General features: G+C 41.4%; 10 protein-coding genes across 16 annotated transcripts; 8 read left to right on the forward strand and 2 right to left on the reverse strand.

Annotated features, from left to right (window-relative positions):
- The first annotated feature begins 5,369 nt into the window (after window positions 1-5,369).
- flad1 (flavin adenine dinucleotide synthetase 1) lies at window positions 5,370-13,759 on the forward strand. 2 transcript variants are annotated; one of them, XM_085473890.1, is made up of 11 exons: window positions 5,370-5,651; window positions 7,019-7,111; window positions 7,483-7,651; window positions 8,167-8,544; window positions 9,230-9,343; window positions 9,674-9,887; window positions 10,244-10,391; window positions 10,765-10,863; window positions 11,009-11,198; window positions 13,233-13,306; window positions 13,393-13,759. In XM_085473890.1, the coding sequence occupies exons 2-11, from the start codon at window positions 7,104-7,106 to the stop codon at window positions 13,526-13,528; spliced, it is 1,530 nt and encodes a 509-aa protein (XP_085330016.1). In that variant the 5' UTR covers window positions 5,370-5,651; window positions 7,019-7,103; the 3' UTR covers window positions 13,529-13,759. The 2 variants fall into 2 exon arrangements, with proteins under 2 accessions (XP_085330016.1, XP_085330015.1); XM_085473889.1 differs by having other exon boundaries at window positions 5,371-5,651; window positions 9,620-9,887.
- Window positions 13,760-25,727: 11,968 nt separating this feature from the next.
- On the reverse strand, window positions 25,728-59,418 carry efna4 (ephrin A4). 2 transcript variants are annotated; one of them, XM_085473894.1, is made up of 5 exons: window positions 58,906-59,418; window positions 38,774-39,072; window positions 33,435-33,503; window positions 28,281-28,307; window positions 25,728-27,686 (listed from the first exon to the last, which is right to left on the reverse strand). In XM_085473894.1, exons 1-5 carry the CDS (start codon window positions 59,028-59,030, stop codon window positions 27,604-27,606), a joined length of 603 nt encoding a protein of 200 aa, XP_085330020.1. In that variant the 5' UTR covers window positions 59,031-59,418; the 3' UTR covers window positions 25,728-27,603. The 2 variants fall into 2 exon arrangements, with proteins under 2 accessions (XP_085330020.1, XP_085330021.1); XM_085473895.1 differs by lacking the exon at window positions 28,281-28,307.
- On the forward strand, window positions 55,080-161,891 carry efna3b (ephrin-A3b). Of its 3 annotated transcripts, none has more exons than XM_085473892.1 (6): window positions 55,080-55,372; window positions 55,469-55,603; window positions 91,576-91,788; window positions 149,560-149,852; window positions 150,658-150,723; window positions 151,047-151,354. In XM_085473892.1, the coding sequence occupies exons 3-6, from the start codon at window positions 91,679-91,681 to the stop codon at window positions 151,316-151,318; spliced, it is 741 nt and encodes a 246-aa protein (XP_085330018.1). In that variant the 5' UTR covers window positions 55,080-55,372; window positions 55,469-55,603; window positions 91,576-91,678; the 3' UTR covers window positions 151,319-151,354. The 3 variants fall into 3 exon arrangements, with proteins under 3 accessions (XP_085330018.1, XP_085330017.1, XP_085330019.1); XM_085473891.1 differs by lacking the exons at window positions 55,080-55,372; window positions 55,469-55,603 and adding exons at window positions 90,655-91,055; window positions 91,157-91,275; XM_085473893.1 differs by lacking the exons at window positions 55,080-55,372; window positions 55,469-55,603; window positions 151,047-151,354 and adding exons at window positions 90,673-91,275; window positions 151,690-151,767; window positions 160,209-161,891.
- A 42,968-nt stretch (window positions 161,892-204,859) lies between these two features.
- On the forward strand, window positions 204,860-214,578 carry efna1b (ephrin-A1b). The gene is made up of 4 exons (XM_085473896.1): window positions 204,860-205,121; window positions 213,542-213,837; window positions 213,929-214,117; window positions 214,260-214,578. The coding sequence occupies exons 1-4, from the start codon at window positions 205,024-205,026 to the stop codon at window positions 214,379-214,381; spliced, it is 705 nt and encodes a 234-aa protein (XP_085330022.1). The 5' UTR covers window positions 204,860-205,023; the 3' UTR covers window positions 214,382-214,578.
- A 5,837-nt stretch (window positions 214,579-220,415) lies between these two features.
- slc50a1 (solute carrier family 50 member 1) lies at window positions 220,416-228,196 on the forward strand. The gene is made up of 6 exons (XM_085473897.1): window positions 220,416-220,613; window positions 220,914-220,991; window positions 221,064-221,187; window positions 221,275-221,436; window positions 226,795-226,914; window positions 227,035-228,196. Exons 1-6 carry the CDS (start codon window positions 220,546-220,548, stop codon window positions 227,140-227,142), a joined length of 660 nt encoding a protein of 219 aa, XP_085330023.1. The 5' UTR covers window positions 220,416-220,545; the 3' UTR covers window positions 227,143-228,196.
- An 8,872-nt stretch (window positions 228,197-237,068) lies between these two features.
- trim46a (tripartite motif containing 46a) lies at window positions 237,069-245,681 on the reverse strand. The gene is made up of 12 exons (XM_085473898.1): window positions 245,277-245,681; window positions 244,252-244,510; window positions 243,629-243,776; window positions 242,648-242,846; window positions 242,423-242,569; window positions 242,235-242,330; window positions 241,586-241,839; window positions 241,377-241,498; window positions 240,950-241,279; window positions 240,074-240,303; window positions 239,890-239,957; window positions 237,069-238,639 (listed from the first exon to the last, which is right to left on the reverse strand). The coding sequence occupies exons 1-12, from the start codon at window positions 245,334-245,336 to the stop codon at window positions 238,192-238,194; spliced, it is 2,361 nt and encodes a 786-aa protein (XP_085330024.1). The 5' UTR covers window positions 245,337-245,681; the 3' UTR covers window positions 237,069-238,191.
- Window positions 245,682-246,010: 329 nt separating this feature from the next.
- On the forward strand, window positions 246,011-248,855 carry tmem107l (transmembrane protein 107 like). 2 transcript variants are annotated; one of them, XM_085473899.1, is made up of 5 exons: window positions 246,011-246,383; window positions 247,496-247,563; window positions 247,641-247,741; window positions 248,065-248,161; window positions 248,458-248,855. In XM_085473899.1, exons 1-5 carry the CDS (start codon window positions 246,297-246,299, stop codon window positions 248,525-248,527), a joined length of 423 nt encoding a protein of 140 aa, XP_085330025.1. In that variant the 5' UTR covers window positions 246,011-246,296; the 3' UTR covers window positions 248,528-248,855. The 2 variants fall into 2 exon arrangements, with proteins under 2 accessions (XP_085330025.1, XP_085330027.1); XM_085473901.1 differs by lacking the exon at window positions 248,065-248,161 and adding an exon at window positions 248,234-248,330.
- A 395-nt stretch (window positions 248,856-249,250) lies between these two features.
- krtcap2 (keratinocyte associated protein 2) lies at window positions 249,251-251,879 on the forward strand. Its single transcript, XM_085473902.1, has 5 exons — window positions 249,251-249,377; window positions 249,842-249,996; window positions 250,173-250,236; window positions 251,530-251,596; window positions 251,699-251,879. Exons 1-5 carry the CDS (start codon window positions 249,374-249,376, stop codon window positions 251,817-251,819), a joined length of 411 nt encoding a protein of 136 aa, XP_085330028.1. The 5' UTR covers window positions 249,251-249,373; the 3' UTR covers window positions 251,820-251,879.
- A 1,555-nt stretch (window positions 251,880-253,434) lies between these two features.
- s100a10b (S100 calcium binding protein A10b) lies at window positions 253,435-254,610 on the forward strand. 2 transcript variants are annotated; one of them, XM_085473904.1, is made up of 3 exons: window positions 253,435-253,545; window positions 254,035-254,189; window positions 254,325-254,610. In XM_085473904.1, exons 2-3 carry the CDS (start codon window positions 254,052-254,054, stop codon window positions 254,469-254,471), a joined length of 285 nt encoding a protein of 94 aa, XP_085330030.1. In that variant the 5' UTR covers window positions 253,435-253,545; window positions 254,035-254,051; the 3' UTR covers window positions 254,472-254,610. The 2 variants fall into 2 exon arrangements, with proteins under 2 accessions (XP_085330030.1, XP_085330029.1); XM_085473903.1 differs by having other exon boundaries at window positions 253,440-253,545; window positions 254,319-254,610.
- Window positions 254,611-261,061: 6,451 nt separating this feature from the next.
- On the forward strand, window positions 261,062-262,222 carry s100w (S100 calcium binding protein W). Its single transcript, XM_085472692.1, has 3 exons — window positions 261,062-261,224; window positions 261,525-261,676; window positions 261,782-262,222. The coding sequence occupies exons 2-3, from the start codon at window positions 261,533-261,535 to the stop codon at window positions 261,974-261,976; spliced, it is 339 nt and encodes a 112-aa protein (XP_085328818.1). The 5' UTR covers window positions 261,062-261,224; window positions 261,525-261,532; the 3' UTR covers window positions 261,977-262,222.
- The last annotated feature ends 1,211 nt before the right edge of the window (window positions 262,223-263,433 follow it).

A 263,433-nucleotide genomic window follows, 5' to 3' on the forward strand; every position in this document is an offset into this window, starting at 1 on the left:
AAATTAGGCTGACGGTGAACATTAGATTAGCCACGGCTTCAGCAGGAGTACTTTCTCTCGGCTTAGTAGCTCACTACGCACACAGCAAACATGTGAGCTGGCTATTTTGGGTTGTGCTTCCACCACCACCACCACTCCTCCTCTAACCACACTCCCACATCTCTATCTCCTTCCATCATTCTTTTCCTGCCACCACTTACTGCTTTGCTCCACTTACGACTTCCACTTACAACTTCCTTCTCGGTTTAACGGCTTACTTGTCAGAAACTGCGGTGTTTCTACACCGAGGTTCCAGCTGAACCTTTGAACATTGTCTGGCGTAACCTTTAGTCCTCCGTAGCAGCAAGTATCGAAATTCTTCAAGGGTTCAAGTTTGCATGAAATACTTGGGTCAGGGTTTTTTTTTTTTTTTACACAAACATACGTTTCCGGATTTAAGTCATAGCTGTGCAAACTTTGTGCAGTTTGCTTTTGCTCAATTAACAAAAGTTCTGATCACACAGCAAACTGGGGTGAACATCTGAAAGCGAAGTGCAAACGCAATTTGATTCAAACTTTTTTTTACTGGACAACCACACCACTTCACCCATTAAGACTGTGTCATCTAATTTAAGTACATGTTGCTGAGTCGCTGCTTTTACTGTTATTTTAACAAGTTTCCAAGTCGATTTATTTTAGTGCTGTGTCTTTAAACATTGCTTCATGTCCAAGTGTATCTGAATAATGTTAACCAGTGGCTTCTGAAAAGTGCATGCTGAGGAGCGGATACACAGAATAATCAACGCTACAAAACAATAACAGCTAGGAGATTTTAACTTGACCCTAAAGTGACCCTAAAGAGTTACTTCAATACTATTAACACTAAGCTGAAGTAAGATGTGGGATCATTCCATCTAAAAACATCACATTTTCTGCTCAGCCACCTGTGATTTGCCTGAAAATGTTACAGTTTAATTCGGACATAAATGTGTGATTACTGGGAAATGTTAACCTTGCAAAAGACAACTGGTGCACATTTCTAAACGTTATATAGCTGTATTCCACAATAAGATCAATTAAAGATGCAGAATCCCTTTTAAAATGCAATTACTACTCACCGAAATGAAGAAAATGCTATTTTTATTCAGATTTTGTGATGATTGATCAAATATGATAATTATGTTAAGCTGTACCCAGCAGAGAGTCTTCCCCAGATAGTACAAAATTCTGGAGTTTCTTGGAGTACAAGAACTTTACTTAAAACTGAGAAAATAACTGTTAAATATATACATATTTAGCCTGCTTTGTGGGCATGAACATTCAGGCTTATCATTATGCACTTTAAAATATACTGAAGACCTCCGGTGAAGCGAGCCTGAAGGAATCCTGATCTGCAAGAAGAGACACCGTTTGAAAATGCAATCTCAGCTTTCTGAGTAAAGAGAGACAAACCACAATAAAGACACAAACAGACTTTCAAGTTAGATACGTGGCACCACAGAGTCACTCTGCTGTAAAGCGCTGCATATAAAAATGCAACAACCAGAGTCTCATACAGAATTCAGAAAAACCATCAGCAGCCATCACGCTGCTAATGAAATTCCGCCGAAGCTGCACTAACTTCTGTTTTTTAGCATCGCACGGGACGAGATGTTAATCAAACTGTGGCTCACGCAGTGCGCTGAGCACGTCGCGCTAGACTGAGCACCGCAGGAGGAAACGCAGCTGAGACTCGGCTCTATTGTATGAAGGCAGTGACGGACAACCACATGCTATGGCCTCAAAAACAAACTCCTACAGTTGGTTTCCAGAATGCGCTCATACACACCAGGAAGTAGAAAAAAAACGCGAACAAACAACCCCCCTCCCCACATGGTCGGAGAGACAGACAGATAGAGTACATGAGCCAGACAGAAGAAACCTGAGAAAAACACATCCTCACAGGTCAAGACACCCACACAAAAAGCGTATGTCGACAGTCTCGAAGTGTTTATAAGTGTTTATAAGAGCTTAGCACCTCAGCACTGTGTTTTGTCAATAGTGATGCACCACAGGCCGAAATCCAAGTCTAATATCTGCGGTAATATTTGCACTGCTGACAAAAATCGAATTCTTTATTTTTGAATTGGCTGTGCGTCTGAGACGCACGGACTCCGTGCACAGCTGTCAAGCTGAAACCGCTGTAACAATCAAGTGTCACACCTCCCGTCAATCAAGGCGAAGGCTTTTACCGGTGACCGAGGGGTTTGAAGGGAATTGGACAGATCCAATTTTAATCAAGTGGATTTTGGTTTACGTTGGAGTGTGATGGAGTGGCCGAGGTGCTCGACTTTGGCTGACAGTTTGTGTCCCAGACTGTCCTCCTGCCTGTGCTGTGTTTGTTTACGTGGGTCTAAGACGCACACGGCCTATTTGTCAGGCTCCTGACATGTGTCTGAATCTACCGCTTCTTGGGATCAGATGTTGACTGGACCTTCCCTCGGCCTCCATTTCATCGGTGGAGATAACTTGAGTCATATAATATCGTGTCAGCGGCTGCTGGTCTGAGCGGTATGGTTGACCCTGATAACAGCACTGAGCCCACTGCTTTCAGCTACCTCAATCACAGCACATAGCCTTGAGTCTGCTTCTATAATAGTCTGTCTGCCCTTCACTTGTTTACCGCAAACTTTAACTCTGTCACACTGACCCTGTTTTACACATCTGAGGTGCGTTTTGGTGACCGTTCTCCATGGATGCGCACAAAAGGGGTAACATTAAGTAAGCTTTTTTTAATGTCTGACTTTGTACAGATTTGCGAGTGGGTTCGTGTGTGTACTGATAGCTCCTAAGGCTTATCTCACTGACACTTTATAGCCTGAAGCAAATCAGGCAGATTTCAGCAAAGCCAGGACAGGCTTTAGTCCCTAAAGCAAAAATAAACACAAATTTATTAAATAGTGAAGGAGTAGTGAAAAGTATCTTTCATAATAATCTCCAATGTGATGGGGAAAAAACTTGTTCTGGGTGCAAGAGTCCTACACCTTTTTTTTTCCGCTTTTATACAAAAGAGGGAAAGTAAGAAGGTTGGAGAAGACGACAGCAGCAAAAAGTTGCCCCTTTATACCAAAAAATGTCCTCAAATAACTGTCTTATTTTGCTCAGGTCTAGTTTGAGTTTATTGGCGCCTCTTAAAAAGAAATGGCATGTGAGTGACCTGCTTTCTGTTGTTTTTGCTCGTCCAGAGGACACAATGATGACTTCTGATCACTTTCTCTTATAAACATTTTATCAGAGGCTCCAACAACAGCTCACTTAGGTTTCAGGTTTTAATAATAAAACCTGGCAACACACACACAAAGTTTGAAAGCACAAAGTTAAACATTTAGTTAACTCGTGCACGCCCCAGTCTAACCATTTACATATTTCTTACAGTAACCCAACAGGCTCGACTGCACCGTGGCGTAACATAACAACGAAACATTGAATTGTCCGGCAGAACTATGTGTCCCCACAAATTTAGCACATAATCAGTTTCCTCACACTTTTCATACGTGCTATAGCTGACGCACAGCACGCAGAGACCGCACCATGCCCCCCCAAAGTGTGGGCAACTTTAACGAGCAACTTACCAGCTCTGTTCCTCCCTTTCCCTTGAATGCCCCTCCTGCCCACCAAGCTCTGTTGCTGCTGTTGCACAAATTTCAGCTTAATTTCATATAACAGGGCAAAGGGTCGAAAGTTTTGTCCGCCGGGATCCTTGTATATTTGATGCTTAACTTCATAAAAGAAGACTCTAAACTTCTTCTTTCCTCTCCCTTTCCGTCCCTGCCTCCTCCCCCTACCTCCCCCTCCACGATCACGACAGAAGTCACTTCCGCGAACAACGCAGCGTCATCCGGCTCCTCTCTCTCTCTCTCTCGCTCTCTCTTTCTTTCTCTTCATTTCCCCCACTCCCGTGCGAGTGTGTGCGTGCGTACGCGCGCGCGTACCATTTTGCACCTGGACCACTCAGTGTAGGTTGCGCAAAAGTGGAAACCCTGACCGCCAGCCATAAGTCTGCAGCTGAACATGTACTTTACCGTAGATAAATACAGCGCAAGAACAGCTGTTTTACGCCTGAAGTTTTGCTTTTTCCAGCATTTAGAAAGAGACCGCGATGACCCGCATCCGCTACCAAAACAAACCATCAGCATCAGCTCAGGGCATAAGCTGCTGGCCCCCGCTTTGAGGTGTTATTACCGCAAAGAAATTGACATAACTACATACGCACTGTCGTCCACATATGTTTTAAACACGTTTTTGTGTTGTCCATACATGTCCATACATTTGAATATGATTCTCGTTTCTTTGCTTTTCTTTTTTTAAAGCAGTTTGGTGATGAGATAACTTTCTTCAGGCCGCAGCCTTATACCACCAATAAGTAAACATGGCATTGTGCAAGACGCTAAAGCCCAAGAACTAGATCTTTACCACAGATTGTATGCATAATACACATATTATCACGTACGAAGGCAAAGGAGTGGCTGAATTCTACAGTTTCAGAACATGCTGATTCAGTGGATCGGTTCATGCGTTGGTGCACTGACACGTACGCTTTTTTTCTTTTTTCCCACTGAAGCATGTAAAAATGTACCCGTGAAGCAAGTTTGCCCTTATTTGACTCAAATGCATTCCCTCCAGGAAGCAAAACGAATATAGTTGTGCTTGGATCTAAGAATGTTGTGCTTGCATCTCAGAATTGCCCATTCACGTAATCATTTCTAGTTTTATATAATTATATGATAGACCATCACATAATTGTATCACACAAAGCATTTTTATTTTTCACGTTGATAAGGACTTGTTCTGCAATCCCAGTCTGCTGAGTAAGATAAGATAAAATAGCTGTTATTACTCCTACATATGGGAAATGGGCATTATTACAGCAGCAAAGTAGACAGATAATAATAACTGGAACAATAATAAAACAATAGAATACTTTATTATTTTGTAGGTCATATGATCTGATAGAAAAACAATACATAAATCAAGCGTTGTACGCGCTCTCGTTAAGCGGACATAAAGGTACAAGGAGTTACGTTGAATGATCAGTGGTTAAATTGATTAATTTTTAATGAATTCAGACAGACAGAGTATATCTTAAACCGTCGATGTGTTTGAAGGCAGTAAAATGCTGTGCGCGAGAATCAATTCGTCTCTCACTTCGGTTTAATATTTCATCCACAAGCAGACAAAACTGTTAAATATATGCCAACATGCTCCACCCACAGGCGAAAAAGGTAATTATGAGTTTAATAACAGCATTTAGGTTTCGTGGAGTTCACTCCTCCAGTCAGCAGGGGCGCACGAGTGACAGTAATCTATTTTGAATCGGGCAAAGGAAGGAGTGATTCTCCGTCCTCTTCCGGGTGGTGGTGCAGCAGTAAAGTTATGTTACTAATCGTTTGGCTGACACTTGTTTTTAAAGTAGATAAGCGACATTTATTACTCCTCATTGACTGTACTGATTCCGCCACATCTTTAAATGACTTTAGTGTACATTACGTGCTGGTCGTTAAGATCCGCCTCCTGAAATATGATTGGCTATCGTAGTGTGGTTTTAAGGTCACGTCATACCTTGAGCGACAGCTCGAGCTGCAGCTGTACCAACCGGTGATAGGGAGCTTAGCACGGACATATACAGCTGAGGGGTAAGTTCCCTCGGTTTTAATGAGATTGGTTATCAAATAATAAATGTAACACCCGGACTTTTTCCTCACACTAAACATATTCGTCGAGAGATATCGACAGTAGAGACAAAATTGAATGTGCACATCTACTTAAATTGTACTTCTTTATTTTGGCATAAGTAACCTAGCGAGGAGACTTAGAGTTAGCTAAGAATTTACTTTCAGGTGTTACACACGCTCACACACTTGTGATATTTGCCTTGTGTTTCAGTTATTTTTTGGTATGGCCATAAATGAATATGTCTGAGTTCACTTTATTTTCGCCCCGTTAGATAACTTACAAATGTTACGCAATGCAAACTATGTAAGCAGGTGCAAGGCAGTTGTGTCAAAAAGCGAATACTAATGTTTCTACGTTTTTAATGTCTAATATGGTTTCTTGTGTTGGTTAATAGACTGTAGTCAACGGGATTTACGGAGGGGCTAAAATGAATTATTCCAATCTCTGCACTCTTTTCCAGATCTCTCTTGAAAAACTATTAAGAAAAAAACAAACAAACAAACAAACAAACAAACAAAAAACACCCAAAACACTTTTTACCTTATACTTTGTCACTTTGACTTGATATCGTCCATAAGACATGTGTTGGACAGATCATAGGCCAGCTAGTCATCTACAACAGTTTACCCCTAATCAATTCTTGGCAAATACCAGAAGTCACTGTTTGCTTTATCCTTCTGCAACTGTGACTCCCAGGCTGCTCTCCAAACCACATGCACAATGTGAAGCTTAACATACAAGACACCTAGAAGTATCATTAAATGCCTGCTTTGGATCTGTTAATCCCTTAACAGTGGATTTAAGTACCATTATTTCTCTTTTTAACACATTTGTGTAATATAGATGTTTTTGCTTTGTTATCACAGAGTTCTATTTTGTCAGCAGTTTGCTAGCGTTTCAAACACTGGATGGAAAACGTGTTTTTCATCTGCATCAAATGATTATCTACCTTAAAAGACACAAATTATTAAAACTATTAAAACAAACTGTCACCATCTTATTGTTAATGATGCACACAGGACTACTGCAATTTAGTTATATACAACTGAAAAACAGTTAATACACACATTTAAATAGAAATAAAACAGTTTCATTAGCAACCAGTGACTTTTAATCATTCAAGTGTTTTAAATACAACTCTTTTCTTATTTCAAGTTCAACCACTTAACTCCAATTTAAAGCCTTATCAAAAGACCTATATAAATAAATAGCCGATTTAAAAAAAAAAAAAAAGAAAAAAAAAGAGAGAGAGAGAGTCAGTGTTAAGGAAATGCAGAAGAAATGCACAAATTATTCACATGTTAACAGTACACCCTTCCTCTTCCAGAGATACCTTCAGCTAAGGGACACACTATGACAGAGAAGAGGGTCTGAACAACAGCGAAGCCTTTTCTGATGTTCTGTGTGGATTCATGCTGATGTAAGAAACATTTCTTGTCACTGTAAATGCAGCAAAGTAATACAGATGCTATATTAAAATGCACAAATATCTGACAAATTACAGGGAGATCTTTAATATTTGACCTTAATATGGGGTGCATTTGTTTCCTCTGTTATGGTATTACAGAAATCACCGTTTGTAAGACATGCTGGCTTTTCCTTTAATTTGTGGCCCATCTGCATATTAACAGTTGAGCATACTGCACACTGCATTCCATATTGCATATGCTTACATACTATGCTAAAGAGGTCTTATTGACTCGATAGGTTTTTGACTTTGCTGAGTGTTGATAAACCTAGTATAAATTTGTAGTAAGAAGTACTCAATTAATTTGTTTCCATTGTTCCCAGCTTTTCTTTTCCGAAGCTGAGTAGAGCAGTGGTGCGTGTGAGGAGACTGGCAGCTCATCTCAGCAAGGCAACCATGTCAACAAACCTCCAGAGCAACAGTTCGTCTTCTGCAGCCAACGGGGATGCTCCTACTGCAGCCATTCTCATCATTGGAGATGAGATTCTTAAGGTGCTTTTGGTGTTGATAAAGTTTGTGCCTTGTGTGGCTTTTAAGCTATACGTGTGTGACAGCACCCAAATGAAAATCACTGGGAGTTTGTGCAATTGAGGAAATCAATATAAACTGGGTTTTTTTGTAATAGAAGTAGGAGCTTGCATTGTGCAGTGTTTAACATATACCGTCATCTGCATCCCTATGTGTTTGGACCTCTATCCAGTCTCTGATGTGCATTTCATGACCTCAGGGGGAGAAAACTGCGATGGTTATGTTATGTGGCAGCTGTGGCTGTTTCTGAAATCACAAGCTTACTATTATTTTTTTTGACTTGACATGATCATGATTTAAACATGAAGTATTTGATTTTTGTCCAGTGTCACATCTCTCTGCCTGAAAATCAGCCTTCAGTCCTTGAATTTCATCAAGCAAGACCTTGGAGTTTCCTTTTCCTTTTTCTTTATTTTTTTGTGTTTCTTTCTTTTTTTTAAGGTTCTTGAATCTGATGTGCATGTGGGTGTCTCTTTCAGGGTCACACAGTGGATACCAACAGTGCCTTTCTAACTAAAGCGCTTAGGAAGCTTGGAGTGTCTGTGCAGCGCATAACAGTCATACCGGATGTGCAGGCAGTCATTGCCAAAGAGGTGGCCCTCCTTTCATCTCAGTATACGCACCTCATCACATCGGGGGGTATAGGTCCCACTCACGATGACGTCACCTTTGAGAGTGTTGCCATAGCATTCCACGAGGAGTTATATGCCAATCCAGACCTTAGCAAGCTGGTTGAAGAATTCTTCGGGGTTGGGGAGAAAAACAGTGCCGCTATGAAGCTGGCGATGGTGCCTCGCTCAGCAAAACTTAACTATGGAACTGACCCTCAGACTGGGCTAAAGCACCGCTACCCTCTGGTGAGTGAACTCGGTACAGAGGAATTTTTATAGAACACAAAGTTACTTCAAATATATCCAAGCTACATGGTGCTGTTCAACCCATAACCTTTCTTTAAGGTAAACAAAAGTGACGGTGTTTTCTTTAGAAGACAGATTGCAAACTAACTAGTTGCTGAAGGAGTGAAAATAGCTTCCTGCAGTGGTCAAAACAATAAATACTCTGAGCACACACAGACACCAGGCGTGAGAAGCATTCACACCTCTTACTCACAGGTCATTAAATTTGGACATTTTTCTCTTTAAGGTTAATATCTTTGGTGATTTATTAATGTGTTTCAAGTTGAGAAACATTAATGTACAGTATATTATTATTGAGAATTTACTATTGAGAATTTAAAATGAAACAATGAAGAACAGCCCTTAAAAAAAGTGCCCTGTCTCGGCAAAAGGTGGAGAAGGAGTTGGATACCATTCTCATGCTTGTTAGCTATAAATGGAACCCCAGACACCAGCCATTTATCTTAGCAAAAATAAATATCTGACATTTACAAAACTGTAAATCTGACCTCAATTATTAGCTGTCTCTGGGTTGCAGAGATGTGATTTAATTCCTGCATCATATTTCAATAGTTTCAACAATGATGGCTCGAGTACCGCCCCACATCTTTTCTTATAATTTGATGTGTCTACCTTTTTCTCCCAGGTCAGTGTACGTAATGTGTACATCTTTCCCGGGATCCCATCTTTAATGGAGAAGGCCTTCAATGGGCTGGAGCATCTCTTTGCTGGTTCAGGGACCACCTTTCACACTCGCGAGGTAACTCCATAACCAAACCTGTTACTTCAAAATCCAGTCCAAGTCAGAATTAGTATACTTTTGTTTTTTTCTAATTAATTTTTATGTATTTATCTATTTTTTACTTTTTGTTTTTAATAGAGTTTAGTACTTCCTCTATATTTCTGATATTTCCTTGATACTTTTAATGTATTTTACCTTTTAGTTTACTTTTAGTTGAGTAAAATAAAGTTGATTTGAATGCAGTGTTTAAATAGTACAATTAAGTTTACCAGACATTAGCTTTTTTGTTTTTAGGTGTTTGTCGATGCAGATGAAACAGACATTGCACCTGTGCTGACCAAACTGCAGGCTGACTGGGGCCGAAAGGTGGCTCTTGGCTCCTACCCTGACTGGTTGAGCAACTATCACAGAGTTAGGCTGGTCCTGGACGCAGACAGCCAGCAGGAGGTGGACAAAGCCCGAATACAGCTGCTAGACAAGCTGCCCAAGGGGAGCGTGGTGCCCTTAGTCACAGACCCGGTGTCCATAGCCCCCGCTGAGGTGTACGGATTGGCCAACAGTGGTGAGTGTGCGGAGAGTAATGGAAGATGATTCTTAAATATGTGTCATCTTGATATAAAGTGAATACTGACTTGTGCATTTTACACAGGCATTGGGACCAATAAAGAAAGTTAAAATATTAAAGTAATTTAAGTCGTAAAGTCAGAGTGGATAATAAAAAAGAAGAATATAACTCTGTGAGACAGAATGGTGAATAGATTACAATAAAGCTTCAATAACTAAGCTATGACAAACTACTAGCAGCTTTTTTTCTTTTCTTTGGATTAGACGTAGAAATGTGGGCTCATTTCTAAGATGCCTCACAGCTTGACTGCATTAATTATGAACCATCCTCTTACTGTCGATTCCTTCCTACAGGTACAGAGCTGGGTGAGAAAGTCATGTCTGCACTGAAAACAATAGAGGCAGCACTCCATCAGTATTCAACAGAGCAAATCTGTGTTGGCTTTAACGGGGGCAAAGACTGCACAGCGCTGCTTCATCTCTACTATGCTGCACTGAAACGGTAACAGGAGGGGAGAAGACGAGATGAGACAATTAAAACATTTTTGTGGATTTTTTTAATCTGTGAGGGGGGAAAAAAAACAAATGACCTGAGAGATGAAAGATGAAAATGAAGATTCAAATTAAAAACATAATGATAGCATTAGCGCACAGTGGGGTGTGAGATCTCAGCAGGAAGTAAATGGAAAAAGAAAACTAGTTTGAGGGCAGCACTTAGAGAAAATCTTGGAGAAGACTGACTACTTTTTTGGACTTTTCATGACCTGTGCTGGACAGATTGTGAGATATGACAAATACTTATCTGATCTTTTTCTGTGCCAGCATTGCTTATCTTTTTAAAAAATGTCCCTTTTTTCTCTTCCTGTCACTCTCAGCCGATATCCAGATACTAAAGAAAAGGTGAAAGTCCTGTATATTCGTATTGTCTCTCCATTCCCAGAAATGGAGAGATTTCTACAGGACACAACAAAAAGGTGAGCTATCCACCATCTAGCTATCTATCCAGTTGATGTCATGTATTTTAATATATCCAGTCCAGGTCTTGTTTTGAAAAATGTGGCCTAACCCTGTCTGTGTGGCACCACTGTATCTCATTACTTGCCGTTGTATGTCCCAAAGATATAGCCTGGAGCTGTTCACTGTGGAGGGCAGTATTCGCCAGGCACTGAGCGAGGTGAAGGAACGAAGGCCAGAGCTAAAAGCCGTCCTGATGGGGACCAGGAGGAGCGACCCCTATTCACATACACTCACAGACATGTGTCCTACTGATCCTGGCTGGCCTGACTACATGAGAGTCAACCCCTTACTAGTGAGTGTCACACAGTATGCATGCCGTTATATTAGGACTGTATGCTGGCTCTACGTGGCGTGAGGCGGTATGACTCGCCTCGATCTGTTTTCCTTTACAATCGAGTACCACTAAATGTGCGTGGGGTTGTTAGAGCAACTTGGCCAAACATCCCGTAATGTCATTTGTACGTGACACAAACGCTACAACAAAGGTGGACATCAAAGCGATGGTATACTTGCTGCTCAGTCTGTGGCTTTTTGTCAGACTGGGACCAAGTAGGTACTAAAAAAGTACCTGATACCAGATACTATCACCGAGGCGACCCGAGTAAGTACTAATGGAAACTGCTATAAGATCATACCTCATGGTTTTCATTTTTAGCGCTTTTTCTGTTGCAGTGCTGTTTCTCTCTCTTTACTGAATTCATCTCTCTAGACTCAAATGAAGTCAAAGTACGTTCAAAATAAAGCTAAAAATACCCCAAAATACTTGAACAGAAAACAACATCATGCACAGATGGATTAAGACTTTTCTTCCATATTTACATGAAATACAACCATCTAGTAAAAAATGTGTATTTCCCAATTGGTTGGGAGTAGTTCCTGGAAGTTGCTTGTTACCAATTCCATCAAAAAACTCTCAACAATTGAATTTAATTACTTGCAGGTTGCCATGGTTCCATGTAGCTTTTTACCCCTTTAGCTGTAAAAGACTGATGGGTTATTGTCACAATGAATATGCAAGTTTGTGTTACTTGAGAAGGAGGTGACATGGGATTTTGAAATTGATACCATAGATGCAGCTACTAAAAATTTCAGAAGAGTTTGACTCCTTGATCTCAAGTTCAAGGTCAGAGGTCAAGTTTCCTGAAAATCTTTTGAATGTGATAATTTGATTTTGAAATTGAAGTCATAGGTGTATCTAATAGGAGGGATACCATTGGTAAGCCGCTAGTATTTTTCTTGTTTGTCTGCAGTACTTGCCAACCACGAGTTAAAGTAAAGGTGGAAGTAAAACTTGTTTTGTTGAAATGTACAACACAAATCGGAAATGGAGAAAATTCACCTTCAAAGGGAAAGTTGTGCCAACATTTTTCAAAAGGCCAGAGCTCAGTTTCTGGATCGTGTCAAACTTTTCATAGTTTCATTACAGCTCAGAGAGCAGCTGGACTGTATTTGTAGACAAGTATGTCACTGTATGACCACAGCAACATGGTAGTGATTAAAGCAGTCACGTGGAGGTTTTTGTCAAGTCATTGGAGAATACACATTTTTCCTAGCGACAGATGTCACTGACCGATGTGTAAACCCGCGTGATTCAGGCCTTAGCAGTCATTTTCCCAGTGACCACTCATAACCGGTCATTTTCCTTTCATGACCAGTGATTGTCAGATTGTAGGGTCGGGTAGTTATTATTCACTTATTCATTTGACACCACATTGTCACCATGATTGTCACATGTCTAAAACAGCAGGTGTAAAATAATGTGTCTGCAAAACCTCATGACCTGGGAAAGCTTCACTTGTTATCCTTGATGTTATTTGTCATCTTGATAAAAATTTCTGAATAATGCTTTATTCGTAAAGCTTTAAACGACTATTTTTCCTAAATAAACTCACACATAATGTGAGTGCACCAGTACATTAAAAGGCTTTCTAATGCAACACCAACGCAGAGTGAGGGATGCATGTTAACATTTCAACATGAAAGGGTCACAAAAGTGAAATCATTGCAGTGCTTTTTGTTGAATAGCTGTAGCAAGCTCACGTCTTGTTCTTCTGTTTAGTCTGGCTGAAGAATGGATGTGCATAAGCGACATGGCAGTCGCCTGCTTTATTTGATTTTATTGTTAATGCTAGTACTGTGTCAGCTGCTGTGATGGAGCACATAGAAGCACAGGTACATTTAGCAGTTGACCTCAATTCAAGATAATTTATGTAGTGCTTCATCTCATGAGTATATCTAAAAGGACTCCACAGAGGATGAGTTATTATAGCTTGAACAAAGGGAGTCAGTTGCAAACCAATTACATTTGTTTTCTAACACTCTCCAGGACTGGACATATCACGACATCTGGGCATTCTTGAGGACATTATACGTGCCCTACTGTATTCTCTATGATAAAGGGTAAGGATGTGTTAGTTGTCTTTATTCAGGTGTACACAGCTTAAAAAGCAGATCTTTAGGTCTAAAATATCTCTGTTGAAATGTAGGTACACTTCACTCGGCAGTATGGACAACACCTGTCGAAACGAGGCACTGAAGATGGTGGATGCCAGGGGGGTGACACGATACAAACCAGCCTACCTCTTGGAGAATGAAGAAGAGGAGCGAAACTCCCGCGCTTGAAACAATCTGTGCTCGTCTTACTTAAGCTGTTCTTCGTGGAGCCATTATTTTTTTCTTTTTAAGGATGTCTGCTAACCATCCACCCTCATTTAATTCATAAGAAGGACCTTTTCAAAAATACCATGTCTGACTGCGGAATGAGATCACAGAGAAAATGTGTGTTGCTTGTGTACATGAGTCTAAAGTAATGGCTCTCTGTGCTGTTGAATAAAACATCACTCCTTTTTTTTTTTCTTCTATTGTCATGTTACTTTAAGAGGGCTCTCACATACAAATGGGAATCTGCAGGGCATTCAATATAGCTCTTCACTTAACTTATTCATGCCTCCCTTTGTCTTATCTCTAAATCCAATAACAACACTCCACCAGGAAGACGGGCTCCATCAAAATGTATTTGTAAATAATGTAAAAAGGGTTTTCTCATCGTGGAGAGAACACCAGATTTGAGAAACTCCCTGATGAAGGCCACCCAGCAGGCTCTCGTTTGCTAATCCGTGTCTCCGACTGAATACCCAGAATTGCAGGCTGCAGCATGTTTAGCTGAGCATCTCCCCACCACACACCCGCTCGCTGTAGTTCTCTTTGAAGCCCTCACGGGCGCGTTGTTCTCACGTTTTCTATTTAGTGCCCGTGATTATAATAAATTACCTTCTCCGTTTCCAGACATGATTGAATCCAGGCTCATCGATCTGCGCTCTCCCTCTCCCCGCCTGGAGATTAGTCAACACCGCGCAGCGTGGATCAATACCGGCCGATCTAATAAAGCGGGTCGCTTACGAGGCCACCGCGGGGCTGCACACACTGTTACACCAGCAATTACCACTTCTAGGCCGTCCCTCATACACCCCCTCCTAACATATCTGTCCTGGCTTCACGGCTTGCTTGATTTATTAATAATAACAGTAATAAAAGAGGCAATGAACAGCGGCTTTATAATCACAGCACCGATGTAATGGTGTGTGTTTTGGTGGTGCGGTAAACACACCGGGACATTGTCTGGAATGATGTTTTTGGGGTAGAAAATTAAGTTACAGTCTGTGTTAGGCCACTTCTAACTATAGCTGTATATGCAGCTTATATAATGTGAGGGGTTTACTTTTAAATAGGTCTAATTTGTGCTTTTATTTATTTAAACTTCTCCTGTGTGCTTGTAGCACATATCCACCTTACTTTTAGGTTGAATCCTTAATTATGCATGTAAAAATGTATATAAATCCTTGTACATCTCATACTTTTATACATTAATGGCAACAATTGTATATAATAATTCGTTTTGAATGTATCTTGTGTAACTTATTTACTTGCATATCTGTATTTCATATTTCTATCGGCTTCTTTTTTTTTCTTTTTTTAAAAAAATCATTTTATTTTGATTAATTCTTGCTGTGTGTTAGGAGGAAACAATATCTGGATCTGGTGTATATCCTGTAAATATTGTAGAAGTTACAATAACGTTGTCTTTATCTTTGGTTAAAGATAAAATACAGTGCAATTAAACACATCTAACCAGTGGTTTCCAGGCATTTGGTTTTCTGACCTCATTTACAAAAGAAGCTGTTGCCTCTTGCCACATTTCTGTAATTTTCCCATAAACATCTTAGTAAAATCATTTGTTAACTTTGTAAAGGCTCAAAGCGCAAAGTCTTCCTAATAAAAGAATTAATTAAAAAAATGAGCGATCACAAGGATGCATGGAACAAAAATAGCTCTTTATATTGTAAGGTAAAACCCTACAAAATTGCAAAGATACCCCAAAAACCACACAACCCTCTATGAACAAGCACTTGGTGACTGCTGGAAGGGAAGTGTGGCAGAGCCATTGTTCTTTCCACTCTCATTAATCACCCCACAATCCCTCAGATTAGGTTTGTGACCCTAAGAGGGGTCCCTGAACGTTAGGAAGGCAGCCGCTTGAACTGCTAAGTAGTTTACTATATAAATTCTGAATACAGGACTTCGATTGAAGACTTCCAGTTAAGCAGAAAATCAAAGTTCTTCCACCACACGGGCAATAATATAAAATGAACTTGTGTTTTTCCAAAGTTTATCACTGCTGTACTTTTTCCTCCACTGGTTCATATTTCATTCTCATTCTTTTTCAGCTGTCATGTTTGTTTTGGCTGCATCAATCCACCACTGTAGCCAAACCAGTTTCTTACTCAATTCCTTTCTTGTGTATTATGACTCTGAATTCTTGCTCAGTCTTTCTTATGAATTTCAAAATGATGTTTTGATTTTGGCCCAGAAGCCTGAGTCAGAAAAACCTCTTGGATTACACAGTGAGAGGATATGCATATTGACTACAAGGGACCTAAAAACATATTGGAGTGAAATACTTTTTTTCCTCTTCCTTTTTGTGGTCCTTAACTGCATATTTATAAATATCTTATTTTGTACTTCACAATACTCTTCCAGGAACGGGGTTTATCTGAAAGCCAGAAAACTTCAAATAAAATAATCCTGACGTTCTGATAAAGCAACTTTTCTGCCATTTGAGACAAAGGGGAACAAGTAGGAATATAAAGTGGTTTTCTTCCCACCCTCTCCCCTGTGCACATTTAAACTTAATTGGTCCTCCAAAGACAGGTTTTAGGGTGGGTGGGGTAGAAGTATGATCAGAGCAGCCGCTTAAGGTGATGCGAGGATAAGAAGCTAATCTTGCTGCTCGCTCAGTACACTCCAGTGTTTCTCTCCATATCCCCCAGGTGGGACTGACTTATAAGAGGATCCACACAGCTAACAGTGTGTGTGATATGGACTCAGCATGACTTAAAATGACACTTAATGTGACTTTGTACAAAACATGTGGCAAGCTTTGATATCGGAGTGAACTATCCATCTGATGCTCAGGTGACTGTGATGCTTTTCTCTAAAGGAATATGTTCTTAATCCAATTCCTCAGCAGCTCCTGCAGTGTAAAACGAGACTTGAAGCACCATGAGACAGCAATTCAGGCGATGTCCTAGGAGGGATGCTTAACACAGAGGATGAATAGACAGACCGTTGTCAGAAAGCATCAGGAGAGAAGGGAGACCTTTGAGTCTATGCAAATTACCAGCCCATCTGCATGTAAAGCCAACCGACCAGAACACGGGAAATAGGATGTTCAGTATCAAAGTGTCACACATTAAAAGTGGATGAAAGTAAGTGAGAAAGAAAGGAAGGGAGGGACTGGGAGCGAGAAAGAGGAGGGAGGCGGCTTTGCTTGCTGCCATGTGAAGTGTGACTGACTTAGCTCATTTGTGCTTGGTTTTGGTATGTTCAAATAAAAGGCAGTTTCATAATCCTAAGTTTGTCACAGCTTCCAGACCAGTACACAGAACCAAGACCCCCTGCTCATATCCACACACACACACACACACACACGGGATGCATTCAGAAATGCTTTTCATAAGGCGGACTCGCTTTAATGTAAAGAATCAGGGTCTGTGAAGCTTCAGCCAGCACACTGAAAACTGATGAGAAAGATTCTGCTCAGCTCAAGCCGACTGGAGCTCATTTGCACTCAACAGCAATAACTTAAACACGATGTGGGCCGGTAGAAAGATGAGAGATGTTTAGCACTAGAAAGTCCGAGCCGATGTCAGACGATTCCTGCTTTTGAACTGGATTTGAAAGATTATGAAAACATTTTATGTGTTTTCTAAGCCCAATTTAATGTATCATTTCATATCCCTAATCAGGCAGCAAAACAAAATTCAGCCGTGTTTACCTCATTCAGCTGATATCTTCTTCAGCTTCTAGTATCAAAAACTGAAATGTGTGCAAATTATGTGCAAATTAATGGAGGAGAATGATAATAGGCAACCATACTCTGATTTACAGTCATGTGGTGAGATAAGTACCTCCAACTGAAACAGATTTTTTCAACATATTTGAGCAAGCAAGCACCTGTTCCTCTTTCCTCATAGATAAAAATGCTACACACAGAAACAAATTACATGTCATGTGCAATCATAGTAACAGGTAGATTCTGTCATATTTAACCTGTCTCTGACCCAAGGTATGGACGGTGTTATTTGCTCCAGATATAAAGAGCTCTCTAATCTCTATGGATGTCAAAAAATCCTGCAAGGCACTGGGAAATATCTCCAAATGATCTGAATAAAATCATTCTACCTGTAACAAAAATTTGTGTCTCAAGTGGTGTAGATATTAAATCACTGCCAGTTTGTCCAGAACTGGCCACCTTATCAAATTCTGAACAGAATTTGAAACAGTCTCAGAGAACCCCAGAATGATCTGCAGCCAACTCATGCCACTGTTGGTATTATCAGCCACAGGTTTATGACCCCAACCCCCCAAAATATAAACAGAAACAGGTGCGGTGGTTAGTGCAGTTGCTGTTGCCTCACAACAAGAAGGCCTGGGGTCTTTCTATGTGGCTGGAATGTTCTCCTCATGTCTGCATGGGTTATCTCTGTGTATTCCAGTAACCCTAACCCCTTCTACAGCCCAAAGACATGCAGTCGATTGCGTTAGATCAGTTCCCCAAACTCAGTCCACGAGGGCCCGTGTCCCTGCAGGTTTTAGATGTGTCCTTGATCCATCACAGCTGATTTAAATGGATAAATAACCGCCTTTAAGTTCTCCAGAGGTCTGGTAATGAACTAATCATGTGATTCAGGTGTGTTGACCCAGGGTGAGATCTAAAACGTGCAGGGACACCGGCCCTCGTGGACTGGGATTGGGGACCCCTGCGTTAGATTAACAGGTGATTCTGAATTGTGCATAGGTGTGAATGGTTATCTGACTCATAGCCCTGCGACAGGCTGGTGAACTGTCCAGAGTGTAAAACAGCTCTTGCTCTATGGCAGCCCTACTCAGAGTCGTGGTGGGGGGACAATAAGTGGAGGAAGATGGATGGATGGATAAACTGGTGGATGCGTGTCTTTGCTCTATCTTCCTTCCCTTAACCCCAACTGGTCACCGAGCCTGGTTCTGTCTGAGGTTTATTCCTGTTAAAAGGGAGTTTTTCTTTTCCATTGTCGCCAAAGTGCTTGCTCACGGGGGAGGGGGTCCTCTGATTGTTGGCGCTTTCTCTGTATTATTGTAGGACTTTATCTTAGAGTATAAGGAGCCAGGAGGCAACTGTTGTTGTGATTTGGCGTCATACTAAATAAAAACGTTTAACTGAACTGAAAAATTGAATGAATAAACATTTTAATGGGCTAAACATTGGCTCAACTAGGATTTCTGCATCATATCAAGAAAGTTCCTGGGGGCTGTTTGAACCACAAGTAGATGTTTCAAACTTGTACACAATTAGAAAACACACCCAGAAATGTCTTACAAAGAAGAAATCTGATGTTATGTTCTCACTATTGTGAAAGTGGAGTTTTTAATGACACAGTGTTGTAAAGGTTTTGGAACAGGGCACTACACGCAAAAATAAAGATGGTCAAAGATTTCAGCAAGCCCACTTACTGTGGGGCCTTCAAGCCTGCAAGGATGTGCTTGCTTTTTCTATTAAAAGAAATTAAAAGATTAAAAAAATAATACAAAAATGAACCCATAAGAACTCAGAAATAGAGAACAGAAGGTTCACCCTGAACACATTTCAGACCTCTAAACAAATTGTGGTGTTTTTTTCACATTTCTTTTGTCAACAAAATGCACAAAACAAAAAATAATTGAGACTGCTTTATGATGGCAGTGCTGCTGCTGTAGCAGTACAAACCTGAGTCTTATGTAGGGAACTTTATCCTCAGCTTTGTGTTGTCAGTGATGATAGTAGGATCTGACTGTGATTGTCTGTCTCAATGGGACACCTTGTTTCCTTTTCCCAGTATGCTCAATTTACTGGCATTTGGCACAGACCCATGTGAAGCGAGAGAGTGATCGCTGTTAATGTGACTTTCAGATTTTTGTATAAATTTGTCTGTTCCTTCTGTAAACTGAGCATGTCTGCTGTGACACTCCAGGGGAGTATCAAGATGATCTGAAATTTCCCCAAGATTTCTGTTTTTCATGTTTTGGTATACATGGTTCATATTTGATTCAATAGTATGAAAATCTATATATAAAATTAACAAATAAATAAATAAATGACATTGAAATAGGATGGATAATTGATACAAGGTACCTAAAATAAACAAAAATGTCTCAGCTAAAGGTGTAGTGTATTTAGCTGTAGTATGCAAGGATTGTTGCATAACAAATTTTTTATAATTATTGAATGGATTTGACATTTTTTATGATTTAAATTGAATGATAAAACTACAAGTTAAAAAAAAAAGATAAACAGCTAAATTAATTGAGCAGATCAATACAGTTTTTTCTTATTCCGACAGAGACGCCATATCCTCCCGAGAACAGAGGAAACAAGCATCTTTCAGTTTAACTTTTTTTGTGATGTCCTGCTTATTTGGAGCTCAAACAGGCCACACAAACGCATGAGATTTCATTGGAAAGGCCAGGACGTCCTCTTTTGGACTTATTAGGGTAGCTCAAGTAAATCAAAAGATATAGACCAAAAACAAGTGTCCATTTAGCTATTTTGTTGCTAAAACCCTGATGTGACAAATAAGTCAATGAATAAATGGGGTCAGAAAAGTCTAACTATAATATCAGACACGTTTTAATGCATTAGAAATGTTCAATGACCTGAAAGGTACCTTTAGTAATGACAGTTAAAAAACAAACAATCTTTTTAAAATGAACTAGTTCTGTTACAGGCATCACGCCACGATTTGAATGATTTGATATGAAATTATTTGACAAACAAAGCATAACTACAACGTGTTCTTCCGTACATGTTGTTTAGAGGTCCTGAGCTGCATGAGAACAACTTTTGAAAACATTTAAATGGTTTGTGAGACGTATTTCACAGCATTAAACATGTTTTTCCTTGTGGTGTTGTTCAGGTATGTCGAGTTTAGCAACGGACACTGTTTTACGTGTAACTGAAAGCTGATTTGTCCAAATACACACTTACATTGTACATTTTTTCACATGTCTGTGTGTTGACAAATGATCTGGCTTAATCTACCAAAACACCAAAACAGCTATTTTATTTTTCCTTCTTTGTCATCATCTGAACCTTTCCACATTTATCACTATTTGTTTGACACACTGTAAGTACCTCCTTTGTGAGCATTGAGCAGAAATAATTACTCTCTTATTGGCTACCTGACATGTGAAATGGATGTGAAAAAGAGTATGTCATAAGCACACCCAGTGCACATAAGCACGCTTCGTTTAGAATAAACTACTTGCTTTCACCCACGGCGAAAATAATTACTCATAAACTGGAAATTGAAATGCCAAACAGATTAATCAAAGCTGGAAAATACTTAATTCAAAAATAAAAAAAACCAAACAAACAAACAAAATAAGCCCCCACACAGATAAAGACATACAACCGTGCTTGTCTTTTAATGCTTCAGACACAGTTATTATCATAAATGACGCAGTAAATCAAATTAACTAAAAAAATCAAAAAGCGTTTAGAGAGGCGCAGCTCTCCGCAGCTGGTTGTGCTGCGATGCAGCATCTTCAGTAGTCTAATGAGTGCATAAATGCAAATGTGTTATTTCAATAGACTCATTCATTTCAGATTGTTTGGTTGTCTGTGTTTTTTTTTTGACATTTTGAGTTTGTAACATGATAAATTATTGGAAAATAATAAGAAAGAATGAACTTTTTGTCTAGTATCAGTAATTCAAATTAGCAGCTGCCATTATTATGGTTATTATAAGGCAATACACGCCACACTATACATCAAAGCTTGCAAGTGCGTTTTGTAGCCAACCAAGAATCTTTCTCTTCTTGATTTAGGAGCTTACTCTTCCTTTGCTGTTTGCTGAGCCTTTCTTGCACAACAAATGTTTGATCTACTCATGGATTTTGAATGATTTTCAAGTCAAGGGATCGTGCCAGACAGTAAAAGACATTCAAAAGTCTCTGGTGGTGCTTTTTGAAGTAGTTGATTTTTATGTTTGTGCTTCATTGTCCGGTTGTAGCTGACCTGATTTCAGTTTCATTTTTTTGGCCGACTGAAGAAGATTAATATACAAATTTCCTTCTAGAATCTACTTTTTTCTGTATCTGCGCAGCGTTTTCAGTGTCCCGAAACAAACCATTTTTACCTATTTGGTGCCAAAGTGTTGGTTTAATCAAATGCTGCTCCTTTTCTCGTCATTGAAAGATTAACTTCATCTGTCCATTGCACTTGTTTTCAAAGCCGCTCAACAAGGTGCTTAGCAAACCTTAGATGTGAATTTTTATAATGAGATCAGAGGTTACATTTCCTTTAAAATAAACCCCTGTTTGTACATCAGTGCTGCACAGTCACCGTCACGTATGCGTCAACTAAACCCTATGTTTTTTTTCCTTTGCTTCTTTGCATGGCAGTCTTGCAGTTTTATCAGAAAGTTTTCTGGGTTTCCAGATCTTGTCCTGACCTCCAGAGTTCCCCTTATGTGCCATTTCTTAATGACATTTCAGACAGTGGAAATTGCAAGCTGGAAGCACTTTGATATCTTTTTATAGCCTTCCCCTGCTTTGTAGGCATCAATTAGTTGAATTTTTCTGAACCTCAGTCAGTTTCTCAGCTTATGGTTGCTGAGTATTACCACAAGGTTTGAAAAGTTGTTGGCTGACACTTCCTAATCACAGTTCTTGACCTGCCTTATAAGTGAGTCGATTAAGGTCTAACAATTAAAAGAAGTTCTGAAGCTTTGCAAGTAGACGGCTGCTAAAACTTGCAACATTATTTCATGTTATTTTATCCCTGATTTCAAGTTGTGCATTAACATAATCAAAAGCATTACAGAGCCCAAATCAACCTAGTGTTTCAAATGAACAGTGCTCCAGAGAGTCCGCTTTAAACTGGTACAGTGTTGTCATAATGGGCAGTTAACGAGGATCAAAGTTGTATCAAATATTTCCTGGTGTGTTTATTGTTAGTCCTTTTACAAAAGGAGTCATGTACATTTCCCACAATGCCGGTAATTCAAAGACTCAAGTGTATAATGCCAGGATTTAACAAAATGTACAGTAAGCTTGCTTGTTGACTTTCCCAGAGTCAGATGAGGATTCAGTTTCTGGCTCATTTTCATTTCTCTTCGCTGTAGCGCCTTTATGTCTTTTCACTTCAATAAAATATGTAGAAATCTGTGGAAAACAGGGGAGCCCAAACTTTTACATCCAACTATATATAAGGAAGAGTGTGGTTTAACTATAGACTTTGAGAGCTATTGAAAATACTCTTAATGCATCTCTGGCAAATCAAGCGAAATGAAACGTCAGAGAAAAAAGGGAGGATATCCTCGAATTGAATTTTGAGAACTCTAAGTAAAAACTCTGCTTGTTATAACCCTCTTCACAGATTTAGCATCTTAAGTCTTTTACTCTCCACTGCATAAAGGGGCAAATTTTTCACCCTCGGAAATATATACTGTATTGGATTATAAAGTATTGAAAAAGGAAACGCAATATGTGCAAGAGATGTCAAGTGACATTTTTCTGATTGCACTCGACTTTAACGTAGTCCTTTATCCAAATATTAGTAAGAGCTATTTTACAGGGCTAAAATACTGCACACACAGCTGAGGCAGTGCCTTCAGGAGTAAATAACACCGAATGCTGCTTAGAGACATCTGAACCCGACAGAAAAAGACTTTCCCCCTTCACGCAGCTTCTGTTTCCTCATGTTAGAAAAGCTGGAAGTCCTGAGCTGCGAGATTGAAAGGTAAGGAGATTTCAAACTGCGATTTAGTCCCGTTTCCTGATGCAAAATGCTGTTCTGTTTGGAAGCGGGCAGATGTGCACAAAGATGACAACTAAAGATTACCACAGATTGGTGAGCTGGAAAGATCAGTGGAGCTTTATTTTGGCACCCATGACATGTTTAACTGGCTCAAGCCATCAATAAAACGTATAAAGTCATCTCAGTGGAACCTTTAAGAACTCTACTTTAATAAAGTTGGGAAATATCACTTTAATGACTTCATCAAAATGAGTTAATGAGATTAAAAATCCCTTCCATGTGTCTGAAAACACATTTTAAAATAACAATTTGTCTGATAGGTTTCTTTTTCTCATAAAACAGTTAAATTACTGATATAAATCGCTAAACTAACATGTACAAAAAAGTAACAAATACACTCCTTTTCTTTAAAAAGTTGAATTATTGGATGCTTCCACGATTATCACTAAAGAATCGTTCTTAGTGTTTGTGCAATCCGAGCTTCAGTTTTCATATCACGCTTGTGTAGACTGGCTTAGAAAGCCACCATTTCTCGAATCTTACTCGTAGGTACAACTTCTGCTTACAGGTGAGTCCAGTGAAAGCTTCCACTTTCAGAAGAATTTGATACTTACAGACTGTTGTGAAACTTGCATAAATATATACATTATATACATAAATCATGCTGAATAGTGAAGGCTGAAAAAAATATCCCTACAAGAAATGTTGACAAAAACATACATAATACATGAACATCGTTTGAAATAACACATTGAAGGTTTGGTGCCAGATGAAGGCTTCCAGCGACAGAATGACCAAAGAAAGGGAACGCAGATTCCCCAGAGGTGATGATATTAGTTTTTGACTGAAATAAAAGCTAAGCAGCACATTTCAGATCTTGAAACACATTTTATTAGGAACCTAATGTATTCAGGAGGGCATGCTTTCTCTCATCTGACTTCACTTTGGTTCTGAAAAATGTGAAATATACACGATCGAGGTGCTGATTACATGCTGAGAGGCTCTGAAAAGCATTCTCCAAGTAGGAAAACATTACAGCGTCTTCTATCCCAGACATAATTTTACTACAGCAAATTCAGGGGACTCTTGAAAAAAAAAAAGTATATAATCTATACACCAAAAAACCAAGACTGCACCCTTAAAACAAACAATGAAAAAGCCCTGAATTGAGTGACTAAACTATAACCACACAAATGTAAAACACATAAAATTAATTGAAATTTTAACGCAGATAAATATTCTTTGTCTCTATTAATATCTAACATCTTATATTTCAAAATATGTAATCAACACCAACAATGCAAGCCTTATTATTCAGCCGAGCTGCAATCAAATGTGGGTCTACATGTGACAACAGAGTCTGCAGTCCCGAAATTCCATACACTGTAATTACAGGGTTATTTGCGGAGCTCTGCTTCATCTTGTAAGAATTATTTTTTTTGTCAGACATAGTTAAAAAGTAAATTTGGCCTTGCATAAACTGTTTATGAATGCAGTCATCCCGGAAAACCTCGGCGGAAACTTGGTGGGATTTTTACGATCTTCTAAATTTATATTATACGGCAACATCTGTCTACAATTATAAACTTCGTTTTGGACGTTTACTTCAATTCCAGCATTTGCATATCAACACATAACAAGAGTCAACATCCATAAAGTGAGGAATAAAATATCAGAATTGTAATATTTGATATGATTGTTCCAGTGTTTCAGGTTTTAAATCAAAGCTAGAACTATTACACGAAAGCTTTTGGTGTGTGCATGCTTTTGCAGGAGTAAACATCCATGCAGTTTAACACGCAACACACAGAGAGGTGCTACTGCTTATAAAGTCCTTTTACACCACTCTAAAAGCATAATTCTCTTTCTGCTGATTTGAGTATGCTTACTTTATCATTCTCAATGGTAAAAAAATAAATAAATAAAAATCCAAGCATGAGCTCTGGAATGTGAAGGTCAAAAATCAAAGCCACTTCACAACAACATGCCTCAACAGTACCAAACATGTCATCAGAAGAGATCATAAACCATGAAATAGAAGCATTAGTCCCATTATCCAGGAAATTGCCTCCCTAGCTTCACAATCTTCACATTCTATATTACAGCCTATATAAATGGAAATGCATTTACAGCTTATTTGGATGAACACCTCTATGTTTTAAAAAAAAACATAAAACAGAAACATCTCCTTTAGGGCTAAAACCAGCCTTCGACCTGACCGAAAATAACTACCTTAAGGTCAATGTATGGGCTATGATGCTACAAAGTCTATTAATACTTGAAGTCTATTGGGTATCTGAATCTTATCAGGCTTTGGCCCCACAGATAAAAACTCTGCTCGATATTCCACTAGGTTACTCACATTACAACGGCCTCTTACACCACAAGGTCATTTCAAGTCCCAGAAGTCTCCTTATCTCTATACTCTGGTGTATTGCACTGAATGAATGTGTGTGTGTCCCACCAATAAAAACGTGTGTGTGTGTGTGTGTCGTCACTGAGACGGTGGTTACATAAACAACTCAATATGTTTAAAAGATAAATAATCATGTACTCAAACCATTTAAATGCAATCATATTTATTTTGTTGTTTAGCCACATAAAAAAGGCTCAGATTGCAGTTGGCTCTTCACAGAAGAAGCTACATTCTTCACTAAAATGTGAAAGCAGAACACACATAAACCGCCTAGTAGTAGACTACATGATGTTGGGGGAAGAACTACATCACTGACCAGGATATTTAAAAAAAAAATCTTCAAACATTTGTCACCCATTTAAGAATAAAATGATATATATAAAAAAAAAACATTGACATGATTGGTGCGATTTACAGCATTTTGACACTCAAGTTGACACTCAAATATTATATATATGTAAAGCTAGGATAACGTGTACAATTAACCTACAGATTTTTCTAACACAAGTCACTCAAATATTTTGGGTAGATAATTTTGTGATGTAATAAATATATTACCTTAATTTAATTTCAATGAAAAATACACATGTACGTCTTCTCTAATTTAAAAATATCTAATCTGAAAAATAAATGAATTTTAATTTGTTAGGATTTTTTAAACGAGTGTCTATAATTTGGAAGGACTTTCTTTAAAAGCACAAAAAAGCAAAAACAAGAAATAAACAACATTTAAATCACTTAGCTTGAGAAACTACATCACAGCAGAGCGTACTGAAAAATATACCAGTAAATGCACACATATGAAAAAAAAAAAATCATTGTTTTTAGTCAAATTTTTGTTGTTAAATAAAAAAGGTAAGTTCTCACTAAAATGTGTTGCATAGTCAATACATCTTTTTTTTCTGGCAGATTATATTAACTATACAGCAAAAGCTAAAGGAAAACATGTGAAAAACAAAACAAAACAAAGAACAACTAAAGGAGCAAATAGTTTGTATCCTTATCTGCACAACTGCTGGACCAACAGGAGAATCAACCAATCAGTTCCACAGTGTGTTCAGTGGAGTGAGATGAGCTGATGCTGTCCAGCTACCCATAAACCTCTCCGTTCTGCTTATTAAGGGTGCAGATGCAGAACAGTGGAGTGGCAAATCAGAGAGGACAAACGCTGTCCCAGGTCCCATTATTAACATACAGCACCAGATTCTAGTGTCCAGTTTCTGGGTTTACGGTAAACCCAGTTCAACTCCAGTACAACCAGTTTAATCCCAGCAGGGGGCGCAGGAGCCCAGCCTCCCTCTTCGAGAATATTCCCCAGTTCCTCCGAAAATGCCTTTTGTTTCAAAATCTAATTAGTTAAAAAAGTAGAACACATGTGTCTCGATCACGTCAGAAACGAGGCAATGAAGGATCATTCAGGTATTTGCGCATAGCAAAGTACAGCATGTCAGAACAAAGTAAAGAAGTCACCAGCTAACTAGTGACCTCTAACCTGAGCCGCTAAGTACAGTAGTATGTGTTTATTTGGCCACTTTTCACCAGGTTGAAAATGAGAAACAAAACAAGAAACAAAGAAAAACTTGGTACGGGTCCAGACTGACTCATTATTCCTCTGAAATCAGACTGGGATATGAGTCTTACAGTCAGGCTTAGCTGTAGAATTGATATTAAGTGGTATTACTTACACAACAGGTAGGAAAACAAAATAATCAGAAATGAATCATTGTGATTCATAATGTCAGTTCCTGTCTCACCGTGGCCCCGTTTTGGAGAAGATGTCCGATTCTTTCCAGATTTTCACACGTAAACAGCCACGAGGCAATAAGTGTCATTTTGCAATAGCTTAGCAAATATGGCATTGTGTAATTCACAAGTAGTGCAGAGGCGTACTTGTACGCCACATTCCCACGGAGAACTGGTGGGAGGTCAGCGATGAGGACGGACAGTTCAGGTAGTCAACAGGAGCACGATGAGGAGGAGCGGCGGTGACGCTGTCCTGAGTGAGGATCCACTACTTAGAGGTACGGTTTCTGAAACAGAGATGTATGAAAAATCTTCAACTCATACACGACATATACACAAATTTGCTCAAATCTGTTTTCTAAGATTTGGGCTTGTCCTTGCTTTTCAAGAGAGATCTAAACAGTGACAGGATATGATGTTAATTCAGATACCAACTCGTCTTCAAATTAATAGCAACAGTTTTGCAAAGCCTCTGGGTTTTCTGAGTAGCACTAGATGAACTGACTGGCTTAAACAAAGCCCTGACCCCAACCCCATTAAACACTTTTAGGTCAAACTGGAGCACTGATTGTGTTTTACATCTTGTCAACTAACATCAGCGCCACAAATCACTAATGCCCTTGTGGTCGAATTGGTTAAAATCTCTTTGTGGAAACTTCCCAGGCCAGTGGAGGCTGGTAAAGCGACACATCAATGTCCATTAATTCAGCAATCGCTTTTGTTCCACTTCTTTTGACTTGTTTATCTTACGTTTAAAGCGTGTTTGAACATTGCAGTAAATGAGAGAAGACACAGAGGTGCGACCTGTCTGTTAATCGTGTAAGCATGCACATATGGCGGAAAGATTGTAAGTAACTCCAGTTTAAGACGTTGCATCTCACCTTGTTTTTGTTTTGAACCTTCTGATGCTGGAATAAGCAAGTGGGATGGGGGGTGGGGGTGGGAGAGAAAAGATTTAGATAAAGTTGAGGCAAAGAAACAAGTTGCTGATTAGTCATTTTTTCCATGCTTAACTTTCTCAATAAAGCTGCTGCTTTGTGGAACAAGAGGAGCAAGAAACAGACAAATGACCAGGGGAAGGTATTTACCATTACTCAAAGACTAACGCCATGAAAAATGAGTACTGACTGGCTGTGCAACCCTAAATATGTCCCCTATGCAAATTCTTCTAAAGGTCGGATAAAAAAAGAGCTTGAGAAGCATGGCAACAGGAAAAGATAGTGTTATGTAAATTAGAAAGAGTAAGAATGATCAAAATTATACAGAGGGGATACAGGAAATGAAAAAGAGGGAGGGAAAAATAAAAGAAAATTCAAAATGACAGAGCGAAACCAAGAAGTGGACAGAAGATGAAAGGGAGAGCAGTGGAGACTCGAGTGAGAAAGTACGGCACAAAAAAAAAAAAAAAAGAAGGTTGGAAAGATTGAAACAAGGTCAGACAGAGAGAAAAGGGAGGGAGAGAAAGAGACGGGATAAGAGGCTGTTTGTGTCTGGGCGTCACTTTCTCAGCAGGAGGGGGACTAAAAGGAAATAATGGAGGGAAGAATGGAGGATGCTATGATGCAGGAACAGGGAGGGCTCAAAGAAAGGACAAAAAAAATACAGGTAGTGGGGCTGAAAACGGTTAAAAATCCCTCCTGATAGAGAAGCGCCATATAATACCAGTGAGAGCGTACAGAGGGTCAGGGAACGAGGATGAGCTTGCACAATTGCAGGTGTTATTAAATGAATCTATGGCCTTGAACCAACCTCGGAGAACTGCAACCCTGAACGCTCACAAGACACAAACTGCATTTATTTCCTGGAGATGTAACCGTAACTTAACTGCTTGTGTGCACCCATAAGGAAGACGCGTCCCCATAACGTGACTGCAGATTTCAGACCCCACAACATTAATAATACCTGCACCACACACACACACACACACACACACACACGCACAATGTGTATCGATGATGCCAGGATAACTAACGCTATATCCCACAGTTTCTTCCTGTGTGACTGTTGTGCTGACACAAGTCACTACATTATTTCTGTGCGAACAGTGACCATCTAAGGGTTAACAAAGGATTAGAGGTCTGGGCCTTGTGCAGAGCTTGTGTGAGTATGTGTGTGTAAGTGTGTGAGAAACAGCGGGAACCCCCCCCCCAAAAGCAAACAGACAAAAGTAGCAGAGAGTTCCTATCTAAACGGCCTTTCTGCGCTCCATGAAAATGTTCTCAAAATTGTTTATTTAAAATATGTACAATAAAAATATTTAAACGCATTTCAAGGACCACAAATTGCTTCTCAACTTGAAATTGTACAATGAAAATATATTAATATCTTTATATAGGTGGACATTTGGATGGGAAAGCTTATTCATGTTAGTTTTTAAAAAAATAAAACCTGTATTTTAAGAGTAAAACTTCTCAACGGTACACTAACAGTTAGCGTTACGTGTAACTCGCACATAATGCGCAGGTGGAAAATAAAATTTGCTCATAAATGCCTTGTGTTTGCCCGGGTGTGTTTGATATGTGTGTTTTGATCCGACTTTAATCACATCATTTGCGCAGAAGCCGAATGTTCGGACATTCGTTTGTGTCAACATCACAATTATGGTCATGGCGAGCCCCCCGCGACAAAATGGTGCCCATGGTGGCGTGACTGCAAGAAGAGTGCCCTCTCTGCACTGCAGTCAGAAACAAGCCGCATGTGTAACTGTACATGCACAACCATGGTTAAGTGAATGTGTGTGTATGGCGGTGGAAATGTGTGTGTGTGTGTGTGTGTGTTCTTCAGTCAGCATAACGCCCCACTGCAGAGACAGACAATGTTCCACCATCCCACCTCTCCTCTCATGCCGCCATTTTACACGAGCAGGAGGTAACGTTAACCAAATCTGATTTTTAATCGCTTAACTGAAAAACAAAAATAAAATCGCGAACGAATAACGAAACGCGCAAATCGATGAAGACGGGGAAAGTCCATTTTGAGTCCGAAGTTCGGGATCCGAGCGAGCTCGGCTGGGCGAGCGGTTTGTGCACGTCGCTGTTCGAGTCTTGTCCCTGAGTATAATGAGTTCAGAGGGTACAAAGGTATTTGGGCGGGAGGGGGTTAAGGAGGGCACTGGAGTAAGAAATTAGAAAAAAAAATGGATGGAAAAAAGGGAGAAAGAAAGTGGGGAAAATGGTGAAGCTCTGTAAACTGAAATGAATGTAACGGACTGCTCACAGCAGGAGAACGGCAGAAAAAAAGGGAAGAGAGACAGAGAGAGAAAGGGAATCAATTAGAGAGAGAGGAGAGTTGGTCTGTAATGGTTTCTCACAGTAGGACGGCTGAAAAACAGAAAGGCAGCGAGACAGAGTGACAAGAAGAACAAGAGAGATAAACACAACAGGATGAGTTTTAGGGAAAAAGTTGCAGCGTAACAACAACAAAAAAAAAAAAAAAAAGGTGAGCGTAGAGTAAGAGGCAAAGCGAGCCAATGAAAGATGCAATTGAGGGCTGCAGGGCGCCACAGATTTCACACGACAGCAGTCTGCTGATGCCGATTCAAAGCCCTGTTTTCTGATGCAACACAGGCTTTCAGCAAAGTCCTTTCTCTTGTGTGATTCCTGACAGTTTTGCTCAATTAAACATCACATCATCACACACATCGCTGTGCTAAAATTCAGAACCGAAGCCTAAAGAGCCGAAACACGCTTTACAACACGACAAAAAACAAGTTAGGGAAACAACGTCGCGGAGAGCCATGTGTGCACAACATCATTAGGAGCCTCCCGTGTCAACGAGTCTGCCCTGCCTACTTTGTTGTGTTCTTCGGTTAAATTAAGGCGATAAACACACATTCACACACTGGAGAGGAGATCGAGGGACCGGAGAGTGGTAGCTGACCTTGGAGCAATGACAGCGTACCTGATGGACTCGCTCACTGTCACCACTCTGTCCTTCAGTCGTGTTGTGAGGCAGTGGGTCATTTTGTGTGTGTGTGTGCACTCCTATAATAAATTCAAACACCCATAACAGGGGCATCCCCGTATTGAACTTTTAATTATATGGGCTTCTTTCTGTAAAAAGAGGAGGAGGAGGGAGGGAGGTGCGTGTTTTGAAGTTTAGATAAGAGATGTAGCTGAAGGACAGGAGCTGCCATCACCAGCGGCCACACACACACACACACACACACACTCAGCGAGTATAAAGGCACTGTGTGCCCTGCTGCCATGCTACCTGTCAGATAAAAGGGAACCTGAGCAGGAAGGAACTAGGGAGTATGCGAGGTGTTACCACAGGGAACAACACAACAACAGCTGTGGTAAACCGCCACTAATGGACAGCCAAAGAGAGAAAGAGAAATCCTACAACTCTCCTTCATCTCCTCTCTCATCCATCTAATTTGCTCCCATCTCGCCGGCCTCATGCATTCTCATCCCAACGCACTCGCCGCACAGCGTGTGCGTGACAGAGATGGAGCGAAGAAGAGAAACGGGAAGACGGGGAGTCGGTGAATAACTGTAGATATGGAGATACAACAAAGAGATAGAGAGAACACGGGAAAGATAGGGGAGGTGGAGTGGGGCGGGGTCTGGGGGGGTGGGGTGGGAGAGTCGGGTGGAGGACATGTAAGACACTGCTATGGATGGTGCCTAGATTAGTTTTGCTCCAGTAGCGAAAGATCATAAAAAATGAGGAAGGGAGGAGAGAGCTGAAGAGACAGAGAGAAGGGGGGGATTAGTGCCACTTCAGGAATGACAGAAGACTGAAGAAAGAAAGAGCAGGAGGTTGGAGTAGTGGGGGGAGTCAAAGACAAGGAGACGGAGATCCTGAAATTTAGTCGGGATTAGTTTTGGTTAAGAAATAGGATGAGAGGCTGAGAGGGGAAAAAATGAGACAAGGAACAGTACATTGACATATGTGTATCTTTGAAGGGGAAGTCTTTCTGCTATGAAGTAAATAGATTCTTACAGTAAAGTCAAACTCATGTCTCCCTGCATGCACGATCCAGGTGATTGCAAATATTTTGATTATTTTTGGCTCAGACGGGCTGATCAGGGAAAAGCTGTCAGAAGGTCAAGACTGCATTAGCATTTTCTCACTGAACAACTATCTGTGGTATTTCTAATTAATGACAGCAGGATAATTAGCATATAAAAAAAGTCATCAGCCTTCATTCTGGTAATAACGCAGCAAATTACTCCCCGTATCACCAGGACGGTGAGAACCATTCGGAGACGGCCGGAGCTCCTTTTATTCCACTTTAATTGTCTTCTCTTTTTTTTCCCAAACTGATGAATTTAGTCAGTGCTGATTGATTAGACAACCACGACACCAGTTTCTTTAGTACAAGTGCGTGTTAGCGCAACAAACCCCCTGCAGATAACACTGGGATGGGAACTGGGACGGGCGTCTGAGACACGCATGTGGGCGTATACACACACACACACTTACACTTGTACAAATTGAACTCCAGAAGAATGCACGCAAAGGCCCATAGATGCAGAAACCCACCAAAACAAAAAAAAAAGCGCACTTGGTAGTACACATAGAAAGGCTCCCACGCACACACTGACAACTATACAGGGATTCCCACTGTGACTGGGCAACATTCCCAACCGGAATGGGCAGCTCACTGGACTGGAAGACTAACATTACTCCAGGCGGGCTCTGGATTAGATCAACTCTGGGAATTTCAGATGGGGACAGAGTGATTGAGAGAGAATGAGGAAGGTAGTTTTAAAAAAAGAGAGCGAGGGAGAGAGTAGGGGAGGGGTAAAATGTGTTTTAGAAGATGTTGTCTCATTTATATGGTAAAGATAAATATTTTGAAGCATACAGATGCGTTAGGTTTCAATGATTACGGCACAAATTTTTAAAAAAGAGAAAAGAGAAGAAAGCAGAAGGTACTTTAGAGGGGATAAGCAGAAGTCTAAACATGATGCTATACAGCCCATGTAGCAGAGATGTGAGAGGCAGAGAAAAGAGTGTCTTGGTGTACAAAGTGGGGCGGGGGTGAGCATGAAAGAAACAACAGATGAAAAGAGGAGTGTACTCACTGGGCGCACAGCACACTGTGACGCGCAACTTCATACATGGCAGAGGAGGGCCTTCATCTGTGGGTAGAGCTGGAAAGAACAAGGAAAAGAAAAAATGTAAATAAGCTTCACACTTAATAAATCCAACAATCGGTTAGCCAATATTAAAAAAAATGTAATTAACACTTGCTGAATGAAACTCTTCCAAAACAGAAATGTACTCTTTGAGAAGTCCTGTGCTCCTGCTGGTGAATTCATATTATAAGCTTAAGGAACAGCAAGGTTATTTATTTAGGTTTTCTGTTTTAACCATATCAATAACTCATGACATCTCCCCCCAAAAAACACTCCCTGTGTGTACTCATCACACTCATCTACACAACTAAATAAAAAACAATGCGACACAATCGAGAGTGCAACCATTACAGAACGCAACACTTTCAATCCACTCAGATTATGGCTCACATGGGAACACAGGCAAACATCAGCGGTATTACCTGCCACTCTAACGCTGCTTTTGCAAAACAAATGTGTCTGGAAACTGCAGTTAAAGGCTTTTTATCTTTGAATAAAAACGCAACAAATTCAAGGCCCAACACACAAGTCGAGTGTCCCAACAGTTTGTCTCACTTTGTACCGACACTTTCGACTGATAAGACGCAGCAAGTCCTCCGAGAAGTCTGTGGTACAGCACAGAGTGACAGTGGAGCTGCAGAACTGGGTTATGCTTATGACGACTGAAGCAGCTCCATCACAAACAGGAACTAGAAGGGCAATTTGAAAGCGCAGTAATCCAAAATTTGTTCAAACCTTGCAGTTTTAACAGAAATGTAACACGCTCTTCGTTCGCCCATCTTTCACCTCTCTAAAACATGTCAAGTTATCCAGCTTTTCAAAGCTTTTTTTTTATTGTGTTCATAGAAAAACAAATAATACTGAAAATGAAACAAGGTTTACAAAATATGATGCTCCATTGTGCTAGCATAATGGGCCTTTTTCACAGAGTAGCCACTTCAACGTGTCATAGCAGCTGGTGTGCTACCACTGCTACGCCAAAGAACCAGAGCTCTGTTTACCCAAATATGCTTTAAAGCTAAGTCGGTTAAAAAAATCTGTCTTACATGCACTTGTAAGTCTAAGACAAAAGGCACTTTCCCAAAAACATTATTACTTAAGGGGCACTCAGAAATGACAATAGATTAAAACGTTTCTACTAACCAATGTTAGCACATCGGGAGATTAAATATAGCTACACTGCCACAACACAGGTTCAAATGAACTGAGCAACTTAATGTTAAGTTAATGGTTAAAAAAGATCATCTAGTTTGTTAATTACTCCATAGCCCAGTCTCAAAACAATTCACTATGATCATTATTCAACACAAAATGTTAATTCAGTTTTTTCATCAAATGTGTTTTCTAAAGTTCTACTTTTAGCTGGCAGGATCCAGAGTTTATTAACAGACCCTCTAGATCTACATTCAGACATGTAAACGGTCAAACTGAATGAATAAATTGCAGCATCTACTCGTCACACACTGGTACATTTTTTCCCAGATAAAACGAATTTCACAAAGTCAGAAAGCTGGTGGGAATTTCTACTTTAGCAACTTTCATAGGAATAAATGGAGTGACAACCATCTACACCCACTGGCCACTTTGTTAGGCACAGAAGGTCAACTCGTTGTTAATGCAAATATCTAATCAGCTATTTGTGTTGATCAAATGACAGCAGTGCAACACATTTAAGCACGTAGACATGCTTGAGACAACCTGCTTCTACTGACCCCCAGAACGTGGAAGGCGATTAAAGTGACTTTGAACGTAGCATCCCATATGGAAACGATATATATAAATCTTATAAAGTTTGTATCTGTTTTGTGTGAAACTTGTATGAAAAGCATACAAGAGTGAAAACAGATATAAGATCCCTTGAAAAATTATATAAATGAAACTTGTAAGTTTTGGATACTTACTAAGACAATATATGAAAGTAATGAGAAAGTGGCCACTTTTATGAGTAAATCATGTAAGCCTGATATGATTCACTATATGAAGTAGGCCACATCTTATGCAAGTCTTTTATAAGTTTTTACTTTTTCTTTTCCATATGGGATGGTTGTTGTTGGTGCTAGACCGGTTGGTGTGAGTATTTCAGGAACTGATGCTTTACTTGGATTTTCCTACACAACCATCTCTAACTTTTACAGAGAAAAACTGAAAACATCCAGTGAGCAACAGTTCTCTAGGCGATGTCAGAGGTCAATAGTAACTTAACTCACTTGTTACAAGAAAGCTATGCAATGCACAACCATGTAAAATCTTAAAGCACCTGCGCTACAACAGCTGAAGACCACAGCGGGCGCCAGCCCTGTCAGCTAAGAATAGGAAAGTGAGTTCACTCGGGTTCACCAAAACTGGACAACAGAAGCTTGGAAAAATGTTGCCTGGACTTTCTGCAGCAACATTCAGATGTTAGAGTCAGAATGTGGTGTAAAAATAAAAGCATCCTGCTTGTATTAACAGTTCAAGCTAGCGGTGGTGTAATGGTGAGGGATATTTTCTTTGCACACTTTGGACACCTTACTACAAACATTGTTTAAAACACCACAGCTTACCTGAGCATTGTTGCTGGCCATGTCTATCCCTTTATGACTACAGCAGGATAAGGCACAAATCATCTTAACCTGGTTTCTTGAACATGAAAATCTGTTTGGTGTACTTAAATGAACTCCACGGTCACTAGATCTGAATGCAACATCGGATGTGGTGGAACGATAGATTCACATCACAGAGACAAGAACTCTGCAGCATGTGTGACGCTATCACGTCAATATGAACCAAAACGTTCCTAGCACTTCGTTGAAAATGTGCCGCGAAGAATTAAGGGAGCCACCAGTAAAGAGCAGTAAAAACTGTAAAAGGAATGAGTGTGCTTGTTATTAGCAACGCTGTTTTGATTCCATTGTGGTTTTTGAGGGCCCTGTATAGTGGAAAAAGTGACACGCTCCAGTCTTTTTGTTAAATGGTGAAAAAAAATGCATTGCAATTTTATGACACTGGGCTCTGAATTATGTCCATCAGTTCATAATGTTTCAACTCAAAGCTTTGGTTAACTGTTTCTGCGTTTTCCTATTTGTAATAATTTACTGGTGACTCTCCAAATGTCAAGTCCTTTGTTCGTTTCCTCGGCTTTCCTTTATCTGCCGCATTTTTCAAATTTCTTGTGATTGTTGTCAAAGCAGTGAGATCTGTTGTTCTAAGCTCTCTTTGTCACCATTACTCTGGCCACTGTTGGGAAGAGCTGACTATCAGAGGATGTAAAGGTGTTTCCTGTTTTTGGGGATCTAGATATGGAGACCCAATGGGTCTTGGTCAGCAGGGTGAGCAGTAGGGCAGAGACCAGGAGGCAGTGGGTTGTCACTGTCATAGTCTGTGGGAGAGATGAGCTGGGCCCGGCTCAGACTCAGCCAACTAATGCCATTAGTGTTTCTAATACCATTGTACTGTTCTCCCGGGCTAATGCCATTATGCAGTCTCCGGTGCTGCGGGCCCATTCAGTGCACACACCCCAGAGCCAGACATTTGGACCAACTTTACGCCTTATCTTTGATGTGGACAAAACACACACAATCGCCCAAAGCCCGATGTGACCCAAACCAGGGGGTAAGACCTATTGTTGCTTTTCTGTGAACTGGCATGAACTACCACAATAGCCCAGTGTGCATGTGCGTACATACATACGTTTGTGTGTGTGTGTTAGTGTGCGTGAGCGTGTCTCATACCCTCACAATGCTCCATTGTCCCTCAGACCGCAGCAGTAATTTATGTAAAGATTCTTTCTTTTCCTTCATTTCCATCCATCACTTTTGTTGTTCCCCACTTTTCTCTCTCCCATTTGGGTTCCACTCATCCATCCTCCCATCCCTTTCTCCCCCCACCCTTCCCGTACTGTGAGACTGTGTCCATCTTTTGCTCTTTTTCTCCCCGTGTCACTCTTCCACGCTTCTCTACCTCCGTCTGCTTCTCTGCCTGCCTTTTTTTCCTCCCTCGCTGTCACCGTGTATTGATCTCGATTTCTTCCACCTACACTTTTTTGTCTCTTTGTTGTCACCCTTCCGTACTATGCATTCGCTTGACTCTTTCATTTTCTGCTTTCGTTTCATGCCCTCCCTCCTCTTGGACTTACACCAGAAGTTGTAAAAAAGCAAGCAAAAAAAAAGGCAACTGATTTTACAGCCACTAAGCCATCTTCTGTATCTTTCCCTCCCTTTTTTTCCCTCCAGTGGTTTGAAATAAATGAGTGAGGGGAGAGGATTGCAGGAGGATGTCACGGAGAAACCATCACTTAAATTGTACAACAGCCTACAGGTTTATGAAAACATCATATTAATGTCATTCAGCATGAATTTATGGATAACATTAATGGCATTCAGAAAGCTGCAGTTTGCCGACACTCATAAAAAACACGTTGGCTTAAGCAACAGTGAAACCTTTTTATCCTTTAAATAAGGCTTTCTGGCCGCCACATCATCTCCTGCACAGGTGTCTTTGCACAGACTGATGAACTGAAACATTAAATATTTAGATTTCTTTTTCTTTTGGGGCTGTTTTATTAGGGTGTAAGGAGCTGGAGCGAATATTCATTGTTTCACTTAAACACGATCATAAAAATGATGACAGATTATGCGCAGCAAAAACGTATACTATTGATCTTATTTAAATAATCACGTGACAAAGGCTGGGAATTAATATCAATACCATATCGATGCTTCTGAAATGCCAACTGTAGTGCTGAAATGCCCCGAAATGTGCCATTAGGAGTTAGATAGAAACAAAATAATGATTAATACTAATGATTTTAGATGCTTAACTCATATTAATACTTAACATTTATTTAATATTAAATACTTCAGATTCAAAGCAACATTCTTCTTATGCTAAACTAAAAATCAGATGGTGTTTGTTGGCTGGACAAAAAATCTCAGGGCACTGATATAATGGAAAAATTTGTATCCATTTATTCATATTTCTGGAAACTGACAAGAATCAAAGCAACAAATAACAACAACAACTTGCAGACCGATTTGTCTGCATATAAGCTTCAAAATTGTTGCATATTAAGACATGTTTGACTTTTGATATCTCTAAAAATCAGACAATTAAGTTAGGAATTTTTTGTATGGCTGCTAAATAACTAACGGTGTATCTATTTGTTATATCTGTCACATGACTGATCATCAAACATCAGGCATGTCAGAAAATTTCATATAACACTGAGCTCAAGCTGTGATATGTTTGACTCTCTAAATCGGTTTACCCTCTCCCAACACACAAAAACATACACATCATCTACTCACAGCTGTAGTAGTAGTGTCTCCCTGGCAGAAACTCAAACCCCAGTGAGAAGGGCGTGAACCTTTGGATCTTTTCTGAGAAGCGCACTGGTCCATATGGAGCAAAAGGGGTGTTACACTCCCACCTCTTGATGGCCCCCCTGGTCTCTACACAGCCTTGGAACGACTCTTCTCCCACCAGGTAGAGGGCAAGGGTCTCCGGCTGCCCGTGACCCACGGCCTCCTCGTTGGGGTAGTGGGGGCAGTGGATGTCCAGGTAATCGTTGAAATTCAGCTGGACAGACAGATCACCTGCTGTTAACCTGGAAGGAAGAACGACAACGGCATTAATACTGCATGTAGCAATTAGAGACTGATACATGACTGAAGGAGGGGGGAGGCAGTGATAGACTGCAGACACGTAGAGAAAGAGCGAGAGAAAGGACAGGAATTCCACAATTTTCCAAATGCACATCCAACACTTGTGACAGGCAATAAAACAACATTTTGATCTTTTTTAATACAAGAATTTGGTGGGATTCAAATGCTACAGCTACACTTCTGGACCAGTGACGATGCTGAGTGTCAGCTAGAGAGAGCAAAAATTCCTCACATGCTAATTAAGACCACTGAGGGGAGTTCAGCGTAAAATAAACTCGACTCCCTCTCCTTTCCACTCTCCCACTGCACAGCACAGATAGACAGATAGATGTGTGTACAAACGTAAGCGGATGTGCATGTGCATGTACAACCATGTCAGTCAAGGCTGACTGGAGTTTGGCATAACAACAACTCTGGACAAGACAGCATCATTAGGACAGAGCAGCTGCATAATGTGCGATCTTTCAGAGCGAGGATTCTGACTTCCTGTCAGCCCGCAGTATAAAGAGTTTCCCATGTACAAGCTAATATGTGAATGAAAGAATGAGAATAAAGTCAGAAGGGAAGAAGATGTAAGACAAAGCAAGAGAGGTTAACTTAACATAAAGATATCATAAGACTTCATGAAAGAACAAAGAGGGAGACAAGAAATAGGAAGGGAAACGTGTGACAAATGGAGGAAAGGCCTGTGAGTGATGAAGAGACATGAGACGAGTCCCACAGGCAGACAGAAGGAGGTTGGTGAAAAGAAAGTTTTGGAGACAGGATGAAGAAAAGCTGGAACAAAAATATGTTTAAAAAGAAGCCAAAGGAAGAAGTTGGACATACAGGTGCAAAAAGTGGAGTAAAGAGAAAAGTAAAGTGTTTTAATTAGTGACCCCAGAGAGCCTGAGTGCAGACACACAGAGAGAAGAACAACGGAGTGGAAGAAGAGAGGAGACGGACTTTAATTGGTCTCCTCTTCGCATGGAGTGCAGGAGCAAAGAATGAGGGGCAGAATGTGGCTTGGGCAGAAGGTTCAGGTCCGTCAGTGGGAGTCTTTATAGAGGGGTGACAGAGCGGAGGAGAGAGGAAGGAGTGCTGGGAGTCAGTCAAGGGGAACATGGGAGGGAAAAGGAGCGTGGAATGGGGAGGGGATGGCGGTGGTGGTGCACGGCAGAGTACTCTGAAGTTAAGTAGGCGGACAGAGAGTAGACCAAAAGAATAAATAAGAGGAAGAAATCAGTGTGGAGAAGGAGGAGGATGAGACAGAAGTGATGCAAGCCAAAATGAAACGGATAGAAATGACAGGAAGCAAGAGACTGAGACGGTCCAACAAATCTGCAGAGAGTATCAAAGATGGATGGAGCAATGAGAGGAGAAATGACAAGAGTGTCGGCGAGAAGGAGGCCAAAGCTCAAAAAGTAGAATAGAAATGAGCGTTGTGTTAACTCTGAAGCTGAGCACGTGTGCAGCAGGTGTGTATTTCTGTGTGAGACCACAAAAGCAGAAAGGCATGTGTGACTGTGTGTGTGTGTGTGTGTGTGTGTGTGTGTGTGTGTGTGTGTGTGTGTGTGTGTGTGTGTGTGTGTGTCTTGGGGATGCAGGTGAGACCCTGGAGGCAAATCTCACCAAAGCTGCTTCCTGCTCAATAGCGACCGTGCAGAATTGGCAATCTATCCACAGGACAGGACACCATCGATCAGGATCCCTCGCTCAGGACACACACGCGCACACACACTCTCCCCTGATCAATATCCCCTCTGTGCACGTGTGTTTGTGTGCGCAGTTATGTGCGACAGCTCTATTACCTGTGCGCTCTAATTACAGCCATAGAAAAGCACTTGAATTTCTAATTAAGAGAACGCTAACGCAAAAAAAGCACATACACACAAGCACAACACTACATTTACTCTTCATACTACCCGTGGTGATTTTTAAAGCCCCTCTGGGGCAGAGAAATGTTTGCTTAGGTGCGCCAGCTGTGGAAGTGTGTGTGCAGGTGTGTGCGTGTATGTGCATGTAATAATAGACGTGTGCTGTGTCAACATGCTGCACCCCCTGCTATACATGTCATTCAGCTCCAGCTTCTTCTGCATTCCTTAGGTCCTGTTTTCCCCACCCAAAAGCCCACTACGCATTTTTCCTTACTCCCTGCTTCTACTCCATCTCCTCCCTTGTTGTTCTCCGCTCTGGATGACGTGAACCCATCCTCCATCTATTTCTTCAGCCTGCATTCTCCCTCCTATTTTTGACTTCTCTCTATCCCATATTACCCCACTCGCTACCCCACACAACCTTGCAACCTTGGGTTGCACCATATGTATGCCAGCAATTACAGAGTTGGTGTGCTGTACTGATGTCAAACTGTCAGCCCTCTTTCTTGCCTCTTCCACCCCCCCTCTCTGGTCCTAGTAGGCTTGGGTACGCCCTAATTACACTCAGCATCCTCCCCTCCTGCCAGCTGCCATGCAGCAGAGTGGTGACAGCACAGGGGCATCATGGGAGCACTGTGGAGCTGTGGGTGTCATAGAACAGAGCGCTGAAGCAGCCTATCGGTGGGAGAAACCTGTGGAAGCAACAAAGAGGATTGGCTGGGTCCAGAGGGAGAGGGAAAAGGCACAGAACACACACTCACTGCATTTTGGCACACGTTGGCGGGAATACACACAAACACATGTTCACAAGCACCAGGACATGAAAGTACTTCAGGAGAATAAAACATGCTCTGTCCCTCATGCCACAGGGCTATCAATGACACCCTTCTCAGGACTGGTGCAAGCTTGTGGTTGATAAAGAAAAATCTCACAGAGGAGCAGAATCAAAAATAACATGCTGGGTTCTTCAGTGAAGAACTTGAAAAGACCAACATTTATCCCTTTATAATCACAGGAAATCAAATGCGGAATTGAAAGACTGAACATAGCTGACATGCTGCGGATGTGTCCATGTAAATGTGTGCAGACAAAGGCAAAAGTGTGCGTGTGCGATAATAATGAAATGCAGGGAGTTCACTGTGGCAGAGACCTTTGATCCTTTAATATGAGAGAATAATTAAAGGAGCAACAATCTTGCAACACAGCTTCAGGAATACAGAAAGGATACTTGATCACGCACAGCAGCTGCATGCTATGCATCTCGAATATACTAGAGCACTTAACGAAAGTACTTCACATAAACACCGGGGATACAAATATTCTGCTATAATGAAAATGCTAATAACATACTTACACTGTACTGTGCATGCCGAATGAATGCAGGAAATGTATATATACAGTCAGAGTACAGTAGGTTAAATAAACAAAGCCCTTAGTAAAAGCTTATTGGTTCCTTCAGGTGACAATAGGAGGCCAGAAGGCTTGGTCTAGCTTCACTCCTTCTTTGGCCAATCACAGCAGGATGACTGTTAACTCTGGGCACTACGCTGACTAGGCACAGCACGCCATGGTCACCCTACCTTGGCTAGGCATAGCGTGACACAGTTTCAGTCTTCATGTTGGATACTGTAGTAACACAGATCTTTGGTGCTTTCAAGAAAGATACGCTTTTAAAGTGTTGTTCCTTTTTCTTTTCTTTGTGCATTGCACGATGGGTGGGAAATCACCTTGATGATGAAAGATGAGTGGGTGCAAGGTGAGTCATTACTCAAAATGAATAACGCAACTTCAATATTCACATACAACCATAATGACTGTCATAGTTTTTAATTATTGTTACTGTTAATGAACATTAACACAAACACTGTACTCTTGACCAGCTACAAACTGTCTTGCGACTCATAACCTTGAAGGGAATGGAAACCCATGGAGTCATATTGGCTTTATTGCACCATAAAATTTAATGCAACTGTACTCTGCTGTAGCATAAACTGTTCCATTAAGTACAGAATTTGCAGTCAGTTTTGACACTGGAGTCGATGATACAAAGTTTCTCAGGCAAACTTACTCATTAGCGAATGAGCTATCTGACAAGCTTGCTTAGCAGGATGCAGAGGCTGAAATATACTGAAATTTGTTTGGGCTTTTGCCTTAATTGGATAGTGGCAGTGGAGGTGGACTGGAAAGCGGGGAAAGAGAGAGGGGAAGACACGCGGCAAAGGATTGGTCGGACTCAAACCCGAGCCGCTGCTTTATGGCCATGCCATACAGCATGTGGTCAGATGCTCACCCATAAACCTGAAATACGGAAAAATATTACCAATGCCCCACCAGCCACAGCAGCTCTGCAATTAGCTCTACCCAATATGTAATCAACCCACAGACTGTATGTAAAAGATGGACTGAACCTCTGAGTCTGAAAAATAATTCCAGTGTTTCTTAAACCACCAAAGTCACCAAAAACAGTCAAAAACAAAACAAACTAACAAACAAAAACAATGAATTGAGCTAATATTTAGGGTGTGGCTACTTATGGATTTTTTTTTAAATTTATGTATATTTTTATTTTGCAAAAAAAAAAAAAAAAATATATATATTTTTAGTTTTTTTTTTTCCATCAACACGTTCACTAAGCACTCCATTTTTATAACGTTTCCCGGCAATTGTTTTAGACTTTAAAGGGTTAAAACGGGAATTTGAAAATGCATCTTTTACATACAGTCTACTTCTAATTTCTATCGGCTTCACAAAGACATACAGTCATGTAAAAATGATTTTTGCATTGCTGCATGTAGTCCTGTATTTTGCCCCCACCGGAATTAAAGTAAGTAGCAGCCAGGTGCTGCTAATCCTGATTTACTGAGCATTAGTCAGGAGTGGTTGTCCCATCAGCCCAAGGTCAGCCCATGCAATGCCCACAGAAACTGTAGGAAAAACCCAAAAAGCAAAGAGCTACATGTCACATGGCAACACAGCTTAGGTCTTTATGTGAAGGCTTTGGAGAGACAACACCAAAGCAGAGATGTTCAGCCAAAACTCTCAGAAACCCAAACACATCATACCATCAACCTCATACCAACTATGAAGCATGGTGGTGGAGGGGTGATTTCGACTTGTTTTGAGGCACAGGGCCAGGGCACTTCGCTGTTCTTGAGTCAATCATGAACTCATGATCATGTATACCGAAGTGTTCCAGAGTCAAATGTGAGCACATCTGTCTGACAGCCAAATCTTGGCTGAAATTGGGTCATGTAACAGGATGATAATCCGAAGCACAGCAACAAATCTACAATAAAATGACTGAAGAAGAAAAGAAAAGTGCTGCAATGGCCTAATTAAAGCCAGTTAAAGACTTCAACCTGACTGAAAATCTTTGATGGGACATTAAGAGATCTGTGTATGAACAAATGCCCAAAAACCTCGAAGAACTAAACACCAAAATTCCTTCTCAATGATGTGAGAGACTGATAAAGTCATGCCCAAAATTATTGCTTCAAGTTATTGCTGCTAAATGTCATTCTACAAACTGATTTTTTTCAATATGTTTTGGTACCAAATGATAACAACCAGGCACTGAATCACAATTAACTGCTACTAGAGACAGATTTGATTACAGAAGACATGAAAGATGACTGAAAGTGAGCACAACTAATACCAATACATTTTTCAAGTTAATATGTCTGTTTTGGGAAGACTTTTATAGGACGAGCTGCAATGCAGCTCAACTGATGGAAAGTATGGGAGATTTCATGACAAAGAGAGCCCAAAGACAGTACAGTAGAGAAAAGGGAATGAGCCAGATAACTGAAGAGTCTTTCCTTGAGGTCTGCAAAGCTTCAGTTAACTCCTACTCTACAGGCTATCCTATTTTCAAAAGGAAATTGTGGAGATTCTCAGTCAGCTGGGTCATGGTAGGTTATATCTAAAATGAACTTCTTCAGTTCTATCTAACTGGTTTGGAGGATGCCTGGGAGTCCTTCCCAGTCAGTAACAACTGAAGAAGCCTGAGAGGTGAAACTTCTTGAAGAAACTCAAGCAGATTGAGCAGTACTTTGATACTCAATACTTTTTGTTAGAATTTGGTTCTAACCTTGCTGTTCACCATGTCCCTTTCTCCCAGTCGATTACTCTTTACATAAACGTAAAAGAAAACAGAATGAGGGCCCCTTCACCCCCCGTTCCCAAAGCCGTGCCCCCCTCCATGCTCACACAAAGCCTTACTGTGTCCAGAGCCCAAACACCAATGTTGTGTCTAACCTGGTGCTTACTCCCCTCAACGCACACAAACAAGGATGTCACCCCCCACCTCTGACCATCTGGGCCCCCCCCCCACGACCCCGCCTGCCCAGCTGGCTCAGAAATCCTTAAACAACCCTCCTACCACCCCACATCCTCAACACTCTGCAAACCCCACCTCTTTAGATTCTCAGTGTCATCAAACTGTGGCCAAACACTGATCAACCACTCCTCACAGAGAGGAAAGAGAGACTTAAGGGAAATAAGCTGCCGTGCTTATCTACCCTTTCCTGTCTGGTATGCCTCTACACAAGTGTGTATGCATTTGTGTGTCTCTGCTTTGTTCAAGGTCAGCAGGAAGTGTTGCTCTCCTCTCCACCAGACCTTTTGCTTTTCTACAAACTCCCAATCTCCAAATGTGAGTGCTGCGCGAACTTTCCTGCTACATTTTCCCCCTCCTGTCTCTGTCTGTTTTATCTTCATATGCAAGTTCTGAGCACTTTTGCATTAATATGCATTAGGATCTAGGTGGCTTTCCACCACTGCTCAACATTTCCCAGGAAATTCCTGTGTCATCACCCAGGCAAAAAACCTCCGTCCTCAAAAGGATATGTGTGTCCACATGTTCAAATACACTGCATTGTGCTTTAATATGAGTATGTAAGCGCTTATAATGATGGCTGTGGGTGTGCATATGTGAGTAAACTAGATGAAGTGATTGGTTGCACCTTTCCTGCCCTCCAGGCTCTATTAAATGACCAGAAGGCACAGGGTATTCATACCTCTTTACTTCTCATTCAAACTGTGTGAATCAGCAGGTTGCCTCATGGAACCACATTCGCTATCAATTCCCAGACACTGATAAAATACACAGATACACAAACACACAGCCTTGCTGCTTCAGGCCTAAAGGACTCTCAGCCTTAGGTAAAGACAGAGTCTATTTTCTGCCTGTTACGGCAAAGGTTCTCTTCAGTTTGTGTATATGTGTCTGTTCTATGAGACTCAGCAGCACAACAGGATGCATAGCTATGGCCAGCAGAGCTGAAGAAAATTGCCCAATTCAGGCCCAGAGGACCCATCAGTATGGAAACCAATTCATCGGAGCCATTTTGATATGGCAGGATGTCTGCAGAAACCGTCATCCCCTTCTGTGACAGACCTCTCTCATACACGGGCACAACTCGCCATGTGTGGTCCAGTCTGATCCAAAAATAAGCTTTCCAGTGATTTTTTTCCTTTGAGGTATGAAATTACGGTCTACAGCATAAATGGCCAAGAGTGCAGTCTGGCAGTCTATGGGTCCTTTTTCTTTTTAATTTTCACCAATTGGCCAGAAACAGTGTATGGCGAAATGTTGCCTCACTATACCCACCAGCGCTGCAGCAGCTAAAAGTCTGGCTCCACTCTCTCACCTTCCCTGAGCGGTAGCGGCCACACTTTTAAGATTAGTGTAAGGGAGAAAAGAGGCAGAAGGCGAAGAGTTTGAACTCTCGTGAAGAGAAGAGTGATGGTGAAAGTGTGCGCGCGCACGGCTAAAAAAAAAAAAAAAAAATGTGCACGGGACGAGAGCAGAGTGCATGGACGAAAAGGGGGTGTACAAAGGGGGGTAAATAAGGTCAGTCGTGCCGTTGCTAGGACAACCACCAATCTGGAGCTGGGACTGGTTCCAAGCCAACGCCCCACCCATCCATCCGTCGTTCTAGCCGTCCTTTTCCTGCATCTCTCGGTCGGACAGCCTAAACCTCAGAGTAATGAGTGCTCTCCATGTTTCTGCAGTCTAAATGGAGCTGCAGAATAAATACAGGGCTGATTTGTACAGGTGCCAGGCTCAGACACATAAACTAGCTACAGTACCTCACCGCCAAGACGCTGACAGGAATGACATATGACGAGAGGTGGGGAACAATGACAACTATGATGGGTGGACACCAAGACCAATGATTCAAACTATTTATAATATCTATCAAAGCGTATTGCTACAAAGTGGCAGCTGGGCTCATCTGCTGTGTCAACATCATGTGTCTAATATTTATGTATTGCTGGCTGGGCCCTTTGGATTTGCACAGTTCCAGAGCAGACAGATCCATCTATATTCAGAAACCGTCATGCTAAAGTTGAGTAAATGGACTATAAAAAGGTTTGTTATACAGAGTTGCCAGTGTTGCCATGCCAATAGACTGTACGGTGCATTGTAAAAGGGCACATTGGCAAGCTTCTTAACAGTTAAAAAAAAAAACAAGAAAAAGTATCTGTTAGTCTGCTTTATACACATGTGTTTAAAATGGAAACAATAGTCAGAATGACTCCATAGTTGGATCGTCACTGTCCGCATCCATAGGCTGTCATACATTCTGAGTTTCTGTCTGTCCTTTGAATGATAAAACGAGGATTTGACAACTCTGAAGGTGAAGGCTGCTTTGAAATTTTATAGAAAGGTTCTGTTTCTGTGCCACTTTTATGAAACTCAAATGCTCTAAATTGGCATTCAATCAAATGTGACCCATTTTTGTAGCAGTATTTGGAGTGAATGTGTTTTTTTTGTGATGATGTCTGCTGTTGGTGCCATTTCTCATGTTGCATAAACGAACATTGTTAAACCAATATTTTGTAATTTTTTTTACTGACTTCTTCTCTTCCATTCAGTCTTTGTAGTATACCCTCTACACTCTCATCTATTATTTAACTATACTTAACTACACTTACATGAGCCCCGGGTCTTTCAGCCCACCTGTGTAAGTGGGTTAAGGAGGACATGCAAGCGACACCCCATAGACACACATTTGCTCAGATGCACTCAATATAGTGAAAAGGGCGCTCATAAAGCACATACACTCAGCCAATAAATCAGACTTGGCTTTAAGAATCCATCATTTACTAAGTAGGTCACAGTTCTGATGCTGTAGACACTCTTTCCCATTTGTGTACTCTGTTTTTTCCCCTCCCTAGCCATGATGAGAAGGTCAATGCTGGATAGGCAGCCTAGTCCATTTATCCCAGGTGTGCATTCCTTCTCACTTTCCCAGTGTCTGATTATTTGGTGGTTGTTACCTTAGGAATGGCCAGTTGGAGGCCTAGAGCTGTCTTTCTGTCTGTCACTCACACACATGCACACACACACATACATACACAGTTAAGACATGTCAAGGAAACCTGCTCTAATACAACCAACAGGCTTGAATAATTTAAACAGAGGGAAGGAGAGGAAGGGAGACGATGGAGAGAGAAGGATTGGAGAGGCATACGAGTTAAGGAGTAAATAGAGTGAGCTGGTCCCTTTCAGTCTCTGTCTCCCGGTGAACTTATTTAGAAACTTCTATTCTTGGTTTCACTCTCATCTTCTGTCTTTCACCCCATCTTAAGCAGGTCTCATTTCCTTCACCAGTCAGTGTGTCTACACCTTCTTCACCATTCCTCTTCCTCCGAATGCTTCTTCCATCCTCGTTTTACCCACTTTGCCCTCCCTCCCTCTCTGTTTATCTAAGCACTTTCACGGTCACTGCTTTGGAATCCCAGGAGTCTAAACTGCCCCCTTCCCTCTCCCTTCCCACCATCACAGCCGATCCACGCTTCTCTCTCCCTCTCCATCTTTTTCCGTCACAACGGTTAAGATTCATATCGCTCTGTGTGTCGGGGGTATGGAGGGTCCCCTTTATTTCCCCTCAAGGCAGCCAGCTTTGTCCTGTTCTAGTCACGCACAGCCACCCACCCTGCCCCACCCTGCCCCTCACACTCATGAACACATATTCCCACCAGGGGTAGGACACTTACAGAGCCCGATACAATCAAAAGAGCCGAGAACAAAAATACTACATTATTGCCAAGTCTGCATGGGGTTTCGGCTAGGGTTTGGATAAGACTGTTGAATATGTTTTATTAAACTGAGCATATACAGCATTTTTAGCTCAAGTACATGAGCTCGAGAGTGTGAAATAAAAATTTATACTCTTGACACTTAGCTTGATTTAAAAGTCTGCCTTGAAGCCGGATGCCTCTGAATTTCTTAGAGGGGCCAGTTGTGTTCCACAACACTGATGAAAGGTTCAGACACAATAAGAGGAGGGGTGGTGGTGGTGGTGGTGGTGGTGAGGATTTAGGAGCAGAAAGGAAGGAAATGGTGAGGGTCAAGAGAAGCGGTGCAGACGCCAGGCTAACGTGGTGCTAATAACAGCCTGGCATTGGACTGGGATTAACTGATTAATTTGGGATTAAAGATGACTGGTCGCTACTTTAAGTAATGAACCAGAATGACCCAAAATTACAAGATTAACACACAGGAGGCATGGTATGTGTGACTGTGGGTGAGTGTTCTTTGTTTCTTAACAGCAAAGCGACACGCGCTGCGACAAATACTACAAAAACTCACTTGTTTAGGTGTTAATTATGAACCTTTGATGAAGAACAACAAGGCCCTCACCAAATTTCCATTCTGCAGGCAAATCCATCACATCGATAAACGCAATAAACAAACGCAGCGAGTGAGTGATTTTGCGGCTTTTATGACTAGGCATTTGTCACCGGGTGTATTTTAGGGGAACGCACAGATTAATTCTGCGATCATAAACGCGCAGCATCTGCTACAGTGTTTTGAGAAGCGCACCGTGCACAAGAACTCCATTTCCAGCTGAATAGGGGAGCAATGAGATTCATGAGTTCTACTGCTACAAGGCCACAACTATGGAGATTTGGGACAAAGCCATTTCCATCCATTCAGCACAAAACGCAAGCACCATTCCCGATACTCCTAGACTATCAACGATTCAATAAAATAAAAGTTTACTTAAAGGATTAAAGAAAACACAATTTAAGCCCTTAAAAAACTAAGTGGCGGATAAAGCATAACTAAAATTGAGCTGGTTTTCACAGTATTTCCCCCCCCCCCACGCTATGCACAGTAACACAACATGGCGAGATACCAAACTAATAACACACAGATTATTAAGAGATACATATGTGCTTGTGCACATTTAAAAAGTGAACACAGTAGGGGGTTAACCGATGGCAATTATATAGCTACAATTACATAGAGTTGATCAAATAAGGAATTCTGAAAAATAAAGCCCACATTTCCTTGAACTCATAAATAAAAGATCTCATTGGAACAAAATGTTGAGGAAAGAGGTGGAAAAAAGGAACAAGGGAGAGAAAAATAGCAGTCAGAGTACCAGGAGACAAGCATCAAGCTGTGCATCACTGCACCCCCCCTCCCCCCCCCAAAAATCATGTGGTACAGGTTATTGCAACAACAAAAGCAAATCTTGTCTGCATGCACGCACATGCCCCCCCCCCCCCCCCCAAAAAAACAAACAAACAAACAACAAAACAAAACAGAACAAAAACCATATCTTCATCTTAGTGAAGTCCTCAAAGAATTGCTGGTGTTTATTTCTTTAATAAGCATGTGTTATTATATTATGTCTCGGTGGCAATCAGGTAAAGACTGTAGCGCAAACTGAAAGCAGCGTCAGGTCTAAACGCAGCGTGGTCCCTACGTGGCTTCTCCCCAGAGTCCGAGCATCCATGAGCGAGCGTATATGCAGGCAGGGTGACGGTAGCGTGTGTGAGCCTCTCTACGACACCTGTATACATGGCTGCGTCACGGTGAGTGTGTGAGTAAGCCCCTGTGTGTGTGTGTGTGTGTGTGTGTGTGTGTGTGTGTGTGTGTGTGTGGAGGGAGGGGTGGAGAGAGGGTTTGCTCCTCACGCCTTCTTGTGACAGTGATAGTAATACCTGCTGACATCCTTTCTTCCCTCTCTCCCTCTCTCCTCATCCCTCCATCCCTGGGGGCCTCCCTGAGCTGTTTTGGGAGTTGAAATCTGTTGACTCTTTCACTACCATTGTCTCCTTAACGCACTCTCCATCCCTCACTTTTCTCCACTGCAGGTCTAATGTTTTTACCATCTCTCGGGGCTGACGAAAAAAAAAAATGAAGCAGGCAAGGCAGCGTGTATATTCATTTGTGGTGTGTGTGGCAGCGTAAAGAGAAACAGAAGCGAAATGTTTCTGCACGCGTTTTACATCACTGGGGGGAGCGCTGCACAGTATGCTGTGCTACCACACTTCTGGGAGGCAATACCAAAATAATATTAGTTTTTGTTCCACCATGGAAAAGTCTCCTAAAAATAAATAAATTAATAATACGGAAGAGTCATAATATCAACACAGCACAACATTTGTCATGTGATCTATCTGGAAATCTCAAAGGACGGGATAAAAAGCGGCTTTAGGAAATAGGAATACTTGTGTATGTGTAGCTGAAAGTGTTACTCGAAACTTTTCTGTAACAACTATAAAAAGAGAGCAAAAATGAAACATACACCCCATAAGCACACACACATGTTCACACCCCTTTACATATCTTTTTAAATCTAAGGATTTCTTTGTTGTGTGTAGATAAAGTGTACACAGCCACACCTATAGCTTTAAAAAAAAAAAATCCTTTATACACACCACCAGAATACATAATTGCTAATACTTATCAAAAAGCTGCGAGTTAGCAGCTTGCACAAAACATTCCCCGTAATCAGAATATGGGAATTTATGCTATTCTGTGCTTTTAAGCATTTTCCTCACACATTCTGTAACAGAATTCATTTTTATATAAAAGAAAATTATTTTAAATCCTCCATTATACACCCCCCACGACAGAACGCCAGAGTGCCTTATTATTATTACATCAAGCACATTTATGATATTTCCCCAAATCGTAATAAATGTAGCTTAAAAGCACCACTTCGCAGACACTTTGTGACACGTGAAAGAGAGGATTTAAACCTGAGACAGATTTGTGGGGCTCTTTACTTTAATCCAGTGACACACTGCAGCGTTAAAATCAAACACATGAATATTAAGACTTTTAAAAAGACATCAAGCCCATAGACCTCTACTCCTCTACTGGTTACGTGACACATGAGAGAAGCACTCCTGAAGTCGCAGATTTATGATGAAAACACAAAAGTTGTCCGCTAACAAGGCAAAAAGTTAGAGTTTTGCAAGAAAAATGGCTGTCCTGTCTGCACCTGATGACTGTGACTCTCAGTTAGTGACCAAAACAAGTGAGTCATTGCACGGAAATACGCACAAAGCACAGCTTTCACACACAAAAGCAGGAGCAATTTCTAGGAAACTGGCTTGGAGATTCTGTGTGAACATCTAAGAAATTATCAAGAAACACTTCTGGAGTGAATGTACTTAAGCATCTTTAAAGAATATAGAGATATGATGGCAAACATGTCTCAGTGCCCTCCTGGTAGTGAGGACCTTGTCTGGTACAATAATCCTGATTCCAGCTACAGCCTTTTGCTTTGCCTCGGTCAATACTAATTCAATTTCTGTCAGCGGGAATTCCCAAGTTGCCTCTTGGCAGGATCTCTGAGCCGAGAGAAAGAGTACAGCGAGAGGCTATAGGTACATGCGGACGCGTTTCTGCCTGCACGCGTAATAAAATGAGAATGAAATATTCGAAAATGCACATATGGGCCAAACAGCGAGCAGATTGCTTTGTTTTGGTCAAGCTCAGAGTGACGGCGTTTCCCACAGTTTACAAATTCTTGCGTGCCAATTTAATTGGCGTTTTGTACGTCAAAGGACTACACAGCTCGCCTGACACTTACAACAATGACATCTCATTGTGTGTCGTGAATGAATGAATGCGCTCCTGCTCAGTGCTCACCAACAGCCCTTAACCACCCTCTTCACACACATGCGCCACAGCAGCCATTTTGTGCCAAAGCTGGGCTGCACCGTGCCAACTGAGCTGCAGACATCACTGAACCTCATTTCATTCCACAGCTGTTCCACCCCACTTGGAGACATTCACACAATGCAACTTATTACAGCTTAATGCAACCTAATATTGATGTATGTGTGTACACAGAGAAACAGGGCAGCGTGGGGAGAGAAATTGGGAAAGAGATGGGTCCATATGCAGTCTAGCGATAATGCAAGAAGCCGGCGATAATATCTGGGTGTTAAATTGGTATCGATTGACTAAATATCCTGACCAGGAGGAGAGAGCGGCCGTCCTTTCATGCTTGTACACCATGTCTGCTCCGACTGCTCCAAGCTGCACTGTGACTATCTGATCCATTTTAATACAGACATCCTCACTGCTAGGCCCCAAACCTCATTTTCAGCACAGTGTGCTCGAGTCTTCCTATGCATGTGTATCTCAGCGTTCACTTCAAATGCAAAGATTAGTTTTGTCGCGCAACGATTATGCTGGTTTCATTCTAAGGTATATCACTAAACAGTGAAATAGAGGATTACTGATTTCACACAGATGTACACATGAAAGGTGAGGGAAGCAGTGTGGTAGATACCTCTAAATATTTCTGGAAAGACTTGCTGGAGATAGTTAGGCCATGTGGCATTTCAAAGTTGCACAATACTCTTATTTGCAAGCCCCACCTTAAAAAAAGCCAAGCATCCACAGACAATATTACGCCTTTTTCCTCGAACACTTTAGTCACACCTAAAATCAACTAACGAGTGGAAACAAAACAATGACCCATTTAGATGCGAGGCTGTTGGTAAATGTTCCCACAGCTACATACTGCTGACCGGAACAGACGATTTTTCCTGTTAAACCATTTTCACTACTTGCTGTGAGATGAAGGGAAGTTTGGAGAAAAGTAAAAAAAAAAAAAAAAAGACAAAAGCACCTCCAACCCCCCCCCAAAAAAGAAAAACAACCCAGATGAATTATGTGCAAGATCAGAAATGAATCAAAGCCTTGAGTGGTTTAATGGGGCTGGGTATCCTCGTGCATTTCTGGGTTTTGTTTTTCCAGAACTTACACTTATCACACTGCATCTCTTCAAGGAAACAAAGACTTCCCTTTTACGCTAACCAGCCAGTAAGAGCCACAAGCTTGCACGCACAGACACACACACAGGCACGCACACACCTCTGACAGAGCTATTGTTCCAGTGAAATGAACTTCAACCAACAACAACGACGACACCCAACGTCAATTCTCAGGCATTCAAATCACTAAAAATCACTGCCTTGCATTGTTTTCTGACAGAGATGAAGAAGCTCGAGTGTACACAGAAGTTAACTCAACCACAGTTTACCTCCAGATAATAGACTCGATACCACAAACAAACAGACAAAGCGCATTTACAAAGACAGATAACGCACACAATTGCACTCGCAAAGGCGGTTCTATATCTGCACAGACCACAGCGCAGCGGCGAAGTCAGACAATAGGCACTGACACGGAGAAGGGAGAGAGACACTGATGCAGCTATGACAGATGAGAAAGAGAGAGAGACATGAAGTGATATTCAGAGAACGAGGAAGAGAAAGTGTGTGTGTGTGTGTGTGTGTGTGTGTGTGTGTGTGTGTGTGTGTGTGTGTGTGTGTGAGAGAGAGAGAGAGTGAGTGAGAGAGAGGGGGACTGCTTTGTTAGCAGGACCGGGAATAAAGTGGTAATTACCTCACTGTGGGTTTGTTGATTATAGTTCAGCCAGGTTCTCCATGTTAATCATTTACCAGGGGAAGATAGAGATTAGTACATAGACAGACACAGAGAGAAGAGAAAGCAATCCGAGGAACGTATTCATTTGCATGTCCAATCTACAGAGGGGTAATAGATGCAGACAGATCGCTGGATGAAGGAATAAAATAACGAGAAGAAAGAAATCAGTCTAAAAGTGCAATCATCATCCTTGACAAGACACAATTACAACTTATCTGCTTTTATTTTACTGTATATTGCATGCGTCTGTTTGTGCAATCCCACAGATCAGTTACGTGTGTGTGTGTACGTGAGTGCAGCTATGGTATGCAGAATGTGATTTACTTTGGTATTTAAACTGGATCATTCACAAGTGCACACAGACGGAAATGATGCATAAACAGAGCAGAGATTACACGGAGGACTTATGAGGGCAGCTTTCAATAAAGATACAGAAAACCAATACAAATATTCATCACCTCATGCCCCGTTTAAACATGCTTCACTGGCTTAGAGCTCACCCTAGGTCTTTGTGTGAGCGGGTGAGAGACGGGGGGAGAAAGAAAGAAAGAAAAAAAAAGAGAGGGAGCGCGAGAGCTCAGAGGGGTCTGGTCTGATGTTTTATAAAGATTAAGTTTGTGTCCAAACTTTCAGAGCGAGTTCAAGTCTGAGCAAGTGAGGATGCAGGTAAGGAAAACTGGTTACGATGTTTCTGTCGCGGGTTTTAAATGTTAATGTCATTTACAAATAAAACTATGCTTGTCTGCCTCTACGCAAATTCAGAAACAAAAAAATTGGGGTGCGGAGAAAGCAAAGGAGCTGGCACGCAGAGACTGAAGCTTGAGCTGTGATCCAGGGGAACTGTTGCAACAAGTTTTCATCCTCTCCGGGCAGATAGGAGGGAAAGCAATAGTACAAGTGAGTGCCAAGAACCAGAAAATGGAGTAGGTGATTAAAGCTCCAGGTATGGGTGACATTTATTCTCGTTACAGATGTATGAGCAGCCCAATCTTTCAAGCCATTTCTTGTCCCCCAAGAAGTGTAATTCAATCCCTAAAGTTTTGATGCTTTGAGTAAACTTCCTGACGGCTCCTGAGCGAATTTATGAGGATGCATGCAGCGCAAAAAGCAGACACAGCTGTATCTGCAAATAGGCTGGTCAACGTGTTTGGCCCAACAGGTTTAAAAGCTCTCCGTGGAACACAAGAAGAAGCTGAATACACCAATAAACCAGTCTGAGCTTGTGGCTCAGGGGGGAGCTAAGGTAAACTGTCAGCACTCACAAATACACACACACTCAAGCTTTGAGCACTGGGGTTATATTATTATACTAACCTTTAACTGCTCCAGGAAGTAAAAAATAATTTCTCTTCTAATAAGGAACTATTGCTCTGAGAGAGACACGGTTATAAAATGGAGAGCGATCGTAAACCGTGTTCATAAAAAATCATAAAAGAGGGCGATCGAACCACTGGAGCCCCACAAAAGAAAGAGGCAGTGGTATCCGATTCTGCAATGTTCAACGCCGACCCCGCAGTCAGTCTATCACTTTCATTTCAGAGCTTCATTTTTCAATATAGGGGGTGCTAAATGTGTGCCAGTTAAAGTGTTTCATTGAGCCTTTGTTACAAGCATATTAGCCAGCAAAGAACAGAGCAGTGAAGCCCTACAGTCTCCACTTCACTGCCCTTGCTTCATTAAAACTATAAATCTAGATGTTGTAGGGAAAGGTGAAGGCCAGAGATGGGATCCTGTCGTTCATATTAAAAAGAGTTCGTTTTTCCACCAGCTACGGTTGTTCTAAGCAGCTTAAGCATTTGTTTTAAGCTAGTCTTTAGATGCTTTCCCAGATTCACATGTGACAGGAATAATGTTGCCATGAATACACTCAATCACTTATTGTTAGTTCATGAATGTGCAAAATACAATTTCTTACATTTCCAAAGAAGGTTGGTGCATGGGGTCAAATTTATTATCAATATTTTACCAATAAATCAAGCAAAGCCAGTTCTACACAAAACTATGAACTGTTTTTAGCTTGTAAAGCTATAATGTTTACAACATTTACAGAGGAATGTTAGTGTGTATCTCAAGTCATGCGTCTGGCAACATGGAGAATGATGATCCAAGATTAACTCTCTTTAAGTCCCGTTTCATCAACTCCAAAAGAAAACGAGGCTTTTCTCTTACTTAGTATACCTCTGGTCACCATCTTTGACCTGCTGCTGGTTTTGTGTCGCCCAGGTAGCCCAAAGATGATGGACTTACCAGAGCCATTTTAGCAAGAATCAAAGCACTGAAACTAAATCTCAGCCACAACAGTGAGCTGAAAGATGTTAAACAAGGCAATGTAGAATGGGAATGGATGAAATAACACAAAGTTATGCTGAAAATGTCAAAAAAAAAGAGGTTTTACACGGTTATTAATAACAGTTACACTGTAATCTGTTGCAGCACTGCGGACAAAAAAAAAGCAGGAAGCCAGTCGTGGTTATTTTCTGACTGTCTGTGCTCAGAATGTCAGACGCAGTCTTTGGCTCTCTTATTGCTACGTTGATCCAACAAAATCACGGCTCTCGTGTCCCTGTGCTCCTCTTCCCCTCACCTGGCTGCATTTACAGGCCTCAGGACAACTTGGCTGGCTCGTTGGCTGGCAGCTAATAGAAAATATGGTATGGGAAAATGACTGAAGCTCAACTAATCACACAGCCAATATCCATCACTGGGCTGGAGGGAGTTGTGAGACATAAAGAGGAGAAGGAGGAGTGAGGGAGTGCAGACAAAAGATGAAAGGAGAAGGCTGTAACAAGGGAGGTAATGAAGAGAGAGGAGAGGAGAGGAGAGGAGAGGAGAGGAGAGGAGAGGAAAATCTTTGTGGTAAACCCAGGGGATTCTGGACTTGGTGCAGCATCACGGCACCACTGATAGCTTTGTGATTGGGTGGTGTTGCTGATGAGAGTGATTCTCTGCCACAGTGGGTTACTCTCCACCGTGATGCTGATGGCATTGTGATTGCGTGGTGTTGCAGCAGACTGTGTGGCCATGCCACAGGCTGTGACCATTCATCCCTGAATCTCTGGAGAACAAGAAGGTGCTTCCTAATCCTCAGTGTTTCTGTCCTCCACATTTCTGTCAGATCCCAATTACATGACTGAGTTTTCCCCCACATGCACACACCGGGTATAACCTCCACTACAAGAGCCTGCCCCCTAGACAAAGGAGCTCTTGGGGAAATTAATAGTCCCAGGAGTCACATTTCTGTCAGATTTTGAGCATCTACAAATGTAAAATCATAAAGATAAAACAGTTACTGACAGAGCAGTCTCTGTGGCCAACGGCTAAGTAAAAAGGTCGTTCATCTGAAAGAGCGTTTGGGGACTCTGGCCTCTGAGAGAGCAAGAGTCTAGAAAAACGTGTAAGAGAGTCGCGAATGTGTTCTGGTGGGCAGTAGCCCGTCAGGCCCTGCAGGTCTCCCACCTCAAACCTTCAATTAGCAAGCACTGGAACACCTGGATCAGCAGGTGAGCCACACTCTGCCTGGCTAATGGCCCCAATCAACCCATTACACACACACAGCTTCCCCTTACCTGACTACATATTCGCTTATGCACAGCAGCACTTTAGACTTTAATATACACCTGTGTCCTGAGAATGCTATCTAGGGCACTATTCAGAACAAACACTTAGGAAGAAACCCTTACTTCTGCCTTTCTATAAGTAGCATAATCACTAACTCCAAGAAGCAGCAGACAGGTGAAAGCCACGGTTAGAGTGTGGTCAATATGATAAAGATAACTGGCTGCGGCAAGGAGGTGAGATCACTCAGGTCTCTCTCAAGTGGACCGAGGGTTCCACTGTACTCACAGAGTTGAGACTACTTGATTTAAAGGAAACAGCCTGATAGCTTTTGGTGCAGGTTTGACCTGCTTCCCTCCCTACTGCATTTAAGTAAACATTGACGTGAGCTGGTACATAGCTGAGATTCTTTTAAACAACTAAAGCCTGAGTCATTCACAAGGCATCATTAAAGATGTTGTGCAATGGCATGAAAGTGCAAGTTCAGACCAGCTAGGTTTATTCTCACCTAAACTGGTAGATTAAACCAAATCTGGACCCCTTAACAGTGAACATTTATTTGGTCACTAGTGATGAAAATAAAACAGCCTTCTCGTTTTGTACCAAGAGAAGCGTCATTACGCGCACAGACTCCCCCTCCTCACCTTGTGTTTGTAGAGTTCCAAAACACGGTGTGCCTTTTGGCCACAACAGCTGATATTATATTGAAGAAGACAATCGTAGCTTTCCAAGCAGGCGGAGTTCCGAGTGTCCACAGCAAGGTGCCCATCCTGGCCGCTGCGGAAAGGTTCTGCACCGGCTGGGAGTGGTGCGCAAAATCAGGTGACGAGACCCGACGCAAAGGAGCTCCGCGAACAACTTTCTTCAGGAGCTTCAGCAACTCATGAACAAACTCACACTTTAGCGTCAACTGCTGCTGCAGCTTCCCATGATGCAACAACGTGAAGTGATGTCCCTCACAAAAAAAAGTTAACAATTACAGGCTGCAAAGAAGGTGTGCACCACCACAGAGAAACGTTGCTGAGCGCGTCTCCACACTGCGCATCGTGGTTTAAGAGTGAGCTCTAGTCACTGTAATGACTTAAAAATAAAAAGACTGACTTTAAAGCTTGGGGATTCGAGTACAGTAATAGGGCAGAATATAAATTTAAACTGTCAGATGGTTTGGCAGCAACAGGCTACGGAACGCTGGAAGGGCGGATGCGCTGGGCCGAGGGCGGTGCCGGGGAAACTTTAGGCCAATCACTCAACAAGGGTGTGGCCATGTTATTGTACTGCAGCGCAAAGTTAAATCCTTGGGAGGTGCGCCCACTGGTGTGGGGAGACAGATTGTCACTGTTCCAGTTTTTCAGGAAAACCTGGGTTCTTCTTAGTGGACCGAATAGTTTCACTTATTCAGTCTCATTACTCAGCAGCAAACACCACTTTTGTTGTTGGGTGTCTGCTCAAAGGTAAGCAGCTGACTGATACAAAAAGAAAGCGTCCTTTGTCCTCTCCTGAAATTTCTTTTCAGTCCTTATTGTACAGCCCCAAGTAGGCCAACACTGTATGGTGAAGTGGTGCATTCAAGTACCCAACACAGGATAACAGCAGGGAGCCACAGCATCTCTGTAACTGGTGTCTGCAAGAGCTACATTTAGTTCAACCACTCTTGGCTGGATGGTGTTTGTGTGTGTGTGTGTATGCTGTGATAAGTATTAATTCTCTGGTTGTTGTCAAACACCCCAGGGGAGGGTGTAGCGACAGTAATCACAACGCCTCCATGGGCGAAAGCCACTGGTGGTCCTCTCTAATTATCTGATTTTCCAAATGTGTGTGTGTGTGTGTGTGTGTGTGTGTGTGTGGGTCACACTAACTCAGCTGTTGGTTCAGTGCTATCACTCATCCAAAGTTACATTGATAGCTGTGTGCACATTTGGCTAGTTCCTTTTTTCTTGTCTTGCTTTCTGTGTCTTCTACCATGTGTGTGTCTGTCTCTGTGTGTGTGTGTGGCACTAGGACTCATTAGCTCACTTCCTGGAGGTCCTGATCATTAATTTCCCATGATGCCTCAGTGCTCCTGTGTGGCTAATTTGTCCCTGGTGAGCCAGCGCTCCCTCAGCAAACGTGGACCACAGAGGAGTAACTCACTCTGTGGGGGTCTCTCTCTCTCTTTCTCTCTCTCTGTTTGATTGATCTATAGGACCAGACAGTTCCTCACAAATTTTGCAATAGTGCCAGAGGTTAATAATACTTTGTGAAAATTCATTTTATTCTTCCACTCTTTCTCTGAAAAAATCTTTCTAATTTTCAATTTGGGATTGTCTTCTGAACATAAGAGTTTAAGGAGCCCTGCAGCTTACTCTTCTTTTGCACACTATAAATTGGCCCACTCCCTCCTTTTACTTGGATTAGACTGGAGAGAAAAATGGTCTCATTTACCTCATGGGACCACCAATTAAAATCGAGAGTTATGATACACTAATTTAAGAGACATGTTGATTGCATAGCTGATTAATTCTGCTACTACTAATCCTTCTTGTAACTCAACAGGCAGGAAAAGAACTTCTGGCAACAACTTTGTGTCCTCGTCTTCCTTAAATCTTGCTTTTCTTCCTCCCTTCTTTCCTATTTAATATTTGTCTCATGTTCTGTCTGTCTGCTATTCATCATTATCAGCACTCTTACCAAAATCCTTTACTTCTTTTTACCCCAGTCTCTATCCATCATCTGTCTCAATCTTCACTTTCATTGATCTTCTCATTACTGGCCAAATATATTTTTTCCTGTCTCTTGGCACAGTTTACTTCAGCAAACATTCTCTGTTATACACTAGTTCTTCATATATCGGGTAACCCTGTAGCTGAAATAACACTCTTATTTACTTAAGATTCCTAAACCCAATTTACACTCAAATCAGTGCCGATCAGATTGGAGTATAATTATCGCTCCCTGCTAAAAACTGGAAGAACATCCCAGCAACACAACATTAAAGGAACTCTGGAAATAACCAAAACTGACTGAACATTGAGCAGGAAATCATAATATTGCAGTATGTTTATACAAAGTTGTATACAGTACAGCAGGAAGGTTTCAAGTTTGTTAAAAACCAGTTCAGTAAGGCCTTTTGCGTGAAAGATTTCTGCCAGTGTTTGGGGTAAGTGTCATTTTTAATCGTTTATGTGCATGTTTGCAGCGCTGTTTGTGTTAGGAGAATTTATTTAGATGTGATTAGCATTTTTCCTCACATGCATTCATAGATACACTAGGTGAAAAACAAAGGGAAAGATGGTAAAGTCTTATTGAGGCCAAATCAAGTTTCCAGAATGAATTCACTGTTTATTTTTAAACAAACTACTCTTTCAACGGATATTAATTTGTTTGGTGTTTTGATGGAAAAAAACAGCATGTTTGATGTTTCATGACTTTTAATAACTCTTATTAACCCTTGAGTGACCACACGTGCTTAATATGGAAAAATCTGTGATTGTTCGCCCCCCGTGTCTGTAATTTTATATAGCACTGTGCAAAAGTGTGGAGCCACAAATTTCTGGATATTTTGCTAGGATAACAGGAAAAGGAGTGATTTATTGAAGCTTGTGCAAACATGCATGCAAATACAGCATATAAGGCAAAAAAACAAACAAACTCGAAAACCTCAGCACAACCTGAAACTTAGGGAAGTTTTCTCGTAATTTCTTTAAGTAGTCTTCAGGAAAAGTTTTCCAGGCTCATTTAAGGATATTCAAAGCTCTTCTTTGGATGTTGGCTGATTTAATTTCTATTCTCTGGCAAAATGATCCCAAACTGCTTCAATAATTTTGAGGTCTGGGCTCTAAGGAGGCCAATCAATGACTGATAGTGCTCCATTGTGTGTGTGGGGGATGGGGGTCAGGGTTTTTTTAAAAAAAGATGATTGTACTGTACTAAAAGTTTCCTTTTAGTACCAATAGTACCAACCAATTACTATTTCCCTATAGTAATTCATGGTGGGTCAAAAGCTGATGGTACTTTTCTGTGTTCAGAAGTCCATCATCTTCCGAACATGGAGGCCCAAACCATCACCTCTGGTGACCTTCTCTGTACATATGGATGATGATTTAACCTATACCGTCAAATATGGATTAATCACTCCATCAGACCTGTTGCCAATGATTTTCAGTCCTGTTCTTGTGTCGTTTGGCCTTGTCTTCCTGTTTACCTTCCTTATAAAAAGCTTCTTAACAAACCCCGTCTTACACTGAGACCATTACTGAGACTTCAGTTTTCCCCCCCTATTTTTGTAAGCACATGACTTTCAGATATGGCTTTTCTGTTCATAGTTTTTCTTTTCCTTTTAGGCATGCCACCTTTTTGCCACTATTTATGCCTGTCAGATTGTGTTAATTTGACAATTTTCATAGATTCAACTAAAAGAAATTGGAACAAATTACACCTTTTTACGACAGGCTGCCAATAACAAAGTCCCCTAAGATGCAGTTTAAAATTGGTTCTTTGCTAGGTTGTTTCTTATGTGCCGACACAACCCTGGTTAATCCCTTGAGTTAGGTGACTTTTTTATGCTAGAATCATTCGTATGTCAGTGTTGAGTGATTTAACAAAACAATCCGCCCAAAACTTTGAACGACCTCCAGAAAGCCTGAAAAAGTATTGCTTTAGACCATTTTTAAAAAATTACAAGACTCCTTGGAAGCGGGATATACTGTAAATTCTACTGAACTCTAGCCCTAATTCTCCAATTGGCATATGGCAAAGGAATTTGATGGGAACGTCCCTTTAAGTTCTTTTTCGTTTATTTCTTCCCCCACCAGTTTTCTTGCAACCCTTCCCCTCCTAGCATCACTCCCTCTCCTCCCTCCATTGCTTTTGTACAGTAGTGTCAGTAGCCTCTTAATCCTGTTATCTCTACGTATACAGACTGACACCAAGCTCACCAGAGCTGTAATCAACTACCCTATACACACAGACACACACACACAGACACACAGACACAGACACACACACACACACAGTATGACCATGTTCCTCTCATACAGACTGTCTGTCTCTCTATGTCTCACTCACACACACACACACACACACACACACACACACACACACACACACACACACACACACACACTGGCCCCATTCTCCATCTACTTTGTAATGCTGCTATTTTTGGTCTCTTACTATTTTGATCAGCCATATGCCCGCACGTTTCACGCACATCTCGGTCTGTCTATCACTCATCATTCAAGGCTGCTCTTCCCTATAAGATAGCTTGTCTCTGCCTGTCACTCCTCCCTCTCCTCACTTTTACTCCACATCTTCTTCTTTGTCCCATTTCTACCCCTGCATTTCTCTCTGTGTTGGCTGCACCAAGTTTTATATCTCTGCTTAATTATTCAAGTGGCTAATTTGTTTTTTTGGCTTAATGACCAGGCATAATTGTGACCCGTGAACAAATGAATAGGAACACTCTCCCTCCACACGTGCTTACAAAAGGCATCATTTTCTCAACTTTCCTTCTGATTTGTCTTTGTCGTTTTGTTCTTACCAGAGCAGCTTTTTTCGCCGGCTTTCTTCTGCACGCCTACGACACTTATTTGCAACAGTGCCAATTTTATGGGGTCATCACTTGTGTGTATCTTTCATTGTCACCTTATCCTTTTGTAAAAGCACTATGTGCGCAGCTCTTTTCTTGTGTGTACCTCCAATCTTTTCCTCCCCCTCTGTCGCTGCGTCTCAGTTCCGTAATTACAGCTCTGGACTCAAGCAGCGATGGTAAATGCTTTTCTATTCCCCTCTCTCCATCACTCTCCCTCAATCGCCATCGTTCTCTTTCTCTCACCAAGCAAATTACATCTTGGTTACTATAGAGACGTGTTTATTGAATGCTTTTTACCACACTTTCTTACTTCCCCTTAAGCCCCCATCGCCTCCCCTCTTTTTCTTCAACTCCACCTGTCGTTCTCTGCGTTTACTCTTTTCTTGCCCTCTTGTGTATTGACAGTCATCTGTGTCTATTCCTTGATTTCATTTTTCTCTTTTGTTGCCTGGGGAGCTGCTTCAACTTTTTTGGTGACAAATAGTTGCTATTTGTAAAGAAAAGATGAGAGCTGAGTATGTCAGATAGATTTTCAATGCAGCACTTGTGGCTATTGTTGTTGCCATGTACTACATGTAAGCAGATAAAGAGGCAAGGTCTCTTATTGTACTGATATGGCATGTGCTATCCATTACTATTGACTGTATAAGTGGCCCCCACTGAATACAACGCTCTGAGCAATCCAATTGTGCCTCTTCTTTCTCCTTACAGTGTCCCATCTGTGTTTCTTTGTTTCCTATCGGGTTTTTCTTCTCCTCTCCGTCTCTCTGTCCCTTTTTTTTGTTCAAAGACTCAGAGTCTGGTCTTATGTTCTGAATGCAAAACTGCAGATGTCTGCAAAGAGTAGGCAGCCAGGTCTAAAGAAAAGCCATTTCAAACCTCTGTCATGATCATGAAATGTGGTTAAAAGATCAGGAAAAGGTGTGAACTTGTAAAGGGCTGTTTTCTGAACTTATGAGAAGCTTTTTGGAGATGTATAATTTTCACAGTAGCTCCTGTTTGGTTAATGTGTGGTTCTAAACTGACCACAGGTGTGAATATGAGTGTGGATTTTTCGATCTTAATTGGCCCTCCAATAGCCTGGCGACCTGTTTAGGGTTGTCCAGTGCTTCTCCAGCAACCCTGAATTGTGTAAGCGGTTAAGGAAATGGAGGCACTGATGGGTTTTTTTCATAGGACAACAGTGATATAAAGCTTCAGTATGGTTCTCTTCAGTACTGTCCAAATAGAGAAAACAATACAAGGCAGCATGACTAATGTTTGAATAAATACTTTATGTAAAAAATCACATTGACAGAGATGATTTACGCTGATGATGTCCACACAGCATACAGTGTACACAGAAACAGTTAGATGTGTCAAATGCATTTACAGTATTGTTCCATTTAAGAGCTCCTGCTAGTCGTGACCACTTAACAGCGAGTCGGTATGCACAATACCAGGAACCACAGACCAAAGCAGTTTAATGGTCCCGAAATGTTGCGTTTTTGCTCCTGTCTTAAATCTGATCTGTGCAATTGCACAATGACTCAATAAGTAAGTCACTAGTGTCAGTTTGCCGGGTTTCATAAGAGACAGATGTGCCGCCTGCCACCAGACGAGGCAGACGGACAAACTTTAAGCTACAGCAGCAGCAGCAATGTGTGTTTGAGGTAACAGTAGAAGATATATGATCTCTCAAAAGGGGCCCTACTTCACCCAGCACTCTTACTTTGCAAGCACGTGATTCTCTTTGCACTCAATTCAAATGACAGCTAATCCTTGGACCCGGAGAACATAATAACAGCATTTGTACAAGTCGCAGTCCGCAACCAGCACTTTAAGATCTCAACATGTTTATATTTTATAATTTTTCTTGTTAATGTCAAAATATTTATTGATAATATAATTGTGAAGGGTTGCTGTAAGAGTTGGGAAAGCGAGGACCCCAACAGACTTTAGAATCACCACAGGCGATGGTGACTAATCTTCTTTTTTTAATGTAAATATGATTTATAGATAATGGAGTTTTTACAGTTTTCTTTGCATATAAAGTAGAAGATAAACATTCTGAGTAAGTGCTCTTCTTGCTTAACGTGAGTCACAAAAAGATGTTTCTACAGTTCAACATTTCTAGAGTTTGTGCAAGTATTGTTTTTGTAAGGATAACTTGATTTGATCAAGTGTAAATGCTACATTTGCAAAAATACATTTTATTAGCTTTAAAAAACATGAAAAAATCTATTCTGTAGTACGAGGTGCAACTTTTTAAATGTTTGATTGGATCCTAAAGCATTCACATAAGATGTCTTTCATTGCTAATAACAACTAAAAAACCCCAAATCATTTAATTGTAATTCAGTAACTGATTACACTTACGAGTAATCTGACCAAACCCTGATGATTAGTAAAGTCAGATGGAAGCACGAGGAGGAAACACACGGGTCGCTCTACATATTCATCTGTCCTTATGTTCCCTCTGTTCACCAGTTCACTCGCTGCAGTTCTTTTTTTCCTCCCTCTCCTCCCTTTTTTGTGTGCCAGCAGTCATCCTTTCCCCCAACACCCCCACAATTTATCCTCTCCCTTTCTGTCCCCTACTGTACTCTTTCCCTCCCCGCTCCTCCTGCTCATCTCAGATGGATTGAGTGAACTCTCTGTAGCAAAATTAACTTTGAGATGAACGAGGCTATAGCTGTTTGTGTATGCAGTTTGATACTCTGCCAAAAAATGGAGTGAAGGTTATGTCTTGATCTATTTACTGCCAAGGCACTCCACTTTTAGGAGCTCCCACGGTTGATGCTGTGGTATCGCGAAACAAGCGATTCTCCTCAGTGCCAAAAAGACATTTCTCTTTAAATACAGCTGAAGTTGAGAGAGCAGGGTGGTGACTAAAGTGGCTGTCCCGTGACGATCTTTGGATGTCGTTAAAGCGTCCTTTTGGAGGACACAAGTCCCATACCGGATCAGTCTTGTGGTTCTGATGCAGGGAGTCTACCCAGACAGGACGGCCTAGTACACCGAATATTACGATTTTGTTAAACTGTAAATTGTTTAGTCTTTCTTTAATCATCAGCACAGAAGAGCTAAAATGCTGACTAAGTGCATATCTGCATCTAAGTAGATGCACGTTTGTAGATAAAACACAAGCTGTACAAACAAAATTGCTGTTTTCTTCCTTTCTTTTTCCCAGTTTTACGCCAATTTCTTGCTGTGTCACTGCCATTTGCAGTGTTCACAGCATTCTGTATTAAACACCAAATGTTTTTTCCAGTTTGTGTCTGTGTATGCAATCTCTGCCTGTCAGAGTGTGGTTTTTTGTGGGCAGGGATCTGATGGGGATTTGGCAGACATGCTCATGTGGTATAGGAACTAAAAGCAAGTTAATTGTTCCCTTAGGAAGCATTTCAAACAGGCCGGACCACTTAGAATTAGGGGCTGAAGATAGAAATGCAGATTTCTTTCCTTTCTCCCCCCCCCATCAATGATTTTTTTCCCCCTGTGAGTTATTACTGCAGAATCAGACCCAGGATTGTGTGTATGAAGGACCGAGAGAGAGGGCGAGGGAGACTTTTGCATGTGCCAATATAATGTCTGCTTTCTGCTGGTCTTACATCACAACATAATGTCTGGCAGGTTTACATTGAACATCTGCAAACATTTAATCAAATGGGTGCATGTTTTGCAATTAACTTTACTATAGAGTGCACAGCCTGAAGCTAAGACTACCATGTGAGGCTGATCAGGTAGACGTGAACACCGGAAACAAAATGAAAAAGACTATTAACGCTCTGCTAACAGGTTTTTGTAACTCCCAGTACATTGGCTGATGGCTTATGATTTGAATTATTAATTGCTAGTTATTGTCTTATTACTCAAGGATGCAGATTCTCAGACTGCTCTTCCCCTCATCAGAAGACGGGTGAAAGTGATATCTTCTAATGATTGCCCTCTCGTTCTCATCGCACCCCCCCTCTCCCCTTGCTGCCTTTCAGTAAATGAGGGGAAAGTGATATGGTTCTCTAATGACCAGTGTGAATAATCACCATCTAAATAAAGTCTCTGTTTGGCACTAGAAATCTCCCACTTGGTCTCTGACTGGCTGTTTTCGGACACTCCTCAGCTCTCCATCGGGCCTTTCCATCCGTGTCTTTATGTGTTTCACACCTTTAACTCAGGTTTTTCCTGTTTTCACGCAGCGTGTCATGGTCAGAATTTTGTCCCGTTGTCATAAAAATATTCTTGTTAAAGTCTTTTTTTCATTTTTTGGAGGGGAGGGTGTCACATGCTTCCCCCCTGCCTCCAACCAGATGGTTCATTTTTTATGTGGTTGTCAGTTTTCACATCCTCAGTCCATTACAGCTGTTGGGTGTGTGTGCATATGTGTATTTTCCTCTGCACAGATCAGAGAGGAGCTCAAATTGACATCCATTTCAGCTGCACGTTTAGCTTTTATATCCTCAGCCGGCATGAACAGTGAGAGGAACCGGAAGACATGAAAGAGCAGGAGAGCGCTGGGGAGATAAAAGGAAAGCACTAGAAAAACCTTGCTGTCTGTCCGCACATTTATTTTGTGCTTACTAAAGTTCTTCTTCGCGCACATTCTCCCTCTCTTCGTTGGGGTGAGGAGGAGCTGAGTTATTAAAACGCCAACCTTTCCAACAAGAGGCAATAAATCAAACTAAATATCCAGGGGAGAGAGGAGAGAGAGAGAGAGAGACAGAAAAGCAGAGAGAAAACATGGAAATGAAAAATAGGGAATGTAAAAAGTCTAGGAGGGGGATTTGATGAGCAGAAGGCTTGGGAAAGTGGGAGAAGAGACGCAATGAGAGAGGGGTATTATAAATTGATGTAAGGGATGAGAGAAGAATAACGTAGCGGGGAAAATAATGAGAGTCTCATCCTGCTGGTCTGAAGCTCGCCTCTGCCTCATCCACTTTGATTACAGTCAGACAAGCCAGCCAATCAGGGTTAATTTCCCATCACTGCAAATCAGTCGGTCAGTGACTGGTTTTCAAGGCAACCACAAATATTTCCCCTGGTTAGCGACAAATGTGCTGATAAGCTGATGAATGAAGAGGTGGATGCTTAAAAGTGAGTTGGAGGTTGTCAGGCCTTGCTGCATGATGATGATTGTGAACTGATGCTTATTGAGGAGTTGGAGAAACCAGGAACATGAAAGCCAAAAGGCAATGAAAGTACACATCCACAATCTGGCCGTTCTGATGGACCACAGCTCAGAGATTGCAATTAATGTTTGTCTTTTGAATAAACTTTTTTTTCTTAAAAAACACAGATTGCCTCAATGCAACCTGCAGTTTCACTTAGAGTTTCCTTTTGTTTAGGACTGTAGGATAAGAACGTCCATAAGCAATTTCAATTTACTGGATGATCACATGAATTACCTTACGATATAATATGTATAAACTTGAGAATGAGAGTTAGACACAGAATGACAAAGAGAAAAAGGTTTTAAAGTGTTTGATAGTGTTTTAAGAGCAAAAATTAAGTTCTCGCCAAAGGGAAAAAAGTGACGTTGCCACAGAACCAGTAAATCATGTCAGAGCATCTTACAAGCCTGGAGGAGAATTCAGTGGTTTCCCATCAACTTTCTGACTCCTGAGTTGTTGTTTTCTCTTGTATTGTTTTATATTCAAATGTTAAAATACAGATGCAGAGAGGTCTCGAAACAACGATTTGGACTTAGTAACTGACTGAACCTCTTTTGGGTCAGATTCTGGCCACTCCAAACAACTTTCAATCTGCAGTTTTCAACTTACTTAATATTTAGGGTCGTTGACATGCTCCATCACCCAGCGTTTACTAAGCTTCATTTGGTAAACAGCTGTTATGTGACGATATTTTCCCCTTGCTGATGGACAGCTGTTCAGGTCCAGAGACAGATGTACTTAAACATAGTTGTTGTTTTTTTAGTTTTTTATTGAAAAGCAGTATCTCCCTTTGTGATGTCCTACCACGAACCTATGCAAGTAAATGGGTGGGTGGATGTTGTCTATCTCCACTGAATGCTTTAAGCATTTAGCTGTTACTTTGGGGGGCTTTTTCACTTCAGTGAGCAGTTCGAGTTTTGCTGTATATGGGGATCTTCGTTCAAAGGCAGACAGCAGCAGCAACACTGGGCCACTTAGCGTTTATCACTGATATAAAGTCTGTTTAAGTGGGGATGGATCCTTGTCAAATCTCTTTACCTTGTTACTTTGTAACACCTTCCAGCAAATGTGTCAAAGACTCCAGGTTTGCCAACTCCTGACACAATTATCGTTTTTCCCAGCCAAAACTGAATGTTTGAACAAAATCACATATTAACACCAACAACAACAAAAAATCTATAATTGGCATGATAATAATCAAATCTATTTTCTTTTCTTGGATCCTTTCATTTCCATTTTCCTTTTTTACATGTTCCTCATCTAATATACTAAATAAGGCACATGGTACAGTATGGATCAAAAACAAGTCACTCAATAGGGTATTAAACTATGTACCCACTATCCCGTCTCTCCATCTCCAGCTTGGCTTCTTGTCTTTTTTTCCCTGGGCCACTGGCATCTTGTATACTTCCTCTTTCACTCTTTCTGCTATACTTGTGTCACAAATCACCACTGACACTCATCTCCACCCACTCCAGCCTGCCTACACTCCTGTCTTCACCCCTCTTGTGCACTGTCTGCTGCTTTGGATGGTTGACTCCAGGTATTTCAACTCATCCACCTTCACTACCTCTACTCCTCGCAGCGTCGCTGTTAAACTCATCAATATAAACGGGAAAACGGAGGGGAATACTATGAAGCAAGTGGTACACAATTCAGTTCAGTTCAATTCAACTTTATTTATATACCACCAAATCACAACAATTGCTGAAAGCCAGGTTTTCATTGCGCAACTGTCTTGACAGGTAAGAGATTCCCATTATCACGACACTGATTAGCAACTCTTAACCCCGGTTGTCAGCTTCAGGGTCTGAGCATGCTCACATGAAATGGGGTGTTTGACTTGTCATCTGACTCTCCTTCTGCAGAAAAATGGTTCAACCGAACAACACCCACTCCAATCTAAGCCGTTATCAGAGGAAAGGTGACACAGATCTATAAAATACAACACTTATGCTGTAAATAAAACTAATAATTCATTTTGTGATTTAAACACAAGCACACAGAATGGTAAACTCAATATTTTAACTGAGATATATGTTTATTATGTATTTATTTTACAACTTGGAGCACTCTTGATGTTGTTGATTTCTAATGTGACAGCCTGACATGGTCCCATAGCCTAATAGAGAAGATCAGATAAAATCACAGCCTATGAATGCTGCTGTTTTCTAAAAGCTTAATTTTCAGCTGTGTAAAACAGACACAGCAGTGGATTAGGAGGACAAGAACGTACACATTTTCTGCATTTTGAAAAGAATGCATGAAAATTCCAGTGAGAATGCTTTACTTTAAAATTTACAGCAGCTTCATTCAGTGAGTATAAGCTCTACAGGTTGCATACATACTCCCCCAGAAGAGACTTTATATCCCACTTAAAGGCACGCTTTAAATAAAAGAATCAGTGAAAAATGAGACGCTTCCAGCAGATGTTAAGCAGACACTCTAAACGTAATCTGCTTTGGACCATTTGTTCAGCATAAGTTACCATAGTGCTCCAGCCAGTGACACTGAAACCTCTGATTTAAGGCTCAACATACCTGGCTAACTCATTAATCTCGTCTCACAGTGCACCCTTTTTGCACAATCTGGCAAGAGAGAACCGAGAAGACTAATGACTAACAGGAAATGTGGCAGACTAAACACAGGTGAGACTAATGAGGGCGAAGCGTACAATCACAAAGGAGGGAAAAGAAACAGACAAGACTCAAAAACTGACACTATAAACAGAATATGAATGACAAAATAAAATAAGAAATAGCTAAACACAAACCCAACATCATGCCAAATGTCAGAATGTGCTGCTTTTATGTTTAACAGTGCAGTAAAAATTTAATTGATCTGAATTTTTCAAATACTGGTCAGATTTAAAACCCAAAATCTCGACTGCATTTTATTCCTTTTTTAAAAACTACTTTAGATGTGAACACTGGACAAAAAAAAAACAAGAATCTGCAGATGAATCCATAACTCAGATAATTGCCATCTGTAGCAAAGCTATGTTTAAAAACCCCCAAAACTGACTGTTCTTTTCATTACTATTATTACATTCTGAATCATTATTCTTGCTTTGAAAACATGCTTTGGCAATATCGCGCTTAATTGAAATGAAATTTACGAGCTGCAGTACAGAGAAGACAGAGGACAGAGGAGACAGTGTTAGCCTGACATTGAGAGAGCTTTGAGGTTAAATGGTTAAATGGTCCAGGCCCTTAAGTGCCCCCACCCCACCTCCTTCATCTCATCCTCCCTTCGTCTTCCCCATTTCTCTTTAGATGCCTAATATAAGGAGAAAGACATCAATCATAACTCAGCCACAAACACACACTGAGAAGCATACACGCACACACACGCGCACACGCTTATCCCAATCTACATGTATATTATGTAGTATTCACAGATGGACACTGCACTGTGCTTGTGTGTGCATTTTAGAGATTCCACAGACTTCCAGGGTAATAGAGAGATTCAGAAAGCGTGAAAGAGAGATGGAGCAATAAAGAGTAACTCTCTTGCTCCCACTCCTACATCTTTACCCCCAGCGGACCTCAAAATATTGGCTGTATTCCACTGCAGGTTTTTTTTTAAAGAAAGCAATTATTATCTGCCAAGTTTGAGGATAATTATGCAAGTTTTAAGGGCATTGTTTAGTTCTGTTAGTCTAGCTATAATGTACGAAAATAGATTTTAGGAATCACCCTGCTGAGATCAAAGTTAAAGTATTGTGATAAAAACGAGAGCAGCTGATCATAACAGTGCATTACAAATGGAACAAGACTGTTTTTCTGCCTACGGTTCGTTGATATGTAATTTACCTCATCATCCGCCTAAAAGAAAACAGTTCAGTAGGAACAGGATCTACTTAGTTTAATAGTAATCCAGCGTGCCTGTTTTAAAAACATCCACTTTGAGAAACTGACTTCAGTCCTTATTAAATGTTAATGCTTTTTTTTTTTTTAACTTAATGTCTGCTGTCAACAGTCAGAGCAATTAAAATCAGGAAAAACTGCAGGTTCTCGGGCTGGAGTTGACCCTTGGAAACAGACAGTGACGTCATGTAGCTGCTGCGAGCGTGGAAAACAACTGTTAGTGCACGAAAACAAGATAATGAGTAATAGAAAAGCATAGAGAGATCATTTAGAGAGAATATTAGCCTCAGACCGCGGATTGACTATTGTTTGCCGTTTTGTGCTTTTAAAGGTTTTTATTTTCATTATTTAAAAATATTAAATCGCACATTTTGATGTAGTATTCAAGCCAGCGGAATTTAAATGTAGTAGATGGCCTTTTCCTGTGAATATGTGCGTGGTTCCTTTCTCTTCAGGATATAAATTGTTCTTCGTGCTGAAGGATGTGGAAAAGATGTGGGAAATCACCTTATATTAATAAATGGCTTTTCATTAATGAATGGACTTAGTTCAGCTCTGCGCTTGGAGTGCTTACACCCACGCACAAACACACACTTCTACACGCACACAAAAGTCATACGCAGAAGGTAGCTTGCACTATGTGCTGCTACTAATTGAATCACGTATTACATTTCCTGGAGGATTAGCTTAGTCTGAGAAACTGGTGACTGCATGGGCTGCAGGACACTTGGTGTTTGTGCATCTGTTTGTATTCTGTATATTCACTGGGACGGAGAACCTTTATATCAGTTATTCATCTTGTCTGCTGCTCAATCAGATACTCAAGAACCCATCTCTCCCTCTTTCTCACCTGCAGGGATTACAGGAGGTGCAGTGATGGGACACACTAAGCTGGTTTCACAGTAAATTAGCATGCTGCTGTTGTGCTGGCCAGGAGGAATTATGAATGTGCCGCAATGGTTCCTGATGGAAGAAAGAGGCCGGGTGACGCACAAAGTGCTGGTTTTACTGGGTGATTTGCTGTTGCAAAAGCTGACTGTTAAGGGATTCCAACCTTCCAGACCTATAGGGGTCACATAAATTATCTATCCATCTATCTATCTATCTATCTATATATATATATATATATATTAGGGGTGCAACGATACACAAAATTCACGGTTCGGTTCGGTTCGATACTTTGGTGTCACGGTTCGATATTTTTTCGATACAAAAAAAATGTTCATGCCTTTTTAATTTGTCATTTATTAAAATTATAAATATATATTTTAACTCAAAAGTACAGTTTTTAAATTTAACCCTAACCCTTGTGCGTGTTTTTTATTTTGACAGCGAATGCGCACCTGCGGACCACTTATGTGCAGCCCTGGTTATTTAGCTTGTCATATTGCAGCCACAGAAATTCTTTTGTCCATGAAACCATAAAGCTGCACTTTCTTTTTGCCTTATAGTCTGATTTGTCATAACTTCTCCGTTTTGTGGTAAGCTTTTATTTGGCTGTCACTTCTTCACCCTGACCTGTCTTATTTGGCTCAGCAGAACTAAAATATATATCTGTCTGTGAAGGTTCTCAGTCATCCAGGTCATCGTAGTCAAATATAAATCCTGCTGCTTTTACACACGGACTCACATAAGCTCAGCGATTCTCTGCGCGATCAACCTCTCACATGTTTAAGCTGCGGGAGATTTCACTTGTCATGTTTGCATAGTAAGCTAACGATTAATAAGACGATGTCAGAGGAATTGGTGCACAAATTATCATCACTCACAGATCAGTGCTGTCGCTCTCTATACACAGTTCGCACGATTGCAAAGTGAAAGCAAAAAAACAAGCGCAAATTCAAACGCGATTTCAATATGTCACATATTGACAGTGGCTCACCGATGCCAATGACATAATTACCCAGCTACATTTCCGAAAGAATGCAGAAGCATTGACATATATTTTTCCTACAATAGCCCGACGGGCAGGGAAGAGATAGATTTTGGTAGCCCGACTGAAAAAATCGCTAGCTCCGGGACGTCGGGCTAGCGATATTGCAAGCCCTGTATCTGATTGAGGAATCACTCATCTTTGGAAAAGAGAGTTTATTACAGAGAAATGTCTCTTTCCAAAATAAAAGCTATACTATCCGCTTCTTCTGGGCTATATTCTCAGCAGCATAAGGAGAATCATGTGCTAACAGCTGTCTAAATGACTCGGCTAAAGTTAGTAGCATGCTTGCTTTTTTTTGTCTGCTTCCACTTGTCTTTGCACTAGGATGATGTCGGCGTAAATGTGCAGTCATATTCGTTGTGTTCCCGCTAGTGCTTTCAGGTTAATCTCGTTGAAATGACCTTAACGCCACAACACGGCAAATCTCCGTTAACGAGCTACCGCCGATCACTCCGTGCATGGGGCTAGACGGCCAACACGTTAACGAGCTAACTGCGCTAACACACTAGTTCACACCCATGTAATTGAGCATTGCGTGGCACATTCAACATACTGTTTTACTTTAGTCCATGACTCGCTTACCTTCAGGGTCATACGTCACATGAAAACCAAAATAATTCCAAACGCCAGATCTGAATGACGTTCAATTTGCCTGTTGCAAGGAGAGCTTAACTTCTGTCTCGCTAGCTTGCCCTGCGCTCTTCCTTCTGACTATGCTGTCTGTGTTGAGCGCTCAGTGGATCTGCGCTCGACAGTGCAGCCTAGGCGGAGTAGTCGAACACAGATTCACTGAGCGCTCAACACAGACAGCATCGTCAGAAGGAAAATTGATAAAATAAATTACAAATGTTGTATTGTTCGATACATATGCGTACCGAACCGAAAGCACTGTATCGAACGGTTCAATATCGATACGAATATCGTTGCACCCCTAATATATATATATATATATATATATATATATATATATATATACACACACACTACTCTGCCAGGAAGTATGAAACAATTATAGAATAATATGAACTTTTTTAGAGGCTAGAACATAAGGAGTTGGGAGCAGCTTTTGACAGATTGGTTTTAGGTTTAAATCTGGATGTTAAGAGAGGCCAGTAGATGGAAATCTCTCACTCAAGCTGATCTACTCTACGATGATCTATATATAAATACAGTTCCTATTTTGAATCTACTGTTTGGCTGGCACATTTCTGTGTGGGTATTATTTATGTTTCTTCTGCGACTGTGTGGGTTTCCTCCCGCAGTTAGGTCAATTGGTGTTTCTGAGGGATGTGCGAGAGTGTCTGTCTCTCTGTGGTAACCCTGTGGTGGACTGGCGCTCACACTGTCCAGGAGGTGCTCCTGTGCCCTATGACAGCTGTGATAGACTCCAGCTGTCCAACTACCTGTCACTAAGTCAGGAAAGTGGTGATGGATGGATGCAGAGAGTTAGATGAAAAACTGATACCACTTCTGCTCGGTGAAATACAGGTATACCAAATTCCACTTACCAGAGGAAATGGGGTCGGCATTACAGTAGCCCTGTTTTTACCCTGTGGTAGTTCAAGCTAGCAGCTGTTGTCTCCAGCTTAATGCTAACAGTACAGATGTGATTCACGCATCTTACTTCCAGAAAGCAAAGTGGGACTGTTTCCCCAAATGATAGGCTATTTATTTGCGATGCAGAACGTCATTGTCAAGAATACTGAAATTCCTCCCCTCTTGGTCTCTGTAACGAGACCTGACACTGCCTCACGTCACCAAATGTTTGTCTACCTTTTGTTTTGTTCATATTATACATTACATTTTGCTGCACCGAGCCTATACTAATAGATGAATTTAAACACTTTAAAAAAAATAATAAAGGTGTAGCTGGTACATTGCCATGCTAGTATTCTGGGGTCACCTAGGCTTGATGGGCAGGTGGTCAGTAGCTTGTTAGCAGGCTCCAGCTGTGAGCACACTGTGACCTTTGACCTGAGTTTGGAGCTTCAAACAGTTGGGAGCTCTCTGTTCTGTTTTCTCTCTCTGTCTCTGAACCTGCTCGTGTAAAGTTTGGGTTTGGGTCAGAGGTCAGGGAGTGAGAAGTAAATAATAATATGGTAAATATTCACACAGAGAGCAATATTACAATATTTATGTTTGATGGTGCTATCCTGGCTGGTGTGTGCTCACCACTGCTTTAGTTAAACAGATTATGGAAACTGCTGCCTCACTTCAACAAAATACTGCTGTATCATTACAGTGGATGATACAGCAGATCTCTTGTTGAGTCACTGATGTGTGTGTGTGTGTGTGTGTGTGTGTGTGCGTGTGTGTGTGTGTGTGTGTGTGTGTGTGTAAATACTGCTGTCTGTCTGTTACTACAATTAGCTGCAATGGGATGATCTCTAATAATCTTTTTTCTGTTCTCACCAGGATAAAACAAAAGACGATGTATATTTTTAAGCACTATAATGTCCTTTATATTGATTAAAACATTGCAAATTGTTAAATGTAGACAAACTATGAGGTGGTAGGATCTACATAAAGGAAATATACACTCATTGGCCAATTTAATAGGTACTGATAAACTACTTATTAATGCAAATATTTAATCAGCCACTTAAAAGGCAGCAATTGAATGGATTTGAGCACATAGACATGTTAAAAACTACCCGCTGGAGTTCAAACTGAGCATGAGAATGAGAAAGGTGATTTAAGGGAATTTGAATGTGGCATCAGACAGACTGGCCTCAGTATTTCATGAGCTGCTGATGTACTGGGATTTTCTTGCAAACCATCACTGAGGTTTAAAGAGAATGGCCCAAAGAAGTGAAAACTCCTTGCTGATGCAAGAGGTCAGATGAGAATGGTCACAGGAATGCAATAACCATTTGTTACAACCAAGATATGCAGAAGAGCATCTCTGAACCCACATCTCGTCAAAACTTGAAGCACGTGGGTTACAGCACTGCCCCTCCTGTTACCTAAGAACAGGAACATTTTGAAAACCAAAATTGTACAACAGAAGATTGGGGAAACTGTTGCCTGGTCTGATGAGTCTTTCTGCTATGACATTTTTGTTACCGTCAGAATTTGGCGTAAACAACATGAAACCAACATCCTTCCTTGTATCAGTGGTTCATGCTGCTGTGCTGATGTAATAATGTGGGAGATTTTGTTGCCATACTTGGGGGCCTTTAATACAAAGTGAGCAAATGCCATAATCTCCCCAAATATTGTTGCTGACCATGTCCATCTTTATGATCACAGTGTTGCAATAATTGGATGGCTGCTTCCAGGAGGCTCTGGTTCCTTGAACACGGCAATGGGTTCACTGTACTCAAATGTATTCCACAGTCACTAGATCTCATCCAGCAGAGCACCTTTGGTATATGGTCAAATGAAAAGCTCTCATCATAGATGCGAAGTCAACAATTCTGCAGCAGCTGTGGTGATACTGTTGTGTCAGTAGGGATGGGTATCGTTTAGGTTTTATCCGATACCGGTGCCAAATCGGTACTTTTGAAACGGTGCCGGTGCTCAAACGGTGCTCAAACCGGTGCTTAAAGAATGGAGAACACAAAATTGGTCCAAAAACCTCTCATGTTCAGCTGTTTTTTTGTAAAAAGATAACAATGTTAGCCTTTTCTGCAGCTATGGGGCATATATGGTATCACTCTTGGCTGGAAGCAGTGCTTAAACAATGGAAAAAACACAAACTTTGTCCAAAAACCTCTCATGTTTAACTGTTTTCCACTTTTTCTTTGGTCATTTTAGCCTTTTTGGCCAGGGTGAAGGGAGTATCTGCCATCAAACAAGAAGACAGCCGCATGTAGCTATGATGATGTTTGCTAGTTCACCTTACATGCATTAATGTAATAACGTGGTTAGCCTACTCAACGTAAATTACACACGAACAACAATTAGCTACTCACGCAGAAAAGAACGGCTGCTGCCACCATCATCCGTCATCATTTCTGCTACACTGGCAGGGCTAGGGGCCAGGACTCTCCTCTTCGTGTTTTTGGGGGATGTTGCATAACAGGCAACCCACCCGCAGTAGATGCGCTCGGTGTGAGGTCTCGCAGCAAGCTATCAAATACGGCGCATTTCTGGGCTTTTAAAAAAACGCTATGCGTCGCCAGGTGTTTCATAGGATTTGAGGTGTTACCTCCTTTGACAGTATCACAGTATCAGCTTAAAGCACTTGTTGCTGCTGAGTTTGCATATTTTGCTATGAAGTACAGCCAGACTTTTGACCGCTTCGCCTTGGACATTTTTAATCTGTAGCTCTGCTCTACAAGAACGTACGTACCTGGGCCCGCCTACTATCCTCGGAAACGTAAAATGATTGGCTAGAAGTGTATCACAGCTCAGGAAAAAAAAGCACCGAAATAAAGCACCGAAATGTGCGCTGCTTTTCGGTCTGGTTACTACCGTTTATGTCAGAACCGGTGCCATCATGGCACCGGACATCGGTACCCATCCCTATGTGTCAGTGTGGACCAAAATCTCAGAGGATTGTTTCCAGCACCTTTTGGAAAGCATTAAGGCATTTCTGATGACATAAAGGGCTTCCAGGCCAATATCAGCAAGGTGTGCCTAATAAATTGACGAATGTATGTTTTTTCAATGAAAACATAAAAACATAAACATTACTTTTTTAATCTTAAAACAAGGCAAGGTCAAGTTTTCAGTCATTTGTCAGTGCTTACTTATACATTTATAATAGAAACTTGATTGTTAACTCCCAAACCAATCATTCCAAAGCTTCCAGTAGTTATCAGATTAACAACATTGTGGATCTTTTATTGAAAACCGTTAGTTTCCATTAGTGTATTAAAACAAAATAGTTAGAATAAAGAAACAGAATGACGATGATTTTTATTTATGTGGTGAAAAAATGGTCACCTAATGGTTGAGTTAAATAAAAATAATGGGCTATGGTATTCCCATTATAGGAATCATGGAATTAAAAAGCTTTTCAGATGTGCTGAAACGTTTATAGTGTCTGATGTTGGAGACACTTACACATGGCAACAAAAAGAGATGATATATGAGACGCCAAATGTATTATGAAAACCTTGAAATGAGGTAACTAAATGCTCTCTGTGATAGATTATTGATGGCTGGCATGTCATCTCTTTTCTTCTGCCATGCTGGAGTCAGTGAGTAAATCCTGGAAGTAACAGCTCTGAGTAACTGTGTAGATAACTGGTCAAATATGTGAAGACACTGAATACTTGGCTTATTTAAGTACTGCTGCAAATGCTTCCACTGTGACTGCACTCTGGATATAATATAATTTTGCGACATGCAAAAGAGTGCCAGAAGCCAGAACTGGCATGGACCACCCTCAGCTCAATTCACACTTATCCCTCATTATTCCATCCATCCCTGTGGTCTCACGAGGGGACAGTGGTGCAGACGACAACACTGAGGAGCTGATTTGCTCCTCAGTTAGAAGAGAATGAAAGATGAGTCAGAGGAGGACACTGAAACGATGAAGAGGACAAGAGTGGTGTTCACAGGCTGTGTAAAAACAAGAGAGACAGAGGGAAGAGGAAAGAAAACAAGATCAGAAGAGGTAAGTAGTTTACAGTGGTGTGTATACAGTGTGTAGGAGGAGTGCAGCAGGAGTAGGAAGAGTAGAAGAGGCATTGACTGGCTTGGCAAGACAATAAAAATAGTGCTGACATGGTACAGTTAATGTGTGTGTGTGTGTGTGTGTGTGTGTGTGTGTGTGTGTGTGTGTGTGTGTGTGTGTGTGTTTGTCAGCAAGTAACAGGGAAGTGGGAGAGTAGAAATGAAATCCTTCCCGGAGCAGTGATTTAAAAAAGAAAAGAAAAGAAGGAATTACGTGAAAACAAAGAATAGAAGTCCGACTGAAGAAAGAGGATAGCACAGGTTGCTTCGATTATGATTCCAGGTGTTAAATGGCACCTATTTAGTTAACTGCTGACAGGATCGATAGGGAAAAATTGAGAAGGGTAGGGAAGATGGAGGGAGGGAAAGTGGCAGAGGAGGATTGGAGACGGTGGGGGCAGCAGGGAGGACTGTGAGAGGAAATATGGTTGCCATGCAAAAGCAATGGAGAACAGAGGTAAAGGAGGGAGAAAAGAGAGATGGAGGGTTGAGATGATGGATGTGCTGCTCTCGTTTTGTGCCCCCTAACGAAGACTCTAATTAGTGTTTGTGTAATTCCACACTGTCTCCTCCGCCTGCTCATCTTAATTAACTACATTCATCTTCCCCTCCCTCCATCCATCCCTTTTTCTCGTCCTCCCTCCCTCTGCCCTCCTAAAATAACATACTGACTGTCTGAACCCCACCTGGACCAGACCTGCTTTTACTTACTCACTATCTCGCTTCCTCTCCCCTCCCTTCCTTTTCTGCCACCCGCTTTTATTCCCCCTTTCTTTCCATCCTTTTCTTTTGCTGCATGTCTTCTTCTTCTGTCTGATGTCTTTCTGCCCACCTCACCTTGAAAATACTCTGTAGTCCTCTTTTCTTTTTTTAATGCTCTGTCTCTCTTGTGGCTGACTCTGTTAGTGCTTGGCTAGTGTAAAAGCCTGCCCACCCCCGTGAGTCTCCAGGGCCATGTATTGTGACGGGCCATTTAGTCCCCCTGGTCATTAATTTCATCAATAGGCTCAAGAAGTAGCAGCGACAGAACCAGAGGTACATGGCTACTCTAAGTGACTCATACATTAAAGTCGACTGACATCTCCCTGACCAAAACAACTAGCCAAATTCAGCAGCAACTGTAAAACAAATTGGGGATGACACGAGGGAACCAAAGCAAGGAAACAAGCTAAAAGGAGTCACATAAATGATTTCAGTGGCTCCAGCTCTGCTTCAGCGGCGTGAGGACCATTTGAGTTTAGGGGACAGTTACAGAACTTGCAATGGCAGTCAGAGGAGAGGCAGAGACAGAAGGGGGTGTGTGAAGTGCATTTACAGATGGAGATGACAGGGCTGTCGATGACTGGTCTGTATTGTGTTATTGTAGAGAGCAGCGGACGGATCGGAGTACCTGCCATCATTTAGCTCCACAGTCTGAAATGGCTTTCCCGCTTTCAGCCTTTCAGCAGTCAGTCAGTGTGACAAAGGACTGCTGGGAGTCAGAGCCTGCATTTCACAAAATCCAATCTCATCTCTGCGCATACACATGAACACAAATGAACACACCAGTGCCCTGGCAGACTTGCATACAGAGTGGTGAATATTCTGCCCACACCTTTCGCACAAACCCAGTCAGACATTCTGCCATACAGGGACCTTAGCACTCACTGTTGCACAAATCAGGTGTCATTCAAAGTCACTGCAAGAGAGGGAAAAAACTGTATTTATGTTTTCTGTACTGTGCATGTGTGTGTTTGCATATGTTTGTGTATATGGATGTTGTGGATGCAGCATGTTTGCTGAGAGCAGCAGAAATTGTTTTATTATCCTCTTTGATGGAGACACCCAAAACCCACTTACATCCATAATGCACCATCACAACCCAGAATGTATTTCATCCTTTAAATTTGCCGGCAGCCATATAGGCATCACACTTTCTAAATCCAGACAAGACACACACACACAAACACAAATGGATAACCCACACACATGCCGCATTGATAGCCATTACAAGCTAATAGGTCCCACCTCCCGCTGAGGGTCAGAGGTTAATCTGCGCTTTTTCACAGCAGTCGAGCAGAGGAAAGGGATGGAAAGGAAGAGAGCGTTGGGGAAATAAAGGCTGACAGAGGAAAGAGGAAGCCAAGCAATGAGGCAACAGAGATAGCTGAAATAAGGGGATTGAGATAGAATAACAAAGAGGAAGCTACAGGCAAGAGAAAAAAATGGAGATACAGAGGAAGAAAGGAAAGAGACAGAAAGCAACAGATACAGGCCCGGATGACACAGAGTGTCCACCATGATGGCCTGGATAGAAGAAAAAAAACATCTCCCCACAGTTCTTTCAACTTCCTGCACATTTATGATGCCACCATCAGATGCACCAGGAAGCTGTCCTTCGGGGTGGAAGGTGCCTTTCGGCATTGATCTTAGATAAGCTTAGCCACTGGAATACCTAACCTTTAACAATAAAAGGAAAATGCAAATCTGACCTTAGATGACAGTGTATGTTAAAGCTCTTCCCACTCACCTAATCTGGGTGCCCACTGAGCTCGGCATCACCTGTGCTGCTGCTGTGGCTGATGAAATGTAGATGTTACAAAGAACGGGTGGCAGCTGGCTTTTTCAACCTGCACCTGTTCATTTTCTGTGCACGTGTGTGTATGTGTGTGTGTGTGTGGGGTGGGGTGTGGGGTGGGGGGGGGGTGGGGGGGCATGCGTGTCTGTCTAGGAGAAGGGGTTTTGTTGTTTATGTCTTTCTGTATGTGTATGTGCGTCCGTGCCTGTTGTCTTCAGTGTTTCTGTGTTGTCTGCAGAAGTACACAGTACTGAGACTTCTGATATATGAGGCGTCAGGAGCATTTGTCTAAATAGCCCCAAAGCTGCAGTTGCCCTTACACTTACCCTGCAGTACTGGACATTCACTTTAACTGGAACCTAACAGAACCTTGTGCTGAATGACAAATTCATGAATTTATCTGCATTTTAAAAAAGAACGTTTGTGGAAAAGAAAGATTTCACAGGACTCTTTGCAGTCCATGACTCACTAGCTTGTAGAACCATCTTTAGCAGTAATAACTTAAAGTAATCATTTTCTGTGTGACTTTGCCTCACATCGTTGTGGAGTAAATTTGATCTACTCTTCTTTAAAAGGCTTTGTGGGCATTTACTTATTCACAGTTCTCCTAAGGTCCTGGCACTGAACCACTGAAGCACCTTGAGTCATTTCTTTTTCAGCCATTCTGTTGTAAATTTGCTGTACTTGGGACCATTGTCCTGCTACATGACACAGTTTTTCCAAGATTTAGCTGTTGGACAAATGGCCTCATGTTTGACTGTAAAATACTTTGGTAAACAGAGGAGTTTACAGTTGAGTGAATGACTGCAAGGTCAGCAAAACGAGCCCAAATCATCACCCCCTCCACCACTGTGCTGTATTAATTAATTAATTTTCTCAAATAAGGCAAACCTCTCCATTTTGGTCTCAAAGGTTTCAACTTGTTCCCAAATTCTCGAGTTTTGTTCAGATGCAGATTTTTAAACTGAAGCCATGCTGCCATGATTAATTTTACAGAAACTAGGCTTCCTACTGGCAACCCTTCTGAACAAGACATACTCATTCAGTCTTTCTCTAATTGTACTGTCATGAACTTTAACACCTGAATGCTCAAGATCAGAAAACTCCCAAAACTTCTGCTTTTGTAGAGGGGATCACACCTTCCAATGATCAGTCAACCAAGTGCATTTGATTAGCACTGCTCTTACCCTAGTCACTGCCATGGAAGAAGTAATGATGCTCTTTTTCATAGGGCTGCGAGGATTAATATTAAATTGCTTATGCTATTACTTTGGGACACCTATATCAAAAGAAGATGTAAATACATTGACTTAATTGAGTTAATTTGGGCAATTAACCCCAAAATAAACCTTAATTCAAAGTTAACTAACACATACTCATTTAGACTACTTTCCTTTATTTGTTTTAACTTTTATTTTGAACTCTTTAAACTTTGGTCATCTTGTATCCTTTCTGCTCGGTTCATCACGCACAGATGTTGCACCACAATGACTACACTGATTCCTTTCATTTGAATGGATGGTGCTCAAAGACCATGAAAGTCTAATCCAATGAGCGCCATTACTTTGCTGTGGTGTGGTCTATCACAGTTTTGCTGCTCTATGATTGTAAGTCCATTCTTTTACTAAAACAAATATTTCAACTTGTTTTGAACTGTTAAATTAAAAAGTATATACTGTGAACTATGAAATTATACCAGCTTCTCTTTTTAGGGAAGTAATTATATGAGTGAATATCTGTTTTACTTATTTCATTTGGCATTCGATTCTTTTATAAAATCCTGGCAAGTAACGTGTATTTGACTAACATGTTGCATGCAGACAGCGGAGGCCTTTGTACAGTTTTAAAATGGTTATGCTATAGAAAAGGTAAGCTCAGTACATCTGCAGTAATTGCTGCATCTCTCCTTCCTCCTTTTCTTGCTTCTTTATCTACAGTGAGCCCATCGTTCTCTTCAGTGACGCACCCTATCTGATTTATGTCAAGATCCTTGCTTTAAGAAAAAAATGCAGAGTAAGTGACTGCACGAATGTGTGAGCGTGATAGTGAGAGAGACAGGGAGGGCGGGAAGAGAGATCTGCCATTGTGCTCGCTCTCTCTATGTGTGAGATGCTGGTTAGATATTTGCATGAAGGCTGTCGTTAAAATGATACACCTCTTAGCCTCGGCTGAAAATCAAGATTCCCTGAAGGCGCTGCATCAATTAAAAATTACAATTATTTATCCAAAGTGAGACATAATCTCGACACTCGACTCTAAATGACAGAAACAGCGTGAGTGTTTACTCATCGCTGGAGTGTTGATTGCCGTGTGTTTGCATGTGTGTCTGGATGCCAGGGTGTAGCATCTTCTGAAGCTAACTAAACTTCTTCCGACTTTTCTAAACGGATCTCTCGCGTTCTTTTTCTTTTTTCTCCTCTAAGAAATCTATCAAGAGTGATTCCCTGCATTAAAATAGCACGTGAAACAGGAACCTCAGCATTCCAGTTTTTTTGGATTAGCGTCAGTCTCTTCTCATTGAAATTTGGGATCATCCCTCTCTCAGCTACTGACACTGACTTCTGATGATGTGGAAGTTAAATAAATAAAATCATTTCTCCATGGTAATTTTCGTCAAACCTGCCAAACGCAGCCTAAATATTTGACATGGAAGGGGAGAAGATCAGTGAGAAGTGAGATCAAAGGATGTGGGAGTGGGGTGTGCGCGCGCGCGCGTGTGTGTGGGGTGGGGGTGCATGCGTGCCAGTGCGTATGGGCGCTTGAGTGTGTGTTGGGATGGTGCAAGTAGTGATGAAACGTATTCTGCACTGTGATATTTTCAACACCACCAAATTCCACTCCAGCTCCACCACACATGGGAATAATCTAAACTCAAAGCAACATCAGTGCGTGCACTCGTGTGTGTGTGTGTGTGTGTGTACACGCGTGTGTGATGGTCTCCAGTCACAAGCGACTATTCTTCATATTCCTGTCGCCTACTCTTCTTCCCTCTCATCTTCCTCTGTCTCCAAAACAACGCGCGCGCACACACACACATAAACACACACACAAAACGATTGTATTTGTCTTTATCAGGCCCTCCATTTTCTTCGCCCCTCCTTGTGTTCGTCTCCTTCGTTCAATATTTCATGCCGTTGAGAGCGTATCTATTCTGAGCTCTCTCTTTCTTTCTCTCTTTCTATATACGCCCTCTCTACCCCCTCTTCCTCCATCTCTTCCTCGTCTTAAAAAACCCTCTCTCCACACATCACTCTTGCTGTCCTCTCCCTCTTTCTGTACCTCTATAAATCTCTACACCCCCCACCCGCCACCCCCACTCTCTATATCTCATTGCACTCCTAATGTTCTGTGCCCCATCTAACTTTTTCTCCCAACCCTGGCTTCCACTCTCTCAGTTCCTCTCCTCTCCCTCTCTTTACTCCTCTTCTCTCTCATCTCCTGCGTCCTCCTCTGGATCAGTTTGCGTGACTGTTCGAAAGTATCAGCTCCCCTTCTCCTTCCCTTAACCCCTCACTCCTTTTTCTTCCTCTTTCCCCCTTGGATTCCCCTCCAACCAAAACACATAGAAAGCCCCGTTCTCTCTTTTTGCACCTCTTTCATTTTTTTTGGCATCCACCCCCTCTTCCTCATCCAATCTTAGTGGCACCTTTCCTTCTCTCCCCCTCTTTTCTTTCCCTCCTACGACACTCTTCCGTACTCATCTCCATCTCCACCCCTCACACACACTCCCCCGGTCTTCTCCTCCTTGCTCTTAGGCTGTACCAGTGTTGTTTTAGGCACAGCGGTGAAAGGTAAACAGAGAAATGGAAAATTCGTGTCAGTCAGTCGGGTGAGAGAGGGACAGGGAGGGAGGGAGAGCAGCAGAGGTGGTGAGGGAGCGGGAGGAGGCGGGAGGAGTGTCAGTACAATTTACTAACACAACAGTGAACAGCGAAGCAGGCCAAGAAACGGAGCGAGCAGGAGGCAGAGTGAGAAAGAGACTCCCAGTTCAAGAATGCCATCAGAACAAAAGTATTCAACAAAAAAAGGCTTTGCTGTATATTCACATGATGTTCATGCACATACAAGAGCCCTGCTGAATTCATCTCTGCAGTGCTTACTTCCTGGTGCCCCAGGAGAGGGATGTGAGCCCTATAGGGGCCTAATATCCAATTATCAGTGCTATGAGAAAGCTCCGATTAGATTTCGAGGTTTCAGAAAGAAGCCCTTGACAGATGTGTTGTTGGCCGGCTATGGGTTGGAAATGTCATAAGAGCCTCTGTGTCACCGCATGCAGTCAGCCCCGAGGTCGTTTCTCATAATAACCCCAATACAAAAGTAATCCAATAGCACTGCAACCCACGCTTGAAAAATCCAACCTGGATGATTAGAATTGACAGGGGCGTTTGCTGAAACAGAGCATGTCAGCGTCTGTTTAAGGGAAACCAAATGGAAAAGCGAGAAACCGAATTTTTATTATTCAAAAAAGGACCAAAACCGTGCCTCTGTGAGGGACAACTTTGTCTTCTTGATCTATAGTTTCCTTTAAAACACAGTCATATAAGATATTTACTGCCAGTATCTTGTAGCCTGTATACACTCAGTCGCCCATGTGCTATAGGATGAGATATAAAGGGCATGTTTACCTAACTGGTGATTTAGATTTCCTCACCTGCTTCTATAGTCACCTTTTTTCCGTTCTCAATAAACCAATTTAAAATATTCAGTGTTTTTGTTACTGAAGAAATAGAGATTGGATAAACCACAGACGCTGCTGTTAAAGATGCACGCTTCACAAATATTCTAGTCTTTTAACCGTGTCATCCCACCTTATAGGAGGAAACATCTTGAACTGTTTATTTTTTTAATGACTGGGAGAAATAATTATTTGATCACTTCTGCTCACTTCTAAAGAAATGAACAGTCTCTATTTTTATGATAGTTTCGTTTTAATAGAGAGAAACAGAAAATCATCTATAAATCTAGAAAAAAAAAACTTCCACATTACATAAAAGTTATAAATTGATTTGCATATCATTGAGTGAAATAAGTATTTGATCCCCAAGAAAATCATGACTTATTGGCGAGCACAGCAGTAGGACGTTTCTTATAGTTGGTCACTAGGTTTGCACACATCTCAGGAGGGATATTGGCCCATTCCTTTTTACAGACACTCTTTCGGTTTATTGGCTGACACTTGGCAACTCACAGCTTCAGCTCCCTCCACAGAGTTTGTCTAGGACTGAGGTCTGGAGGCTGACTAGGCCATTAAATGACCTTATTGTTCTTCTTTAGTCATTCCTCTTCTTACTTTGGTGGTATGTTTTGGGTAATTTTCATCTTCAGTGTTCTGGCTGAGGGAATGAGGTTCATACGGCACATGGTCCCATCCATTAGTAGTAAGTCATCCTGTACCCTTATCAGAAAAACAGACAATGTTTCCACCTCTGTGCTTGACTGTGGGGATGGTGTTCTCTGGGTCATATTCAGCATTTCTCTTGCTCCAAACATGAGGTGTCTTATTGATGCCAAAGAGCGTGCTTTTTAGTTTCATCTCACTACGGCACTTTCTCCCAAGCTTCCTGTGAATCGTTCAGATGTTCACCGGCAAAGACGGGCACGTATGTGCACTTTCTAGACCAGGAGGATCTTGCAGGCAGTGAAGGTTTCGATCTACTACGACATAATGTGCTACCATTGGTGTTCTAGGTGACTTAGGTCCTAACTGCCTTCAGATCACAAATAAGCTCCTCCTGTGTAGTTGTGAGCTGATCCACCATCTTTCTCATTTCGTCACGATCACCCTCGCCCCATGAGGTAAGATCTTGTGAGGAGCTTTAGACCGAGGGCGATTCGGTTGCTATTCTGTCTTTTTCCATAGAAACGAACCCAGCATTAAAATTAGAGACTGTTCATTTCTTTGTAGGTGAGCAAACTTACAAATTAAGCAGGGGATCAAAAGATTATTTCCCCCACTGTAAGGTTACACAATAACACCTGAACAAATTTCATTTGCAATAAAGAGGCAATGAGATGGAAGTTAAACCCCCAGAAAAAGTTAATAAGTGTCCCTCGAGTTTTTAATATTGCATCATAGCCAGGAATAAAACTGGTCAACATTATAAAGGCTGTGTGATAATAACTTGGGAAATTTACTTATTTTGTGAAAAATGAAATATATCCGACTGCTGATTAAGATGCTAGTCAGCAGTTAGCTTAGCACAAAATCTGAAAATGGAAAGTGTGTTTTTATTTTTGAAACTTTTTTTTATTACTGTTTTCTATCATGGTGGCAGCATGCAATTAAAAGTGGGCAGGTAGAGGAAAAAAACAAAGGAGGGGGGCTTCAGAAGAAAGCACAATTTATGCTGAGCTGAAAATAACCTTGTTCATATTTAGCACACAGAGTAACCTCACGCTCTGAAAGAATATCATTTTCTCAAAGTTCAAGCACCAGTCTTTTTAAGGCAGAACGATTGAATACGAGACCAAATATTCACTAATTAACTGTACCAGATGTTTGACTGTGCTGCTGTGATACTACACTGTCTAACAAGATCTATGAACTGGACAGGCTGAGGAAGAATGATAGACAGAGGGGCAAGGAGAAAAGGAAAAAGAGGAGTGCTTATTAAAAAAAACAGCCTCCTTGATGTAACAGAGATGGAGAGAGAAGCAGAGGAGATCTGGACACCACCAGAAACAGAGCTAACAAAGGACAGAAGCAAACTACCAGGTAGAACGTTGCACACAGAGGAGAGAATTTTCATCGAAATCTGAGGGGGGAAAAAAGGTGAGAAGAGGAAGCAAGGATGGACAGAGACAGAGGGGGATAAAATGGACAGCTCGTGAAAGGGTTGGAAGTACCGGAGAAGACAGAGGGATTCCCCAATGGCATTTCATCCCTTTCTCTCTCTTTCTTGCGCCCCTTCTTCCCATTTCCCTCCTTTTTTCTCCCAATAAATCATTCTGACTTATCCTTAACCAACTCATTCCCAGCAGGCAGCTAGAAAACTGTAACAATCTTTCTCCTACCTGCAATTTCTCTCTTTCTCTCCCTCTCTCCACGTGTCTCCTTTCCTGTCTGGTCTGTCTCTCTCTCTCTGTATCACACACACACAAACACACACACCTTAAACACATGGTTGTGTCAGTGGAGGTGAAAGTGGTGGTCGTGGTGGGGAGGGGATTACACCTTGTCCCTGCAGGACATGCAAAGAACTCAGAATCTATCAGACACTGTCTGGATGTGATCTATTTGTGCATTAAAAAAAAAAGGCTGAATCTTAATATTACGGAGGCACATGACTTATCTGCAAGGGTACAGTTTGTATATTTCTGTGTATTAGTGCCCGCAGCGCACGGACGAGCCTGCGTGCGCTGCACCAATAACAGAATAGCAGGTGATGCTCCAACAGCGCTGTATTAAACTGACTTACAGTGTCTGGGGATCAAAGACGGGCAGTTGTGGAGAACAGGCCTGCAAGTGCGCCAGTGTATGCGTGTTTGTAGCTTTTGTAATAAACGGAAACATCCGACAACTCAAGGATACACACACACACACACACACACACACACACACACACACACACACACACACGTCCTTCGGTGTGTGTGTTTGAGTGCGGTGAGGGGGTATAAATACAGATGGTCGCTGCAGACTTCTCTGGCACCGAGGGAGATTCGGAGCTTTTTACTTTCACGCCATCGGTGGAGGTCGAACAGTTGACCAAAAGAAGAAGAAGAAAAAACTTAAAGTTGCAGTGATGCCTGATGGACTGCAGCTCGGCCACGATATTGGAGGAATGCGCTTTTGTCGCTCGCTGGGGGTGGAGTTAAAAAGTGAACGAGTGCTGCCTACCAAACAGAGAGAGGCGGAGAAGGAGGAGAGAGAGAGAAGGGAGAGAGACGGGTGGGCAGGGTGCTCACCGTAAAGGATGGTTGTCGGAAAGAGTCTTGAAGACCTAATGAAACTGGCTGCTTGAATTGTTTGCAGCGATAATAGAGCTCAGTGGTGTGCTTTGCGTTTCTCGGATCCTTGGACGGAAAAAGAACTGCAGTAGCATCCTGATAAAGAAGAAAAAGAACAGTTAGGGACAAAAAGAGGTGGACTTGCTCAGTATCTTTGATTTTTGCATCGTTTTTTCATCCTTCATTTTTTTTTCTTCAGTAGCCTGAGCCTTGTTTTTTTCCTTCCACATCTGCAGCACGTAACTCTTTCCCGGCGCACCGGGCTGTTTGGTGCTCAACGAAAGACCGACCTCCCGTTTGGACCCAGTACCGTCCTCCCACACTCCTCTGGCGGGTTCACAAGCAGCAGTTCCCGGTGAGAAGAGAGGATCAGCTCAGTCAGAAAAAGCAGGGGGGACCGCACATACGGACAATACTCCCCCCCCCCCTCCCCGTTTCTTTTTCTTTTTTTTCTTTTTTTACTTGAAGCCCCCAGGATTTGTTGGGGAGGGAGGGAAGGAGGTCTGGTTTACGGAGGAGGGGAGGGTTCTCAGTTACTTTACAGCGCTATAGACTTTTGAGTTTTTCCAACACTTATTTACTACATCAGGTATGGACTTTGAACGTTTTGTATGAATGCATGAAGCATCTGTTTTCCCCCTCTCCCGTTTGTTAGGCATTTGCTGGGATGTTTGAGTCGCGTTGGTTGGTGGGGTGAAGGGACCGAGAGTGTGGCCGGAGAGACCAAAGGATCGGAGGCCGAGAGAGGAGCCGAGAGCATGGCTCTGGTAGCGCTGTCTCTCTGGGTGCTAATAAGTCTCACCTGGGCGAACCTGCTCCAGGTGTCAGCCAACAGGCATACCGTTTACTGGAACAGCTCTAACATACAGTAAGACCCCATTTTTCTTATGTTTACCAGTCTGTGTTTGTGTGTGTCTACTATTTCTCTTAATATGCCCCCTCTAAAGGGAAGAAAATGATGTGCTCTGTCTGGCCCGAGCTGACGTATTTGTACCATCACACTTGAACTTCATCAGTTGTTTATTTCTCTTGTGAGCCTTGCTTCTAAAGCCTCTATCAGCCTTGCAGCAGTCACCTTCTCTGTCTGTCTTTCTTTTTTTTTAAACTTAATGGAAGAAATGATGTAGATCCACAGGCACTGTTTAAGCAGGCCTCTCACGTTTCTCCTAAGCTATTTTTGAGCCCCAAACAGCTCTGTCAGACCCCTGCTGTGAAGTCAAGGTGGCTCCAAACCATCTTTTCAACACCTTCTGTTGCACAACTGGTCAGACATATTTGGTTTCTGTTCCCTACTCAGCCACCAATCTCTGCTTGTAACATTTTACCCCCCCCTTCTCTCCCCGTCTCTGCTACACCTATGGTGGATGAGAACAGAGAGAAGAAAAGGAAGGAAATCACATGTGATTCTCTTGCCTTCCTCTCCTCTCTCTGTCTTCTCCTCTATCTGGTTCAATTAGGAGCACTTCTTCATCCTGACCCCATTGTGTTGTAGCAGTGTCACTATTCAATCTCTCCTTCCCGCTCCCTCTCCAACTTGCTCTCTCCTTCTATCCCTTCCTAACCCCCTTTCTTGTTTACACTCAGTCCGTTGGCCTTTTTGTTATCCTCCTAATCCCTCGCTCCTCGCCCCTATCTCGAATCAAGTGAAAAAGCTTTTTCTCTCTCTCGTCTTTCTTCTTTCCCCCCCCTCTTTTTGGAAAGCTGCCTTTCTAATACTGTCCTCTTGAGTTCAGGGCTCTGCCACTGGATTCTTAAGAATGAAGCGTCAGTCTGCTGCAACACACTCTGGGTTTATGTTTCCTGGTAGAATTCATAGTAAAATGTTGCATGTTTTAACAGCCATGTTTCAACATGGCCTACAGGCACTTTGTCCTGCGCTTGAATGAACACAGATGAAACGTGTAAGCCATATTTTTAGTAAGTTGTTAGATTTAATATAGTCGGCTTGTCTCAATAATGTCAGAAAATCACAGCTTTATGTGTCAGAAGTACAGAAGAGAGCACGCACCTACCTTTTCGCGCTCCATCTTGCAGTGAATCCTGTCTTTGTGCACAAAGTGTTTCGGATACCAGGTGTCCCTCAGAGCAGCTCAGCATGTGATATTTACCTCTTCAACAGAATTTACCGACCTCCTCGAATGAGCAGTCGGATAAATAGCGGTTCTTTTATGACTGTGCTTATTAAAAGCATAAACAAAGTGAAAGGTCAGAAAATACGGCGTTGTTTTACTTTAAGGAGGATGAATGAGTCTGCCCGCCAACGGTTACTCAAGGCCAGTGATTTTAGTTTACAGCGTGGAATAAAACAAAGAGAGGCAGGTGTATTTATACCTCGCAGCAGAATTACTACACATAAAATGCTGCGTGAAGTAATAGACGCGGAAGGTATGAGGATATTCGTTGTGACGTGAGTGGAAACAATATTAGTTTTCCTGAAAGTAAGAAAATAATCTCTGCACATTTTAGAGAGTAATATTGCACGCACAGTTGCTGCTAATGCATTTTAGCCGGTATTTATTCTCCAAGCACCGCCCGCGTGGAAGGTGCTCATATTCAATTTCTATATTCCCCCCCCCCCGCTATAAAAATTTGATAATAAATGCTAATGAAATTCCACCTTCGCTTTTTATGTAAGAGACAGAAGTTGATTTTGGTAAAACGCAGGAAAAAGAAACACGCTAAAAGGCATAAAAGAAAGGCGAGACGTGAACCCCAGACCTCGGTTCAGTCAGCTCGATGTAACATGAGCTGCGTTAACCTTGGTGAAGTGCAAACTCAATTAAGCAATTTCAGCTGATTGTTTTTTTTTGTTGTAAATTCAGCGTGTGGTCATTTTTTTCTTTCTTTTTTTTTCTTTTCTTTTCTTTTCTTTTTTTTTTAGAAAAATCAGGGCAAGAACTCAAGCAGTCTGGAGCAGCCTAACCTTTAACCCTACTGTCCAGGACTCGAGCACTGCAGAGCCCAGCAGTCAGTCTTTTCTTTCTCGGCAGGTTCCCTGCCTTTACTGTTTTCATCCCAGTGGCAGAATATTCTTAGCCCCTGCAGTGTGAGTCTTTTATAAAAGACTGTGTTTAATTAAAGAACAAGCCGCATCTCAGCGGACCTGCCTCATCCCTGATCTTCCCCGTCTTTTTCTCTCTTTCTCGTTCTCACTGCACACATGCACAATGACAATGCACGAGCAGTGAGTGGGGCTAACTTTTTCAATTCAGCCTACTTAGTGAGTTAGGAGACAAAGGGGCCATGGACAGTGGGACATAAAAGACAGATAAACGGCAGGAGAGCCTGTCTAATCTACTCTTTCATTCACTACTGAACCATTTTTCTGCAGCGCAGATCCTATTTCCAGCATTTATTTTAATCTCTGTACTCAACAGCACAACATCCGACATTTGTAAGGTTGGCTGGCGTGTCTTTAGCCGTTGGCGATCCGCCTCCCTGGAGTTTCTCTAACTTGCAGTGTAGTGTGGAGGTTTAGAAGGCCAATAATAAGCTGTAGTATTGCTGTCAGATTGAGTGGTAAACACATTGTAAAGCCTCAGGACCCAGCAGTTTCTCAACCAGCTTCTGACCCCAAGCCACTCATCAACCACAAGAGACAGGCTGAGACTGTTACCAAGCATTAACTATTTCACACACACACACACACGCTTGCAGAAATGTGGGTCTGCAGGCCTACATTTGTGCGCATGCTAGCTCGCCCACTTACATGCGCAGCTTTGTGTGTGCACGTAAAAACACACGCACATCGCTGCTGTGTACTTTTTTAAACTTCTATAAGATGGATTATTTCCCACGTTTGCGTCTCGCACAAAGGCTGGTGCCACCGCCTATCAGTCACTTGTCACTGATATCCCTGGGCATGAATGTGTGTGTAACGGTGTGCATATTTTTTGCGTGTTTGTGTGAGAGTGAGTGTGTGCATGTGTGTTTGCCCTGTTACAGATGTCTGTGTTCATTGATGGGTGACCGAAACAAAAACAAATCCATCAGCCTGTTAAATCACACATTATCTTCCACCACCTGGCAATTAACCACTGCTGCGAGTGTGAGCGCGCGCGTACGCGAGCGTGTGCGTGGCTATACATGTGTATGCGTGTAATTTAATAACACAGCAGTTAACTGATTTGCATAATAGATATCTGCTGATATCTCTTAATTTATCAGTTGTATATTTTTCAAGCAATTAGGCTGCGGATAAACAAACACATAAGAAACTGTAGGCATTACGTGTGCGTTGTGTGTGTGTGTGTGTGTGTGTGTGTGCGTGCTTGTGCGTGTGTTTGTTCATGACACTGTCACCTCTATGCATACCTCTGGAATAAAGCCAGCTGTTGCAGGGAGAATTTACTCCTCATACCAATGCACATGTGCATGTGTGGTAATCGATGCCAAGGTGGAACTTGTTTTATATTCATCCGGCTTGTCGGAGTGAACAGAGACACGTCACGCAAGGCAGGAGAGAAATAATGCCAGGAATATGAGAAGACTGAGGCGGCGAGAGAGAGAAACACTGCGAGACTGGTTGGAGAAGGGAGGACGAATTCAGGTGGATGCTGTGTTGAATTGTAATAGGGCACGGGCAGGGCGGCCTTCAAAATAATGATGATAATAATGCCCGGCCGGTGCCCTGATCCGCGCGGCGAGTTCGTACACGCGGCTGTGCCTGAGAAAGAAAGAGGGAGACTCTAAGACAGACGGGAGGGTCGAGCAGGCCAATCAACACTCTCCTCGACAGCAACGCAAAACTATCGGTCTCTGAGCCCTACTCGGGACAACAGTATTTACATTTATAAGTAGCTGCACAAAGAAGAGTATTACTCACAATCACCAGACCCGTGGCGTGCATGTGTGTGTACAACCCATCTATCCGTGATGTTTGAGGTGCCACAGCTGTGATGTGTGTTGATGCACCCTTGCAGCAAAAGCCTCACACAGGGTTCTAACTGTGCTATAGACATATTTATCAGACTGTTCATTAGTAAGGAATCATGAGGCCACATGGTGTACAGGTGTGTGTCCATGCGTGGTGTCAGACGTTCACACAGAGATGTCATTAATTAAAAGCAATAGGGAACACCTGTGTGATGGATGACTCCTGTTTGCGTAACAAGATTCAGTGGTCTTCTCTGTCCTGCGCTGCTCCTCACTCTTTATATATGCGTGTGCATGCTGCAGTCATTTTTTTCTGATTGGACAGTCATTGCTTGGTAGGTGAGAGGAGCAATAAGAGATGCAAAGGAGGAAAATAAATGAATTTTTTTTTTTTTTTAAACTTTGCAGATGAGCCAGATATAAAGGGTGTGTGTCTTTCTCTCATTCTCCTGAAAGCACTCATAAGGTGGTGGTATTTTAATTTAATGTCGATTTTATGCGATATTTCCTGCTTTGTCAAATAAACTTGAACTGCATGTGCTAGAAGGTATGTTGCATTGTTTTGAGTTCTTCTTCACCTTTCGCCACCTACACTTTCTTCCTGTTTCTTCTCTCCTCTCCTCTTTTACACTTTGAAATGTTGACTAAAGCCATTTGCCGTGCATCTTTCTCAAAGCTCACACATGAAACACTCAAAAACCCTGAAAAATCAAGCCCACCATGTTTTGGTTTTTTTTGTTTTTTTTTCTGCATCTCGATTGGCCCTTTCATTTCCTCAAATGTTGTCTCGCTTACACCATCGACTAATCGCAAGCGTTGCTGTGAAAATGAAGTACTGATGTTAAGTGTTCGTGCTTGCTTGGCCTTGGGTTTAGCACTAACTGGTCACTGTAATGGTTGGATTCAAAAAGAGCTTTTGGGGGGTCGAGGTGTGGGGGAATTTTACGGCTGTAATTCTACTAACACACATCTGAGAGTCACTGTGAGTCCGGCAATTGTGATCAAGCCTGGCAAAAAGTAAAGGTCTCACAGGTACAAATATCTGACCCAGGATTGGTATTGATTTATGTGACTGCTGATCTTGTTCTGGTGGCTCAGTGGTTAGCAGAGGGTGTTGTTATCAAGCCTTTTAGATTCCCTGTTAGAATTACCAACACTGTGTTGTTGAGGAGTAGAAATGCTTTCACCTCAGAGCTGAGTTAAACAGTCTTTGCTAAATTAATCTTCCTACACGACCTCGGTAAGAGAAGTAAACCATCGATTTAGAAAGAATATGCCTATTTTTATGACCAGGAATAATTAAAAACTGGTGCATGTGTTTGATAGTAATGTGGTTCCCTGTATTTATAATCCTATCAGTGTTTCTAACTGGTTGAGAATTTATTTTTGGTTGTCAACCTCATGGGAGGTGGAGGTGTAGCTTGGTGGGCTGCAGTGAGCTGCACATAAATGCTGTATTGTTGCAGACCGAGTCAGTTTTAAATTTCATCTGCGTTTTTACACAACCTTGTCGTGAAGAAATACTGAATAAATCAGTATTTCTTATAGATCAGTATGTCAACCGGCCAAAACGTCAAGGCTAATCCACATATGACCAGTATGTATTGATAATGTGATATCGATTTACTTGGAAATTGTCAGTGTTGGGTCTTGGATGAGTGACCTATGCGATTAATGACACTGACTAATAAAAACAAACACATATTTCGGACACAGAAACCTCTTTCATTGTATATTACAAACAGTGATTGGTATTGAAGCTTTGTAGGTCAGTGGGTATAATCAATAACGTGTTGCACATAATTTCCAGATTTGCCCTTAGTAAAAGATCTAATCACACTAGTATAGTAGTGTTTCATCCAGTCTGTAACTTAAAGTTGGTTTTAATTGCTTCAGTATATGTCTACATCTACTGGAATGTGCATGTATATTTATGAAGAAAGCACATATTTTATTTTGGAAATTCTGTGCTAATAGTCACAGTTTGACTAGGAAAAGCTGATTTAAATAACAGAGTAGAAAAGCTTGATCATGCAACAGACCCAGTGGTGTGGCTCAAATCATGCATCAATATGAGATTAATTTCTTTAGAAGCTGTTATTTAAAAAAATGTTCTAGGTTGGTGCTCGTGTGGCATTTGGAACGTGCATGTGTTTCCTTATTGGTGCTTCCAGCCACTGCAGTCTAACCAAAGACGGGACTAAGAGTGTGAGTGATTGCTTTTCTTGCTGTGTTCTGTGTTAAGGCCACTGTATACTCTCACAGAAGTGCTGTCTGGACAGTCTTAAAGTGATTAAAAGCTCAGGTGTTCAGACACGGTGGGCGAGTGTTGTCCAATTAATGCAACTTTCCTAAAGCAACAATCTGACAGCCACACCTGGGCTCTGGCCAGGTGTGAAAATTGGGTGATCTCAAAATGCGGTGCAAATTCTTTCCTCCATCTCACTCGCTTCACTCTACTCACTGCCCAACACTCACTGCTAAACTGCACTGTGTTATAGTAACAGTGGGATTGCTTTTGTAGCAAAGCACAAGAGATTGCAGCCAAAATAGGATCTGAAAAACAGCCAGGGACAAATATGAGTCAGCTCTCCCGTTACTTACTCTCAGTGTTTTTGAATTACAGTAACTCTTCTGTGGTCCTCAACAGAGAAAGAGTCTTACTACAAGAAAATCAAATCATTTTTAAGCATTGAGTCTGTTGTTCACCATTTCCATTTCTGCGTTGTCTGGAGAGGTGGGCAAGATAGTATACAACATATAGTCTCAAATTTACATCATGATACCAAAAAAAAATTGCAATAATGATATTTCTGATGATACAGAAAAAAAATTAAAATGAACAGTGATTGATTGATGCTTGCAGGTAGCAGAATTTATAAGTAAATGAAGGGCATTTTTCATCCTTCATTTCCAATAAGATGCTGTCACTGATGTCACCGTTTCTACTTTGAAGTGTGAATCTATTGAAACAAGGTGCCGGCAGCAGCATTATATTACAATAGTAGTGACACAGCATTAAACACAGTGACACAGCGTCACTCAAATGAAAGCACAAAAGTACCCCTGTAGTGTTTTTCTGGGAATTTTAAGTAAAAGTAAAACATGACTTAACAGTTCAGTTTAACAATAGCCAACGTAACTTTATGTTGTAGCCCTAAAGGTGTATATACACTAAAACAGGTGTGTTGTTTTGACCTTTATCAAGAACAGTTTACTTGCATGTTTTGTTGGAGGTTTCTGAAGTAGCTCTCGTATTAGGTGCTCTTCCTCTCAGACATGCCTGGACTTGTCATATTGTTTTCTGTATCTGTGAGTGTTTCTTGTTGTTGAACATAAACCCATGACGTTGCAATATGACACTTTTATATTGCATAGTTATTGTGAACTCTATGGTATGGCACAGCCCTGGTCGTCTAGTCTCTCACCTAAGCGTACTCCAAAAATATTTAACCTTATATGCATTGCTAATAGTTCTGCTTTCTTCTTACCGCTGTACCACTGACTCAAACTTGACCACTTTCTAAGCTTAAACAGATGCAAATCACCGCGTACCTTAAAATGTAAATGATATACTTGCACAATGGCACACACGAGTTCACACAGTCAAACACATTATCATCTTTTCTGTTAATGCTCTTAAAGTCGAGGTCTGTTCAGCATAACCTGGAGTTTATCTCAGGACAGAAGCAGTGTGTGCACAAATCAAATGGTGACTGCAAAGAGGAGTATCCTCAGAAATCACGTTGCAAGAACAAGAGGGGCCACATCAGAGTCACCGAGTCACGCAGCGCTTTAACTTAAAACGGTGCCGTTTGAAGCGGATGAATTGCCTTTTTCCTTGACGGCCATTATTGAATGACCGTCTTCCCTTGTTATCTGTAGATTTTAGGCAAAGTATGGGGTGCAACAAGAATTTATCTTTCCCACCCATGTGTTAAATTTGAGCAAATTGTCCGCAGAGAACAAGTCCCATAGCGACGAGCTGGAGTCAGAGCAGACAAAACACACACACATAAACACAGATGCACGCACTTGATGTTGTTGTTGATATGTACATAATACTCTGAGCCGCTGTCTAAGCTCCAGCAGTGTAATCAGGTGCTAATAACAAGGCTGCGATGTTTACAAGCTGTTTTGGTGTGTGTATGTGTGAAGTATATGTGAACATTCTCTATATTCTATTCCCCACCAGCGCTCTAGGGGCTTTGGGGGTACTAATAATGACTGTCAGCTCCTGCACAGACACACACGGACGCGCACGCACACACCAGATGCTCCAATGGTGTGTTTGTGACGCGGCTAATGATAGCAGCAGAGCGGCAGTCTGAGGCCATATGCTGAGCCTGATCACAACAGAGCGGAGTGGTCTAGCGTTAATAAACTCTACTGACGTGACAATTAGTATTCCTCTGCATAAAGACAGTACAGTTCCACGTGAAAAATGCAGCTGTTTGCATCCAACTCTGCACAAACCAGGAATCAGCTGATGCCAGCCAGGACAATACAGAGGCGCAGCAGGGAAGGAGAAATGTTTCTATTGTCACTGCTCGCTGGGTAGAAATGTTGATGTTTATTGTTGAGCTTCAGTTATGAATATTGTTATCGGCTCGTCAAGACGTAAACATCATCAGATCTGAATTGTGAGGGAATGATGGGAGCTTTTATTGGGAAGTTAGCTTCTCTGTAACAGGTTTTCGTAAGACAGGAAGAATTGTGGTGTGAAAGTCTTGACTGTGAAGGTTTGTTTTAGCACCTGGTAGTAGGGAAAAAGGTCCTCACTTCAGCAAAATGCACAGGACGCAGAATTATGCTTATTCCATCCACAGAGAGACAGCATGTAGAGAGGGAGAGAGTCTTTAATTGAGGTTTTATCCATTTAAGCTGTCACTAAGAGGCCAACTCTGAAACCTTTTAACCACTCTCTTCTCAGTAATGACACAAATCAGAGAGGAAATGTGTTTGTGTCTGAGCTTCAGTGCGAATGTGTGCGGGTGCGGATGTGTTCATGCGTGTTAGCGTTTGTGAAGCAGGAGGGTAATTATGCGGAAATTGGGAAATGGCTAAGTGAATTATGACCTTGTTTCAGCAGAAGGCTTTAATCAGTCCCAGCCAGGCCAGGGAGGGAGGCAGAAATGTTCGCTGCACAAGCACTCTGCTCCTGATGGCCACAGCAGCCAGTCAGTAAAGCTGACAATCAGCCGGTCTGATGGGTCAATGCAAAGCAGTCACTCAGACTGCTTTAGTCCCAAAACCACCTGCAGAAAATGTATGCATGATGATAAGGCTGAAATGAGGGTTGTTGCATTCATGACACTTTGGTTCGTTTTTCTTCATTCTGTATCTGCGCAGCACATAGACTGTACATAAAAGATGCAGCCACTGAAAATTCCAGCCTAGTGCCGGCGTCATCACCATATTGTTATTCTGGAGCCAGCAGCAGCCACATTCAGAGAAAAAGAAGTGCTCTGCTATTGGCTAGTAATAGCAAGCTTGGATAGCAAGCTAATGGGTGCAATGTACAGAGTTAAACAACAGAGCAACAACAGCAGCGATTTCATTCTTCAAAACTGAAGCAAAAACTTCTTGAACACCTGCCAACAGGCCATATTATTTTTGATATAATTAATAATACTGCAGAAGTCACTAAAACCACAAACACTGTTGGGAGAGCTTCACTGAGACGAGGATCGGCTGCCGCTCACTGTGTGACTGAGTGACCCCAACTTTAAGCCTGAATATAAAAAAAAATAGTGAGTTAAACAGTGTTGTAAACATGCTAATATCATCTCTAAGCTTGAGCATTTAAACCTGTTGATCTAATGGGTTTGACTCCCAGTTTAAGCCGTCCCCAAGTGGCTACTGAAGAGTACTGTTGGTTAGGTGGGCTGGTGATTTATTTTCATTATCAATGTCATGTGACAGGTATACTGAAAACACAGAGCCTCTTTTTTAATTTTTATACAGCCTTGGTGCTAATTAAAAAAAGATTTCGAAATGCAATTATATCACTAAGATCATTGTTATTGAAATCACTTAAATGGACATTTCCATTACCAATTAATATATTATCTGAAGTCTAATCGACTGTAATATTCTCAGATAATTTGTGTGATATAACAGGACAAGTGAAATTTGCTTGTTACATTTTAATAGAGGCCAGAGTCACATGTGACATCACCAGATTGCTTGTTTTCTGACCGCTAGCTCAAAATCCCCAAAAATGTTCAGCAGAAAAAGCTTAACCAACTAACTCATATCTGATTGATTTCATGTCCGATTATTGTAGCTTTTGAAAGTGTCCTGTTAATCGTTTTACGAGGCCCTACAATCCAAACGAACATATATATACCACATATTTGTCGTGATCAAAAGTGGAAACTTGGTTTGAATATGACGCAGGAAAAGCTGAGGTTTGTATTTGTAGCTATAGCTTGCTTACTTTGTGTGCATAAATCACGACTACAAGTTTTGGATTCATTTTGGAATGAGCTTGAAAAGATTGTTGTGCCGTAATGTTAACTGGTTCCAGGTGGTGCTGCATAAAACAAGCTGTATGATTTTATTTATTTTTTTATCAGAAAATATGTAGTAGTTCTGCCAAGCATGCGCGTGCTGTTGATGTTGGTCTCAATCTCCGTTTTTTTGCCTGTGATTTCCTGGTGGTTTTATCTGTGCCTTCATTGTTAATGTGTTTGTGCGTACACATGGATGCTTGTGTGTGGGTGTTAAGTGTTCATGTACAGCATGAAAAGCTCCTGCTGTTCTGATGTGTGTAGGGCCAGCCATGCTGCTGTCAGTCAGTGTGCCTCAGAGAGCCTGTGCCGCTCTTGGTCTGGTTGTCTATTTCTGCCAAAGCTGGATCGATGGTGTCCTACAGACTCTGCACTCTTCTCTTGGATGTTTCAGCCTGTTCCTCTTCTCTCTCGCCGTGTATCTGCTGCTCGGCCCTCCCTCCACCTCTTCATCTCACTTGTTGGCTCGGCCTCTTGGCATCACTTCCTCTTCTCCTCCTCATTGTCCTCCTCTGCATCATCCTACTACTCTCAAGTCTCTCTTCACATCAGACAATGAGCTCTCAGTGCGTGTGTGTGTGTGTATTAAGTGTATGCATTTATTAGAGCTTCTTTATGAGGGATTCCTCTTGTTGTATTCACATCTTGTCCAGGTTGCACTTGTGTGGTGAATGCCAATGTGATGCAGCGGTTCTGTACTAGTTTTAACTGGTATGCGTTTGTGTGTATGTGGCTTTGTACCAAAACAGTTCATTCTACAAAAATTAATCCACAATGATTCATCAGTTCATTGTCTCTCATTTGAGGACTTGTGTGAAATGTGTCTGGTTTTGGATAAAAACAAGGTATTTCACATTTATTTAAAAAAAAGTAAATCATTAAGATTAAAAATAATTATTTTAACTACTTTTGGTCAGCAATAAGAATACAGTTAATATGTTGTAGGCTAAAAAAGGAGTTTATTAGTTTTTAGCACAAATTTCCTTAGAGTTTTAAAATGTGATCTATTTATATATTCCATTATGTGTATCTCTGATGAGAAGACTGAAAAAAAACTTACCTCAAAGCATTACCTCAGGCTGATGGAAATTGTGTTGGAAACACATGAATTATTGAGAGATTAGCTGATGATTCGAATCATAATCTGCAGCCTTAAATTGTAATTTTATATTGGTTATTGCTGTATTGTTCAATTTAAGATGCTAAAATTTCAAACTCAGTAATGATAAGCTGGAAAATACTCAGAACTTGGTAAAGTTTTCAGTACTAGTGGAGAAAAAATTGACAGAAAATTAAGACGCATCGTTTTTTCGTAAAGATCCAACAAATCGTAACATCAATGACAAAATTGTGTTTAAGTGCAAAAAACATCTAACTGTAAGGTGTGTGTATGACAAACACGTTAACACTCTCCTAGTGCAACAAAGGAAAAAAAAAACGAGTATTTTTAGGCCGTCTGAGGTAGTGCTCTGCTTTTGCGTCATTCTGCAAAATATTTGCTTTTGCGACACCAAGATGTCTTAGAATTGCTTTCGTTTTTTGGCATTAACTTCGACTGCATTATTACATAACTCGTTGACTTTATGTATTTACAAAAATGACAGATTTAAATCTTATTTCCCTACTTATTTATAGACACCATGTCCTGCTTTTTTGTCACTGGTGTTACTTTAAACATTTAGCACACGTAGCCAGAGTCACAGAATATTAAAAATTATACAAAAATAAATTATATGTTACCATTTCCAATCAGGTGTATGCAGCCATCTGTTTGCTATAACTATGAAAATACTTCAAAATAAGTAATGATTCATTCCTTAAGTTTAACATAATTTCATTGATTTAACTTTATTATCATGTCAGTGTCTGTGACACGTTTTATTTGAGACAGGAAAAAACACACACACAGTAACATCGAGGTAAACCGTTTGGAGACACTTTGTTTGAACGTTCCTGACAAAAGGAGGATTATGTTATAATATTCTGTGAACAGCTTTTGATAAAGTTTTTCTATAGATGGGCGTCAATGATGTTACCATTAAGTAAGTAACAGCAGTGACAAATTTTCAGGAAAAATGCTTTTAACAAAATAGCTGCTAAAAGGCATCAAACCTGTGAGACATACTCTACACAAAAACATATTATTATTATTATTATTATTGACAATAATTTTTTGCTGTTTTTATTTTCTTTGTTTTTTACAAAAAAATTGGGTCAAACCAGTGACTTAAAGTGTCTTATGAAATTATGAGACAGAAGAGAAAAATTACAATACATTCTATAGACCGTCAGGAAATATGTCTCAGGAAGTCAAGTGATGTCATCAATGTCATGATTTTATTTCAAAATTTTATTTCTTAAACGGAAACATATGTGACATAGCTCCACGGGACAATTGCGTTCTTTATATATATCACATTTATTTTAAAAAATTGTTATGTCATGTTTATTGTACATTTGATAGGTACACTTATATTTTTGTATTTAAAAACATTTTTTTAAACTCAAAAGTGTGTTTATCCCGGGAGAAACCCTTGTGTGTTATTTGCGCCTATATATTAAATTAATGCCTCCAGAAGGTTTAATTGTTTAAATAACATAGTTTGTTCTTATATTATTTTTAACAGAAATAAAAAGGTGTTTTTCAAGTGTTATATTTCTGCAAAGGCTAGGGACAAAAATCTGATTTGGCTCTATTTTTTCATTGCTGATCAAACAGAGTTGCTAAGTTAGCCTGCCACTGGTTTTGTCTAGTTGCTGGTAGACTTTTCTCTGCTCCAATCTGGGATTTTAGGAGAAACATGACACCTTTTAGACACAAATAATTGTGTTATCCTGATAAATTAACGCTGTCTCTTAATGTTTAAGATGGCCAGGCTTTACTAACCTCACGAAATTCCTCATAAAATGTTATTCAGTCTTGTGAAGGTTCACTGCTGTTCAAGTGTTCAGCTGCTACTGAGTGGAGAGGCTGCGTGAAGGTATAAGTCAGCTGGAGGAGGCAAAGATAGGAGTGTTGGTGTCGACACTGCTGGATATTAGTGTCTAATCCAGTAGTAATTTTTAATATCTTTTCATCCCTGATGTCTACAAACGCCCTACAGGTAAACTGATGATGACAAAAACTGATGATGACAAAGACATCAGAGAAACTGATGATGACAAATATTATCTTGATACATTGTCCTCTATAGCGATGGCGTCACAATCTGTAATATGTAACAGCATCTTTGTAAATGAAGGAAAATATGCCCTCAAAAAGCAGGTATTAAGTCTTCACTGCAATCTATTGTGAAGGTGTGTGTGTGTGTGTGTGTGTGTGTGCGTTATATTATTATTCAGTTTTAATAATTTGTCAGTTAATTGCCTCTCTGATTTGCTTTCTCATTTGTTCACCATTTTCCTCCTGTGAATTGCTTTTTCTTCACTGTGAGTTAGTTAACTTGCTCATTTTACACTTATTCATTTAATAAGCTCGATGATGAGGAGTCGAGAAGTTGTGACTCTGTTACGAATTTTCTGGGGAATCCATTTTCGAGCATGTTTTAATCAATCAGATAATGTTTGACGCCAGTGTGTCATTGACGTATTGGAAGAGAAAGCAATGCAATACACAGCTTTAATGATATTTGGTCTCCTAATTCTCTGGGTGAAAACCAATAGATATAATCAATTTATAAAATACTTTATTTATTTATTTCTTGCTGGAATCCACTAATAATTGTGGTTTTGTGGATTTATACATCTGAGGAGCTCCATAACAGCTATACAAATCTAGTGCTTCTATAAAGCAGCTGCAGTTATTGATTTACATGAAATGGATATTAATAAATCTATGTATGTATTGTCTATGCTTGCTCTGTTTTTAAGCATGTTCACGTGTGATTCTCTGAATACCTTTGAGTTTTCGACCTTTAGTTTGGACTTCAGATGTGTTTTTTTTTTAATGTATGTATGTTATATATTTTAATGAGGTGCATACATGAGTACACTGAAAAGAGTTGATGGTTGTCAGTGGAGGGAGAGGAGGATGGCTGAGAGCTAGCAATGCTGCCTGGCCTCTACGCTAACACCCACGCTGTCTGTAGGCTCTACTCTCTTCTCCTAGCTTTGAGGTACGGCAATGTGGTAGCGCCACCGTAGTAAGACTGCATATGAATGAGTGTGTACTATCTCTCAGCCAAGTTCTCTGTCCTGAGCGCCTGTCTTGTTTTTAATGAAAGCTTTAAGTCCAGGACAGCTGCTGGAAGTGGCTACATCCACTTTCTTTATTTCACATGTGCGATGGCGAGGGAGAAGGAGGGTAGAGGATTGGGGGGTGGAGGGGCGCGTGGAGGATGTGGGGGTTGCAGGGCTGTTGTAATGAATGTACTGCAGTTAAAAAGAATTCTGTGTCACTTCCCGGGAGAGAGGGAAATAAAGGTGGTGGCGGGGGAGAGGGAGATGTGGGAGGAGATGTTGGGAAATAGGATGTGTTGTGTTGATGGAGCTGAGTTCTTCGCAGCCAGACGAACTCTCCTCCCATTCTAGTGTTTGCATGCATTTGTGTATATGTGTGTGCGTGTGTGAATATGCGTATATGTGTTGCACTGGGGTGCAGAACGAAATCAAGAAAGAAGGCATGTGAATGCCCCACAGCCTACGAGCATACCACCCACACATTTTACCCACATGTATTAGACCCATACATATGCATATTTCTCCCTTTTCTCCTCCTCTGCTGTTCTTTCCATTTTTCCCCTCTGCTTTCTCACCTCCATCCATGCACAAACACACACACACGTACTATCTTTCACCAACACATGCACATATGCCGAAGAAAAAACTGGTTACACAGGGGCAATCTCTGTCTTTGCTCCCCATAGATTCCTCAAGGGGGTACATTGTTATTTGCTACCAGCCCTGATCAAATAAAATGGAACAAAGAGAACACACTCCGTCACACACAAATTCATAGAAACACACATACAGTCCTGTTTGCAAAATTGTGACTGAAGAAAAAAGAACGGCGCCACCCAACCACCCACTCGCTGTGTGTAAAATGTCACTCACACTGCACACACTCGAGTGTTTTCCCCTAGAGGTGAACAGTAAATCCCAACATATGTATTGCATCACGCATTGCTATAGTATCAGATGAGATAATCAGAACCTCCAAGCTACTCTCCTCTTAGGCTGGATGTGGCTTTGGAGATGGATGAGGATAGGCAGAGAGCGGGAGAGCAGTTTAACTCTGCATAAGGCATATCTGCTGGCAATTGTTGTTACTTAAAAAAAAGACAGGGAGCGCATACAACAAGAAGAACCAGACAGAGAAAAAAAATCATTGATGGAGGGTGAAGGAGAAGGAAAGGGAGGGCACCAAAGAATAGAGAAAGGAGGGCCCTGCCGAACAGTACTGCCAAAACCGAGGTCAATTGTGATGAAAATGGCCGTTCACATGACCACAATAGCGGCTGAGTGACAGCACTAAAGCGGCATGGACGGGCTTATCCTGATCACTCAGGGCCTTGACTGGGGAAATCACAATACCCTGGAGATCTGTCCTTTTTGGGCTTGGAGGATCACAGAGCGCCCACGGTCCCAAGCTTTGGCCCTGAAATGTCCCCAGCATTACCATATCAATGCTTCCCCGGCTATTCCGCCAAGGACCAGGGCGGCTAGTGATAGTGCCTGCCGGTTAGCATCGTCCTGTGCCTTCACAAGACTATTCAGCAGGGTGTCAATGCTAACTCAATACTAAGTGTGAATGGGAAGAAGTGTAAGCTCACCCCTGTAGCGTGAACCCATGTCTGCTGTGCATTCAGGCCAGCGTTGGCGTGTATATGATGCAGCTTTCACACATGCACTGCAGCCCTGGGCTTTTCTAGGCATTGCCGGGTGGATCTGTATGTGTCTTAGATTTGACTTTAAACAGACTTCAGCTTGCCAGCTCTGTGGTACAAAGTCTGTGTACAATAACGCTCATGCGGGAGCAGTGCAGCTAATTGTTTGCTGAATTCACAGCAAGCGAGGGGGCGTCATGTGTGCCTCCTGCACACACTACCCAGGTGCCACCCCTTGCCTAAATTAAAGTTAATATTTCAGTAGTGAGAACGCGTCTGATGCGGACTTCATGCTGTGTGCTACATGTGAGAAAGGGCAACTTCAGACAATACTCGGACTCTTGATATTGTCTGCAGTTGGAATGTGTGAAAACAGCCCTTTTCCTTGTCTCTGCCTGACTCTTTCTTTTCATATTTCAAGTTGCTCTTATATTCTGGGGCTGAATGTTGAACTTTTTAAGTGCCAACTGATATGTGTCCGCTGGCAGAGATTTGAATACTTGAAAAATCTAAAGACAGGCATCCAGTTCTTGCTCAATTCAGACCAGTTTCTGATTCTAATCATATTTCTGCCAGTTTTGCACAAAATGTTTTTTATAGAAAGTTCTCAGCCAACATTTAAGTTTGTTTAAAAACACAAAACGTTTCTTAAAAACAACATGAACAAATTTGAACATCCACATTAAGAGACAACAGTGTGTGTCGCACTTATGCGACTCAAAGCCCCACAGCAACAACTTGGAGATTGCACGGCTAAAATTATTGCGACCATGTGCAAAAATCTTGCACACTCATTGCCTTTGAAATTCTTGCTTTGAAGAATGCGGCCAGGTCTGGGATCGCTTGAATTCAGTTGCCATCTTGAAATGATCAAGATAGTAATAAAATAGCAATAAGACACATGGTGCAGAAGAAGTGATGTCATTCTCGAGTTAAAAACATTCCAGTAAAAAAGTTTCAGAAGTAAGAAAAATAGAATTTGTTTATCTTTTTAGCTACGGAGAGGCGTTCATGTATCACTACCAATAAAGTGCAATACTTGTTTGTTTGCCTGATCAGCGGTCTGTGCATACCAGACTTAGCAAGTCTCCAACACACAACAATGCTGGTTCAGATGAAAGTTTTACTAATGTTTACGTTCACCACGGCCATCTTGGATTAACCTGGATTAATCTGGATTAACCTGGATTAACCTGGAGTTGGTGCGGATGCTTTGAATTTCAAAGTCGAAAATTTGGACTTCAGACTGAAACGTCAGTCTGCTATTAGCTTGTGACTGAACAGGGTCGAGTTGGCAGCTATATGTTGTAATTAACTGTGATAAATTGGTGAAAATCAGAAATGTGTTGAGATCTGCTACAAATCTCTTCCTGTCTACATACAGACAAATACACGATAACTATTTACATCCAGAGTCCAGACAGAACCTCACAAACTTGAAAGAGAAATTCAGAAATTCCTCACCAAAACGAGTTACTGCAGTCAGAGTCAGATGCAATCATTTGGAGACAGCTTGCCTCCCACGAACCAACCTGTACAGGTGCTTTGTGATTTAAAGCGGTCGTCCAGTTACATGCTGAACCTCTGGGCAGTCAGTTGGCTGCTGAAGATATTTGCAGTCGTTCTCTGACAGCAACAAACAAATGTAATCACCAGGCAACCTTAAAGTTTTCTTAGTTGCTCTATTTTTACTCCAATATGACTGAACAACAAATAGTTTAAACTTAGTGTATGTGGCTCTCGCAAATAAAAAGTTATGCTTGAACGCAAGAGAATAAATTCTACATGAAGGTTTTGGTACATCATCTCTGCTCTTACCATCTTTGTGCAGTTTGCTTCAGATAGAAGACGACCGAAACAACACAGTGGAGCAGGGTGTGAAAAATGAGAGCGCATGATGTGAGAGCAGGTTACAGCCTCCCCGTGTTCTAAACTTATTATATCACATGGCACTCGCAGTATATGGCCTTTTAGATCATTATAATGGGATTAGAGATAGTAGTCAGTAAGAGTACAAGCCACAATGTAGTGATAACCTGATTATTACGCAACGGGGAGGAAATGGATGATCTCGAGAAGAAGGGTTACTTTTTAAACTGCGAGCAGAAGGTGCGGAGTATGAGAGGGAGAGGGCAAGGAAGTAAGCAAGCAAGGAGGAAATCGATGAAAGTAAAGTGGAGGATGAGAAACTAAAAGGGCAGTAAAGAGGGAAAGAGGAGGAAGATAGGTGAGATATTGGCCGTAGACTTCTTGCTTTGTCATTGGAAATCAGAGCCACGGGGCAGGACACTGTTTGATTTGGTGTTCTTGTTTAATCTGTCAGTCAACATGTTCACAGACACACACATACACACACACACAGATAGCCTCCAGTCTGTTACTGAATATTGGCAGAGAGCTGAGAGGTTATCATGCGTCGTCAGGTGCCAGACCGACTCTTGGTAGCAGGTTTGTCATTTGTAATTAGAGAGAAAAGGAGAGTTGGCTTGTTTTTTTTCTCCCCTCTCTCTCCTCTGTTCTCTGGCTGAAGGCTGTCTCTTGGTATCGACAGACAGAAGTGATGGGACAAACACACACACACGCACACACAAATGCATGCACTGACACACATTTGATGGGCCAAGTTTGATTCCATTAAGTGGAGTTTGTCAGTTAGTCAGTGAAGTTTTGGGGGTGAATGCTGATGGCCCGACAGTGAATCCCACACAGATAAACAGGATCTGAAGCAGCCTGTTCAGACGCTCACAACACTGAGGGTGACTGAGCAGTGGCAGCCCTAACTATGACTATTTTATGTCAGTCACATACACACACAGTCACACACAGCCTATCTGGTGTTGTATGGCTATGTGGTCACGGTCCATGCAGCTCTGAGTTCTGGTCACGGTTAAAAAGGCTTCCTTCTGGAGAGGAGGGGGGAGTGGAGTCTTAAGACGCGGTAGGATGTGGAGTGGAGGAGGGAGTAAGAGGAGTGGGAGATAATAGGAGAGGGCTAACAGTGGGGGTGGGATGAACCAAAGAGGGAGTAAAAAAGGGGAAGATAGAGGCTGAAGGTGGGTTTTTCTGAGTATGAAAGCCTGCGTGCCTCCAATCCTGTGCCATTGATGTATTCTAATGCTAAGTGTGCAATGCTGGGCCCCGACTGGTCTCTGGGAGAGACGAGGCTTTGATAGGCGCAACCAAACTCTGGGACAGATCCCTCGCATGCCATTCATATGTATATCTGTGTGTGCGCATGTACAAACAGGTTTTTTTCACCATTAAAGTAACTGTTTTTTTGGGGTATTTGGTCGCATTTCCATATCAATGTGAGCATGTTTTAGGCTGTTTTAGGCATCACACACCCTAATCCCAAATTAGCCCCAGGTCCAGTGCTGGTGGATGTTTTCATGATCTGTGTTTGCACAGTTCGGTGAGTGGCTGCAGTGCAGCAGACCATAGCTGATCATGTAACTGGCCATCTGCAGAAGAGGGCAAAGTGCAAAAATCTCAAAGCCTGCCAGATCTCGCCAGCCGTTGCTTGAAGTGCGTGTTTGCAACACGATGCTTGCGTGTGTGTGTGTGTTGCGGCGTGTTTTTGTGCCGATTGCTTTGTTTGCCTTGTGTTCCGGTCTGTGGCTGATTACGGCGTGAAATTCCACACACATTGTATAGCAGTGGGGAGCTTTACATGTGGACAGACACACACAAACGGGAGCACACGCACAATAAGAAAGCAAAGCGAGAAGTCAGAGAGGCCTGTTAATGACTGTCAGGGACAGAAAGGGAGTAGGACTGTGGCGGTGTCAGGGCTTTGTGATAGATGCTGGTTGTTAAATGCCTTGCTCATAGGTTTATTTTTATGAAAGAAAGTGACCATTCAGATTCAGCAAGATTGATGCCATTCCTTTCCTTTTTCTCACTTTTTCACACACGCACAATCACGCACTGCCTGGATCCTAACACTCCTCCCCTCCCTCCTCATCAAGCCCAGAAGAGTCTCTCCCATCAAGCGACCCTTCTTCCATTTGAGCCCTTTGCCTTGTTTTTCTCCCCTTTCCTGCTCAGATTTGTTCTCCTTCTCTCATGCTTGTTCATCTTACTTCACCTCTGTTCACCTGCTACTTCATGGGCTGCTGTGCACACGCCCCCGTGCATATACGTGTAAGCATATATGTGTTTTTGCTAGAGATAGGCAGAGGGGTGCGTCAAAGGGTGTTCGCCTTAATGCTTTCATTGCTTTCCTTTCTACTCAGAAATATGATGGATGTTTCAAAACAGAGCGAAACTTGAATATCAGTGCCAGCCACTGATGCTGCGTTCACCTCGTGCGCGCGCGTGTGTATGTGTGCGCCTATGCTCAGAGGCACTGGAGGTTATTTGATCTCATTGTGTTGTTGGAGAGGAGGCTGCTCCCATGCTTTATGACCGGCGCTGTAGGGAGATATACAGGTTCACCTGCCTCTCCTCAACAATCCATCATCCCTCTCTCAGCAGACAAACGCACTCCCCTCATCTTATTACTTCCTCTCACACTCTCAGAAACATTTAAGACTTTCTCTCGCTAGCTCGCACTTACATGCAGCGTAATGTATGCGCATATTCTCAGTCTTTCTCCAGTTTGCTGACAGAAGTTGATAGAAATGACTTAAAAATGACTGCGTGCTCTCACGGTGACAGACAGCGTGCACGCGCGTTGTATTTTGGTAGTGTTGCTGCAAGTGATTATAAGTGTGGAAGTAACGCAGCTCCTTCGTTAAGATGTTAAGTGTGTGGTAAACTGAATGAGGACGACGACTCAGCTAATGACTGTTTCTGCACACTTCATCAGATTGTTCGTCTGCAATATTGCCTCATATCACTCTCTGGCAACATTGGCGCTTAATAGTCTGTGTACGTTAGGATAGTGTTTGTGTATGTGTGCGTGTGCGTGCGCCTGATCACGACGTATATTGCTTTGTAGAGCCATTACAGTTTAATAGGCATAGTAGAATGTGCAGTGCATTAATGCTGCGGCAACATGAAGTAATGATACAATAAAACAATTAAATATGGTGGAGGAGAATTACTTTTTGAACAAGCCGCACCTAGAAGCAATTTTGAGCGAGACGAAATAAACAAAAAAGTACAGATCAGGCTTATTAGGAGGGGAGGATGAGCTCTGGCTCTTCTTTTCTTCTTCATTGACTAAAAAAGGTCAATATGACTGTAAATCTGCTGATTCATAGATGGATGAATGAAAGAGAAATCCCCTTTAGAGGGAGGTGATTTCTGAGTAATTATGGCCCTATTAGAGCAATTGCTGTTATCAATCAGTCTCTTTTTAGCAACATTGTTTAGAAAAAAACCCCATTTACAATTATGCAGAGCCAAATTCCATTTCTTGTTTATGCATTTTTTTTTTCTAATAAAAGGTCCAGAATTTGAAGATGTTCAATTTATGGTGATGGAAAATAAAAGAAAGCTAATTTAAGAAGCTGGAAGCAGCAAATGTTTTGCAAATGTTTGCTTGAGAAATGACTTAAATAATTACTTGATATGTAAATCGCCAGCAGTTTTTTTTGCCATTCAGTACAAGCCAAATATTTTCAGTGGTAAAATTTAATTGCAACACTTCCCCAGCTGCTGCATAATATTGTGAGACGTACACATAAGAAGGCTGTTATTGTCGCTCCCTTTGAAGCTTGCAACTTTGGCTGTTTTCTGCATCGGTTTCCTTTGGGTACTCAAGTAAAATCAAGTATTTTATATAAACCAGCACTTTAACGGTCCTGCTGAGTGTCCTGTCTGCAGTTTACCTCTCAAATCACAGATGGATTGATATTTATTTTGTTTTGTTTTTCCCAATATTTTCAGCTTGTAAAGCTGACCAGTGAGTGATTGCTTATTTCTAAATCAAACAGCTTGTTTCTCACTTAGAACTTAGAAAAATTACTCCTTGGAAGATTTTCTTCACACTCAAGGGCCATGTCGTTTATATACTGTAGGGTTGTCACAGTACTAGAATTTCAAAATCATTACTGAACACCCCGGTACACTCAATGCTCTGTACTATTTTTGATATGATGAAAGGGTTTATTTTAAATAAAGATTACAAAAACAAATAACAATATCTATTTGCAACACTATTTTTGTGTTTATGTATGGCAAAAAATCATTGGTATCAAAAAAGTATCATAACTTTAAGGTGTGTGAGACAAGTGGTTTAAAATATGAAACTTTTAGGTTGCGCTTCTGCTGACTTGGCTCCATATTTTATTGCTTTCCAATGGACCTGGGAAGGTAGGCTGCCTTTATACGCATTTGCTGGTGTACTTTTCTCAGCTTTGGTGTGGGAATTTAAGATAAACATAAACTTTTTAGACATAAATAATTAGCCATAGCCACTAGCTGCTTCCTTAGTAATAGCTTATGTAGCTATCAGCTAATTGCTAATAGTTTATTAGCTAACCATAGCTAACCCCATGTGTGGGCAGGTTTACATCTATACTTGTACAGTACTCCACTGTAGGTCGAACTGACCTCCCGAAATTCCTGACAAAGGTTTGTCCAGCTGCTTCAGCAATGAGTGAGAGGAAGGACTGTGTTCACACCTTTGTGCAGTCATATTGTGCAAAGGTGTGTGTCAGCTGGAGGTGAAGGTATCATTGTTGTTATACATGTGGCCACAAATGAGTATGTAATCACATAGGAATTTTTAGTAGTGATTAGTATCTGAGTATTGTTTTCTTTTACAACCGCTGAAAAAGTAACACGGGGACACTTTAATTTTTCTCAATGAAAGTGCAGTAAAACAGAAAACAAACTGATGCTCTGCTTTGCATTTAATGTAGCAGCAGTTCTTTGATGTACGTTTGCGTGCGGCGCTACTTTCCAGGTAGCTTGTATCTGTTTTCTGGAGAATTTCCCAAAATTCTTCTACAGGCTGTCTCGACCACTTCTGTCTTTTCATGTAATTTCAGGCTGACTTGATGATGTTGAGATCGGAGATCTGTGGGGGCCGCAGCATCTGTTGCAGCGCTCTTTGTTCATTTTCTGGCTGAAAATGGTTTTTCTGTACAGTAATTTTGCTCAGTGTGGTAGCATTGCTCTCTCTAAAGCCAGCATACATGCTAGTGTCCATCTCAGTTGTGGTATGTTACTTTTTCTTTTTTTGTACAGAAATTTTTTTTTTTTTAATTGTTACTTACTAACTTGGTTAGGTTAGTTTAGAAGAGAGTACTGAGATGAGATAAGCAATGCCATTGCATCCTTTCAATTACAAACTGTTCAATGCTGTGTCGATCTGAATCATAGGATGGCGCCGGTGAGGTCGGCTGCCGTCACGACTGCTCCGACCACTTTTTCTTTTTCTTTGTTTTTTAAGTTAGTTTTCAGCGTTTCTAAATCGGCAAAATCACCACCATTGGGTACATTAGGTATGACAGTGACACTCTTGTTTCTATTGGTTTACAATGTACTCACAATTCGAAGTTTTTAACTCCGGATCCGAGCTGGCCGAGTGAGATCTTGAGGGAGAACAAAGGGAAGCGGCGGCGGCCTAGAGGGAAGCGAGCCGGCGTCAGGAACAGGCTGAGAGCTCGTGCACACCGCACACCTCTGCCTAGCATCCTGCTCGCCAACGTCCAGTCACTGGAGAACAAGCTTGACGACCTCAGGGCCAGGGTAAAGTTCCAGAGAGACATTCGGGACTGCAATCTCCTCTGCTTCACCGAGACATGGCTGAACCCAGCGGTGCCGGACCACGCCATCCAGCCGGCCGAGTTCTTCTCGGTTCACCGCATGGACAGGACACGGGACTCGGGGAAGTCAAGGGGAGGCGGCGTGTGTTTAATGGTGAACAACAACTGGTGCAACAGTGCGAACGTTGTTCCTCTCACACGCTCCTGCACACCAAATCTGGAACTACTGTCCATCATGTGTCGTCCTTTTTATCTACCTCGGGAATTTACATCGGTCATTATAAGTGCCGTTTATATTCCACCACAAGCGGACACGGTCACCGCCTTATGCGAGCTGCATGAGGCACTCACACAGCACCAGACACAACACCGGGACGCTGCGCTTATTGTGATGGGGGACTTTAATAGCGCCAACCTCAAATGCGCAGCGCCGAACTTTTATCAACACATCTCCTGCCCCACCAGAGGTGAAAGGACACTGGACCACTGCTACACTACGGTCAAGGACGGCTACAAGGCACAATCCCGCCCTCCTTTTGGTAAATCTGATCACGCCGCCATCTTCCTCATCCCAAAATACAAACAAAGGCTGAAACAGGAAGTTCCGGTTCAGAGGAAGGTCGCGCGCTGGACGGATCAATCGGTGGCCGCGTTACAGGACGCACTCGATGACGCAGACTGGGGCATGTTCAGAAACAGCTCCGATGATGATGTCAACGTGTTTACGGAAGCGGTTGTGGGATTCATCGGGAAACTAGCGGATGATACCGTGGAGACAAAGACTATCACAACGTTTCCCAACCAGAAGCTGTGGGTGGATAAAACCATCCGCGACGCTCTGAGATCCCGCACCGCTGCCTACAACACGGGACTCATGACGGGGGACATGGACCCGTACAAAGCCGCGTCATATAACGTGCGGAGGGCGGTGAAAGAGGCGAAGCAGCGCTACGGGAGGAAACTAGAGTCACAACTCCAACAGAGTGACTCTAGGAGCCTGTGGCGGGGACTAAGGACAATAACGGACTATAAAGCACCAACAACCGGTATGACGAACGCGGCCGTGACTCTGGCAGACGAGCTGAACACTTTCTATGCTCGCTTCGAGGCTGCAGCTAAGGACTCCAACAATGCTAGTGTTAGCGGCGCTAACGGCTGCAGACAGGAAGATACTGCCAGCACTGGAAACGTGCTCGTCATCTCCGAGCATGAAGTAAGGAGAGCCTTCAAGAGAGTGAACACCAGGAAAGCAGCAGGACCAGACGGCATCCCAGGTCGTATCCTAAGAGACTGCGCATACCAGCTAGCTCCTGTGTTCACTGAGATATTAAACATCTCTTTATCTCAGTCGGTGATCCCCACATGCTTCAAAGAGTCCATCATTGTTCCTGTCCCGAAGAAACCCCACCCTGCTTCTCTCAATGACTATCGCCCTGTAGCCCTCACCTCAGTAGTGATGAAGTGCTTTGAACGCCTGGTCAGAGACTTCATCATTTCTTCACTACCAGACACACTGGACCCACTACAGTTCGCTTACCGTCCAAATCGTTCCACAGACGATGCCATCTCTCATCTCCTCCACACATCACTCACTCACTTGGACACTAGAAGGGGGAATTATGTTAAAATGCTCTTCATAGACTACAGCTCTGCATTTAACACCATAATTCCCTTCACACTCACCACCAAGCTGGAGCATCTGGGACTCAGCTCATCTATGTGTCAGTGGATCTCCAACTTCTTAACTGGCAGACCACAGGCAGTAAGGATGGGCGGACATGTCTCAGCCTCCACCACTCTCAGCACTGGAGCCCCCCAGGGGTGTGTTCTGAGCCCCCTGCTGTACTCTTTGTACACATATGACTGTGTGGCCACTACCAGCTCCACCACCATCATCAAGTTTGCTGACGACACCGTCGTGGTGGGCCTGATCTCTGATAACAACGAGACGGCCTACCTGAAGGAGATTAGGAATCTGGAGAACTGGTGCCAGAGGAACAACCTCCTTCTAAACGTCAGTAAGACAAAGGAGCTGATAGTGGACTTCAGCACTAAGCAGGAGAGGAACTACCAGACCCCCGTCATCAACGAGTGCCCAGTGGAGAGAGTGGACAGCTTCAAATACCTCGGAGTTCACATCACGCAGGACCTGTCATGGTCCTGTCACATCAACACCGTGGTGAAAAAGGCCCGTCAGCGTCTCTACCACCTCAGACGCTTGAGAGACTTCCAACTGCCCTCCAAGGTGCTCAGGAACTTTTACTCCTGCACCATAGAGAGCATCCTGACGGGAAACATCTTAACCTGGTTCGGGAACAGCACCATGCAGGACAGATGAGCTCTACAGAGGGTTGTGCGGTCAGCTGAGCGCACCATCCGCTCCGAGCTCCCTGACCTGCACTCAATCTACAGCAGGCGGTGCTGGACCAAGGCCAGGAAGATCGTGAAGGACCTCAGCTATCCCAACAACAGACTGTTCTCTCTGTTGAGGTCAGGAAAGCGATTCCGCTCCCTGAAGACCAACACAGAGAGACTGAGGAGGAGCTTCTTCCCGCAGGCGATACGGTCTCTCAATCACACCACCACACAGTACTGACCCACACATACAGTTCTTACACACACTGGACATTCTGGACATTGTTTTCACTTCATTACTTAAATCACGCTGCTGTTATTGTGTATATGCTGCTGTTATTGTGTATATATTTATTTATATTTCTTCATACATTCTTATATAGTTCTATATTGTGTATTTTGTTGTACAGTTATTTTATTTTCAACTTTAAATTATATATTTTATCTTATTCTCCCAGTTAAATTTACCCTTCATTCTAATTTGTGTTGTACAGTTATTTCATTTTTAACCTTAATTTATATTTTATTCCTTCCTAGTTAAATTTACCCTTTTTAATTTTTCATATTTATTTCCTATCTTATTCATAGCCTTTTCCTTTTTTGTTTTCTTTAGGTCACGAGCAGTTGTCCAAGCATTTCACTACATATCGTACTGTGTATGACTGTGTACGTGACAAATAAAATTTGAATTTTGAATTATTATTTTTTGGATGCATAATTTCTGAGGTCTTCTGAGCATAGGTCAGTGGTTGCTGAATGAATAATGTCACAAACAGGCTGCGAGATCTTCTTCCAAGAGATTGTGCAAACCGCCAAATGGTGGGAGACTAATTAAGATCCGACCTCAAACCATATTTAGCGTGGGCGACAGCCGTATGTGTATATCTGTGTTTAAATTGGTGATATGTTTATGTGATGTTAAGTGTAGGAGTCAGATTGACTGTAAACGTTGAGTCACTGACCAGACTAAGAAACCACCGGGAAATTCTGTGGTGATTTGCCAGTTTTTATGTAGGTGTTAGTTTAAAAGTCTCTCCCTCTCATTCTTTAATCTTTTTCGTCTTCTTCTATCTCCCCCCCCCCTCTTGCTCTCACGTGTGTCTTTATGTAGTTGTTTATTGGGATCTGTTGAAAATTAGAAATCGAAAACCCATTTACAGAGGTTACCTACGTAAAGTCAGCCTATTTGTCTCCTGTGAAATCGAAACTTTACCCTTTGCCTCTCTCTTCCTTTCTCTTTTCCCACCCTTTGAAGCTGTCTTTCTCTCAACCTCTCTCTCTTGTGGGGAGGGGGGGGGGGGGGTCACAGCTCCACAATGGAGAAGTGATAAGAGAAGAGATAAGGTGATTGGGAAGAAATGAGGGAATTTCTTAAAGATATAGGGATGGACGGAAAGGTCGTTGTTGGGGAATAAAATGGAGACAGTGTTAGGGTGAAGCCAATTGTGGCACGAGATGAAAGCTTTTTTTTATCCTCGCTGAACAAGTAAAGTCAATCTTTTTTTAAAATGTATAATGTAAATATGTAGTTCAACATAGTGGCAATTTCTTTCTACCATTTTCATCATTGTAAGGCATTTTTTGAGAGTCTCAGGAAGTGACCTGAGTTACTGAAGAAGTAAAAATACTGTGGAAATTCACATTTGTTTTCAGGGAAAAGCAGCACCAATTGCACCTTTCTGAGCGTCCTGAGCTGCACAGGTCATAAAGCTTCCATCAGAAAAGTTGGTAGAGCCAAGTGCTGCTGGGACTGATGCTAATGTCACTAATGTCCCTCTGCATACTGGTGTGGGGAGAGATTCTGTGGTCAATGTACGGTCAGTGTAGGTGTAAATATCAGAGATCTATTTAAGTTACATGCAAATTTTATAAGAGTAAAGTCCACAGGTACAAATTTTAGGATCATATAGTATTGCAGTAAGAAATAAACCACCTTTGTGGTATAGAAACCCGAAGGTTGACACTGGATTTTATCTACTACTGCCCGAGAGCTTAGACTGGAACCACAAAATGTAACTTTAATTGATCCAAAATAAAATTCCTTGAAATTTAGTGGCTGAACAATAACACTGTGCACAATGTGATAACAGTGGCAAGGGTTCACAATCCAAGCCAGCAATTTGAACTCTAACTGCCCTTTTTAAATAAATGTACCTATACAAGTACAGGCTTTCCAACACAAATGTTTATGACCCTGGTGGATTTCACCCAGCACGAGGGTGAAGATACGCTCTATACCAGTTATTTAAAATAAAAGAAAGCTTGGTGAGAGGGTCATCTTGGGTCTTGTTTCTGGAATGTAACACCTCAAGCTACAGCCTAACATTTAGCTGTACCTGAGGTGGGTCAGGGGGTTTGTGGTGAAAGAGAGCAGAGAGACAGTGAATTTTAAGCTTGCAGAGATTTTTCCCAGGGTCAACAATTGGAGATTATTTTGATATATAGTCACACACGACTTTACAGTTACAGTTACAACACATATCTCAAGGTTTTAATGTATCTAGTGTCTGTTAATGAAACAAAATGTGATTAAATCGAAGGTCACACGGCAGGAGAAAAAAGCATTACACGAAGCCATCTTTGTTTACTGTTTCACACTCTGTACCAACAGTGACAGTGAAACACAGTTATGTCATGGCCAGCAAAAAGACAACAAAGATGATGAGACTCTGGTGGTCAAATTTTAGAAAGGAACAATAAATGCAAATGTACGTGGATATGAAAACTGTGCTTTTAATATATACTTGCAATAGTGTGGCTGTGGCTAAAGTAAATGTGAAAGAGAAAGACATGAAAAGATGGGTTGAATGATGAGGGTGTCAGATAGGGAGTTGTTAGATTAAACCCACGAAGTAGTTTAAGTAAATACAGCTATTTGGAGTAAAATAGTGCACAGAGCAGTAAAATTGTATTTTAAGAACACTGCAATACTTTCACAAAATATTTAGAAATTTGATTATATGATCAAATTGTTAGAATAACTTGGCATGCACTGTAAAAATTGATATTTTCGGGAAAAGCAGCACTGATGCAAGCTTTCTGAGCCTCCTGAGGAGCAAATATGTAAATAAATAACATCTAAAGAAATGATAAAAATAATGAAGCGTTGATGCATACACCTGGTAATATGAAGCGAGTTCACCATACCCATGATGTCTTTTGGTTATCTGGCTTTACATACCTGGCAATCAGGATAAGTGGTCACACTAAAGTTGTTATCAACTTGATAAGTTCACCGAGGGTTGCCCCTGTGTGTTCACATGAAAGAGGCAACGTGGGCAGCATCTGACCCGTCACAGCGTGGAAATCAGCTGCTCTATCTGCAGAGCAGCTGATTTTACAAAGAAAGATGAAACTATAGTTTGGGAAAAATATGAAGAAGTTACACACATAATACAGACTGAAAACGACACAGCTGCTAGAGCCAAGTCAGCATCACAGCTCTGATGGATTCTAATAGAGTATATCAATAAATTAGCATTAAAAGACAGAGTTGGTTTTTATTCTTTCTACTGCAGCCTTGGTGGTGTTTAATAATCTGAGTGCATTTCAGTATAAAAATGAAATTCAGTATAGTCTATATACAAATTTGATAAAAGGCTTATAAGTACAATGAGGTGCCCTGTTTTAGCATCATATATATATATCAAACAGGAGAAAAATGAATCAAGTTGCTGCTTCTTATAACTGATGCACATCAGCGAAAGCTTAGACCCTTTTACTTCCTGAACTCTGATGTCTGAGGGATGTTCCAGGAATGGTGGCATTATTTCCTGGAGAATTGGTTGATCCAAAGGCAGTGAATTCATACCTGTTGATCTCTTACCTTTTCTCTCAAGTTACAAGTTACCGTTATACCCTTGTAAGAAGTGAACCACTTTTGTAGTACAGAAAACCCAGGGTTAACCCTAAAGTTACCTTCTTACTTGATAAGAGGAAATCCTGCCTGGTTCTACAGGCCTAAGGCAGGTCTCCGGGCTTCAAACCCTGAATGTAAAACTCACAGGAACCACGAAATCTTTAAATGAGTCACAATGAAATTACTTGAAAGTGATTACTTGAAAAATAGACGTATATTTGGAGTTTAAAATCCAACCCAACAATCTGAACTCTGAACAACTCTCCTTTTAAATAAATATAGGTATACCAACACAGAGCTTCAAGTAGAAATCTCTGTACTTAAGCCTGGCGAGGGGTCAGCTTAGGTCTTGTTCCTGGAATCTATCTTCTTCCACACCTCCAGCTGAGTCCTGTATTAACATTTAACTGTACCTGAGGTGGGTCAAGGGGGTTGTGGTGAGAGCAGACAGTGTGCTTTAGGCTTGCAGACATTTAATGTGTCTAGTTTCTGTTAACAATGAAACAAACAGTGATTTAAAAGATGGTCACAAGGCAGGAAAACTAACAAAAGAATAAATGCAGATGCACATGGGCACACAAACTGTGATTCCATATATATCTGCAATAGTGTGGTCAAGGCTAAAGTGAATGTGAAAAGATGAGAGAAAGGAAAAAGATGAGTTAGAGTGGTGAGAGCGTGAGATGGGGCGTTTTTTAGAAAAATCCCAGGAGATAGTTTAAGTAAATACAGCTATTTGGACTAAAATAGTGAGATAACAGACTGATAAAACTGTACTTTCACTGTAACACTAGCACGGAACATTTATAAATTTGATTATCTGATCAAATTGTAAAAAGAACCTGGCATCTGACTGTAAAAAATATTAGATATTTGTGGTGAAAAGTTGCACTAATGGCAGCTTTCTGAGCTTCTTGAGCTGCACACATTATAAAGCCTCCATCAGAAAAGTTGGAAGTGAATGTAAATGACAGGTATTAATGCTTTTAAATGACTGGTTCTTTTGTTACTTTTTAAAAACTTTTGTAAAAACAGTAGCAGGGGGCTAAAGTATCCACAATGTTCTATTTTATGTCTAAAATAATAATGAGGAGACCTTAGACCTGAGCCCTGTGCCACGAACCGAGTTAAACAAACCCAGGATATCAGGATGATCAGTCACACAAAGGTTGTTATCAGCTTGAGAAGTTCACACAGTGTTTCCCCTCTGCGTGTTCACATGAAAGACGCGGCGTTGGAAGCATCTGACCACGCAGTGTGGAAATCAACCGCTCTATCAGCACAGTGGCTGATTTCCATAGTGTGATAGGACAAATGCTATATTAACATTTGTTTGTACCTGGTTGGGGGGGGGGGGGCGTGAGTCGGTTGTGGTTAAGGAAGAGGGGACAGTGTGTCGATCTTACAGGGATTTGTTCCAACTTTAAACCACCAAATAACGTGTGAATTATTTCAATAAATAGTTATACAGGAGTTTATTCAGTCGTGACACGTGTCAGGGTTTAAGTGTTTTTATTTGCAGTCAATAGTGAAACATAATGTGATTAAATAGAAGGTCACAAGGCGCGAGAACAAAGTGTATCCTTGAAAAGGCAAGTTTGTTTAAATGTTTGACACTCTGTACCAACAGCAACGGTGGAGCATAATTACATCATAGCCAAGAAAAAGACAACAAGACGAAGGTGGTAAGATGTTTGCAAGCAACAATAAATGCGTGTACGCACAAAAAAAAACCCCAAAGCAAAACAATGAACCAGTGCGTTCACATATTCCTGCAATAGTGCGGTCATGGCTAAAGTGAATGTGAAAGATAGAAAAAGATGGGTTTGAGTGGTGAGAGTGTGTTATTTAATGATGCGTGCTGGTTTGAGGATTTATGGTGAGAAATGGCATGGTGTGAGTGTGAGAAAAGAGAGGGGAGCGCAGAATGATGGAAAACAGGATTAGATAGACAACGCCGCGGGGAAGTGGTTTGGGCCCGTAGCGAGGAAAACTGTGCGAGTAAAGTGACAGAGAGAGCCAGTGTATGAAAGCGAGAGAGAGAGTGTTTGTGTGTTGGTGGGAGACGTAGGGCGGGAACAGAGTGGAGCCATAAACGAGTCAAGGTAGGAAATCGGGATAACCAAGAGCTGGCTAAAGAAGGAGTAAGGAGATGTTTTGGGAAAGACAGAAAGGAAGTAAGGGGAGAGGAAGCTGGAGAAGGGAGAGAGAAAGTCAGTGTAACTGTAACAGAGTCTGACACAAAGCTCTGACCTAAGCTAATAGCCTGTCTATTAATATCTCCTGCTAACGACTGCCACTCCCTGTCACAGAGTGACAGAAATCGTAATCCTTGTTCATCAGTTTTAACTTTTACTTCCTGAATAATGATCCTAATAAATTCTTTAAATATGGAGAGCAGAGTGACCTCCTGTGTGATATTTTATAATGACACTGCTGCAGTATCCTGGCAGCAGTGCGGCTGTGGGTTTAAAGGGCGTCTGCTTGGTTGAAACTTTAGATTTACGAGAACGTGTAGGAGGGGATATGGATTGAGTAACAAATACTGTTAATGAAAACGGTACGGTGTGGCATGTGGTGAAATGCGCTTGTTCACGTTGTTGATAAGAGCGCTGACACCACTGCTATGTCTGCTGGTTGAAGCTACAGTCAGCAGAAAACTGTGTAATATAAAAGATGCAGACGTTAGGAGACGTTTGCATCTCTAGACCAAGCTAGGCTCCCGGTTACCCCTTGTTTTGTCTTTGTGTCAAGCTAAGTTAGCAGGATGTAGCTCACTTTAAACAGTTGCAGTTGTACGCCTCCACCAACCAGTCAAAACTGCAGTTTTGGGGCACGCTCACACCTGTAGTACATTTGAGTCAGAATCAGCTGATGAGTTTGTAAACTTAGAGCTTTTCCTTGAAATTTGGTTTCTTTTCACTGACAAAAACACCAACCGATGTCCAAGCAAATCAAACCGCACAAGAGAGCCTTCAGTCTGCTTTATTGCCCAGATGTGGGACAAGAGCAACAAAAGTAAATACAGGAAGAAGGTGCTACGTTCTGGTCTAGTGGATAACATTTAGGGTTTACATTAATTTTACAGCTAGCTGTCGTCTGTGTATTGTACATGTCTATGGTGTTCTGCCATCATCCCGCAATGCAAAACACACCTGGCTATGGGAAGGTGCTCAATCTTGCAGTGTACACAAGCTACATGGGTTAGTTTGAGGTCAGATCACATTCTCACTATAAATAAACCATTATAGAGTTTGTTTGGAACCATATGGAGACCACCTCCTCCAAAGGGTCTCTGTGGGTTTGTTTTGGTCTGCACGCGAGTCCAATGACCATGTTCGCGTCTGCACAATGAATTGCACAACGGGAGAGTGCACAACCCAGAGTTTAGTGTAAACAGACATAAACATTGCAGATATGAAAAACACCCCTAAATCTCTTTCCATCCAGCTGTGGACTTTGACCTTTAGGGTATAAATTGTCTTTTTTTTAATCCTATTAGATATTTGTGTGGGAGTTTTTCATAATAGCATCATAGCTTCATAGCTTAAGGGCATTTGTACCAAATTTAGTGAGAAGTCTCTAAAGACGTTAAAGAGATTGATTCAAAACAAGAAGATAGATGGATAAATCGAAAACCTGAAAACATAATATTCCTTCCCCTGCATGTTACAGCTCGATGTGGTATGATTGTACTTGCTCTTTTTATGGGTTTTCATTGTGGATAGTACCCACTAATGTCTTTGGTACTAAGAGCACCTGCTTAAACGCTTTTTAGCAGCTTTTCCCCCCTCCCCCTCTGCTCACTGCCTTTAGCCAGGAGTCCAACTCAGCACCATGTACAGATATCTGAAATTTCTGTGTTTCTGGTAGAACCCTTGACATCACCCTTAGTAAAATTCCAGTGTGAATTCTGGAGCCAAGTATTTTGATCATTTTGAAATTGGCAGTGACAACTGAAGAGTGGATCTGACTGAGAAAATGAGGGACACTGTGTGCTTGTACAGTACTATTCAGTTACAGAGTGTACCTCCTGAAAACATAATCTGCGTTCTCAAATTCAAATTCAAATTTTATTTGTCACGTACACAGTCATACACAGTACGATATGTAGTGAAATGCTTGGACAACTGCTCGTGACCTAAAGAAAACAAAAAAGGAAAAGGCTATGAATAAGATAGGAAATAAATATGAAAAATTAAAAAAGGGTAAATTTAACTAGGAAGGAATAAAATATAAATTAAGGTTAAAAATGAAATAACTGTACAACACAAATTAGAATGAAGGGTAAATTTAACTGGGAAGAATAAGATAAAGATAAATATATAAATTAAAGTTGAAAATAAAATAACTGTACAACAAAATACACAATACACAATATAGAACTATATAAGAATGTATGAAGAAATCTAAATATAAATAAATATATACACAATAACAGCAGCTGTACAAGTATTAACCGGAAATGAAGAATATAGTGACCAGTGTTGTGCAAAACCAATGTCCAGAAAGTCCAGTGTGTGTGTAAGAACCATATGTGTGGGTCAGTACTGTGTGGTGGTGTGATTGAGAGACCGTATCGCCTGCGGGAAGAAGCTCCTCCTCAGTCTCTCTGTGTTGGTCTTCAGGGAGCGGAATCGCTTTCCTGACCTCAACAGAGAGAACAGTCTGTTGTTGGGATGGCTGAGGTCCTTCACGATCTTCCTGGCCTTGGTCCAGCACCGCCTGCTGTAGATTGAGTGCAGGTCAGGGAGCTCGGAGCGGATGGTGCGCTCTCGTCCTTTTATCCTTTGTTTATTCTAATGGAGACCATCATTTACAAAACAGCTGTAATAAAAAGGTCTTGAAACTGGTCAATGGGACCATAAATATCAGGTAAGTGTTTTAGTGAGGTCAAAAACAATACCCAAAGGGTTGTTTTCTTATAGACTTTTTATCTTTTTTGTAGCCAGAGGAGCTGCCCTCTGCTGGTTATTACATATAATGCAGGTTCTGCATTGGCTTTACTTTTTAGACCCACAGATGCTTCCATGTACTTTGCAACAAGCGACACTCTTTTGATGAGCGTTATGTAAAAGAAAGAAATAACAATAACCAAAAATCTGTTTTGTCACTTCTCTGCATTTTTGTCTGTGCACTGTGAAATGAATAAGGAGAAGTGCTAATGCTTGTGTAAACACACGCTAATGTTCCTCTCACTTGACACATTCTCAATTAAAACTTGATTCTAATGTGGCTAGAATTTGATTTACTTATATCTTACGTTTTTCTGTCTTCATTGTTAATTCTGCTTTAATGCACATGATTACATACATTTTAAGCACATCTTGAAATACCTCTCAGCCTCATTGAGGTCAATAAATAACAAACAGCTCAGAAAGCCTCAGGAGCCATCTGATTCAGTTAGTGTAGGTAATCTGTTTGTGTCAGTGAAAAGCTAAAAACTGCAGCGTCCTGCTCATCGTAAAAACTAACGACTGGTTTTATCTGGAAGTTGTGATGGACGCACTTTGACTGGAAAAAACTCAAAATCAGCAGTCACATTTGGAAGATGAGCAAAAACAAAGACAACAAATTTGACTAAAAAAGTGTGAATTTTTTTGTCTTCCTACATTTTTCAATAAATAAAATTTCAATAAAATTTGATGAACCTTAATTAGTTTATAAAACAGTTCCTTCTTTGTCCCAGTCTTTATGCTACAGACTGTTCCTTCATTTGGTAGGAGCTCTTTTTTTCTACAGAAATGGGAAGCTAATGGGGTTCAAAATCTGTAATCATCTGACCTACAGCTGCATTACAAAATACTAGGAAAACATTAAAAGCCTTTGGACAAAAGGAAAAGACTGCAACAAGTGAGAAGAAAAGATGGAATCATCTTTTAAACCTGTGCTGAACAAAGGTCAAACTTCTCTTGGTCCAGAAAAAGCAAGCACAGGTTAGAGATGCAGATGATACAACATTAGCAAATAGTTGTGCTACACTAATGGCTCCATGTTTCTCAATGACAGTTAGGTGGCGTTTTGAATAATCAGCAAAAGAAATACAAATAATAGTCAACGAATGGATTCTTTTCCCTTTTCCTTTTAAAAGTACATATTTACATCGAGTTGTGCATCACTAACAAATTGCTTTATAAACACTACATATAGCAACACTGTCCAATCCCTCCTGGTTTGTCTTATTGGCTTCTTTCTAAACTGTAGTTGTTGCCTCCTAACATTGTCTTGCATCTCATCCTTGCACCTTCTGCCTGCTCATATGGCCAGAAAGATTATTCAAAAAGATGTAATGCTGCAAACAAGTCTGTGCAACACACGCAGGTTTCGTTAAGTGGGAGGTCTTTGCTTAGTGAAGCATCTTTGTCTGTGTCACACGCTCCAATTAAAGACGTCTGCATCCTGAAAAGCTTAACTCTTTTGAGAACAAACGGAAATATTGTAGATGACAGTAGATCCTTCTATTTTCTGTAAACAGAGCTAGAGAATGGTGTGTGGCAAAGATGAGGCTCTTCCCTCATCTCCTCTCGTAATCCAGACCGCCTGCCTGCCTGTCTGTCTTCTTTCTCCCTGTCTCGCTGACCCTTGACACGTACGCGCATACGCAGACCAATACACACACACAAAAGTATGCATGAGACAAAACACACACTTGAATGTTTTGCTGCCTCTCTGCCTGCCCCACTTTGCTCCTTTCTCAGTGGTTATGTAAAAATGGGACTAATGTGTTATCAGTGCGCCACCACAATGCAAAATACCATACATCGAGTAACAGTGTTATGTCACTGTTAAGCGGCGCATTTAACCCTCTGTAATGGACGGCGATGGGGAGCAGTGAGACGTATTAACAACCCAATATAGGCGCAAGTACAGCGGCGTGAGACGCGCTGGTGATCGCTGCTCGCTCTCTTCACAGAGAGGGATCCTTGCAGCGAGTGTGGGAGGAAGGGAGGAGAGAGTGAGGTAGCGAATAGGTTTTAACAAGTTGAGAAGAAGAGAAGAGAGAGACAAGAGGGTAATAAAAGACAGGCGGAGACATAAAAGCTGACATTGCAGATCCACACTCAGTGGGAGGTCCAAAGTGTTGTGTACTTCGCGCACCTCTGGAGTTTCTTTGTCTCATTTAGTGTTTCCAAATGCACTGCTGATGGCTGTGTTTGCCCATTTGCATGAGAGGGAGGGAGAGACATGTCCTGGCTGTCTGTTGCTGCGTTCAGCTACTGTCAGAGCCACCAGCATGGCTCACACACACACTCACACACATACACTACATATTAATGAACTGTAGTCTGTTCCTTGGTATTGCTAGCATGACCCACTGAAACGGAGCAGTCCCTCAGACAAGAGGCCACACAGACACGCAGCACATTAGCCACGCATGAAGCCTCATGCCGCAAGAAACATCAGTACAGCCTTAGCCCTCCCCTTCATTTTCTTGCTGACCTCTCTGGCCTCCTGCTGTCTCTTTCCCTGACCACCCTCACATGCTCCTTCCATCTCTTGCTCATGTGATTCACACATCACTCACTCTTCTTCTTCTTTTTCACCCATTTTCACCACTAGCATCTTCAGTCTCCAATAGAAAATTAGCTTAAGGACTGCTTTTTTTTTTCCCCCAACGCAAACATATATCAGCACAAAAATATGTGCACACATCATAAACAAGGATTTAATTTGTGTGTTTATGCAAAGCCAGCGTTTGCTATTCAAACCAGCCGACCACAACCAATTACAACCAATCCAATTACTGTCTACATGCAACACTTGATATCAAGAAAAGTGTGCTCAGGCCTCTGCGAACAATGCCGCGATTCAAACGAGCACACGCTGCCGATTGTGCGCGCATGCCAGTGTGTGTGCATGTCGCCATGCTGGCTGACCCGCAGGTTATTCCCCGGGTTGGCTCGTCGTCATGTCTGATTGGCTGCCTGCCGGTTTCATCACATTGCGCCAGAGACAGAAGCAGACCTTGTGGCCTCCTCACCTACAGGTCTCTCTCTCTCTGTTTCTCCTCCTCTCTGTCTCTTTCTGTCCCTCGCTGTTTGCCTCTCAGTCCGATTGAGCCGAGCTTTGAGGCGAGTGTTGGCTGACTTTGGTTTTGTCTGGCAGGCCGAGCTGTGGGGAAGCACTTTGATTGAAGAGACAGAACAAAAGCTCACACTGCTATCTTTGAAGCAGCTGTCCTCGTCCGCAAGATGGTCTCACAGATGATACGCACATGGCAAAGAAATCCACGTGAAGACACTAACGCACGTGCATACGGGATGGTTTACTCATGCGACAATAGGTCAGCTGACAGGAACAGTTGTGGCACCTGTAATGTATGTAGAAGCAAACAAACATCCCTCTCTCTCGCCTCATCCAGCATATGCTTCTCAATTTTTTAACAATTAGGGTTTTGTTTAACACACCAGATAACAGTAAAAATATCTCGCTCTGGCCTACCTGCACTCCCAAATCACTACATATTTAATTTCCTGCAATTTAAAGTAAAAAAGATAAAGATTCTTATATTATAGAGCTAAATTTTGTCTATTTTCTCCCCTTTAAAAAAATTATTTTCTCTGAAAATTCTATATTAAAATATGCAATTTAAAGTGTGAATCATGCTATACATCCATCCTTCCATTTACTTATCCACTTATTCAGCTGTAGTCTGTCCCAGCTGACGTGGCATGAGAGGCAGATAACACACTCTGGACAGGTCGCCAGTCCATCACAGGGGTAACACAATGGCACAGACGCTCACATCCATATCGACAGCCGATTTAGAATAACCGATTAACCTTACACGCTTTTCTCTGGACTATCAGGGAAAACCTGGGGGAAACTACAAACTGAGAAAGGCCACAGCCAACCAGGAGGTCTGAACCAGGAGCCTCGCTGCTGTTACTGCCAAACAGTGCAAATTCATGTTGCCACGCTTACATTATCCTGAAATTACATGTAAGTTCAAATCAAGTCAAGTGTTAACAAATTTTAAAATAAAGGACTAAACTAAACTGGCAGTAATAGATTACATTTTCTAATATTTATTGCACTTCCCCAAATGTCCACTCAAAAGTTGACCTTCATCACTTCTTTTACCGTCTCACTGCCGCTCCTTTGTTTTGCTATAACTGAAAAAATGGAGGTGGTGGAGAGTAGAGAAAACACAGATGGTGCCACGTGGCGTTTGCTGCACATGAGCCGATGAGCGAGTTAAGTCTGCCTCTGAGAGATGAACCAGGTTCAGAGTTCAGACAGAAGAGCCAGAGCCGGCCGGCTCCTGGTATTCTCAGCTCAGCGGTAATGATAAACATTACAGCAAACTAATGGATGGGCGAGTCGGTCACCGCGGCCTCTGATGCCGCTTTATCTTCTTTCTTAACACCCAACACCAGATTGCTCACAACCTCCATGGCCCCGGACAGGAATGTGCGCTAAGCAAATCACTGACCGCACGGGCCGTCAATAAAGCTCGGGTTTGAATTTCAGTCGTGCCGTGAGCGGGGGGAGGGAGGGACGGAAAGACGGAGGCAGGGAAGCAGAAGGAGGGCGCTGATGAGGGGAGGAGGGATAGAAGGAACGAAGGGAAGGATGAAGGGGTCAGTCCTGTGAGATAAGGAAGGGCAGGGAATGCGAAATGGAGTATGAAAGCGAAAACAGATGGAGATATTTTACATAGAGGCAGATAGATGGTTGACAGGAGGCGCGACAAGGGGACAGGGTGGAGAGATAATTACAAAGATAGAGAAGGATGTAAACGACAGGAATGAAAAGGAAAGGGATTATAACTTTACACTATGGTGGCTAGATTGGTAGTGGCACACAGAGAGAGACAGGGGGAGGACAGTGGCACAGAAGACGAGAGGAGCAGGTGATGTCAGACAGAAAAGACTGGAAAAAGAGCGCGTTTGAAGGGGAGTAAGGACAAAGAGTGAGGGAGAAAGTCCTTGCCAGAGGGGACAAAAATGTCAAATAGCAAACACTTGATTCATTTCTCTTGTGTGTGTGTTTTTTTTTGTTTTTTCTCTCTCTCCTTTTTTTCCGCTCCTGGATGTCAGTTGTGGCTGTTTGTGTTCTGACACACATCTTTGAAGGACTACACACGCCTACGTACGGCATCAAACCTTAGCCAGGTGCGCACATACACAGCACCTTCCGTAACAGCACAACAACGGTCTCCCAAGACATACCAGCGTCTTTTCATAATCCTGAAATTGGCTAAATCAAAGTGCTTTTTACAAGAAAGCGAGTCGGTTTGTGTCAAGAGAGCTCCACAGCAGCTGAGGTGAGCAGGTGGCACATCTGGTTTCAAAAGAGATATTTTTAAACCCAGAAAGGAGCAGTATACCAATGACTTTCCTTTACTATTGTTGCATTCACATGTAAAATTAGCATTTGGCAATATGTGGGGGATAGTGTAGTGAAAGCGGAGGTGTAGTGCATCCCTGGATAGCTGTAAAGTCTGGGAAAGTCAGCTTACTATGATTCAGAGCTTTTTTTAAAGTCAAATGACAAGAAGGAAATCAGTGTCATCAGTGTCTGGTGATATCAGGGTTAAAACTATGCTTTGTGTATGTTCGACTGAATATAAAGAAGGTATTTGACTCGATGAATAACACAGCTGAGTACAAGATCAGTGTAAAAGTACAGTTGGACCTGAATTTAATGAAGAATGAACAGACTTAGTTCAGTTAGCTCCTGTGAGAATGATCAACCAGGCCATGTTCTTCTGGCTGCATGAAGATCCACATATACTCTGTGCAAGGAATGTGCACTAATGGGAATAGGAGTTGGGGACACTGGAAATTTGGTCAGAAACAATCACACTGGCTGTCCCTGCATGTCTTAATGTTGTCTTGTTTCTCTGGAATAAATAATTCCACCAAGTCCCTCTGACATGTTTTTCTTTTAAATAATTGTTTTTCATCAGGTTTTTTTAGTTTGTTCGGGTTCAGTAAGTTCACTTTAATTGCAGTGAAAATGTTACAGTATTTACTTTAGGGCAGTATTTAATTTTAAGAAAATAGTATTGTATTTTGTTTATATTCATTTTGTTTTTTTGTTTTTTGTTCCTTTTAAATACACTTCAAGAAGATTGTAGGGGAGTAAAAACAAGTGCAAAGTTACTTCAAAATCCATTTTGACATACATGACATAATTTCTAATTATTTTGTATTATTCTTTATACTATATATATACATATATTACATGTATAGCATCATATTTAAATCTTTATACAGTACTTTCTATATGTTGACAATACAAACCACACTTGTAAGAATCATGCAAGTGTATGATTCTAAGTTTTTGATCAATCATTAATTTTACTTGTTTTTAGTTTTAGTCTTTGTCAGTATTATGAAACATACTGCGATGGAGCATCTCATTACTTGTCTTATTTTAATAAATGTTCATAGGTTGTTTTTTTTTCAGCTCTTGTGAATACACACCTTTAAAAAAAACAAAAAACAATTAAACAAATTTAATTGAAAATAATGCAAACTATCCTAAAACTAAACATTTTCCAAAACCCCCCAAAAAACAAACTATAGCAGATTTCTCTGGAAACTGAAAAGTACATCAGTAAAAATAAACTACACAAAAAAAGCAGAGTGCAGTACACTACAGTATTTAAAGTTAAATGGTAAATGGCCTGTATTTGTATAGCGCTTTACTAGTCCCTAAGGACCCCAAAGCGCTTTAAACTGCATTCAGTCATCCACCCATTCATACACACATTCACACACTGGTGATGGCAAGCTACATTGTAGCCACAGCTGCCCTGGGGCGCACTGACAGAGGTGAGGCTGCCGAACACTGGCGCCACCGGACCCTCTGACCACCATGAGCAGGGTGATGTGTCTTGCCCAAGGACACAACAACCGAGACTGTCGGAGCCGGGGCTCGAACCTGCAACCTTCCAATTGCAAGACGAACTGCCAACTCTTGAGCCACGATCGCCCCATGCAATATCAAAGTGGCAACAATTTTTTTTTTCAGAATTGGACAATAAATATTTAAAATTGTTCTTTGGATCATAAAACCTGTCATGTATATTAACTGTACCCTCCTGTGTATGCGTGTTTTCCCACGTTCCCAATTGTAGAGAGTGTGAATTCCAACTAGAGATGGACCGATCCGATATTACGTATCGGTATCGGTCCGATACTGACCTAAATTACTGGATCGGATATCGGAGAAAAATAAAAAATGTAATCCGATCCATTAAATATCATGAAAGCACCTCACAAAACTTGCAACACGCCGTAACTCACCTCAGAACGTTAGCACGTCGGAGCAGTATGCATCACGTGATAGAGCGGCTGTGGCATGCGGGACCTGTCGGTGGTCTGGATAGCATGTGGAGCTTCGCTAGCAACCCGGCATTTCATCTCCGACAAAGTTATCCCGAGAGAAGTAAAGCAAGTGTGTAAGTCCATCTCTGAATGTTTGTAAAGCATTCCTGCGTTAAGCTTACCAAACGATATATGGAGCGACTGCCTCTTCTTGCTGCTACTTCAATCATGAAACTGCTTAACGATCAGCTGATCGGCTTTTCTGTCGCGAGTCCGTGTCTCTTGTTTGCTTTTGGCCCACTTTGCACCAGAAAGAGGAAACCAGCGGCTGAACAACAGCAGCACGTTTAAGCTTGATAAGCTGTTGTTAGAATTTATTTAATATTACTTTCTACACCAGGATCTTTTTCTACGTAGCTGACGCTGGTAACTGTGCAGGGGCGCATCTAGCAAAGTTTAGCCAGGGGGGCCGATAGGGCATTAACAGGGAAAAGGGGGCACAAAGACATACTTTTCTTTCTTATTCTCATTTAAAATGTCTAGCTTTTAATAATTAATTATCTGACACCCAAAGTTTTAATTTGATGTAAAATGAATAGAAGTCAATTACTGTATATAGTAACTATTAAGTCTAATATATATACCCTAGTAAGCTATAGTACTTTTTCCTTTGGGAAGGTACCATCTGTGCAGTCTGCAATTTTGTTGAAGAAAGATGTTGAATCTATTTAATATTTCTTGAAAAATAATTGATTTCTGTGCATTTTTTTTCACACTGCATCAAATTAAGGTTGATTACGTTGATTAAGCATCATGAGGTGGAGTGTGAGGGGTGGTTCCCTATTTTTTATTTATTTATTTTTGTTGTTGCTGGGAGTTGGAACCCTATTAGTTAGGTTGCTTAATATTTACGCTAAGTACTCTTTAAAATACCAGAATAGGGAGGATGGTGTAGGTTTAAGTTTATTAGATTGATCAGTATTGCTGAACTATGAAATATTTTTTTTTTGCATATAGGTATAACAGAATAGCTTTAGTGTAGTTGTTGTTTTAAACTTGAGTATGAACTTATACAAAATGCAGCAAGATATTTAAAAAAAAAACAGTTTTGTTGATTAAAAAACATTATATCGGATTCATATCGGTATCGGCAGATATCCAAATTTATGATATCGGTATCGGTATCGGACATAAAAATGTGGTATCGTGCCATCTCTAATTCCAACCAGGAGTTCCTACAACTTTGAACCTCCACACATACACATAAAGTCTGAAAACAAACACTCGCATCTTGTCGGCCGTGTATTCTCACCTCGCTCTTCCAAATAAAATAAAGCGAGAGCTTTCTGCTGACTGGAATGCTCTCGTTAGCCTGCAGAGTGCAGTAACTAGAGAGCAGTGCCCATTAGCAGATTGATGTTATGCTCACCTGAGCTGACAACTTTTAGGGGAAGCTGGATGAAGGAAGGCTGACTGAAAGAGTAAAGAGATTAGATGGAAACGAAGCCCGTCTTGTAGCTGTCCTGTTTGTGTGTGTTCCCGTCTCTGTCTGCATGGATGATGGAATTTGACGCTGACTTAGTGTCAGACTCCTCGCTGACACATAGTGTAGTTAAAGATTAGAGAGATGTGCACGAAAAAAGGGATGAGATGAAAGTAGAGAGATGGATAGATTTGGATGCACTAGTGCTTTGTGGTAGGCTGTGTTTTTAGTTGTCATCTCTGTAAATTTTGAATAAATGAAAATGGACTTTCTGCCCAAATAATTTTCATTTTCTTCCTCTTCGCCCTCGCTTCTTTTATGCCTTTCTCCTCTTCTTCTTCCGGTATGCTAACATGTCTGTTTGTCTATCTGTTTGCCTGTCTGTCTGTCCACGTGTCTCACTCTTTTCCCCTCCCTGCGTGGCTTATATTAAATTTTAATTCCCTGCAGTGGAGGGCCGGAGAGCCTGACAGTGACAGAGCCTGACAGAAGTGTGGCAAAGAAAATAAAGACAGTGTGACAGCTTAGTGGGGTGGCACATGCATGTGGATGTGTGTTTGTTTATGTCTTTGAGACAGTCGAGACATTTGCTTGTGTTTCTCTGTGTGAGGACTCTTTTCGCCTGTTGTTATGTTGCTGCTCTTTGTAATGTCTTTACATCAACATGAGGAACTTCGAGTGAAAAATGTACACGAATCAGTGTCAAATCTCTTCCCTCTCCTAAAAAGTATTTGCTCGGCTGTGTGTACGTGCTTTTGACTGTTATTGCGTGTGCGCTGTCAGCAGAAAGTTGGTGTTGAAACTGATAAACCATTATGCACAACGTGGGAGTGCATGTTTGTGTGCCATTTGGTGTGTACGTAAGTGTGTGCGTGCACACCAGTGTGTGTTAGGTTTAATGATCTTTTTGATGGTTTTCTGTGGCGCGTATTGAGACGGATGGTCCATATGCTCTTTATGGCCCATGCATATTTCATATTCCAGCAGCAAAGCAGAGCAGAGCAGACATTGCTTATATGGCCAGGATGTTACACTGGGACGTGGGCTGACTTTATGAGAGCTCATATACCCATCCCACAGCTTTGTCCCCTTTGAATAAATGCCCGAGTACGAATAAATACAACACATTTCAGAAAGATGTCCATAAACCTTAAAGTTGGGCAAAGGCACGAGATCTCAAACGGACCCATGTGGCCATCGGTTACATGATTTAACATTGGTTTACCAGGTGTACGTTTGCATGTCGTTTAATGCAAAGGACATCACTTGACTTGAAGTCTTTACATAAAAATGCTAACTTTGCTTCTTTCCATTCCCACATAAGAAAACACACAAAAAACACACAATAGTGATTGAACTGATTCCATTTTCATTTTCTCTTCTCTCTTCAGAAATACCTCTGGGCACATGCAATGTGATGCTTTTTATGCCTCCAGCAGCAACTGCAGTTTGTTTTTGGAATAAAAAGATGAAGAGTTCAGTAGTTAGAATGAGAGAAAAGACTGAAACCCAGAAAAGCTCATCAAAGAAAAACCATATCACCATGATGTATTGTTGGTTTTTTTTCTCATCAGTCTCTGCAAAAGATGTGAAGTCACATGAAGTACACGCACAAGAACATAGAAGGAAAAGAAAACTTGATATTTTTCCCATGTTTATGATACTATTTTATTTTTTAGAAGTCTTATACTCCTTTCAAATGCAGGTGTTCTGCATTTGTGAACCACTTGTACATAGGGATGGGTATCGTTTAGGTTTTATCCGATACCGGTGCCAAATCGGTACTTTTGAAACGGTGCCGGTGCTCAAACGGTGCTCAAAAGAATGGAGAACACAAAATTGGTCCAAAAACCTCTTATGTTCAGCTGTTTTTTGTAAAAAGATAACAATGTTAGCCTTTTCTGCAGCTATGGGGCATATATGGTATCACTCTTGGCTGGAAGCAGTGCTTAAACAATGGAAAAAACACAAACTTTGTCCAAAACCTCTCATGTTTAACTGTTTTCCACTTTTTCTTTGGTCATTTTAGCCTTTTTGGCCAGGGTGAAGGGAGTATCTGCCATTAAACAAGAAGACAGCCGCATGTAGCTATGATGATGTTTGCTAGTTCACCTTACGTGCATTAATGTAATAACGTGGTTAACCTACTCAACGTAAATTACACACGAACAACATTTAGCTACTCACGCAGAAAAGAGCGGCTGCTGCTGCCATCATCATCCGTCATCATTTCTGCTACACTGGCAGGGCTAGGGGCCAGGACTCTCCTCTTTGTGTTTTTGGGGGATGTTGCATAACAGGCAACCCACCCGCAGTAGATGCGCTCGGTGTGAGGTCTCGCAGCAAGCTATCAAATACGGCGTATTTCTGGGCTTTTAAAAAAAACGCTATGCGTCGCCAGGTGTTTCATAGGATTTGAGGTGTTACCTCCTTTGACAGTATCACAGTATCAGCTTGAAGCACTTGTTGCTGCTGAGTTTGCATATTTTGCTGTGAAGTACAGCCAGACTTTTGACCGCTTCGCCTTGGACATTTTTAATCTGTAGCTCTGCTCTACAAGAACGTACGTACCTGGGCCCGCCTACTATCCTCGGAAACGTAAAATGATTGGCTAGAATCTAAAGTGTATCACAGCTCAGGAAAAAAAAGCACCGAAATAAAGCACCGAAATGTGCGCTGCTTTTCGGTCTGGTTACTACCGTTTATGTCAGAACCGGTGCCATCATGGCACCGGACACCGGTACCCATCCCTACTTGTACACTTGTGTCCAAGTATGCGCTTTGTAGTCGTTTCAACAAATCAGCTTTGGATCGCCTTCAGACTGTGCATCAGCAGAAGATCGCATATCAATCCAGTGTTGGCTCCAGAGGTTGCTGCTAGCCCCACACAACCTGTGGTGATCAGGCTTTTCAGGCAGTGGCACCAAGGTTGTCTTCCACTGTTATTACACTGTATAGACGCCACTGACTGTTTTAAAAAGCAGTTGAAGACATTTTTATACAGACAAGCCCTTAATTAACTTGTTGTTTTATGTTGAATTCTATTGCTTTACGTTGTTATATGTTACACTTTTATTTCTTGTGTTTTGTTGTGAAGCACTTTGTGATTATTATGTGTGCATTCAGTAAACCCCTGGGAGACACACAAACACAAAGTCCAGATGAAAGCACAGACTGTCACATGATGATTGGCAGGTCGCCGCCACATCGAGAGGTGTATCGACTTCATGAGAGAGCGTGTGTGTGTGTGTGTGTGTGTGTGTTTGGGGGGGTGGGGGCAGATTGACAGAGGAAGACAGAAAGGGAGGCAGAGGTGTCGTCAGAGGAGGAGTAAGCAGACGTCAGAAAGATTGAACCTGAAATGAAAAATTGAACAGGAGACGGATGGAAGGACGCTGATAAGGATGGACAGACAGAGGAGGGAGAGTAGGGCAGAACGAGTGATAGTGTGTGTGTGCTTTTGGGGGGATGTAGGAGGGGATGTGAGACGGATGTTGCACTGATAGACTGTCGAGTCTGACAGAGTCTGCTCATGTTCAGCAGAGAGAGTCAGCCACATCATCAGACAACGACAACGACACCTGCAAACGTGCACAGACAGATGCACGATAAGCTTATAAAATCCACACGATCTAAGGCTTCTAGCTCATAATCCTACACTATCAGTTTCACTCACTGTACTTCAGTGCATTTACATTACTATGGCAAACGAGGCTAGCCCGTGTCCCTTTGATTATCTAAACACCGCAGTGATACTGTGCAAATAGTCCACTTTACTGGTTTATTGTCCTGCAAATTAAAATGGCGTTTCTCTGAAAAGCACTATACCCGAGTGCGAGGAGGTTTTGTGCAGCAGGCCCCATTCAGAGCTGACCATTGGCTCTCAGCATTTCTCAGGCCTGATTAGGGGGAATGATTGAGCATATAGTGAAGCAAAGCATATACAGTTGCAATGAGTAACAGAGACCACCCCCACTTCCTTGCACACAGTCGCTGAGTGATTAAGTATACTCCCAAAAGTCAAAGTTTCTGTTTCCGCACCAGTCACCGAGTTGAGTTAAAAAACTGGCATTGATAGATTTTTAGCTCATTTATCACCCAACAAAATCCGTTTGTTTCTGTTATCACTTTGGCCCGCACACTGGAGAAGGTCTTAACGCTGAAACATCTGTGCTCCGCTTGTCTTTTATGTTCAGCTTTGATAAAGAATAAAAATAGAAAACTCTCAAGATCAAGTGAGGCAGAACATTGTGCAGGTTTTTTTTCTCTCCGTTCATTGTTTTACTCCATTGATTCCATCTTTCCTAAACGGCTAATTGAATGCTTGCTGTTTCGATTAGCACCGCGCTTCAGTCTGCATTCTTTAATTTCAGGCCTTTTTGAGCTAGTATATGCGAATATATGTAATTAATTCTCCCCGTCACAATGTATTAATAGAAATGTTAGAGCTCAATGTCATCTCCTATCTGACAAGAATACCCAGACGCTTTTAAACACTTAAATACTTCATGCTGGCGCCTGCTTGTCCAACCAAGTCCACTATGTGTCTCGCCACTTTGATGTATCTTACCCTGAGAGTAACAAAGCTTATAATTGCCTTTAAAATGTGCTTGTTCTGATGTTATTTTCTTTTTTACTGAGAACATTGAAAGGTCACAGGGGGCTTTTTGTTATAATGACATAGTACTCAGAAGACGTGGGAATCGCAGAGAAACACATTATATACTAACTGCAATAGTGCCATCTAAACCTCGTATCACAGCACAGCGATGCCCAGCACAATTCAAGGCAGTAATCATGGGCATATGACAATATCTGTGGAATAGAAGAGGAAAGATACCCCTAAAAGGCAAATAGGATGAGTTATGTGTTTATTCACTGTATTGTGTTATCATTGTGTGGGTATATCATCATCATTCTTGTGTCATTTCACATAATTAGCTCTCTCTCGCTGTCTGCTCTGCCTATCCCTCCTTCCCAATCAGTTTCTTCTCCATCTCATGTTGGTAAACTTTTCTCAACTTTTCCCTCATATATTTTTTATAAGCGCCCACCTCGATGAGTCATAAAGGAGTAAATCTGGCAAGTCAACCCCGTCAGCTGAATCCATTTAGCTCGACTTTGTGTTTAATAAAAATATCAATATTTAATCCGGTTTGTCCGTAAAAAATTAAAATATGTTGCCATGTCTTGGTAAGTTAATTGTACATTTTCGGGAAAAAGCGCTTCTCTTTGGGGCAATCCCCTCCCCCCGTTATGTACAAGTGAAGCACTGTATGTCTGACTGGTCGTAAAGGACGTGACCGACTCGAGTTTTGCCTGTAGCCGTTAAAAACACACCCCTGCTCTCTCCCACTGCTTTTAGCCTTTATTTTTATGTTCATTTTGCAGCCGGACTGAGACGTAACAAAAGAAACTCTCCACCTAAAAACAGTGTGAAACCAAATTTGCCACAGTAATAGCTGATGATTTGTGATAATGGCAAAGAGTAATAAGTGGTACTTAATTAGCCATTAGAGACACAGAGGGGAGATGGTGGATAAAGAGGGGATGGGTTTTTTGCACAAAGCAATGAACCCCTGTAGTCCGCCCCCTCTCCTATTTTTTTCTTCTTCTTTTTTTTGCTACAATAGCACCATAGCAAGGGCTTCTTCAGTCGTCATGGAGACTAATGTTGAAAGCCAGCTGTGGTTTTGTCTTGGCAGCCCATTAGGCTGGAGGTCGGTTGGCACTTCTCTCGGTTTCTTTTTTTCTTTGTGGCTTTGCCTCCTTTGACTTACAATGGTGAAATATAGTCTCTCTGGTTTTAACTTGAGTTTGCGATATTGGCTGAGGGTCATATAAGGGTTTTAAATTCTTCTGAGCTTTTGTTTCACCTTGTTTGAAGTGCTCGTTGAGGGATACTTTTTCTTGCATCACCCGAGTTGGTCTCACAGAGCAGCACAGCTGGGTATGGCACAGAAAATCAACTCACTGAGTTTTAAAGAGTTTGGTTAAGTAGCTCCAGCTTCTATATGGTAGACCCCACCCACCTTACAGTTCAAGTAGGTTAAAACAAGTTCAAGCAGATAAAGAATTATCTGCCTGACTCTGCTCTGCTTGATGGATGGCGTTTCTTCTCATTCTACATTGTCCCTACGCCTGGCAAGCAGCGTTTCTTGCCCCGGATCCCTTATTAAAGTGGCTCAAGAGAGGGATCTGAGTAATGTTTTTGTTGTTGTTGAGAACCGTTTATCCCAGTGCTGGAGCTCTTTTCCCCACAGCCCTGATATTCAAGCCTCCCTGACCCAAACACATCAGTCAACAGGACATTGGTGCCGTGTGACTCGGCCAGGAAGTGGGCTGAGGCAGGCAGGGAGAGCGATTGTTATGCAGCAGATTGATCAGGTTTCACAGGACACCGCAAAACTATCAATCTGTAGGACTGTACACACAGCATGAGTGTTTGGGGGTCAAGGCTAGAGTTGTGTGTTTGGGGCGGGGAACGCAAGAATCAATAGCTGGGTCAGAGGGTAATGTCTCACTGAGTGCTGAGTCTATACACAGCCATCAGACAGGATCACTATCAATCATGGGAGAGCTTAGGGAACATACACTCTCTGCTCTCAGTGCGTCTCTTTGCCTCTGCTGGCCCAGTGTCTGATGGGATCACTATTGCTCATGTAAGGGCTTTAGGAACAGAGACAGAGGGAGATGTGGGGAAACAGAGGGATAGAGCAACGCAGGGTGGATTGATGGCAACAAAGTGACAGAATAAGAAGGAAAGATGGGTTTGTATTGGCAGACACATGGAGGGTGACACTTGGGGTTTGGGAGATAAAAGAAGCCTTAAAGTGAAGAAAGTCTTTGGAGCGTAAAATAGGCTGTGTGGGTGGGATGGTGGTGAAATGGACAATAAATTAAAGCTGAAAACAAAATCAATAAACACGCAAATTAAGGTAAAGACCACAAGTCCCGGTCTTACTCACAGGTTAAACAACATTTTTCTTAATTGAAGTATTCTGTCTTTCCTCCTTCCTGGTGTTGTCGTTCACGCTTTTATCCGCCTTCGTCTCTGATCTGTTTTTTTTTTTTGCCTTTTGTCTTATTCAGCATGTGTTTTTTTTTTCCCTCTTTTTGTTTTTTTTCCGACCTCGGCTTTTGCCATCTGGTGTTCCATGTGCGTTTGTTCATTTTAATTTCCTCACATTCATCCATCTGTGTCACGAGTGTTTGAACAAGAGCCACAAAAAGCGCATGTATGATTGATTGCAGAAACACACGTGTGGAAGAGAACATGCTTATTATTATACATAATGGTGTGGGAGTGTGTTCGCCGAATGTGGCTCTGCGTGCGAGCGAGACGGCTCGGTTCAAAGGGCTAATAACGCTCGCCATTAGGTTTTGTGCTGCTGGGACAGTTTCTCTCTCTCACCGTGCAGTCAATATCCACAGACACCGAGAGGAAGGGAAGAAGGGAGACGGAGTGAGCGGACAGGACAGCGAAAAAGTCAAATGAGAGCTGAGAAATTAAGCAAAAGAGGGAGTGATTTGGACAATGCTACTTGTGTGATCATTTCGGTGTGTGTGTGTGTGTGTGTGTGTGTGTGTGTGTGTGTGTGTGTGTGTGAGGCCACCTGGGAATAAATCCTGTTACCTGTAATATTTTGATCAATTACCAACGATGAAACATCGCTCAGCAGGCCTGGGCTGTATGTGTGTGAGAGAGGAAGTGTGTGCAGTGGCCTTGAGAAAAGGGAGCATATTCCAGGCTGTTGGACACACTCAAGACAGCTATTGATTTTAACGGGGAGAATTTAGAACCATTTCAATCCTTACACCCTATCAAACACCACTTTACACACACATGTTCTTCAACTAATCCAGCTGGATTCAAATAAAGGGATAAATTCATCTGCAACCAGTATTTAATGAGACGGCATCATTTGAGCAAGCTTCTACGCAAGTTTTTAATCAAAATTTGTCTGCGCGCTTCTTCTCATGCGGTGTTAAACGTAGACAGAAACAGATTGAAGATGAAGGTGATGAGAAAAGAAGGAAAGGCAGAGTAGAATGACAAGGCAGTGGGAAAGACTCGTGTCTGCCTTTGATGAGGGCCTCATTGATGCTACAGATCTCTGGGAGTCTCCATTCACCGGGGGAGCCGTTCAATTACACCGACCACTCCGCTGGCTGATTGGAGTCCTCCCGCAACAATGTTAGCATCTCTGTAGCGAGCCGAGATGGGATTAAGAAGTCTGGCCTCTGGAGGCAAAGTGGCTTTTAAGTCCTGATTGGCAATCATTTGTAACACTGCTGGACAAGTTTTAATCCAGCCCTACCTTGTGCCCATCAGGTGTGTCTCTTTTGATTTCTTTAACCTTGATTTATCTTGGCAAACAGTAACGCACATAATTTAACTTTTGTGGATATAAATTAAATGGTGTATGATAAAAGTTATATAATTCTTTTGTTCAAGGCATTATAGGTGCATAAAAGCTAAAAAAAAAAGACAGGTCATTTAACTCATCCATTGCTAGGTGGATGTTGGCAACATGATGACATTAAAATGTTTTACACTGATAACCATCAGGAAACTTAAGATGTACATCTTTGCCAAATTTTGGTACTGAACTCCCGATGGTCTGGGATGTCCACCCAAGGTTAACAAATGAGAGCTTAGACAGTGGACTCCAGAGTACATTGTAAGAGTAAGAGTTGCCAAAGAATTTAAAAACTGTAAACCCTTATTTGAAGTATTTACTGTGGCTTCAGCTAACCCCCAGCATGTATTACCAAGTTGGTAGAATCCAAGCAAAACATGAGGTTATCCCCCCCAGTGAAATTTGATCTAATCGATATAGAGTAGGAGAAAACAAACTCTTTCTTTCCAGGAAGTTTAACAAGGACATTCAGACAACATTCACAAAGTTGAGGTAACATCCGTGAAGTCGGCTCAACTTTTATTCTGAAAAATTTTCTACCATGTGTACACATCGACGGATATTCAAATGAGTGTGATGTATTTGACATGAACCCACAATGTTACATTTTGTGTCATTTATAGCAAACGGATTGAGCATGTTGTATTAAAGTTCAAAAGCTCTAGTTCAGAAACTAAGTGAGTCAGAGTTACTGAGGGAAAGTTTGTTACAGCCAGACTTGGCCTTTCTTTAACTATCTTGACACTATCATAGTTTTGAAAGGGGCAGAATGTAACGTCTCCAAATTACTGTGCGTCTGTCATGGTTGCATTTTCAGAGATATCTCTAAAAGTAAATCTGATTCCCCTAATAAGGAAAAATCAATCAGATGGCCTTCTTCGCAGCAAGCATTTTGACTTGGTGTATAAAATCATGTCAGAAAAAACACTGGTGTGACTAATAGAACAACTGTAATGACAGCGCCACAAACTTCTGTAATAGCGTGATGGTAAACCAGGCGATCCACAGCCTAAGAACACTAAAACAAAGCAGCATTACTTTTATATTCTTTGATTTCTTCTTTTTTTATTCTTTTTTATATATCTATGTACAACTAATTGTAACGTGGCAAAGTGTCTTCAGTAAAAAAGACAGTTTATTCCCAGAAACAATGTTTGCTAACTGTTACATTGTGTTTTTTAATGTCTTTCCTTTTGTTTCCATGGCAATTTTCAAGCCCACTGCTGAAATTGAGCTTTTATTTTAAACTTTGCTACAAAGTAACGTTCTCCCACATTTGCTTACCTGTCATGGCAAGGTTTAATAAGCCATAAGAAAAATATGCTTAATAAGTAACATTTTCCACCTTAGCCGGGGCATCAGCGAGCTTTCACACCATCCCTTGTTTAAAATACCCTGCATTAGAATAATTGTAACAAATGAGAGCATTTTCAGCAGTTAATCAAACACTGCTGGTACAGTGAAATAGTGGAGCTATGCCTGGACACGTATCCCACGTAATGGGAATCACATAGATGTGCCATACACTATGCAGCATATTGACCAATGTGCTGTTCTCACAAAAAACATGGTCCTAAGGGGGAGACCCTCTCGCTGAATTAAATATTTGAGCTTCTACCTATCCTTATTGTCCTCCGCTGTCCACAAAATCTTCCATGTAACCAACAGAAGAGCACAGTAAGCCAGTCCCACTAGCTCTTGTTACAAAAAGGAACGATGGCGCTTACTGTCAAGTGCTTTATTGATATATGATGCTCCAACAGTCCACACAGATAATAAGTAGATAGAGGGTAACTCTGTGGCATTATGTTGCCTATGACTGATTTATACAGGCAACATACTCTCTCTCTCTCTCTGTATCTCCCTCACACTCTCTGATGTGATTTTACAGTAGTGACATTGATCCAGGCCCACTTTGATCTTGCTCTTAGCTGTTGCTCGCTCTCACTCCCTCCAGCTATCACCCTTGGCTCTCTGGTTGCTAGAGTCTGCTGTTTTTAACCCCAACTACCCCTCGTCTCATGCTATAAATCTTCTCATCTTTCTCTCCGTCTTTCCATCGCTCCATCTCTCTGGCGGATCTGTATACAAGTGATCTTTTGCTCTTGGAAACTTTTGCTCAGGCCGATGAAATGTCCCATCAGGTCTCTGGCTGTTATCAGCGTCACCTAGCCAGGTATCACTTGTAAGAGAGGAAATTAGTGGTGCCTCAACACAAAAGGAAACTGAGGCATCAGGAGGCAGCATCAGCAAGCAGCACATTCTGACTTTTCATAACCTGCTGGGCTGTATCGCTGCGTCTCTCTTTGTTTGGAATTTCAGGAAGCGTTACGATCTAATAAACTCCGGTATCATAGAGGGGAATAAAAGAAAATTCCAAAATGAGGCTGAACATTTTGTGATAGTCTTCTCAGCCAGAGCGACTTTCGCTCACGACTCTCAGGGAAATCTGTTTTTAAAATTAAAATATTTATTGCATTTTCTTTGGACTTGAAGCAGATGGCAGGAACGATATGGCTGGTACGTGACTATCGCAGCTTCTTTGCTCAAAAGAATGTTTTGGTACATGAATGATAGTCGTCAATATTTCAGTAACTGTGAGTCGACTTTTTGTTGGTAAATAAAAATGAATAAAAAAAGTGTTTTATAGAAGAATTAACACATTTCTCTAAAAACACGAGTACATTAGTGTGTACCATTATGGTTAAAAATATAGTGAGCAAAGCATGTTAACAGCGTCTTGCATATACTGGAAATGCTGACCCAGGATTCTAATGCAGTGTCGCACTCATGCAGTAAATTATAGCTTAAAAGCTTTTTGTTTATTTGTTGGCCACATTATTGGACATCTTTTGAGCCGTAGTTAAACTGAACTGCTTTATACTGAAACGTTTCTATATTTACTGACATATGCATCGACTAAAATGTAAAAATGCCTTACTGTGTAACGCACTCGAGTAAAACCAAAACATGCTTTATTGGCTCGTTTTTATTACCTGCATATTTTCTGATTAAAATTTATCTCAACTTGTCAAATTCATCGGGGTCATTCTTCTGATGAGAGAGTCTCAGTTCACATAATTCATAACTACATTTAAAGCAAATATTCAAACACACTGTATTTTTTATTATATGAGCAACATATAATGAAATCTGATTGTGTTGTTAAAATTGTTCAAAATGCCACATTGCATTTATTGTGCGTGGTTTTTGCTTTTTTTTCTTCAGCTTTTCGTGTCTTCTGTGTCACGTAGTTGGTCATTAATCGAGTAATAATAATAAAAAAATCCTTGTGTATAGTTCAGAATTTGGATCATTTTTGTTTAATGCAATCAGTCTTTCTGCTTATGCAAGAGCCGTATAATTATTGTGATATATGAATAAGACTGCAGGCATGATATATCATGCAAGCCCCCTCAATGCTCTATCTGCTCTTTAATCTCACTCTGAAATTGGTCTGATTTTCCGATTATCCACGGCGTGAAACAAAGGCTATTATATGATCTGATGCCACTTTTATATAAGATTGGTTTTGCTGTTAAGTCACTTATGTAGGATTTTATGTGCGTACATGTGTGCGTGTCAGAGATGGGGCTCCTAAAGATGTCAAGATATCAAATAAATGGCTGGCAAATCGCAACGCTGTACGCTCGGAGAAATGCTCATTCGTACCTACTACACACCAAACCAGGACATACACAGTGGGAATCCTGTGGCATCTTTTATCTTGGAGGAGTGATTTGCTTTCAGATTATTCAAGATGCCCTGAGATGCCCTCCCCCTCATTTTCTCTCACTTTCTTTTCTGCCATTATCACTTCATCTTTCAAAACTTGCTTTTCTTTGGTATCATAAAACTCGCCAATTGCTGCTTCTTTTTTTTTCTTTTTTCTTTGTCTGCTCTATTCTGGCTTTCACTCCTCTTCTACTCAATTTGCATTCACACCTCCCTAGTGGAACCAAACTCATCGCTCACTCAAGTCCTTTCTCGCTTGCTTTCCATGTCTCTCTCTTTTGCATTCACTATAAATATAGTTCCCTTAAAGCATTTTCTGCATTTTTCTACCACTAATGCCAGAAAAAGTAAATCTCCTCTGCAGGCTATTAAGTGATGCAATGAGTGAAAGTGAGAGGGGTGGATAGGAGACGAGGCAAAAGGAGTAAAGGATGAATGTCGAACAATTAGTCTTAGGTTGCTCTGAAAGAAAGAGATGAGAGAAAAATGAAGAGGTCAGAGAAAAAAGAAATTCAGGATGGATTTAAAGAGAGCGGTAAGAAGTGATGGAGAGAAGGAGACATTGAGAGCAGTGTTTCGATCTTCATTTAATAATTGAATAATAATCTCCCTGGAGACATGACCTAGAACTGGCAAAGAGGGAGCGAGGCAGAGTCGGGCTGAGGATGACACACTGCTGCCCCCTTGTGATTTTATGGTGTCACCACTAGAGCGTCTGAGTGAACGAGAGCGGATGTGTGTACGCACATGCTCATCGGAGTGTGCATGATTTACAACTGCAGCCTGTCTCAGTCTCACAGATATGGGCCCGTGTCTGTGATGGGGAGAAAAAAAGGGGCTTTTGGATGTCAGGAAAGAACCTATTTCACTTTGTCACAGAAACTACACACACACATAGGCGCGCACACAAGCTCCCAGACACAGAATCAGACCTTATCTTCCTGTCAAGCTGAATCTTTTTTAGGGTTGACGCTGATATATGAGCTTTGGGGGGTAAGAAACGTTGCCGGGACGTTGACGGTTGACGTGAGTGCAACGTTGCGCTCAGGTTGATGTACGAGCAGTGGGGTTAGGGGACAACGCTGCGCTGACACAAGGAGAAGGAGCTGTGGCCCTGGGGCCTTGAGTCCATTCTGAAGAGCCAGCTCCGCATTCTTTGCATGCAGCAGCCCCGCAGCCACGAATACACACCCTCGCCCCCTTAAGCACACACCCGCTTACTGGTATTAATAACTCGATACCTCTGAAACAAAGATTTGTGTTACGCCCGGTGATTGTTCAAGCAGAAAGCATCCGAAAGACAAAATCCCGTGCAGTGATCTGAGATGTTACATCGCTGCTGCTGCTGTGCAGTGATGTATGTGATACTGAGTGTTGAGGAAATGCCCAAAGCATGTTTATGTTTGTTTGTGTCATCTGTGTACGAACATACTCAAAAATTAGCACTCATAATATAAAGAGTGTAAAATGTGTGTTCATCAACACCTCTGTTCAGCTTTGCAATGGCACTGATTTCAAAAAAATGATGTAAATGATGACAGAAAGTGCCAGAATTTCAAGTAATATTTATATGTAGCTGTTTTGAGTGTTTAATAATTTAATCTCTGCTGCTTCTCTGCTTGTCCAGTCTGCGTAGGGAGGGCTACACAATGCAGGTGAACGTCAACGACTACCTGGACATCTATTGCCCTCATTACAACGACAGCCAGCGCATGGTGGGCACCGGAGAGCAGTACGTCCTCTACATGGTCAGCTACCGCGGTTACAGGAGCTGTGATCCCCAGATGGGCTTCAAGCGGTGGGAGTGTAACCGGCCTCACGCCCCCCACGCGCCCATCAAGTTCTCCGAGAAGTTCCAGCGCTACAGCGCCTTCTCGCTGGGCTACGAGTTCCACGTCGGCCAGGAGTATTACTACATCTGTGAGTGGAATCGAACCTCCTGTATATCTTATAAAAGAAATTTCACTAATGTCGTAAATGTCTAGATATAAATATTAAAGAACGATGTTATTGAGGTCAGAGCAGCAGGTTAAAAAAAACCCCTGCTCGTTACAATATTACACATATAACTTTTATCTTTGAATATTCGGCTCGATCATCCAAGTCATGTCCTCGAGTAATATGGGGATGACAAATTGCAGCCTCACATTTAATCATATCGCCCTGCAGCCGTGCAGGCTCATCCATTTTGTTGATTGCTAATCAAATTAACTTGCAGCACCTTGTGCCAACAAGCCACTGTATAAATAATGAACTTTTAGCCTGTCATAAAACAGTGCCAAAACAGATATTACTGACTGTATAATCGGTGCAGTACTCATTTACTCCTGTACATATTTGTGTGTATTTGTGGGTTTGGTAATATTAACGTAGGATTCTGGTAGGTAAGTGAGCAAATCTACAAGAATCATGTGCCATCCTAACATTTTCAGACCACTGCTCTCACTGCTTCACATGAAAAATCCAACACTTAACTATACACCACAGTGAGCCGCATGCAATAAAACATTCTACCCACCTTCTCGAGTCATTGTTTTGTGTCGCTGATTGCCAGCCGGTTGATTAGTCAAGTAGTAGTAACATAACATCTGGCTGATTGTTTTTCTATTTAACAAATGCATGATAATAGTGACCCAAACGGTTAATTCTGGCTATATTTAAGTACAAGCTCTGTAACAAAAGTGCACACGGCATTTAATTTATTGTGTGTTATTTTGTTGTGCAGCCACGCCCACTCATCACCACGGACGCGCCTGTCTGAGACTACGAGTGTACGTCTGCTGCTCCACGGGTAAGTCTCCTGCTTTGTGTTTGGGGGGGGGGTGATGTTTGACCTATAATGCTTGGACTTGTTCGCAGGCTTTACCTGGACCCATCTGGCCACTCTGCCCATCTGGAAAGCACCAGGCTCCCAACGAACTCACACACTCTCTGCATACAGATGCACACACAATCTAAATACAGCCTAAAACAGGCAGAGCTATTAATACTGCTGCTGAGTCTCCTGCAGCATTTTCACTCACAGCATAGCTCCCCACGTCCCAGCTCCTCTTTTTTCTCTTCTTCCCCGTCTCACTCTTCTTTCACTTTCTCTCTCTCTCCCTCTCTTTACAGCAGCAAAAAAAGGGAGCAGCTTCAGCTTTGAAGGCCCTCAACCCCCTCCTGCTTCCTCTCCACTCCTCTCCCTCTCTCTTCCACCCCTCTTCCCTCTCTCCCTGTCAGAATCCATTTATTGCCGTGTGCGGTCAGTGGGTGGCTATGTATATGTAGTGTTATCCTCTCTCGCTCTCCTGCCACCCTTCAATCTCTCGACCCGCTCTCACTCACTTTCACACACACACACACACACACACACACACACACACACACACACAGACAGACTTTGATCCCTGGCCTGTCCGGTCCTTTGTAGTATTAACCTCTCCTCCCTCTTTCACCCCCACAACTCCATCACTCTCCATCCCTTTTCACACACTGACTCTCTTCAGTTTGATCTGCCTCTCCTCACATTCCCTCTTTTCCCCGTCTCTCTCTATCTTTTTGTCAGGGCTTCTTGTGATATTGTGGCTTGTCAGTCGGCATGCTGTGGGGTTTTTCAACCCTGCACCCTTGTCATGCCACTCTATTGGATGTCATGTTGGAAGTAATTAAAGTCCTCTTGGTTGGAGCAATAGTTTAACCCCTGCTCCCTTTTTTTTCAGCTCAATTACTTTTCACTCTCTCTCTCTCTCTCTCTCTCTCTCTCTCTCACACACAGCTTCTGATGTGGACGATGAGCCAGGGCCTACAGATGGAGTCTACACGCTTAGACCAGGCCTAAAAATTGATGAGCTTGGTGAGTAATACACACAGGAAGTTCAGGAAGTGTAAGACACATCTGTCTGTTGCAGCTCGATTCACAAAAACAGCGACAGACTCTGATTTTGATCACTTTAGTACCAAATCAAGGAAATCAGATTATTTGCCTTCAACGTCTCATTGAAGTTAAAGCAGAGTTCATAAATTCATAAACAAGCAACAATGTATTAGTTATTAGTCTGAAATATTAAGTGACTGAAAATATGGAATAACAACTTCCTATTAATGCTGCTCGCTGTATTTTCAGCAGTGGATTATTGCAAACATGGATACGACACGCTTGTATTGGATTTGCTTGCAATTTTTTAAAAAAACGCATATGGTAGAAGATCATCAGCATTATTCTTTGAACGCGTCAGCTGGCTGACCAATGATATTGATATAGATGGCAGTGCGACTGTGCAGCATCAAAAGTGGCTAACCAAGTGAAATGATATTCAGCGCAGTTAACTTCACAGCGCCAGCTGGCTTGGCAAGCTGCTGATCCTGCTAAACAACGACATGAATATTCATTTCACACATTTCATGCCGTTTTCACCCAGATGAGCAGAGAACACAGAGTTTCTTGAAAATTTACAACAAAAAGTATAAAATTCATTCAGAAAAGCGGGGCCTCTTTAGATATCCCGTATTCAGATAGCCCCTGCCCGTTTGGAAGTGCTTCCTGTTTGTCGTTGTGTTGCTCCGATTTGGAGTTATATGATTAAATTGATCGTGTGTATAATGTGAAATCTGTTGGCAGCGATTTAAGAGAGAAGCGAAGAAGTAAATCAAAAAATGACAGACTTTGGGATCACCTGTTCATATTGTTGATTTTTAGTGTTGTGGCAACAGCATAGCAACACAGTAACAACATGCAGGTAGCTTGGCCTACCTATCCAGCAGCCGTTACACAACCAGGCATGCTGGTATCAATCATAATCCTGTCTAGCTATCACACGCTCTCCTCCAAGGTATCTTGTAAAATATGGCGTTGCGTTGTTGTTAATCTCCCCGTGTGCCTGAGTGTTTGTGTGTGCGCGCGCTCGCATGCGCGCACGCGTGTAAGTCAGTTTGTTCTAATAATTGTCGTAAGAAAACTCATGACTGGCTGCGGCAAATAGCTGCAGGTCATGCGAGTTTCTGTGAGATACCGCTCCCTCGCTTCTTTTTCCTCTCATCATTCTTTCATCTTATTTCACTCTCACTCCATCTCCTTTCTCTATGCCCTCCTCATGCCTCTGCCTTTTAATTCCCATCTTCCGTTTTTCCTCCGAGAGCACAAGTAGCAATGCAGTCGAGGAGAAAGCCACCTAAACTCAGTTTATTCACCTTTTGATGTGTGAAATTGAGTTTTTCCCTCGTTTAATACTTTTCCCGCCCCGAAGCGATATTTATCTTAGGTTTTATGGTATTCATTAACACTATCACAGTGATATTAAAAAAAGTTTGAAATATTTTTATGCCAAAACAATTTTTAGAGCTAAAAATTCCCATTCGCTACTTAGCAACAATATATTACAATATGTACGATATATTCTTATCACATTTCCTCAGTACTTGGTCCTTCCTTGCTTTCTTTTCTAATACAGTAAATGCAAAACATGATTATTGCAAAATAAAATCTGTTCGCTACACATGTACAGATTTTTTATGCGAAGGAAAAGGACATTAAAGATCATTTCAACAGAAGAATATCTACATTTAATGTGTTAAACTGATAGAGACAGCTCGAGGACATGGCACTCTAGCTGTACTGTTGATAGTGAGCGGCTAACACAATAGCTGAAAAGAAATTACCCCAGCCCCTATGGGTCTTTTTCACCTGTAGTGCTGTGTTGCCAATTAAATTAATACGATAACCCAAGTGGTGTGAGAGGAAGTGAGAAGATCAGCAGGGAGCTGCGAAACGAGCTGAAGACAAAGAAGTGGTACAGTTTCCTGTTCTCCTCCTTCGCTCTCAGTCCTCCTGGCTGCCGGTTAGATGTCCTCACATCGTAGTTTTAATTACTGTTACTGAAGTTTCACACAGACTGCGCAGTTCAAATCTGCCTGATTATTGTGTGTAGAAATGTTGAAATAACTCAAATGTTGCGTATTGGAACCCACCCGTGTCTTTCTCCCCCCTTCTCTCCTCGCAGTTTATTTCCTGGGCACTTTCCCCTTTCAATCAATGTGGTTCCCTGCTGAATACGGCATTAGATTTCATTTAGATCTCATTTACAACGCAGATGGAATGGCGCTAGCTGCTCCCCGTGCAACCGTGCGATTACTGAAGGCTTTCAGTGGGAGGACGCTCATTTTCCCACCCTGTTGGCTCAGATTACTGCATCCGATGATCAGCTCTGGCCATTAGTAGAAAAATCTGTAGCGTGTTCTTGTTAATGGGGCTTGTTGTAGCAATTACTATTCCTATGAGCACAGTGTGTTTAAGGTACTTGGCATCAGAAGACAGCACAGTTACAGATCAACGTTTTCATACCTGCAGTTTGTAAATTTTGTAAATTCTCCCTATGCTGTGGTTTCTTTTCGAGGAAAAAAGGTAGCAGGTAATTATGATGTGCCACTGCAAGGGATGTGTGAAAGTTCAGCCCACTGGGTGTTAAGATATAGCTGGCAAAGCAGAGGTGAGAGGAAAGTCAGGTGTTTAGGACGGCAGTTTGTGAGCCCTGCTACATTACAGCACACCTGGCTACAGGAGCTCAAACTCCAGGTCATCCGGTAGTTGCATCGAGGTCAAGAGCCCGTGCTCATCACAAATAAACTTATTTCGGATTGTTGTGAGGACCTTTTTTCTAAAAAAAAGAAAGAAAAAAAAAAGCGGGGGGTCTATCTGTACGTGAATGATCACACCTCTCCAATCGAACTGCCCCAAAAGTGAAAAACAACTGTTTTAGCTGGACTTAGGTGTGAAAGTACCTGTCACTGTTTTTTAGGTCAATTTGTAGAAAGAGTTGTGAGACAGTTTGCACTCAACCAGTTTAAACGATCTCTATCTGGCAAGCTTACACGTTTGCTGTAACGTGCAAACCTATTTGTGCATTTTTGTGGTGTATGGGAGAGCTGAATAACACAATTGCAACCTTTAAACACGCCTTAAATATTTGGTTTACAAAGCTAAGATTACACGAGAAAAACAGAAGCGAGATGGTCGAGTGCATTCTGGAGCAAAGTGTAACAAATAAGTAAATATTTAAAATGTGTTTTATTTATTATTTGCCCAATAACATGAATAACTCGAGCTTACCATTTATCCCTTCCAAATGTCACTGCTAATGATTCTGTTTACTTGCAGTTAAACTCCTGGAAAGCGTAATTATTTGCATACATGCATGCGGTCTGCTGTCAGTTTCTTTTGAATTTCTTCAGCAATCTAACAGCTGTTTGTTTGTGGCATTTGTTTGGACAGCCAGTGTTTGTTTAGCTAACGTTTGCTCTTTATTTTTAAGTAACCTGCCTCTGATTTAGCATGTCAAACTCTGTTTACTAGTCGCGGCGAGAGCTGCGCGGCTTTTGCAGACAGTTGACTATTGTCTTCGGAGGCTCTGCGAGATGTTTGTTAAATAAAGACTATGATGAAAGACGTGTGTATGAACCAGTCAGGCGGGATCTGATGAAAGGTGCTCTTGTAACAGTCTCGGTCACAGTTTTTGTGTGTTTGTTTTTTTTCTAACCTGCGTCTCTGAAGCCTCAGTACTATGTAAAAATGCAGTACTAAATCACTGCAGTGCCCCTTTAATGAGGGCTTTCTGATGCAAGAGCGCCACAAATTATAAGCTCTGAGAAGACTCAACACATCTCACAGTGTCAACAAAGTCACTCTTAAATTATTTATGCCAGGACGTTTCTACTGAATTGCATAATGCTGTAAAAGTTCTTTTTAAATTACTCAGTATTCATAAAATACAGAATAAGGTCAGATTTATACTCCCACAGTAACATAATGTAGTATAAAATGTGTATAAAAGAGGATTTAGCTCACACACTCCTTCACAAATACAGATTAGACAGACGTAATCCAGTCTAAGCTACAGCACTGTGCAAAAGCTACTCTTATTTTCTTATATTTTAGAATAGAATGCCTTTATTTTTGATTATATGGGAGTACAATGAAATTTGAAGCCTGTCTCTGAGTGCTACAGATGGATAGATTGCCGTTTGGACCTTGATTGTCTGTAGACCTGCTCGAGTGAAGGTAGCTGGTTGTCCTCTATGTTGATTTAATGACTCTCTGAACAGCTTTCTTGTCAGCCTCGGTGCAGCTGGCATACCACACCAAGATGCCAGGCTAAGTATACTCCACCGAGCTGTGGTAGAAGGACACAAGCAGCTGTTTGAGCAGGTTTGCTCTTTGCAGTGTTTCTAAGAAGTCAAATGGCTTCTGTGTCTTCTTCACGCGAGAGGTTGTGTTTAGAGTCCGTGTGAGATGAGTGTGCCGAGGATTTTAAAGCTGGGCACTCTCTCTACAATGTTTCCACTTATGCAAAGCGGAGCAGGTTCCTCTTCACGTCTCCTGAAGCTGACGATCAACTCTATATTTGGCTTCCAAGGAGACTTTCTTGCAGTTTTTAAAAAGCGGCCGTGAGCAATGGTTCTCCAGGCTTCCTGAAAGTCTTTCAAAGTTTTTCTTTGGGCATTGGCTGATTTTTCACTAATTTTCAGTACAGTCTTTCTGTCTGAGGGAAATGTCAGATGATTTTTTTGTTAAGTCCTTTATCACTGAGCTATTAATCACTCAATTTATTTATTTAACTCAAGGGATGAACCAGTATTGTGTGTTGGCACATCTTTAGACTCTTTATTATTAGCAGCCTGTAGCAAAAACACACGATTTCCTTTCATTTCTTTATCTGAGTCTATGAAAAATGTCAAAGATAATATAGTTTGACAGAATAAAATATCTCTTTCGGGTGTGTAGTGCTTTCTGTAAAAAAAACTGAGGAAACTGGACAAGTGGTGGACAAACAAGTGACAGCTCTAAAATAGTATCTACACCAGCATCTGGAAATCATGCAAAGACCTGACACAGGAAAGATGCATCTAGATATTCAGCTGTTCCATCTACTGTACTGAAGCTTCATCAGAAATGGCCTCAGTGGAAGAGTGGCTGTAATGAAGCCACTCTTAAAGAAGCTTATGGATGGGAAACAGGGAGAAAAGGCCAAATTACACAAAAATGGGAGCAACAGGTCTGATGGAGTGATGAATCCAAATGAGAAATTTCTGATTCTGATTTGATTTAAATTAAATACCATCTGCAAAGCATCTGATTGGCACGAGAATGATCCCAAACACACTGCCTGTGCTGCAAACACACACCTAAATAGAAAAACACACAGTGGAACACCATCAATCATGGATTGGCCTCACCAGAGCCCAGCCCTCAACATTATTGAAGCAGTGTGGGATCATCTTGACAGAGAACAGAAGAAAAGGCAGCCAACATCCAAGGAAGAGTTTTGAATGTCCTTCAAGAAGCCTGGAAAACTATTCCTGAAGAAATGACAGGAAAGCTTGTCTCAGAGAATTCAGGCTGTGTAGAAGTATAAAGGTGGTGATTTTCAAGCTCATTAGAACTGTAAAAACGTTGTTTTTGCCTAATATACTATATTTCCATTTCAGTTTACACATGTTTCAAAAATGTCTTGGCAAGTTTCCCAGGAAATATGATGGGTGGCTCAAGACTTTTGCACAACACTGCATTTCGTGACTTCCAGATTTATAGACACTTACAGCTGTCTGAGCTTAATTATTAGGTAGATGCTACTTGCTTTTTGTGCACTGTAATATGTACATGCAGACGTTTGTATGTTTAGCTCAGCCCAGCATGTCAGAAGGTCACAATGCACCTCACATGACCTTTGCACAAACAACTTGTACGCCAATAATTATACGGTTATTAACAGCAGTGGCAGACTATGAGTGTCTGTGTGTCTCTGTGTAATGGGGCGATTAGCAGAGCCTCACTTTGGAACCAGTTGTACGAGATGCTCTGCCGTCTGCTGTTGGTGTCTACAAAACCACATTCCTCTGTCAGTCAGCACCAAAACAACAGTTTGAAGCCGCACAGTGTCCTGACCCCTCAGCTGCATACTCAGTTACACCACGGTCAAAGCATTTAACCTGAGCTCCGCTGCTGCATGGACCTCATTAGACTGGCTGGCAAAGCATACCAGAGAAGCCCATCTCTAAAACCAGGTGTCAGAGAGTCATTACTCTCCTGTCTGACCCACGGAGCAGCTGGAAATATTCTGGAGATAGATACAGCGACGAGTGGAAACACTGAGAGCAGCCCTGCTTTATTTCAATGCCATCAGACCGTAAACACAATAGTTGCTAATCAGCATCAGGGACCTTCTGTACAGACAGAAAATTGTGCTCCTGTCTGGTCTCCAGTCTTATTAATCAAATGACTACAGAGGGAGTGTCTGCCCCTGCGTGTGTCTCATAGGTGCAGGCTTGTAGCAAACTGTCTGCTCGGTCATGTGTTTCTCACTTTGACTAGACATCAAAGTTTGGTGTGTTGCCCTCAAGAAACCTATTTTTAGCCTGTTTCCAGGTGTAAGTGCAGGGGTAATTGGGGCTATTACAGTGCATACAGTAGATTTATGTCTCAGGTATGATGGGCAATGTGTCACCTTATTAGAACAATGAATGCTGTCTGGTAACAGCTGCAGTCTTTGTGTTGTTTTTAGTGCAGACTGACCATATTTCAGTGGGAGTAAGACTGAAAGCTGCCTTTTGTTCTCTTGGGCTGTCATCATTTTTTTTTGTCACATTTGAGAAAAAGTTGTGCTGTGAAACCAGATTATAGCACATTTAGGAAGCCAGATAAATGCTTTTAAATGTTCCACTGAAGGATGAGCCGAGTTTTATTTATAGAGAACGCTTCAAAGCAGCAAAAAAGTGTTGCAGAAGTATGCCACCAAAACACAGGGAAAAAAGACAACTGGGCAATAGATAATCTAAAGAGTAATCGCTTTATTACATTGCCTACCCAATTACATACGGGTCTCAATTCTGTCAGACAGGTAGGTCTTAAGCGAGGATTTAGAGGGGAAAAATGTAGGACAGATCTGATATGAACGGGTAGTCTGTTCCGATGCTTAGAGGTGCCAGCTGAAAAAGTACAAAACCTCTTTGTTTGTAACTTGGACTTGAAACCACCTGGAGCATCTGGTCAGATGATCTAAGACAGGGATGGGCAACATGTCGTCTGAGACAAAGAGCCAGACTTTGAACAACAACATAATGCAGACTTATGCTTTGTGGATTGCGTAAGCATGGTATTCTTGTTTCAAAAATCAAGATATTTCTTTAGGACTTGTGACTGTTTTGTGTCAGTGGAGTGTACTGTAAAACAAAGTGCTCCATTTGAAGCCAGCTGTAGTCCTGGTACAGAGGCCAGGTAACAAGAGATAGCAGTTAGCTGAAATAACAATGCTTGTTTAAAACTAAAAACACACCAACAGAAATCCTGAAAGGCTCAGTGTGTTTGGGTACTGCACCCTGTGATACTTTGCTATACAGAATAACACATCCCAGCCACGTCACCTGAGGGGGAAAAAGTGCCTAAATTTTGTACCCCGAAGTTTAGCTGAAGTCTCAATTAGTAGAGGCTCTTGCTAATATTTTATATTATCTGTTATCTTAGTGTATTATTGTGTACTCCAGCCACTTGGTATTACTGGGTTGAACCTCTTTTGCCTAGAGAGCATCTATTTAACAAGGCACTGACATTTATTCATGATGCGAATCTCCTGTTCCACCACATCTCAAAGGGGCTCTACTGTATTGAGATGGATTTCAGGTTATGATTTTGGGGTCCTTTGAGTACAATAAACTCCTTTTCATGTTCATTAAACCAGTTTGAGATGATTTGATCTCTATGACGTGGCATATTATCCTGTTGGAAGCAGCCATCAGAAGATATGTACAGTGTGGTCATAAAGGGATTGTCAGGCCAGCAGCAATGTTTAGGATCGCTGTGGTGTTTAAATGATGCTCATTTGATGTTAAGGAGCCCAAAATGTACAAAGAAACTACTTAATACTACTTGACCATGTCTAATGTTCTTAAATGCATTTGAATTGTTGTCATGTGATTGGTTGATTAGATATTATTATTAGATTAGATATTTGCATGAACAAATTGCTGAACATTTGTACCTAATAAAGTGGCATGTGGTTATAGTGGTGATACATCGGAAAGTTGGAAAAAACTGTCCTTAACATGGTCTAAGATCAGACATAGAAATTTTGCAGCTAATATAAGGAGCGCTGCCGATGTTAAAGACGGCGTCTGAATGACCAAATAATAAAACCTTGGATTAAAAGTACAGAAAAATTCTCAGCTGACATGATTATAATTAAGATCTCTCTGTCTCTCTCCTGTTGTTTTTGCGTTCTAATAGTTTCTCATTCTCTTTTATTTTTCAAGCTGAATTTAATCCTGTTATTCCCAAGCTGGAGAAGAGCGTCAGTGGAAGCAGCCCATCCAGGGATCGCCTTCTTCTCACCGTGACGATGCTCTTTTTGGCCGCTCTCTGCATCTCCTAGCAACGGCCATCCCATTAGCGTCACCATGCCAACTAGCCTTGGGAAGGTGTACAATATCGGAGGAGAGGATAGGAGAGGAGAGGCAAATAGAGCAGAAAGCAAGAGGAGCAAGACTTTGAAATTAGAGTTTGGAAGAATCACAATGTGTGTGTGTGTGTGGGGGGGGGAGTGCGTGTGTCTTTGTGTGCGTGCGTGCATGTGTGTGTCTGTGTGTGTACAGCTGTGTGTTTGAGGGAGTGTGGTTTTGGCAGAGTACAGGCACCTTCAGACACTTGGTGAAACAGACTGAACCATATCTGGCATTAAAGTCAGCCTGTGCCCACAGGTGCAGGTGGGGGTAGACTGTTTGTGAGTGTGTGTTTTTCTGTTTCTGTGTGCGTGTGTGTGAATGTGTGTGTGTGTGTGCATGAGCAGGCCAAATGTTGAGCTTGTTGAATCCTGCACACCACACAAAGCATTTATTCCACAGGTGAGGTGGAGCTCAAATCCTAATAAAAAGATGAAATCCAACCACCAAACTGAAACCTATTTGAAGACTTTCCCTTGGATCTGATTGGCTGTAAGAATCCTTAAGTCTAGTTGCCATAGTTTCTTGCAACAAATAGAACTGAAATGAACTGATTCATATAGATTTCAGCGGTACTGAACTGAAATTGCCTTTTTGTTGTTCTTGTTGTTGTTTATCTTGATACTGGGAGCTTTTCCCAGCACACAGAGGAAAAAAAAAAATGGAGCCAGCTGATGAACTATGTTGGCCCCATGTAGTCAAAGTAGCCGGTAGTTCATACACAGATAGACCCTGGGACTCCAGACCACCAGTGTTTCAGTTGCCATTTCCACTATGCTGTGTCATTCTGTGTTCACCATCAGCGCTCAGAAGGCAAAAGGACAGAAAGGGGTCATGGGAAAATACAAAGCATTTAAATGTCGACTCACCATTTTGAGGAAAAGATAGAAGAGGGGGAAAGGAACCTGAATATGTGGCATTGACAGACAGTGCAAGGCTTTGTGGACGTTAGAAGTTGCTGTGCTACTTTTCTGTCTTTTCCTTGAAGTACTCAGTTTGTCCTCTTCCAGCTCCGAGGTTAATGAAGCACACGATGGCCATCGAGCAGCCATGGATACACTCAGCAATACTACGCTCCTCACAAGCGACTGCAAGCTGTTCAGAGGAGAGGAAGGGGAACCCGGAGGAGGGGACGAGAGAGGAGGAGCAGTCACTCACACGAGCATCAATAAATAGGTCCTGTCCAAGCCATGTTGGTTTAGCGGCCTGCTCTACCAACCCTGTTCTCTGTACGCCCATATGTCAGTTGCCACATTTTTGCGTTTCTGTTTGAGTGTGTTTTATGCGTGCCCGAGTGGGGAAAAAACAAAACCATCTCGAGTGTGCTGTTTGTCTGTGTTTGAGAGTGAGAGAGAGACTATTTTAAAAGGTACTAACAGCCTAAAAAAATACATACATCCACATACTGTACATCTTATAAGTATGAAAACGCAAAAAAGAAAAAAAAAAATCAAAACACGACTAAAGCAGCAAGTTATACATACAAACCAAGTGCTTTGGTGGGGAGGTACAGCAGTCCAAAACGCAAACAAATGTACCAGTTGGTTGCTTCAGAATAGCGTTTCCATAGCAACTAGCACCTTATTCACCATGGTTACCCTACCCTGCCAACAGATGGACTCTACTAGGGCATGGCTTACCATAGTAGCTGATAACAATGATGAAGGTGATGTTGATTATAATGATAATAAAGAGGATGATGACGATGGACTGTGAGCTGGCCGTTAGTCGATAAGGACTGACGCCACGCGGCTCGCCCACCGGTACGTGAGGCGTTCAAGTACTCGTGTAAATGTCACAACAGAACAGAATGGAATTCTAATGTATTGAAATCTGACAAGGTGAAATGTGATGTAAGCATTTTTACAAACTTGAAGCTCAGTTTTCTTTGCGGTTGTTTTCCTTTCCTTTCTTTTTTTAATTTTCAGTTTTCTTGAGTTTGCTGTGGTACATAACTGCTTATGTTGAGATGGGAAGACGGGTTTTAAAAGTTTGAAAATTGGGTTGGGTTAAGCTTTATGTAAACCTGGGCTGCACTCTGTGATTCTCTTCAACTCGTTCAACTTTAAGGTAAAGTCATGCTGCATACTATGTTTTTAACAACAACACTGGCGCGTCGCTTTATTTCCTTTAAAAGACGCTCCGGTGACTATATACATGAGTTAGGAGATAATTAGGAGCATTAGTGAACTCGTGAGAACGTTTTTAAATGTAATCTCTGGCTCTGGGGTATAGACTGTAAATAAAAGATGGGCACAGCAACAGTGACATCACATATTGGTTTGTGAAGTCCAGTTTTGAAGCCATTATTTTAGCCTTTTGCCAACACTGCAAGCACAGGAAAGAGGTACAGTTCAGTGGCTTAACAGACAACTACTGGCTACAGCTTCCTGGCAGTCCACATGCCTAATTATGATAACTTTAACCTTTAGAAAAGTTAAACGGATAAGTAAACTAAGCTGAACTTTAGCCTTGAAATTTTAAATAGATGTCTTGTTTAATCAGTAAGGGCCATGACATTTGAAAAATATAGGCTTGTACAAGACATGACTTCTGAGAGGAGTTACAGAGTTGCATCATGGGAATTGTAAGATCAAGTATTTTTGAGTTGAGGATTTTATAGTGTGGACAGAAAGTTGGTATTTGTTATCTGTTTTAGCTGTTCTCGTTTTCATTTTGGCCATGTGCTTTTATCTTAAAGAAATCCCAGATTTATAAAAGGGAAGTACTAAAGTGATAACCTTTTAAAATAAACTATGTCTGTTTGCTATTAATTGTATATAGATAGCATATGTTTCACTGAGGCAGAGATATATTTTGAACCTTTTTAAAGGTGTAATTTTTACCTATTTTGGCCTTTTTGGAGACCTAAATGGGTTAAAATGATCAACATGTCTAGTAAGAAAAACTGAAAAGAATGCAAGTAAGTCTAATGAAATGTCACCCTGACAAGAGATTGTGCCTGTGGAAATAAACAAACAATTAAAAGACCATGTGTGATCCAGCCCCAGGTGTACATATAGCTCATGGTGGGAGGGTGAAGGAGGAAAGGTTTGGGTTCGGGTGTCCAATGGGAGAATTGAAGAGTTTGAAAGGTTAAATCACTCTTCAAGAAGTTGCACTTAAGAACTCAGACACGCGGGCGAGAAAACATGTATGTGTGTTCATGGGTGCGTTCGTGTGTGCAAATTATTGAGAGAGAGAGCGAGTGAGTGAGCGAGCGACAGACTCTTTGTTTCTGATCTTTCCATGTGTGCGTATGAATGAGAAAATGTGACTGATTGTTGTCTGGCAAAACAATAAAAGCATTTACTAGTGTTGGAAACAACAATTACAATCATGTTTACCTTCGACTGGAATGACTTTAAATGAACTTGAAAATAAACTGTAAACTGAACGAACCATAACAGAGGTTATAACAATGATCATGATAACAAAATAATAAGCTTACAAATGTTACTTTTAACAAGACGTGTGTTCGCCTCTTTATTTGCTTCCCCCTGTTAATCTCCCTCACCCTCCCTGCTCTCTAAGTCTTTGAGGATCTAAAAAAAACAAAATAAGCATGGAGCTAATCCAAGACAACAGATGGAGGGGTTGCAGAAAAAAGGTTTTACCCGGTATACTCAGTTCTCTGTAGATAATGTTGTTTGGGAGCTCACAGATGTGATTTTCCATATCAAAGTTGGTGTGGCAAGGCTCTCCCTCTGCAGTAATACCTTTACACACTCCGATTAGGAGAGATAAGCACTTCAATCACCAACCCAACATTTGAATGACAATGGGACAGGGCAGCAGTGTGTACCTGTACGTCTGGACCGGCTGATGGAGGGATAATGCTGCTCCTGATGTCAGAGTGCAGCCAAGCTTAAAGGCTGTGATGTTATGCAACAGGTTTCTGTCATATAGGTAGAGGTAACATATTCACCACTGAGTGACAGGACAGCACAAGGGTTGAGATAAACAGATAGAGTTGGGGTATAGAAGGAGATGGAGATGTGAAATGCAGAGTTAGACATTTAGAAAGATGAGATTATACAGAAAGTCAAAGTGTGGATATTTACAGTCATTTGAAAAGGACACTGCTCAAAGGACTATATGCAGTCCTAAAGCTAAGTATAATCAAATGCACTTAAGTGATGATTAGCAAGTTTTGGCAATTTGCAGGGCTGGAGCATTCAGGGGGTTCTTAACATAATGTCACAGATTAGTAGGCAGAGGACTCACTCGCAGGACTCTGAAGTTTAGAGAGAAGGTGAGGGTTTATTTGCAATGTGACACTAAGTGAGAATATATACATATATGGAACAGATAACACAGGGGCTCCAGGGGGTAGAGCGGGGTCCGAAGGGAAGGTCCAAGACGGGGGTACACACACGCTCTTCTTCCACTTGATCCGTAACTCAAAAATGTCCACACTAAGAAGCTAACGCTCACTCACACACATCCACTGAAATCCAGATGGCAGGGAAGACGGGCAGGGAGTCTAGAAGGCCTGTACACAGAGGAAAAAAAACAAAGTCAGGAGGAAACTCTAGGGGATCAAAGGAACACTTTCATAGGCTAGGCTACACTGACACTTGGTAGTGTGACGATCCAGCGAGGAAGCAGCCTCTCTTGCCATCTTAAGTAGTCTGCCAGGATCAGTGTGAATGAGCCACAGGTGTGTGTTCAGGGTGGGTTCAGAGGCGGGGAACAAAGGTCCAGTTCCACCCTGGTGGGAGAGGTTAAGACAAAAAATACACACACCACGACCTCTCCAGATCTTGAGAACCATGACACATAATGCCACAATCTTCCCAACAGTGGATGTCCTCTCAAATTTACCACAAGATCAGACTGCAATGTTCAAGAGATGTTTTGTTTAAATTCAAGAGCTACATCTCAGACACAACAAGGCTCAGCCAGCATGTTACCTGATTAAGTTCATGACAGTACAGTTAGAAAAGAACTGAACAGGTGTGGCTTGTTTGGAAGTTTTGCTGTGAGAAAGCCTCTTCTTTCTAAAAGAACATGTCAACACGGCTTTGGTTTTGAAAGCTGTATCTGAACAAACCACAGGACTTCTAAGATGTTTCGCCATAATGACTAGTTTAGAGAAATCCACACACATATCAGCACAAACACATCATACTAACTGTTAAGCACGGGATTGGTGGTGGAGGGCTTGTCGTGCAGGCACAGGACCTGGGCATCTTACAGTCATTAAGTCGACCATGAACCGTACTGTATGCCAAAGTATTCTAGAGTCAAATGTGAGGCCATCTGTCTAACAGCTAAAGCTTGGCTGAAATTGTGTCATGCATTAGGACAATGACCCCAAGCACAGCAGCAAATTCACAACAGAATGGCTGAAAAAGAAAAGAATCAAGATGGTGCAATGGCCTAGTCAAAGTCCAGACTTCAACCTGATTGAAATGCTGTGGCAGGACTCAAAGAGAGGTGTGCGTGCAAATTAACTGAAGCAACAATGTAAAGAAAAGACGGACAAAATTCCTACACCATGACGTGAGAAACCGATAAACTCATAGAGAAAACAAGTCCTTCAAGTCATTGCTGCTAAAGGTGGTTCTACAAGCTATTGAATCATAGGGTGTTCTTAGTTTTCCACAGGACTTCAGAGACCTGTGGAACTTTTCTAATGACTTTCACATGACTGTACACCAATCCGGTATGACATTATAACCACTGACAGGTAAAGTAAATAACACTGATTATCTTTTCATCATGGCACGTGTTGGTGGGTGGGATGCATCATGGAGCAAGTGAAGATTTTGTCCTTAAAGTTGATGTGTTAGAAGCAGGAAAAATTGGCAAGTGTAAGAATTTAAGTAAGTTTGACAAAATTTAATGGCTGGACAACCGAGTCAGAGCATTTCCCAAACTGCAGCTCTTGTGGGCTGTCCCTCGCCTGCTATGGTCAGTATCTATCACAAGTGAACAATGGTGAAACAGCGTCATCGGCGTCCGACTCATTGATGCAAGGGGGTAAAGGCCGGCCTCTGAGGTCTTATCCAACAGGTGAGCTACTATAGTTAAAACTAGAGATGGACCGATCCGATATTACGTATCGGTATCGGTCCGATACTGACCTAAATTACTGGATCGGATATCGGAGAAAAATAAAAAATGTAATCCGATCCATTAAATATCACGAAAGCACCTCACAAAACTTGCAACACGCCGTAACCCACCTCAGAACGTTAGCAGTCGGAGCAGTATGCATCACGTGATAGAGCGGCTGTGGCATGCCTGTCGGTGGTCTGGATAGCATTTGGAGCTTCGCTAGCAACCCAGCATTTCATCTCCGACAAAGTTATCCCGAGAGAAGTAAAGCAAGTGTGTAAGTCCATCTCTGAATGTTTGTAAAGCATTCCTGCATTAAGCTTAACAAACGATATATGGAGCGACTGCCTCTTCTTGCTGCTACTTCAATCATGAAACTGCTTAACGATCAGCTGATCGGCTTTTCTGTCGCGAGTCTGTGTCTCTAGTTTGCTTTTGGCCCACTTTGCACCAGAAAGAGGAAACCAGCGGCTGAACAACAGCAGCACGTTTAAGCTTGATCAGCTGTTGTTAGAATTTATTTAATATTACTTTCTACTCGAGGATCTTTTTCTACGTAGCTGACGCTGGTAACTGTGCAGGGGCGGATCTAGCAAAGTTTAGCCAGGGGGGCCGATAGGGCATTAACAGGGAAAAGGGGGCACAAAGACATACTTTTCTTTCTTATTCTCATTTAAAATGTCTAGCTTTTAATAAGTAATTATCTGACACCCAAAGTTTTAATTTGATGAAAAGGAATAGAAGTCAATTACTGTATATAGTAACTATTAAGTCTAATATATATACCCTAGTAAGCTATAGTACTTTTTCCTTTGGGAAGGTACCATCTGTGCAGTCTGCAATTTTGTTGAAGAAAGATGTTGAATCTATTTAATATTTCTTGAAAAATAATTGATTTCTGTGCATTTTTTTTTCACACTGCATCAAATTAAGGTTGGTTACGTCGATTAAGCATCATGAGGTGGAGCGTGAGGGGTGGTTCCCTATTTTTTATTTATTTATTTTTGTTGTTGCTGGGAGTTGGAACCCTATTAGTTAGGCTGCTTAATATTTATGCTAAGTACTCTTTAAAATACCAGAATAGGGAGGATGGTGTAGGTTTAAGTTTATTAGATTGATCAGTATTGCTGAACTATGAAATATTTTTTTTTGCATACAGGTATAACAGAATAGCTTTAGTGTAGTTGTTGTTTTAAACTTGAGTATGAACTTATACAAAATGCAGCAAGATATTAAAAAAAAAACAGTTTTGTTGATTAAAAAACACTATATCGGATTCATATCGGTATCGGCAGATATCCAAATTTATGATATCGGTATCGGTATCGGACATAAAAAAGTGGTATCGTGCCATCTCTAGTTAAAACTGCCAGAAACGTTCATGCTGGTTCTCATAGAAAGGTGTTACAATATACAGTGCATCACAGTGTGTTGCTTATGCAGAGCAGTGAGGGTAGCCATGCTAACCCCTGTGCACCACTGAAAGCGCCAACAATGGACATGTGAGCATCATGACTGGACCATGAGGCAATGGAAGAAGGTGGGCTGGTCTGATGAATCACATCTTTTACATGGGTGCGTGTGCATCGCTTACCTGGGGAACACCTGGCACCACAATGCAACATACAGAGAGTGCAGAATTATTAGGCAAGTTGTATTTTTGAGGAATAATTTTATTATTGAACAACAACCATGTTCTCAATGAACCCAAAAAACTCATTAATATCAAAGCTGAATGTTTTTGGAAGTAGTTTTTAGTTTTAGCTATTTTAGGGGGATATCTGTGTGTGCAGGTGACTATTACTGTGCATAATTATTAGGCAACTTAACAAAAAACAAATATATACCCATTTCAATTATTTATTTTTACCAGTGAAACCAATATAACATCTCCACATTCACAAATATACATTTCTGACATTCAAAAACAAAACAAAAACAAATCAGTGACCAATATAGCCACCTTTCTCTGCAAGGACACTCAAAAGCCTGCCATCCATGGATTCTGTCAGTGTTTTGATCTGTTCACCATCAACATTGCGTGCAGCAGCAACCACAGCCTCCCAGACACTGTTCAGAGAGGTGTACTGTTTTCCCTCCTTGTAAATCTCACATTTGATGATGGACCACAGGTTCTCAATGGGGTTCAGATCAGGTGAACAAGGTGGCCATGTCATTAGTTTTTCTTCTTTTATACCCTTTCTTGCCAGCCACGCTGTGGAGTACTTGGACACGTGTGATGGAGCATTGTCCTGCATGAAAATCATGTTTTTCTTGAAGGATGCAGACTTCTTCCTGTACCACTGCTTGAAGAAGGTGTCTTCCAGAAACTGGCAGTAGGACTGGGAGTTGAGCTTGACTCCATCCTCAACCCGAAAAGGCCCCACAAGCTCATCTTTGATGATACCAGCCCAAACCAGTACTCCACCTCCACCTTGCTGGCGTCTGAGTCGGACTGGAGCTCTCTGCCCTTTACCAATCCAGCCACGGGCCCATCCATCTGGCCCATCAAGACTCACTCTCGTTTCATCAGTCCATAAAACCTTAGAAAAATCAGTCTTGAGATATTTCTTGGCCCAGTCTTGACGTTTCAGCTTGTGTGTCTTGTTCAGTGGTGGTCGTCTTTCAGCCTTTCTTACCTTGGCCATGTCTCTGAGTATTGCACACCTTGTGCTTTTGGGCACTCCAGTGATGTTGCAGCTCTGAAATATGGCCAAACTGGTGGCAAGTGGCATCTTGGCAGCTGCACGCTTGACTTTTCTCAGTTCATAGGCAGTTATTTTGCACCTTGGTTTTTCCACATGCTTCTTGCGACCCTGTTGACTATTTTGAATGAAACGCTTCAGAAGCTTTGCAATTTTGAGACTGCTGCATCCCTCTGCAAGATATCTCACTATTTTTGACTTTTCTGAGCCTGTCAAGTCCTTCTTTTGACCCATTTTGCCAAAGGAAAGGACGTTGCCTAATAATTATGCACACGTGATATAGGGTGTTGATGTCATTAGACCACACCCCTTCTCATTACAGAGATGCACATCACCTAATATGCTTAATTGGTAGTAGGCTTTCGAGCCAATACAGCTTGGAGTAAGACAACATGCATGTAGAGGATGATGTGGACAAAATACTCATTTGCCTAATAATTCTGCACTCCCTGTAGGAAAAAGGCAAGACAGGGGAGGCAGTGTGATGCCTTGGCTAGTGATCTAAGAAACCTTGGTTTCTGCCATCCCTGTGGATGTTACTTTGACACACATCATCTATTGTTGCAGACTACGTACACTCATTCATGGAAACGGTATTGCCTGATGCATGTGGCCTCTTTCAGCAGGATAATGTGCCCTGCCACAAAGCAAAAATAGTTCAGAAATGGTTTGAGGAGCACAACAACGAGTTTAAGGTGTTGACTTGGCCTCCAAATTCCCCATGGGGGTCCCACCTCACAACTTACAGGATTTAAAAGATCTGTTGTTAACATCTTGGTACCAGATACCTTTTAGCTTGGCTGCTATTGCTGGCCAAGATCCACTCTGCAACACAAAACAGAGAGTAGCAACTATGTCTACAAGAACAGGGTTTTATTTCAAATACTTCAGGTGCTGTGAAAACTCTACGGTTATATATAATCCAGTCTGCCTGCTTTCTCTCACATAATTCCAGTCAACAAAAAGCTAAAACAAAAAACCCAAAACAAACAAACAAACAAAAAAAATGAATCTTAAAAAGAAAAACAGGATAGTATGATGATGTAGAGTGTTGGATATTCCAGGCTACCACAGGCACTTTAGGCATTTAGGTAATATAGCTCACACACCACTCTAAGATTTCTGCACTTCCACTGCAAGGCCAGTAGGAGCTGCAGAAGGGCTCAACAATGTTTAGTATAAAAATAATTATCTGAAAGGAAATACAATCAGACACTCCTATGCTACCTGGGCAGATCTGTAACCAAGATAAGAAGAAGCGGTTTGATTGCTTTCTTTATTATCATTGAAATCACAAGAAAACGAGCAGCTGTCCATCCTCCTGATCTAATGTGCTCATCATTTCCATCTGGAAGCAGACACATCATCAGCCTTCTGGGAAAGGATGCAGTCAGTGATTCAGACTTCCAGTAGCATTTGAGAAGTAGGCTTGAGGGATGACTACTATGACTGACACCATTCAACAAATCATTTTCTGGCAGAATGAAGTCTGCTTTTTCAAGGAGCACACAGTTCAGAGTGTGTGATGGTCCTTTGACCCCAGTCTTTATTCACATCAGGCTATTGTTCTTCGTCATGCTCACGGATGTCAAGTCTTTCTGTTCACATATCTTCATTTTAAAGATGACGCAGCCATATCTCAGTTTTGCACAAAAAAGCAAACGCTCCAAACTTCCAAGTATTAAAAACAGAAAAATATATTGAATTAAACAGCCACTCCTCACGCAAACACAACTGTGACTCTTCTCATACTTCATGCTTGTCATAACGAAGGGAGCGCTTACACATCCATGCTGCAGCACCGAGTTCTGACCACTTGATGATGCTGTTCAGTCGCAGCTTTGGCGAGCAGAGGCACTGCTCCCTAATGCCCCTGACTTGTAATCCTTTACCTCAATACATAAATCCATTACAACCACAATGGACATTGTGTAACTAGAGCTGCTGGATTAATCGCACAAATTTATGTCACTGTTATGATATAACCGTTTAATTTTGCACACGTCACAATAGGTGAGTTCATGGGGAAGGCTTTGCTGTGGCTTTGTAAAGGTTAAAATCAATATGACTGCGTCTTAGTACTCGTACTATAACATATTGAGCAGTGAAAAATTATTCAAGGACTGCTCATCCAAGGATTCAGCAAATGACTGTGTAAACTCAAGGTCTTCCAGCCAAAGACTTGAAAGCAGCTTTTCTTTCTGCATTCATTTATCACAATGAGTCAGGCTGAAGAGAGCGAGAGAAAATAACCCCGACTTTCTCTGATTGTGTTTGTTTTATAGAGAAACCAACGTTATGCATGGCCAAGCTTGTAAATATGAAGCTGTTTACGACAGGCTAGTTCTACCCATGTTTTTTGCTCTGCAATGAAAACCTCTGACACTACAATTAAGCTGAAAAGTCTGTGCTGCATGGCTAACCTCAGGTCTTGTCTTACACTAAAGCTGTTTTCAATTTTAATGCAAATACAAAACACCGGCTCCTGTTTTTAAAACTCTTATCCTTACCTTAGCTAATGTATTCTTAACAAGCACAACACCAAAAAGCTATGAGGGGGTAAAGCAACCACTACACACTCGCCTCATTAGGTAAACCTGTTCATCTGCTCATTAACACAAATATCTAATCAGCCAGTCTCGTGGCAGCAACTCGGTGCATTTAGGCATGTAGACAAGACCAAGAAGAGCTGCTGAAGTTCAGAATGAGAAAGAAAAGTGATTTAAGTGACTTTGAACGTGGTATGGTTGTTCGTGCCAGATGAGCTGGTCTGTGTTTCAGAAACTGCTGATCTACTGGGATTTTCCCACATAACCATATCACAACTATTTAGTTACTAAAATAAAATAAAAATAAAGAGGAAATAATTAATTTTAGTATTTTTTAGTTTGCTAAAAATTTAGATGCTGCCATGACACTTTTAAAAAGCTCTGTGTTTTTATTTTAATGCTTTTTTAAATTATTGGATCCATCCTGCCCTATATCAACGGTTTGGGCAGATGCTGGTGGTCTAATGGTGTAATAGAGTGGGTGATACTGTTTAGCACCAACTGAGCATCATGTAAACACTGCAGCCTAACTGTGTATTGCTGCTGCTACTTAACATGCACATCCCTTTATGAAGAGAGTGTGTCCATCTTCTGAAGAATACTTCCAGAAGCATCTCAGACGTGTCTCTTGAACATAACAGTAAGCTCACTGAATTCAAATGATCTTCACAGTCACTAGAAGTCAGTCCCATAGAGCACCTTTAGATGCACTGGAACAACAAATTCATATCATGAATGTGCAGCTGACAAATCTGCAGCAACTGTGTCATGCTTTCATGTTAATATGGACCAAAATCTCAGAGCAATGTTTCCAGCACCTTGTTGAATCGGTGCCATTAAGACTTAAGAGAGTTCTGAAGGCAAGAATGGGTCCAACGTGGTACTAGCAAGGTGTACCTAATGAATTGACCAGGCAGTATTTCAAGCTAAAAATGGAAAAATGCCAATAGAGTATTAAAGCTACATAATTACACTGAGCAGTGCAGTGTTTGAACCAGTGTTGGAACAGGGCGCCGAGTAGTCAATCAGAAAATGCAAGGTCCATTCATGTTTACTCACTCAGTTTATTCTTTGTGGCTTTCTGAGCTTAAAAATAACTTTAGTCATTACACTGTTATCAGAACTGTTGGCCATGGTGCTGGAATGTGCTTTTACTTTAAGACGTGGTTTTAGCCAGACCTTCCTTCAACCCACAGAAATGACTAGAGCATATATGAAACAGACGATCCCCCTGTTGAGACACACCAACTTTCCATGTCCCCTAAGGCACGTCTGTGTGCTGATGAGTCCTGTGACTGATGCAGCCACAAGGGAAGCCCTCCTACTCTGCCTTATGGTTCCTGTTCGAATAACCTGACCCTCGCCTTTCTGCCTGCATGTTAATTCAGTATTTAATGTGTTTCAGTCAGGGCTCTGACTGAACATAAGGGTGATTGCGTCAAGATGTACTGGATGACATGTTGTTTGGTGCTGATGCATATGATGTGTCTGTGTATGTGTGTCTATGTGTGTGTGTCTATGTGTGTGTGTGTGTGTGTGTGTGTGTGTGTGTGTGTGCTTAATGATGCAGCATCTTTCCAGAACCAGCCCAGAAGGTGAAAGCTAGCTGAGTCACTGAATGCGGTGGAACCTGCAGCCAAATTCACAAAGCCGTCTCACCCACCTTTTTAATCATAACGCCTACATGGTGTTTAAACCTGGGTGTGGGTGATCAAGCGATGCACCTCAGGTAAATTCTCCTACATATTAACAAAAATTCAAAAAGTTTTTTCTCGGTTTTTCGTTGTTGTTTGTTTTAAATTTCAGGATAATGACATGTATTTAAGGTCTCAAACCTTCTTACACAGTTTCCATTCTGAATTTTATAGTTTTGATTCTAATGCTAAGCAACTCTTTGACCCATTTGAGAGATGCAGTTTTATCCCTGATTACTGATGCTGATCATTTAACCTGTCTTATATGACTTGAATTAGTATGATTATTTATTCATTTATTTATTTATTGCAATTTCTGCTTTTCTCTCACACATTAAATCAGCACATTTGTTTGTGAAACACTGCATGTGATTTACATTTCATTTGACCTTTTAACATTGATGGCAGAGTCAGGCTGTCACAAAGCATGAGATCTGAACCCAAACGCAGATAAAAAAAAAAAAAAACAACTAAAGGAACAAAAGACGAGCCTTTATTTCAGATGATGAAAGGTCTAAGATATAAAGTCCACCGAAAGTATAAAAAAAAAAAATCAAAACTGAGTGAGACATGCAGAAGACATTAAAAGATGCTGAGACCAAGACTGAGACTGAGATAGCACCTTTTATACACATGAGGCCAGTTAGGAGAAGTGAACAGAGCAGGACACGCAAGTGACAATAATCACGGACAATGAGACAGGAGGGAGGAAGTAAAATTGGACACAAGGCACTAGAAACAAAACTATCAAAATAAAACAGGAAGTGAGAACCATGATTGAATGGGGAAACAGACGCATGAATGAACTTAACTGGGCAGCTGACACAAGAACTAAAGATTCCACTAAAGGCTTGTAAGACTGAAGATTTAAATATATCTATATACACAGACCAATAAATAAAACTATGAATCCCAAACAACCTAAGAAAAAAAAGAAGAAGCAGAAACCACAAACACACGTGGGAACATGACACTTGTTAACAGGTAGCCATGTGCTATTTACTTATTGGAGAAACAACAATGAATTCTTCTGAGTAAACAGAAGAAAACTCATATATTATAATGAGTGTAACCCCTGCTGTACAAACACTGGAAAGGACAGCTTGGAGCAGCTCATTAGCACCTCTGTAAACGGCTTATTTTTTGCCAACCTTATAGAAAAACTCTTTTCTTTTTTCTGTCTGTTGTGAAGATTTGGTGAACAGCATGTGTCTGTAAAAACTGTAAACCTTTTCATGTTAACTTTTGTGTCTCTTTGAATCTCTTGCGACAAAAGCTGCCCAATTCTCTGTTCTGCATTTAAAGCGCTAAGTTAATCATCTGATCTCACAAAGCATGATGCTAAAGGAATAACCAGAGGACATGATTTGTGGATTTTGCTTCTAAGTTCTGTTCTAAAATAGGGACATTTAGATGAATGCAACTTTAAGTTTTTCTTAGAAAACTCAGCAGCATACCCAGGATTTTAGCTCAGAGGTGAAAAGACAGCCTTACTTTGTTCATCACTGTGGACGTTTCCATGGATTTCTCATGAAGCAAAAATCTTTTTTTCTCTGAAATACCTAGCAGTTTTGATGTGAATCGTGGAGTAATCCAGTCTCTGGGGACAAACTCACACACTCACATACACACATTCACTAAAAGCAATTTTGCTTTCATGCTCAAAGAGATTTGCTTTTTCTTGCTTCAACTGCTTAATCACCCTGACTAGGGTATGGATATATGTGTCCAACCATACTTAATGACTTAATGAGATAAGGAATTGTGCGAGTTCTCTTTATCATCCTGTCTTCCTTATCTGTACATTTTCCTTTCTCCCGGTTCCTCATCTCTCGTGTGGGCGCAACATGCGCGGCCCTCCCGTCACATCACACACATGCTCTGCTGTCTCTCTATTTAATCATCCTCCCTCCGAGCGGCTGCTCTGATGCTGTCAGTCTCCCCCTGATTTATGCCTTTGGCATTAGTCACCGCCTAACTTGCCTCTTGTCCCCTCCTCACAAGTCCCCCTCTTCTCCAAGTTTAGCACTAATCTTCTGCTTCTAAGACAGCACCTGCACAGCCCCAACAGATGGGATGGTTATATTTACTCTGTCTCTCTGTCTGGCACACACATCAGTACACATGTACTTTAACACTGTGCAAACATTTAAATGCACACTTGAGATGAAAGACTCACCGAGACCGGAGAGTGAAAACATCCTGCTATGATTTGTCAGATCAAGATACTAGAAAAGCATATTGCATATATAAAGTATTTGAAATGTTTCCAAGGTCAGTGCACCATTATGAGAGATAGCAACGTTGCGACGTAGTGTTTGTACTTCTTAGAACAGATTTTACTGTGAGACCATGTCTCAGATAGACTTAATGGAGTTAGGTCTAATTGATTAATCAGAGAAATGGAGTTGTGCGATTTAATCGCCAAGTCCTCTTTTCTTATCCTGTAAGCACCAGATTATCTGAGCCAGGATTTCCGGAGTGATAGTCTTTAGTCTTTATTTTGGAGTGTGTGAAATGCTAATGACGACAACCAATTGTTCTACCTGTTTATATGACGTGTGCAGGCAGGAAGTCACATAATAGTGGCTTACTGTAAATGTGCTACCAGTGTTGGTCAAGTTACTTGAAAAAAGTAATCAGTAACTAATTATTGATTACTTCCCCAAAAAAGTAATCCCGTTACTTTACTGATTACTTATTTTCAAAAGTAATTAATTACTTAGTTACTTAGTTACTTTTTAAAAACACAATTTACAACCTGAAGAGGTGATAAAGCGATAGATCTTTCAGCCCAATTCTACTTTTTCTACATAATCCATCATACAAAATGTAATCAAATGGAAAAATCTCTTTTTTTTAAACTTGTTTTATCAGTTTTAATCTTTTAACTTTATGCATCAAGCAAAAATTATATATGCAACATTCTCTGAGTTGAATAAATTAGTTTAACATTTAAACCTATTTTCTGCACATTCCAGCACATAAAATAAAATATTTTTTGTGTTTACACTCACTCTTTCAAATAGATGCAAGTAAAACACAGCAGAAAATAAATAAAGTCAAAGACTCAGCGGTCCTGTTGCTCTATTTTCACCTATTAAGCAGCACTGCGGTAGGCGGAGGTTTACCCTGGTGCAGGTGTGCCGCGGTCAGTTGAAGAATCCGCGACTTTCTCTGTGAATTTCCCATTACGTCGTTGTGCACTCGGTGCTTGCTTGGAAGTTTAGGGGTTTTTTTTCGCTGTAAAAAGAAGTTTTCTCCCACAATCAATATGTGATCCATTGTTGATCTGCACACAGCTGTTGTCACTAACGGCGCACTCGCTTACGTCACTGTCGTGAGACATTCTCGCAAAAAAATCACGGTTTTAGTAACGCAGTAACGCAGTGTTCCTACGGGAAAGTAACGGTAATCTAATTACCGTTTTTGCAATAGTAATCCCTTACTTTACTCGTTACTCGAAAAAGTAATCAGATTACAGTAACTCGTTACTCTGCGTGCTACCTATGCGTTGTTTTTTTTTCAGTTTTTTAAAATTTTATTTTATTATTTTGAAGCCAGTGATCCAATGCAAGTACTGTAACTCCTTCACCAAATTTGTTTATACTCTAAGGACTTACCCTGGTAGATATACAGCATATATACAGCAACGTTTTTGATGAGAGAAAAAGGCACCAACTAAAAGGCCACACCAATAACAGTAACTGAGGTAGTAGAAGGTGAGTTATTTGACTCTTGGCTCCTTCAGTCCACGCGTCAAAGCATTCCTGGGCAAGATACCGAATCCCAAATTACTCCAGATACATTCATTGTCATGTGAGTGGGTGTGTGCTAATTAGAAAGCGCTTGTCCTCTACCAGAGGCCTTGGAGTTTGAGGGTCCTGCGAAGTATCTTCCTAGGACTGCGCTCTTCTCTGATGTCATTCCTGGGAACTGCCCGATGCTGGAGCCACTCGCCCAGTTTGGAGGTCGCTGTCCTATTTGCTCCATTTTATCACAGGAACCGCTGCTGCCTTTACCCTCCACATCTTCTATTTCCTCGTCAGTGTAGATACTGCGTGTTGAATATTCCATAGGTCCCACATCCTCTTCATGTATCTCCTTCCGCTGGGACTGCTTGTGTAGTAGTAACAGTTACCTTTTAACAGAAACACGGTACTATGGTTTCAAAAAGCATGTCACTCATGAACACACACCTCAAGCTTTTCAAAACAGAAGAAACACTACACAGAGTTCAACTATGAGACACTAACGATAATTTTTAACCTTACAACTGTTTACAACTTGCATAGTTCCCATTTCTGTATAGCTGTATATCTCAGATTTCTGTAAAGTTATTTATTTCATATTCTGTATAGTTTTTCATATTTATATCCTGTCCATATCCTGTACATAGCTTGTACTCACTACAGCCTGTACATACTTATAGTTATAGAATATTCACAACATACTTCATACCGTGTACATTATAACATACCATAATAGACCCATTTCTGTAATATACTCACATATCTATATTATTGCTAATATATATTGTAATATATCTATATCACTAAAGCACTTCTGGATGGATGCAAACTGCATTTCGTTGCCCTGTACCTGTGCATGTGCAATGACAATAAAGTTGAATTCTATTCTATTCTATTCTATTCTATTCTATTCTAACAATACACATGTATAACAAAGAACACGTGACATAGAGACGTGTGGTCTGTGACATATGTGGCAAGCCTGGGCGAATCATTGTCATTGTCTGATTCATGTCGAAATGTCACACATGAGGGAACATGAACAAACTGTTGTACCTGTGGTCAATATCTCTGAAATGATACATATCTTGTCTCTTTTCTGCCAGTTGATTGATTTTTAGCCAAAGTCTAGAGAGCATATGATGTACGGAGCACACTTTAACCTAATTCTGTACAACAACAACACATAAACACAAACCTAAGGCTGCCATCACGGTGGACATATTGTGTTGTTTGTCATGTGAGGTCTTCAGACCAAAAGGATTTATCACACACGGTGACACACGTGCCATCACACCACCTGCAGAAGAGGGTACGGTTGCCGTTCCATTATTCATCCATTTATCCATGTCACATGAAAAGAGAAATATGTTTACTTCACAGCCCAAATGTCAGGTCGGGATGGTGAAAATGATTCTCTGATGCTCATCAGAATAGGAGTATAACAAACACGAAGCTGTTTGCTTAAATGTGGCAATTTCCATCTAGATTTTTCTTAAATTGCATTAAATTAAAAATATTTCTCAATTATACTTTCTCATCTCATGCAGTGTCACAGATTAAACGTGGCCATAAACCTTAAATGCTGCTTTTTTTTGTTGTCCCGCATAAAAAGCAGACATCATTTTTTTCTTTACTCTAAGACTACCATCGCCACTGTTATCCACAAGTCCCTCAAATGCCCAACAACTTTGAAGCAAACAGCTGAGCCGTCATGGCACACACACACACACACACACACACACACACACACACACACACACACACACACACACACACAAGCTGATGAGCACGGCTGAAGCTGTGAGCATGCTGCAACTTGCAAAGTAATGCTTGGCCCAAATAGAGGAATTAATGGGGGAAAAAATAACAACTAGTGGGACACTGACAGTGTGCACATGCGTGTGCATGTGTGTATAGAACAATCAGATCTCAATGGTTGTGTAGCCTCGCTACATGCAGTGTATAAGAACTTTTTTGGTTTGTTTTTACTGCATTCAGCTTTCGATGTGAATTTTGGCTCTGATTTGCGGTGGCTGTAGCTCAGGTGGCAGAGCAGGTCAGCCACTAATCAGAAGGTCGGTGGTTCGATCCCAGGCTGCCTCCTGGCTGGATGCCAAATATCCTTGGGCAAGATACTAACCCCATGTTTGCCTACTGGTGGTGGCCAGAGGGCCCGGTGGCGCCAGTGTCCGGCAGCCTCGCCTCTGTCAGTGCGCCCCAGGGCAGCTGTGGCTACAATGTAGCTTGCCATCGCCTGTGTGTGAATGGGTGAATGACTGAATGTAGTGTGAAGCGCTTTGGGGTCCTTAGGGACTAGAAAAGCGCTATACAAATGCAGGCCATTTACCATTTTGCTGGAACAAAGTGACATGGCAGAATACAAACCCAAGGCCAACAGTAGGTGTTGATTAAAAAGCCAGTGCAGAAGCTGTGCTCTGTTTTTACCTGCACACTGACGACACCATCACCACTTTCCACTCATTCTAATTCCAAACAGAGAGCACAATGGAGACGCTTACGTTTCATTTTTTCTTGAGGGAGACATCCTTGATATCAGCAAATATCCTAGCTGCATTAATACTCATAATAAAATAAATTCTAAACTGACTCTTCTAGCTGATGGCGAAAAAACAAACACACACTCACAGATGCTGATTAGTAAACATCTCCGAGGCTGTAACCTGCATCCTGGCAATGTAGGTTATGTTCATTTAGTTCCAAGCAGGAAATAAAGAGCGGGAATAAGGATCTTCCAGACTGTCATTACACATGAACACGTGCGCTTCTGCATCGGCGTTTAATTACACGTGCTTTGTTAGCACATGGAAGCACAAAAGAGAACGAGGCAAAGATCCTCTCGTGGCCTTGATGCTCTGAGCAGGCAGTGCAGTGGCCTAAGCTTGTAAAATGAGTGTATCATCCCGTGGCCCCCTGGAACACAAATAACCTCTCTCGTTTAGTCAAGACATGCACTAAACCTCCACTCATCTTCTTATCTCATGTAATTACAAATCAACATTGGCTTAATGTTGCAGGAGCTTCATGTCGAGTTTCTGAAAGCTGTTCTTCTTGTGTCCCAGAATGCCCTTTCATTATATGGGGGTATGTTAGAGGCAGATGAACCCCTCTGATTCTAATTATAGAACATCCTTTTGATTGGGATTCATCTTGAACTGCATCACTCACACTCTGTGCCCTTTGTGCGATCGGGGTCGAGATTTTTGAGGATAAATGCCAGATGAAAAAGCAAGAATTTACAAAATGACGGTTTAATCTTTTTGATTGTTTTTAAAAGATTCACAGACATTGAAATACACTTTCCTTAATGATAAATTCTGACGATGTTTGTGTGAGTAGTTTTTCGTGATGGGATTTCACCAAAGCCTATGGCTCGTAATTTGCAGCAATTTCATAACTGTTGGCTTTTTTGCTGCGCTGTCCTGATCCCCTCTGACCTCTGACCTTTGCATAAATCAGATGCCAGAAATACACCAACTGTTTTGATAATGACTATGAGAATCGGGATATTATAATGACAATTGTATAACGCAGTTATTGTTATTACTGTGATAAATCTTATATGCAACTGACATAACGGGTGTGTTCAGGTCACTGCATTTCATAAGCCACGTCCTATATTGTCAGCCTTATTTCAAATGTGTGCTCCTGCGGTGAAACGCATTAGAGACATTGTTTTGTACAAACATTTATTATTAATAAACTTCATATGACATTCATGCATTAGCTAACGCATGGCTGTTATCTAATGTACTTCGCCTTTGCAGTCTTCTAACCTTAACCCCTATTTTGTTTTTTTGAATCTGAAAAAGGTCATCCCTTGATGCACAGCCATTTGTGTCTATTTCATTTCACCACAATGGTTTCCCATTAAATCCAACTACTCAGCCTCACTGTAATACTGTTTGCTTTCGCCAGTATTAAACACATACATTCAGCTTTCCATCTGTAACTGCAATTGTCATTTTTCCTGCTAGGATTAGAAAAAAAAGAGCGCAGTCCTGCTGTGATGGGTGCTGCAGATCAAACGATGCATTTCTGCTGATGCTATCTTTCTGTTGTAGGCTTCAGGGGTCTGTTTTCACATTGGCCACAAATTAAATGCTATTGGGGGTTTTGTTTGTTTCTTTTACAGCATCCAAGTGGGGAAATCTTTGAGGCAAAAGCCAATATTCTTCCTGCTTGCGCACACACCATAGAATCAGTGCTCACTGACTGCACTTTCACCATGACAAATCCTAAATAATGCCTATTCCTCTTCCTCAGGTTTGGTCCAGATATGCCACAGGGAAGGATGGCCGCTTAAAGTCTTTAACGCCTATGTCGAAGTCAAAGTGAACTTTATTGTCATCTCTGTATTAGTATAGAGAGGGATGAAACTGCGAAGCTCAGGGTCCACAGTGTACACAGCCTACAAATAAAAACAAGACGCCGTGCTTTAACATAGAGAACACTATGCATATAAAATACAATGTACATATATTATTCATCCATTTGAAGAGAGAACTTAGAATGATGGTTAAATGAACAACATGTCCTGAATGTATGGACGGCACAGTTGAGTTGAAAAAGAAAGTCCAATGCATCTTAACCTCTGCTCCCATAGAAATTCTTTCACCATCTGATGATGTGGACTGTACTAAGGCATGAGGTAATTCTTATCAATATTTACAACTGAGGACAAGATATCTGAGGAAAATCGCTTCCATATCTTTCCAGAAGGTAACAGCTGGAAGGCAGGTATTCACTTTTTATGTTACTTCTGATTTGTAATGTACAGTTAAACTTGCCTCATACAGTGCAGCCTTGTAAACTGTACAAAATACACAAAAAGTTCCTGTTTTTATTCATCCCAGCCTTCTCTGGTTGCGCAAAGTTTTTATTTCACGTTCAGAAAGTACAAGCTTTTGGATGGTAAGATCTTTGGTTGTCTAGAAGAAAAGTCCAGAAATGAGAAATCATTTAAATCTTAAACACTGTCGAGACCAAATTTAATAACAACAAAAGACCCAAACATAATTAATGTGATTGAGCCTCTGCAGATAGTGAATGTATACACAGAAAATTCACTGAAAGAAAGTTACTCTGCAGCATTGCTAATTTTGCTAATTTACCTGTTTTTGACCTTACCTTTAATTAGCAGTGATTACTCCGCACATTCATGTAAACACAAATGCATTAACTGAATGTATCAGGCTGAAACTAAAAGCCTGATTATTTTTGACATTACGCACCCAAAAATCTGGTAATATATGTTTCCGGCCCCCCTGGGATAGGATCTGAGTGAGGGTGTATATTTATTTATTTTGTTCTGTATCTACTGTTGTTCGTTTAGCCATTGCAGGACTACTTTATACAATCGAATGTAGCAGATCACGTGTTAATGAAGCATCTTTTGTTGATGTGGTGTCAGAGTGGTGTTGATTCAGCTCTATTGTTATTTTTAGCCATTCAAGCTGTGCAACTCCAGCAGGAGAAATGTTTCTCTGTTAATGTATACACCACTTTAGTCTGGAGTGTAATATTTCCCCTCCAATAGGATGGACTGTCTCACTTTTTTTTAATACAGTTGTACAGATTTTCATGCTCTCTTGACTTGCTCTAAAGCACTGCACTGAGACTGGTATTGTTTTTATAAGCTACAGTGGCGTGTAAAAGTCTTGAGGCACAATTTCTTTGATCTTTTATTGCTTTTTCACTCATTTTCAATCCGTCCACTGACCTATGAATCATTAAAGCATAAAAAGACACTTAACTCACAAGGTGAGTCAATGTCGTTTCTGCACCTCAGATTTACAGTCAATATCTTTTGGACAGTACTTTAGATTGATATGAGATATGAAAATAGTAACCAAAAACGTCTTTACTATATACTATGTATACTTTATACTGTAAAGGATCCTGGAACATTACCGAGGTTTTACAAACATGTGACTTCTAACCATGGTATGTTAATTTTTCTGCCGTTTTGGGGGATGACAATGACATAAGGAGAGAGAAATGGTCTGTTTGACATGACGACCATCTGCAACCATCTAGCAAACACTGGTCTTGAGGGAAAAATACACATTCCCCAAAATGTTGTAAGTGGTTGCTGGAAGCTGATGACAGTCGCCAGGAAAATCTCTGCTAAAGCTCCATTCACACTAGCCCACAGGCCGGTCAGTGACCCCCCCTGGCAAAAACCTGTCACTAGGTAAAAAATGTGTATTGTCCAACCAGTTGTGAATGATCTGGTTACTAGTACATTGCTGCAGTTGTAGTTTTAATGGAAGTGACAGATTTCTCTTCAAATACTCGCCTTCTGCTCTCTGAGCTGTAGCAACATGGTGAAAAGTGTGAGGCAAACAAGCAATTTAGTGAACAAGTAATTCAATTAGGAGAGATCACTGGAAGAAAATGAATAGGATTTAATGATGTACAAAATCAGCCATGCTATTTGACAATTTGAATGAAATTAACACAGAGATGGGAAATAGGACAGGACCTCTCAGAGTATAAATGTTGGTGATGACAAAGATGAGATTGAGGCTTGTATGGAGGGACTTGTGTAAGGTGGAGATGTGGAGGAGGTGGGTTGCATTAAGGAGTCTGGAAGGGAGGACGAAAGATGAGCAGTGCAATTTAAAGTGCAAGCATGTAGGCTGATTGACCTAAACAAGGTGGGCAGAAATATGTCTGGACTACAGCAATGATGTATTGAGTTTTAGAGCGTGGGAAAGTGGAAGTGATGCAAAAGAACAGACTGGCAGCCAAACATGAACCTTTTTATTGAACTTGCGAACTAAGCAATGTGCTAGCAACCACTAGTAATCACTAGAAGGTTTTTGGTGGAGCTACTGCCAGAAACTACCAGGAACCAGTGCTAACTGGAGAAATACTCCAGCATCCAGCGGTTGTATCATAATACTATAGTATATATCATAATACCTTTGCCCTTGTGTGTATCGATGTTGTGGACAAAAAAATTAAAAGTTGATTTGACACCTCTTAGGCAGTGTAAGTTCTCGGGTTTCTCTGGTATTTGCATTGGTCTCTACCTAATTTAACATGGATTATACATTGCTACTTGAGAAAGACTGCATTGCCTTTGAAGAGATACTAGTTTACATAAACTCAGAGGCATCAATTTCCTCTCTGGTCTGATTAAAAGTAGCATCACAAACTTTAGTCATTTATTTCAGCAAATGTAAAAAGTAAACTAACACAAGAAGAAGGGGCATTACGTTATCTCCTCATCCATTGGTTAATGAAAAATAGCAACTAAACTTTCATTTATATTACGTTTATTGTATTAAATAATTTCAGGCACAGTTAATCTATCAGTGCATATCCATGGCTCAAAATCGTCTGTATTTTACTGTATAAAATGTTTTTTGCTACAACCATTTAATTAATTTTTAAGGTGAGATATTTATGAATTGATGAAAAAAAAAATCTCCCTGTTTTGTTGTACATCAGGAAGGGTTATCTGGTATCTTCAAAAATAAAGATTTTAAAAACAGGGTCTAACCCTTCTCCTCACTTCAGCTTATTTTTTTGCGATCAAAATGTCATCCTACATGACGGTTTGATAACATCTATTTTGGACTATTACATAAAAAAAACAAGTTATTAATATAGAAAATCTTGCTCTGGTTTTACAAGTGGGGATTTGAGCCTGCGCGCTTCCTGTTTTCGCCAAGGCTGAGCATGTTTGTGCAACTCCCATGAAGCTGGTAGATAGAAAAAAAAAAAAGAAAAAGAAAAACACGCACACATATAGTATGCTACATTACAATCAATCCAAACACCTCATTAACACCAATTCTGCGGGCTGTCCTTGCTTCTTTCGGCATCATCAGCATATTAACACGTGTCTACTGAAGGGTCGTACCAGAGTTTGTGAGCTATAAATACACCCACGCCCTCTAAAGACGTGTTATACAAAACAAGTCCAAAAATACCTCCTGTAGCGGAGAAGAGATTAAATGGGGAAGAGTGATGGACAGAAAAATACATAATGAAGACACGGCCGTGGGAGGGGGGGGGGGAGAGATAAGAGGTGGGATTACACGTATCAACAGCAGTAAGTCAGTGGGGCAGGACAGAAGGGGAAGGATGATAGATGATGATGAAAAATAATCTGGGAACATCTGGACATGCTGTCTCGGGGGTGGTTTCTTATACTGACAAATGCTCGCTCATATGCACAACATAGAGATAATAAATAATTTCTACTACATGACCCAAAGAACAGATCTGCTTTTGGTTGGCCTCCCTTCTCCGTCCATGACGACCGTCTCTTTGCCTGCTGCTTTATGTAGAATGTTTTTCCTTCTGTTGCCTCACAACCTGCCTCACTATTTAAGTGTTTTACTACATTTCCCAGAATCACTTTCACCAAACATGCCTGGACATATCCTGCCATTGTTTATATCCTGGAGCAGACCTCAGCAGTGATAGTTAAGGTGTTAGTGGTAGTCGCAGCAGGAGGTCCCCGGTGGGTGAAAGCCAGAGTTTTTGTGTCCATTACTCAAAACACGACATGCCTTTTGGCTGTGTTGCATCACGCTCTACTGAGGCCACTGTCAGTGAAGAATTTGATATTTTGCCTTTCCAGCTCTACAGAGGATTTCTCCCTTTTGGCAGTGTTGAAAGTGCAAGATGGTGAGTGGCCTTGATCTTCAGATCTGACATAAATGAGTAATAAAGCTGCCTTATGTTACTGTGTCTTGTTTTTTTCTATGCAAATCTGCATTGCAGCTTACGTATTATTATTAATATACTTGTAATTTTCCTCTCTCATTTTGGTGTTTTTGTTGGAATAACAAAGGTACTGACCTACGGATGCAGCTGTTAACTGTGGGATCTGTTTTGTTTCTCTTTTATCCTTTTTGCAGCTTTGTAAGAGAAGCACAGCTGTTAATGCAAAAACGATCAAATACAAAAACAACTTCTATTCAGTCTGTTCAGTGAGCCAGCATGCACAAATAGGAGCACCCTGAAAAGGACTCAATGAAACTGAGCCATCATTAATTTTATTTTCCTTTTTCTCTTGAAATAGATATAATGTGAAAAATCTCCTATTGAAATTGTTATTAGCAGTTGTGCTTTTAAACTCAAAGTATAACAAATGTCTAAACATGAAAAGGAATTTTGAACAACAAACATATCAAGTGGTCATCTTAAATAACTACACAGCACAAAGTCCGTAAAACTTCAGGGACATCAATCTGTCCACTTTGCAAGTATAAACAAATGTGAATCAGTTTCATCCACTTTGGTCCAAATGAAAGTGACACCAGGTGCAGCGGAGAGGCAGCTACAAGACAACCTCCCAGAAAGCAATGGTTTGCAGGTGGTTGCCACAGATCATTGCCCTCTCCTTATCCCGCCTGGCTGATTTTTCTCCAGTTTTGCTTTTCTGAGGAAACTACAGCAAAACCAAACAGAGACTCAGCGATTGTTGGGAGCATACAATTACTGGAATAAAGGGAAGAGTATAGCCTCTGATCTCCCTTGGCCTAGAATACAAAGGTTCCTCATCAGTGCTGGTAGTATGAGATGGTACCTGCAGCTCATTCAGGTTGCACAGGGTATCCAGCTCCTGCAGAATATTAAATCCATAAATCCATACATGTCGTCACATGTATCATTACGCTATTTGGATATGTGCCTCCTGCACACTCTCAAAACTGTGAAAGACCAACTGAACACAGCAGCGGGAGTGGTATCTGAATCTTTGTGCAAGGAGGAACAAAAGGATCCCGGCTAGATCCCTACAGATGACCTCCAGCGATCATGTGCATGTTACTGACTAACGTATCAGACTCCATGGGTTTGGCATAAGGGTCTTTAGAGGAACCTATGCTCACAGCCCAGGACGATGTGATTGTTTTCAGGCAATTTACCAAGAACAACAGAACTGGCATGCCACCACTAGCGCCCAGTTCTCTTCGCACATTAGAGCTGGTTTGCGCTGAACATGTGACAGACGAGTCTGGAGACACGATAGCAAACACTGTGCTGTCTGCAGATGTAAGGAGAGAGGAATGGTCTGTCGGCACTGCTTGCAAAATTGTTGCCATATTGTTGGTGGTCTTGTTGGCTCTCCAGTGCACCTGTTGTCACTTTCATTTGCACCAAAGCAGGTGGATCTGATTCACAGTCATTCATGCTTCCTACAATGATGTGCAGATTGTGTCCCCTTCAGTAGATTGTTGGTGTTAGCAAGAAGACCTGTTGATGAGACAGGGTCAAAAATAGATAGAAACAAATGACTGATTGACTGGTTTTTGCAGCTGCTTCAAGTAGAGCCCATTTTTCATGGTTTTCCTAATGCAAGAGGACAGTATTATTAAAATGTGCCATCCATGCATTATTTAAAATATATGGCGCAGAAGCCGAACTACAAACTTTAGTTTTTCTTTATTGCTTTTTCTCAGCACTTAGGTTTCATCGTTAATGTCAAGCTGAATTGTGTTTCCCATATGGAAAAGAAATAGAAAACATATATATAAGTTTTAAAAGACTTGACGCATATTAGCTGTACTCATGAAAGTGCCCCCATTTGCATTTTCTTCATAACTCAGTCCTTTGTTTTATAATGATAAAGAGGACAATTTCTGTGCTAACAAAAGATCATTTTTCAAAGTAATGTTTAAATAATTCCACACCTAATTCTACTCTATCATTTTAGCACTTACAACCTATAAAAAAATTAGACCTATACTATACAATTTATGGTTTTCTTTTTTCCGTATGAATTAGAAATCACATGAAGCATAAGTGGCTGTTGTCAGAGTGTTGAAGTCTATTTAATAAGAATGTGTAATTTTTGCATGACAGACTTATTCATGTGTAACAATACGTACACATTCACAGACCACTTTATTAGGTATACCTGCCAATGCATGTGTCTTAATGTGTGGACAAAATATTTATTAGGAACATGTTTGAATTTGATGCAATGTGTTCCACCAGCAGCACCCACCGTAGCCTCAAAAACAAACATCTGAGAGATTTATCACATAAAAGTAGAATGAAAAATGTTCATCAGATGTCACAGCTTCACCCAGCAAAGTGGCTAGTTAGTGTACGTATCTTCAGTAAGATTAGGCCTCCCTGTACATGTGTTTGCTAACATCTACTGTGACTGCAGATTTAAATACAATGATTTGTAACCTGACCACGAATTGAGTTAAGGTCAAATAAAAAAACCTATTTTGAAGCCTGCTCTCTTTCTCAAACCTCTGTTATCCTGCTTCTCTGTGTCTTGTTTGGTCCTGTCTCAGGCCTAACAAACGGCCAGTAAATGAGTTTGTTCAGTTACAGCCTTGAATGCCGGCTCCCCTCACTCTGTTACCCACACCCACATCCCCTGCACACACTAATCTAATTGTTTGTCTTCGGACAAAAAGCAGAATTCTGCTCAAATCCATCGCTTTTGAAACAAACACATTTTTGACAGCCACAGTGGGCTCTGTGATACGAGGAAACTACAGCAGCACCAAACAGAGACCCAGTTATTGTTGGGCGCATAAAACGATTGGAATAAAGGGAAGAGCATAGCCTTTGAGCTCCCTTGACCTAGAATGCAAAGCTGGGCTACACTAGGTCCTGCCATGGCAGACTTAAGCTGTTTCTACAAATCAAGTCCGGACACTGTCGGGAGAATCAGGTCAGGACACTGTCCCATGTAGCACACAGAAGGAGGCTGTCCACATAACATGTGTTCTCACTACTGGAAATACTACAGTGGTTTAGGCCAGGGTGGCGTCTGGGTAGAGAATTATACATTATAGGCCTGCTCTATTCCCACATGTGCTCAAATAGACATTACATGGACTGAAAATGGGAGCAGGACATGTCTGTAAGAAACAAATATTTTCATTTCTTCAATGGTTTAGATGATGACTTAATTGCTGGTTTTGACGTGCCAAGCACAGAACTGAGAACTACATGTGAAAATTACCAAACCTTGGCTTTCTCCATAAATCACAGTCATTATTTTTTATATGATAAAGAAGAGCATTTCTACAAAACACCACATCATTCACTTTGGCCTTGGGCATTATAAAAGAAAGGTACAATAAAATAAGGGAAATTCACACTTCGCTGCAGGACTCTCAGCAGCTGTTGCTTCATAGATTTACTGCACTCCACTGTTTATTCTGCTCAGTCTGCTGTCTCCTGAAACCACATCAAACCTCCATTTACAAAGGCTATGCAAACAGGAACACAAAAGCTACAATTATCAGGTATACTTGAGTGGGAATACTAAACTAGTAACATAGACTGTAACACTTAGCAGGAGGCTTCAAATTTCGATGCCTGGAATAATGCTGACCGCACCATGGCATCACAGAGGAGTGGACACTGTATCGCATTAATGGTTGACTCAGATGAGAAAGCACAGAGCATGTGGTGAGGTAAACAAGAGAAGTGTTTCTGGTGATGTAAATAGTATAGTATCAGTGGCCGGCCTTACCAGCAGGCATGATGTCACCTTTTATAAGGTTTGATAAGACAAAGGTCCAATGGGTGTTTCTTTCCTTCTTTTCTTTTCTTGCTTGTCATCATGCTCGTGCATGCCTCTTTTTTTATGTACTAATGGATGCCTCCACACACTGCTGCAAAAGTGCAACCCGATGCACAAACAGAGACAATGCTAGTCTGATGAAGGGACAATAGTGTCTGTGTAAACCTTGAGAGCATTGCCGTGCCTGTCTCTGTGGGAGTTTGCAGGCACACAACAAGAAAGCTTCCAGAGCTGCGATTACAGTTTACATTGTTCAGGCCAAAACAGTACAACTTTCAAAGTCAATTCTTGAGAAACACAGGTGAACTTTGCGCATACAGTTGTAAGATAAAAGTTTTACTGAGTCGTGATAACACTTGTACAGGTGCACAGGCCCGCTCTCTCTTGGTTTATATCTTCTTTATATGACTTTCTTATCTGCTCTTGAACAAGGTGCACGCACAACTGGATAATAGTACCCGTATAATATTAAGCTTGCTGTGACCCAAAGCACGTACGCTCCAAACATGTGACTCAGCAGGGCAAAGGTAGATATAGCAGGTTAATGTTAGCATCCAACGAGTGTTTCTTCACGTACATGCTCCTTTCTATTAATAACCCAGACTTGCGGGTTGTGTTGGCAGTTTGCATTGGCATATCCCATATACCCCATAATAAAACCCAGCTGTGTCTGCTGTTGCCAAGGTAACCTAGACTAATTGACCAGTAGGAAGCAGGGCCAAATTACAATCTGTGGCCCTTCACTTGCCCTCGTTTCTATTCCTTTGCCCGTCTATGTCCGATAAACTTCTCCAATCCTTTCATTTCTTCACAACTCAGCTTGACAAAAACAAGGAAATGTGTGAGACAGAGCTTACTGTCTGTCTCCCGCGATTCTGTCAATTAAATGTAGCCTGTCTGAATCTGTCTGATCCTCCTGATGCAGTCCGGTCACTGTAATGACTCGTCCTTAATTTGTGGAGACTCTAGCAGACTGGACAATGCATTAAGGACACAAGGATCAGGGCTGAATTTTTTTTTTTTTTTAAACTGCCCTAAATACAGATTGTCCACTGACTGTCTTTCTGCTTAATTCTCCGACAGCTTGCAAATGCACAGCCGTCATTTTCTCCGACAGCTGTATTAACACGGTGCCGATGGCACCGGACCAGGATCCTTTAAGCTGCAGTAGGTGTCCGTAATGTTGTTCATAAGTAAGGCTTACCCTACTGTTTGCTGTCTGAAGCTATGGGCGATAAGATGTAGGTCAGGCCAAGCATTCTGCATGAGCACTGTGAAGTTGGAGACAAATTGCATGTGTATACACGTGCATGTGTTGTTTGTTTGTTTGTTTTTCCTCCGTCTGTTCCTAATTGAGTCAGACAGACAACCTGAGTGATGCTGGTCTTATTTAGACTGCTTTATGTCCACGCATTTAGTCATTCACCACAGAAAAGTCAACAGCCCCGACAGTGCCAACAAGCACACTGACGTGATCGAGAAACACCCTGTGGCTCAATCCCAAAACACTTGTGCTCCACCCAAACAGTTTGAAAAACACCACCCAGGCCTCAGAGACCAGTAACTCCAGTGAGGTTGCACTGGGTGTATCACAAGAAACTGTGATTTCACTGACATTATGTACATTTCAAAGTGACATCATGAAGTTTCTTCTGTTTCTGTCATTTCTGATTAGCGCTAGTGCGATATATGTTCGCTCAGCCCACGTGCACTTTCATCGCTCTCACTGTCAACCCTGGGTCTGACACTGGTTCGTGCAGCAGAGACATAAATGCTGTGAAGTAATTGGCTTTATCTGGCCCCTTCAGACAGCTGAGAAAGCTTTTTAGTCCATTCTTTCAGTTCTCTCGCTTCTTTCTTTCGGGCTCTATTTACTGCTGAAATTGTCTGCACTTGTCATTGCCCATGTCTAATCTGTCATTTCTGTTTTGCTGTTTCTCTTGAGCCCAGTCGACATGTCTCTAACTTCGTAGCGTACTTGGTTATTCCTCTTCTTCCATGGTGTACAGATCTGCGTAGTGACACGGAGCTGTTTCTGTTGCCCTCCAAAATAAATTTGGCTTTATCAGGGCAGGGATCAGGTTACCTCCCTCGCCCTTTCCCACTTTCCTGCTCCGTGTTTTTTTTCCTCCTTCCTCGTCTCGCTTTGCGTGTCTCTTTTTAATATCCCAGTTTCCTTGTATCTCTGAAAACATTTCCTCTCCTACCTAGTTAAGCCGTTTTATTTCTTCTTTAAATGTCTCCCTCACGCTCATTTCCTGTGCTCTCTGGGTCCCTCGTTGAGTGGTGCATAGTAAAATTGATGGAATAATTAAAATCACACACTCTTAATTGGCTTTTTCCCAGCTCTAGTCATAATACCTCTATTTAAAATCACTCCCTTCACAGGGTGCGGGTGACTGTGTGTGTGTGTGTGTGTGTGTGTGTGTGTGTGTGTGTGTGTGTGTGTGTGTGTGTGTGTGTGTGTGTGTGTTTCACTGGAGGCAAAAGTGTGAAATTAAGCTTGCCAGAATGCTGTAAAAGCACAGTGAACTCTGGACACTGTGTATGTGTTTTGTGTGTTGCTGGCGTATGTGTGTGGAGAGCACTCATTAGCCCATGTCCTCTAATGAGAGCCATGGGTGGTTTAACACCTCGGCCCTATAGATGGGGCCTGGCTGTACCAGGCTGAATCCAGGCTGATTGTAATTATAGCAGTCAGTCTGAACATTAACAGCCCTCACTCTGCTGTGTCCTGCTCTGTAATTAGAAGTGCCAGAGCTGGCCTATTGTATATCTTTCCCATTTCTCTGTCATGCCTCTGCTGAGGCATACAAGACAAACAGCTGGTGGGAATTGAACTGGCAACCCTGCTGGCAGCCATTTGTAGTCAGGGAATTATTTCCAGGGCATTCATGATGGAGTGGAGGCCAGCAAAAAGGTGGTGCAAAACTACAGGGATTGGTTGCATGACCGTGAGAGTTGCACGAGCACGTGAGTGCAGCCCTGAACCACACTGAGCAAACCACAAAGGAGGACTGCAATTAAATTCTTTTTACTGAGAACAGTGAGAAAACAGCAAAGTAAACAGTCAACACCATATAGCTTGTAAAAAAGCATCATTGTGTGATGAAACTACTCCAGTTCTCTGTTTTAAAATATAATTTAAAAAAAGTCATTAAACATCAAAACATCTAAAATTCCAAAGGCCATTTGCCGTTTGCTTGCTTATCAGCTAACAGACACACCTTGCAGAAGATGACAACCCTGAGAGAAACTGACTTAAAAGCTTTTTTTTGAGCCAGAGGGGTTTGCTGATTAATTGGAAAATTATATCATTCAGCAAACTTATTTTATTAAAATGTAAAGTTTGCTACATTTGACTTCTGTCTGTTTTTAAGCCCCTATAATACAAGGTGCAGGGTTGAAGCCAGCAGCACAAATCGATTGAGAAAGTTGGCATTTCATTGAAATATCTGGCAGTATTGTGTTTCAGATCACATAGTGCTAAGAGTCAAGGAGGGTAACATTTAACAGTTTGCAGTGAACCGACAAAACATGTTACATACAAAGTTGTACTGGTATGAATTCGTTACTATTGTATGTACAAATCACAGATATGATTTACTTTTTATTTTATATGTAACTGACTGGGACACAAGTACTCAGATCTATCAGTATGAACTGCAATACTATTTGATCACATGAGAACATGGGAAAAGTTTGTGCATTCAAACTAATAATTTTACATTTGGTACACCTATTCACCTTTAAATCAGCCTTTCACATGGCATCAACTCAGTGCATTTAAGCATGTAGACATGGCTGAAACAACCTGCTGAACCTCAAACCGAGCAATAGAATGATGAAGAAAAACGACTTTGAACATGCCATGGTTGTTGGTGCCAGATGGACTACTCTGAGTATTTCAGAAACTGCTGATCTAGATCTCGTTTTCTCGCAAAGCCATCTGTAGGGTTTACAAAGACCGACATGATGTCATAGGTCAGAGGATGATGGCCAGACTATTTTGAGCCAATAGGAAGGCAAGAGTAACTCAAATAACCACTTGTTTACAACCAAGGTATGTAGAAGTGGATCTGTGAACATGTAGCATCTCGAATCTTGAAGCAGGTGGATTACAACAGCAGAAGACCACACCGGGTACAACTATTGTCAGTTCAGAACAGGAAACTGAGGATATGGTTCACGCTGGGCCACCAAAATTGAAAAATGTTGCCTCTCTATTTCTGCTGTGACATTCTGATGGTAGAGTCTGAATTTGGCATCAACACCATGAAAGCGTGGATCATCCTGCCTTCTGTCAGTGGCTCAGACTGCTGCTAATGGTGTGAGGGGAATTCTCTTTTGTCTTAGCACATTGGGTCCACTTGTACCAACTAGGCATTGTTTAAATGCCAGATCCTACCTAGGCATTGTTGCTGACCATCAGAGGATGGGTATCCTTTATGGCGGAGGTCTCCAACTCCAGTCCTCGAGAGCTACTGTCTTGCAGCTATTAGATGCATCCCTACTCCAACACAGCTAAATCAAACGGTTGGATTACCTCTTCAGCATGTCATCAAGTTTGGTAAAGACCTGGAAACAAGCCATTCATTTGATTCAGGTGTGTCAGAACAGGACAGTAGCTCTCAAAGACTGGACTTGGAGACCCCTCCTTTATGGGCTATGTGCTCAGAGTACTCATCTTCTCATGGCTGTTTCCAGCAGTGTAACGCACCTTCTCACAAAGCTTAAATAATCTCAAATGTGTTTCCTGACATTATAATGAGCACACCATACTCACATGCCCTCCACAGGCATCAGATATCAATTCATTAGAGCAGCTTTGAGATGTGGTGGAACAAGAGAGTCACATCATGGATGTGGAGCTGATAAATCTGCAGTCACTCTTTCTTCCAGCTCTTTGTTGAATCTATGCCACGAAATAGATGATTCTGAAGGAAATACGAAGTCCAACCTGAAACTAGGAAGATTTACCTAAAGAAGCGACCACCGAGTGTATTTCCTTATGTAATGCAGACATAGAAAGTAACATAACTTTAACATACGTGAGTAAAACACCAGTCTTACTTTTTAGGTTCCATCTTTGCACAATAGCTAAAAGAATTAAAAACAGTAAATGAACCCGTAAATAGGAATAACCACTGTAATGAAATACACATGCAAATGATCTAAATGACAGCATACTAGCAGGCACAAGCCTCCAGACATCCACTCTGCTATGATGTTGATAAGTGATATGCTACATTTTTTCTCAACCATAATCATTTCCAAATCTGACATGTTTCTTTGACTGATTTAGGACGATGCACTGATATCCTCCACGATGTGTTCCTATGAAAACACACTGAAGAGTTAGCTGCAGTCACATTCATAATGCACAAATACACACACAGGCATACACACACTTATCCCTGTAATAGGCATAGCCACTGATGTTAACCCACTTACATATAATATCCAATAATGGGATTAGAGATTTATTCTAGTAAGGGAGAGCAGAGGAGCAGAGGAAGGTGGGGTCGCATTTGTACTCAGATGACCTTAAAATCAGTTTTCAGGAATCATCCTCCATTTTTCCATCAGTTCTGTCTCCAGTTGAAGTCAAACCCACAACATGTAAGGTTTTAGTGAGGCCCTACACAGTTTGCAGGCTAACTAATGTGCTTCTGAGTTCATAGCCTTTAATAACGCTTAAGCCTGTTATAACCAGACTTAGTATGCCTCCTTAGTATACATTATCCTCCTTTCAGACGTGGGTGCAGTAATGTGATTGGTTTTAATCGTGTAAGAGTAACAATACAGTCTCACATACAAGTAATCCCATCCGGTACTGTTCTTTGACTGTCCTTTGGATAACCATCCCTCACCTGCCCTTTGAGTGCATCCCAGCTAATGTGACTTCTGGCTAATGAGTAATTGAAAAAGCCTCCACTGTTGATCATTAGTTAAGGAGGAGAAAGCAGATTTCAAGTGTTTCATTCTTTCAAAACCTAAACTTTTAAGATCTAAATATGAAAGGTGTCCATTCAAAGTGTCCCTCAATATTGTACATACGGGGCTAAATCTACACCCAGATGTAGGAGTCTCTGAGTCAAACGTGTTAAAATCTATTCCAGCATTTTGAAAGGTTTGGCAAGCCAGCTGATCCAGACGGCAGATATCAAAACCAGATAAGGTCACAATGTGTTCTTCTTGCTTTAACACAAAAATCAAAGTTTTGATTTTGTTTGCTGTTGAGTTTCAGCTTTGAAAATCTTTGTCAGAATCATATGAGAAAATATGTTTTCTGCAAACTTTATAGCTATGCTTCTCATTAATTTTTGAGGCTGTACTGACTGCGCACCATCCAGTGACTAAGATGTCTTGGTTCTGAGCTTATTCCTTCCCGGCAGTCCTCTAAAAGCCCACATCAGAGGAACATTTTAGTTGGTTGAGTAAAGTCCCTGTTGAAAAGAGTCCTCCAAAAGAACCTCCTTTTTGCTTAAAATGAATAATCTCAAAAACATTCCTAAGATCCCCATGAGCCTCTTCCCCTGCAGGATCAATGTGTCTGCGCGTGTGTCTAACTGCATCATGGTATTTTATTCTATTAGTTCATTTTGGTAGAGGAGACCATCTGTTAGCAGTTAGGAGCTTGGGAGGAGACCACCACCACTACTGATCCTTCCTTCTCTGTCTGTTTTCAACTCTGTCTGTAGCCTCCAAGATATGACCCGATCTTCCCTCAGCCCATCACGTACTCTGATCAGAAAATTGGATGCACAACCTGTCCATGCTTATGTAGTTTGGATCATTTCAGTCCTTGCAAATCCATAAATCGCCAACGTGCCTATCTGTGTGTATGGATGACCCTGTACTGATCAGGTTTGGCAGCAGTATAGAAAATCCCTCAGGAACATGTTGTGCATGTATCCGTCTGCCAAGGATAAACCATCAAAACCTCCAAGCATATCTGTCTGTGTGTGTTTGCATGTGCTCTGGTTAAGTTCCTGCACAGTTGTGGGGACTGTTCACTGATCTAATGAGGGCGTTTTTCTTAATAAGGACAATTTGATGAATTCTTATTATAAAGGCTTATTCTGACACACAATCAGAGTAAGCCTTGTGCGAGGGTAACTGTCGACCCTGCTTCACCCTGTCACAATTCACCCCATCTAAAGTTAAGAGACGCTATACGAACTGTCCCCGTTTGATCACTTGTGGCCCTGCTGAAGCTGTAGGTTTGCAGCGGATTACTGCAGTAATACACTGGCAATACCAAGTCCTCACTAAAATAGTAAAGCCAGTGTGTATTCGTGTGACTTTTCTGCCACCCACTTGTGTCATTTAGAAGACCCTGGTTAAGGAGATCACCATGGTGACCACTCTTTGCCCACAGCTGCACACACAAATACACACACACACAAAAAGGCACATCTCCTGTTTGACTGGAGAACATCAATTATTAATGAACTGTGCTCACTAAATTGATTTTCAGTCCCTCATTAGACAATCTCTTCAAGAATCACATCTGCGCTCTAATTCTGAGCGTTTCCTCTTTGAACTCTCTGTAATTATGTGTATTTGTAAAATATGATTGTGGGGATTTATAAGCTATACAATTACAGAAAGTGCACAAGAAAATGCATACAAAAAGAGAAGCGTAATAATTCTAGGTGTGTGGCTGAACGGAGTGTGGGTGGAAGTTGCTTTCTGTAATTGCATCCACAGGTGTCTTTGTAGTAGCACATTAGCTTTATGCCATGCTTCTTCTCAATAGGAACAAAAAAACCAAAAACAAAAGATGCAGAGATAATGGTTTAGGTAGCGACAGCAATCGATATTGTGCATCTGTGTGCACCAGAGTCTGTGTCGTGTGTGCTTACATTAAGAAGGGAAAATGGACCGGTCCCTGACATGGCAAGTGCTAGACGGCGTGTTCTCGATAGTTAAGCAACTGTGCAATTATGCAACGATCGTGACCATGCCAGTGATAGACAAAGAAAGAACAGAGAGACAGAACAGGAGGCAGAGGGAACAGCGTGACAGGGCTGAACAACTTCCTGAGAAAAGGAAAGAAGCACCGCAGAGAGATAGAAAAAAAAAATAGATGCGCTGCTCAGAAGTATTAAAAGATAAAGTTAAGTTGTTGGTTGGTACGTTTTGTTGTTTGGCTGAAGTTGGATGGCAGTGGGTGTTTATGGTGCATGCATACTGAGATTTATCCTACTAGTGCAATAAACTATATTTGGCGGGTGGGTCAGGCAAAGTGTGCGTATACATTTTAAGAATGCTAAGGCATCTGTGACACACATATACATGCACTCTGCCCTAGCATCTGTAACATTGTAACCTTAGCAGACTGTGTGCACACGTGTGTGCACAGTGTGTTTGTGTGTGTGTGCACCAGTTGGATCTCAACTTGAGCAGGGTTTTAACTTATTGCCTTCACTAACATGATGATCCTTTGGACCTATCCCTAGACGCATTTAACATAGCATGCATGTCTGTGCCCCCCACAGAATGATATATTGTTTAATCATTAAGCAGCTATATTACTTTATGAACAACTCGCATGGTCAAAAGCAGTGTTGATGCAGGAGCAAAGTAAAACGGGGTCTTTCGGAATTATAGACATCTAAAAGATTTTGGAAGCTTAGCTTGCAGAAATTTGCTCAGGTTATGCCACATGGACATTAGTGAAATCCTGCACTGGTGCTGATAAGGCCTGACTCACAGTCAGCATTCAATCCATCACACTGGTGTTGGCTGAGCTCAAGCTCAAGGCTCTGTGCAAACAGGTCAAGTTTTTATATACCAAATTTGTTAAAACACTTCTTGATGGACCTTGATCTTTCTCACTTTGCATTGTGCATAAGAACATTGACACGTGCAGTGCCTTCTGCAAAATACTCATAAATTCAAAAACTTTCTCATCTAAAATGTAATTGCATTCAACAGGATTTAGACTTTTGTTAATAGGAGCGACACTGGCTGACCTGAAACCATTTCAGGAATAGCTCAGTATTTTACTAGAGCTTGCAGTCTTTAGCTGTCCAGCTTCCAAGTACAAAGTCAGTGTGAAGTTTGATTGCGCAAATACTCTGGTGAATTTGCAGTGGGCGAATGAGTGTCCGGTGCCCCTCCTACAGCACACTCTGTCCAAGTAGCACCCCTGTCCAAACTAATATTTCCAGTAGTGAGAACATGTCTGAAGCTCGGTGTTACATACAAGAAAAAAGCAACTCTGGACAATATTCCAACCTCATTATTATTAGGTGTCTCTGATACCAGAAGCAGAATGAGAGTGCTGAAAGGAACTAGAAGGACAGAGCATGTTTCTCCAATGTTGGTTTCTCTTCATCAGCTCCCTGTTAAATCTAGAAAAATTTGAAACCCTTCTTCTCATATACAAAATCTTGAATAATCAGGCCTTATCTTAACTACTTCATAATACCTCATTATTATAACAGAGCTCCTTGCTTTCAGACTAGAGACCTACTTTTGGTACCTATAGTTTTCCAAAGTCTCTTCTGAGAAAGCAGTTCGCAGATCCCAGTGCATTTGGGAGACAGACACTCCTTCTACTTTTAAGATTGGGCTTGAAACTTTGATTTTTGATAATTGATTGACTGATTATAATTATGGCTTGATCGGGCAACCCTGAACCAACCCTCAGTTCTGCTGCAATAGGCTTAAGCTGCTGGGGGGCTTCCCATGATGCACTGAGTGTTTCTTCTTCACTCACCTGTTTTCACCGCTGTATTATTGACTTCCTTCTTTCCAATATTTTATGGTCTTTACCTTACAATGCAAAGTGCCTTTAGGCGACTTGTTGTGAATGGGACTGTATACAAAATCACAAAAATCTGTTGAACATGGGTTTTTGAAATCTCATGAAGAATTTGCAGACAAGCTAAAGGGGCAATCTAAGAAACAATAAGCTGCTGGATGTGTAGCTTTGTAGAAGCACTGGTAAAGTCTAGTTTTGTTTCCACAAATGTGAAACTTAAATGTGTGACTTTTATGCAGTGCCACTGACATCCATCAAAGCAATTTAGCATTCAGACTGTTTTTTTTGAGGCCTTTTCAAGTTTGTCCCAAAAATGTAAAAAAAAAAAGGACTTTAATACCTCGGTGAAGTCCAGAACTGTTACTATCCCCAACCGTTTGCACTCACTTGATACTGAAATGCAGAATAAATTCCCTGTGAACGCGCTTGGCTGTGGTGTGATCAGCTTCATTGTTTTCTTTCTAAAAGCAGGGCATGAAAGATGCTTATCATCAACAACAGAGCAATCTACCGCCAGAAGAAAAAAATCCTGATACGAGCACATGTGCCCACACAAGTGCCCACACATGCACACATGTACATAGACACAGGCATGCACGTATGTACACACAATTATGCACATGTGTACCCAACAGCCGTACGTGCCCACACAAACATACACACACCGGCACACAACCACCCACATACACCCTGGAAGAAGCCATTCACACTTCGCCACCATAGAGTACATGTCAGTCCATCTGGGATCATTAACACTATGTTAATGAATACAGGGCTGGGGCCAGAAGCAAGTGAGGAGAGGAGAGAGGAAAAGAGACAGAAACAGACAGAAAGAGACACAGAGAGATAAAGAGGACAGAGGGTGGGAGGATGAATGAGGATAATAGATTTGCTCCAAACCAATGCACAGCTTAAGGTAGTTGAAATTGAAAAAAGAAAACCACACACACACACACACACAATGAGATAGGAAAAGAAAATTATTCAAGGAGGCAACGAGCATGAAGAAAACTGGACAACATCAAGACAGGCGGGGAGAAAGAACTGTGAAAAAGGGAAAAAAGTGCATAAAAGATGGGAAGGGAAAAGGGCGATGTTTAAAAGCCACACAGTGTGAAAGACAAGAGAAAGGCAAAGTATCAAGCAGAGTTGCACTCGGTACGTTCTGGCCAGGGGCTGATGAGGGCTCCGTGGAAATAACTGAACAGATGAACAGAAGAAAGGAAAGGAAGGAAAGACAGCAGAGACAACAGATGAGCCGAGAGAACAGGCAGCGAGACAGACAAGGAGATACAGTATAACAAATGATGGCAGAGGCAATGTGAGCTGAGTAGCGTGGTTAAATATTTCACTGGGGCTTATTTGTGCTTTTGTGTGCTGCTGTGTTTGTGTGTGCGTGGGCATGTGTGCGAGAGTCCCTGGGAGACAGAAAGGAGGACAGAGAGGCAGTGAGAGAGCGAACGAGGGAAGTGTGCCTGTTGACTGGGCAAGTTAATGATTCCTGTGGTCTGAATAGTGAGACAGTGTTAGTCCAGGAGGGAGGGAGGAGGCTCATTTACCCCCTACTGACACACAGAAACACACATATAACATTGTTTCAGTGTGTGTGTGTCCATGGCTTGTTTTGATACCCTGTCAGCTTATGTGCAGCACGTTTGAAACAGCTCAGCATCCATGGCTGTTTTCCAGAGTGGTCCGAGCAGAAACGTGTTGCAAATCCGAGTTGTTTCTGCTGCTAATGTCTCGGTGTGTGATACCACAAGAATTAGTATCCCCCCCTCCCTGCTCCGGGGCTAAATCTAGACACATGGAGATCTGCAAAGCAGAAGCGTGCTTCTCAGTGGGTGAATAGAGGACCACCTGTATGCAGATGAATGGGTTTGAATGAGCGCCAGGAGACGTGCCTTTGTGGTGCCAGAGAAGGAGCAGCTTGTCGAAGTGTGCCGCTATGAGCCAGAGGGCCAAGGGTCCGCAGGAGGCCGGGGATAAAGGGACAGAGGGCAGCAGGGTGACGAGCTGTCCATGTGTAGATGAAACAATGGCAAGTGTTAACAAGCCTAAGCTAACGGTAATGATAGAGGTTGGGGGAACAAAAGGCAGCTCTTTGAAATACAATCTGTGATCAACTAGAGTTAATACACAAATTACACTGATTTAGCTCCTTTAAGCCCCTTTATACCCCTTTATTATAGCATAATGTTAATCTTCCATGTGACCTTTTTTCCATTGCTAGCTAAGGCTCTTTTTTGTGAGGAAGGTTAAGCAACATTAATGGTACACTAGCAGCAGAGGCTCGAGGGCAGACGAGCGATGGTGTGATAACATCGGGACAAAAAAGACGACGGACATGTGATCAAAAGGATAACATCTCGCTTCTGCTAATGCACCAACGAGAGAGATAAAACCAGGGATCAGAGAACTTCTACACATCTTTAAACTCCACAATAAAAACCTGTGCCATTGTGTTTGGACAGATGTGTTGATACTCTATTAAACAACAGCTGCTAAGATTGGTCTCCACCATCCCCGTTTTGGTTTTTGTTGCACTCCAGTGCGGCTCACGCCCAGTGTTTCCATGCCTCTTTTAAACTGTAACACCTCTTTGTTGTTCTTTCAAAGTTTCACTCCACCTCATTCCAATTTATCCTTGCCTCCCTGTTAAACACTCCTTCACATTTGTGTGTGTGTGTGTCTCTAAAGAAACCTCTTCAAATCTTTAAACACAGATCCCTGGCCAGCTCTGATCCCCACCTGGGGGCTGACAGGATGAGAGCAGAGAGGAAGGAGTAGAAGAAAGAAGCAAGACTGAAAATTTAATAGACTGATAGAAATCAGATTTTTTTTTTCCTTTTTTAAAACATAGCTGCCTCCCACATATTCTTCACTCCTCCAATCAAAACATTTATTCTGTCTGGACCGAAACTTCTCTTGTAGCTCTGACACCATATGTTTTGGTTTTATAGATTTGTTCCTTTACACAGCACTCTGCTGTGTGTTTATCTTCCGTAAAAATGATGATCACATTTTTGATGTGGTTGAAAGAGAGCGAAACTGAAAAAACAGGCATTGCCAGGTACAGGTAGCGCCACTAGCTTCCTGTCTTAATTAAACAGGTTATGCAATTGTAGGATTTCCACAGCGTGCTGAACAACATGTGACAGATACTTTGAGGCCTGGAGATAAGTCCTTGGAATATAAACAAGATGGTTTATGCTCCCTGAAAGGCTTGTATGGCTGTCAGGTCTTCCCCAACTTCCTTTAATCCACTTTTAGAACTGTCAAATTTTCCATCTTCTGAAACACTTTTTCAGTGAGCTGCTTTTTTCTCTCCTTTTCAGACATCTTCTTATTCTCTGCCTTTCTGTCATTCACAGGATCCCCGGTATTCCCTTTCTGTATGTGTGTGTATGTGTGTGTATGTGTGTGTCTGTGTGTGTGTGCGTGCGTGCGGGCGCACTATGGGAGGATTAAGTCTCACTCTGAGAATCATGTATTGTTTCTACCGGCAACAACGCTGTCAAACCGGCCGCAGAGAATGCTTACATCTTTGTGTGTGCTTGTACACATGTATATATGATGCACGTGCATGATGGGAGATCCCAGCCATCTGACTGTTGGCTGCAGCAGCACAAAGGAGGTGCATGTGGGGGTTGTGAAATTCTGAATGTGGGTTTCTGTTTTATTGCGAGCTTGGTTGTGTGTTAGATGAACAGATCATCGGGAGACCCCGAGCATGAGTGCCGGAAGTGTGCTGGCAGTGACAAACAGTTCAACAGTCACTCCTGGTGCTGTGTATGAGAGAGAACTGGAGAGTCCTGTTGTTGGTAGTCTGAAAAGATCATAGACATATTTATCATCCCACAGAAGAAAAATATACACAAAAGACTGTGGAAATGTCTGGGTTTGCATTAGAACAAATTACCAAAAGGGTTGATTTTTGTTCAAACTGACCTCTTGTCCCAGTTTTCTTTTTCAATTCTTCATCGTCTTACTTTACTTTACCCTTATTTTGGGGGGAGGCATTATGGAAAAGCACCCTGAGCTATGATTAACCCCCACCGCCTGCAGGATATACAGTGTGTGTCTGTGTTTGTGATCCAGGACGTGTGTATGCCTGCCCAGCTAAGCCTAGGGACAGTCAGGCATATAAAACACACACACACGCACACACGCGCACACACACACACGCGCGCGCACACACACACACACACACACACACACACACGCACTGCCTCCTGCCTTTTCCCTGAAGTCTTGGGCCTCTGAAGCAGCTAACCCAGGCTGCGCTCCATGCCTGCTCGAGGGAAGCCCTCTCCTGCTGAGGCCACAATCCCGTCGACACCCCACGATCTGGACTTTATCCATTCCATCTGTGAGTTTGTTTTCTAAAGTTACCTGTCTAGGACCACAGCTATAAGCAGACACCACAAGATTAGACTTACTGATAAGATTGTAGTAATTCTTTACTATCTGACAAAACATGCCTAGGCAGCAATACCCTTAAAGACCCCGTGCATCTTTCTGCAGAACATTCTCAAGCGATCAAAGGACAAGTAGTAAAACAATCAGATCCAAAATGATGTTTAATACACAATATTTAGTTCTTTTGTGTTGAAGCAACCTATGTGCATCTGTATGCTTACAGCTCAGTGAACAAGCTGGTTTACAGTGCATAATAACAAACCAGCAACTACAGACGTCACAAAGAGAAGCAACACTGCCTAAGAGTGACACATAGCAGTGTTACAAAAGAACAACAACTTAAAAAAACAAAACAACAGTTGCTGAAATCTGTATGAATCTCCTTTAAGTCTTGGATTAATTTTTAGTTATAGGAAATAAAAAATTATAGTACTTGTGATCTAGTAGTACTTTAAATGATTATTTCTACAACTACTTGTAAGAAGGAAATTTTGTCTGCTTTTCCCACTAAAGTTTCTGTAGAGCTGGTTACTAGTTATTTCTCCGATTACTGTTTCATATACCGGACAAACGTCTAGTTTAAGCATGATCGCGCGTTAATCCAAATCCATGGTTTTTTTTGAAAACAAAATACTTAAAACAAATTAAAACGAGTGCTAAGATAGTATTGCTTATATGATAAGGTAGAGGTAATTATGATCTGCCAACACTTGAAACACCGTACTGTAGCGTTTTCTACCATATTTTCTTAAACAAAGCAAAAACAATTTTTATATTTACTTTCGTTTCTATAAAGTTATCAGTTTACTACGAGTAGGGCCGGGCTGTTGTTTTCGTGAGCAGCTGGAGAGCGCGTCTCCAGTGGGGCGGGGACTTCACTGGTGACACCACGACGGGGCGGAGCTTCTGCAATACAAAATAGAGTTGCGCTTCTGTGATACAGTCAAGACCTACAACAGCGTGTAGTGAGAAGCGTTACTTTGCACTACTTACTACACACAGCGCGTAAAATCCTCAGTTGGTTTCCGTGCGCGCATTAACATCTTCCATAAGTGAAGTCCTTTAAACGTCAGTTACCGCTTTAAAGGTGTTCATTGTTCCTTTCGGAGAAGAGAAGCTATGGATGTGGTGTGTCTGCTGTGTTTGGTGCTGACCATCGGTTCTTGGTTTGCCTCCGCGGAAAGACACAGCGTCTACTGGAACAGCTCGAACGCAAAGTAAGTGCTGATCTGTGCTTTGGTGTAGTGTTATAGGGGATGTTCAGTGCAGCATGGGAAGCCAAGTGAGTGGTGTACTGGGTCAATCATACTGTCTGGTGTTTCCCAGTTTGTCCAGAGGGGAATGACGGTAACATCCTACTTTCTTAAGTTTGACACATGTAAAGTCTTATCCTACATACTCGCATCCGCGGACTTGCCATGCTTTCTTCATATGTCAATTAAAGATCTCTGTGACTTTATAGCCGTGGCTTTAGAGTGCTACAGCACCCAGCAGCAGATGGATGTAAAAGCAGAAGACTGTGAGCAAGTGCCTGGACAGATTCGTCACTATATTTAACCGCAACGCATAGACACAGACATACTCTAATAGTAAAAAATAGACCGACGAGTATGAACTTGGCCAGTGCTGTCTGCAGGGTTTGCACCTGTGTGCACTGTGCGTGTCATGGAAAGATGACTCTATTAAGCAATAAAAACGAGTTAATTCCCTAATATATTTACAAAGATACGGCATCAGGCAATTTAAAGAGGTTTTTCATTGGAGAGGAGAGATGGTGAGTCACACAGAGAGGGGCGCATATTGCTGATTAGTTTGTTTTGAGGTCAGAAATGTAATGGTATCCGACCACTCAGCGGGATCGATCGGGCCTGACATATCGCAGCGCGATTTATTGAGCTTTTAGCGTGGAGCGGGTGATCCCGACGTTTGAAAGACGGTATTATTTTAAAACCGAGCTGAAACAGAAGGACGCTCTGCGAGGTTCTGCTGCCGAGATAGGTCGATTAAAATCCACCACAGAGAAGAAACAAGGGCAAAAGCCATTATGGCTTTTTAGTCAGATTAGCTTACATTTCTAATTGCCCTTTAACATTGTTAATAGACGCGGGGCTAAAAAGAGCCCTGCAGCATGGAAAACAATTGTCCCGATAATTGGATAAGAAGTCTAATGGAAAAGTCCTGTCGTCACGAGGACTGTTAGTGTCATAAGTTAGTCCGTGTGTGAGTCAACAGACCAGGTTTGACCCACCTGAGTTATACACCTGAGTCACTACAAACCAGGGAGGGAGTCATGTTCAGGTGGGACAGGAGGTAAAGGTAACTTCACAGAAGGAAACTTGTAACCAGAGTCTTCCAGTCAGTTCCACATAAAGGACAGAAACTGGATCTCGGAGGCTTACTTCAAATAAGAAAGGCTGGAGGGGGAAAGGAGGCAGAGAGAGAGAGCAAGAGAGATTAGGGTGGTCTAATACAAAGTCAGATCTTATGTCTGCTGTTTTTAATCCAACTCTGCACTATTTTTGCTCCAGAAAGGGAGTTGCATAACTAGAAGAAAAATCACAATATAACACTAATCCCAAATGTGCCACATGGCTAAACATAGACTCTGACAAAGACAGACAAACGGGCAGAGATAAGCTTCATAGAACAGTTAATGGATCAGAGACACTTGTGGATATATTCTGCTTCTACTCTGGCACACTTTCGCTTGCTTATTGTCTGTCTCTAAAACACATTTTCACAGGGAGTGGAACTAAACCCCCATTCCACTTATTTTTATTTTTCTCATATTTTACAGTCTGATTTCTATTAGCCCCTCAGTCCATCATCCCCTCGGCTCTACATCACCATCCCCCAATTCACTCTCACTCCTCCTCCTTCTTCTCTTCGCTCTTCCATCGTCTCGCAGTCCTGTGATTTCCTGCCCGACTAAAAGCCCACCTGCCTACTACTGTCCCCAGTGATCTATCAGTCACCTGTTCAGAGGATTAAGTAGACCCATCAGCGACCTTTGGTGGAAGTGGGCCGTGGATAATTGATGCTAATTGATTCTTGGTAGGATTGTGAGCAGCAGTGATCTGTCTTAGGTGGAGGACAGTGACCAGATGGCAGTAGCCTGCCCACTCATATAGAGATATGAAGAAACCGGTAACACCTTAGGTGTGCGTGTTTGCCTCTTAATACAATCTGTATGTGTACTCATGTGTAAGCGTGACTTAATGATTATTGCTTAATCCTTCACTTCAAGTCTTTTTAGGGACTTGATCCAGTGTTTTTGTTTGTGTATCGTTTTCTTACACGACAGGTGGCGAGGCATGTTTTTCACAGTCTGGTCTGGTCTTGTTTTTACACTACTTGTCTCTACCTGTGTCCGCTTTATTAGTGTGTGTGTGTGTGTGTGTGTGTGTGTGTGTGTGTGTGTGTGTGTGTGTGTGTGTGTGTGTGTGTGTGTGTGTGTGTGTGTGTGTGTGTGTGTGTGTGTGTGTGTGTGTGTGTGTGAGAGAGAGAGAGAAAGAGGGAGAGATTTAACTTCCTGGCTTTTAACAGGAAGCAATTATGTTTTTGTTGTGAACTGACAGTTCACGGATTGTTTCTGGGTCTTCGGAGTTCACGTGTCTCGGCGTCAGAGCAAAACAGGGAGTGACCGGTTACCGTAAGCAGCCTCACCGAGACGTGATAAATGTGTGACTCGCACTTCCACACACTGGGGGGCATAAGGGGGACGACTTCGCTGTTAATATTAGCCACAGCCAGCATTCCACCCCGCTGTTACTATACTCAACTCTGTCAGCTGTGCATGAGTGTGTGTCTGTGTGTTTCTCTGCCTTGTACCTGTCTGTTCCTCTTCTCCATCTTTCCACTCCTACTCCTCTCTTTTAACAGTTGGGTCTTCTCCCAGACTGGCCGCTAGCCTCAAGCCCTCCTTTTCTCTCTACTTACTGATTCAAGCACATTCGAGATCGCCTCATTTTTAAATCCAAATATGGACGATAGTGACACACTACTCCGCTGCATCCTTTTAATCTTTCATATCTGAGTTGTTTGGCTGCCTTCATCCATCTCCAGTGGCATGGGTTTGTGTCCCATGCCTCTGCTATCTGTGCAAATATCTTTATCAGGAGTTTGGTGTAATGTTATATTCTGTTTATCTCAGCCTGTGTCTGGCTCAGCCTGCCTTCACTGTTATTGATGCAGCCAGGCCTGCCTGTACATGTACACGTTGCCTGCAGTTTTAGGTGAACGGGGTCAATGTACTCCCACCTCCTTTTAAATCCCAACTATTACACACTTCGCCCCCCTCCTCTCATCACCCTTCTCCCTCTCTTTCGTTCTCTGTCGTGTCTGGTTGTTGGGCTGTAATCTCACCAGAATGGGAACACACACATACGCACACACACTAACATCGAGTACAGACAGCTTGTAATCTGACCATCTGACCCAGAACACCCGACACAAAACCATCATCCTGGAATATTCATTCTATGTATATGCCCCTGGGATCCTGTGATGTAACGCTTCTCTGTTTTTCTGTGTGTGTGTGTGTGTGTGTGTGTGTGTGTGTGTGTGTGTGTGTGTGTGTGTGTGTGTGTGTGTGGATTAGTGGGTAATTGTTAGAATGTATGTAAATTACTTAAAACCTTTATTTGTCACATTGCATCATTCCCACAATAATCTCCCAGATGGGATCCATCAGAACAATCAATTTCCAGCAATATCTCAGTTTAGCTTTACATGATTCTTGCCCCATCGTTATCAGGAGGCTTTGTGCCTATTCCCTGCTGATATAACTGTCCTCTTACCTAATGTGCTTATAAATGTTCTCGCATATCTTCACACATGATAGCACCGAAGCACCTGGGGTGATTTAGTTACCATAGTTTACAACAACAGTATATATTGTTTCTTAGGTTTGTTTTCGGGCTTTTTTTTTGCATCACGTCTGCAGACTCATCTGTTTTACTCTCTGCTCTTCCTCTCTGCTCCTTATCTGTAGTCCAGATTTCCTTCCCCCCTCCCCTTTCTCTACCAGTCCCCCCTCATCCTCACAGACCTTCCTCTGTTTTTGCCCCAGTAGTTTTCCATCAGAGGAGAACGAAGCACCTATCAGCTCCCGTTCTGCTAACATTAGAGAGGCCTGTTTTCGCCCGGTGTTATCGTCCTAAGCATGGGCAAGCACGCGTATGTGTACACTGCTCATTCATAGAATTTCAGACATACCGTGACCAGTGCTGCCCACTTGAAGCTCACTAGCGCCCCCCCTAAGGCTGACTCACCAGCAGATATACTTCAGCTCATGTTCTTGCAGATGGTTTATTTTGCATCAGTTAAAACTTATTTCATTTTTTTTTTTAATTAAAAAAAGTTAAATATTTGATGTAAATTCTTAGAAGTTAGTGAACTTGTGCCCTCTCTCCCTCAGCTAAACGGGCCAACAGATTAACTCTACATGACCTCCAGCATATTAAACCAAGCATGATACCATTTGGCCTCTTTCTATTCATCACAGACAGAATAGGAGGCTACCAAAAAGGAGGGGACCGGTGAAAAGAGAAAAAGGAGGCGGGAAAGAGGCCTGGGCGCAGGGTGAGAGAAGGGTGAAAGGGATTTGTGTTGAGAAATTAGCCTGGATGAAGAGCTCTGGTATATTATGTCAGCATTAAGAGACAGGACAAATAGAAGATGGAGGGTGGGGGTGGGGGCTAAATTTGCAAGAATAAAAGAGAGGCAGACGGAGGGAGGAGAGGCCGGACAGTGATGGATGAAGGGAGGGAAGAAGTTTAGAAGTGAATAAGTGAGAAAGGCCATTGTTGACAGTTTTAAAGGCTCTCATCCTGCAAAAGGATTGCTTCATATATGAACACACATTTCTTGAAACTGCTTAAAATGTAATCATTTTATCGACATCAGGTTGTATTTGCACATAGTGGGGAAAGAAATCCCCCGTGGTTTTTGTTTTTATTGTAATACAATGAGATATAGAAAGAAGGGAGTAGATTACACAGGAAGCTGCAGTAATATAGGAAGACTTTTCATTTTATATTAGATTGGCTCTAATGGAGCTGCCCACTAGTGAGCAGCTAAACCCATTAGAACCACTGACAGCTCCTCACGCCCGTGTGAAAGGAGGTGTGAATCTGTCATACCACAGCAAATTAATCGGGTATTAAGTGTACACCTCAAAGTAAAAGTGTGTAAGAGTGGGGCTGGAAATTTGATGAGCGCGCCTTGTGAGAACACTGTAAACTATCCGAACTGCAGCCCCCACCCCCCTCGCCCCCTCTGCTGTGACATTCCTGTGTGTGTGTGTGTGTGTACACTTACTACTGATTACCTGAGGAGCAAATGGAAGAAGAGGGGGGAGTGGTGCGTGTGTTTGATGTTTCAGACGTGCAGACTCTCTTCGTGACTCTGTTTTTGTGTGTGTGAAACATATATCTTCGGTGCTGACTCGGATGCTAGTGCGGGTGAGAAGTGGCGACCCTGAACTGTAACCTTTTGACCTGGCTGCCAGTTTGCGACTTTCCCCAGACGGACAGTGAAAGACAGACTCCTTGTGTCAGTAGTTTGAGCGAGCCCAGAGCGAGCTCAGGGGGACAAATGGTGGGAAGGGCTGTAGAAGGGAGACAGGAAGGGGGGGGGGGGAGCCAACAGCAGAGCAAAGACAATTGCAAAACTTCAAAGCTTTAGTGACTAGAAGTGTTGCAAAAGTCACCTGCAGTAAGGAGCAGTAATAACTATTCTGTTTTGTACCTTCACGACACATGCACCGCAATCAGAGTAACTTTGTATTGAGGAATGACCTGCAGAAAAGGAAGACTAGAGCCACCTTCAACCTTTGCTGTTTACCCATACCTCAGTCTCATGCAGGAAAACGCACACACACACAAACACACACACGCACAAGAGGCTCCAACAGACCTTGATAAACAGATGTGCTCATAAGCCCGGGGCATGAGACGCCCTGGATAAGGGGTCTTCAGAGAATCCCTCTCCCTTGAAAACACAGACACACAAAGCAATAGGCGGGAAGAAGAAGATGCAATGTGGAAAGTAGGTTTGCGACAGCTCACACACCTGGCTCTCCGTCTCATAGAGGACATAGTTATCACATTAACGCGACTCTCACTCTCCCGAGAACTGCCAGTCAGAGGCTAGTGTAGACGCGGGGAGATGCTAGAGTCCAGCTTTGATGAATAAAGACGTAAAGAGGGTGGTGGAGTTGAAGACGGAGCGAATTCAGTGGGCACGAATAGGTGGAGATTTAAAGAAAAAAAAAAGCATTAATTGAAATTAAAATAATACAGAAGTGTGAGAAGGTTTTATTAAACCACCAAAATCAGCCACTGGGACACACATTAGACACGTAAACAGCAGCCAGGGTAGTGAAAGCTCCATAGGGGTTAAGGTAGAAGGGGTTGAAGGGGCCGTGTAGCCTTCAGGCATTCTGTCTTTGGGGAGGGAAAGGGTATAATTACATCCCATTCATTCCTCCTCCCCTCCTTTTCAGGAGAACACATTTGCCCCAGACCCCTAACAGCTTTTAATTAGCCAGACCAATGGTGGCGAGGAGGAGGGGAAGTGAGGAGGTGAAGAGAAGAATAAAAGGAGAGTTTTCTTAAAAGCATGAGCCGTGAATGAAATTAGCAACAAAATCTATCTGTTTTGTTGGCTTTTGACAAGCCCGTTTTCACATGGAGGTCGGCCAGACCGCTAACAAGGACACACTGTGGGGAAAAAGGTGTATCCTATACAATTTAAAACTACTCGTTACTTCAGAGGGAACCACTAGAGACCTCCAAATGTCTTGTTTTACCCAACCCTGTTATTACTGGTTTGACTGAAGAAAACAGTAGAGAGGAGCAACATGAGAGGCACGGCTTATTTGGCTAATTAGGCTGCTACAGATGTGTCTTTTCATTTCAGTAAAGCACTTGCCCTTGTAGACCCAAGACACACACACAGTCGCAGATAAACACACAAACAAAGGCGTACACACCTGCACAGAAGTGTACACACTTACAAAGGGCCTTTTCAGAGAGAAAGCTCAGGGTAGTGATCAGCTTATTAGCCCTGGAAAACAAGTATAGAGCTGTGCTCAGCTAACAAAGCGTGTTTTGACAGGTAGGTCAGCACTAACCCATACACACACGCACACAATGCACACAAACAGTTACGCACACACAGAGGCAGGAAGAAGGGGTTAGAGGCCCTCATTTTGGAGCCAGGGTGTCTGTGACTTGGTCAGGGGTGTCCTGACGGGAGCCACAACAACGGGAGGGGAAGAAGGGGGAGGGTCTCAGAGGCACCGCGTCTCGCTTTGATGACAGGACACGCACATAAACAGGGGTTGTTTTGTTGTCACTCTCACTCCGCGCAACATGTGAGACGCAAGCGTCCACAAGCAGTTGCTCATAAGCACAGATTGAATTTGCGGATTAGAGCTTTTATCCCTGAGGATGTCATGGAAGTAATGTGCAAATATCAGTCTTTCTTCACCTCCTGGTTGATGGCGAGATTTGTGCACAGGCCAGCTGCACTTCGCACGCATGATGAAACTGAAAGGTTGGAGTTCATTAAAATCTCTTTCCCCTTTGCGCCGATAAATCTGGTCCTAATGGATTTGTAGCTTATTTTTTAACAAATAGTAAGAGTTTTACTACAGTGAAGCTTTTTTTTTTTTTTTTTTTTTTTTTTTTTCCCTATATCCTCGCTGAACATCGTCACCACTTAATGTGCAGTGAGACTTTACAGGAAATATACTTATTTTTCTACCGCCTCTCCATACTTCATTAGGACTCCCGGGGCGGAACAAGCATAGGAAGTGAGCACAAAAAGGAGCCGGGGAGGCTTAAAAGAAGCCACAAAACTAAATGAAGGGTAAAGATGAAAAGGGAAAGAAAAAGAGTGAGATAGTCTGGCTCCCCACCTAGTCTCTCTGTGTCTTTGAGGAAATCAGAGAAAAAGAAGATAGAGGCGGCAAATTAGCCAGAAAAGTCACGGCAGGAGCTCCGCCACAGATGGACAAACATTCAGGTGAAGAAATTAATGAGACAGAAACCAGAGAAGAGCTTAAAAACACTTGACAGAAAGACTCAGTGAGCTGTACCGAGAGGAAAGTGGACCGAAAGAGAAAGTGGGAAGAAAAAACTCCCCAAAAGATTGTTGGAGCTGAGCTGTCATGTGTAATTTAGTTTCAAGCAAGTGCATCTCACCCAAAGGGAAGAGAGAGAAAGAGAAGGCGTGCGAGTGTGTGGGATGGTGGGATGGGCTGTGTACGATTCTGGGTGTGTTTTCTCGCCCCAAAACAAATTGAACAAGTCCAGCCTGATCAGCCTCTTTCTAATTCTGCTCAGACAGGTTTGCACAAGCACACAGAAAAACACATGCTCACACGGCATCACCCAGCTTTACCTGTCTGTTTATTTGTGTTATTCATGTCTCTAAGACTCTTTTCAGTTGCCGCACGTGTCTGTGTTTAACTAGTCCTCATCAATATCCAGAACACATCCAGCGTATTATCTGCTCTGCTGGGTGTGTGTCGAAAACAACAGATGAGATCCGCCTCTGTTACTCATTTTGGAAAACTGGGTGAGGACATTTGTCAGTAACCTCGTGTCTCTTTCTGTCTCCCCTGTAGCTTTCAGTGGAATGAGTATACGGTGGAAGTGCGCATCAATGACTATCTGGACATCATCTGCCCTCACTACACCCACGACGAGGTGCCGTCGCATGCAGCTGAGCGTTACGTGCTGTACATGGTGGAGAGAGAGGACTACGAGGTGTGCAAGCCTCACTCCTTCGATCAGCTCCGCTGGGAGTGCTCGCGGCCCTTCGCTCCTCATGCTCCCGAAAAATTCTCGGAGAAGTTTCAACGCTTCACCCCCTTCACCCTGGGAAAGGAGTTCCGTCAGGGAGAGAGCTATTATTATATCTGTAAGTATCTTTAATGATATTTCTGCTCAGTCTTCTGTGGTTAGAGGAAGGTTCCTTGTGTTAAACTTTTCCCTCTGTCTCACTTTGTCAGCAAAGCCAATGCATCACCATGGGAAAGACTGTCTGCGGCTGAGAGTGGATGTAGTTGGACATAAAGGCTCTGGAAAGAATCACTATGACAAATCCAAAGCACGTGAAACAGAAAAAATCTTGGAAGGAGAAAAAGTGAATTTCCTTGCTACAGGAGGAGTTCACAACCCCTCTAACCGTCTCCCAGCAGGTGAGCATTCTTTAAAAAATAGATTCCAGACATAGAAAATAATCACAGCGGTGCTGTGACTAAGACCAGCTCAGCTGGGTGTGTTTACCATCCCTGAGTGATGAAATCCTGTCCTAACGGTCCTTCCCATCTCTTCTCTCAGATGACCCTGCTGCGATGGAGCCAAATGTCCAGAGGAGTGTCGGCAACTCTGCAGCACAGCTGATCTCTCGTTCACTTCTTTTTGCCCTGATCCCAGTCTTATTAGCCCTGATGCTACACTAAAGGCAGTGAAAGCTCCACAACAGAGACATTACTAACCCGATGCTGGTCACCGGGACGTGAACGATCAGAGATTCTTTTTATACAGACTTTTTTTATACGAGCATGGACAGTGTGTGTTGTTCAGCGTGCGCTTGATGTGGTTTTTGTGTGTGTGAATGTGGAGCGTGGATCGCTCCAAAATAAAAAAGAGGACCTCAGAGACTTTTTTTTTTTTACTTTATTTTGAGGATTGAAATTCTCACTTATGACCATTTAAGCTGAACATTTTTGTTTTTTCATTATGAACGAAGTCGCAAACAGAACGATCCAAATGCTTTGTTATAAATCGACGGCAGCAAGATTACATTATCCTCACTGTCACGTGTCAACACATTTTCATAGCACTGGTACAGCTGTGCGTTTCATTAGTGAACTCTCTTTTTCTTCCTCTACATGTAGAGAAACTATTGATATTGTGTATTGTTGTCGGCAGCTGCCACAATATGTAGGATAATGTAGGATATTTGCCATGTTGTGTTGCACTCAACTCCTCGTTATAATGCTCCACATTTCTAAAGTTATCTGACATGTTATCAGTGGTAACGCAACCTGAGAAAACAGATGCTCTAACGGTGCAGCAGTGGTTCTCGCCCCGATTTCTGGCTTTTAGTGATGTCTATTGGTGCTCATGCTGATGAAATCTTTTCATGTAACCACGATTAAAAATGTATTCCAAGAACCTAAAGATATGCATATACTAAAAAAAAAAGATGCAGTGATATTTATGTTTTTGTTAAGTCCTCATCTGTCAATTACACGGTTTCATGTGATGTTGTGAGCCAATGTTGAGAGCCACTGAACAAAACAAAGACAAACTCAGCATCTTCAGCACTTATTCACTCATTTCTATTGTTTCGACTGTATCATGGTACACTGGCTGATGTTTGCAGATGTTGCCCCACTCGCACTTCCTGAAACCTCAAACTGAAGGTATCTCCCAGAATACATTTTTTTTGTCTTTTTTTTTTTTTTTGCTTGTGTCATTTTGTAAATGTTTATATGTACATTTGTACATACAGAAAACTATATGAAACTGTTTTAAGATGTGAAAAATCTTTAGTGAAATAAAAATGTGATGTAATCCAAAAAGAAGAAAAAGATCTGTCTGTTTTTTATCATAACTTATTTTGGATCTTGATAACCCGCTGAGATCATCGAGATTTGGATGGATGACACAATATTTTGGCAGAGCCATCTATCCTCTGTCCGTCTCCACATTTCCACCCCCATGTCTTTCCCAGCCTCTCGTCTCTGCCCTCTCCTGCTTTCATCTCCTCTGATACAACATACCCGGGCTTAGATTTCAGACTCAAAACCAAACATGGACTAAGAGGGGGACAAAAAAAACACCCAAGAACCCAGAGAGAGGGAGGCCCACAAGCGAACTGACAGCTGGGTGTGAAAGTGTCACTCTCACCTCCTTGCTCATACTCTTTCACTCTTTTTTTGCCCTGTTTTTGCCCTTTCTTTTTCTTCTCTGAACATCGCCTTTTGAGGAAAAGCTGAACATCCGTCCACACAGCTGTATGTTGGAATGAGGAGAAAACAAACCTCAGAGCTGACTGAAAACTGTCAAAACTCACCGTTCCTTGTAAAACCGCACAACATACACACTCAAAATCAGAACATTAGAACTGAGCTGTTTGCTTTTCCGTGATAACGTCATAGCTTAAATTCAATGCAGATGATCACAGAGTCTCAGGTATCTTGTGCAATGCTGCACCCACAAATGTGTACAGTAGGATAAAGCAGGACATCATTCAACTGTGCCTGATGGGATGGATTAAATATGGTAGTCTCCACCGCTTTGATGTCTCGGTTCAACATTATGTCAGGCATTATGTGAAAAAGTAAATGTATGCTTTATAATACAAAAAATGTTCCTTTAGCTGTGCAAATACCATAAACCAAAAGTGAGCTTTCAGATTAGTTCGAGGACAAGCTTTTACAAACATGGCATAAAACTGTAGAAACATCATTTTAAGGTTTTATTCCAGTGCAGTAAATCTGAGTATCGCAGTAAAGTCAATGAAAATTCTACTAAAATACAATACTTGAAGTTTAAAATTGTGATTTACTACATATGACAAGAAGTTTTTGAAATATAAATCATTTGGGCACTTAATTACATTTACATGTACAACTACTCATTAACACATTTAGGCAAGGTGACATGCTAAAGTTCAAACTGAGCATCAGGTCTGAGTATTTCACAAACTGCTGATCTACTGGGATTTTCCCACATAAGGTTCACAGACAAAGGTCCAAAAATTAAAAAAAAAACAAAAACCCATTGAACAGCAGCACAAGAGGTCAGAGAAGAATGGACAGACAGGAAGGCAACAGTAACACAAATAATCACTTGTTACACCCATTATGCAGAAGAGCATCTCTAATTGCACAACACATCAAGTCTTGAAGCAGATGGGCTACAGCAGCAGAAGACCGCACAGGGTGCCACTCCTGTCAGCTAAGAACAGGAAACTGAGGCTAAACTTTGCACATTCTCACCAGAATAGGATGACAAAAGACTGGAAAAATATTGCCGGGGCCGATGTGTCTCAATTTCTGCTACAACATTTGGGTAGTAGAGTCAGAATGTGGCATAAACAAGACGAAAGCATGGATTAATCCCACCTCGTATCACTGATTCAGGGTGCTGGTGGAGGTGTAATGATGTGAGGGGTATTTCTTGGCATATTTTGGGCTCCCTAGAGCTTTCCAGAGTATCACTGCTGATCACATCCATTCCTTTGGGACCACAGTGTGCCCATCTTCTGATGGCTGCTTCCAGCAGAACAATGCACCATGTTAGAAAGCTGAAATGATCTAACACTGGTTTCTTGACCATGACAGTGAGCTCACTGCATTCAAATGGCCTCCACAGTTAAGCCAATAAACGACCTCTGGGATGTGGTGGAACAGGGCATTCACATCATGGATGTGTTGCCAACAAATATGGAGCATTGTGGGATGCTATCATGCCAAAGTGGAGCAAATTTCCAGGATCTTGTTGAATCTATGCCATGAAGAATTTTGCAGCTCTGAATAGAAAAGAGGCAATTTTTTACCAAAGTGACCAGTGAGTGTATTTTACCATCTTTCTTGTCCAAAACTTTAGCTCTTATTTTATGCTTTATCTAATACAAAAGGTCATTAACTTTCACTTAATAAAGGCAGACACGTAAACAGCTTCACTGGCACAACACTCGAAGGAGTCTGAACAGCTCCGATAAAAAACACTGTCACAAAAAGAAAAGGGATTGCAATTTAATAACAAAAAGATCAACCATAAATCAGAAAAAGAAAATTCTTCTAAATCAATATAGCAATGACCTTCAAGTGAAGAAAAATGTGTGAAAAGACTAAATGTCAAACAGATGCAAAGCTAAAACTAAAAGCTAAAGACTAAAGAAGAAGGGTGAAAATTATACACCAGAGACTGCTGAGAAAGGTCAAGTTTTGAAATGTCTAGAGTGACAAAGCAGCTCGGCTCTGACAGCTGTACACAGGAGGGAGCAGTCAGGTGACGATGGGGGAGTGGGCGAGGCGGGGTGGTTGGGCAAGAAGGGTCAAAGAAAAGTTAATGAGCAAACTTTAGATGATTCGTATTAAATTTACCCCGAGAGACGAACAATAAGTGAAAGTTTTAATGCACAACTTTTAAATATGAATCTTAATTCTTGGATGTAATACCCATGAAATGACACCCAGCACGCTGACTAGTTGAAAAATGATGCATATGAGATAAAATTAATCAAATAACACTGGTGCACCCCAGTGGAGTGCATAATTAATTTTTCAGTTTAAACAGTGAAATCATCTCATTTTGAAAGTATAAAATCCAGCATATTTGCCTGGATCCACACACTGACTGTTCTGTGTGATATCAAGCTACAAGCATGTGATATGGGATTGGAACAATGATGTAATGATGAGACGCTTTTTTTCTCCTCCTTCTTCTTATCATAGGCTAATAGTTGGGTTTTCTTTTTTGACTGTGCTACTGGAATACAGGGTGAAAAACAAATGTGTGATTCACAGAAAGGAGAAACTGGAAAGAAAGACTGATGCATTATGTGAAGCAGTGGAAAAGCTTGCCTTATTTTCCTATTCTGTGCATCAGCCTAGTGTTATACTTCCACAAGGTGAGATATAACAAAAAATGAAAACATCAAATTGCTCCCAGTGTGATCTTTTCATTTGGAGAACCCGTATCTTCAGCGTCCCTTTAATAACTACTGTACGAATGCTTGATGATTTTTCTGGGATGTTGAAAGCTTGTAAAAGTGGGTGCACGATTTGTACTGTTCCAGTTATAATGTTCTGTTTATGGTGTGAAACCTGACATCTAATACAGCTTTTTAAAGAGTCTTGTCATGGTTTCCAGACCCAAAGAGGACAAACATCTAAGATTTCCTAATCTTGAGTTTAATACTGTCTGATAATAATCTTAGTGTCTGTAATAGGCTCAAATATCTTGGACATCTTATTACAGATCAAATGACGGGTATTGATATTGCACAAGAAAAAACCCCACTTATCAAATTTAAGACTTTAATAAACCACAATTATCAGCTGTCGAGACAATTTTCACATTAAAGACTTTTTATTTATTTCTTTTTTTGTGCTTATTTTACTTGATCTTTGTTTTTACTTTGTGACTTTGCGGGTCAACATGCTGGAAGCAGCCATCAGAAGATGGGTTCACTGTAGTCATGAAGGGATGGAGATGCTCAGAAATAATACTCACGTAGCTGCGGTGCTTAAACAAAGCTCAGATGTTAGTAAGGGTGTTCTGGCAAAGAAATGTCTCCACACCATTACACCAGCAGCAGCAGCATGAACCAATGATATAAGGCTGGCAGGATCCATGCTTGCAAGCTGTTGACGCCAGATTCTGACCCTATCCTCTGGAAATTGCAGCAGAAATCAAAACTCATCAGAGCAGACAACATTTTCCAATCGTCTGTTGCCCAATTTTGGTGAATCCATGTGAACTGTACTCTCTGTTGTCTGTTCTTAGGTGTGGCACCTGGTGTAGACTTCTGCTGCTGAAGCTTATACGCTTGAAAGTTTGACGTTTGTGTATTTAGAGATTTAGACCTGCTTTTCTGCTCTCCTATCAGCTTCTCCGTAAACCCTACTGATGGTTGTGTGGTCAAATTCTAGCAGATCAGACAAGTCACCTACAAAAGTTTTATGTTCAAAAACTTGAACATCACACTTAAATCATCCGCCCCTCCCATTCTGATGCTCACTTTGAACTTCCGCAGGTCTTGGCCGTGTCTACATGCATACATGCATTCATCCAAAGCCAATTACAGACCCACAGAAGACATCCATCCCATCCATTCGCTTCCGCTTGTCCTTTTCAGGGTCGCGGGGGGCGCTGGAGCCTATCCCAGCTGTCATAGGGCGAGAGGCGGGGTACACCCTGGACAGGTCGCCAGTCTGTCGCAGGGCTAACACACAGGGACAGACAATCATTCGCACTCACATTCATTCGCACATTCACACCTAGTGACAATTTGGATTATCCAATTAACCTATCCCCACAAGCTGCATGTCTTTGGACGGTGGGAGGAAGCCGGAGTACCCGGAGAGAACCCACGCAAACACGGGGAGAACATGCAAACTCCACACAGAAAGACCCCGGCCTGATGGTGGAATTGAACTCAGGACCTTCTTGCTGTGCGGCAACAGTGCTAACCACCGTGCTGCCCCCACAGAAGACATATAAAGTTAAATGCGTGTGTAAAATCGGAGCCTTCCGGGTCGGGAAATACTGAATGTTTTCATGCTCGCTGACTGCTGAAAAGCTTTGAATAAACTGTACGAGTGCCATGAGCTTTCCCACATCCGTGTCCCTCTGGCAGTCACTCGTAAAATTCTTGCAACGTAATCACGTCCAGCGCTACGTTCCTTATCGTTTCAGCACCCTATTGGACCAGCCCTTTGAGCCTATAGCCAATCAGAGGACAGGAACCAGGAGGGCACTGATTGCAAATACGGAAATACAGTGAGAGCATCCGCGTCGTTATATTTACCTTTCATCTCAGGCAGTTTAAGAGTTTGTGATTAAAAGGAGACTGTGCACAAAGCACGTATTTTTCCCCCGCTCTATGGATTTGTTGTCGCTTCTGTCATGGGCCTGCATCGTGTTCACAGTCGGGATGTTCTCGACTGGACTGTAAGTTTAAATGATCGTTAATTGCATGCATCTATGTTTTATCTTACTTCCTGCTCTAACTTTGTAAGGATGGGAGAAAGTACGAAGAAAGCAAGATCCCACTGAGACAGGATGGAGATTTTCTGAACTGCTTGCACTTGGTAGCATCACAACAACTTTATAGTGAAGGAATGCGAGAAAGTACTAACACTGAACATGGAGTTATTGGTTTAAATTGCTATTAGCATCTCCAGCCTATTCTTTTGTTTTTTATTCTTTCTGTGTGTGTGTATGTGCATGCGTGTGTGTGTGTGTTTCTAGGACCGACCTGAAAAAGATGCGAGAATCCAAAAGTACAGACAATATCCAGTTTCTCCCTTTCCTCACCACGTGCCTCAAGTGAGTTTCTCTTTCCGCTTTTGCATAATTCACTGTGATGCATCATCACTAATGTTCCTGTTGTTTCTATAGTAACCTTGGTTGGATGTATTATGGGATTCTGAAGAGAGATCAGACGATTATCCTGGTCAACATCATTGGTGCTCTTCTCCAGATACTTTACATCATCATGTACTTCCGCTACACGAAGCAGAGGGTCAGCATAGTCAGACCTGTCATAAAGCGCTCTCCTTACTTGCAGCTGGATCTTTAATTTATCTGTCTCTGTATTTGTTGGTTTCAGAGGTTAGTGTCCTCCCAGACCCTTGCAGCAGGGATTGTACTGATCTGCGGTTGGCTCTACTTCACCATGTTTCTTACTGATGGAGACATTCGTCTCAGCCAGCTGGGACTCACCTGCAGCGTGGTCACCGTCAGCATGTACCTGTCACCGCTCACCGACCTGGTACAATTCACACCACAGACAAACACAACATACAGGCAGCGTGTAGAACGTCGCCTGTGTTTGTTTTCTCTCACTGAACTGAATAATATTTCAGAACATGATCTGGAAATCAGTTACATTTGGATGATAGTACCTAAAAACTCGCCTTAATGAGTTTTATATTGTAAAGGTAAAACTTTTAGTAGTAGAGAGAAAATCCTGCTAACAACAGCAAGGGTGTGGAGGAAGAACTGTCTTTTTAACAGGAAGACATCACACAGCAAGCGAGTCGATTTGCACAATACTGCGAATCGCTTCCTATGTTGATGCAGCTTAAGGGCTCCAGCCCTAATTATAATCTTTATCAAAAAGTGAAGTTTATTTTTATTTTTAGCACATTTAAAAACAACAAAAGTGCTTTACGAATAAAGTAATCAAATTGGATAAAACCGAGTTAATGACACAGTTAAAAAAAGGAAACCCGAATTTAAAAGAAACACATTTAAAAGTACTCAGAACTCATTTTGATTTAAAAGCCAAACAATTTCTTTTTTAAAAAAGGAAAGTTTAATCTTAAAGGTAAAGAGGGTGTCTGTCTCCTCAACCCAAACTGTGAGCTGATTCCACAGAAGAGCATCTTAAAAGCTGAGGAATCTGTCTCCCATTCTACTTTTAAATGCTCCAGGAACCCGGCTGGTTTAGCTCAGTGCATTGAGGCAAGGCGAGGCAAGTTTATTTGTATAGCACAATTCAACAACAAGGTGATCCAAAGTGCTTTACAGAGACATTAGAAACAAAAACAAATAAAAAGCATGATTTAAAATTGATTAAAACAAGCAAACAAACTAACTAATTAACAAACAAACAAACAAACAAAACAGTATATAAAATCAAAAGAGATAAAATCAGAACAGTAGATAAAATCATTAGTTAAAATGTAAGTTTTGAAATTTAAGCTTAAGTGTGGATTTGGTGTTTTATTCAAATGCAGCTGAGAACAGGTAGAGCAGGCAACCCATACGGCTGAGAGCGGTCAGCCTGGGTTCAAGTCCGACCCGCGGCCGCATGTCTCTCCTCTTCTCGCTGTCCTTTCTTCACTGCACTGAAGAAGGCCAAAAAAAGTATTTAAAAAATGCCCCAGGAACCACAAGTAAGCTAGCAGTCTGTGAGGAAGATATGATGAGGCTTGATCATTTAGATGGCATTTTAATTAAACTTTGGATTCAACACGGAGCCGCTGAAAAACATATAACATTTTTCATTTTACTCATAGCAATATTGCAAAGACTAAAGAAAGCAATGTTATTTGTTTAACGTACATGGTATTTGTTTAATGTGCACGGTTGAAGGCAATGTCCTGGTAAGAAATGACTCTAAGATTCCTCACAGTGTTACTACAGGCCAAAGTAAAGCCATCCAGAGCTTAGTGTGAAACCTCAGCGTTTTTCAAATGAAGTAGAATCAGAAAATGACTTGCCAAAAATATTTATAAAAACTAGTGTGCATATGGGGATAATTAATAGCATACCAAACGGATACTATTTTTGTTCAGTTAATGAAGTCAGTTTGCAGTTTGCTGCTTCATTTCCAGTAAATGGTGATGGGCTTAGCTGGTAAATGTTTTTTGGTTTTGTTTTCACTTTTGTTTTGTTTTGGTTTTCCATCCTTTCCAGTTTAGCCTGTCCTATATGTTACTACATAATTCTCATATCCATTAATTAAATTTTTCAGGACATAATAAAAACACTAGATTGGGGGGAAATTAATTTTTGCTAAAAGCCATATGAGAAACTGGGACTGCTGTATAGGGCTGCACCAATAAGCTTATAAAGATATACAATTAGTATTGAGTTCAAATTTTGGACCCCTCAAAAACAGTCCCAGTTTCTGTTGGGAAAATTAATTCCCTTCCTCTGCACTATATAAAGTCAGCCACTGGGGGCAAAAGTCATTTTGTAAAGTAATTGTTTTTAATCTCCCCACAAACTCTGAGGTCCTCGAGGAGCCCAGAAATGGGACTGGCTATGAGTCTTAAAAGATTTACATATGCCGATCTTACACATGCACGGCACCTGTGAGCTTTCTTAGAACTTACCCAAAGGAGATTCTTGTGATAATGCAAAACCCAGCAGAGTCTGATCAGGTGTTAAACAGTATTTAATCTGCCAGGATCAAAGTCCACGTAACATCTGTTTTCACTGATATGAGAGTCAGTGTCATGTGCTCTGCCTTCTGCACACTCTACCCAGGCAGTACCCTAAATCAAACTGAATATTTACAACAGTGAAGAAGTGTCTCTGTGGTGTCATTATTAACACATTTGGCTAACACGTGAAAGAGCTAAGCCATCAAAGCCTCAGTGGGGGCATCAGTAAGACTTGTATTATGATACAGCATAGCAGATTACGATGAACACCTATCTAAAAACTGATGCCGTGTCTCCTGATGATACACCCAAGGGGCAGCATTTAAAGGCTAAAGAAGGTTAGTCCCAGGATCGAGCCATGTGGTGTGCCACAGCTATTATAATAATTCTCGTTCAGAGCAACAACAATATCTCTATCCAAACTACTGAAGAACATTTGCACATAAGTCCAGACGTTCCTGTGCTACATGAGAACATCTCAACAATTGGGTGTTACACTAAAAACAGTCATTTGACAGGTGGTTGGATTCAAAAGGACTTTTCTTCAACCAGAGGCATCAGAAAAGTAGATCTTTAATAGCATATATTGTGTGCGCTTTACTGCACACCTCCCCCCTCAACTAAAAGTTAGTAGATGAAAAGTGTCGTAATCAACGAAGTGTTTGATTGGTCGGTCGACCTCCACAGTGAACTCAGAATGATGACACTCGCTCGCACATGGACAGTGTCAGTTTCATGTCTTGTGCCTGCAGTTAATAGATTAGAAATGTCAGGCAGGAAATCTAAAGGGTTGAGAGGGTAAAGAACAGCCCCACGAAGCAAATACTCCTCTACTACGTGCCAACCTCAAACAGCATAGTATACTATTTGAAACTTGAAACTCCACTAGTAGCGGACTCCTTGGTGGTTGTTGCTGCTCATTCAGAATCATTATTGCTTTTTCCATTAACAGGCAGCCCACACAGTGCTTGCCCTTGTACAATTCATATATTATAGGCTTGTTAGTGTGGTCATATTTTTCTGTAATGTAGCACAGCATTAATAGTGTTACATTGTTTCTTATTCTTTGAACTCAAATTATTTGTGAGTCACTTCAAACATTTATCTAAAAGATTCTATTGAACCTAACCTTGCAGCAGCGAGTTAAATAATCAGTTGAACTAATGGCTGCTACTAGGAAGATTTTTGTTTGGGTAAACCTTTTTGCAATATAGACTTACTGGACAATTTATTAGGTACCCCTTGCTACTTTTCCCTTTAGAACTGCCTTAATTCTTCATGGTATAGATTCAACAGGGTGCTGGAAATACTCCTCTGAGATCTTTCTCCATATTGACATGTTAGCATCACACAGTTGCTGCAGATTTGTTGGTTTCACATCTGTGATGTACTATTGGTTTGAGATCTGGTGACTGTGAGTACAGTGAACTCATTGTCATCTTTAAGAAAGCAATTTGAGATGATTTAAACTTTGTGGCATGGGGTGTTATACTGCTGGAAGCAGCCATGGGCACACTGTGATCATAAAGGTGGTCAGCAACAATACTCAGGCAGGCTGTGGCGATTAAATCCTTAATTGATTCCAAGGTGGCCAGAGGGTACAAGAAAGTCCCCTACACTGTTATACCCCCACCAGCTTGAACCTTTGACATAAGGTTCGACATGTTTTACATTTAAAGATATTCTTCTGCGTGCCTTGGTTGTAATGGGTGTTTCCTTCTTATCAGCCCAAATCAGTCTGTCCATTCTCCTGACATCAACAAGGCACTCAGAGAAAATATCCAGTCAGCAGGAATTTTCTTTCTCATACCATTCAAGCCTTAGAGATGGTTGTTTGGGAAAATCCAAGAAGATCAGCAGAGTCTGAAATATTCAGACCACCCTGTCTGGCACCAACAACCATGCCATATTCAAAGTCACTTAAATCACCTTTCTTCCCCACTGTGATGCTCAGTTTGAACTTCAGCAGTCATGTTGATAATGTCTGCGTGGGTAAATACACCGAGTTGCTACGATATGATTGGTTGGTTAGATGTTTGCGTTAATAAGCATTTATATAGATGTATCTAATATAGTGGCAGGTGATTGTGTACATGCATTACAGTTCATAGTACCCTCACTGTATTCATGATAACACTGATTGTGTTTAGTATCTACAATAGGAACCTCATATCTTCTCATTTCCTGAACGTGTTCCTCGTTGAACCCACTGCACCGGCAGCAGCTGCTCACTTTAATTCATCTGCTCACATCATCTCAGTCTGCATGTTCAGCTATGCAGTGAAGGGATAAATCCCCTGTTCTCACTCTTTCCTTTTGTCACTGTATTTGATCTTCTGGTTCCGTCTTCTATCCTGTTCGTCTCCTTCCCTCCATCTGCCTCACAGCACCGAATGACCCCCAGTCAGCTTCCTGCCTTTCTTTCCCTCATCTGTCTTCCTGTTATTCCCAGTTTCTGTCTTGTGTGTTCCCTGGCCCTTTGGTTCCATTATGTTTTCTGCTATATATGCATATATAAAATGATGTAGGCACTGCACAAATTACTTAAAATCCAAAGCTGCCTGCTTAAAGATCATTTTTGTTTTTTTAAATTACAGGTTGGGAATGTGGTGAAATTTCTAAGCCAAAATTGAATTAAAAAAAACCTCCAACAAGCAGCCAGATAATGTATACTTTAAACTAACCCAGAGGACAACTAAATATGTTGTCAAAGTAAAACAAAGCTATAAATGTAAATTTACTGCCTAAGCTCTTAATTTAAAACACTCATAGGTTTCCTTTGCCCTGAGTTATCAACACTTTAGTTAAGTTCTCTTTCGGGTTTCGGTACCTTCAAATAAAATGGAGTACAGTGTGTCATCTGACCACTTTAGAAGTACCCAGTGTTTATATCACTTCCAAATGGCCCCTTTTAAAAGCAGCATGAAGAGTCTGCCAGTCATAAAGTGGCGCAAGACACAATAGTTAAAATGTGGGCAAAGCAGTGCACACTTACTCCTTCCGGCATTGGAAGTGTGTGACAATGTAGCTGTGGGAACGTCTATAGAGAGCACTTCTGAAGAGGCATGCTGGTGTGTTGATATTTGAATAGAGTAATTCTCTCTCTCAGGGGTCATCACTGAAGGCACCTTTCATGTAGCAGTTGGTAATTCGATCCCTTGTAAATATTAAAAACTGTAATAATCCAGCTTTGAAGTGTATGTTAATGGCATCCCTCCTCTCTGCCTTTGCAGGTAGAGATCGTGCGTAGTGGTAACGTGCAGTGCTTGTCCTTCCCTCTGACTGTAGCCACCTTCTTCACTTCAACCTCCTGGGTCTTCTACGGCCTTCAGCTGAGCGACTACTATATTGTGGTAAGACATCATGAATACGCACTTGGATACCTGTAAGCTCAGCTGTCAGTGTTGTGTGAGGATTGAAGCGATAACATGTTTTTTTTTTTCTTCTTCTTCCTTGTTTTGCTTGTTTTCCAGGTTCCAAACACACCGGGTATTTTCACTAGCCTCATCAGATTTTATCTATTTTGGAAATTTGCGTCAGTCAATCAAGGTTCGCCTTCCTACAAACCCGTGCACATATGATGTTGACAGTTGAAAAATTCATCTTCACGGATGGACGGTTGGCAACAAAGCTTTAGAGTTACATGTTGGAACAAACTCAGCGAGTGACTCGACGTGTAAAGTGTTTTGTTTACTTTTTGGGGGGGAAGAATAATGTGGACTTTTACTCAGCTGAGAGTAAATTTCACGATGTCTTTAATATGATTCAACTGTTACTGTTCTGCGGATAGTTGTTAGACATGTTACTACGTGTCTCTCTCTGTGTCTCTAAGTGCCTTCTTTTAGGTAATGTTTGCCATTAAAGATTTATGTGAATTTTTAGAGGTTAAAAACGTATATATTGTACAGTGGTTAGCACTGTTGCCTCACAGCAGAGAGGTGCTGGTTTGGATGCACTGGCAAGCTGGGGCCTTTCTTGTGGAGTTGATCTTTGGGTGCTCTGGCCTGTTTCCTTCCACAGTCCAGAGATGCACTCATTTGTTTAACTGGGGATTCTAAATTGGCGATAGGTGTGAATGTTTAGTGGGATTTATACCTCTGATTTAAATCTACTCCATAACGTCATAATCACAAATTCTTCTTAAACCCTGCACCCTAACCAATGTGCACCTCCCTAGAAATGTAATGTAAAATGTGATGCCAATTATTGAACCAACTGGAAGAGAATGGATAAGCTCAAAACTAAAAGTTTACTGCCAACTAGTGTCTTGGAGGTGAAATTGCAGACTTCTGCGGGCACACTACACAGAAGTACGAATGCTAACAGCAGCGTTAGCCAATTGCTTAGGCTATGCTGTTTTATGTTTTAGACTCTGAAGTATAAATTAAGCTTTTTCCCTGCGATAGACTGGCGACCTCTTCAGGGTGTACCTCATCTCTCACATATGACAGTCTCCAGCTTCCCTGAAAGCCTGAATGGATATATAACAGCACATGCAGTTTGTTACAGTTATATTTAAAAAAAAGGGAAAATATTGTAAAGGAAGAAATTTATGTCCATTTTCTGCTGGACAAACAATGTGTTTTATCATTAAATAATGAAAGGTGCCATATCAATAAAATTTTTTTACCGTAACTGTCACTGTCTGCTGTTTTTTCTCCTTGCTGAGGCTGTACTTGACCCTTTGAAGTAGAGGAATTTGTGCTTTAGTTTGGAGGTTTTGTTTTGGGTTCAGTAACGAGCTTTCATGCATGTGACGAGGTAAGTGTGTATGATTGGAGTGGCAGTGCAGGAGAGACAAAAGCCTGTTTGATGGTGCAGCAGTGCGAATGAGCTTGTTTGTGTGAGCCTGTTGATTTAGTGAGGGCAGCGGTGGGAAAGGCTATGGCAGAGATTCTCATCCTCAGTGTGTGTGTATGTGTGTGTGTGCATGAATGCTACTTGGACCGCTCTTCCTGAGCTCAAAGAGCTTGCCCCTGACAGAGAACACACATGCACAACAACAAGACAGTATTGTGTTGGAAGCTGAGTGTTATGTAGAGGCAAAGAGAAGACTGGAGGTGGGAGATAAATGAGATATACTTGAAAGAAACGTGGGGGAAATATAAGCAGCAGGTGAAAAAGCAACAAGAAAGGATGTATAAATGAGATGGAGGTAGTAAAGCGTGGGAAAAGAATAAAGGAATTTCACGGATAAATTTAGGTTTGGCTTCTAATAGGTTGTAATTATGTAGCACAGTTCTTTAAGTATTGTTTGCTAGTATTTCATGGAGAGACACAATAAGGACATGTGCATAGAGTGTCTTTACCCCTCCATCAGAGCTCTGATTTCCTTTTTTTAAGTTCAGTTTTGACCTTTATGAATCAATTTGGTCTTTGTATCGTATTGTCTGTCGGATCTCTATCTAGGAATTCAGTTTTTCTTGTTTTCGTTTCCCTAATGCAATCGATACACAACTAAAGATAACAGCACACATTCTCAGACAGTCTCTCCAAAACATTCATGGTGCTGTTATTGATTGTACATGCAAAAGGTGGCAGAATTAGTTTTGTAGAGAATCAGAAAACAGGTTGAAGGTGAAGTTAATAACCTCCCTATTTTCTCACATCTGTACATTTGGCTAAATGCTCAGTAATGTGACTGTTGCAGAAATGACCTGATACATAACGCCCCCTCACTGCTGTGGGACCACTCGCTAAGAAGCTCTTAAATAAATGCTTTATCACGATAAGTAATTTAACCTGTGGTCAGGAACAATTACGTAAATAAAGTAAATACAATTTTATTCAAGATAAAAATAATATTCCAGTGCTTTACAATGAAATGCTAAAATAAAGACAGAAAAAAAGTCTCCTTTCATCCTCAGCCTTGTATTTTGCACAGCCAGCAGGTCCTGATCACATGACCTCAGGGATCTGCTTTGAATGCATTGATGTAAAAGTTCACTGATGTAAACTGATGCTTGTCCATGCTTAGCTCTAGAAGTCAAAAGTGAATCTGGAACCAGGATCTCACAACAGTGTGATTCGAGTGTTCATTACTTTAGGCACAAATCTCTTTAGGAGACAAAAACATTTGACTTATTTGTTTTTATTTATATTAAAATAGCATAATAATCTATGCAAGATTTGTAACTTAGAAACATCTTAGGCCTTTAAAGAAACACATAACGTTCACGTAAACGAGAACGAACATCTTGTAGATTTGGTGGAACTATGCTTTTTTTTTTTTTTCATTTCATTGCAGTCCACTAAACTTTAAAAAAGTCTTCTTCAATATGTAGCAATTCCATGAATGTCAATACATGTTAAAATATACAACTTTACAGTATTAAAAAAGTCCTTGTTAGATTTTCTCTCACTTTATAACAGCTCTGAGGTGGTGTAACCACATCAAGTGTGCTAGGCCCCACTATCACTAACTATATTTCTTCATCCTGTCTGTGCTGTTCTTGCCTTTAACAGTCTAAAAACAGTTTGAGCGTCAGTTATGCTGAGTAGAATTTTACATTAGCTGTACATTAAACCCGTAATGTTTTAATGACCAAGCTTAGTGGCATTTGTAGCAGCAGCCTAAACGCCAATAATGAGCCCCTAAAATATGAATGTGAATTAATAAATATACATCTACTGGTTGACGACACGTTGACTCTGTCTGTCTTCTGTGTAGGCAATCAAACAACGAACACTTAAAGCTCAACAAATCTTAAAGTCACTCAAATTCATCTTATGCTGTGAAACCTTTCAGATCTACAGTGGTTTCCAGTCCTGTCCAAGGTGGACAAAGAAAACCTTCAACATGCAGAAGGTATATAAAACAGTTTGTGTGTCCAAAACATGCCAAAGGATAAACCAAGTTCATCCACTGGCAATCTTGAGTGTATGATGATGTATAATTGATCTGTTTAAAGCAATCCATTCGTTGCCATCCCTAAAGTCAAGCTGTTAGAGCTTTTTACTTGTGTGGTAAATTATAAAAACATTATTTTAAAGGAAACCTGTGACAGGATACTGCAGATGAATGACTCAGAGTATAACAATAAGTCGGAGTTTTGTGAGTAGAAATTAGTCATGAAGGTTGAAAGGGAAAAAGGAGTATCTTGAGAAACAGTAAATGATGAGTCGTGGAGAAGACAAGGCAATACTGGAAGCTGGAATCATGCTTCTGTATAAAACAGATAGACATCAATAAGACGAAGAAAACAATGGTTGGAGTCAGACTGGCCAGACACACCCCTAATTAGAAACCGTGGCTGTGTTGTGAAGGGACAACGTGTTAAGTGCGAGGCAGGAAATCAAAACACAGACCTCACGCTGATGAGTACACGTCTTTGGTCGGCAGCCAAGTAGTAAAATGAGCTCTATCTTGTGTACATGAGCGCGTTTGTGTGTGTGGTGTAGTAGCGTTGATGAGGAGGGGGTGAGGAGCTGAACAATGAGTACGACTCACAAACAGGATCCCTCTGTTTCCTGTCACAGAGACTGTCTCCTTAAACAACACACACAAGCTGACTCTTGTACTTTTGCCCATGTCCTTTTAAACATAGGCGTATACGCATTGTATATACAGCAACTACAGCATGTTGTGTCTTACACAGACACTCCCACAGCCTCTCCTTCGCAAACACCATGTGTGCATTCAGATGTCTATTTTTGTCGTTACGGGCAAATTTTGATCCGTGGGTTTTGTTTCCCCCGTAATTACACACAACAAAGTCTTTGCTAACATGCAGTCAGCAACCAAACAGTGTGCACACTCAGCATATAAACACACACACACACAAGGCATACACACAGCACACTGGGAGGTAGTCAGCAGCTTGTGCACTTTCTGCCATCAGTAAAAGCACACCTGTCCCAGCTGCTGTTTTGAAGGGAAGAAGAGGGAAAAAGGAATGTGCTTCTCTCAGTTTTCCTGTGAGCCCCTCACCCTTCCCAACCATCTCTGTTATCCTCCTCCCTTTACTTGTTTATCCAATTATTCTCATGGTCAGCTGCTGTTCTTCCTTTTCTTCTCAATGCTGGCATCTTTTTTTTCTGTCCTCATCTTCATTGTGTGTTTTCCTCTGTCTTTTGCCTCATTGTTTTTCTTACTCACATCTTTGCATTCTTTTGCAGTTTCCCTCCTGCTTTGCATTACACGCCTCGAAATTGTCTCCGTGGCCCCGTGCTCAGATCATCTGCAGTGAAAGTCAGTTCCATGAATCTGACAGTCAAAGATTTATATAGGTTATATAAGCAGAGCAGAAAGGATAAGACTACAAAGAAAAAAAGATGCTGTTGCATTTTCATGCAACAGATCTCATTGACTGGCAGAAGACAACTATAAAATTCACCCGGTTACCAATTATACTGAAACTGTCAGTTACAGTGTTTTTATTGGTGTGCGTGTATATGCCTGCTTTTCCCTTTCTGTACAGTTGTTGGTATAGGTATTTATGATGAGCCATGTGCAGCAAGTGGTTTTCTGTTCCTAATTTTACCAGCGTCTCCACCTTGACTTTATAATCAGCGTTTTCTCCTCAGAGCCTGGAGGCTGCACAGCTGAAGAACCTAAAATGCCCACATTGTAGGTTGCACACAGAGACCACCTTCCTCCTTCTCTCTCTTTATCTCACACACACACACACACACACACACACACACACACGCACACACACACACACACACACACACACACACACATGCACACACAGACTAACATGCCAAATGTGACTCCTAAGCTCTTTCACTGTTTCCAGCAGCTGCTGAAAGACATTTGCTCTGTACCTTGAAGATTAACAGGGAGAACCTCCGGTGTGTCTTAAGGGTTTGAGTGTAGTTCGGCGTGTTCTGTCTCCCAGATTGTTTTTCTTCCTCCTTCTTCCTCCTCCTCCTCCTCCTCCTCCTCTCCCTCTTGCTTCTGTCGCCCTTCAAAATTTGAGCCGGGAGTGAAGTGATATGTGACAGCTAGTCATTAAGCTGTCAGAGGAGAGCCCATGGACCAAAACCCTGTCAGCATGGATGAACATACACATTTCACCTTTGAAATAAATCATTTGTCAGGTATCCTCTTGTTTTACTGCCAGAACATATCTGAGACTCCCCAGCTGTGCTTGACAGCAGTGGACCCAACAACAGAGGCATTAGATGTCTTAGGCACAACATTTAATTTAAGTCGTTCCTTTGGTGGTTTTATAACTTATTTACGTGTTTTTATTTCTTTGTAAAACATGACTCATACTGTACACCGGATATGAAGAAACAGGTGAGATTTTCTGAAGAAAAACAAGCCGAGCAGGTGGTATAGAACATTTAATGACTTTTTAAAGAGGTAATGTTTTTTCCGGTCTAAAAATGACACACAGACGTAACTACTTGGAGAACCCGTGGGGCACTGGTCCTGTCTGAGCATGCCATCCCATTCTGGCATCCATCCAGAGTGCAGATGGATCACAGATTTGTGTGTCTGCGTGTGGTTTTGGTTCTGTTTTTGAATGGCAGCTGGAAAGTGGAATTGAATTTGATTACGTGCATGTGGAATTCTGTGCAGGGACACGCAAATGTGTCAAATCTACTGTAATGTTGCCATATTTGGTTAAATTTTTCTGTTTTTTGAGGGGAAAAAAAGTTTCAACCAGTTGGAGCTTGCTGAGGTCCTCTGAGGGAGCTGAGGAAGAGTGTATATCTGCGTGGTTGCACGTACGATGTACGCGTCCACTGCGATGCACAGAGATGCTGAAAAACAGGAGACACAGCTGTTCAGGGGATTTGGAGCCTGTGCTTTCATTAGCAAACATTTTTGTAGCTTCTTGCACTGTATGCACATTTGAAAGTTTTTCTGCATTTCATTGCATATGAAACTTATTCTGCATGGCAGCATTTTTAACAGTATTCCCAGTAAAACTGTAAACAGAAAATCTCAGGTTTGCATACCAGTTTAAGATTATTCCCTGTTATGAAACAACTATATTTACTTAGCTGATACTTTGTTTCATTATTTTTTTAGTTTGTGATATATCAAATATGTAAAGAAATCAAAATGCCTTTTAACCTGCAAGTGGCCAAGTCTGATCACTTTAAGGTGACCCCTGTCATACACATGTGTTGAGATATTTTTAAATCTAAGAATGTTTCCTACCATAAATTTACTTCTCGGAAAACTCTCCACAGGGCTTTGTTTTTTTTAAATTTAGCAGGAACTGTAAAGGTGTGGCAAAGACAGCAGAAAGTTGTGTGGCTTCATTTATGACCCGGAAATATCTGAATTGTTTTTATTTTTATTGTGAACACTGTAGGCTTGGATTTCTTTGTAATTTACTGGTATTTTTTCCATAATTAGGCACTGATTTTGACGGTTATATTTTCAGATATTTCAGTGTTTAGACTGTTGTAGATTTACACGGAACATATTTGTCTATATTTTGTTCTGATCAGGATCACGAGATGGGCAAGTTAGGATGAAACCCTGCACAATTATAATGACAAAAAATATCATGGAGTCACTAGTTCATCTATATTTTTAATGTCAAAATGACACTACTTCACTGTAATATATAATTCACTCAAGCCTGCTGTGAGTTTCATCACATTTTGTCTATTATTGTCTATAGTTTTGCTGACACCAAATCTAAATACATATATATACAAAACACTTTTTGTCATTACAAAAATATGGAAACCTGTGATTAATTACATTGAAACATTTTAAAAATGTCCTTTATAGATAAAGGAAACAGTCTAGCATAGTAATGTATACTTTATTGATCCCCGTGGTGGAATTGCTCTCTCTGCATTTGACCCATTCACTCAGGCAGCCACTAAGCAGGCGCACCGGGGAGCAGTGTGTAGGGATGGTACCTTGCTCAGGGGTACCTCAGAGTAGCCATTCGGTGGATTCGAAACCGACCTTCCGATCATGGGGTGACCACTCTACCTACTGAGCTATCCCTGCCCCTAGTATGATACACAAACAGGAATTTAATAAGAATTTTAGTCACTAACAATAGCTGGGCTAAGATGAGGGTTAGAATTCCTTGTTATCACTTAAGATTTCTTCTAAAAAGAAATCCAAGTTTTTAAGGTATAGGTGCATACTGCAGATGATTCATGATTACGTACTGATTCCACTGAAGTCACAAATCACAACAAATTTCTGTTGAGACACAGTTACGTGTTTACGTGCAGATACAGAGTTTTGTGATGCTGGGTTTTCTCTGGTAAACACGTTTACGCTAAACTCAGCCGTAGCTAAGAAATGGTGAAGCCACAGGGCAAACAGAGGCCTGCGGTGAGAAAAAACACCAGGAAACAAAAAGCAAGAACGTGTCTGTATAACGCTTCACTGGAAAACAGTGTGCTGTCAATGTGGATTTTTAGATTTGGGGAGGTTTTCTTTCTTTTTCTGTTGTGCCTAAAAAGAAGAAAAAGAAAGACGAGATAGATACGAGCAAGATTAATATTCTTCCAGGTCTAACACCATGAACACCACAAAGATTGGTTCAGATGAACCAAACAGAAGCTGAATGCTCCCATTACCTAACATTATCTGACATGTCATCACAGATTTGTGACCAGACATCTTGGCGTTGACACAGTGTGCACCTGTTGTGAACTTTTTTTTTTCCAAACAAAAAAGAGGACAATTGGACAATGCAATGTTGCCCCCTAATGCTGAATATTCCATACTGCAAGCTCCTGAAGTGGAAGAGCTTCAGCTCTGGTTTGATTGCAACAGCTCCCTGCTGATGTCAAAGGACAACGACAAATTCAGAGAAATTTTGAGATTGCGTAAGATGTATCTAAGTCATCTACCTTTCTGGAAAATATCTTTCTTTGATGACTACGCCGTTAAACAACAACCCACTCACCTTGTCCCGTCTAGTGTTAACATGCTATAATGCAAATGTTGAAATCTTTCTGCTGCTTTTAGTGTCAGATTTCCAAAGGTGTGTCTTGGCTGATTATATTTAAACCCTGTGGCACAAAACATCCACTTTATTCATTTAAGCAGCTCTGGCACACTTGCCCTTACACGCAATGGGGCATCACACGCTGAGAGGCGTTTTTTCCATGACATGCAAACAAATAGGGTTTGTTTTGGTAAGCCCTCTGAGACTACTGTTCTGCTGTCTGCAGTCAGTCAAAGTCTTTATTGTGTGCAGCAATTTAACCACTAGTTGTGTTTATGTTAATGTTGGGTATTGTATGAAAACATGTCAGTTGATGATGAAATGCTTTAATTTAAGGGAGTTTATTTTGGGGGGATTCAAATTTAAAGGACAAAATGTTAAGAAGCACTAAAGAAATTGTCATGCATATCTACTTGTGATTTCTTCAGTACAGAGAAACCTTTGTGTTCACATGTTGTGGTGCTCAAGGGCAGGGAAAAGAGATAATTTACTGATACATATACATATGTAATACTGTGAAAAACTCTTGAGCCACCCTTGATTTCTTCATATTTTGTTGAAGAAATCAAGGGTGGTTTGGGGCAATAGCTCCTCAGGCTGTAGAAAAGTCTTTTAAAGATTTTCTTTGGACATTGGCTGCTTTTCCACTTATTTGCAGTCCAGCCTGTGTACCTGAACAATGTCAGATGATTTATTCTGTTTGTTTGTTTGATCATAAGTTATAGAACTTATGTCTACACACAGCAGACAATATAGAAAGTACCGATTTTAAATTAAGTCTTTGCTACGTAGCTAGTTGCAAAAACACTTCAGTTGTTCCCATTTCTTTAGCTGAATTTCTTTTAAGAAAAGAAAAAGGCAAAGACTCAGTTTTGGCAGGCATAAAATAGTATCTTTGTACCAACAGGGTTAAGTGCGAAGAGATGTTAGCTGAAAACCGTAAATATTTTGTATGCAGTGTGTTTTTTGGACAATTTGGATAAGTATAAGTAAGAAGTGGAAGGCCTAAAAACCATCTAGGTTAGATGAAAAGCATCTGAAAGTCATGTCCTGGGAGATGTATCTGGTCCTTTACTATTTATTGAAGTCTCATCAGAAATGGTTTCAGTGGAAGGGTGGCTGTTAAGAAGCAATTTACAAGGACGGGAAGGAAAGGCTGAGGTGTGCTGTATTACACAAGAACTGAAACAGGTCTGATGGAGTCATGAATCCAAATATGAAATCTTTGGTTCCAGTTGATGTCAGTATGCACGGATGAGGTCAGGGGAGCGGTGTATACGGTACTCGGTAAAACAAAGTGGAGGCTGTGTCATGGTTTTGGCTTCATTTCAGCCAGTGGCTGTTAGAATTACACAACGTCTGTTTTTACTGTATTCTTTCCATGTACATTTGCAGATGTTTCAATAGACTGTTGCACCCATTTCCCATTTTCCAAGAAAAATAAAAATAAACGAGGGATACCTGAAGACTTTTTCACAGTACTATATTTATTGTTTTCTCTTGACTTGATAGAAACATTCCGCCAGCAAGGCAAAGTCTAAATCAGGAGGACTCTGATTTCTGAGATGCTACAGTCTCGAGTCATTCAAGTGCTCTGCTGGAACATATGTGTATAGACGAGTTATTCAAGACAGGACAGGACAGGATACACACACATACATACCACAGAAAGGGTGAAAGTTACAGCCAGAGCTCCCACACCCACACATACCCACAAAAAAAATCATATCAAAATACAGTCAGAGCCTGTCATTTTGAAAATACTACAGTGTAAACTCTTTGCATTTAAATGATACATAACAGGAAATAAGTAACTTAGCTAATATTGTAGGTTTCAAAAGGTACAGGGAGGAAAAGTGAACTATAAAGTGTACTTCAGTTTGTCTCCTCAGTAATCCACTTCATTTACCTGATCATTAACACTTATGTGTAAATCACTCAAACACCATAAACACAAGACACAAACAAGCCATGAACATTTCCAACTGTTCAAAATGTGACACATTGAAATGTATTCACATGGTTATGTCAACCAGCATAACGAGAACAGTATTCCTTCAGAAGGTTTCTTTGATTTGTGTTATAATCACACACACAAAAAAATGTAGGCAACTGTGAGCATGTTTACGCAGCCAAAAAGCCACACGATTCTTTTGAAATGCAAAACAGTGACTATATAAAACCAAAACTGAAGCTTTTTATTCAACTACGGAAGAAAATTCACATTCTCTAATTTTGTTTTATATTCACATTGCTGGCGCTACATAAAAATTTAAGATAAAAAAAAATTAGGCATACAGTACATCTGAGTTATTTTCACAAGGTGACAGTCAGTTATCTGCATATACGCAAGTTATGAATCTTAGTTACACCTGCATGCAGCTTATGCTATCCAATTATTCTGGGAAAAAATTAGCCAAAAGTAAAGGGAGAGCAGATTTTTTTTTTGCGTTGCACACAGATTATTGAGGAGACCCTGTGAACAAAATTCTGCATAGTCTAAAACCACTTTGGCTACAGTGTCCTTAGTTGTAGCATTCCAAAGTAATTTTTTAATAAGAAAAAAAAAAGAGCCAAAAGAGAAATGTGATCAATTCAGGCCAAGTGCAACTGTAAAAGAACATCAGATATTTATATTGATCACACTGAAGGGAAAACTAGAACTGTATTTAGCAGTCACAGTTCAGCCAGAGAGCATTTTCTGCCTGGGATCATTTCACAGACTCATCTCTGAGCTGTTTATTTACTTAGATTCGTTGCTCTTGTTTGGATGGTTACTCTCCGAGGTGGTGGCTCCTCAATGCTCCGGTTGGCCACGAGGTCCTGCAGCTGCAGGGCTCCGCCGCCGATGAAGCAAAATGCCGGACACACCGGAGCGGAGCAATCCACGTGTCCCTCCCATAGGATACGCAAAGAGTGGGCATCGTAGAAGGTGACTCGTCCTTTGTCGCAATCCAGACACACTCCTAGCCGAGGTGGCAAAGGAGCAGTGTGAGGGTGAGACATGCTACTGTGGCTGCTACTGTGGGAGTGCATTGCTCCATGGCTCTGGCTGTCACCCTGGCTCTGAGTTTGACTGTGTCCTTGAGGAAGCAGGATTTTGCCCATGCCCATAGTGAGGAAGCAGAATGGAGGGGAGTCCTGGCCATCTTCAGCCCCACTGTCATGGCCGCTGTCTGGGTCGCAGCTGGGAGGAAGAGGAGGTAAGAGCAAAACTTAGAGTAGACCTGATTCAGTTTCTTCTACTTAAAATGCTGTTTCCAGCAGTGGCCAACAGTAGTAATGTTATTCATGTGTTTACAAGCTATTATGTTGCCCCCAAGTGGTTAGAAATATATTTAATTTACTGGCATGGCTCCTATCCATCTGAATAAGAGGCATGTTACTGAATGGCAAATGAACTGGCTCTTATTTAGTGCTTTTAAAGTTACTTGAGTACATGTCTCATTCACCATTTCATAAAAACAGTCATTTCCATGTCTAAGTTATTTCAGTATGTTGCCCAAGGATACTGTAGCATGCACACTGAGCAGCCAGAGACTGAACCAACAAGTTTCTGATAATAGAAACTAATAGATGGCCGGCTCTACTACCTCAGCCACAACCAGCAAGCAGCTCAAAATATAGGTGACAGGACACTCCTATTTCTATCATGGATCTTAATGTCATGGTAATTTGAGGCTTTTAATGATTTTTCCAGCATTGAATAACTATACATACATGTACATACATGTTTAATGACTTCACATAACAAGAGTTGTGTGCATAAGTTTGAATGGGGAAGACCCAAACTGTCAAACTCAGATGAGAGGATATTGGTTAGCATGTTTGGGAACAACCCAGGAACCACAGAGGCTCGAGTCTGGTATGAACTGGAAACTGCTGGAACAGCAGCATCACTGTCCACGGCAAAAAAATAGTTTTACATCACCATGGAGGGTGCCAACTGAGAAAGACACCCCTGCTCCATAATCAACACCTTTAAACTCAATAGAAATTTGCAGCTGGCCACATTGACAAGCCTCCTGAGGAAAACTGTCAAGCATGGTGGCAGCATCATGCTCTGGGGCTTTTTTGCTAGCAGTGGTACTGGAATAATGCACAAAGTTAATGAGATAATGACGGACAGGGACTACCTCCAAATTCTTCAACTTCACCTCAAATCAACAGCTTTATGGTTTAAATTTGGACACAGCTTTGTGCTCCAACAGCAAAGTAATCCCAAACATACATCTAAACTGGTTGTGGAATTCAAAAAGCAGGCTAATATTAAGCTTTTAGAACGGCCTTCCCAAAGCCCTGACCTCAACACTATGCTTAAAAGCTGGGTACATGCCAGGAAACCAATCAGTTTAAATAAACTCAAACACAACCCTGACAAGGACAAGCAGAAGACGATGTATGTATGGATAGTTGAAAAGGGTAAGGTTTAGTTACCGAGGGCTGGCCATATCCTGAGGGAGATGGAACCACTCTTGTAGCTTAGCCTCCTGCCCAACTCCTATCTGCAAATGAGAGGAGCAAAAAGAAAGAAGCTTTGGTCACATCCATTGTGAGTCTGCATGTAAAAGATTTTTTAAAAAGCTTCCTTCACAACATGATCGACAACACTTTCTCTTACCTTTACCAGGTAGGAACTAGGCTCTACAGAGCATGCCCAGTAGTGTTTGCCTTGAGTGACAGCCAAGTCTGCCACCAGTAAGTCAGAGGTCAAGTGGCAAGATGTTAGTGTGCGATCGGCAGCCTGCAGAAGGGAGAGGCCTGGCACACTGCGGGCGTAGGTTTGGCCTTTACCCAGTGCCAACCGGTCTGCATGCAAGCCCCAGCGAGAGTCTAGAGAAAAACTCAAGACTGGTAGGAAGGATAAAGAAGGAGAGAGATGACAAGAAAGGAAAGGAATCAGAAAGAAGGAAAGGTTAGATCCTGCAGCTCAGGCATAGAAAATGAAAAAGGGGCTAAGAGGAGCATGAGACAAACACATAAAGAACAAATGAAAAGAAAACTTTGTTTTCAAGATGAATAGTAAGAAACGGCTTTACAACAAAAACATGAAAAACAATAAAGGTAAAGAGTAAAATTTGATTTGTACATATACCTTTTCAAATATGTTTATAATGACAAATACTTTTGAATTTAATATTATTTAGAATAATACCAAAAAGGAACAATGGACAAAATGTACGAACACAAATGATTTTGGAAAGTGCAGAAAAACAGACCTGTGGCATATAAGACAGAAGCAGATTTAGTATGACTGGGATGGCACTGGAATGCAGAGCAAATAAAGGAAGGCTTTTGCAGAAACTAAAACAATGGGAATGGAGGAAATCAAGGGATGGAGAGAAAAGAAACAAAGATTAGTCAATTGGCTGAAAATGAGTACTGGCAATATGAATACTGGGGGGAAAAAACAGCTTTTGTTAATCTTAGAATTTAATTAAAAGAGTGGCGAGATGAAGACTTTTTGTACTGAAACAACTGTGTGTACACATCCTACCAGGTGCCGGTGGAGTGTGGAGGTAAACCTCTTCGCTGTACTCTCCAAAGCCAGCCTTGTTGCACCCTCTCACTCTCAGCACATACACGCTGTCCATCTGCAGTCGAGCGACCACAGCACTAGTACCCTTCACTTCATCGATGCGCAGCCAAGCTGTGGCCGAATTAGGGGATCTGATGCCACCCCACGTGGCCGCAGCTCCTCCTGCTCGCCTCTGGTATTCAACAGAAAAGTGCCATGCTGGAACTGAGTCCTGAGGGAGCCGCCAGCATAAAAAAAGCTGGTCGTAAGCTAACGTCTTCTGAGTGTCAATGACTGGAGCCAGTGGAGCTGTGGAGAAAAATTGCAACGATACGGAGATTAAACTATTCATTTTTAACTCTTTAACATACCATGTATTGCAGGAACAAAGAAGCTGACAACCCACCTTGTATAAAGTCCAAATTGTTTATGATCTTAATCTCTTTGGATGCATCCAGGTGAAAGTGTCTGAAGGAGGGCTCGGCAGCAAGAGAGAAACACTGGAGATTTTCTATAGCCTTCACCAGCCTGGAGAAATAAGATAATAAAAGGAATTTAAGAAAATTCAAATAAAGGTAACAAATCGAACTGAATGAAAACGGCTGAATCTCTTACCTGTTGTGTGTTATTCTCGCAGCCTGCACAAAGCAGGGTGCATCCGTCTCTTTCAGCAGCTCTTGAGTGTAGGCCATTAGACCGGCCTGCTCCAGCAGGCCTTGCTTCTCAAAGACCTGAGAGGACAGGGCCTCCTCCTTTCTGCTGCGGGATCCCTCCAAGGCCAAGGTCAAAGACCCCTGGCGCTCAGCTACAGCCGCTCCCAGCTCATGGATACAGTGAGTCAAGTGCTGTAGAGCCACTGCACTGTTGGCCTGCAGAAAGAGAGAGGATGCAAAAACAGCTGGAAAAAATGAAGATTGGAGATACTGTTGCTATTCAGGGAAAAATCACGATGCTTTTAGAATGGCATTTACACATTGTGTTGCAATTGTAGTTAAAAGAAAGTGGTCAGTTAAACTGAAGTCCATTCATACTTTACTGAAGCATCACAGTTCCTCTAAATTCGGTGAAATAATTACATTTTTTTGCTGAGAAACTCAGGAGAAAGCTGCAGGTAAGATCTGGACAGTATTGATATCCCAATGACATATTTTCTGCTAAAAATGTAAAATGAACCCCCAAAATACTGCATTTGAAGCCCTAGCAAATACTGTTGCACCTGTACAAAGATCAAAAGCTACTTTAACAAAGCAGAGGAGAAGCACACCTCCATGTGTTTGATGGCAGCCTCCAGTTGAGTGATCTGACTCTGTATTGTCTCCTGGTTTGCCAAAATGAAGTTGACTTCCTTGGTAATCTTGTCCTGGAAAACCAAATAGAAAGCTAACACTGCTATGCTGCAATCACCAGGGCTGTAGCACAGTAAAAACATATTACCACCACCCTCAAAATCACCTTGAGTGCCTGGTAGGCTTGTGCTATAGGCAAAACCTTGTGCCCATGATGGATACGGCGTAGCTTACAAAGTGGACACAGCAGCCTCTGGCAGGTACGGCAGTACCACTGCAGTCTCTCCTGCTCATGCTCTGTGCATGTTAAAACCTATAACACAAAGGTGGGTTAATGTACTGGAAGAGATGCAACTTTGTATCATGTGCGGAGATAAAAACAGAGACCAACCTTTGGCCTAAAGTTGTTGGTAGGTAGAATGTGTTCATGCTGAGCTCGAGGCGTTCCCCACGGGTGGTAGAGCTTGAAACACTCGTTGCAAAAGTTGGACTTGCAGTCAGCGCAGCCCTTGGTAGCCTCCAGAGACTGGGGAGGCTTACAGAAACTGCACGTGATGGCTACGCTGCCCAGACTTACTGTGTGCCTGTACCTAAAGGACAGACATGTGTACATGGAGATAAGGGCAAGGCTGTGATAATTCTGCAGCGGCAAAGAAAGAAAGCAACAAAAAAAATAAATGGGAATAATGAGCTCATCTGACTGTGGCCTGCTTTTTTCAGTAGTTAAGAAGGCAACTCTTCAACTGCCTGACCTGGATACATCACCAGCAGCTGCCTTGTTATTGCATCCTGCACAGTAAAACATGCACCGTCACACTTTCCCGACCAATTGCAGTGATTCTAGGGGAGGAAGCAGCGGCACCCAACAAACTGCTGCGTGTGAAAGTGTCTCTCCCTGTCTCACTGCTTCAGAAGCAGCTCCTCTCACTTTGATCTCCTTTGTTTGAGCTGATAAGGGGTGGGGGAATTAAAAAGCCAGAGGAGTGTTTCAGTCCAAATAAAAATTAACAGTTTAACCAATGCTGCACTGCATTTTTACAGCTGCCCCTGCACTTTGCTCTCAGCCTTGGATCAAGAGTAAAGGAAAAAGATCATTATTGCAACTCCTTCCAGCAAATGATTTCCTGTCTCATTTATAAAGCAGCACTGGCCTCACTCTTCATTCGCTGCCTTTACACATTGCCTGCATGACTGGTTAGAGTGCTTTTCCAAAACTATTACAGCTCTTATAATGCGACATTCCCACTGGATAAAATAAAGCCAGGTGACATGCATGGGGGAGCTAAAAGGTGTCTGCTCTTTCTCTGCCTGACCTGAGGTTGTGATGCTACAGCACTTATATGATATTCATGGGGTTGGTGCATATACATACCTCTCCACAATGCGCTCCAGGGTGAGGTTGCGAAGGCAGTCTGTCAGGCCTTTCTCCCCGAGCTCTATATCCTGCTGACAGGAAGGACAGGGAAACAGCATGGGGGGATGGGTCTCCTTCCGCCGTCGCCCTGGGTATGTCCCACACACTGGGAGAGTGATGCAGGTGTGGGGATAAAAAGGAAAGAAACACAGACACAGAAGAATAAAAAGCAAGGTTTTTAGAGATAGTTTATGAGGAATTTAACAAAGGCGGACTAGTGAGAAAAGGAAGGAAGCAAAACTCTAATTTGCCTCCACATTTGTGCAGATCATCATGAAAAATAAACTTCTCGAGGAAAAACTATTTGCTTACATAGACACCTTGGCGACACACCTGCTCGGCAGATGCTTACTGCCTTTCGTGTCTCCTTGAGGTAAGGACTCTCGGACTCTATCTTCTTGCTCTACACACACTTAAATAAGTCATTAGATGAATCCATAAAGCTCTGGATGTGCGGCAGGATGCTGATGTGTCTGTTAAATCATCTATGACAGTCTGAGAGGACAGTGACATCATGCTACGTCAACATCATCCTTGTTCATTTGAATGCCAAACACACACACACAAACCATTTCCTTTACCTGTTCTAAGGACCCGCTCCAGGCGATCAGGCGTCCTGGGAGCAGGTCTGCGTGTCTGTCGTGGGGATCGGGTGTTGGGTGTGGAGGATGGTGAGTAAGGCTCTGGAGGGAGATCTGGAGGAGGATAGCCTCTTTGTACCAACACCTCAGCTGCACAAAGCAGACACACACTGTGCTGGCAGGGCAGGATGATGGGCTGCTTCACCATCTCATCACACACTGGGCAAAGCAGCTCCTGTTCCATGCTCTTCATGTTGGACTGGAGAGGAGGACGAAAGAGGCTGAAGACTAAATAACAGCTGAATCACTAGAATAAATAAGGAATCGGCTGCTCTATACATTCTGTGTCTTGTGATATAATGTATAGTCAATGTGTAGGAGGCTGGCATTGAATATACAGAGAGCAGAGAAGGCCAACGTGGATGAATAAATAGCTTTCCCCTGAATACTCATCTAGCTTTACCTGTACCCTGTAAAAAAACTTAGATGCACTTTACACAACTCAGAGAAGTACAAAGCAGTGAGATTTTTAAATCTGTAAAATGAAAATGCATTTTTCTGCTCATTCTGTCCACCAGCATCAGTTTTACTGGTTCTGGAGGCCCCTTTCTATTGCTGCAGCTACTTAAACGCAGCATCCCGTTTCTATGACAACGTGCATCTTCCCATCATGTGCATCACGAGTATTTTAACCTACTACTCGCCAACATATTTAATTGGTTTTAATGCTCAAACACTTATTTGATCTACTAGAACTTTTTGTTTACTTAATTAATGCATTTGTAGTCACAGTGGCCCCGTTTTACGTTTCCAGCCACAGTGCTAGAGCATTGCCATTTCTCGTTGATTCAAGATGCAAAAAAATACCTTCCAAAGGAAGAAATGCCACACATTCCTTCATCATCAGCGCACATATGTGCAATATGGAAAAGATCCACAGGTAAATGCACAGGTGGTAAACAGATCGCTTTTAAAAAGAGCACACATGGTTAAAAAATGGCTAATAAAATGAGCGTCACACTTACACTGATGCGAACCAGCGCGTCCATGATAGATGTAAAGGTTTGTAAGTCCGCTTCTGCCATACTCCTTCGATGCAAATGACTCTGCGATACAATAACGGATCGCCTTTTTTTTCGTCTGGAGAAAGGCTGAGCAGGGTTACCGTACCGAGGTATGGCAAGCCCGGGCCTCGACCTGATGTAGCCGTGCTAGAGGTGTGTTTTTTCACACACGCCGATTCAGTGCCGTCTGTCTCAAAGCAACGAGTCCACTCCACGTAGCAATCAGATGGGAGGAGGGGGGATTTGTACTGGTTTAGGCTACAGCTGCCACAGTCGCATTGCTCAAAGACCGATTAATACAATTAGAATGGAACTTGGCACTATTATATTCGAGCTAGATTTATTTTATTTTAATGTATGACAAACCTTCAAATAAAAATGTCCGATTACATATTAACATTTATACAATTACAGCATTTTATAGGGTTTTTCACGCATGGCATTCTGGATGTGTGTCTAAAACAGCTTAAAACAATTTGCAGTTCAGTTTTTCGAAATAAACCTCCAGCTCCTTGAACGTGCAGCTCCTCCGTAGTATTTATATGTTGATACATATGCTGGTGGCAGTTTTTCGTTTTGCCATTAGATGGCAATGTTTTGTTTTTTCAAGCACACACACACATACACGAGTTCTTAAATTGTTGTTCCATGTCCGGAACCTTTGTATGTTGCTTTTTCATGCGGTGGGTCAGTAATACTGGATGCACCCGTTCGCTGGTTGTTGTAGCAACCAGAGCATCCGCCTTTCGTGTAATAATCACAGCAAGGGGAAATCGGATGAATTAGTTCGTATTTTATATGGAATACGAGTTAAATGAGTGACATGGGCGGATGTGTTTATGCTGCAGTTATCTTATTTGTACTTTTTGCTATCTTATAGTAGCTACTAGGCGCATATGAATTGCCGAAAAGCTGCATTTCCCGTCCAGCACTAATACCGTAGTTTTTCTGAATTGTTGTCTAGCTACACTTTATTCAAGCATGTCGTCGGTCAGTAGCCTTGTCCCCGCACGATTTCTCACCATCATAGCTCACCTCGTCATCGTGATCACAATCTTTTGGTCGAGGGTAAGTAAGCAAGCATGGCAAACATTTTTTTGTATTCTGTGATAACTTGTTGTAAATATCCATGAACACAATAAAGGGTGACGATAATCTGCAGATACTAGCACTGAAGCTCGACAGGAAAATTAAAAAACAAACAACAACAACAAAAACTAAAATAAATTTTAAAATGTCAACATGTGAGAGACCTCAGAGTTGACCACTTAAAAAGAAGAAGACATAATTCATTTCTCCCAATGCGCTAAAGAAGAAAGAAATTGCCAAGGTAGAAAGTAATTCAAATTCAGATTCAAATCTGGACTTACAAGATGTACGAAACAAAAAGAAAAATAAATGAATATGAATAATCTTTGTCAGGTGATGAAGTCAGGAAAAATAAATAAATAAAATAGAAATAAATAAATAAAAAACAAGAACTGGAGCAGCTGCATGGCATCAGGAAGCCAAAGATTTTGATGTCCACCAGAAACAATATGATAGAGTCCAAAAGAGAAACTGTGGTACTTATAACTCAAGGACTAGCATGAGGGTGATGTAGGACATGTATGAGGACAGTGAGACATGAGGTGTGTGTGGTAGGTGTGACAGGTTGAAGGTGAGGGTGTGATTACATTAGAGGTCTGCTCTGAGCCCCTTCTTGTATCCAGTGGTGATAAACAGGCTGGCCGATGAGATCAGGTATGAGTCTTCGTGGATTATGATGTATGCAGACAACATTGTGATATGTAGTTAGAGTAAGGATCAGGTGGAGAAGTGGAGCTATGATCCAGGGAGAAGAGGAACACACGTGTGTGAATAAGAGGTGGGCAGATGTAACAGTGATGCTGCAAGGGTGTAGCAGTCGAGGTGGATAAATTTAAATACCTGGGTTTAGGAATGAGTAGATGAGAGACGACTCAGGATTAGAGGTTTGGAGATAAAGTCAGAGAAGCGAGGCTGACAGGGTTTGGACATGTGCAGAGAAGAAATAGTGGATAAATTGGACAAAGGATGTTGAAAATGGAGCGAGTCAGGAGGAAGTTGTCCATCACAACAGAAGCATTGGAGTTGACACTGCTTCTTTTTCCTCATGTCTTAAGAAGTAATTACACCAATTTGTAACTTTTACTTTACAGGAAAATAATGTGAAAGCTTGTTTGCCTTTGGATTTCACACAGGAGCAGTATGACACTGAGGACAGACAGTAAGTAAATATTTTAAACACATTTGACACATTTGTGTACACATCTTCCAATCTATTATATGTATTCTCTTTTTCAGGTTGGTGGTGGCATTATCAGTGACTCTCGGTCTGTTTGCTATAGAGCTGGCTGGTTTCTTTTCAGGAGTGTCCATGTTCAACTGTAGCCAAAGCCTCCTTTGTATCCTTTTCACTCACATTTTACACTTTTATTTATCGTTTGTGTTTTGATTCCAAATGGTTACATTTATTACTTATTATGCATATATATTCCACATCCTCTGTTAGGACTATTTGTGACTGGCTGTCCAAAAACATGCAAATACACCAAATAAATATAAAGCTTGCAGTTGTAACTGAGATGATATGTAACGCCAAGGCAAACAGATAGATGTATGGTAGTAACTGAGTAACAACTGCAATGATGTTAGTGTAAGAAAAGCAATAATTTCAAAAGTGCTTGTGATCAGTTACACTTCCATGACTATCTTTTACCTGGTATAGCAACAGGAGTCCATGCCAGTGCCTCAGTGGCTCTGCTTTTCTTTCTATTTGAGCAGTGGGAGTGTCACATCTACTGGTGGATCCTCGCCATCTGCAGGTTGGTGTATAAGCTTGCTCAATGTTGTTGTATTTTTCCAAAGTTCTTTTCCCTGACTCACGTTTCAACCAGCACTGGCTGCCCACTGCAGCGGATCAGTGTCTTTGTCTTTTTTTGTGTTTGAAAAGTGGGAATGCTGGACTTACTGGGTTATTTTTGCCACCTGCAGGTTGGTTTGTATGCATGTTGATGTGAATATTAGTATTTATGTCTCTAGTTCAAAGTGACATAGCCTCTTTTAAGCATTAGAAGCAGAAGTATAACCTACATTGGTGTCTCTCTGGCTCTTCCTTTAGTGTTCTACCGGCTTTAGTGGAGATTCTTCTGTTCATAGCCGTTTTTGGACTGAAGAAGAAGCCTTTATGAAGGAAAGTCCGGATGTACGATGGTACAAACCGAGATTGGATGTAGACATCTGTCAGTTTGTTAGCAGATATACTGTAGCTACAGAAAAAGAGTGGATACCAGACATATATCAGTACAAAACACCAACAGTAAGGAATGCATAAAACACACTTTTAAAATGTTTTTTAATCTATTTTTATATCATTTGAATAAAGTTGATGCAGCATACGTTTTTACCTTATGTCTATTTTTTGTATGTTGGAACTGGAGTGTTTTGTTTATATAGTGTGTTTGTAGTGTCAGTTACTCTGTAAAAGTAAATAAAGCTTGTAATTATTTTGTTGCTTTGGTTGTGTGTGTGTTCAAATTATTTCTTGTTCTAGTGCATCTACTGCAAAGTGTTTCTTGGTAAATACATTTAAGTTGTAATTTCTGTTGAAATAAATTGAAATTGAGTTAAATTATTTAATGCTAGCATAATTACACACTTGTTCTGAACTGTACCATGAAGTTCTACTTTTAGAAGTCCACAAAACATATAAACATAATGTATATAACGTACGTGTGTGTGTTTGTGTGTATTTAGACGATAGAAATGTAATTGTAATGCAAACACATAATTGTGTTTTATAAATGTTTCGATTTGAACTTTAGTGGAATCAAACAACCATTATTTGGATTTTTATTCTTTTATTGCTTTTTTTTTCACCCGGAGAGCTCATGTGGCTCCTCCCACCGGTCCCACCTGACTTTAGAGCCGGGTAATCTGTTTTTTAGTTCCTAGAGCCGGGGCAGCTAGCTGGCTCGTCGAAGTTAAATTTAATTTACTGGTGCTTCGTCACGGAGACTATAATTAAGTATTACAGTATGGGTATGTATTGCATAATTATCAATAGACACATCGTCAGCACAGACATAATGTGCAGATATCCTCAGTCTCAGTGTGCAGTATGTCTTATAGTCCTGTGTAGCTAATGTTAAATGTAAACCACGCTAACACAGATTTCTTTCTTACAGTCTAGCAATGCCAGCATTACTGTAAAGTACCAGAAAAGTTTTTATGTGCTGAGCATTTAGGAAATTATATTAGAGGGGTGTTTTGGTGCAGATGTGAGTTGATTAGCACAGAGCTAACAGCTATACGTGGGAAACGTTATGCGTGAACACTGACGTGGCGTTAAGTTCCAAGGCGTATGACTGCCCAATTCAAACGAGATATGACATTTAAAACCATCGTTTACTTTCGGTTGCATTACAGTTCTATACTAGATAACTCTTTAGCCTCAGATAGCCTCAGGTTTTGTCCAGATGACAGTTTATCTCTGTTGTTTGTAGCGGTGAACACCGGAACCTCCCTGGTGCTATCCAGTCTGCTCTCTGTGCTGGTATTCGCGGGGATGCAGATGTTCAGTAAGCAGCTGGCATCCACCGAGTGGCTCACCATCCTGGGAGGTTTTCTGGGCTCAGTCCTCTTCATCTGCTCCCTGACTGTATCCTTTAAGTGACATGTAGAGTTGAATTGCTTTGCCAATGTTGTTAATCAGTAAACTGCACAGTTCTTTTGGAAATCGGTATTTATTGAACAACTTTCAGACTTTTATTATATATTCTCCATAAAAATGTATAGATGTCACTGAGGAGAGTCGCACCTTAACTTTGGCTTCAGGCATTTAATAATCTGGAAAATTTGGTTTTCGGAAAGGGATTCCAGGCCAAGATATTCCCTGAGAGTAAGTGATGATGGCCCATGCAGTGGCCTTTTTCTTGTTCACATGGTGTTTAATATTTCTGCTGAGTTAACTGTTAGCTCAGCTTTACCTGAAACATCAGAATTGTTTATACCAAACTCTAGCCTAAATAATAGGTGGAAATCTTGGTTGAGGTAAAGGTCAGAGGTTAGAGAAGCCAGGTAACCCAGATCGCTGGTTTAAGTCCCTGTTCAGGTGAAGTGATCTTCTCTAAGATGTTTGATTTTGTACACAAACCTTGCAAAAAATAATCAAGAAGCAAAAGCCTGACTAAATTAACAATAATAAAGCTAAATTGTTCCTCTCAATATATAGCCGCTGTATGCTGGTTTCTGCAGGCTGAAGGCCAGCGGTCACTACAGGAATCAACATCTGCAAAGTAATTTAGTGTAACACAGTTTACATGCAGTTACAGTGGTTTGCTTCTGATTGCCACAGCAAAACCTGTTCAGGGTTTTTGTGCCTGTTAAAATGCTAATTATAAATACTGTTCCAATCAATGTCAGTAACACAGTTATTACAGTAAAAATAAGCTGAAACATTCACCGAAAATGCAACGTCTTCACTAAATGTCTCACTGTCGAGTTCATGTGCAAATATAAGAATCTCCTCAGAAGAAAATGTAAAGTGCTTATTTGATAAGGAGCATTTTTTTAATGTTGTTAGGTAGTCCTAAAATAAATTAAAACATTAAAAAAATCTTTTTAATTATATTAAACATCTTGCTGATGTTAAATCTACCACGTCAGGTAAACCAGAACAACAAAACATTTGAGCTAATGGAGAGAATAAAAGTTAGATAAATGTTGACTCAGACAACGAATTTAGGGTGCTGCTGCTGCTGCTGATGATGATGATGATGATGATGATGAGTAGTAGTAGTAGCATTTATAAGCGGCAGCTGGTTTCTGTGTGTGCTTTAGTTAGCCAAGGTAAATAAAACACAGCACTGCTACTAGACTTGAGGTAAGCTCCTGCACTACCTCTGTGCAGGAGGGCTCTAGGCTTCACACACACACACACACACACACACACACACACACACACACACACACACACACACACACACACACACACACACACAAATAAATCTTTTGACTGGTTAGGCAAGATGCTAGTTTCAATGAGCTGAGTCTACCCTCTGGTCCAGATTTGCGTATCATCATGACAGCCAATGCAAATTTAAAATAACATTCTAACATTATTACCTCGATGCACATCTGTAGGCTCATATTAATGCTCATCACTTATATGATTTACTGTGTCATCTTGCAGTTCTGTTGTGTCTGTGCCTTTCACTGTTTGCCTCTGGCCTGGTACACCGTGTCTGTGTCACTACTTGGTAAGTGACTCCTCTGCAGAACACGTTTACCCAAAGCATCTAGAAAGCACTTCTAAATGTATTTGATTATTAAAATACTTCTCTTTCTTTTTTCCTGTTCAGCCTCATCTTTTCCCTCTTTGCCCTGTACTACATCAACAAAGTGTCTGCTGCCCTCTACCAAGCAGCTGTTCCTGTAGTAACACCAGCCAAAGCTGGCAGCAAGAGCAAAAGGAAGAACTAAAGAGCCCACTGGATCACAGTTGTATCACACTTCGACCAGTCATTATTCCCCAGGTGCTGGTGGTCATTGCTACACAGCTGAATGCACAGTTTTGTCACAATGATCCTTTGTTATTAGGCTTTTTTTTAGGTATATAAAATTTGGTTTGGGGTTATTATTTTAAGTCATCATTTCATTGAGTACAAGCCTGTAGTAGTTAATCTGGTCCTTTGTTTGTGTATTTTTTATTTTATTTTACAGTTCTCTTAAATTTGAATCACAAAGAAATGGTAGATATAAGGCCAAACGTGTTTTACGTTCCATCCCTTTCTAATCAGTGCTCTTTTTAAAAAGGTTGCAAAGAGATTCTTTCCTCCTGTGTATTCAGTTTTCTTCTGTTTTGTTTTTTCAAATCCATTTTTGTAATTAAACTTTCTGAAAGACTTTCAATGTGTTGTGCTTCCTTCTACCTTTGCTCAGTTTGTAATCTGCAGTCTAGCTGTGTGGGGATGTAATAAAATCATGCAGTGGCATATGTGTAAATATTCCTTGTGCAGCCATTCCCATAGTCAAGAGTGCTGCAGCCCACTTATTTTTCTGTTATATACTGAAATATGCATTTAAAGAGGACAGCAGTGGTGTAAAGGTTAGCAAAAGTACTGGTGGCTCTAGTGGTAACACAAGAGTTTAAAGTTTTATTAGTTTTCACTTTTCTCTCAGCTAAATTTGTGTCTGTGTTTCAATTAGTTGCCAGATTGGGTTTGATGATTTTGTTTGAGTTTTCCACTTTTAGGAAACATTTAGTTTTTATTAGCATCAGTAGGAAAGTTAATGGGTTTTTTTTTATGTTTATATCGATGAGATATATGCTAAGAGAGTAATTTTACAAGTTCAGCACAGAGAATTTAAGGACAACACTTCTTCAAGGTATTTGATGCGGACACGGAGAGAGCCTTGACTGAATAAATCATGCATCAGTTTGTCTTCATGCTTCTTCGACCAATGTAGTAACAGTTTTCTTTCAGCTTTGCAAGTAAACTATATTGTTTAAGATTTCATTTTTCTGTTGATCATTTAAAATTTTTCATTCAGTTTTAAGTTTTACTTCAGTTTTCAGTTAACCATAACAGTCTTCAGGCCGTTCACTCCTCATCTCCTTGGAGAACAGGAGAGAGTGAAATCACAGAGGAGCTGTTGAGCAAGTTTTAAAGGAACTGCCAAGTGACAGTGAAGGGTCAGTTTGAACAGGCTGCTCCTGCAGTGCTGCTGAAAGCGGTATCTGGGAATAAACTCGCAGTGGAGATTGTCCATTGTCCACAGCCTCACACTCCCTTCCCCCGGCTCGCCTTGTTTCGGGAGAGCATCCTGCTGCTGTCATGTATCCAGGTGTGCCGACTGTTACAGGTAAAGAAGACGGCCCAGTGCAGACTTGCTCAGTCTTAGCAGGTCCCATCATGCATGCGTTATTCTGCTTTGTGCCATCTTTTGTTTTACTTGCATGATGAAACACAAACAGTGTAGATTTTTGTGAGGTAGCATCGTCATGTCAATGCCTTCTACGTCTTGCAGTAACTGTGGGAAAAAGGGACAGTGTTCCTTTATTTGCTCTCCCTGCCTCTCTGTATCCCTCCTCCCTCCCATCACTTGGGCGTTGCCTAGATGACTATAAAGTGTTGAATAAACTTTCAGTCAGCCCACGTCTAACTCCACTTAAGCTCTGCCACAGTTTCTGCATCCTCGTGATCCGGTAAGGCTATTAAAACTTATTTAAAAAGTTAGAAAGTTGTTTGTTTGTTTTTTCCTTTTTCCATTGAATGTTACGTTGGGTGGGCTGAGGTGCTGTTGGTGCATTACGTAGGGTTTTCCTCCTTTGCTATGCCAGGAATGGGTGTCTCCAAAAACGTTAGGCCTATTTCTCTCTAGTCTATCTTTACTGTGTGTCTGCGGGCCTAGTTTTTTCTTTTTCTGAAACTGAAAAGTTTATAAAGAGAGGGGAGGTAGAACCCATATACGGATTTTGGGTTTGGGGCCAGAAGGTGATTTGTGCCAGAAGAATTTGCTTTGAGTGCCAGTAAAAACCAACACCCACATCCTCTTCAAACAATGTGCTGTAACCTAATGCTTGGCTGCATTTTTCACTCATTTTTCTCCAGTGTGAATGTAACAAGCCAACAGTAAAAGTAAAAAAAAAAAACCCTGTTATATTTATGTCCATTCCTGCCTTTTGTCCTTTCAGCACTCATTTCTGCAACCATGACTGACTTGGAGAAATCCATGGATTCCATGATAACCGTGTTCAACAAGTATGCCCATGATGGCAAACACGGAAAGGCCTTAACCAAGAAAGAACTAAGAAAACTAATTGAGGCTGAGCTTCCCAACTTTCTGAAAGTAAGGATCTTTCTTGCTATCATACCTGATCTCTATCCTCAGTGTGAATCATTGTCCATATTTAAGTTAAAAATGTTATTGCTCATGCGCTTTGCACCCTGAACTCGTCTCTTGTTACATCTGTTTCAGACCCAGAAGAATGCCAACTCCGTGGACCATATCATGAAGGATCTGGACCAGAACAAAGATGATGTCTTGGACTTTGAAGAATTTATGCCATTCATCGCCGGCCTCACAATGGCCTGTGAAAAATATTGCTCCATGTCTGCTAAAAAGAAGTGAAAGAACTGATGTGCAAATACACTGTAAGAGAAAATAATGCTTGTCTTTTTTTTCTTTCTTTTTTGTAACAGATAAAGTTGATTGTGTTGCACAACTGTGTGCCGGATTTACAAGTAAAAACTGCTTTTGACAAAATTTCCCCGACTGTGTGTCTGGCTACTTTGTTGTAAATTTTATTCAAAAACATTGGGTATGCTAGAGTTTTAGTTACTATCTGATAGCTGACTTCTGCAACACATTTAAAACTAGAAGCTGGATTTGAAAGTAGTGAGAGTATTCATGAATTAATATCTAATGTGCATCATTTCACTTCTCATCGAAAGTTCAACTGAGGCAGCAGTTTCTACACAGCGTGAGGGGGTAACTGCTTCGATACGGGAACGTGTCAGGATCAGATGTTTGTGCTAAAAAGCCTGAAGTGTGGTGCAGCACACATGCCTGTGAGGCGTGAGCTCATGATTTATTTAGGGTGGGTCAAATAAGTAACATTTTTGGAGATGGTGGAGTTTCGCTCACAGAACTCCTCCAGATGAGATACAAACTGCACTTTTTGAACTTGGTGCAGATCCATCTGGTAAACATTAACTACTTGGCTCATTACAAGTTTGGAATTCCACCTTTAAACTGACTGAACTCCAGTTCAGTAAAAATACAAATATATTGTGCACACAGGCATACACACTAAGTGAACGTTAACATGCTCATTACACTGTGAAGGATCTCTCTTACTGCAAACATATCAGACCACCCTTGGCCTTTGCAGTGTTTTCAGTCTGCCAACTACACACACATCAATATGTTCTGTGTGCTTCACAGTGTAATACAGTAATGCCCTTTTGAGAGTTCATTTTAAAATTATTTTATTTGTTTTGAAGTCCTTAAACAGTCTCGCCCTGCCCTATCTCTCTGGGCTGCTGCACTCGGACTCCCCTTCCCGCTTGTTCACTTGAGCTTACCAGCTGCTCCTGGATGTGCCGAGGACACAGAAAAGGCTGTACATCACTAAATCAACTCTTAAGATCCACCTTTTCTGCTCAGCTTGTGACCCAGGTTGACTTTATTATTCTAATCTTATTCTTATCTTATTGTTTTTACTCAGATTTGCCTTTCTGTTATGCATATTTATTCATGCTTTTAATTTGCTTGTATTTTATTTAATATATATTTAATACTCAAGTTGACTTGATACTGACTGTATGACATGGCCAGCCAACTTTGCTGAAGCCAGCATGTAGTGCATGCAGCACAGAGGTGCAGATTCCCCAAGGACACACAGAGTTCAATTTTTAAGGCACAGGGTTACAGAGTTAAGGTGCACAACAGTTGTTTTTCCCCACACAGGTCAATGTAGCATAAGTGAACTTTAAATAATCTTGAGGAGATTGAGGTAAATAAAGTTAACTGAGAAATGTTAACTCCAGTGTATAACTCATATTTATGCTCGTTCTTTTTTTCAGAAATCATTTGCACATCTTCTTTTTTGTTTGTTTGTTTGTTTGTTTGTTTGTTTTTTGCAAGGGGTTCTTCTTCTATTCTTGAACTTAAAAAAAAGACAGATCATGATTTTATATTAAATGAAGCCACCAAGGAATATAAAAAGAAGTCCAACTCTGGATTGTAAGGTGGCGAAAGATTTACCCTCAGGCCCCCCCTCGATTCATAGATGGTCTTTCCCTTTTCACATATCATTATGCAAACGTACTGTTTATAAGATTGGGGAAACCTGCAGTCAAGTTTCGCCACTCTTATAAACAACAGTCAGCCTTCGACTGAAGAAGTCACTTGGATGATTGACGAAATGTTTCTCCCTCTGAAAACGCTGCGTCCATATGAACAGAATCAAACTTTGGGGATTTACTTACCTGGATTCTTCATGCATCAAGAAGAGGATGGATGGGTGAAAAGTTTGGAAATCTGTGAGTAAAAATGAATTTTAAAAAAACACACACACTAAAATGGTCATGTGATTTGTTGTAATGCTATGATACAAGATGTAACTCTTTCTATATCAAGACATTTTTTGTAGCCACACAGTGTCGAGTCCATGCTTTACTGAACTGAAATGAGTCAGGTGACTGCTGCATCCTGTTTGATTTATTGCTTTTGAAATCTGACACATTTTGGGATAAATAAAAAATGAAACGCACTGGAATTGACTGGTGGAAAGTTTTGATTTGACATATTTTGATTTGACCAGAAGATGGTGCTACAGTGTTTGGAATGAAGACAGGCAGCGATGCAGGCGACAGAGGATGTGCGTGTAACTTTTAGGCCGTGCATGGCTCCATTTAAACAGCAATGTTTAAACCAACCATAATGAATAAATACATTTACATTTAAGAAGTCCTGAAACACTGTGTAGTCTAAACTTCAGGACTGCCAGACAATGAAAAAAGAAGCAAGCCTCGAGGAAAACAGTGTTAAGCGACATCAATTTAATATACAAATTTTGGATTTTATATTTGATTTAATAAGTGTGCTTGGCCGATATATAAAAAAGGTTAATAACAGTGTTTCATGCATTTCATTGATGCATGCACTAAATAATAAATACAGTCACAGCACTGCTGCGTCAGTGTTTTGCTATTGCTTGCTCATCATGTTGGTAAAACAAAATTGGAACAATTTCAAATTCAGTTCTATCCCTACCTGCCGAAACATTCCTGAAAGCCAATTAGAGAGAGCTGGTTCACTCAGTGATTCTTCTCTTGGTTTTTCTATCCCTCTTTCCATCCTCAATTAAGAAGAAGCCCTGTTTTCAGCTCTGAGTTGATGTATTAGGGCAGATGTAGTTGCATTCGGAGGATAGTGGATGTTTGGAAGTACATGGAGTTGAAAAGGAGCACACACGAGAACAGAAAAGGCATGAAAAAGATGAGATAAAACTATTCTTTTGCTCAGATCTGATCACTTTGCCCCATTGAACCCTTAATAACCTCTTTACCTTTGGCTGTAGATGCTGTAAGTGGGAAGAATGACTATATGAAAAAAAGTCTAACCTTTAAAACTCAGGAAGTTACTAGAAGCAAAGATGGATCAGAGTTATACCTGGATTGACCCAAGGAGGTCTGGTACTGCTGCTCTTTGTCAATACAACTGGATTTAACTGACTAGATTAAACTGATGACTGAAAAAAATTGCTTTGAACTGATAGCTATGCACACGCTTTATCAGGTCTCTGTCCATGTTTTTTCATTAATGGAAAATAGACTCTTTCTTATTTAGCACTTTATGCAACATGCCTCATGAGAGCAACCTGGAGTTAATATCTTGCCCAAGGGTATTTGGCATGCAGTCTGGAGCAGCCAGGAATTGAACCACCAACCTTCAATTTGGTGTGAGCAGTGATCACCTGCTCTACCTCTACTTGAGCTACATAAAAGATGAAAAAAAATATCTGAGAAGAAAGATGACTATGATCAGTTACAGTGGGGGATGTACAGCATACATCATTAAGAATGATTTTTTTTCACATGTAAACTAAATGAAGTGTTTTCTTGTGTTTTACCTTTACAGTAATCTAAAAGTAAAATATAAACTTGAAGTAGAAAAAAATGACATAAGGCAATAATACACAATTGCTCCTCTTGCTATTGTGTATTGAGGTAAAGCGAAAGACCTGTAACAGTTATATAAGAACTAGTGTTGAAAAAGAGATAAACATGATTCACATAATGCAGCTGCTTAAGGTTTAAACTATCTATTGCAGAAAAAAATGTGATGATTAGAAGGTTGAGTGATGAGCTGTGACACTTTGATGTGCATGTACATTATTTGCTAGTGTTGACACATAACACCAAACCAGAATGCAGAGGAACCTGTCCCTCACACCAATTATTTTGAGGAAAACTCTAACACACTTTTTTTTGTTTCAAGCTCCAATTAATTCCAATGTTGTTGCAAGTTCTAGCAAACGTGGCTTGTTGCTTTTCTGGACAGTACACACTCTACTAACAGAAAGCATTTTCACTCCAACCATCAGCTCGTAATGTTACTCACTAACTTAAATAAGTTATTTACATAACTATATAGACTGTTCGCTGTGGCCATTAAAAAAGTGGTCATACGGATCCTGTTTGGTTAACGATCCTTAAAATATTTCTTACTGGCTGTCAGATGCCTTTTATTCAAGACTGGTGTTGCTCTTACAGATGATTAATTGATGGAGTGCTGATGAGATGGCCATGCATCTCGTCTTTGTAGAGGACTTCTGGAGCTCTGCTAGAGAGAGCTTTGTGTTCCTGGTCACCCCAGTGGCAAAGGCTTCTCTCAATCACTAATTCCTTTTGAACAGCAAACTACAGTGCTGTGCAAAACTCTTGATTTTTCAATCATTTTCAGTCCAATACTTGTACCTGAGCATTTTCACACCATTGTTTCCTGTTTGTATGTTTGTTAAGTCCCTTAACATTGACCGTTGAATCATTCAAGCATAAAAAAAACTAACCAGTGTTGTGTCTACACATAACAGAACACAAGAACAAAATCTAAATTATTGGAATCAAGGACAAAAGAAGACATGACAGGCCTAAAAAAAGAGTTCATGAATGTATGAGAAGGTCATGTTCTTAAGAAACGGGAAAAAAATCTTGCAAAGAACTGACACAGGAGCCAAGAAAAATACACCTGGACCATGAGTTGAGACATCTATTGTTCACTGAAGCCTCATCAGAAATGGTCTAAGTAGAGGGGCAGGTGTCAAGGAGCCTTTATTAAAAAAGGGAAACGGGAAAAAAAGACCGAGGTGTGCCAAATTACACAGGCACTGGACTGAAAATCAGCAGCAACAAGTCTTATAGAGTGGTTAATTGAAATTGAAGTTTTTGGTTCAAATTGCCGTCACATATGTATGGAGGAGGTCAGGAGAGAGGTGCAACAGTGAGTGTTTACAGCCATATACAAAACACGGTAGAGGCTATGGAACACTCAAAGTGCCAACATCACCATTGTTGAAGCAGTGTGGGATCCTCCTGACAGAGAACACAACAAAAGGCAGCCAAGATCCAAAGAAGAGCTTTGAATGTCCTTTAAGAAGCCTGGAGAAATATTCCTGAAGACTACTTACAGACATTACAAGCTCTGAAGCTCAATAAAATTTCTCCCTTTTTGCTTTGTACACTATAATCCCATGTATGTTTGCAAGTTTCAATAAATTGCTGCACCTAGTTTACATTTTCCTAGCAAAGTATTTTTTAAAATGAGGGGTGGCTCAAACCTTTGCACAATACTTTAAGAGTTCTGCAGGTCAGAATCACTGAGGCCAGTGTGTTTTCTGAAAAAAGCATTAGAAATGATTTAATGCCTTTGCTGTAATCATTTTAACTGCAGGGGTCTATAAAGAGTATCTGCACCTTCTGGCTTGGTTATTGAAAAAAGGTCTGCATCCTATTTCTCTTTTACTCGCTGACATAGTTTCACTTTATCATTTTGGGTCATTAAATGTGGACTGATGTGAAAATGCAGATTTTTTTATATTAAATCTATAAAAAAAAATCACAAAAAAACCAAAACGAAGCAGTCTGAATGTTACACAAAGGGTATTTTATACAGCCACCATTAAAACAGTAACTCCCATCACAGTATGGTTAAACAAACATGAAAAAAAGAATTTAAAGTTATGTATATTTAATAAGAAACTTTCAAAAGAAACAGAGTCTTCATGCTCATGGTACGAATTCACCACCGAAAAGGTTCACGGCCTCTGTAGCAGTGAAACCGTAATGCATATGCCTGCCAGCAGAGTGTGGAAAGATAAAGTTTTTTTTGTAATTAACACCACATGATACTTCATCTCCATTCTCTTTTCCTCCCCTGCGACGGGAAACTGATAGTATTCAATAAGTGAAAGTAATATGACCTAAGTGAAGAGAGTGAACTGACCTATAAAGGCGACTTGGCAGGGGGGCAAGAGAGAAGAAGAAAATGCTGCCTTTCTGATGCCTTGGAACAGAGGAGTGGAAAATGAAGAGTGAGTTACATAACGCATGGACTGAGGTGACTTTCATGAGGAACAAACATGTTCAAGCACACAGGGAAGCCGTTCACTCTGACATAAATCTGAGTTTTAACTGCAGCTGCTTTTATTTAGTCTGAATAAGTAGTGAGAGTATTAAAGTAGGACGATCACAGACACCTTTAGTGAGACTGAGCAGTGTGAAGCATTGGTTTTATGGTCACGTCACTGCACTTATTTGCAAAGCTTCCTGAACGCGGTAAAAAAAAAAAAAGAAAAAACTAAATACATGCCTTTGAGCGTAGGCCATTAGCAACCACACACACACACATGCAGTGTGGAGATTGCACCAACTGACTGTAACTTTCCATTTAGTCTGGCTTTCTATTTTTTTTCCAGAGGGTCAGCTCCAGCCGAGCTGCTTTTTGGTGAAAATATTCCTGCTTTACTCGTTTTAATTTGTGTACCAGATCTGCACATAACACTAATGTAAGGACAACGAGTCCAGCTACTTTTTCTGCACATAAACATTAATGTCCTCCTTATTTTACAGCACTGTGTAGCAGAGACAGATCCGGTACAGCTCTAATGGGTGGAGTCAGGCACATGTCAGGAGCATGAATCACTGCTGGTTTGTGTGGTTGCCTACATGCCATCGTGTATGTTTGTGTGCATGTGTGAGTCATACAGTGTGTGGGTGTACCCTTTAAGAGGAGGCTTTCCCTCTCAGTTTGACAACAGTCTCTCCTAGGACCAAGCTGGTGACACAGACGCGATCTCTCTTCACCTAGGGCTCTAAGGTGAGTAGTGATGGGAAGCGGGGTGTGAGGGGAGCGAGTTTTGAGGAAGGAAATAAAAGGAAATGGTTGCATTCGGTCTAGATACAGAGCGTTATTCTTGAATGATACAACGAAAAAGACAGATTGAAGAAGCACCGTTAAGGTTGATCTAATATGGGAAAAGTATTCGCTACAACTTTAATAAGTAGCTCTGAGGATTTTTTTTAACGGTGACACAGTTGACGTTTCTTCCATTTGTGTGTGCAAACATTAAACTTATACTGCATGCAGTTTTTAATGCCATTCTGTTTTTACGTGTAGGTTCAACCATGGCACGGCTCGACCAGGTCATTCCAAACATTGTGGATATATTTATGCAGTATGCTGATGATGGTGAAGGCAAAAAATGCCAGCTAAACAAAGAAGAGCTCCAGAAAATGTTGGAGGAACAAATTCAAAGCCCCGATCTGAAGGTAAACAACTGAACTTCATTTGTATGCGACATCTATTAATAGAGGAATACAAAGCTTTTCTGTTCATGAGCTTCATTGTGTTAACTGTATGAATGTATTCTACAGGATCAAATTAATGCAGGTGATATTGAGGAAGCCATGCAGTTGCTGGACAAAAACCATGATGGCGAGGTCAACTTCCGTGAATTTTGCCGGTGTATTTGTGTCCTTGCCAAATGCTACTACCAGAAAAAGAGAGGCAGGGGTGGGAAGAGAGGCAAGGGGAAAGATGACAAAGACGAGTGCGATCAAGAAGACTGAGGCAGCTACAAATATTAATGTTCATTTTGTAGCGTTATGTTTAAAAACGTCTGGTGCATGTGATGGATACAGTACATGTATATCTGCAGGCTACTGGGTTTTGACCATTGAGCTTTCTCTGTGTTTAAGTGTGCATAATTTCCAGATTTGTCATCATCATCTGTATAAACTTGATTTCAAAAACATTCCATCGCATACTGAAAATAAATAAAACCTATTAAGTCTAAACTGGCCTTATTCATCTATGCATGCAATTACCTCATGTGTTGTGTCTGGGTGTTCAGTGTCATTGCAGGAAAGCATTGGCTCATCACACTTTAAACAGATATCCCTCACTTTGTTCTTCAGTCACATGTCACTGTCAGTCCTCCTACAGAGGATGTCTTATTAATTCAGAGTTAAAGCTTCATCTAATATATAATTTCTATGCTATAAATGAGGGAAATGAAAATGTTTGTCTGTATTCTTCTTTTTTTATGTATTTGTTTCAAAACAGCTGTATTAAACCATGAATGTGTCATGACATCAGACATCGCGAAGAATGATCAGAATTTAAATCCCAAATTTTTACCTTCATCTTGATGAACAAAATTTCTTAGTACTAGTATTTACTATAAACAGAGAAAGTGAAATTGGGGGGGCTATTTTTATGCTATTTCTCAATAGATTAATCCGTAAAGTATTTGACAGAGCTGCATCTCTTTTACCCTGTCATACATTAAGTTAAGTTACAAGTCTGAAAAGCTCTCGTGAGAAAGCTGCACAGTGAAAACAGGTTAAGCAGGACTCCTGTGTTCAAAAGCCTCACCCAATATAACTGACAACAGGAGTGGGATATCAAACGTCCACGGTAAGCAGAAATATTTTAGTCACTGAAATAAAGTTTATTTAATCTATCCATTCCCCCTGTTTGCTGCCAGGTGGAGCAAGTGTACTGCATATGTTTGATAGATACAAGCATCCACCACCACTTTTAGTCATGCAAGCAACATCAAAGTTAAAACATGCATTAATTTCTGGATCAATTTAAGCCTCCAGATATCGAATACTTAACATACCCATGGATTATCCAGTTTACTGTATAAGTGATCCCAGACACCTGACTGTAACTGCTGCATAACTATAAGTTGTGTAAGGAAAAACATCCCTAATTCAAAACATTTCTGAAATAAAATCAGGGTGAGATACAAATGGTAAATGGCCTGCATTTGTATAGCGCTTTTCTAGTCCCTAAGGACCCCAAAGCGCTTCACACTACATTCAGTCATTCACACACCGGCGATGGCAAGCTACATTGTAGCCACAGCTGCCCTGGGGCGCACTGACAGAGGTGAGGCTGCCGGACACTGGCGCCCTCTGACCACCACCAGTAGGCAAACATGGGGTTAGTATCTTGCCCAAGGATATTTGGCATGCAGCCAGGAGGCAGCCTGGGATCGAACCACCGACTTTCTGAT

This window comes from Copadichromis virginalis, linkage group LG11 (genome assembly GCF_057382275.1).
Source record: "Copadichromis virginalis isolate Kocher_CV1m ecotype Utaka linkage group LG11, C_Virginalis_male_GT1.1, whole genome shotgun sequence".
In the NCBI taxonomy this organism is placed as follows: Eukaryota; Metazoa; Chordata; class Actinopteri; order Cichliformes; family Cichlidae; genus Copadichromis; species Copadichromis virginalis.

Bases quoted from the DNA above. Each gene is read 5' to 3' on its own strand.
- flad1 (XM_085473889.1), top strand. The intron at 8,545-9,229 runs GTGAGTGAACTC...TTTTTCTCCCAG, and splicing joins TAAAGCACCGCTACCCTCTG to GTCAGTGTACGTAATGTGTA. The intron at 13,307-13,392 runs GTAAGGATGTGT...GTTGAAATGTAG, and splicing joins TGTATTCTCTATGATAAAGG to GTACACTTCACTCGGCAGTA.
- efna4 (XM_085473894.1), bottom strand. From the start codon at position 59,030: ATGGGCACCTTGCTGTGGACACTCGGAACTCCGCCTGCTTGGAAAGCT. The intron at 33,504-38,773 runs GTGAGTAGATGA...TGTTCTTTCCAG, and splicing joins GAGACACTACTACTACAGCT to CTCTACCCACAGATGAAGGC. The intron at 28,308-33,434 runs GTGAGTACACTC...TGCTTATTCCAG, and splicing joins CACAGTGTGCTGTGCGCCCA to CATCAGAAGGTTCAAAACAA.
- efna3b (XM_085473892.1), top strand. From the start codon at position 91,679: ATGGCTCTGGTAGCGCTGTCTCTCTGGGTGCTAATAAGTCTCACCTGG. The intron at 149,853-150,657 runs GTGAGTGGAATC...TTTGTTGTGCAG, and splicing joins CCAGGAGTATTACTACATCT to CCACGCCCACTCATCACCAC. The intron at 150,724-151,046 runs GTAAGTCTCCTG...CTCTCTTTACAG, and splicing joins GTACGTCTGCTGCTCCACGG to CAGCAAAAAAAGGGAGCAGC.
- efna1b (XM_085473896.1), top strand. From the start codon at position 205,024: ATGGATGTGGTGTGTCTGCTGTGTTTGGTGCTGACCATCGGTTCTTGG. The intron at 213,838-213,928 runs GTAAGTATCTTT...TCACTTTGTCAG, and splicing joins AGAGAGCTATTATTATATCT to CAAAGCCAATGCATCACCAT. The intron at 214,118-214,259 runs GTGAGCATTCTT...CTCTTCTCTCAG, and splicing joins CTCTAACCGTCTCCCAGCAG to ATGACCCTGCTGCGATGGAG.
- slc50a1 (XM_085473897.1), top strand. From the start codon at position 220,546: ATGGATTTGTTGTCGCTTCTGTCATGGGCCTGCATCGTGTTCACAGTC. The intron at 220,992-221,063 runs GTGAGTTTCTCT...TTGTTTCTATAG, and splicing joins TTCCTCACCACGTGCCTCAA to TAACCTTGGTTGGATGTATT. The intron at 226,915-227,034 runs GTAAGACATCAT...CTTGTTTTCCAG, and splicing joins TGAGCGACTACTATATTGTG to GTTCCAAACACACCGGGTAT.
- trim46a (XM_085473898.1), bottom strand. From the start codon at position 245,336: ATGGCAGAAGCGGACTTACAAACCTTTACATCTATCATGGACGCGCTG. The intron at 243,777-244,251 runs GTAAAGGAAATG...TCACTCTCCCAG, and splicing joins GGAGCGGGTCCTTAGAACAG to TGTGTGGGACATACCCAGGG. The intron at 238,640-239,889 runs GTAACTAAACCT...TCTTCCTCCCAG, and splicing joins CAGGATATGGCCAGCCCTCG to CTGCGACCCAGACAGCGGCC.
- tmem107l (XM_085473899.1), top strand. From the start codon at position 246,297: ATGTCGTCGGTCAGTAGCCTTGTCCCCGCACGATTTCTCACCATCATA. The intron at 246,384-247,495 runs GTAAGTAAGCAA...TTTACTTTACAG, and splicing joins TCACAATCTTTTGGTCGAGG to GAAAATAATGTGAAAGCTTG. The intron at 248,162-248,457 runs GTTGGTGTATAA...CTCTTCCTTTAG, and splicing joins TGGATCCTCGCCATCTGCAG to TGTTCTACCGGCTTTAGTGG.
- krtcap2 (XM_085473902.1), top strand. The intron at 249,997-250,172 runs GTATCCTTTAAG...CTTTGGCTTCAG, and splicing joins TCTTCATCTGCTCCCTGACT to GCATTTAATAATCTGGAAAA. The intron at 251,597-251,698 runs GTAAGTGACTCC...TTTCCTGTTCAG, and splicing joins CGTGTCTGTGTCACTACTTG to CCTCATCTTTTCCCTCTTTG.
- s100a10b (XM_085473903.1), top strand. From the start codon at position 254,052: ATGACTGACTTGGAGAAATCCATGGATTCCATGATAACCGTGTTCAAC. The intron at 254,190-254,318 runs GTAAGGATCTTT...CATCTGTTTCAG, and splicing joins AGCTTCCCAACTTTCTGAAA to ACCCAGAAGAATGCCAACTC.
- s100w (XM_085472692.1), top strand. From the start codon at position 261,533: ATGGCACGGCTCGACCAGGTCATTCCAAACATTGTGGATATATTTATG. The intron at 261,677-261,781 runs GTAAACAACTGA...TGTATTCTACAG, and splicing joins TTCAAAGCCCCGATCTGAAG to GATCAAATTAATGCAGGTGA.